Here is a 288358-nt window from a genome sequence, read left to right on the forward strand (position 1 = left end):
GGCAGATTATTATCTGAATGGTGTCAGATTAGGAAAAGGGGGGTGCAACAAGAACTGGGTGTGCTTGTACATCAGTCACTGACAGTAAACATGCAGGTACAGCAGGCAGTGAAGAAAGCTAATGGCATGTTGGCCTTCATTGCGAGAGGATTTGAGTTTAGGAGCAAGGAGGTCCTACTGCAGTTGTACAGGGTCCTGGTGAGACCACATCTGGAGTATTGTGTGCAATTCTGTTCTCCTAATTTGAGGAAGGACATTATTGCTATTGAGGGAGTGCAGCGTAGGTTCACCAGGTTAATTCCCGGGATGGCTGGACTAACATATGATGAAAGAATGGGTCGACTGGGCTTGTATTCACTGGAATTTAGAAGGACGAGAGGGGATCTTATAGAAACATATACAATTCTTAAAGGATGTTCCCGATGTTGTTGGGGGAGTCCAGAACCAGTGGTCACAGTTTAAGAATAAGGGGTAGGTCATTTAGGTCTGAGATGAGTAAAAACTTTTTCACGAGAGTTGTGAATCTGTGGAATTCTCTGCCACAGAAGGCAGTGAAGGCCAATTCACTGGATGTTTTCAAGAGAGAGTTAGATTTAGCTCTTAGGGCTAATGGAATCAAGGGATATGGGGTGAAAGCAGGAACGGGGTGCTAATTTTAGATGATCAGCCATGATCATATTGAATGGCGGTGCTGGCTCGAAGGGCTGAATGGCCTACTCCTGTACCTATTTTCTATGTTTCTATGTTTCTCGATAAACTGGGAAAGTCTGTCAAGGAATGGTTGATGGAATTCAGATGCCCAGATACTGTTGCATTTTGATATGTTAAACCAGGGTAGAACTTACACAGTAAATGGCAGGAACTTGGAGGGTGTCATGCAGCAGACAGATCACGGGGTACAAGAACATGGTTCCCTGAAAGTGACAACACACGTAGACAGGGTGCTGAAGAAGGCATTTGCCACACTTCTCTTCATCAGTCAGGGCATTGAGTACAACAGTTGATCCATCATGTTATAACTGTATATAACGTTGGTGAGAGTGCACTTGGAATATTGTGTACAGTTCTGGTCACCTTGTTATATGAAGATGTCATTAAGCCGGAAAGGGTGCAGGAAAGGTTCACAAGGTTCACAAAAATGAGGAGAAATTACTCAATGAGGAGAAATTCGATCGGCAAGGACTCTTTTCCCTGGAGTAAAGGAGGGCGAAGAGCATTCTTGGAGAGTTTTATAAAATCTGATGCATAAATTGGGTGAATTATCATTCTTCTTCACAGGGTACGGGAGTTTAAATCTAAGGACATAGAGAAGATAGATTTAAAGAGGACCTAAGGGGCACGGTTTTCACACAGAGTATATATTTAATGAGCTTCCAGAGGAGGTGGTAGAGCTGGGCGCAATTACAATGTTTAAAAGGCATTTGGACAGCAGGTCAGGTGTTCTGCCTTGGATTAAAGTATCAAAATGCAACCTTATCTGGACTTGTCTGAATTAAATTCCACATACCATTCCTTGGCTGACATTCTCAAATGATCTAAATCCCATTGTAATCTTAGATCACCTCCACTATGCCAACAAATTTGATATCATCCACAAACTCACTAACCATGGCAACTACATTCTCATCCAAATCATTAACATAGATGACAAACAACGGAGGATTTAGCACTGATCCAGCGGAACACCTTGATCCATTGGTGAATGAGAGGAGTGGTTCAGAGGATATGGGAAGTGCAGGCAAATGGGATTAGCTACGGTAGGTAATTTACTCACCAGGGGCATGTTTCTGTGCTGTATGATTCTATGATGCCATGAGATAATCGGGCCCTTTGGTCCACCATGTTCATGATGATCAAGTAACCTACACTATTCCCATTTACCAGGGTGTATAGCCCTCCATACCTTGGTGATTCAAGCACTGGTCTGGTTATTTCTTAAATGTTATGATGGAGTCCTTGAGAACACCCTGATTTTCAAGACCTCTAAATGCCAGAGGGAACAGATATCAAAATCTGAAATAGATTCATTACTTCATTGAATTGGTTCAATTGCTCTGTTGCAGGGGAGAATAACTTAGTTCATGTGTGGCCCTATTTTGTCTGTGTGCTGCTTTAGAGCAGCCGGTAGTGTGCTGATATTGCCTGTTGCATTCACAAAGACATCTCGCCCTCCCGCTTGAGCAAATTTCAAGCCATCTGTCTTCAAGCAGCTGCCTCAGGTGGATGCACAGAGCTCCACGTGAATTAAAAAGATGCCAAGATCTAATCATTGTGGTGGCATTTGTTGCCCAGGCTGTATCAACTCCAGACAAGCTGAGAAGAGGAGAGCAGTGCCAAATTCCCAAGGAGTCCTGGAACATGCATCAAGCGCCTCTTTCACGCCACCCACCTGTTCTAGGAGAATCCCGGGGATGCACAAAAAAGTTGTCCAATCCAATTTCATCAAATATCTGTCAGGCGTCTGTTGCATAAGGTGCAGGTATCAGCATCCAAAACCAGATCTGCTTGGGCTTACTTTTTACACTTGCTCGAATTTCTAATTTAATCCTCTTAAGCAGAGTGAAATAAACCAAATAACTCTAATTTCTAATTTAATCCTCTTAAGCAGAGTGAAATAAACCAAATAAATTCAAAAAGATATGAGTGCCATATGTGAAATAAGCAACATTCTGTCGCCAGTGAACTCAGAATGCTGGATATGTTCAGGAGGCCAGACAGTACTCGAGTAGATGAAATGGAGTTGATGTTTGAGGTTGACGATCTTTCATCTGAAGTCGATGCGAGAACAAAATCCTACGGTTGTTGGAGGTCTAAAATGAAAACCAAAAATGCTGGAAGCTCTCGTACTTCAGATGAAAGATCATCCATTTCACTGGTTTACTGGTGGCAGAATGGCGCTTATTTCACATATGGCACTCATATCTTTTTGAATTTACATGGGGGCAAAAAATTGCTCAGTGGTAAATTTGCTGCCTTACGTCACCAGAGACCTGAGTTTGATCCCGATTATGTGTGCTGTCTGTACAGAGTTTGAACGTTCTCCCTGTGACTGTGTACGTTTTCTCCGGGTGCTCCGGTTTCCTCCCACATCCCAAAGACGTAAAGGCTTGTGGGTTTTGGTAAAAATTGTAAAATTGTCCCTAGCGTATAGGATGGTGCTAGTGTATGGGGATCGCTGGTTGGCAACAGGCTCAGTGGCCTGAAGGGTCTGTTTCCACACTGTATCTCTAAAACTAAAACTAAAACTGAAATTAGTTTAATATGGCATCATGTTTGGTGAGGAAATTGTGGGTGGAAGGCTCCGTCCTGTTCCACGTTATGTATATTTGTGAAGAATAACGGTAGTTAGCAACAAAATAAATCAGCCAGCCCAGGTGCCTGAGACCCTCTCGTGCCATCACACAACATCAAATGCAATTCACCTCACGGCAAACAAAATTCACCGGGCACCACAGGAGAGGACTCTGGGGAATTGCAAACTATTCACCAACGCTGCCAATACTACACTGCAGACCTCGACAGCTCATGGATCTGTGGATGCCAAATCATGGATAACTAATGTCAATGGCTTGTGTCCATTGAGCCTTGGTTACCAACAAGAGGTGCCTTGCTCAAAAAATTCTGTAATCAAACAGTGCACAAAACACACTCTCCTTGGATCAGCAGAACTCTGCAGGCGTAAACAAATACAGAAGAAATACTCAGCAGATGTAAACATCAATCGAGCTTTGAACCCCTTCCAACTACTATTCAACATCCTTGTCAGTTAATCAACACTGTACCACAGTAACTGTAGCTCAACCTTTCTGCACAGGCAATATTTATCACCAGCACTCTACCACAGTCGTTGGTGAGACTGCCCCTGGAGTACTGTGTGCAATTCCAGTTGTCGTTCCATGGGAAGGGTGTGATTAAGTGAGATGTTAGTCTCGGCAGGATGTTGCCGGGACTGACAGACTTGAGTGATGAGGAGAGATTGGAAAGGCTGGGACTGTTTCCCCCTGGAGCTAAAAGATGCCCTGAAAGAGGTTGTCAAAATCATGAGGGTTCATAGATAAAATGATGATCTCAGTCTTCTTCCCCAGTGTAGGGAAATCTAAAACAGGGTGTGGGTTTAAGGTGAGAATGGAAAGATTTGAAGGGGATCTGGGAGGCAAGTTTTCAACCAGAGAGGTTGGTGAGTATATGGAACGAGTGAGCAGAGGAAGTGATAGGGATTGAGATTCAGATTAACTTTTGACATTCAATGAAATTCCTTGTTTGCCTGAAGCCCATAGTGTAAATGGTATATCTCAATGATGAATACATCAACACATTCAAAACAGTAGAGTGGTGCAAAGATTATAGAGCAATCTGAAGTTGTGCAAATAAATATACTGATGTGCAATATTGGAATAACCTAAAAAGGTAGCGTTAAGAATATGTGGCAGCACCTCCTTAAAGGGGATGTGAAAGACACAAGCCAAGGAGAAGAGGCTGTTCTTACGTCTGGATGTCCAGCTGTCAAATCCCTTTATTTTCTCCCAGAAGGTAGAAGAGAGAAAGGGGAATAGCCCGGGTGGCAGAATGCAGGGCTCCCTGCAGATTCAAGTGGTCAATGGAAGAGCAGTTGCCATACCATACTGGATAGACTCGGCTTGTACTCGCTAGAATTTAGAAGGGGGGATTGAGGGGGGATCTTATAGAAACTTGCAAAATTCTTAAGGGGTTGGACAGGCTAGATGCAGGAAGATTGTTCCCGATGTTGGGGAAGTCCAGAACAAGGGGTCACAGTTTAAGGATAAAGGGGAAATTTTTCACACAGAGAGTGGTGAAACTCTGGAATTCTCTGCCACTGAATGTAGTTGAGGCCAGTTTATTGGCTATATTTAAGAGGGAGTTAGATGTGGCCCTTGTGGCTAAAGGGATCAGGGGGTATGGAGAGAAGGTAGGTACAGGATACTGAGTTGGATGATCAGCCATAATCATCTTGAATGGCGGTGCAGGCTCGAAGGGTTGAATGGCCTACTCCTGCACCTATTTTCTATGTTTCTTTGTTTCTATGTTTACCAGGCTGAGATGCAGCTCGTCAGAAAACTTTCAATAGCTCATCTGTACAGGTTGGAAAGAATCCTCATGGACATTTGAATTTCTATAGGTCTGAGAAAGGGAATACACTGATGCGCTTTCTTAATCATCATGTCAGTGTGAACGGACTTGTGCGGCTGCTGCTGATATCGATAACTAGGGACTTGAAGCTGTTGATCATCTCCACAGCATGCAGCTGATGAGCACAGGGTTATGTTCATCTCCCTGCTTCTGTAGGTCAAATAACAATTTTTTTCATTTGGCTCACGCTAAGGGATAGGTTATTGTTGTTGACGTTAGGTTCTCGATCTCTTTCCTGTAATCCATCCCATCATTGTTATTGATCCGGCCAACAATGGTTTTATCGGCTAACTTAGAGATTGAGATGACATCGTACTTGGCCACACAGTCATGGATGTATAGGCAGTAGAGCAGGGGTCTTAATGCACAACCCTGAGGAGAAACAGTGTTGAGGGTCACGGTGGAGGAATGACCGATTCTAACCAACTAAGGTCTGCTGATCAGGAAGTCCAAAAGCCAGATGCAGATGGAGGCCTCATGGCCAAGGTTGACAGGTTTAGAGATGAGATTTGGTATTATTGTTTGACGGCCGAGCTGTAGTTAAGAAATAGCATGTCGACATAGGCGTTATAATTGTGAAGGTAGAGGTAGAGCAAGGGCGATGGCATCCTTTGTAGACCTACCGTATTTTTCCTTTGTAGACCCATAGAAATTCCAATGGGTCTAGATTGTCCAGGACACTGCCACAGATATGGGCCATTCACAAACATTCAAAGCATTCCTCTTGGTGGATGTTAGATTTACTGGGCAGTAGTCGGCAGTAGTTGGTATTCATTGACACAAGGCACTTTACTTGGTGACTGGAATAATGAAGTGAGAGATAGAAGATGTTGGTGAAAGCTCTGGCCAGCTGATTGGCAAGATATCAGAACTCATGTGGGGACTTCATCCGTTATGCTTGCTTTCTGAGTATATACTCTCGTGAAAGTAGCTCCGATTCCTGTCACCAAAGATATGTGATAGAGCCCACGAGGGATGGGAGGTGAGGCGAGGTGGACTTTGTTGAAAACAGGTGCAACAGGTGTTCAGCATGGTCATGAGCATTATCGAGTTCTTGCTCCTGCTCACGTTGAAAATGAGCTCAACATCCAGTCACGTTGGTTGAGTTTATGTAAAATGAACTAATCCGTTAGAGATGCCTTGTTGCCAGAATTGCTCCTGATTTCAGCTTGTAGCCCATGATGTTATTCAAGCCAGTGATGCTTGACTGAATTGCATGTTTTGGAATTCACTCTAGGCAACCTCTGAGATCACACTTGGCCTCCTTGTACAGTACAGATTAATATTTGTTGAAAGCCTTGCATATGTACTTTAGCAGAGTTAAAATCTCGCTGTTTATCCATGGTTGCTGGTTAGAAATTGTCTATGTCATGGAACACAGTTGTTAACCCAGTTCTTAATGAAACTGGGTGACAAGTGAAGTAATAATAATAATAATACATTTTATTTATGGGCGCCTTTCAAGAGTCTCAAGGACACCTTACAAAAATTGAGCATGTATAGGAAAAACATGTAAGGGGAATGAAATAAATAGTAGAGACATGACTAGTACACAAAGTAAAGACAGAATTCAATACAAAACACAGCATGAGGCAATTAATGCACAGATGAAAAGGGACGGGGACGTGGGGCTAAGGATAGGCAGAGGTGAAGAGATGGGTCTTGAGGCGGGACTGGAAGATGGGGAGGGACACGGAATTGCGGATCAGTTGGGGGAGGGAGTTCCAGAGCCTGGGAGCTGCCCTGGAGAAGGCTCTGTCCCCAAAACTGCGGAGGTTGGACTTGTGGATGGAGAGGAGACCGGCTGATGTGGATCTGAGGGACCGTGAGGATTGGTAGGGGGAGAGGAGGTCAATGAGATATGTGGGGGCCAGATGGTGGAGGGCTTTGTAGGTGAGGACCAGGATTTTGTAGGTGATCCGGTGGGAGACAGGAAGCCAGTGAAGTTTTTTGAGGACTGGAGTGATGTGATGCCAGGATTTGGTGTGGGTGATGAGTCGGGCGGCTGCGTTCTGGACCAGTTGGAGTCGGTTGATGTAGGTGGAGCTGATGCCAAGGAGAAGTGAGTTGCAATAGTCCAGTCGGGAGGAGATGAAGGCATGGATGAGTCTTTCAGCAGCAGGCGGTGTGAGAGAGGGTCTGAGTTTGGCGATGTTGCGGAGATGAAAGAAGGAGGTTTTAATGACATGGCGGATGTGAGGCTCAAGGGAGAGGGTGGAATCAAAGATCACGCCAAGGTTGCGGGCCTGGGGAGATGGGGAGACAGTGGTGCCGTCGATGGTGAGAGTGGGGTTATTGATTTTGCTAAGTGTGGCTTTGGAGCCTATGAGGAGAAATTCTGTCTTATCGCTGTTGAGTTTGAGGAAATTATGTTGCATCCAGGTTTTTATTGCTGACAAACAGGAGTTGTACAGTATGAACATGTTTCAGACCACTAACTCAAGGCAGTCCTGAAGTAGACACTTAGCCTCCTCAGACCACTGGTGCATTACTCATTGGTGTTCAATACGCCGGAGCAGCAGTGACAGAAGAACAAATGATCAGGCCGAAATGAGTGTGAGGGATGGAATGATAGCGTACTTGATGGTGGTGTAGCGGGAGTTGAGAGAATGATCACCCTAGTTGGCAGGAGGCTTCCTGATGGTATTTGCGGGCACATTGCTGAAGGTTGCTTGATTGAAGGTTCCTAGTCTGAAGCATATAATTTGTGCCACCTAGGCATTGGCTTGGGATTGTTTGAAGTCTGTCGAAAAGATGGTAAAGGTAAATTCCCTTGGTAGAGAAAAGGAACAGCATTTTATGATCAGGTATTATAGATCAAGGGTGCAGAAGTGAACTAAGAATTAAGAAAAGTTAAGACCAGAGATAGGTACAATTTGTAGGAAGGAACTGCAGATGCTGGTTTCACCGAAGGGTAGATATAAAAAGTGTAACTCAGCAGGTCAGGTAGCATCTCTGGAGAATAGGTGATGTTTCGAGTTGAGACCCTTCTTCAGAGTCAAGGGAAGAGGGAAACTAGCCACAATTAGGTGCAATTATGTTTTAAAGACAATTTGACAGGTTTGTGGATAGAACGCGATTTGAGTGGTATGGGCCGAAAGCAGGCAAATGGGACTGGCTGAGGAAGGCACATTGGTCAGCTTGGTCAAGTTGAGCTGAAGGACCTGCTACCATGTTGAATAACTCTATGACATTATAACAGGTAACCATGTGTCCTGTATTATTTAGTGAGGGAAGGTTCTTAAACAGATGTGAGCAGGTTATGCTATTATAGCATGCAACCTCTCTTAAATGTCTCTGCCCCTCCAGGGAGTGCCTCCCTCAGAGATGGCCATGGTAACTATTGCAAGAGCAAATTAGGTAAGGATGTAAGTTTCAAGATAGTAATCAATCTTGCACTATGGGTGAGATGCAGTAATTGTCAGAATAACATGGCAGCAGTGGTATGATGTTCTGCACTTTCCCTTGCTGTGTGTTTGCTGAAGATTCTTAAGGGGTTGGACAGGCTAGATGCAGGAAGATTGTCCCCAATGTTGGGGAAGTCCAGAACAAAGGGTCACAGTTTAAGGATAAAGGGGAAATCTTTTAGGACTGAGATCAGAAAAACATTTTTCACACAGAGAGTGGTGAATCTCTGGAATTCTCTGCCACAGAATGTAGTGGAGGCCAGTTCATTGGTTATATTTAAGAGGGAATTAGATGTAGCCCTTGTGGCTAAAGGGATCAGAGGGTATTGAGAGAAAGCAGGTACAGGATACTGAGTTGGATGATCAGCCATGATCATATTGAATGGCGGTGCAGGCTCGAAGGGCCGAATGGCCCACTCCTGCACCTATTTTCTATGTTTCTATGTTTCTATTCCACCAGTGCAAAGAGTAAAATGAACAGAGTACATGATATAATGTTACAGCGAGAGGGAACAACTCCAAAGAAAGTGTAGACAACAGAAAAGTAATGTAAGTGCTACAACGAGGTTGGTCCGGAGATTTGGACTACGCCTCTAGCTTATGAGGTCCTTTTAATAATAATAACAGAGAAGACACTGAGAAGCTAGTGCTGGATCTGGTGATACGTGTTTTAACGCTTTTGTATTGTGTGCCCGACTAGAGAGGAGAGAAGACAGCATGTCCGTGGTGTAAAAGGTCCTTGATTATGTTAACTGCTTTCCCAAGGCAGCATGAAGTGTACATGGAGTGGTTATGTTGGGGGGGGTAGTGTTGAGAAGCTGGCTTGCATGATGGATTGGGCTGCATTCACAACTCTGCGATTTCTTCCGGTCCTGGGCAGAGTTGCCAAGTCAAGATGTGAAGCATCCGGATTGTGCTTGTGTGTGGAAAAGAGAGACAAACAGCAAGAGACCAGAGTATTAATAATTATAATCAGGATGAAACATATCCCGTGCGCAGCCACGCACGAAGTTGGCTAGAACTATGTTGATACATTCTCCAGAGACCACCTTACGGACGTAATAAAGACTGATGTTCTTCTGCCATTAGTTCCAGGATATCCTACTTTCGCATCCACTCCATACACAATTTAAAGAGGCCAATTAGCCTACAAACCCGTACGTCTTTGAGATGTGGGAGGAAACCGCAGCACCCGGTTCACAATGAGAATGTACAAACTCCACATGGACAGCATTCGAGGTCAGGATTGAACCTGGGCCTCTGACATTGTCATTGAACCTGGGTCTCTACCAGCTGCATCACTGCACTGTAAGTGTTCACATTTATGATACATTGGATGAGATCAGTCAAGAAACTATGAATTCTGTTTTAGTCCATGTTTCTAGGTGTACACCACGATAAGGCCGTTGTTTAACTTTCAACAGCAAATTTCATAATTTTTTGTGTGGAAATTTGAATGAACACAGGGCATTTTGCACCAAACATTTGATCTTCCGTAAAAGGGTTAAATCCAATTTCTGGGCAGTGGTTTTCTTTTTACAAATTTCAGTACTTGAACCAACATAAACCCACAAGTGGATAACAGTGGAATGAATATGTCTGCATAGTTTCTGCTTATGTAATTCACAGGCTGAAATAGGCAAAATGTTGTTGAACTCTTTCACAATCCAATTCATGTGTTGCGAAATGTGGATTCTAGTTTGACAGCTGTAGTATTTCCTGCAGCTGGAAACATATAAGTGGTCCAGGAAAAGCAAAAATCTAGTCAACTCTTGTGCGTTATTTGCTTTGTATTCAAAATATCACCATTATAGCTGGAATAAGTTTTTAAAAGGTTGCCAAATGACATCCCATGTCACGACTGGCTGGCAAATTTGTTTCTCTAAATTCAAGTAACCCTTGCATTCCCTCTCTCGCTGCCTCTCCCCCACCGTTGTTGTCCTCATAGTTTTACTGTTCGTATCCCCTCGCATCACCTCCTCCACAGCCAACAATGAACCATTGTGGGCTCTTTGGCCATCTGCGCCGGCTGTGATTTGTTCTGCACCGTTTTTTAACCACTAGTTTCCCTCTCCCCTGACTCTCAGTCTGAAGAAGGGTTCGACCCGAAACGTCACCTATTCCTTTTCTCCAGAGATGCTGCCTGCACACCAGCATTTTGCGTCCATCTTCGGTGTAAACTAGCAGGAAGTTCTTTCCTATAAATAAAATATTTGTTCCTTACAAAAGATCTGCTACAATGTTTTCCCCGTGGGCGGCAAGATAGCACAGCGGTAGAACTGCTGTCCTATAGCACCTCTTACATGTTCGCTCCTGACTACGGGTGCTGTCTGTACAAAGTTTGTACGTTCTCAATGTGGTCACGTGGTTTTTCTCCGGGAGCTCCTGTTTCCTTCTTGTGTTTCCAAGATGTGCACGTTTGTAGGTTAATTGGCTTCTGTAAATTATCCCTAGTGTCTAGGATAGAATTAGTGTACAGGTGATCGTTGGCCGGCATGGACTCGGTGGCCTGAAGGTCTTGTTTCCATTGCATCTCCAAAATATAACCAGAATTAAGGCTGCACTAATCACTGCTGCTGGCTAATATTTCACTCCTGTACTTCTATGAAGTTGCTCCATTCGGATACAGCTGAATTGCCACAAGGTACACAGCAGGTTTTGGATGATAGACTTGCCAAACAGGGTAAAATTGAGATTGTACTTGCATCATATGCTTTAAAAGGGTGAATGTTGGTTACAAAAAATTGGTTTCTGTGGGAGATTGCAACCTTCACGTGGTCCGCCCTGTTTCAACGAATGCAATCAAATAAGATCAAATAGAACAAGTTGTCCTACAACGTTAGGCTGTGCACGCCATGCGCAAGAAGAAGAAGGTGGTTGTGGGTTTAAATCTCACTTCAACGTAACTTCTGAATCAACAGCAAAATCTTCTGACGATCTTCTGATATTGCACTTGAGCATTGGGGAACAATCAGAGGGAACCTTCATAGCTCTGTTCAAGGAATGGTTGGACGAACTTGGATAATTTTCTCTGGAGCATCGGAGGCTAAGGGGAGACACAATAGAAGTTTATAAAATTATGAGACATAGATTAGCAAAGTCACAAAATTTTGAGATTTTAAAAATCAAGTCTGTAATTTATCCCATCAGATAAAGCATAAAAAGAAGTTTAATTTGACACCTAATTCACTTTCATATCTTCAGTATTAAAAAAGTTATGGCCATTTTCATACTCGGAAATTAGCATCTTGTTCCCTATTGTTTTTCCATTGACTTAACACAAAAGCTGTGATCGAGAACAGTCAAAAGCCCATAACTTTCTTAAAAATTAAGAGAACTGAAATAAATTTTCAGTTATTATAGATTGAAGCATTCTGAAACAAATATGAAACAATCTTACTTAGATGACTTGAGATTAAAGCATATAATTAGTTAGTTACCTAATTGTAGCTAATTACAAAATTCAATTACTAGATCTAAACATCTATCCATTTCTTAAGAATAGATTAACATTTTTAAATAGCCTAAGTGTCCAAATAACATTCACACAAGAATTCACAATATAACATAATTTTTTTAAATCTCATTGTCATGGGTTTATAGGCCAAATGGAAGGAATTTAATGTTTAATACCTGTAAATTAATGGCCATTTAAATCAACTTGCGAGTGGGTTTTTCTGGAACGCGATCAATTGGAACGTCGCGGTTGCGGTGGATTTAAACACGTATCAGCAAAATTACTGCCGGTTCGTATGGGGAACAAAATCACCGTTTCGCAACTTAAAATGTGAATTAAAGGCATCTTAAGAAACACTTTTATACATAAAAATAAACAACTTTCTTTTACCTGTCCCCTACGTAAAATCCGTCCCCGTTGTCGGCGTTGACGGCTTCAGAAGCTGATTTTAAAATTACTCCAGCGATGAACATGTCGGGCAAATTTTTTTTTAAAAGACACAGAACGGCCGTCGGAACAATTCTTCAGCAAAAGCTTGCACTCCAACAAAATATAATCCAGGACAAGGTAGGAGAAAACCGCGTTTTAACCCCGCCCCCCCCCCTCAAACGCGCCAAAATCGCGCACACGCCCAGTGGCAGAACTGCAGCGCCGCTGAAGGTAAGTATTGTAACATACCTACATATATCGGGTAAACAGCCAGCATCTTTTTCTCAGAGTGGAAATTCGGTAGGGGGCGCTGCACTGGCAGCAGCCTGTCGGCAGCGTGTCCGTCTTTTTTCAACTTTTTTTATTTTTTTTAGTATGTTTAAAAGTCTGTTTTTAATGTTTCTTTGTGTGTTAAGTGTGGGGGTGGTGTGGGGGGGGTAAGGGGGAAACCGTTTCGGCCGCCTCTTCCATGGAGAGGCGACTTTTTCAGGTCGCCTCCCCCGTGGCCTAACAGCAGGATCGGCGCGGACTTTCCCGGAGACGCGCCCGGAGCTTCAGCGGCGGGCACAGCGTGGACTCTCGGCGCGGAGCGGGTGAGACCTCGCTGGAGGGGAGCGCTCCGTTCGCTGGCCCGCGGCAGCCGGCAGCCTGAAGCCGCAGTCTGCAGAACTCCAGCTGGTGCGGCGTCTACAGCCCGGGATCTCACGTGGAGGACCCGGGGGGAAGAAGAAGCTTTCACTGCCGGCCCGCGGCCATCTTCTACCGCGGGCGCGGTATGGACTTAACATCACCCCAGGAGGGGAGCTTCGACCGCCGGCCCTGCAGACTGCGGTGCTTCCGGCTGCGGCACGGCAGGTACTTTAAAACTTTGACCGCCGGCCTGCGGCCTACACCAGCCTGAAGCCGCGGTCTCTGGTTGGGAAGAGCCGATCCTGGACTCACCTTGACTTTGACTTTGTCCCTTACCATCTGGACGCCCGCAGCAACGGCTGTGGAGGGTGGAGGTCCCGACCACGGGGGAAAATGGAGGAGGACTGGCCAAGCTCTGTGCCTTCCACCACAGTGATGAATGCTGTGGTGGATGTTTGTGTAAAATTTTTATTGTGGTTGTGTTCTTTATTATTGTACCGCTGCTGGCAACCCAAATACCACCGACCTTGGTTGTGTGGCAATTAAATTATTTCAATTATTTCAAATGTAAAATAGTAGACTGGATAGCTAAAAAGTGAGAGGGGGATCATTTATAGGAAAATGTGGGCCAATTATTTTAGACAGAGAGTAGTGGGTGCTTGGAACGAGCTGCCAGGGGTGGTGGGGGGAGAGATACAACAATGGGATTTAAGAGGATTTTGAGATTGGCACATTGATATTCAGGGAATGGAAGGATATGGATCATGTGCAGGGATTAGGGGTTAGGTTAATTTTGCATCATGTTCGACATAGATGTCATAGGCCAAATGGCCCGTTCCTGTGCTGTACTGTCCCGTATTCTATGTGCTCTGTTCTATGTGTGTTTTACACCCTGACAGATGTTGGGGCAGAAGCATTCCAAACCACTGGAGATGTTGCTCTAGGTTGTGAGAAAATCTGTCATCTTTAATATCAATGGTTTGTCAAGGTCAGATAGCAGTTATCAATTAATTCAGCATGCTGTCCAGTCATCACAGGAGGTAGACTGCAAGTGCTGTTATAGATTGCATTCTCTTCAGAATGACTGGGAGTTAAGAAATCTTCTCCTCAATAGTGGCACATCAACTAGGTGGCATGACGACACAACTGGTGGTTGCTTCCTCACAGCTCCAGGTTTGATTATAACATCCAGTGCCGTGTGTGCGTAGTTTGCATGCTCTCTTTGATCACATGCATTTCCTCTGGCTGCAGTGGGTTCCTCCCACATCCCAAAGACGTGGCTTGGTAGGTTAACTCACCACTGTCTGTTGCCACGTGTGTAGGTGGGTAATAAAATCAGGGATGAGCTGCTGGGAAAGTAGGATGAATAAATTGGCCTCACCTTAACAATAGTGTAGGAAGTTAGCATGGATTCAGTGGGCCTGATGTTCACTTATGTACGGAAAATATTTCCATAACCTTTCCTCAGCACAACATCATCTTAACATGATTAACATCATCACATTAATTTTATTTTCCTTCATAATCAGAGACGTGTTGTAATCTTGGCTATATTTAAGAGGGAGTTAGATGTGGCCCTTGTGGCTAAATGGATCAGTGGGTATGGAGAGAAGGCAGGGATGGGATACTGAGTTGGATGATCAGCCATGATCATATTGAATGGCGGTGCAGGCTCAAAGGGCCGAATGGCCTACTCCTGCACCTAATTTCTATGTTTCTATGTTTCTATCTGCAGTATCTTTGTTTAGCTTTAAGTTTATGATTGTCACCTGTTCGAGATACAGTGGAAAGATATGTTTTGCATGCTATCCAATCAAATCAGATGCATAAATACAATAAAGTCAATCTTAATTACACTAGATAGAGTGAAGGGAAAGATTGAGTGCAGAATATTGTACTCATCATTGTAGAACCAGTCTAATGTCTGGAATGGGGTCGAGGTGAATCGGACAGCATCCTAGTTTATGGAAGGAACGTTCAGAAGCTTGATGACAGAAGGGATGAAGTTGTTCCTGATTCTGGTGATGCGCACCTTCAAGCTTCTGTATCTTCTGCTCAATGGAAGTGGGAAAAACAAGGAATGACCAGTGGGAAAGGTCTTTGATGATGTTGGCTACTTTTCCGAGTTGGTGTGGTGTGGATGGAGTCGATGGTGGGATATCTGGTCTGTGTGATGGACTGGGTTACATCCATAACCCTGTGGCTTATTGCTATCTTTGGCAGAGCTGTTGACGAGATGCTGCCCATCAGTCTAGTTTTTATGGTGCATTTGAAGAAGTTTGCAGAAGTTACCTCCTCTGATTCTGTCTGGGCTGGTGCACGATGATGATGGGGGTCAGGAGAAAATGGGAGAACTCAACGTGGGACATGTCTGAGGCAGCTGATAGATGTAGATTCCCTTCTGCAGCTGTTTCCCCAGACTGCTTACTAGTTCTAAGGGAACAAGCAAGCAACATTGCCATTTAATATCGCATTATCTCATTCTGAAATTTAAGTTAAGAATTTTGCTCCTGTGCTGATCTGTTTTCATAGTCAGATCTGTACATATATACATGTGGTCATCAAAACTAACTCCCGTTGACCTCCATCTGCCAAAGAGTTAATTTCCTAAATTTCCATGGGCTATGTCCTCCTGACTGGAATGCTGGTTATAGAGTCATAGAGAGTCATATAGCGTGGAAACAGGCCCATCAGCCCAACTTGCCTACAATTAACAACATGTCTCATCTACACTAGTCCCACCTGCCTGCGTTTGGCCCATATCCCTCTAAACCTATCTTATCCATGTACCTGTCTAAATGTTTCTTAAATGTTGGCAATAGTACCTGTCTCAACTACCTCTGGCAGCTCGTTCATATACCCCCACACTTTGTGTAAAAAAAAGTTACCACTCAGATACCCATTAAATCTTTCCCCCCGCACTTTAAACCTATGTCCTCAGGTTCCCGAATCCACTAAACGGGGCAAGAGACTCCGTGAGTTTACCTGATCTATTCCTTTCAAGATTTTGTACACCTCTATAAGATCACCCCTCATCCTCCTGTGCTCCAGGGACTAGAGTCCTAACCTGCTCAACCTCTCCCCATAGCTCAGCCCCTCGAGTCCTGGCAACATCCTCACAAATCTTCTGTGCTCCTGGGGATGCAGCTTTGAAGGTGCTGACATTCACCTTAACTGGTTATTGGTGCTCAATGGGTGGACCAATATCAGGGGAACTCTAAGCCATCTGAGGCACGTGAGGCAGGGCAAATATGCAGAGCATGATGTGAATGAAGGTTGGAAGAGGAATCCATGTGGAGAAGTTCAAGTTCAAGTTCAAGTGAGTTTATTGTCATGTGTCTCTGTATAGGACAATGAAATTCTTGCTTTGCTTCAGCACACAGAACATAATAGGCATTTACTACAAAACAGATAAGTGTGTTCATATACCATGATATAAATATATACACACATGAATAAATAAACTGATAAAGTGCAAATAACAGAAAATGGGTTATTAATAATCAGAGTTTTGTCCGAGCCAGGTTTAATAGCCTGATGGCTGTGGGGAAGTAGCTATTCCTGAACCTGGTTGTTGCAGTCTTCAGGCTCCTGTACCTTCTACCTGAAGGTAGCAGGGAGATGAGTGTGTGGCCAGGATGGTGTGGGTCTTTGATGATACTGCCAGCCTTTTTGAGGCAGCGTCTGCGGTAAATCCCCTCGATGGAAGAACACTTGGAGACAAAGCGTATTCTGTGGCATTCCATGCCGCAGCAGCCAAAAAGTTAACTCTGAGAATTTCACCAGTCAGTCATGATAAGAAGACACAAAGAACTGCATATGTTGCAAACTTGAGCAAAACACAACATGCAGGAGTAACTCGGCGGGTCAGGCAGCATCTGGGAAGGAATGTAGAGACAACATTTTGGGTCAGGAGTGTTCTTCTGACTGATAATCGGAGGGGGAAGAAATCTAGCCTTTGTCACTCACTCCACCCATCAACCAATCAAAACACCCTCCACCTATCATTTGTCAGGCTTTGTCCTGTCCTCCATCTCTCTTTTCCAGCTTTCTCTCCCCTACAGTCTAAAGAAGGGTCCTAACCTAAAATATCATCTGCCCATTCCCACCACGGACACTGCCTGACTTACTGAGTTCCTCCATCACTTGGTACTTTAGTCATGAAGCTGGACTGGATTGTACATAGAAACATAGAAAATAGGTGCAGGAGTAGGCCATTCAGCCCTTCGAGCCTGCACCGCCATTCAATATGATCATGGCTGATCATCCAACTCAGTATCCGGTACCTGCCTTCTCTCCATACCCACTGATCCCTTTAGCCACAAGGGCCACATCTAACTCCCTCTTAAATATAGCCAATGAACTGGCCTCAACTACCTTCTGTGGCAGAGAATTCCACAGATTCACCACTCTCTGTGTAAAAAATAATTTTCTCATCTCGGTCCTAAAAGACTTCCCTCTTATCCTTAAACTGTGACCCCTAGTTCTGGACTTCCCCAACATCGGGAATAATCTTCCTGCATCTAGCCTGTCCAACCCCTTAAGAATTTTGTAAGTTTCTATAAGATCCCCCCTCAATCTTCTGAATTCTAACGTGTACAAGCCAAGTCTATCCAGTCTTTCTTCATATGAAAGTCCTGACATCCCAGGAATCAGTCTGGTGAACCTTCTCTGTACTCCCTCTATGGCAAGAATGTCTTTCCTCAGATTAGGAGACCAAAACTGTACGCAATACTCCAGGTGTGGTCTCACCAAGACCCTGTACAACTGCAGTAGAACCTCCCTGCTCTTATACTCAAATCCTTTTGCTTTCTTCACTGTCTGTGTTAGATGAGCATTGCCTGCTGAGTTGTTGACTTCCTCCTTACGTCTCATGAAGGCAGCTGTATTATCAGGATTCTTGACCAGTCCCAGTCCAAGCTGCCATCCATTCTCTATCTATCTTGCTTTGCCATCATTGCATTCTCTGTAAGCTCTGCAGCTCGCATGATCCCTCCTTCTGCAAATGTTGTCTCTGTTCTCATGCACTTAACCGATTCCTTTCCACTGATGCAGGTCTTTAAATCTTGCTCGGGAGCAGTGACTCCGCTTTATGTTCAGGACCTCCTTGGATGTAATGGGCAGGGATCCTGTGCGGTTCTGTTCAAGTTAAATGGTATTAGCCGATGTTGGAATTTTAAATTCCTGGGCCAGCTCCCGCAGTAACAACGAAAACTTGAGGAAAAGTCACCACTTGCACATTTACTGCACCTTCCTCTCTCCACGAATGAGCTGAGGACCGTTATTAGCTTTTCTTTTATTTTAGATTTCCAACATCTGCAGTATTTTGCTTTTAATTGTACTGCTTAGTAATTGTATTAATTGGGAAGTGGACAGATGCAAACAGTCATGGGGGTCACATTTTGAATTGACTTCATTAAAGACACTTCAAAGCTGCCCACGACTCTGACCTCCATCCAGTGTCTGAAAATGTAAACATTAAAGAGGATAATTGATTTGGAGTGTGAGCATTGAAATAATAAACTGAGTCTATCATAAATTTTCCAGATTAATTTCTGTCATAAGTAAACACTACTTTGAGTAATGAATCTGCTTGCTGATCCCTGCAATTCCTTGTGGGAGCTGGAAAATACTTGCTCTGTTTGCCAACCTACAGTGAAATGCAGGTGGAGAAGTTGGCCGGCCTCAGCCATCTCACAGTAATCCAGTGGTACCAGGGGTCTCGTATTATGGATGGGCAGCGATCCAGGATTATATTAACATCAGCTTTGCTAGGCACAACCCTCACCTTATGCTCATATAGCTGCTGTCAACAGTGGTAATTGCTTAACAAAGATATAGGAGCATCTAAAGTGTGCAATACTGGCAAGAAGTGTGCTGCTGCAGAGGGAATATTCTCTTACACTTAGTGTTGAATCTGAATGTTATCCCATTGCCAAACTGGTTGTCTAATTGGAAAGTCCAAAGACAACCTTGAAATGTGCACCGGGTTCATATAATTCCACCTTCTCCCTCCCCTCCCCTCTCCTGGCTCCACCTGGTATTTTTTGTCTGCCTCCATCTGTTATCCACCCGCCTCTCTCTCCCGACTCTACCCCTCCCCTCCGCTACCTCCCCTGAGTTATTACACTTGTCCAACACTAGAGGGCATAAAGTGAGAGGGGGAAAGTTGAATGGAGATGTGATGGACAAGTTATTTTATGGTGGAGGCCTGGATTGCATTGCCTGGGGTGGTGGTGGAATCAGATACGATTGTAGTGTTTAAGAGGCATATGGAAGTGCAGGAATGGAGGGATATGAATTATGTGCAGGCAGATGAGTTCAGTTTAGCTAGACATGATGTTTGGCACAAACATTGTGGGCTGAAGGGCCTGTTCCTCTGTGGTTCTGTTCTATGTTCTATGTTCAGATATTTTATTGCTCCATATTGAGGCATCTGCAGTCTCTCGTGTCTTCACAACATTGGTTGGCCGAATAACTGGTGTCTACCCTATCTCCAGAGGACATTGATTTTAATACACATGTCGGTTTTACCCAGGTTATCAGTGCTTCCGCGTTCTTCATATTTTCTCCCAAACAAGTTCTTTGGTCGGAACCATGATGAAGCAACTAGGAGAACAGAGAACAGGAGAACTTCAAGGATATTCAAAACCTCTCCACACAGTGGTCAGCACCAACATAGGTGTTCGTGGCACAAGACTAATCACACTGGAGGAAGAGCATTTTTGGCAAAATGCTGGCTCTGATGACAGTAGGTATAAACCAAGTGCAAGCAGTGGGAAGACTGCACGGCACATCAAACCGTCCCCCACCCCACCCATTTTGGCAAATATCACCTAGCCCATTAATTTTAGTTTAGTTTAGTTTATTGTCACATGAATGGAGGTACAGTGAAAATCCATTCTGGTTGTGTGCCATCCAGTCAGCTGAAAGAATGTACATGATTACAATCAAGCCAACCCCACAGTGTACAGGATAAAAGAAGCAGAAGCATGTCATCCTCAGACTTGAGGGAGAGGCGAAGAAGAATCATATGGATGTTGCTCTTTCTCTCTGTGAGAAAGGGTCGGAAAGCTTTCCCTTCAGTAGGCCCCTGAAGAGGTCAAGGTAATCTTGAGAATAGACAAATGTCATTATGAATGAAAAATTAAATTCACTAATGCTAAAGCTTGAGCAAGGAGCAAAAAAACAGGTTGAGGAAGGAAATATTTAACCTTTTCCCGAGTTCCATATGATTGTTCCAACTGAATGCCATCTGACAGTGAAGGTGAAATCAGCAAAGCTGGAATATTGGATCCACTTCTATTGGGTGTATGTGTTGTATGAACTCATGATCCTCGGTCTGCGTGGAAAAGGCTCAGGGAAACTGTTAGCCTTGTGGAATGTGGTCAGCTGAGTGGAGGTGATAGTCTTGGCATTGTGGTTTCCACGGTGGCCATTGCTGCTCTTTCTGCCAAGGAATGAATGTGCTGTTTGCCAATTTTTTTTTGTTGAAATTTCACATTCTTTCCTATTTGGGCACTAAAACTCTGATTCCCAGCAGATTTTAAACAAAGAGTTACACGCATTAACTTGTTTTACATTTGAAAGAACGAGATTGAAAGAGACTCCTATTTTACTATCACTGCATTTATCCATTTATCAACAAGCTACACACAATACCCCATAGTAAAAAAGCGAAAACAGGTGTTTAGAAATTAGGAGTAGAATTAGGCCATTTGGCGCATCAAGTCTACTCCGCCATTCAATCATGTCTGATCTATCTCTCACTCCTAATGCCATTCTCCTGCCTTCTCCTCATAACCTCTGGCACCTACTTGTACTAATCAAAAATCTATCTATATCTGCCTTTAAAATATCCACTGACTTGGCCTCCACAGCCTTCTGCGGCAAAGAACTTGGGTGTTTGATTAATCCTATTCTCTGACTCACTTCCCTTGCTCTCAGACCCACTAACCTCTCTCTGATTGTTCTATCATCCAGCTCCAAGTTTATTACAGTAGATAATTAACCTAACAACCAGCACGTCCATGGCATATGGGGAGTAAACCAGAACACCCCGGGGAAACTAAAGCAGCCACTGGAGAAGATGCAAACTTCACACACAGCACCATAGGCCACTGCTTCATGGGTTGAAGCAGATAGTGCTGCCACCTTAGAGCCTATCTCTTGTCACTTTGTCACCTTCTATTCATGTGCCTATATAATTTAGGTTTTTTTGATTGTACACCATTTCAAACTAATGTGGTAAAATATTTTACATTTATTGTTTCAAGTGCCTTAGCATTTATATGTTTGTTACTATTGGGTGTATTCTAATAGTTTCTGAATATTTCTGAACGCCAGTTCTTTAAAAGCAAGCAATTGCACGATCCAAGTGTATTGATAATATGCCTTCCTAAGGATATCTATCCATAGAATCATATTCATGGAGACACAAGAGATCGCAGATGCGGGAATCTTGAGCAAACAAACAAACTGCTGAGGTACCTCAACGGGCCAGGCAGCGTCCGTGGAGAGAAATTAACAGAAGACATTTTGGATAGGGACCCTTCTTCAGACTGCGTCATTTTCATAAATTCTTTGCAAGTTAGTAGGGTCAGAGGATGAGGATTTTGACTGGAGCATAATTGCCCCTTTGGATTTGTTTCTCATCCACTGGGATTTGACAGGTCTCAGTCCCTATGATTAGGCCGTGCTCTTCTATGTGATCTGTCCTCTTGGCCCTCATCCACTGCTAACTGTGGAGTATTATAGGGTTTATAGTAAATACCTAGCTTCCCCCCAAAAAAAGTGTATATCTTGATGACAGTCATGCTTGGCTTTATAACGACCATATCATTTTATAACGAGCAACGAAGACTGTAAAAAGTTGTGAACACTGCCCAGTCCATCACCGGCTCTGACGTCGCCACCATTGAAGGGAATTACCAGAGTCGCTGCCTCAAAAAGGCAGCCAGCCTCGTCAGAGACCCACACCACTCTGGCCACACACTCATTTCACCCCTGCCATCAGGAAGAAGGTACAGGAGCCTGAAAATTGTACGGTCCAGGTTCAGGAAACCTCTGAACTACATAGACTATTATTGTACTATTATAGTCTGTTTTTTTGTGTCTACGTATGTATGTATGTATGTGTGTGTGTGTGTGTATATATATATATACTGGGGGGGGGGGGGGGGGAGCTTTCTGGAGCGCTGGTATGGGTGTTGTGGGTTGAAGGGACTGGTCTCCAGAGGGCTAGTATGAACATTGTGGGCCAAATGGATTCTTGGGGTGGCAGCAGTCCCTCAAGCCTGATGTGCTGGCAGGCATTTGACTCACGGCTATTCCTTGAAATTCCATCTCAAGCAGGATGCAAGGCCACCGAATTCAAGTGCAATTTCATACCACTTTAAGCAGGGTGCAAGGCCACCAAATTCATGTGCAGTTTCATACCATTTCAAGCAGGGTGAAACCACCATAAAACCACACAAAACACCACACTCACAGTTCAGTAGACATTCAGTGTGTTCATTTGATTCACAGCTCTGTCTGACCTCTCCCTCCCCCATCATGCAGAGACTGAGCCACACCCACACTTCCGGATTTTATAATCCCTCCCCCCTCCCACGGAAAAGGTGTAGCCTTCATGGCATGATTGACAGGAGAGAGTTTCTCAACATTTTTAAAACATTAATAACACTTTTATTTTTCATTGATGGGAAGAATCCTCTGCACCTGATGAGCGGAGGGGGACTAAGATGGCCCAAAATCACAGCTGTAAGTGGCAGCGCTTTTTCTAAAACCATGAAACAGAAAGACAGGAAGTGGTCACGATCTTACTTTTAGTAATATAGATATATATATATATATTGATACAAATACATCGATAGATGCTCCTGAACACATCATCAGTGATGTAACCTGGGGTCATTGGGTGTTTCGGGTCTTTCAACATCAGACACCCTCACCCAGGCGACCCAGCCGTGGTTGATCAGACCACGACTTGTGTTCAGGTGGCATTCGCTCCTCCCCATGGACCTCCTCTCCTGATCCAGAGCCATCTCGAGGCCTTCTCCACAGCCTCTGTGGTGTTCTTGATGGCTCTTCTCCTCGCCACTCCGTAGATGCCCAGTGCACTCAAGGCTTTGTAGAGCGATTGCCCTGCAAAACCTCTGCAGCCAACCTCGATGGGCATACACCTTGCCTTCCAGCCCTGCTTGCGGCAGTCTATGACCAGTTCTTCATACTTGGCCATCTTCCTCTCGTGGGCCTCCTCCAGACGGTCCTCCCACGGCACGGTCAGTTCCAACAAGACGATGTTTTTGGTCGCCTCTGAGACCAGGAGGATATCTGGCCTCAGGGTGGTCGTGGCAATGTGCTGTGGGAACTTCAGCTGTTTCACCAGGTCTATGGAAAGGTGCCAGTCCTGCGCAGTCGCCAGGATTCCTGCCAGATTCCTGGCTGCTGTGGTTCTTGGCAGCTGCACTCCGGCCTTCACGAAGGTGATCATCTGGGTGGTGGGGCGTTCTCGTCTGCAGCTGCTGATTCCCATGCTGATGGCTTCTGCAATGGGTTTGAGAACCTGGTCGTGACGCCATGTGTACCGGCCCTGCCCAAGAGCCTTATATATATTGATCTATATACACAGTATATGTGTATTTGTGAGCTGAACATTTTTTTCTCTCGTTTATTATATAGTTTACAGTGTACTATGTTTACATATTCTGTTGTGCTGTTATGGTAAGAATTTCATTGTTCTATCTGGGACATATGACAATAAAACATTCTTGACGCTTGACTGTTAGAAGTACATCCATGTTTAGGGCTAAGGAACTAGTTTAGTTCAGCTTAGTTTATCGTCACATACACCGAGGTACAATGAAAAGCTTTTTGTTATATGCTATCCAGTCAGCGGAAAGACTATACATTGATTACAACCGAGCCGTCCACAGTGTACAGATACAAGATAAAGGAAATTATATATAGTGCAATATAAAGTCCAGTAAAGTCCAATTATGTGCTACTAGGCTGAGAACAATTTTCTGCACTCTGTATCTGCCCCTTTACTCTACCTATTGTATTTCAGTTTGACTCAATTGTATTTATATACAGTATTATCTGATCTGATGGGATAGCATACAAAACAAATCATGCAAAACAAAGCTTTTCACTGTTCTTCAATACAAATGACATTAATAAACCTAAACCAATGTTTCTCTCAGCTGTTTCAGTGGAAGAGCTTGAAGGAAATTCTGAACCACTAGCTTTAAAGTGTCAACTAAATCTACTGGAATGTTGTAAAAAATCTTAATGTTTAATGAGTAAGATATTTCCTCTCCTATAAGCTATTTAAGATTATGTAGGCTGACATAACTATTCTCCTCAATCATCACCCACCTATTTCTTAATAGTCTCACACACGTTTTCAATCTTTTAGTTAATTTGCCATGAATTCCAAGAACCACAGTTTTTTTTAACAGCTTTACTTGCAAAAGGACATTGATTTACATCCACGGGCTAGCTCTGATCCTCAAGGGACCATTTGAACATAACCTATCCACCAGGAAACCAATAGGATCAGGTTGAACCCTGGTTTTACACTCGGTCTGATTTTACTTTCCATTGAGGTTGCTTGCAGGAGCTGTAAAATGAACATTCAGTCCAATCCTGTCAGTACCCGGCGGGAAGCTTCACTTAAAATGACCTGTAATAAATCCAGCAGATGGAGTGAGGCATGAACAATGGCTTCAAACTCCATTTACTTGTTGGTCACTGTGCTCTTTTCCCATCTATTTATCAGCTGCAAAGAGATCCTTTATTTCCTCCCCTCAATATTTTGTTATGGATCCAGGAGGAAATTCTATCTTGCCTCGGCACCCTATGGTTAGATATTTTGTCATGACCATTCTGGGGTCAGGGTGAAGTCAGGTGTACATAGCCTGTAATGGAAATTAGTAACTTGGTACGATGGATGTCCTCCAAATGTGTAATGTAACCCAGAGGGTCGTTTGTTGCGATGGCGAAGCAAAGGATTGGGAAAAATTATCTTCAGCAAAACAGTCGATTCTTCATCCTTTCAGTTTACCTGATATGGTTTTACTTGCTTTCAATATGTCCTTTGCACTCCATTCATAACCAGGAATAAGGCAAAGGGTTTACTTAACATGAAGCTGGCCAGTGCAAAATAGATCAGAACAGAAAGGTTGAAAGCAAGTCTGTCGACATTTGAAAACAAAAACTGGTTAATATTTCCGGACTCTATGTCGAGACTTAACTTGAATTATTAACCTGTCCTTTCTTTGCAGGTGCTGGCAGACGTACTGCACATTGATAGCGTTGTCTGAATTCATCTCTCATCTCCGGCAGTCACGGTGAGGTCACCGTACAAATGAGTGCCCTGTCAGGAAGGCATTTCTGGAGCACCTTGTCCCCGTCACTGCATCTCCTTTCATCCGCTCACGGAAAGTGGAGAATTCCAGAGAGAACCACGCTTGAATTATGCTCACCCAGTGGGTGAAATGACACACTAGGCGCTGGGGTAAAAAGACACAAGGTGCTGGAGCAACTCAGCAGGTCAGGCTGCACCTTTGGAGAACATGGATGAGTGATGTTTCAGGTCAGGACCCTTCCAGCAGCTGGAGTTTGTTTAATCCTCTACACTAAAGATACTCAGTGGACACCCTTTACATGGTCACAATCTGCCTGTGCTTTTCAAGTCAAAATTCATTATTTGAGTTAATAGTTATTTAGGTAAATAGTATCTCGTGTGATGTGTGCCACAGTCTGTGGTAACCTGCGCCCTAACAAATCTTCTTAAAACTTAGCAAGACCCATATTATCTGTTTGTATAGCTCAGAGACTTTTTTTTTTTAATGTAGATCACATCCAGGATATTTTACCTTCTGGTATGATGCGTTCATTGATGATGAGTTAATTACATTGTAATTGTAATTCAATTTCCAGTTCTAATGGGTAGAAACAAAGAACTGCAGATGCTGGTTAACACACTAAATGACAGGAAGGGCTGGAGTAACTCAGAAGGACAGGCAGCATCTCTGGAGAACATGGATAGGTGATGTTTTGGGTTGAGACATTTCTTCAGTTCTGATGGGTACTGGAACTGAAGAAAAGAACGTGAATGGAGATAGCTAAATCCTGTACTTTGGAAATTGCTTTACTGCATTTTAATGGTTTTCACTCTGAGTCATCCTAATGCTGTTATTGCATAAGGATTACATCTGCAAGGTTCCCAGAAATAGTGTTGTTGGGTTTCTCTGTGTAACGCCATACTGTTTCAACGCATTGCAGGTTTTTGCAGCTGTGAACACATGATTGAGCAGCTGTGATCTTGGCTGAACCACTTTGAAGGGAAATGTCACAATGCAAGCAACACTCTTACAGTTCCTGGCGATTGCTGCTCCTTCACAATGGATCGTGCAATAATGAGATGGATATGCAGTCATAGAATACTCCCTATGGTTCAATGGTTCTTTATTGTCATGTATGCACAGCACTGTGAAATTCTTCTGCACAAATGCACAGTCGCCACAATTTTGGTGCCATTTCAAAGACAGAAAAAGAAAACGGAAAACCCACAGTCCAAAGTGCAAAGTCTAGTCCAGGTGTTGGAAGTCCTGGAGTGCCCCCCATCCAGGTAAGCCTAGGTAAGCCCGACCTGACGTCCCTCTCGTCTGCCGACTGCCTGAGTCCGGGGCGGTGCTTACTGCAGTCGGCCTTGAAGGCGCTGGAGGCAATACCCCCAGTCCCTCCCCTACCAGCACACTCCTCATGTCCGTTGCCACCAGCTGCTCCCTCCTCCATTTTCCAGTCTTTGTGGCCACGAGCTTTCCGCGCACGTGGCCGATGGGGCTTCGTTCTCGGTGGCTGACAGGTCTTTGTTGTTGTTGGCCACCGGGTCCGTCCTTGTCCCTTGTTCTCATCCGTTCTTGTCCGATCTGTCATCATTCTCGGAGGTCACTTCGATCCGCCGGGCTCATCTTTGTCTTTGGCAACCTCCGGCCGGTTCGGGTCTTGATCGGCTCTGTGCTAGTGGCTGGATGGAGAGCAGCGCAGGGGGGGATTTGGCAGAGAGAGGCAGATAAGATAGAATGAGAGAGTAAACAGGAACTGTAGACCAGACCAGTGTAAATTGTACTGGAGACACCTTATTGTGCATTGCCAACATCACTTGCCTCTTAGTTAGACACAAAATGCTGGAGTAACTCAGGTCAGGCAGCATCGCTGGAGAAAATGAATAGGTGCTGTTTCGGGTTGGAACCCTACTTCAGACTGAAACGTCACCTATATTTTTTCTCCAGAGATGCTGCCTGGCACGCTGAGTTACTTCAGCATTTTGTGTCTATCTTTGGCATAAACTAGCATCTGCAGTTCATTCCTATTGCTTACATCTTTTTGCTAAGCTTTACATTGGAAAAATATTTCTAGTGCTAGGAAATCAGAGGTTAAATTTCTCACCAGGTTGGGAAAGATGGCCAGAAATAGAAACAATTTTGCTTCAATTGTTTTTTCATGTGCAGTTTCAAGGTCTTTGAACTTATACCCCAAGTGAAGCATGGATTTCATAGAATGTATATAAAGATATGCAGCAATTATCTATGCATTACAATGAAGATTGGAAAAGTTTCAAAGAGTAACATACAAGAAGCATGTAGTATGTGGTAGGTACACAAAATTGCTGGGGAAACTCAGCGGGTGCAGCAGCATCTATGGAGCGAAGGAAATAGGCGACGTTTCGGGCCGAAACCCTTCTTCAGATGTGGTTCTTGGTAAAAGTTTTGACTGGGCAATGTTGTCCCTGACTATTTTAATGGTGTAGAAGGAACAGGACTGGATGGAGGTAGAAGAGCAAGACAGAGACTGTGTTTGTCCATCTACCACCCATGGTCTTCACCTCTACAAATCCAGACATCTGGTGAAGATGAAGCACTGTGATGAAAAGATGAGAATGCTGATGAAAAGTCGTGGAAATGAAACATAAACTATCTCTCTCAGTCAGAAGTTATCGGACCTGCTGAGCATTCCCAGCCGTATCTGTTGTCTAAGAGGGCTTCCCCAACACCTGTGCTACGATTTGATACTAAGATCATCAGCTTGGGTAATACTACCTGCAGACCAAGCCTTTCCCATGCATTTTGTGCAAGTCTCTTCAGTGACAAGACTATGTGATTGAGGTGAATTTTAGGCAGGCACAGTAGTGAAGGGGTAGAGCTGCTGCCTCACAGTGCAAGAGGGGGCAATCCAGATTCAAGGATAGTTATCAGGCAACTGAACCATCGTATCACCAACAGGAGCAGGGGTCTCCAAACTATGGCCCGCGGGCCACATCCGACCCGCCACGAGATTGTATCTGGCTCGCAGCAAACTCATAACAGGTTCTGTGCGGCGGGTTCTGTGATAGCGAGGGAACTTACACGTCAGTTTGCCGTAGGCTATCAGGTTGAGGGTTTGGGTGCAGCTGCTGACAGGTTACTGTCAATGGCCCCGCGGAGACAGTGAAGATCGGCAACAGCGGCGGCCCCAGTGAGTGTGTGTGTGTGTGTGTGTGTGTGTGTGTGTGTGTGTGGTGTGTGTGTGTGTGTGTGTGTGTGTGTGTGTGTGTGTGTGTGTGTGTGTGTGTGTGTGTGTGTGTGTGGTGTGTGTGTGTGTGTGTGTGTGTGTGTGCGTGTGTGTGTGTGTGTGTGTGTGTGTGTGTGTGTGGTGTGTGCGTGTGTGGTGTGTGTGTGTGTGTGTGTGTGTGTGTGTGTGTGTGTGTGTGTGTGTGTGTGTGTGTGTCTGTCTGTGTGTGTGTGTGTGTGTGTGTGTGTGTGTGTGTGTGTGTGTGTGTGTGTGTGTGTGTGTGTGGTGTGTGTGTGTGTGTGTGTGTGTGTGCGTGTGTGTGTGTGTGTGTGTGCGTGCGTGCGTGCGTGCCTGTGTGCGTGTGTGTGTGTGTGTGTGTGTGTGTGTGTGTGTGTGTGTGTGTGTGTGTGTGTGTGTGTGTGTGTGTGTGATTTTGCCTGTGAAACACATCTCTTGGAAAACCAGATGCCGCAGAAGTTTTACACAGAGGGTGGATGCCTGGAATGTTCTACCAGGGGTGGTGGTGGAGGCAGATGCGATGTGAGGCAGAGAATTAGCATTTTGTGTCTACCTTTTAGATAGGCACATGGATATGGAGGAAATAGAGGGATATGGAATATACGCAGGAGGAGACGATTAGTTTAAATTGGCATCATGTTCGGCACAGACATTTTGGGCAATAGAGCCTTATTCTATGCACTAATGGAACACGATGGAAGATAAATATCATTGGTGATTTAACCTACAATAGGAGCTGCTTATTTATGTCAATAAATCAACATTTCCACAGATTACATGTGATGTCATGAAATTGACTTGATTTGAGAATCAACTAATGCCTTACCGACACCAAAATTCCATCCTGGAAAGTTTCCAATCAGGTTTGAGGGCCCACCACAGCACAGAGTCTGCCTTGTTGAAGGTACACAATGACCTGCTTCTCGCCATCGACTCCAGCGACTGTGCAATCCTGCTCCTTCTTGACCTCAGCGCAGCGTTTGATACAGTCGACCACAACATCCTAATTGACCGTCTCCGGTATGGGGTTGGTATTGATGGCACTGCCCTGAGCTGGTTCGTTTCCTACGTCAAAGATAGAAGTTTCTCTACAAACATAGGCAACTCTTTCTCCTCCCCAGCTAGTCTTTGCTGTGGGGTTCCACAATGCTCCATCCTAGGCCCCATTCTCTTCTCTCTGTATATGCTCCCCCTTAGGCCAAGTCATTCAAAGGCACGGCATTTCCTTCCACTGCTATGCAGACGATACACAGCTCTATCTCCCCCTGAAGCCCAACAACCGATCAAATCTACTCAGCCTTATGCAATGCCTCGAGGATATAAAGTGTTGGATGGCCCCGAACCTCCTCCAACTAAACGAGAGCAAGTCTGAGGCCATCCTACTCGGCCCCTCGGACTTCATCAAAACGATAACCGGCAGCCTTGGAAGCCTAACCTCCTTACTCAAACCTCGCGTCAAAAACCTTGGCGAGATATTTGACTCAGCATTGAAGTTTGACAAACAAGTCAATGCTGTGGTAAAAGCTAGCTTCTTCCAGCTTCGCACGATTGCTAAAATCAAACGTTCCATTTTTCTCCTCCCGCCTTGATTACTGCAACTCCCTCTACACTGGCATCAGCCAGTCATCCCTGTCCCACCTGCAATTGGTCCAAAACGCTGCAGCGAGACTTCTGACGGGCACCCATAAAAGGGACCATGTCACCCTGATCCTGGCCTCTCTCCACTGGCTCCCAGTGCGGTTCAGAATCAATTTCAAGCTCCTCCTTTATGTATACAAACCCCTTAACGGGCTTGTCCCCACCTACATTATACATCTGCTAACCCACGATTCTACCTCCAAGTCCCTCAGGTCGGCCGACTTTCTATCCCACGGTCCAGGTATAAGCTCAGGGGCAACCGCGCTTTTGCGGTTGCAGCACCTAGACTGTGGAACAGCATCCCTCTTCTCATTAGAACTGCCCCCTCCATCGACTCCTTTAAGACTAAACTTAAAACCTATTTCTACTCCCAAGCGTTTCTTGAGGTCCTCTGAGGGAGCGCTGTACGTATGTATTTATGTTTGTATTGTTAGACCTATGTACCACTGTATGTAGCACGTTAGTACCTGCACTGATGTAAAGCACTTTGGTCAACGAGATGTTAAAGAAGGAACTGCAGATGCTGGAAAATCGAAGGTACGCAAAAATGCTGGAGAAACTCAGCGGGTGCAGCAGCTTCTATGGAGCGAAGGAAATAGGCAACATTTCGGGCCGAAACCCTTCTTTAGACTGATTGTGTACCTTTGGTCAATGAGAGTTGTTTTTAAATGTGCTATAGAAATAAAATTGACTTGACTTGACATGTCTAGCAATTTGGACCTTGTTTTGAGAATCTTAAAACTGAGGCATTACTCAACAGGGAGCAAATGAAGGTCAGTGAGGAGAGGGACACAGGGCAACCAGGATGATGCAAAATGTAGCACGTACATCAGAGTCCTGGATTATATATTTATGAAGAATTGAAGATTAGAAACCTGCCAGGAGTTCACTAAAATTGACAGGAGTTGAGATAATAGCAGCGTGGTTTTGGGAGCACAGTGAATCAGTGGATGGGCCGAAGGAGGAAGATGGCGACATTAGTTACTGGACAGGCATGTGGCAGGAAGGTTACACAGGGTCAGTTGTGACATTGAGGATGGAAACATTCTAGTAGCTGTCAGGCAAAGGGACAGAGGCAATGGAAAAGGAACAGAGTTTTTGCTTTCAGTTATCAGTGCATATCGTTTAATACCTTTTTCGATGATTCACATTATTTGTATGATTGATGCCATGTGTCATTTGATAAACAACCAACTAACCAAAGTCTTAAAATTCAGCAACTTTTGGACTGTTATCTGGAGCGCCACGAACAGCTGCAGGGACGGAACATCTGGCTGTCCGTTGAGGTGATCCACCGCTGGCTGACCTCATTCAGTCCAGTGTGTTTGAAGAAAACAGGAAGATCTCTTCATCTCGTTTTCCCTCCACTTTTACTCTCCATCCAGCTGCGTACATCAACTTTATTATTCACAAAATTATCCTTTCAAAACATCTCTTCAAGAAACATGAGTCGCAAGTTTTTTTTTACTGAAGTGGTCTCTTTGTAACTTGACTTAAGCTCTTCTCTTCGACATTCGTCACTTCCCCAACCAAGACAAACACATGACTGTAAAGTATCTACGTGGCCTCCTTTCAATAAAAAAATGTCTTTTTTTAACCAAAGATAGAAGAAGCATAAACTAAGGTTTCAAAGACCCTGGGGTTTAACCAGGACTGAATGAAACATACTCAGTGTACATCTGTTTACCATCAGCGCTCTGTAAGGCAAAAAAAAAAAGAACATCTTTGAAGTCCAATTTTAGCTATTGTAAAATGTTTTAACCCAGCTGGTATATGCTTGATCACATTTGGGTAATTAAGAACTCTACAGAAAAAAATTGCCTCATAAATTTTTTCAGAGTCTAATGAAAGCTTTACATTATGGGAGCTCATTTTATCTCACCCTGCCCCACTTTTAGTGGCATGATTAGGTTAAGTAGGGTGCATCTACTGATGGATTGTTATTGGTATAGTTGATGTTAATTCATTAAGTTTTATTCATAAAATATCTGTTAACTTGAATCACTGCAGAGTAGGTAGAACAAATGTACATTCTTTCACCCAGAGTACGGGAATCAAGAACCAGAGGACATAGGGTTAAGGTGAGGGGCAAAGATTTAATACGAACCTAAGAGGCAATTTTTTTACACATATCGAATGAGCTGCCAAAGGAGGTTGTTAAGACTGGTACTATCACAACATTTAAGAAACATTTGGACAAGTACATGGTGAGGATAGGTTTAGAGGGATATGGGCCAACCGCAGGCAGGTGGGACATGTGTATATGGGGCATGTTGGTCAGCATGGATAAGTTGGGCTGTATGACTCTATAACTATGACTACGACTCAGATGATCACATAGGTGTCAGCTTGGTTGGTTGGTAGAATTCTCAAATTCAATTCAGCAGGTTTAAGACTAACCGCGAGGAGCACGTGATGTGAGTTGTCATTACATTGTAGTAGACGGGGATTACTCTTTCATAAAGGAGATTAAATGGCAGTCCTGAAAGACGTTGTGGCTGTTGGTGCTTTTGAAGTATAGTCATGCTTTTCTTCTACAATGCTGACCAATATCTTCCAAGAGCCAATCCCCAAAACGGTTGATCATTCATTTACTGTGTATGAAGCCTTGTGATATGACAATTGGCCAATGAGACAGCCACATAACAATGAATACATTCAAGATTTATTTCTTTATTTTAAAATACTATGTGACGCTTCAACAATGGATATGCAGGGAATGGAAGGATATAGATTACGTGCAAGCAGAAGAGATTAGTTTAACGTCATCATGGGCTGAAGAGCCTAAGCTGTACTGTTTAATAACTGAAGAAGTGTCTCGACCCATTCCTTCTCTCCAGAGATGCTTCCTGTCCCGCTGAGTTACTCCAGCATTTTGTGTCTACCTTCGATTTAAAACAGTATCAGCAGTTCTTTCCTACACTGTATTGTTTTATGTTTTGATATGATAGTTGACATATAAATGCAAATTGTTTCAAGGATGATGTGTGTGACTGGGGTGTAGATCAAAGAGAAAAGATTTCAGAGATGTGCTAAGAGGCATCTAAAATAGCAATTCAACATGGATAGAAATGTGAACACCTGGATATATTTATGTGCCAAGGAGTGGGTCTTGGTACTAATTTTTCTGCTTAATTGGAGTACTTATAGAATATGTGGCAGATATCATCGATGATTTGATCTACAGCAGGGGCTGCTCTATCTGTGATAATACATCTACCTGGCCACAGATTACATGTATTATTTATTTTTTCTCAGTTGGAAGCCGAGACTGGGCCACAAACGAAGCTGCTCTTGGCATCAGTGAAAAACTAAATAATACTTGCTTGAAAAGAAAATTAAAAGGTAGCTAGTGAAAATTCCAGGAAAGTTTTTTTCCCTTTTCCCCATCATAATGATAATTGCCATGAACAAAACCTTTCTGCCCACACACATTATTATCTTAAAGAACAACATTCACATGGCATTGAGATGTTTTACTGGCAGTCTTGTTTCCTCATATAAACTATGGATTTATTAATGCCCTCATTTTTACTGCTTTGAGACAACAAGATTTAAATAAATAAGGTCGTTTTCCTCTAATGCAATCCTGACTGGGAGATTCATAGCCGTTCCAAAAATTAAGCTAGATATTTGTGCAACATTGCAGCCTTTTAAATTACTAGTTGATAAACCCTACATCTGGAATTCTGCTGGGCGCCAACAGCACATGAAACACTTAAATATGAAACAGGAGGCACTTTGGATTGGAAAACTAGAATGGAGATTGCATTTTATCCAATTCAATAATCTTTGCAGATTATCCCGCACCTTCTGCCACTTTTCAGATCCTTGGACAATCTGCTGCTATACGGTGCTCTTTTGACCCATCAATTCCTGACTTTCTCCATTTACCCTTTTTCTATAAGTTACACTGCAATCAGTTTGCTTTAGAACTAAATGATAAACCTGGTAAACACACATTTTTGCAGGATTTCATTTGTATTTGTGCCAGAATACTTTTATAAGCTTTAGGCTAGATCCTACGGATTTTAGGAAAGTACATGCACATCACATACTGAAAGACACAAATGATCTGAAGGACTCACCAGCGGAACTGACATTAGCTACCTCTGATCTTCCTGCTTTTCATTAAGACATTATAGGGTTTCATTCAGAGATATTCTTGTGTTACACTGTAAGATCTTATCACGGGGCACATAAACAACGTTGGAATTATTTCAAGTTCTGTTAAAACACCATACATTCAGACTTTCATATAACTACATGATGTAGAATCATAAGATCATTGCAGTACAGAATGGTGGCTGAATGGAGAATGATGCACAGGCTTTTTTCCAAAGAGTTTTCTGGTTATCTTAATGCTGGTGATATGATGCTTCAACATGAAGATGTTTATCGAGAAGTGTTTAAACAAGATCATTCCCTATGTATTTTATTTAGATTGATGCATTTGGCCTCCTTCAGGTTTGTGATTTCTTTATTTTTTGAGAATACTTCTAATTTTGTTCTGAAGAAGAGACAGAACAAAGCTAAACACATGGTGTTGCAGTAATTCAGTGGGTCTGGCAGCATCTCTGGACAATATGTGTAGGTGACATTTTGGGTTGAGACCCTTATTCAGACTGATTGTGGTGCAGGAGTGTGGGAGGAGGAAGAGGCATCACCATTAACTTTGCCAGATTCTTTGTCTTCATCTCCTTCTCCGTGGTAAACACAGAGGAGAAACGTTCATTGAGGATCTCCTGTGTCTCGATGCATAGATGACTACTTTGGTTTATGAACAGCCCTAATCCCTCTCGAGTTACCTTTTCCTCTAATATACATATATTTCTCTGGATTTTCCTTAATCTTATCTGCTATAGCTATCTCATGCCTCGCTGTTGCCCTTCTCATTTCCTTCTTGAGTTCGATCTTCAATTCCTTATACTCATCCAGGTATGCTCTTGATCCCAGCTGCCTATACCATACCCATGCCTCCTTCATTTTCCGGAACAGAACCTCAATTTCTCTTGTCATCCAATGTTCCTTATTCCTACCTGCCTTGCCCTTGACTCTAATGTTAAAATATCTTAAACTCTAACCATCACACTTTTAAAAGCATCCCACTTTTCGGATGTCCATTTGCCCATAAGCAACCTACTCCGATGAACTTTTGCAAGTTCCTGTCCAACACCATTAAAGTTGGCCTTGCCCCCAACTTAGAACTTTAACTAGTGGACCAGGCCTGTTATTATCCACAACTATTTGAAAGCTAATAGAGCTGTGGTTGCTGGGGCTAAATGGCTCATCCACTGACACATCAGCTTGAACTATTTCATGCAACAGGGAAATCGAGGTCAAGTCTTCTGAGACATGAGCAGAAAACGTTGTTTGTGCAGTTTCCCAATAAGGCATCTGCAATTCCTGTTGATGGCTAAATATGATGACCGGGGGATTCCAACGTTGAAGCTATTTGCAACCAAGCTATTGCTAAACACAGAACACAGCACGGCCTGAGGACTACGAGTGCCGCGGTCTCCGGTCTCTGGGGAGGGGACGGCCGCTCCAGACTTTTCCAAGCCGCTGAGGAATGTTCCACCCGACGCCGATGTTCCATCTTTACGGCAAGAGGGCCCTGAAAATCAACGGACTGGCTGCACGGCCACAGATGGGCCCTGACCTCGGGTGTTTCACAGAGGAAGAGGACTTAACTTTCTGGTGCCTTTCCCCCACAGTGGAAATGTTTTGATTCTGCTGTGGGGGGACGTTTGTGTTGAACTCTATAATATGTTGTGTCCATTTTTATTCTCTTTTTTTTAAACCTCTTTCTATGGTTTGCAATGGAACTTATTATTTAAATTATGTAAAGCACTTTGGGGTCAATACAAGTTGACTAAAAATGTGCTATATAAATAAAGTTTACTTACTTACTACTTACACCTGAAGACCTGTCCTGCTCCAAAACACCGCTTGTCCATTCATACCCCAGATGCAGCCTAATTCATTAGGTTCTTCCAGCACATTGTTTTTTTGCTATAGATAAACACGTATTTGGCTTACACAAATTCATTGAAATTCTATTCCCCAAAGCCAATTGAGAATCTAGCCAGTTTATTATCACGTATCAAGAAATGCCTAACTGGGTATTCCTTGTACAAGACATAGGTATTTAGATAATCTGTTGACCTTTTAAAAAATTAAAGTTGGTTAGCAAACTTTTAGCAAATGAATTCCAAAAGCTATTGTTGAAGATGCTTAATGTCACAAATATTTTGTTTGCAAACTTATGAAACCAGCATCACTTTGTTTTTCCTTGGCATTGATTTACATCAAATACTCAATTTTGCACAGGAATGCAATTGCGTTTGTAAGTTTGGCCAGCAAACTGTAAAATAACCACATTTTAGACCATGCAATTCAATGAAAATACCCTTCTAAAGTATTGCAGCAATAACAATGTCTGGACATCATTTTCAATGTAGGAAAAACCCTCTGTGGGTCATGATAACAAAATCAAGCAAGAAAATGATCCCGAGAAATTGAAGCAATTAGATGGATGTTCAAATAAGCCATCAAAAAGAAGCCCGTGATCACTCTATCTAATTCTTATCCTCTCACCATGGCGAGTTGTCAATAGGGGATAATCAGGTGGAGCTGTGGGATGGTTTGGAAAACCATTGCAGAGCATGAACTTTACATAACTGAAAGCACATTTGACAATACAATACATTGACTTAATTTACACCTCACGCTGCCTTGACAAGGCCACCAGCATAATCAAGGACGAGTCACACCACCGCCATTTCCTCTTCTCCCCTTTCCCATCAGGCAAAAGGTATAGAAGCTTGAAAATGCATACCACCAGATTCAGGGACAGTTTCTTCCCAGCTGTTATCAGGCAACTGAACCATCCTACCAAAAACTAGAGAGCAGTCCTGACCTGCTATCTACCTCATTGAAGTCCCTCAGACTATCTTTGATTGGACTTTACTGGACTTTATCTTGCACTAAATGTATTTCATGCTATACCCTTTAACATTTACCTGTACACTGCAGATGGCTCAAATGTAATTGTGTATTGTCTTTCCGTTGACTAGTTAGCATGCAACAAAAGCTTTTCACTCTACCCCAGTACACATGACAATAAACTAAACTCAACTCAACTCAAAACAATGAAGCACGGGTCTTAGTATTGCTTTATTATTATCTCATATGCTGAGATACAGTGAAAATCTCTGTTTTGTCTGCTAACCAAGCGAATCATACCATCCATGAGTCATAGTCATAGAGTGATACAACGTGGAAACAGGCCCTTCGGCCCAACTTTGCCCACACCGGCCAACATGTCCCATCTACACTAGTACCACCTGCCAGCATTTGGTCCATATCCCTCCAAACCTGTCCTATCCATGTACCTGTCTAACTGCTTCTTAAATGTTGGGAGGATAAGATTACCCCTAATTCTCCAGCACTCCAAGGAATAGAGTCCAAGCCTACTCAATCTCTGCCAAAGCTCAGACCCTCTAGCCCTGGCAACATCCTCATAAATCTTCTCTGTAACCATTCCAGCTTCACAACATATTTCCTATAACACAGTGCCCAGAACTGAACACAATACTGTAAGTGTGGGTAGACAGAAATGCTGGAGAAACTCAGCGGGTGAGGCAGCATCTATGGAGTGAAGGAAATAGGCTACGTTCCGGGACAAAACCCTTCTTCAAAAATGTGGCCTCACCAATGTCTTATACAACTGCAACATGACCTCCCAAGTTTTATACTCAATACTCTGACTGATGAAGGCTAATGTGGCAAAAGCCTTTTTGACCACCTGATCTACCTGTGACTCCACCTTCTGCGAGATATGCACCTGCACTCTTAGATCCCTCTGCTCTACAACACTACCCAGAGCCCTGCCATTCACTGTGTACGCCCTGCCCTTGTTAGACTTTCCAAAATGCAACACCTCACATTTTTCTGCATTAAATTCCATCAACTATTCCTCAGCCCACCTGGCCAATTGATCAAGATCCTGCTGCAATTTTTCACAACCATCTTCACTATCACTGCAAAACCACCCACTTTTGTATCATCTGCAAACTTGCTAATCTTGAGTATAATCAACCCGTACAAAGGTATAACAGGGACTGCAAAAAAATAAGGGAAACAGAGTGCAGAATATAGTGTACCAACAACAGAGAAAATGCAGATTTAAAAATAGGGTAATGGCAGCAATGAGGTAGACTTGGAGATAGGGACTACATCCTTAGCTTATGAATGATTTGTTCAGTAGGTTGAAAACAGCAGGGAAAAAGTTGTTCCTGAATCTAGTGGTGCGTGCTTTCTAGCTTTTGTATCTCGAGCCCAATCGGGTGCAAGAGGTCCTTGATTATATTGGATGCTTTCCTGAGACAGCATAAAGTGCAGATGGAGTTGATGGCAGGGGGGCAATGCATTAGGCTACATCCACAACTCTCTGCTATTTCTTGTGGTCTTGGGCAGAACAGTTGCCAAATCTGATAGGGTGCATCTCTAGAAGTTGGTAAGAGTTGGAAATATGTTGCGTTTCCAAGGTCTTCTGAGGAAGTAGAGGCATAGTAGTAATGTGGTTGCACCAGGTTTAGGTACAATATTGTCACGTGTACAAAAGTACAGGCTTTGTCTTGCATGCTATCCAATCAAATAAAACCATACATAACTACAATCATGTCAAACTCAAGTACAATAGGTAAGCAAAGGGGAAGATACGGAGTGCTGAATGTTGTTCTCAGCATTGTGGAATACATATTCTATAGACAAAGGTGACAAAGGTAGAGGTGAATCGGACCGTACGTGAGCTTATGAGTACCATAGCTTATTCAACTGTCTCCACTTCAGCACCATTGATGCTGAATGGTGTTCTCCACCCCATACCCTGAGGTCCCTGGTTTTGGACCCCCAACATTGGGAACATGTTTCCTGCCTCTAGTGTGTCCAAACCCTTAATAATCTAATATGATTCAATGAGATACCCTCTCATCCTTCTAAACTCCAGATTATGCAAGCCCAGCCGCTCCATTCTCTCAGCATATGACAGTCCCGCCATCCCGAGAATTAACCTTGTGAGCTGCACTCCCTCAATAGCAAGAATGCCATTCCTCAAATTTGGAGACCAAAACTGCACACAATACTCCAGGTGTGCTCACTAGGCCCCTGTACAACTGTAGAAGGACCTCTTTGCTCCTATACTCACCACATCTTGTTATGAAGGCCAACATGCCATTCGCTTTCTTCACTGCCTGCTGTACCTGCATGCTTACTTTCATTGACTGATGAACAAGGACCCCCAGACCCCATTGTACTTCCCCTTTTCCCAATTTGACACCATTTAGATAATAATCTTCCTTCCTGTTTTTGCTACCAAAGTGGATAACCTCACATTTATCCACATTAACTGCATCTGCCATGCATCTGCCCACTCACCCAACCTGTACAAGTCACCCTGCATTCTCATAGCATCCTCCTCACAGTTTACACTGCCACCCAGCTTTGTGACATCTGCAAATTTGCTAATGTTACTTTGAATCCCTTCATCTAAATCATTAATATATATTGTAAATAGCTGCGGCCCCAGCACCGAGCCTTGCGATACCCCACTAGTCACTGCCTGCCATTCTGAAAGGGACCCGTTAATCCCTACTCTTTGTTCAAGTTCAAGTGAGTTTATTGTCATGTGTCCCTGATAGGACAATGAAATTCTTGAAAAACTTTGTTTCCTGTCTGCCAACCAATTTTCTATCCATGTCACAACGCTACCCCCAATAACATATGCCCTAATTTTGTCCACTAATCTCCTATGTGGGACCTTATCAAATTCTTCCTGAAGGTCCAGGTATACTACATCCACTGGCTCTCCCTTGTCCATTTTCCTAGTCACTTCCTTAAAAAATTCCAGAAGATTAGTCAAGCGTGATTTCCCCTTCGTAAATCCATGCTGACTCGGACCGATCCTGTTACTGCTATCCAAATGTGCTGCTACTTCATCTTTTATGATTGACTCTAGCATCTTCCCCACCAATCTCAGGCTAACTGGTCTATAATTCCCTGTTTTCTCTCTCCCGCCTTTCTTAAAAAGTGGGATAACATTAAGGGCCTGTCCCACTTAGACAATTTTTTCGGCAACAGCCGGAAAATCGCCTGTCGCCACATGGTGGCGGGGTGACGTGGCGTGACGCCTGTATTGTCGTGCGCTGTTGCCTCAAGTGTCGTGCCCTTTTTCTTGTCTCCGCTTGGTCTTGAAATGTTCCAAACCTCTCGGCGACAGTTAGCTTGACGTTGCGTGACTTCTCCTGGCGTAGGTGCTGTCGTAGGCTGTCGCCAGCTTGACGCTATCTGACGTTGGCTGTCGCCGTGTGCTGACTTCGGGGAACTCAAGTGGCGGTAGCCTACGACATGCTACGCCAACTGGCGACAGTATTGGCGCCACGAAAAGTCACGTTGCGCCATTTGAAAAAAAGTGCACCGCTCCACCTGTCTTCAGTTGACGCCGTCAGGGTCATAGCTTGTTGCGGACTGACGTAGGTTGACTCCGGTTGTTGTAGGCTGTCGTCTATATAGTCGTAGGCTGTCGTGGGTGTTGTCGTGGATTGACGTCGCGTGTGTGGCGAAGAATTGGGACACCGGTTGACGTAGCTTGTCATAGCTTGACGTCGACTAGGTGGCAGCTTGTCGTAGACATTGTCATAGGGGGCCGATTTCTCGGCGTCATGCCAAGACAGTGACTGTCGCCAAAAAAATCGCCTGTGGGACAGGTCCTTTAGCTACCCTCCAATCCACAGGAACTGATCCTGAATCTAAGAACATTGGAAAATGATCACCATTGTGTCAACGATTTCTAGAGCCACTTCCTTAAGTACCCTGGGATGCAGACCATCAGGCCCTGGGGATTTATCAGCCTTCAGTCCCATCAGTCTACCCAACACCATTTCCTGCCTAATGTGGATTAGTTCCTTTAGTTCCTCCGTCACCTAAGATCCTCTGGCCACTAGTACATCAGGAAGATTGTTTGTGTCATGGCATGGCAGATGCAGTTTAATGTGGATAAATGTGAGGTTATCCACTTTGGAAGATTTCGCTTGGCCAAAGCCCGGAGATGCTGTTGATGTAAAACAAATGAAACACTTAAATCTGGAAAATGAAACATCCCAAGACCTCTGAGTTGCTGATATATTTCATGTGTTGATACTGGCTGATTCAAATAGACTTTGTGCCTTTGTGACAACTGTAGATGTGAAAATAAACTGACACATCCTAACCTGGTGACATTCAAATTCAATTATTAGTATTTTCTACACATAAAGAAAACTATACATAACAATACATATTTTCACAAATGAATCTCAATGAATGGGCGGTAAGTGTTTGCTGGGCAGATGGGATATATTCATCATATTTCACTGTTAGCAATCTTTTAATTTGATTAAGACATGTGATAAAATTTTCCTGAAATAACGTTGCATGTTTTTAAAGCTAAGAATACAGTCTCCATTGTGACAATATAGTTTCCATAGCCCAAACAATGTTTGTCTTGGCATAAAGTGCTGCTGAGTACTGGTGGGTAAATTCTTCCCACCATCTTGAATAAGTAAATAAGCAAGATATTTTTCCATTAATAATATTGCAGAATTTAGTTGCAGTTCTTTGCAAACATTCGCTGAGAAAGACCACCAGCAGTGGCGGACTGGCCAGGGTGTCAGCTTGCCCGATGCCAAGTGGGCCCCTGATGAAGTGGGCCCCCTATATCAAGAGGGCCCTTGATGAAGTGGGCCCCCTTTGTCTCCTGGCAACCAATATTTTTAGACCCAGTCCGCCACTGACCACCAGTGTAAAGATTGTATCGTGAACAGGTCAAGATTGGTGCAATAGCCTGACACACTTGGCTGAGGAAAGGCCATCCCACTGCAAACACAGAGCAAAAGTACTGGGAATCTGAGACAGAGAAAAATAGCTGGAAAAGCTCACTGTCCAGGCAGCTCTAGGTAAGTTACTCTTGAAGATTAGATTGCATGGGGCCCAAGAAGAGATATCTGAATGGATAGAAAATTGGCTGCATGGAAGGAAGCAGAGGGTGATAGTGGAAGGTTATTTTTCAGACTGGAGGCCTGTGACTAGTGGTGTGTCTCAGGGTTCAGTGCTGGGCCCATTGCTGTTTGTCGTCCATATCAACGATTTGGATGAGTATACAAATACTCTTCTACTATAGATGAGGCTCTCACCAGGTCTCTTCTATACCCCGTAACTCTGCTCTCACTCCCCATCCTCCCACTCATAACAAGGGCAGAGTCCCCCTGGTCCTCACCTTCCACCCTACCAGCCGTCACATACAACAAATAATCCTCCGACATTTTCGCCACCTCCAACGGGATCCCACCACTGGCCACATCTCCTCCCCTTTCGGCTTTCCGCAGAGACCACTCCCGTCCCTTCCCACCCAAACCACCCCCTCTCCTGGCACTTTCCGTTGCAACTGCAGGAAATGCTACACTTGTCGCTTTACCTCCCCCCTTGACTCCATCCAAGGACCCAAGCAGTCTTTCCAGGTGCGGCAGAGGTTCACCTGCACCTCCTCCAACCTCATCTATTGCATCTGCTGCTCTAGGTGTCAGCTGCTCTACATTGGTGAGACCAAGCGTAGGCTTTGCGATCGCTTCACCCAACACCTCCACTCGGTTCGCAATAACCAACCTGATCTCCCGGTGGCTCAGCACTTCAACTCCCCCTCCCATTCCGAATCCGACCTTTCTGTCCTGGGCCTCCTCCATGGCCAGACTGAGGCCCAACGTAAATTGGAGGAGCAGCACCTCATATTTCACATGGGTAGTTTACACCCCGGCAGTATGAACATGGACCTCCAATTTTAGACAGTCCCTGCTTTCTCCTTCTTTCCCCTCCCCTTCCCAGCTCTCCCACAGCCCACTGTCTCCGCCTCTTCCTTTCTTCTCCCCCCCCACCCTCACATCAGTCTGAAGAAGGGTCTCGACCCGAAACATCGCCTATTTCCTTCGCTCCATAGATGCTGCCTCACCTGCTGAGTTTCTCCAGCATTTTTGTCTACCTTGGAACAAGTAAGTTTGCAGATGACACTAAAGTGGATGGTATTGTAGACAACGAAGATGGTTGCCAAAATTGCAGCAGGATCTTGATCGGTTGGGCAGGTGGGCTGAGGAATGGTTAATGGAGCTTAATACAGAGAAGTGTGAGGTGTTGCATTTTGGGAAGTCAAGCCAGGGCAGGACCTACACAGTGAATGGCAGGGCTCTGGGAGTGTTGTAGAGCAGAGGGATCGAGGAGAGCAGATACATAGTTCCTTGAAAGTAGTGTCACAAGTAGATCGGGTGGTCAAGAAGGCCTTTGACATATCAGTCTTCATTAATCAGAGTACTGAGTATAGAATTTGGGAGATCATGTTATGGTTGTACAAGACATTGGTGAGGTCACATTTAGAGTATTGTGTTCAGGTTTGGTCACCTGAACACAGGTTTAGGTATATGGATAGAATAGGTTTAGAGGGACATGGGCCAAACACAGGCAGGTGGGACTAGTGTAGATGGGGCATATTAGCCGGCGTGGGGAAGTTGAGCCAAAGTGCCAGTTTCCACGCTGTATGACTCTGAGGAGAGAAACAGAGACAACGATGTGGGATAAAAACCTTTCAGCCATCAGAGAGAAACAGACTACGTGCCTCAGAACCCTCTGCAAAGCTCTGCCACTGGAGTTATCAGAAGAAGGTAGGTAAATCCTGGGGATTTTTCCCCTTTATCCTTCCGCCCACAATATTTAATATGTAAAAGAATATGTGATTCTGTTCCATTCTGTTTGTAGTTTGTTTGATTGTTTGTTTTTTGTTGTTGTTTTTTTTTTGCACAAAGTCTGCGAGCATTGCCACTTTTCATTTCACTGCACATCTCGTATGTGTATGTGACGAATAAACTTGACTTGACTGGGAAGAAGTAGAATATGAAGGACCAAAAACAGGGCAGAACAGTGGCGCAGCGGTACAATTGCGGCCTTGAAAATGACGAAGACAAAGGAAAATAGGAGCAGGCGACATGGGGCAGAGAATTCCTGTGATTCACTGCCCTCTGTGAGAAGAAATTTCCATTTTTTTAATTTTAACTGACCTTCTCTTAACTGACCTCATTTGGAACTCTCGACATCTCAACAAGGATTGCGAAGAATTCTTGGCAGGTTAGAAATTCAGTTTGAAGGCCAGTTTTGAAGCAAAGCAAACATAAAAGATTTTGTAACTGATGAAAGCAAAATAACAGAAATTAACCTGCTTATAGCCTCCATTTCACTAATCGTATTTGCTGGTCCTGGTATAGCAACCTGGCACTACTTCCTGTGGACTATTGGCTTTACAGGTTGTAAACTGGGAAGCAACAACTTACACATTGCTGGCTACCAGAATGACCAGCGGTTTACTTACTGTCTATTAGATGAGAAGCTCAAACTAAGCCCCATCCACCCTGTCTTTGCAAGTAAAAAAACAATTTTAAAGATGATCAGGTGTGTTATTCCTCTTGCCTTGGTCAATATGTTTTCCTCAATCCATATGATATTATCCAAACTATATTCTGCACTCTTATATATTTCTCTTCACTCTACCTATGGCTTTATTGTATTAATGCATAGTATTATTTGACATAATTAGATAGCACGCAAACAAATGCTTTTCACTGTATCTCGGTGCACGTTATAAAAATAATACCAATATAAAGGACTAAAACAACTGATCTGGTTATTACAAATTGATTACTACTTTCCCCTCTGTAACTATTCATTAAAATATTTCATCATCTGCAAAATACTTTGGGATGACTTGAGTCTGTGAAGATATTGTATTAATGCAAGTCTTTCTTGTTCTTTGGAGTTATGTTTTTTTTGTCATTATCAGATATTTTAGTGTCGACAAGCAGAGAAACACCAAAAAATAACATTTCATAGTATTGAATATAGCAGTTATATATACCATTGGTAAGGCCACATTTAGCGCATTGTGTTCAGTTTTGGAACCATGTTAGGAAAGATGTTGTCAAGCTGGAAAGGGTGTGGAGAAGATTTACAAGGATGTTGCCAGGACTCGAGGGCCTGAGCTATAGGGAGGGGTTGAGTTGGCTGGGACTTTATTTCTTGGAGCACAGTTGGATGAGGGGTGATCTTATTGAGGTGTACAAAATCATGAGGAAGAGATCAGGTGAATGCACAGTTTTTGCCCAGAGTAGGGGAATTAAGAACCAGAGGACATAGGTTTAAGGTGAGGGGGGAAAGATTTAATAAGAACCTGAGGGTTAACATTTTTACACAATGGGTGGTGGGCATATAGAACGTGTTGCCAGCGGAGGTAGTTGAGGTAGCAGGTACTATCGCAATGGTTAAGAAACATTTTAACAGGATAGGTTTAGAGGGAGTTGGGCTAAACGCTGGTAGGTGGGAACAACTTGGTCGGCATGGGCAAGTTGGGCCAAAGGAAATGTTTCCATGCTGTATGACTCTACCACTGTCTGCGAAGGTACTCCCAGAATCACAGTGTGGCTTCCGCTCATCAAGAGGTACAGCAGACATGATATTGACAGCACGCCAACTCCAAGAAAAATGCCGTGAACAAAGACAGCCTTCATAGACCTTGTACTTGGCCTTCATAGACCTGACAAAGGCTTTTGTCTCGGTAGACCGCCAGGCTCTTTGGAGCCTACTACTATCAAGGTACGGTTGTCATGACAAGTACATCAGAATATTGAGGATTCTACATGATGGCATGTCGGTTACAGTGCTCAGCAACTGCAGCTCTGATTCCGAGCCTATCACTGTGAAAACGGGGGTCAAACAGGGATGCATCATCGCACCCACCCTATTTGTCACCTTCATTGCTGCCATACGTCACCTCATTAGTGAAGAGCTGCCACAGGGGATCCCAATCCTCTACAGAACTGATGGTGGACTCTTCAACATTAATAGGTTGAAGGCCAAGAGCAAAGTCAGTAACACCGCCATCATGGAGCTTCAGTACGCGGGCGACTGCGCCATTGCAACACACTCTGCAGAAGACATCCAGGGCATCCTGAATGCCTTTGCCAAGGCAACAGAGCCATGGGCCTAGCCATAAACATCAAGAAGATCCAGGTCCTACATCAACCTCCACCCAACCAGCCATCTACCCAGCCCACTATAAAAGTGGACGACACCACTCTTGAAAATGTTGACCACTTCCCCTATCTTGGTAGCATTCTTTCCTCAAAAGCTGACATCGACTCGCAGGTCAACCATTGCCTGAGTTGTGCCAGCGGAGCCTACACCAAGCTCGGGAAAAAAGTCTTTGAAGACCGAGACCTAAAGGCTAAAATAAAACTGTTGGTCTACAGAGCCGTTGTCCTCTCCACCCTGTTGTATGGAGCCGAGTCATGGACCACCTACAGCAGGCACCTGAGAGCCCTGGAACAATAACATCAAAGATCCTTACGAAAGATTCTGAGGATCAGCTGGGAGGACAAACGCAGCAACATCAGCGTTTTGGAGGAAGCCAACATTACCAGCACCACCACCACAATAATGCAGCGCCAACTTCGATGGACTGGCCATGTCATCCGCATGTCCAACACACGTTTCCCTAAATAAATCCTGTACTCTCAATTGAAGGAAGGTCAATGAGCCACCGGTGGGCCAAAGAAACGCTTCAAGGACAACATCAAAAACAGTCTGAAGAAATTCCACATCACATCGAGTAACTGGGAGCACTCTGCACTGGACAGGCACTCCTAGTGGAAATCCGTGCCTGTTGCAGAGACTGTAAGGAGAGAGTGAGAAGGGGGCTCGACAACTACCAACCACCGCCAGTCTCCACTGTCCACCCTGCACCAAGGTGTGTGGATCGTGGATCGGCCTCTACAGACATCTGCAGACCCACAAGTTGACGACCCTATGGAGAGGACAGTCATACTCATTTCGATGATGTGACTCTAAGACTCTGTAACATTTATTTTCATTAATCTTTTGCCCTGCTGCTAAGGAAATGAAATATGTTCCATTCTACTTTCCCCAAAATAGGTTTAAGGACTTCCAGGTAAATTAAAGTACAGTCATCTACAATATTCAGTACAGATTTCTTGGACTTACCACAGCGTTAGTATAATGGAGGCTATTGCATTAGTGTGATATTTTCCATGTCCCACACTAGCATTCCTGAAGCCTTTTGAATAAGGTTGCTAACATCATACCAATTAATGCCAACTTTGTGCTGTGGTCCCCTAGGAGCTAAATTGAGTCTGTCCAAAATGCAGTTTATACAGGATTCTTAATCTGATCGGGTAGGGCTCCAGTTTCAACTGACATCTTATTCCAAGTTTCCTCAGATTTCCAGTAAATTAAATTTAAAATGTGGTAATATTCTGCAGAAGAGGAAATTATTAAATTTCACTGAATGGTTCGTTTAAGGCTCACTTTGCAGTGAGAAGATCGTGAGCACAATGGTGTGCCATTACATTTCCTGCAATCAGGTGCAGGTAATGCAGAATAAAAATCTGCAGGTAAAGCTGACCATGGCAAATTTAACAACAAACTTTAATGATAGCTTTGAAATAGCTGCAGCACAACAAATGGACCTTCATCAAAGAGTAGTCAACATAGAATGTAGCAAAGTACAGCAAAGGATCTGGCCCTTCTGCCCACAATATCGATGCTGACCATGATGCCAAGATAAACTGACCTCATCTGCCTGCACGTGTTCCATACCCCTCCATTCACTGCATTTACAAGACTTTTAGAAGTGCCTCTCCAAAAGTCTCTTAAACACACTTTTGCAGTGCAGCAGATTTATCCCCGTTGAGTGAAAAGAATAGTTACTGCGTTTGAAAAACAATTAAAACTCTTAATTGAAAACAATGTATTATTTCTGTCAATATGCCATATGAAAGTTAGTGACAGGAAACATCATGGTCAAACAGGCTCAGTTTCGCTGAGTTAATTTCTCTTTTGGCACATCCTGTCAGTTTGAGTTGGCAATTGCAGCACTTTGTTGGCTGAAGGGAACGGGAATGAATTCCCTCGTTACTCAGTGTGGAACAGCTCACTATTTTGTTTTGCAGATGTAACAGTAATAGGTTGAATGTGATACCTCTTATTAACTGACAACATATGAACAACGGTCCCCAAAGCCTCATTTTTTAGAGCCCCGACAAGCCAGGCAACTTCTGGGACAGCTTCTACCTCAGCCTTTGTTTCTACAAATCAGTAAATCTGCGATATGCCTCTTGTTGGAGAAGTCTTGCAATTTATTTTTCAAAGTACCGTATCCAAGCTAAATGTTGACGGAACATCATTGAAAAATGAGCTTTCAGGGGGGAAAAAATAATATTTTTTATTACAAATGCATCAGGGACTGTGTATTCCTTAAGAGAGTGGGGCTTCGTCCAGTTAAAGTTTTTTGTTCATTAAAGAATATAGCAACCATCCCACTTTTAATTCAGTGGGATTTATCAGACTGACTGTCAGGAGAACATTTTGTTCACATTAGTGAATCTGATAAATGAAAGCTGTGCAATGGCAAAGTGGAACCACACATCCGAGATTATACATAGTCATTCTGTCCAAACAGATTTGATACACTTTGCGTATTACTGTATTGTTTTCAACATTTGTTTGTTGTTCATAACATTCTTTATTAAAATTGCATTTAATCTTAAAATGACAACGTACAGCATGACCACATGTTCAAGTGCAAGCTCAGGACATTTCAACATTAATAAGTATCGAACTGCTGAGATGGAAGCAAACAGTGAAACCCCAATGGTGCAAACAATCTGTGCAGACATCTGACCCTGCAGAAGGAAAGGCATTCAAGGAATAGCTGAGAAATACAAGTGGAGCTCAATGTGAACCAGTTCTACAATTATCATTATTTAATATGACACCAAAATGTTACCCAGCTTGAGGTTGAGTTAGCCAGTGACCTGTTAGTTGTTTTGAGTGTCCTTGGAATTTTGAAATGGTGGTCATGGTGCACTCAAATATTTTGTAGGCAAATTGTGTTTGACATCTATTACCGTGAGGATGTTAAAACACATTGGGTGAACATCAGGCAGAAGTATGAAGAACAACGTGCAAAGCTGAGTTGTTGACAAGCCTACCATTACAAAGTGCAGTGTCGCAGCTAATGCCTCCTCTTAACCCCGCATACCTTGCCACCCATTCAACAGAAGGGAAAGACCTCCCATCAGTGCTGTTCAACTCGTCATCAGTTAGCTGCTAAATAATTTATTCTGTTTTTTCATGGTATTTGGGCATTACCGGCACGAACATATTCCCTAGTTGTACTTGATAAGTAGGTGCTGTTTAAACTGTTGGGCGGCACAGTGGCACCACGGTAGAGTTGCTGCCTTACAGCGCCAGAGACCCAGGTCCGATCTTAACTACGGGTGTATGTTCTCCCTATGACTGTGACTTGTCTATTGACTGCGTGGGTTTTTTCCAGGTGCTCCGATTTCTTCCCACATTCCAAAGACTTTCAGGTTTGTAGGTTAATTGGCTTTGGTAAAATTGTAAATTGTCTCTAGTGTGTAGGATAGTGTTAGTATACGGGGTGATTGCTGTTCGGCGCGGACTCAATAGGCCACAGGGCCTGTTTATACACTGTATCTCTAAAGTCTAAAGTACTGCAATCCCACACTTCTACAAACATGTCCTTTCAAGTTGCTAAAGTCTACATAGAGGAGTACATATTGATGGGCAATTTGGTGGCTGCTAAGTCTGTGCAATCGAGACAGAGGATGTTGATTACATTGGTATCAGCAATAACTTATCTTAACTCAGAGGTACACTGATGGTTATTAGAGAAGTTATAATTATTTTTGACAGCCATGTTAGGACCTTTTCAAGTAAAAGATGTAATGGAAAAATCTGCCAGTCATGACTTTGATGAGTTTTATACAGGAACTGGAAGTAAATGAAATGAACGCAATCTGAAAAAGGTCAATAAAATTACTTTTGTAAGAGTCATGTTGAGTGTTTAGCTAACCAGATGGAAAATAAATATTTTGATGATATTTTAAAATAGATTTGGTGGTAGAATACGATCAGTTAATTTGGCAAAACATGGTCAAAAGTGCTAAACCAGAGAGATGAGGTGAGAGTGGCTGTCCTTGATGTCAAGGCAGCATTTCACCAAATGCACCATTAAAGAGCCCTGGTAAAACCTGAGCCAATGCACAGCAAAGGGAATACTATCAATAGGCTTGAATCACACCTCAGAAGATGCATGTGGTCTTCAAGGGTAAACATCCCAGTGACAGGATATTGCTGCAGGAATTCCTCAGGGCAGCACGTCTTAGACCAACCATCTTCAGCTGATTCATCAGCAACCTTCCTTGCATCATCTGGACAGATGACAACATATTTGTTGCATAGGAAGGAACTGCAGATTCTGGTTTACACCGAAGATAGATACAAATGCTGGAGTAACAGCGGGACAGGCAGCATTTCTGGAGGGAAGGAATGTGTGACGTTTCGGATCGAGACCCTTCTTCAGACCGAGAGTCAGGGAAGAGGGTAACGAGATATGGAAGGGTACAAAGAGAATGTAAGGTGTGAAAATGGCACATCAAAGCAGATGATGATCAAGGAAATGTAGAATGGTTCATTGATGACTGAGGGGAAGGTGACAACGAGGAATACAAACAGAAAAATTAGACAATTAGGCAATTAGACATATTTGTTGATGGTTTCGCAATGTTCAATTCCATTAGCAGCTCCTCAGAAAACAGAGCAGTTCATATCTACATGTAACCAGCTTGACAATATACATACATGAGTTCTAGTTGGTCAGCAGCATTTGTGCAACCCAAGTTCCAAACAATGTTTAGTAATAGTGATGATGAAACTATATTGTCACATGTACCTACAGTATGTACCTAAGTACCTGTACTGTGAAAATCTTTGTTTTGTATACGGTCATACTATAGATAAGCACAATCATAGATAAATAGTGTAACAGTAGACAGGAGTTTAAAATGGCAACTCAACATCACCTGCTTCACCCCCCCCACCAAGTCAGAACAGGGATAGAGCCTTACCCTTCACCCCACCTACCTCCGAATCCAACACATCATTCTCCGATGTTTCCACCAGCTTCACCGCCAAGCTACCGCTGGGCACATCTTCACTTCCCCACTCCATTCCCCTTCCCACGGAAACCGCTCTCAACACAACTCTTTGCTTTGCTCACCCTTCCTCACATTCCCCAGCCACTGCTGGAAGTTCAACACCTGTACATACACCTCATCCCTCACCTCCATTCAAGTACCTAAACAGCCTTTCTAGGTAAGTCAGACGTTCACTTGCACCTCCTCCAACCTGGCCAATTGCATTTGATGCTATCGATGTGGCCTTTTCTACAGGTGTGACTCTATTTGCTTTACTTTAGTGCTTTAGTGCTAGAGACACAGTGCAGAAACAGGCCTTTGGGCCCAACAAGTCCGTGCCATCCACACTATCCTTCACACACTAGGGATAATTTACAATTTTTACTAAAGCCAATTCTGTACTTCTTTGGAGTGTGGGAGGAAAGCCCACACAAGTCACAGGTAGAACATACATACAGATAGCACCTGTAGTCATGTTAGTTTTGCTGATTGTCTGCTATAACTGAGTGGGGGGGGGGGGGGGGTTAAACCAGCGGGAATTCACAGGCCGGGGAGCTGCAGAGTCCCCGGCCCCACACATAGTGCGCCAGGGATGGGTTCAGTACTCACGCCATCATCATGCTGCTCGCTCTGTCCGCTCCCGCAACCAGAAGAATGCCACGTGATGCTACCTCATTGAGTAGATGGCAGGAGATGGGGGAGTGGGGCAGCGGTGTAATGGGAGCCTTGGTCTGCTATAACCGAAATCGGCAATATGTAGGCCCATAATTGCGAGGATTTATTGTATTAGAGTTTAGAGTTTAGAAATACAACGCGGCAACAGGCCCTTCAGCCCACCGGGTCCGCGCCGACCAGTGATCCCCAAATATTAACACTATCCTACACCCAAACTCATCTCCTAATGCCTGGACCTAGGAGTCAGCACCTTCCTCTGCCACTGGATCCACAGACCATATCCAGTGAGGATCCTCCCTCCGCAAGGATTGTCAACACCGGCTTCCCTCAAGGATGCGTTCTCAACCCCTTATTATATTCCCTATACACTTACAACTGTGTGACCAGATTCTGCTCTAACTCCATCTACAAGTTTGCAGATTATATTATAGTGGTGGGTTGAATCTCAAATATGGAGTGCAGGAAGGAGATAGAGAGCTTAGTAACATGAAGTGAAGACAACAACCTCTCACTCCATGTTAGCAAACCAAAAGAGCTAGTTATTGAGACATAAGGAAGCTTGTGTTGAACACAAAATGCTGGAGTAACTCAGGGGGTCAGGCAGCATGTCTGGAGGACATGAATAGGCAACGTGTTTGGACAGGGCCCTTCTTCAGACTTAATAACTTCAGGATGTGTGGTGGAGTAAAGGCCCCAATCAGCATCAATGGTGCTGACGTGGAAATGGCCGAAAGCTTCAAATTCCTAGACATAAATATCATCAACAATTGGTCCTGGTCCAACCACATTGAAGCTGTGGACAAAAAAACATACCAACGCCTCTACTTTCTCAGGAGACTAGGGAAGTTTGGCATGTCTCCAACAACTCTTCCCAACTTCTACAGTAGAAAGTATCCCATTGAGATGCATCACAGCTTAGTTTGGGAAAGTTCTGCCCACGATTTCAAGAAATTGGAGAGAGTTGTGAATGTAGCCTAGTCCATCACACAGACTCATCTCCCCACCATCAACTTCATTTACACTTCATGCTGCCTCATGGAGGCAGCCAATAGAATCAAGGACCTTTTTCACCCTGGTCATTCTCCCATGTCTAAGGGCGGCACAGTGGTGCAGCTACTAGAGCTGCTGCCTTGTAGCGCCAGAGACCTGGGATTAATCCTGACCTCTGATGCTGTCTCTGTGGAGTTTGCACGTTCTCGCTGTGAAGTATGGGTTTGCTCCAGGTACACCAGTTTCCTCGCACATCCCAAGGCCTTATGGGTTTGAAGGTTAATTGCGTAGCATGCAGGGTGTAGATTAAAACCAGTGTGAGCAGGTGATTGATAGTTGGGATGGACTCGGTGGGCTGAAGGGCCTGATATCATGCTGTATTGCTAAACCTGATGGCTTTTGGTAATGGGTATTGAATGTATTATTGCAGCCTCAGTCCAGCAGTCAATACCTTTATTCATTTCATGAGAGAGAAGGCAACTGTTAGCTGAGAAACATTGCTGGGTGGTTACTGCAGTGTCAGAATCACCACTAGCTTTGGCAGCTAGAGGGTGCTTCCAAAGTGACGACATTGTAGAGCTCATTGTTTCATTGCTTTGGATATTCAGCAGAGGGCACCATAGGATGGAAAATAATCTCACAACAATTGTTAAAACGAATGACAAACTGAATTCTCTGTTGATAAAATAAGAAGAGTAAGGTCAGAGTTTAGCTAAGAGTGCCCATTGTGCCTGCTGGGCTTTGCACTGTGGACTTTGTTATTTAGAAATGGGGTCACATAGCTCTACATTTTCACCACTAATTGACCTTTGAAGATCAAATTGGCACTCCTGGTTGCAGGTTAGTAGCAATTCTATAGCAATTTTGAATAATACGGATGTCAGCGGTTATAGGGGGAAGGTTGGAGAATGGGGTTGAGAGGGAACGATAGATCAGCCATGATTCAATGTTGGAGTAGACTTGATGGGTCGAATGGGTAAATTTTGCTCCTATAACCTATGAACAGGTCGGCAGCAGGGTCACCGTTTGCCGCACGTGATGTACAGAGAGTGACGTCAGCTATTTGGAGGATTGATAGTGGAGACTGGGTCATGATTTTTGGCTCCAGGCACATGTGCTTCTGTCCACTGGGATCCTGGATCACTGGGCACTTTTCCACAGCAAACATTGCGGGCAGCATGGCACCTCAGGAAGGTATTGCAACCTAATGGGATAAAATAAAAGGAATGTAACTTTAAAAAAGAGATAATAATAATAATAATAATAATAATAATAATAATAATAATAATAATAATAATAGTAATAGTAATAATAATAATAATAATAATAATAATAATAATAATAATAATAATAATAATAATAATAATAATAATAATAATATTAATAATAATAATAATAATAATAATAATAATAATAATAATAATACATTATACTTATGGGCGCCTTTCAAGGACTCTCAAGGACACCTTACAAAATTTAGTAAGCAGATTACAAAACGTGTAAGCGGAATGAAACAAAACAAAAAAATATATAACAACAAAAAATAAAAAATAAATAGTAAGGACATCAACAATACCCAATTGAGAGAGAGAGCAGCGGCAGCTAATCACGCCAGCGTTCACTCTCCCTTCTGGCAGCCATCTTGGAAACAGAACAATCAAATCACATTTTAACATTGAACATCCACCATAGTGACTCCTACACACTCCTCACAGTGGTGGAAGGCAAAATAAAGTTCAAGTCCTTCCCCTAGCTCTTCCTCGGTCGTGGGCCTCGAGCCCCCGTTGACGGGAAGATCTTGACTCCCGTAGCCGGCGTTCAGGCCCTCCGCATCGAGGCGCTCCACTCCCGCATCGGGGGGATGTCAGCTCCCCCTGCGCCGGGCGATCGTATCTCACGTCGGGGCTGGTCGAGCCCTCCGCGGCGTTGGAGCACCCGACTCGGCCTCACCCGAGACTGCGAGCCCTTGATGTTAAAGTCTGCGGTGGTCACGGTGGGAGCGATCCCAGGCAAGCAACCCGCTCCGATGTTAAATCCGCGCCCTGGGGAGGGGCTCACGACAGTCCGAGGAGGCTTCCAGCTCCAGCGATTGTAGGCCGCAGCACCCGGAGAATGTGATCCGAAAATTGATCACATCTCCGGGAAGGTAAGAACATGAAAAAAGTTTCCCCCACTCCCCTCCCCCCCACATAAAACACACCAAAGAACAATAAAACAAACTTAGAACAAACTAAGATGATGAGGAATTTTGTTCCCAGAGGGTGGTGAATCTGCAGAATTTATTGCCACTGACGGCTGTGAAGGCCAAGCCTTTGGGTATTTTTAAAGTGGAGATTGACATGTTCTTGATTAGTCAGGGTCTCAAAGGGGAGAAGGCAGGAGAATGGGTTGAGTAGATCAGCCATGATTGAATGGATGAGTAGATTGGATGGGCTGAATGGCCTCATTCTGCTCCTATGACCTATGAAGCTGACAGAATGTCTTCTGGGCTGGTGCACCTCTTCATTTGTGAATGACTATCTGGATGGAGCTGTAGGGCAGGCATTGAAGCAAGACTAACATGCCGGGAACAAGAGGAATGGCTTGCGTTTTGTTTAGCTTAGTTTAAATTAGTTTAGTTTAGAATCATAGTCATATAGTGTGGAAACAGACCCTTCAGCCCAACTTGCCCACACCAGCCATCATGTCCCAGCTACACTAGTCCCACCTGGTCCATATTCCTCCTAACCTGTCTTATCCATGTACCATGTTAAGAACATTTACTGCTTCTTAAATGTTGTGATAGTCCCAGCCTCAACTACCTCCTCTGGCAGCTTGTTCCATATACCCACCATCTTTTGTGTGAAAAAGTGACCCCTCAGATTCCTATTAAATCTTTTCCCCTTCACCTTAAACCTATGTTCCCTGGTCCTCGATTCACCTACTCAGGGGAAGAGACTCTGTGTATCTAGCCGATCTATTCCTATCATGATTTTGTACACCTCTATAAGATCACTCCTCATCCTCCTGTGCTCCAAGGAATAGAGACCCAGCCTACTCAACCTCTCCCTATAGCTCAGACCCTCTTGTCCTGGCAACATCCTCGTAAATCTTCTCTGTGCCCTTTCAAGCTTGACAACATCATTCCTATAACATGGTGCCCAGAATTGAACACAAGAACTAAATGTAGTCTCACCAACGTCTTATACAACTACTACATGACCTCCCAACTTCTATGCTCAATACTCTGACTGATGAAGGCCAATGAGCCAAAAGCCTTTTTGACCACCTGATCTACCTGTGATTCCATCTTCAAGGAACCATGAACTTGCACTCCTAGATCCTTCTGCTCTACAACACTCCCCAGAGCCCTACTATTCACCGTGTACGTCTTGCCCATGGTAGACTTCCCAAAATGCAATACCTCACATTTCTCTGTATTAAATTCCATCAACCATTTCTCAGCCCACCTGGCCAATCGATCAAGATCAAGATGCATCAAGGTTTAATTTAGTTTAGTGTAGAGATACAACGTGGAAACAGGCTGTTTGGCCCACTGATTCTGCGCTGACCAGTAATCCCTGTACACTAGCACTATCCTACACACTAGGGACAATTTTACCAAAGCCAATTAACTACAAACCTGTTCGTCTTTGGAATGTGGGTGGAAACCGGAGGACCCAGAGATAGCCCAAGCGGTCACAGGGAGAATGTTCATTCTCTGTACAGCCAGCACCCGTAGTTAGGATCGAACCCGGGTCTCTGGTGATGTAAGGCAGCAACTCGACTGCTGCGCCACTGTGCCGCCCTTTACAAATTAAAATTAGAGGAACTGGTGTCATACCAGGACTGGTATTCATTTGAGTTACATCATCCAATGCCCGAGGGGTGCAGATGTGTCTGATTCAAGACTGTATTGGTGAGCAATGGTTTCGAGTGTTGAATTGAACCAAATATCAGAATTCAACTTGACATATCTCATGAGATGATGGAAATCCTTTCTGCACCATCCCCAGGCACAGTTCACAGTTCACAGTTCACAGTTCACAGTTCACAGTTCACAGTTCACAGTTCACAGTTCACAGTTCACAGTAATCTAGGCAGTGATTTGTGCTTCTACATCCTATTATCACCTTTTCACTGCTCTCAGGGCCCACCTAACCCTTACGTGGAGGTCATGCCCCCATCCTCAACCTCATTCACATTGATGTTTCGGACCATGCCTCCAAACCAAGGCATACTTGTTCCACAGCCCTGCTTCCTCTCCGGCCATTTCCAATGAGCAGCAAAATACCCACTTCCAGCAGCATTCTGGCTCAGTGGAGAAGGTCTCTTTAAAAGTTGGAGCCATTACACCATTTTACAGAAGAATAGATCAGCAGGTTTATAATACTGACCCACTAATTACTGTGAACCTTACACCAACGAAAGGCCGATTGCACACTCAAAACCTGCATGGACACAATTGGCATGATCATGATTGAATACCAAATGCGATGTACTTCAGCACAAGCATGCAGGAGGTAAGCACAAAACATAGTTGGAAGCAATCCAATTTCCAGATGTGTTTCCAAGAGCTTTTTGTGCTCTCCTCTTTTAAATACTTCCGGTGCATTCCAATGCAACTGGTGTTGCTCACCGGGAGTGCAGATTCCTGAAGCCGACAGGATTTCCTGAGCAGAAGCACATGCAGAGGATGGAGTTCCTTACAATTCACCTGCATTTCCAGATTTTGAGAAGCCATCTCCTTTCTTTGTATCATTTGGAACATGAACTAGGGAGCAGGGTGGCACAGAGGTGCAGCGGTAGAGTTGCTGTCTTACAACGCCAGAGACCCGGGTTCGATCCAGACCACAGGTGCTGTCTGTACGTTCTCCCTGTGATCGTGTGGGCCTTCTCCGGGTGCTCTGGTTTCCTCCCACACCCCAGACGTACAGGTTTGTAGGTTAATTGGCTTCTGTAAATTGTTCCAGGTGTGTAGGTTAGTGCTAGTGTACGGGTGAGCCCTGATTAGGCAGACTCGGTGGACCGAAGGGCCTGTTTCCACGCTGTATCTCTAAACTAAACTAGAAGCTTGGGAAAGAGACCACCTTTTATTTCTGCATCAGGGAGATGCAGCAAGCAGTTCAATTTGATGAAGATATGGTCAGGATTTGTACCAATGGATGATCTTGGTGTCACATGCATTAAAAGGTCTGATATTGAAATACTTCTTGTCAAAGAAATGAGCTAAGACAGCAGGTCTGGTGAAAATAAATGATACATTATAAATCATAAAGCACATCCTTGCTAATGTAGTGTCTGCAACAGAGAAATATTTTGATGCTCCAGAGATCATTCAAGTCTCACGCCACAATTCTGTTTCTTTTTATCAGTACCTGAGAGACAGGGTTAGGGAGTTTCACCAGCAATTGTTAGAGGCGTCAAGTTTTTGAGAAATAGAAGGCAAGCTTTCATTATCAGCCAAGCATTAACTTGGCAACAATGGGTTGGCTTCCCATTATGTATCTGCCCTGATTTTCCTTTCTATTGAGTTCCCTCACTCCACACATGCTGAAGTTGAAATTCAACACCTTTCACTACTTTAACAGAAGCTCAACTTTCTTTAAAATCATAATTTCTCCCTTTCTCTGGTCTCAAGGCCCTCCTGCATGCCTAAAAATCTTAAGATTGACATCAGATGCTAAGACCAGCAATATTAGCTCGCGCTCAGAGCCTTCGTACCAGCGGTACAGCAAGCTTGTTAAAGTTTCAATTTTGGTACAGACAGAGAGGGCCTGTTCAAAACTGCATGGTAACTTCCTAGCTTTCATTTGCCTGATCTAATCTTGCAAATCAGTGATTCTTTGCTATATTGACTTTGTGAGAGAAAAAAACGATTGGAAGGCCATTAATCACATTCCAGAAAATATACATTCTTTTTCATCTGGCCTTACTGCATAAAATAATGGGTATCCCTCTCAGAACATTTTATGTCAACATTCCCTGGGGTGCAATGACTTACATTACTTGTGTATTATTTGAGCTCTTTGCAAATGCCAGCCACTGCAGGGTGCACTGGATTGATGCACAGGATATATAAAACAGCTACATAATCAGCAGCTCCAATTCCAAACCATTTCTGTCTTCACTTTGGGAGATTGAAGAAAAGTTTCATGTCCTCAAATGTCTGAAATATAGTTTGATCTCCCCAATAATGCATTTGCGCAGAAACTGAGCCAATTTGCATCTGTTTTTGATGCATGAATTTGTCTGAGGTATTTGCAACCATTCACAAAGTGAGTCCCAGCTGCATGGGGAGTGAATCAGGTTATTCGAGACATCATGCTCCAAACTGTTTTATTTGCCTGTCACGTTTCCCCCATGTCAAACCATTAATTGGATCAGTTTTGTAGCTTACAACCTTATGTAGATTGGAATAAAATGAGAAGTACTTCACACTGAAACAATGCATGATTCAAAGTGCCATATTTATATTCAATGTATGCTCGCATTAAATTTTTATGAGGAAACAATCAAAGCTGACAGCCTCTATAAAGGGCGAGGCTTCTGTGAACTGGATCCCCTGGTTACCACTGAGCATGGAGAACCATTGGGCCCACTCCTTAGTCAGAAGGACCATTGACTTGTTACTTCCTTTCCCACCCTCTCTTCCATTTCTTCCTCAGTTTCATAGAAACATAGAAACATCCTTCTCCATATTCTCTTCCATTTCCAAGGCAGCCACAGGCAACAGCTGCCTGTGAAATGCATAGACTGAGATTTTATAGTCGACACAAGGAACAAATCAGGACAATGGTATCTTAAATCAACAATGTCCCAATTCATGATATTTTTTTACGACTTCCAACATGTCGATAGGGTTTTACATTGCATACCAATAACCCTTAGTGTCTAGACAATAGTTTCCATTCTCGGGACCATGTTTCAGGGAGGGCATCAGCTTTGGAAAAGGAACAGAGGTTTACTATAACAATATAAGAAACGAAAGACATATGGCGAGGCTCGAGAAGTTAGTTCAATTTAGTTTATTGTCAAGTGTACCGAGGTACAGGGAGAAGCTTTTTGTTACGTGGTAACCAGTCAGCTGAAAGACAATACATGATTACAATCAATCCATCTACAGTGTATAGATATATGATAAGGGTTCAGCGTTTAGTGCAAGGTAAAGCCAGCAAAGTCCAGTCAAGGATAGTCCGAGGGTCATCAAAGAGGTAGATAGTAGTTCGGCACTGCTCTCTGGTTGTGTTAGGATGATTACGTTGCCTGATAACAGCTTGGAAGAAACTGTCCCTGAATCTAGTGGTGTGCGTTTTCACACTTCCATACCTTTGGCCTGATGGAAGAGGGTAGGAGGGAGGGGCTAGGGTGTGACTCGTCCTTGAATATGTTGCTGGCCTTGCCGAGGCAGCGTGAGGTATAAATGGAGTCAATAGAAGGGAGGTTGCTTTGTGTGATGGCCTGGACTGTGTCCACAATTCGTTGCAATTTCTTGCAGTCTTGGATGGAGCTGTTCCCAAACCAAGCTGTGATGCATCCTGATAAAATGCTTTCTATGGTGCATCTGTAGAAGTTGGTGAGAGTTGTAAGGGACATGCCAAACTTCCTAAGTATTCTAAGGAAGTAGAGGGGTTGGTGTGCCCTTTTGGTCATTGCTTCAATATGGGTGGTCCAGGAGAAGTTGTTGGTGATATTGACTCCTAGGAATTTGAAGTTTTCAACCATCTCTACTTCGGCACCAGCATTGCAACTGGGGTATGTGTACAGCTTCGCTTCCTGGTCGTTCACTATCTCTGATATTGCTGACATTGGGAGAAAGGTTGTTGTCTCGACACCAGGACACGAGGTTCTCAATCTCCTTCCTGTACTCCGTCTCATCATTATTTGACATCCGGCCCACAATGGCGGTATCGTCTGCGAATTTGAAAATTGAATTAGATTTGTACATGGCAGCACGGTCGTGGGTGTACAAGGAGTGAAGAAGGGGGCTGAGAACGCATGTATCCTTGCGGAGCATCAGTGTTGAGGATTAAATGTTGAAGTTAAGACTTTCTTCGAACAGAATAGGCCAAGTGGATGATTAGTAATGCTCAAAACAATGAACGTTTTAATAGGGTATGAGAAATCATTTCACACTGCCATTAAGATCAGCAACTAGAGGACACATATTTATGATAATTGGAAATATTTGTTGATGCAGTCATTTGTTCTGTTTCAAATACATTGCCTGAGGAGTTAAAGGAAGCAGATCTAGTGGAGATTTCAAAAAGGAATTGGATAAAGGAGAAAAAAATGCAAGAGTGGTGAGGGAAGAGGAAGTAATTGGATAGTTCTTTTTAAAATCCTTTGAAGGTCTGATGGGCCATGTAGCTTCCTTGTGGGATGTAGAATTCCATGATTCTTCTCCTTCTTTGTAGAGGAGAGAACATATTTTTTTACACCAGTTGGTAATTTTATTGGTAATATACAATGAAAAACGTGCATGCCGCCGGGTAAGATTAAACATCCCTACAGGATTTCCATAAAAAATCAGACATATATTAGGCACACCAAAAAACATGAAGGAAACAGAGTGCAGAATATGCAGATTGCAAAAGTGAAACGGCCACAATGAGGTACATTGAGGGACTGGGATACGTCTTTAGCTTGTTAGAAGTCCATTCAGCATTCTAATAAAAGCAGAGAAGAAGCTGTCCTTGAATCTTGTGGTAGGTGCTTTCAAGCCTTTACATCTTTAGCCCAACAGGAGAAGTTGAACAGCACAATGGTACAGCGGTAGAGTTGCTGCCTAATAGAGCTAGTCGATCCTGACTACGGGTGCTGTCTGTACGGAGTTTGCACATTCTCCCCGTGACCGCATGGGATTTCTCCCACACTCCAAAAGACGTACAGGTTTGTAGGTTACTGGCTTCTGTAAATTGTAAATTGCCCCCAGTGTGTTGGATAGTGCTAGTGCGCGGGGTAATCACTGGTCGGCACGGACTCGGTGGGCCGAAGGGCCTGTTTCCATGTTGTAATTCTAAAGTCTAAAGGAATGACTGTTGGGGCAGCATGCGGAGGTGGTGAACGAAAAGGAGACAATAAGTTACATTTACTATTCATTTAGACTTTTGTTGTTGGAGATACATACAGATGGAACATAGCACAGGGTCAGGCCCTTCCACCCACATTGTCTGTGCTGAACATGATGCCAATCTCCTCTAGTGTGGGAGGAGCCATCTTGGGGAACGGCTGCTAACCAGCAGCCGTCCGTTTAATTCACTTTTTTTTTGCAGTTTTAGTTAGTCCTGTGCCCTGTTTGTGGGAGAGATAGTACTTTTTAATGTGGGGGGTAAGGGGGTAACTATCTTTCTAGGTCCCTACCTGGTCGGTGAGGCAGCTTTTTTCTCTGGGCTGCCCCGTCGACCTGTCCTCGCGGCCTACCAGCGGGCGTGGAGCGCCGTTTCCTGGCGAGGACCGCCTAGCACCTCGGCTTCGGTGGCGGCACAGCATGGAGCGCTATCGTGGAGCGGAGCGGGCGATGCCTTGCCTGGGTCGCCGCGCTGGATCGATGCGCTGGAGCTCCGGTGAGCTGTGACCGCCGAGTTCAACACCTCCGGGCTGCGGGGCTGCGGAGCGGAGCGGGCGGCGCCGGCTTCAACATCGGGAGCCTGGGAGCTCCAAACCAGCGCGGCCTTGTCGGCTTCGGAAGCCGCGGTCTCCAGTTAGGAAGCGGCCGTTCTAGGTGGCCCAACCGCTGAAAGGACTCTCCCGACACTGGGGCAACAGCACCTGGCCAGAACGGCCAGGAACATCGGGCCTCCGTAGAGGCAATAGCGGAGGCCTCAATAGGCCTGACTTTGGGAGAACTGGGGATGGGGACTGGACATTGTGGTATCCATTGTGGGGGGATGATTTTTTGTGTGTAATGTGAATATGTTAGTTTGTGTCCAAGATGGCTGTCGGAAGGGAGAGTGGACGCTGGCGCGCTTTAGCTGCCGCTGCTCTCTCTTCACATTGTGTTTTTGATTTTTTGTCTTTGGAGCGAATTCTGTCTTTAATTTGTGTATTGGTGATGTCCTTATTATTTATTTTACTCCGACTATATGTTTTTTCTCTCTTGTTAATTTCTGTAAGGTATCCTTGAGACTTTGAAAGGCGCCCACAAATAAGATTTATTATTATTATTATTACATCCCTCCATTCCCTTTACATCCATGTGCCTATCTAAAAGCCTCTTCAATACCACTAGCATATCTGCCTCCACCACCGCCTCTGGTAGCATGTTCCAGGCACTCACTGCCCTCTGCGTAAATCACTTGCCCTGCGCGCGCATCACTTTAAAGTTAGCCCTTTTCACTTTAAATCTGTGCCCTCTTATCTTTGATAAATTTATTCCATTTAATTTTCCCCACTTTAATAGAATTGAGCTTGCTTGACTTAAAAGGGTAACTTACATTCCAGATGCCATTGACATCAGCTCCTCTCTATTAATCAATTGGGTCCTTTTGAAGATTTCCTATCTCTTGCAGCTTCATTCACTTCCAATGGAGAAAGTGCAACCTAGAATTTCTATGGAGAATGGGTCAAAGCTGCAAACAATTGCAAAATTATCTTTTCTCTCATTCGAACTGAGATGGTTTCCTTCAGGAGATCAATAATCTAGCTCTAGGAAGCCGTTCAGCTCCACCAGCGTCTCAGTCATTCAATATGATGGTAGCTGACTAGCCAAGTTCAGTAGCTGTTTCTGCTGTAACAATGTGATGGACCATAATTCCGGGCAATGACCCTAGAACAACGAAGATTTAACATGCCTGCAACAATAACTAAAGATAATTGTGTATAGACTGGTGTAGAATGCAGTGACCTGGGGGGCACAAGTCCATGGTTCCCCAAAAGTGGCGAGTCAGACGTTACAAGGAACTGAAGATGTTGATATCTTGAGCAAAATATAAAGCAAAATGTTGGAGGAACTCAATGGATCAGGCAACCTCTGTGGAGGAAATGGACAAGCAATGTTTTGGCTCAGAACCCTATTCGATCTGAACAAAGGTCTCGGCCAAAACATCACCTGTCCAAATGTTGCTGAGTTCCTCCAGCACTTTGTGTTTTGCTTAGTGAGGAAGACACTTGGCAGCATGTCTTCATCAGTCATGGCCTTGCATACAGGATTTCAGGCGTGGAGTTACAACTGTATAAGTAATTGTTGGGATGGGACTTTGAGTATTGTGTATAGTTCTGCTCGCCCAGCTGTAGTAAGGATGCCATTAAACTGAAAGGGATGCAGAAAAGATTTGCGAGGATATAACTGGACTGCAGGGCCTGCGTTATAAGGAGAGATTGGATAGGTTGGGACTTGCCCTTCAGCATAAAAAGATGTGGGGTGACCATATAGAGGTATGTAAATTCATGAGGGATGTAGATAATGTGGATGATTTTTATCTAAGGGTTGGAGATTCAAAAACTAGAGGCCATGGATTTAAAGTGAAAGGGGAAAGATTTAAAAGGAATCTGAGGGGCAACTATCACACAGAGGGTAGTAGGTATTTGGAACAAACTTCCACAGGAATCTGTAGAAGAGGGTACAACTACAATGCTTAGAAGACATTTGGAAATGTACATGAATAGGAAAGGTTTAGAGAGATATGGGCTAAATGCAGGCAAATGGGATTAGATAGACAAGCTGGTCGCATGGACATGTTGGGACAAAGGGCCGGTTTCCATGCTATACACAGTAACTCAATGACTCTTTCACTCTCTGTAGGTTTTTTACTCAGAGGATGTGATTTGTGTTTGAAAATAATTCTTGGGCAAGAAAGTGGAAGCTGTAAGGGATACTGTCAGAGAGAATGGAGATAGACACAAAAAGCTGGAGTAACTCAGCGGGATAGGCAGCATCTCTGGAGTGAAGGAATTGTGATGTATCGGGTCCAGATCCTTCTTCAGACCCTTCTTCAGTTTCGACCCGAAAAGTCACCCATTCCTTCTCTCCAGAGATGCTGCCTGTTCTGCTGAGTTACTCCTTTTTGTGTCTATCTTCGGTTTAAACCAGCATCTGTAGTTCCTTCCTACACAGAGAGAATGAAATTGGATTAAGTAGCACAAATCGAGGTGGATGCCAGCAGAATGTTGCTGAGCCAAAATGTTCACTGTTGTGCTGATCTTCACCATCGTAACTTAATGTCTGTTTGAAAAATGAAAATAAATATGTAACCATATAACACCACCTTAGTTCCTAGTGGATGTAAATTTCATCCCAAATCTCTTCATAAAAATAGATGATAAAAAAGAATCACAATACTTCATCTCAGTTTTAATACAAGCTGAATCCATCAATGTTTACTGTTCACAAGCCAAAAAGAAGTATTAAGATCTAATCAGTATCAAGAAAAAAATAACATAATTTTCTTAAATCTTGCTATGTTATCTTGTCCCTCTCCCATTTGCATGCTTTTTCCTCGTGGTCAGGTATGAGGGACATATCCAACTCTCATTAAAGTTCATCCACTTAGAACTTTAACTGTTTCTTTCGGCACAGATAATGTATGATTTACTGTTTCCTGCTTTTTTTGTTCCTTTCATATTTCCTGCATCTCCCATACTTTGTGTTTGTATTAATCTTTCAAACTCTGCTTCTTTTTCTCCCGGAATTTCTACATTGAAGAAGTTCCGATCTTCTCCCTGACCAGATTTTGTTTTCTTGGTGTTATTAATTATTTATTTTCCCAGTCAGTGACAACGGCCTCTTTCTCCCACCTACAGAATTCTTACTCCCAGTTGGACTGCTTCTTCTGGCCTTTGATCCTGATTTGGCCCTTTGATTGCAACAGCACACAAGTATGTTAGTGACGTTCTCAGTTTTGCTATCATGATGAATTACTCTCACCTACCACACCTTGAATTCACATCCCTTCTTTGGCAAGAGATCAGGCCACATTTGGAGTATTGTGAGCAATTCTGGGTCCCATATCCGAGGAAGGATGTGATGGCTCTGGAGAAGGTCCAGAGAAGGTTTACGAGAATAATCCTAGGAATGAGTGTGTTAACATATGATGAGCATTTGATGGCACTTGATGTCTACTCACCTCATTGAAACTTACTGAATAATGAAAGGCCCGGATAGAGTGGATGTGGAGAGGATGATTCCACTAGTGGGAGAGTCTAGGACCAGAGGTCATAGCTTCAGAATTAAAGGACATTCCTTCAGGGAGGGGATGAGGAGGAATTTCTTTAGTCAGAGAATGGTGAATCTGTGGAATGCATCGCCACAGAAGGCTGTGGATGCCAAGTTGATGGATACAGTATATTTAAGGCAGAGATGGATAGATTCTTGGTTAGAATGGGTATCAGGGGTTATGGGGAGAATGCAGAAGAATGGGGATAGGAGGGAGAGATAGATCAGCCATGATTGAATGGCGGAGTAGACCTGATGGGCCGAAAGGCCTAATTCTTCTCCTATCACGTGAACTTATGAAGATAGACAAAAATGCGTTAGAAACTCAACGGGTGAGGCAGCATCTATGGAGCGAAGGAATAGGCAACGTTTCGGGTCGAGACCCTTCTTCAGACTTATGTGGGGGGCGGGGGAGCGGGAAAAAGAAAGGAAGAGGTGGAGACAGTAGGCTGTGTGAGAGCTGGGAATGGGCGGGGAAGGAGGGAGAAAGCAAGGACTACCTGAAATTGGAGGTCAATATTCATATATGTCTATCATTATTATTAAACATGTCGACAGAAGCAGTACTGCTGTTTGGTGATGCCAGGTCTCAATCATTCCCTACCGAACAAAGCCACATCTCTGAATATTGTCATTACTTCCTAGATGCTATCTCTGCCAGAGGTCTTCCTTTCATCATCCAAACACATATATCACAAATATCAACTGTTTGCTCATTCTCAAGGTCAACAACCTGGTAACCTTTTGGTTTCAGAACAGAACTTATTTACATAGAAACATAGAAAATAGGTGCAGGAGTAGGCCATTCGGCCCTTCGAGCCTGCACCGCCATTCAATATGATCATGGCTGATCATCCAACTCAGTATCCGGTACCTGCCTTCTCTCCATACCCCCTGATCCCTTTAGCCACAAGGGCCTCTTAAATATAGCCAATGAACTGGCCTCAACTACCTTCTGTGGCAGAGAGTTCCAGAGATTCATCACTCTCTGTGTGAAAAATGTTTTTCTCATCTCGGTCCTAAAATATTTCCCCTTTATCTTTAAACTGTTGCCCCTTGTCCTGGGCTTCCCCAACATCGGGAACAATCTTCCTGCATCTAGCCTGTCCAACCCCTTAAGAATTTTGTAAGTTTCTATAAGATCCCCCCTCAACCTTCTAAATTCTAGCGAGTACAAGCCGAGTCTATCCAGTCTAGTCTGGTGAACCTTCTCTGTACTCCCTCTATGGCAAGAATGTCTTTCCTCAGATTTGGAGACAAAAACTGTACGCAATACTCCAGGTGTGGTTTCACCAATACCCTGTACAACTGCAGTAGAACCTCCCTGCTCCTATACTCAAATAGCTTAGAGATACAGCTTGGAAACGAGGTCTCCGGCCCATCAAGTCCACGCCGATCACCTGTGCACTTGTTCTACACCCTACACACTAGTGGTAATTTACAGAACTCAATTAACTTACAAACCTGCTCATTTTTTGAATGTGGGAGGAAACCTGTGCACCCCGAGAAAACCCATGCGGTCACAGGGACAATTACAAACTCTGCACAGACATCACACATAGTCAGGATCAAACCTGGGCCTCTGGTGCTATGAGGCTGCAGCCCTTCCGCTGGACCACTGTGTTGCCATTTCTTCCTCTTTCAATTCCATCACTTCTCACCTCGGCCAGTCTCTTCCCTCCCATGTGCCAGATCATCTGGAACCCTGTGCTACTTTATCCTGGTCTCATTTTCAGCATGGACCTCCCTCCCATCTGTTTGCACACACTTGTGCCAAAGGATTTACAAATGGAATTGTGGGAAATGTAATGTCATTTCATTGATACCCTTGTCTAAATTATAAAAACACAATAGCTAAGTCAAATGGATGAAAGTAATGACGGAGACAGAAAATTATCATATATTTATTTAAACATATGGTATTGCAGTTATAATAAAATAAACTATTATTTTTAATGTGCTCACACAGCCTCCAGAGTGGACTAACTTTTCAACAGAATCCTAGCCTATTTACAGAGCCGCATACCCACTCATCAAAATGACATTTCCTATCAGTGTTAGAGGAGTAACATCTACACAGGGCGTGTGTAGCAAAGTGGATAAGTTACTGGCTCAGAGGGCAGGGCTATATATTGTGGAATGTAATTTTCAGGTCAAGATCCTGCATCTTTTGTTTTTGCTATTGAATAACGAAGGGTAAGTCTGGAAGAGATGTAACTAGGAGGAGGTGAATGGAATCGGAAATGCCACAAAAGGACACAAAAACAAATGCTAGAAATGCTACAAACCTGAGTGATTGAATCCCTGGAACTGGTGAATTCAACACTGAGTCCAAGTTAAAGGATGAATTGCTGTTCCTCATTCGGCTTTGGTGGACCAGTGAGAGACCCAAAGTAAACAGGCCAGAGTGGATCTGAAATAAAGTGATTTGAAGTAACATTTAGAATGGGTTCCCTCAGTTTTAATTTGTATTGTGCATCTTTGTAAGTGGGCAGCTGGTACACAGTACTGGATGCTTTAAACTTTTGAAGTACCTCCTATTCTCCTGATTATCTCCTCACTTCTGCCCCAGAACAGTTGCTTTGAGGCTGCAAGAGTGGTACTTGGAGCCCCAGGGTGGCACACTTAACACTCATAAGGTCATAAGGTCATAAATGATAGGAGCCGAATTAGGCCATTCGGCCCATCAAGTCTACTCCACCATTCAATCATGGTTGATCTATCTCTCCCTCCTAACCACATTCTCCTGCCTCCGCCCCATAACCCTTGACATCCGTACTAATCAAAGTTCTCTTCAGACTTCTCTCAGTAAAGGTGCTAGGCTCGTCCCAGTCCAAATACCTCAAATGAGAGAGTGTGTTTCATTGTCATGTGCACCAACAACAGAATAAGGAAATTCTTACTTGTAACAGCATAACTGTCCTGTAACATAATCAGACAGATAATACAAAATAAACTACAAAAAAATGATAAAGTAATAACAAAGGTTCAAAGGTTCAAAGGTTATTTTATTGGTCACATACACCTAGGTGTAGTGAAATGCTTCTTGCCAATGCAGCACATAAAGAAAGAATACAGACATAACATTAATAAGAGATTTAAACATAAAGAACATCCCCCCACAATGGTTCCCATTATGAGGGAAGGCACAATGTCCAGTCCCCATCCCCAGTTCACCCATAGTCGGGCCCATTGAGGCCTCCACAGTTGCCTCCACGGAGGCCCGATGTTCCAGGCCGTTCTCGCCGGGTGATGGTGCCGGCGTCGGGAGAATCATCTCAGCGGCTTGGGACACCTGGAACGGCCACTTCCGTACTGGAGACCGCGACTTCCGAAGCCAACAAGGCCGCGCCGGATGGAGCTCCACAACTGGTGATCTCGCCGAGAGATCTCAGGCTCCCGATGAAAAGTCAGCGCCGCTGCCCGCAGCTGGCCGTTCCACAGACCTGCAGCTCCGCGATGTTTTTATTGACGGTCTCAGCTCACTGGAGTTCCAGCGTGGCGACCCGGGTAGGGCATCGCCCGCTCCGCGATAGCGCTCCAGCGCTGTGCCGCTGCCGAAGCCGAGGTTCTGGGCGGTCCCCGACAGGAAACGCCGCTCCAGGCCCGCTGGTAGGCCGCGAGGACGGGTCGACGGTGCAGCCCAGAGAAAAGCTGCCTCTCCGACCAGGTAGGGACCCTAGAAAAGCAGTTTCCCCCTTCCCCCCCCCTCCACACACATACAAAAAGGCTAGAACTCCAGAACAAAAAACTCAACTAACTAAAAATAAAAAAATAAAAGAGAGAAAAAAAACGGACAGCTGCAGGCTGGGCAGCCACAATACTCGTGCAAAAAAACTGCAATCTTTAGTGCAATCAAAAAGAGTCTATAGAAGTTTATACTGTAGGTTAGTGTTGTGCAATGTTCAAGAGTCTGATGGTTGTTGGGGAGAAGCTATTCTTGAACCTGGAGGTCAAAGTTACCTTAAAGTTATGCTTGACAGTCTTTAGCATTTCCACCCTGGGAAAAAGGTTCAAACCTATGGTTCTCATAATTTTACATACTTTTATCCTGTCTCCCCTAAACCCCAAGCATTCCAGGGAAAACAATCCAAGTGTATCCAAAGTATTATAGTTAACACCCTTTAATCCAGGCAGCATCCTGGTAAACTTTTAAGAAATGGACATACAGAGCTAACAACTTTATTCTATATTTCTACTCATATAGAGTCACAGGGCACAGAAACAGGCCTTTCGGCCCAAATTGCTCATGCTGACCAAATTGTCCCCAACTACACTAGTCGTACCTGCTCGCATTTGGCTCTTATCCCACTAAAACTTTCCTGCGCACATCCCTGTCCAAATATCTTTTAAATGCTATATCTTCGAAATGTTGTTATACCAATTACCAGTTGTGAATTTGTGGAATTCCCTGCCACAGAGGGCAGTGGAGGCTAAGGCACTGGATGGATTTAATAGAGAGTTAGATAGAGCTCTAGGGGCTAGTGGAATCAAGGGATATGGGTAGAATGCGGGCAAGGGTTATTGATTGGGGATGATCAGCCATGATCACAATGAATGGTGGTGCTGGCTCGAAGGGCCGAATGGCCTCCTCCTACACCTATTTTCTATGTTTCTATGTTTCTTTCTCTAGTACAAATGCCCTCAGCAAAGTGGTGTTTGTATATGGAAAAACCCTGATGAATATTTGGGCGGCAGGGGATTAAGCCTCTGAAAAAGCTTGTCTTACAAATACTTGTTAAATATGAGTCAGGATCAGGTACTGTAGCTGTGAGGTAGTGGTCATTGCACAGATCCTCACTGCTCAGCCTGCTCTGGTTCTCCAGTTAAGCCCTTCTCCCCACTCTTCATTGTACAGAAATACAAAAGCAATCCTGGAATTAGGAAAGGAAACCATAAAGGTCTGTTCCCGACCTTTCACGGTAACTCATGCCAGAGAATAAGTCTGCTGATTGGCAGGTGAGACTAGAATTGGACTTGGCTTCAACACTCCCTGGGATTTAGAAAGCTCTTTTACATCTATTTAGTGGGCTTACAAATGAAGAACATTGTTCTGGGCACACACCCAGGTCGACTGTTGCCCCTCACATCTCAGCAGGGGTCCATACAATCAGGAGGCCAGGGAAGAAATCTGAGGAGGAGGCATTGTAGCACCGTGGGGGATCCATGGACTGAGTAGACCCAGGTGAGACCTGAACTGACACCGACAACATAACCTTAGCCTGCGGGCCAAAGAGGTCTATGAAAGTCTTTCAGAGAGTCTGCATCACACCTGACTGCTCGGAGAGGAGGGCAGCTGAAGAACTGTCAATTGCATGTCAGCCTCCAAACTCAAGGCATCAAACACCTCACGTTGCATCTGGAAAGCAGCTGGAATCTATTTCCTGCCTCGAGCAATGAGCCTTCACTCTTTTTAACTTGAGACAAATCGAATTGCAGAGCATTCACTCGCCAACAACCAGTCAACTGGGTCTGTGTTTTCACCCAATTGACCCCAGGTGCCCAGCTTAAAATGAGAAGTTAATCCATCTCCGACCCCAGGCATTTTGTTCATGTTTGTGATAAAAAAACAAGACAAATACAACAAAGTATTCAGAAACACTCGGTATACTTTCTCCAATGGCAGCAAGTAAATATAACATAGGTACTCTGCTCTTGTACTTATACAACAAAATTAACATTAAGGAATAGAAGAAACAATAAAAAAGAAACACAGTTTATAATAAAGGTTTTTGGTCAACTTTTCTTAAATATGATCAGATGTTCATGTTCATAGAATCTTTGGAAATACTATTGTGGTTTTCTGTGCAGATGTTTACGTGCAGAGGCCTCTGGATGTGCAAAGTAAGGTCAATCAACATGCATCACATGAATATATTTTGCAGCAAAGACATTTTGCCTGTGGGCAGTTGGGGTTGGGCAATAAATGCTATCTGTGCTAGCGATAACAATATCCCATTTATTGCAGCAAAAGGGGGAAGAACCACATGAACAATAACTACAGATAGACACAAAAAGCTGGAGTAACTCAGCAGTTCATACAGCATCTCTGGCGAAAGGGAACAGGTGACATTTGGGTGGGGACTCTTCTTCACACCTTCAGGATCTTCAGAATAACTACAATCGGATTCACTACAAGTAAAATAGGTGAGTATAATATACTGCAGTTACCTTTCAGAGGAATGCTTTAATGGTACCTGAGTAGATAATTGCCTGCTTGGTAATATATTCTAAATGTAGTCAAGCCAACCAGAGCTTGCTGTGTGCTGAATATATTTGCCTTTTCTGTGGAAAGATAGCTTCTCTGTGACCATTGTAATATAGATACAAATTCAGATTTAGATTCAGATTAGTTTATTGCCTTATACACCAAAATGCAATGAAATTTCTTGTTCAAATGAAACATTGAGTAAATAGTATACGTACGGGGATACAAGAAACTGTAGATGCAGCAATCTTGAGCAAGACAAATTACTTGAATAACATGACAAAGATGTACTTATGGTTAAAGATGATCCAGGGCTGAATATAGTGCAAGGGAGTTGGAATCCTCTGTAGAACTATATTCCTGTATGTAAATTGCAAGGGTTCTAGATTGTCCAGGACATCAACCTTACAAAGCATTTCATCATGGCCAATGTTACAGCTACTGGGTGATAGTGATTGAGACTACTTTTATTGGGGACTGGAATGATAGAGTTTCTTTTGAAGCAGTAACAGTTGCAGTAAGAGGTTGAAGGTGTGGATGATAAATATGGCCAGGTGATTGATGCACCATTTCAGAACCTGTCGAGGGACTCCATCCAGGTTGCTACATTCCATGAGTTTACCCTCATGAGCAGGTCTGGCTTGTATGGGACAGAGCCAGCAGCAGGCAATGGGGGGCATGTCTTGGTGGAATTTTGTTTGCCTGCTCAAAACAGGTGCAAATAAGGTTCCGGTCATCTGGTTCAGATGTGTTGTAGCCAGAGATTACCTCCAATTTTGGATTTGAGTGTGATGTTACTGCAATCACGTTTGCCATTGCAGCTGTATCTCAATGTACTTCTTCATATGACAACAAACAACTTAACTTACAACCTGTGTTTATATTCTGGCCTTGTGGCAGTTCCCTCAGTTGAATTGAGCCTCTATCTTGTTCTGAAATTCTCTCTTGGCATTCCTGATAGCCATAGGGAGATCATACTCGGCCATGCACAGAGCAGGTTCATCCTTCAAAAAAGCCTCAGAACTGGACTTTAGCAGGGTTAGGATCATCCTTAATGAGCCTTCCTGTTCACCCAAGATACCTCAACTACTTATCTCATTGTTTTTCTTTGCATTTGAGGAATATACTGTAAATTTACTGAATAAACTAATATTCTCTTTTCATCGTGCGACTTGCGAAATGCTTGGATAGAATGGATGTGGAGAGGATGTTTCCACTAGTGGGAGAGTATCGGACCAGAGGTCATACCCTCAGAATTAAAGGACGTTCCTTTAAGAAGGAGATGAGGAGGAATTTCTTTAATCAGAGGGTGATGAATCTGTGGAATACTTTGCCACAGAAGGCTGTGGAGGCCAAGTTAATGGATATATTTAAGGCAGAGATAGATAGATCCTTGATTAGTATGGGTGTCAAGGGTTGTGGGGAGAAGGCAAGAGAATGGCGTTAGGCGGGAGAGATAGATCAGCCATGATTGAATGGTGGAGTAGACGATGGGCCGAATGGCTTAATTCTGCTCCTATCACTTATGACCTTATGACTGAAATAGTTTCAGATCCATTTGTTAATAGTACATTATGGGAGAGTTGAACATTATCAAGTCTGTCTTATAATCTTACAGTGAGGTTCACAGCATTGCCAACAATATGAAAATATTAACGTACTTATTAGCAAGGAACCCTGACTTATATTAACTGCTCTTATATGTTTGGCTTCAGTTTGCAACAAATAAATTCTTTGCCAATAACCGGGTGGCACCAACAATGGCTGCCTCGCCAACAGTCTATCTGTCCTTTCCTTCTTTGTGTTTTAACACTATGTCTTAAATGTATGTTTTTCGTGTTCTTTAGCTTGTCTTTATGTGGGGGGTGGTGGTGGGGGGGGGGAGTTGGGGGAAACTTTTTTAAATCTCTTACCTCGACGGAGATGCAATTTTTTTCCGTATCATATCTCCGTCCGCACTGCGGCCTAACATCGAGGAGTTGCCGGGCTTTGCTGGAGACTGACTTTTGAGAGCTCCACCGTGGGGAGCCTGCGGGATTTTAACATCGCGGAGCCCGCGATCCCTTTGCCAAGGATCGACCTCAGAGCTCCAACAGTGGGTGCTTGTGGACTTAACATCATGGAGCCTGCGGTCTCTGGTCAGAGACCGACTTCGGGAACTCCAAGCCGCAGGAGGTTCGACTGCCCCGACGCGGGAGTTTCGACCGCCCCGACGCCTGTTTCGACTCCCCCGATGCGGAAGCTGTGATTGCCCCGACACGGGGGGCGTCGACCGCCGGTTGCGGGAGCTTCGATCGTCCCGACAGATGGTTCGACTGCCCAAACCGCCGGAGAATAAAAGAGTAAGATGATTGGACTTTTCTGCCTTCTATCACAGTGAGGAATGTAGGGAATCTGCTGTGGTGGATGTTTATGCTCACTTTTATGTAGTTGTGTGACTTGATGCTTTTTTTTTCATATGGCTGTATGGTAATTTGGATATCTGTAACTTAATTAGTACATGTGACAATAAAATACAACGGTCTTTGTCCTTTGAAACCTTTGAAACGACGATATATTGTGCAGGCTAGTTGCTATTCGTGGATTTGAACCCAGGAAAAATGATTTTTTTCAAGTAAAAATAAAAATATAGAAAAAAAACTTAACCTGACCGTGATTATGAGCCACATCTGCCATCTCAAATTATTTTCTGTGGGACAGAAATACTGGACTTCAATTTAGCTCAAGAACTTTATAAATTGGGGAATAGAATAAGAGTAGGATGAAAATAAAATCCCGATGTTTAATCCCTCTGAGGAGTTAAAAAACATTAAAATAAACATGTTTTGAACCAAGAATTAAACTTTGAGTCCCGACTGCTGACAATGGTGATTTGGGTTATGTGTGTGGACATAATGCTGGATATAAGGTGACATTCTAATAACACAACTTACGGACAGGGTTATAGGAATGTTTTTCATTATTGGCACTTCATACCCCTGTTTTAATTATCATACTGCTTGCGTGAGAAAGGAAGCTTTTACATGATTGTGTATTTAAACAAGATCCTGAAGTGTAACAGTGTCACTGAAACAGATCCACATGTAAAAACACAACCCCTTTCTTTGTAAAACGAGTTGGAAACCTGAGACGTAGCATAACCTCATGGTCTAAATCATAACAGAGTGAATGACAACTTAATCAGAAGGCATTCAATATTTGACAACTAAGGCGCATTACCTATTTCCTGCCACTTATTAATCCTAACACTTGTAATTTGGAAACACGAAGCTCCATTTCATTTCTCCCGACCCTCTGGTTTATTTGTGAACAAATAAATGCAACAAATAAACCTGAATGGCCGCAGTTTGTACGTACATTCAGTGTTGTCATTTTTCTTCCGTGTTCCGGGAAGAAGGAAGATGAAAGATGTGGAGGTGCATTTTCAGGCCTAAAATTGATAACACAAGAAAGCATCAGGTGAAGGAGAGGGTGCACCTATTTCCAAAATGAGCCATGTGCCCGGTTGGTACTATTGTGACGAGCTGCAGATATCAGCAGAGGCAGCTCAACAGACTGAACAGAATTAATTTGGCCCAGTATCCTCCCAGCCTAAGGTTTCTCCTGATGAGAAACAGGTAATGGGAGGGAGGGTGGTGAAGACTGAGGGGGGCACAGTGGCACAGCTGATAGAGCTGCTGCCTCACAGCGCCAAAGACCGGGATTCAATCCTGAATTTGGGTGCTGTCTGTATGGAGCTTGCATGTTCTTCCTGTGACCGCATTGTTTCTTCCCACATCCCAAATACATGCGAGTTTGTAGGCTGATTGGACTCTGTAAATTGCCCCTAGTGGTTAGGGAGTGGATAAATAAGTGGGATAACAGAACTAATATCAACTGGTGTTCAATGGTCGGCATGGACTCAGTGGACCAAGATCCATGTTGAATCTCAAAACTAAACTAAACTAGTGGTAAAAGAGTCTACCAGCAGTGACCCACGGTGACAGTCATGATTCCTGTAAGGTCAATGGAAAATTGTGCTAGTTTACATTAACTCAGCACAGAATTATTGAAAGGGGATATATTTCTCTGGCAGAGGCCTTGCTTTCAGTCTCCCCTTTTGCACCATGTCTTCCAAAGTGCTCTACAGTTTGCTCGTAAGAAATATGCCAGTAGCACATGTAAAATCTCCAGGAGAATGTTGGGCTTCAGGATGGGTACATTCCAATGGTTCACAGGTTTCTCGTTGATATGAACATATATCTCAGCACAAGATCCTATAACATTACCCATCATTTATCTTCTTCTATTGTCTCATTACAATTTTCCAGCATGTAAATATTAATTATTAAAAGTGCTACAGTGAAATAAGTGTTTTCATTTGGACACTTGGCACGGCAATTTACAAATTAATACAGAATATATCTGGGACATCGTAATATTGAGGAGGGTCCTCCACATAAATAAATGCAGCTGTTCTTAGGCGTGGGAAAAAATGCCAATTTAAAAGAAAAACCCTGCAGCTTACATTTATTTATGAAGACAGAGTGCTGGAGTAGTTCAGCAGGTCAGTAAAACGTGGATGTGGCCTGACCAGAGATGCTGCCTGACCCGTTGAGCTACTCCAACACTCTGTGTCTTCTCATGTAAACCAACATCTGCAGGAAGAAATAGTTGTCCCTCTTTCACTGTTCTGATGTAGAATCTTCAATCTTAAACATTAACTGTTTCTCTTTCCACAGAAGCTGCTTGGCTTCCTGAGTTTTCCCAGCAATTTCTGTTTCTATTTCAGATTTCCACTATCAATTGTTCTTGTGCATTTTTATTAAGAATTCAAAAGCATTCCTTCTTTTCTGAAAGCTGGTTTATGGCTGCGATCTAGATTTCAGCTCATTAAGCATACATGAGCTTTCCTGAATGCTTAAGTTTAGGTTTATTATCGTCTTGTGTCCGACGTACAATGACAAGCTGTGTTCTGCATGCTATCCAATAAATACAATCAAGTCAAACTCAAGTACAATAGATAGAGCAAAAGGGAAGATGCCAAGTGCAGAATATAGCTCTCAGCATTGTAACGCATTAGTTCTATAGCAATGAAAGCCAGTAAGGTATTTGACTTTGGAGGCATTACAACTGGGCACAATACAATCCACTGTGGAATTCATAGCTACAGATAGCTGTGGAGGCCCAAGTCCTTCGGGATTATTAAAGCGTAGATTAATAGGTTCTTGAGTAGTAAGGATGTCAAAGGCTACGAGGAGAAGGCAAGAGAATGAGGTTGAGAGGAAAAAATAGATCAGCCATGATTGAATGGTGGCACTGACTCGATGGGCTGAATGGCCTAATTCTGCTCCTATATCTTATGAACTTATGAACTATTGAACTAGGGTCTTGCTTGCACATCCACAAATGCAGGACTGCTGCCTCAAGGATGTAATCCCAGCCACTAGCACCTTGGGCACAGCGTTTAACTTGATTTTTCTTCCACCAATTTCAAAGGCACTAGGGTCATGTGCAGTATGAGTTTCTATGTTAAACAAGTCCATGACAACAAAGCTCCACACAGACTGGAGAACCCCCGCTCCATTTGGCTAGTACAGGACCCAAAAGCCGGCGTCATTGGTCAGGGCCTTATTTTAAGGCAGGCCCACACTGGTGTCAGAGTGCATTATAGGATTTACAATGTCAGTGAGCATTTGCAAAATATGCAACTTTAAAAAATACAAACAATATCTTCCGCCCCATTAGGGCAAGTATGAACATGAAGTGCACTGCAATGGAATGTAATAGCAATCTGAAAAAGCAGTTCATTCCTTGTTAGGATAAATCTAAACAGATATTCAACTTCAATCAAAATATTTTAGATCTTGAAAATGATTTTTAGTTATTTATGATGTAGAAGTCGAAGGGATAATGTAACCCATTGAAAAAGCTATGGGCCAGTGCCTTGAGTGACCTGACTAAACAGAACCAGCTTGCAGTCTTAACAAGATGGATACTCAAGCAATGAAAAGCAGCTGGAAAATCCTATCATGTTTTATTGAATTTTCATACTACCAATCTGTCTGGACTATACACAAGACAAACATACATGGCAGCCTAACGCACTGTGCCGACTGACTCGAAGCCAAGGAGATGTAGACAACAGAATCTGTTTACAATTAACCTTTTTACGGCCTTCAGCAGAGGCTAGTGAGCATTCCGATCCATTCATTCAAGCTGAACAACTTCAGCTTTCTTCCCATTCAATCTACGCTTTGGATGAGGTTCTGGCATTATGTCTTTCTTTGACAATTTGCCAGCAATGTTGTTGTAATTCAGAACAGTAATTCCCAGCAAACGTTAAGGACCTTTGGACAATCTATGTGCATCTCCAGTGGTGAGTCCTGAACGAACATCATCATAATATGGGGCTCCGATGACCCATTGGTAACATTTCCTCTTGCCACAAATAAGAAACACATGCACATTAGAGTACGGTGATGGTACATAACTAACAGTCCAAAAAACAGAGCGCAAATACCACCGTGACAGCTGTGGAATTTAAATTCAGTTAATATTCTGATTTTTGGGGGGAAAGAACTGAATCAGTTATGGGGTGAGAATCCAGAAATCGGAGGTGCAAAGGGACTTGGGTCAGGATTCCCAAAAACTTAATCTGCAAGTCGAATTGTTAGTAAAGAAAGCAAACTCTTTACTGCTCAATGCTATGCTACTCAATGCTAGCATTTATTTCAAGAGGATGTTTCCACTAGTGGGAGAGTCTAGGACTAGAGGTCACAGCTTCAGAATTAAAGGGCGCTCTTTTAGGTAGATGATGAAAAATTTCTTTAATTAGAGGGTGGTGAATCTGTGGAATTCTTTGCCACAGATGGCTGTGGATTCCAAGCCAGGTTATTTTTAAGGCAGAGATAAATTCTTGATTGGTATAGGTGTCAGAGGTTATGGGGAGAAGGCAGGAGAATGGGATTAGGAGGGAGATAGATCAGCCATGATTGAATGGCAGAGTAGACTTGATGGGCCGAATGGCCTTATTCTACTCCTATTCCTTATGATCTTATGAATGCAAAAATCAACAGATTGTTGATAATATAAAGTTTACCAATACCTTACTAGGGAAGAAATCTACCACCCTCACCCACCAGCCTTGATGTGACTCCAAAACATCTCCTATGAGATTGATGTGTTTGAGTTAGGATCTCTGGAATGTCCTAAACCCAACCCTAACCCTACCTCAATAATGAAAGATGGTGGCCCACCTCATGCACTATTAGGCACTTGATTTTTAGTTTTTTCTAATTATGTTTTTGCACTAATGTCTTGGGTTTTATTTTTACAGACTTCTTTCTTTTAAAATTTACGTGTAACTTATGTATAATTTGCTTTTGTTTGTCTGTCTGAGAACATGTGCGTGTGATGCTGCTGCAAGCAAGATTGTTCATTGTACATATGCCTCACTGTACTCACGTGCATGACAATAAATGATCTTGTACAAGAACTATAAAGTCACAGTTCAAAGGCATTTGCGAATGGGCAATAATCCAGTAATGCTCAGATCTTAATAAGTGAATTTAAATGTAAGGGCGGCGCAGTGGTTGAATTGTTGCCTTACAGCGCCAGAGACCCCGGTTCAATCCTGATTACAAGTGCTGTCTGTACAGAGTTTGTATTTTCACTATGTGACTGCGTGGGTTTTCTCCGGGTGCTCCGGTTTCCACCCACACTCCAAAGACACGCAGGTTTGTAGGCTAATTAACCTGTAAATTGTAACTTTGTCCCTAGTATGTAGGATAGTGTTTGTAAACGGGGAGATTGGTGGTCGGCGTGGACTTGTTAAGCTGAAGGGCCTGTTTCCACGCTGTATCAATAAAGTCTAAAAAAAAATGAAGATAATACAATCACTGGAAATGTGTCAGGAACTGTTCATCAATAATAAGTCAGACAACATCACACTTTCTAATTAAGAGGAAACTCTCTCCATCCCCTTCTTCAGTTCGACCTGGCACCCCCCTGGACAGGAGAACCAGTTTCTTGGGTCATCTTCAGGAGGCTCGAACAGAGATTTTGTTCAATGGTTCAATAGTGCTTTATTGGAACATGAACAGCCGAGAACGAAGGGGGGACACAGCGGGGATGGGGGGGGGGGGGGGGGGGGGGAACTGCTGCCACGTGCGGCGGCAGGCAGTAGATAGGAATGTTTAGTGAACTGTTGTAACTTTGTCAGCGCCAAAACGTGGTGACACTGGTGTACTGCCTCGATGAGGTCTGCTACAGTATATGATTTTTTACCGGATTGTAGGCAAAACAAAGCATTTCATTGTACTCGGGTAAATTGAATTGAATCCTTTATTTGTCATTCAGACCTTTCGGTCTGAACAAAATGTCGTTGCCTGCAGCCATACATGTAATAATAAACAACACACAATAAACACAAATTAACATCCACCACAGTGAGTTCACCAAGCACCTCCTCACTGTGGTGGAGGCAAAAGTCTTAGGGTTGCTGTCTCTTCCCTCCTCTTCTCCCTCTGCGCTGAGACGATACCCCACCGGGCGATGGTAAGTCAGTCCCGCGGTTCAAGCTCCGCGGCCCGGGGGTGGTCGAAGCTGCCGCCCTCCAGTCCAGCGGACGCAGTTGTTGCCACGGGAGCTCCGGAAAACAGGCCTCAACCTGTGACCCGCGAGCTCCCGACGATGTCATCCACTGGCCCGCGGCCGAGCCCCGGATTCAGGTCGTGGCCGCCAGAACGCCGCCTCAGCCGCCGGAGCACAGTCTCCGCCCCGCACCGGGCCGCCCACACGGGAGTGTCTCAGCCCCGCACCGGGCCGCCCACACGGGAGCGTCTCAGCCCCGCACCGGGCCGTCCTCACGGGAGCGCCTTCCAGCCGGGAGCCGGGCCGCCCACACGGGAGCGCCTTCCAGCCCCGCACTGGGCTGCCCTCACAGGAGTGTCTCAGCCCCGCACCGGGCCGCCCCTACGGGAGCGCCTTCCAGCCGGGAGCCGGGCCGCCCTCACAGGAGTGTCTCAGCCCCGCGCCGTCCGCCCTCACCGGAGCGCCAAGTCGAGCCGCTGCCCGAACGTCGCCGCAGCTCGAAGACGGCCAGCCTCGCGTTGGTAAGTCCTGGCTGGCTCTACCTCCGGATCCTCGAGGTCGGTCGCAGGTTGGAGACCGCCAGCTCCGCCATTAGGCCTCAGCTCAGACGGGGGAAGAGAAGGGGGATACGACAAGAAAGTTGCATTCCCCCGAAGGGAGAGACAGAAAGCCCTGTTTCACCCCCCCCCCCCCCACATAACACAACCTAATAACCAAAAGTTTAACTAAAGAAGACAAAAAAAACAACACAAAAAAGTAAAAACAGACAGACTGCAGGCGAGCCGCAGCCGTTTCACAGCGCCGCCACTTCCGGAATGTGACAAAAAAGTATAATTGATTCTATTTTTGCACTCGTTCGGTAGAAATATTACGATACATAAGCACAATCAGTACAAGAGTGTGGGAATAGTAGATTAAACTGAGACAGTACACAAAAGTCGTCATTTTTCTGACACATTTGTTTATTAAGCAAGTGTGATGGAGGTTTAATCTCGGGTAGATCTATTTTTGGTAATAAGTAAAGGACTAGGAAGGGGATCTTATTAGCTAGTCAGTTGCATAAATGTGGTGTCTCTATGAAGATGACTTTTGCTGTGGTAGCAAATCCATGGAGGTGCTACATCAGATTTCAGGGACCGTGGTTCAACCTTGATTTTCACCCCAAATCTTAAAGACATAATGGTATGTTAACCGGGTATTGTGAATTCCCCTTGGTGACAATAAATTTGCAAGTGTAATAGAATAGTTTGAAGGGCCACACGGAAATGGAACTGGTAATGGAACTCTGTTGAGAACTTAACCCAATGGTCAAAAGGCCTCCTTCTATGTTGCTATAGTAAATAATATAGTGAGAGGGAGATAGTGACTACCGTCCAGTACCACGCCAAAATGGCTGCTCGTCGTAAGTGAGTGAAGGACAGGAGAGGAGGAATTAATATGTAAAATAATTCAATGTGCCACGTTACACGGTCTATCTGCTGTGTGCCTGGTTTGGCGTTAACTCCATTCTATCTTATCTGATGATTTCGCAAGGTAAATATTGTAATCTTAGTTTATTGCATTGCATTTTAATGTTTATTGCATGCTATTATTGTTGCTATAGTTATTGTTATATAACTGCTACTTGTATTATTGTTGTTGTATACAATTTTTATAAATTCAGAAGTCAGAGGAGCAGAATAAGGCCATTCAGCCCATTGAGTCTACGCTGCCATTCAATCATGGGGAAAATAGCTTTCCCTCTCAACCCCATTCTTCTGCCTTCTCCCTGTAACCTTTGACACCCTTGCTAAACAAGAACCTGTGAAACTCCACTTTAAAAAACACCCAATGACTCGGCCTCCACAGACATTTGTGCCAATGAGTCCCACAGATTCACCACAGATGTACCTTTAGAAAGGAGATGAGAAGGACTTTCTTTAGTCAAAGAAAGTCCTTCTCATCTTCTTTCTAAAGGTACATCCTTTTATTCTGATGCTGTGCCTTCTGGTCCTAAACTCTTGGACTAGTGGAACCATCCTCTCCACATCCACTATCCAGGCCTTTCACTATTCGGTAAGTTTCAATGAGATCCCCCTCATCCTTCTAAACTCCAGCGAGGACAGGACCAGAGTCGTCAAACGCACATCATATGTTATTCCGATCATTTTCATAAACCACCTCTGGACCTTTACCAGTGCCAGCACATCCTTCCTCAGATATGAGGTCCAAAACTGCTCACAATATTCCAAATGTGCTTTGACCAGCACCTTATAAAGCCTCAGCATTACATCCGTGTTTTTATATTCTAATCCTCTCGAAATGAATGCTAACATTGCAATTGGCTTCCTTACCACCAATTCAACTTGCAAATTAACCTTTTGGGAATCCTGCACCTGAAACCCCAAATCCCTTTGCACCTTCAATTTCAAAATCCTCTCCCCAATTAGAAAATATTCGACGTGTATATTTCTACTACCAAAGTGCATGACCGCACACTGCACTACGCTGTGAATCAGTCTTGCCCCACAATAATTGTGTGAGTCAGTCTCGACCTACATTAATTATGGTTCCTTCCATCAATTGTTGTATTGGGGACTTATTCTGTTCTAGCACAGAAAGTCCCCTGGAGGACGCATGGAGACGGCATGTTGAGTTACCTGCTACTATGATTGCTTGAGATTAAAGAAAAGTAAAGAACCCAACTGTAGCCTGAATATTACCCACAGCCCAGAGCGATTGGAGTAATTCAACACCATATACTTAGGGTTACAATATCAACACGATAATGTCTGAGCCCAGTCCTATCCTCAATGGACACTGATTAATGCAAGAGACCAGCAAGACTGTTTCCTTCTTTTCTCCCGTCCTGCCTGCAGTCAGCTACAGAACCACCACCCATGGCTCAGCAAAAGCTGTTCTAAAGGTGGGTCTCTCTCTTTATCCCAGTGCTGTCGTGGGCAACAACCGAGCCAGCAGAGGAATAGTACATTTCCAGCTGTAAAAGAATCTCCAGTAAACAGTGACAATTATATGATTGTCATAATTGTATAACTTGGAATAAGTAAAATAATTAAGAGAACGACAAAAACGTTTCTGTCAAGTGTCAAAGACGCCCGTTAAAAAAAATAAAGTGGCAAACAATTTATTGGATTAAGAATGCGATACCAAAGGCAGCACAGAAAGCTGCAGTCGGCAGAACAGAACTAGTTGCACCTCAATACTGAAGTCTCATTTCACCTTTATTACTCTGTTTCGAGTTTACTGTCTGAACTCCTGGGGTAACTCAAATAAGCACTGCATCATTCAACATGTCCAAGGCATTTCGTGAGTAATGACTGCAATTACTTTAAACAACTCCCTGTGACTTAGAAGAAAAGCACATGCCCTAAACTGGCCGGCCTGCTTTGTAACAAACATCTGCAGATACACCTGAGAAATACCTTTAGTTAAAAATCCAATGGCATTAGCTATTCACCTCCGTCTAATATCCTGAGATTTGCGATAAATTCAGAATCTATAAAAGTTAGCTATGGGGGGGAAACAATATTCACAGCTATGGTAGTCACAGGACATTGCTCTCTCATTGGCTGAACGAAAGCCTCATTTGTCCTTAAAGTAAATTATGTTTGGAAGATAATCCCATTGATTTATGTACAGCAGGTTTTGATTATACACAATAATAATAATAACCTAAAGTGGAATTTAAATGAAGTTTTATTTGCCATTTTAACTACTTTGTTTCAGTTAATGGAAACACTTGACCTGAGATGTGTAACAGGCCTAATCGCCATCACATGTGTAAAACCTTATGTGCCCCTGCCGATGGTGAAAGGGTCTGCATACGTCCTAGGTCTGCAAGTTGGATATGGCTGGAGATGTGGTGGGATGGGAGGGCAAAGGTGGGGGGAGAGGGAGAGATGGGCAAGGTCCTTCTTGGTATGCCTCCTGCGTCTTATACACATTTTATATCCTCTTCCACTAACTCTCAGGAGGTTGAGCAGATCAAAGTTGGTCTTGGTACCGTGTTCAGCGCTGACATTGTGGGCCGAAAGGCCTGTTCCTGTGCTGTACTACGTCATGTACCTGCAGGAGCAACTTGATTCCAAAGATCCTGTCAAAAACTGCTGAAAATAGTGATCTCCCCCAAAGCCCAGGAATGCTTTGGCAACTGTCTAAGCCATGCTCCTCGGTTCCATGACCGTTAAAGCGGTAAAAAAGACTATGGATGTCTCTGGGAGAGCAAAGAACCCGATCTCCAAGAACAAACAAAATGACAGCAGCATGGAGCTCTCAGAAAGTTCCAGGCTTTTTTCTCGTTAGAAGCTCTCTTGAGTATGTCGGATTATCAGTCCGGCCATGCACTGCCCATGAAAATTAATTTGAAGGAAGCAAAATACACATTTTACCACTAGGGAGTTGGGAAGGCTTAGCTGCAAATCCGTGGCTCCTGAAGTACCGACCAACATGGTCCATCTACCTGCATTTGGCCCGTATCTCTCTAAACCACTATCCATATATCTATCTAAATGGTTTTTTTAAATTTTGAGATGGTACCTGCCTCAACTACCTCCCCTTGCAGCTCGTTTCATATACCCACCACCCTTTGTGTAAAGAAGCTACCCCTCAGGTTCCTATTAAATCTTTCCACCTCACCTTAAAACAACATCCTCTGGTGCTCGATTCCCCTACTCTGGGCAAGAGACTCTGTGCATTTACCCGATCTATTCCTCTCACGATTTTGCACACTTCTATAAGATTATCCCTCATCTTCCTGTGATCCAAGGAATAGAGACCTAGCCTGCTCAACCTCTCCCTATGGCTCAGACTCTTGAGTCCTGGCAACATCCTCGTAAATCCTCTCTGCACCCTTTCTAGCTCCAGTAGGAGCTAGATGAAAACGTACAGGGTGGTATTGGTCTTTGATAAATTGGCTGCCTTGTTGAGGCATAATTTGCTATCGACCCCTTTGACGGTGGAGAGGTCAGTACCTGTGATGGACTGTGCTGTGTCTACCACTGTAATCTCCTTCATTCCTGGGCTTTCAAGTTGCCAAACCAGGCCTTAATGTGGGAATTCAGTGGATGATCCTGTGAATAACTCATTAACGATGATTGCTTTATGCCAAACTGCAGCTTAAGTTCCATCGTACCCAAACCCATGCTCAGTGACAGCATGCTAGAGCAGAGAAGCACTGTATTGAAAGTATTCTTGGTGCTTAGTAATTTAAGTCAATGAACCGTGAGCACCAGCGAGGGACCAAATGCCTATGCAGCTGCCTTTCTTTCTGAGTTGATTGGGGACTGAATCTAGGCCTGTGCCTCACACACAAACAAGAACTTACTCTCATCTTTTGCTCACATTGGATAATTGAACTCAGCAGACCCAAACTTCCCATTCCAACAAACAAGAGGTGAATATAGACACAAAAAGCTGGAGTAACTCAGCGGGTCAGGCAGCATCTCTGGAGAAAAGGAATAGGTGATGTGTTGGGTCGAGACTGTTCTTCAGACTGAGAGTCAGGGGAAAGGGAAATGGGAGATATAGATGGTGTTAGAGATAGAACAAAAATGAAAGATATGCAACAAAAAAACGATGATCAAGGAAAAGTGGGCCGAAGGGCCTGTTTTCATGCTGTATGACTATGGTGCTTTCTGATAGAAATGCTCTGGAGAAAATGAATATGTGACGTTTCATGTCGAGACCCTTCTTCTGGGTAAGCAGAGGTTGGGAATATAAAAATACCAGGTTAAAAGAGATGGCCAAAATGATGCACAGTGATACACAAAGGGGGGAAATCTACAAGTAGTGGTTATGTGGATATTACTTGCGGATGCTGAGTTTACACAGTGCATTCAGAAAGTATTCACACCACCACTTTTTTCACATTTTGTTACGTTACAGCCTTATTTGAAATAGGATTAAATTCCTTTTTTTTTTATCATCAATCTACACACAATACCCCATAATACTCCATAAATAAAAGAAAATTTTGCAAAGTAATTAAAAAGAAATAACTGAAATATCACATTTACATAAGCATTCAGACCCTTTACTCAGTACTTTGTTGAGGCATCTTTGACACCAATTACAGCCTAAAGCCTTCTTGGGTGTGACGCTACAAGCTTGACACACCTGTATTTGGGTAATTTCTCCCATTCTTCTTTGCAAATCCTCTCAAGGGTCTGTCCCACTTGGCGATTTTTTCGGCGACTACCGGCGTCATTGACTGACGCATCAGTGTTGCTGAAAGATTTTGAACATTTCAAAATCCAGCGGCGACAAAAAAAATTTTTGTGACATTTGAGGAAACACCACGCGTCAACACGTCATCACGCCGTGTCACGCCACATCATGTCGCAACACGCCGCAACTTTTTCGATGACCAAATACGTCAGTCAATGATGCCGACAGTCGCCGAAAAAAATCGCTAAGTGGGACAGGCCCTTCAAGCTCTGTCAGGTTTGTTGTGGAGCGTCGATGCACAGCTATTTTCAGATCCCTCCAGAGATATTCGATTGGATTCAAGTCCGGGCTCTGGCTGGGCCACTAAAGGACATTTACAGACTTGTCACGAAGCCACTCCTGCGTTGTCTTGGCTCTGTGCTTAGGGACGTTGTCCTGTTGGAAGGTGAACCTCTGCCCCAGACTGAGGTCCAGAACGCTCTGGAGCAGGTTTACATCAAGGATCTCTCTGTACTTTGCTCCATTCATCTTTCCCTCGATCCTGACTAGTCTCCCAGTTCCTACCACAGAAAAACATTCCCACAGCATGATGCTACCACCACCATGCTTCACCGTAGGTATGGTATTGGCGAGGTGATGAGCGATGCCTGGTTTCCTCCAGATGTGACGCTTGGCATTCAGGCCAAAGAGTTCAATATTGGTTTCATCAGACCAGATCTTGTTTCTCATGGTCTGAGAGTCCTTTAGGTGCCATTTGGCAAACTTGAAGCAGGCTGTCATGTGCCTTTTACTGAGGAGTGGCTTCCGTCTGGCCACTCGACCATAAAGGCCTGATTGGTGGAGTGCTGCAGATATAGTTTCCTTCTGGAAGGTTCTCCCATCTCCACAGAGGAAGTCTGGAGCTCTGTCAGAGTGACCATCAGGTTCTTGGTCACCTCCCTGACCAAGGCCCTTCTCCCCTGATTGCTCAGTTTGGCCGGGCGGCCAGCTCTATGAAGAGTCCTGGTGGTTCCAAAGTTCTTCCATTTAAGATTGACAAAGGCCACTGTGCTCTTCGGGACCTGCAATGCTGCAGAAATAGTTTTATACCCTTCCCCAGATCTGTGTCTCGACACAATCCTGTCTCAAAGGTCTACGGACAATTCCTTCATCTTCATGGCTTGGTTTTTGCTCTGACATGCACTGTCAACTGTAGGACCTTATATAGACAGGTGTGTGCTTTTCCAAATCATGTCCAATCAATTTAATTTACCACTGGTGGACCCCAATCATGTTGTAGAAACATCTCAAGGATAATCAATGGAACCTAAGCTCAATTTTGAGTGTCATAGCAAAAGGTCTGAATACTTATGTAAATGTGATATTTCAGTTATTTATTTTTAATTAATTTGCAAACATTTCTAAACACCTGTTTACGCTTGTTCATTCTGGGGTATTGTGTGTCGATTGATAATTTAAAAAAAATGAATTTAATCCATTTTAAAATAAGGCAGTAACATAACAAAATGTGGAAAAAGTGAAGGGGTCTGAATACTTTATGAATGCACTGTAATTGTCATTTGAGTCCTGCGGTCAGATGGCGGCCAGATACTTATTCATAACTTTCCTGAACTCTATATAAGTTTTGACATTTTATGCTTGCAGTAAGAACACAAAGCTTCAACGCAGAGCTGTTAGTAAGGGACGCCTCCCATTAAGTTTTACAAGAGCATGTCTGAGTTAGTTAAGGCACAGGTCGGAAAATTGAAGCAGATTGGCTCAGGAATTTTAAGACTTGCCTGCTGCACTAAACGTTAGAGAGAAGCAAATTTTGCAGACAACAGTCAAACTCTATGGGACAAGAGCCTCCTTGAGATTACATCAAGGACAAAAGGTTGGCAGGGTGTTGTGGCACCTGTGGTACATGGGTAAAGATTCCTCCATCACAGGAAAATAATATATAAAAATACCACCTCGCCTCCTCTCTGCACCACTGTACACCTCCCCCACCACATATCCCCCTTGATACATGTTTCTCCAAGATGCTCTAAGAAATACATTGGGACAGCACCACCTGGTGCTGAACATGAGAAATTGAAATGAAGACAAAAACAAATTATTTAATGGCAATTGAGTTAGTCACTTCAATTGATTATGATCAAAGGCAGATCGACTTAAGTAAAGCAGGCATGTGATCTGATGTTCACCGTGTAACCTATGTTGCACAGCAATACAAAAGCATGTAGACAGCCTTTAATATATGTGTAGGAAGGAACTGCAGATGCCCGTTTAAACCGAAGATAGAGACAAAGTTGGAGTAACTCAGCGGGTCAGACAGCATCCCAGGAGAAAAGGAATAGGTGATGTTTCGGGTGGAGACCATTCTTCAGACTAAAAATCAGGGGAAAGGGAAACGAGAAATATAGTGGTGATATAGAGAGATAGAACTATTTTAATATCTATCGTGAGTGATTGCAATTCCAATAATTTCACCACCTGGTCAATGTAGCCATTGTTTAGGTCCAAAATCAAAATTACTTCACGTACAATCTAGGCATTACAAATTTGAAGCTGTACTGAATTTTCTTTTATATTCTAGTGGCAATTTCTGTTTCCAAACCCTCCTAAGACTATGGCAATGCCATGTCCTTAACAAACTAAATCTGATTTCCAACTGGTAAATAGTCTAAAAAAAAGGACATTCTCTGTCTCCTTATCTGCTGTTTACAATGTCAAAAATGTAGAACGTAGAGTGAAAATGTTGACCCACCCATCACTGCGTGCATTATGGATGGCCAGCAGGGGCTTCATTCAAACCGGAAACCTCCATCTTTCCTGAAGGACTCCCTATAAATGTGACATGAACTTTCACGTGAACATAAAAGATTATATATCATTATTCAGAAAAGACCTGAGGAGCTCTTAGGCTGTGGGCCGAGGAGCTTTATTCCAGTGTTTCGTGACCCAAGTCACAGAACTACATTAAAAAATTATATAAATCACCCCTGAAACTCGTCACGAACAAGACTTGCACAGTTTTATTAAATTAGAGAAAAATTTCTAGTCCAATCAAAGCACGTTTAACATTGAGTTGTATGCCAGTTGCCCAATCACGCGCTTTGTTTCAGGCTAGCACACATCATAGCTGAGAGGGCTTCACTGATGCCTGTTTTACTGGAGATTCCGATGAAGGTTCTTTGTCGTGGAAACTTGCAGCAGGGTAATTGAATTTAGTGAGAAAAGCATTAAGAAGTCTGAAAAATGTGCAGCTAAGTGGATAGAAGTGGAAGAAAGTCTTGAAAGCAAAGTCCCTGCAACACAAAGTTGTGAAACTTTGTGAATTAACTCAAACTGAAAGGTAAGATCTAAAGTCTGAATTTATGAAAATTAATCTGTATGGACTTTAATTAATTTAATTGCACCCTTTATAATGTGAAAAATGAGATTTGGAGGCTGCACATTCACTCCATTCAGTCACTCACTCACTCATTCATTCACTCACTCACTCACTCACTCACTCACTCACTCACTCACTCACTCACTCACTCACTCACTCACTCACTCACTCATTTACTCACTCACTCATTCACTCCTTCATTCACTCCTTCATTCACTCCTTCATTCACTCATTCACTTATTTATTTATTCATTCATGAAGTTGAGGGCCTAAACTATATGTATCAATAACAAGGTAAATTAAACATTTTCACTAATGCCAGCTTGTTGTAGAGGAATAAGTCTTAATCATCTAATCTCGGAGCTGCCTGCGATAAATTACCGGGAAAACGTGCTCCGATCGCGGGGCCTATGTATTTAACATAGTGAAGCTGCGGTCTAGATAGATAGATAGATAGATCCTTTATTGTCATTCAGACCTTTCGGTCTGAACGAAATTATGTTGCCTGCAGTCATACACAGAATCAATAATAACAAAACATACAAAAAGATTATATTGTCCCTTCATGATTTCAACATTTTCTTACACTTTACAATCAATCATATACCATTCGTTTATAGGAAATGTGGCAGTCAATTTACACACAGCTATCTCAAATAACTGCCAGAAAAATAGCATGATTAGATCATCTATCTGGGGGATGAGATTGGAGTTTTAGTTATGTCAATAGGAGATCGGCTGTGGGCCAAGCATCAAAAATGTGTCTAGAAATCAGTTTTTGTGACCCAAGTCACCAAACTACATGATATTTTCCACAGATTTAGATGAAATATAATTGAGAAGGATGTCATAACTCGTCATTGCCGAAAGTTGCACATTAATTAATTAAACTAATTAGAAAATGAGATCGGGAAAGTAAGCGCCATCTAGTGGCCAATGCCCATATTACACGATGGGCAGCCTATTTCCGTGTTGCAGTCCATTTAAACTATATATCATTATACAACAATACAATACAATACAATACGGTTTATTTGTCACATTGCACAAAAAGTGCAAGTGAAATAGATATGTCAGCAACGATACAATGATAAAGAGCACACACAAAAACACAATAAAAATTTAACATAAACATCCACCACAGCATTCATCACTGTGGTGGAAGGCACACAATTTGGTTAGTCCTCCTCCATTTTCCCCCGTGGCGGGACCTCAACCCTCCGCAGCCGCTGCTGCGGGCGTCCAGATGGTAAGGACAAGGTACGAGTCCAGGTAAGTCCAGAGTCGGCTCTTCCCCACCGGAGACCGCGGCTTTAAGTTGGTGTAGGCCGCAGGCCGGCAGCCGAAGATTTAAAGTTCCCTCCACGCCGCAGCCAGAAGCACCGCAGACTGCACTGAATGAAACACAAATTAATCATCCACCACAGTGAGTTCACCAAGCACATCCTCACTGTGATGGAGGCAAAGTCTTAGTCTCCGTCTCTTCCCTCCTTGTTCTCCCTCTGCGCTGAGGCGATTGATCCAGGCCGAAGATGCCGTCCTCCAGTCCAGCGGACCTCCGTGGTGATGTCGCCACCGCCGAAAGCCGGAACGCTGTCTCCGCTCTGAGACGGCCCGCCACAGCATCAGCTCCGGGCCGCCGCCCCCGCTCCAGGCCGCCGCCCCAGCTCCGGTTCCCGCAGTCTCCGCTCCGGGCCGCCGCCCCAGCTCCGGGTCCCGCAGATCCGCTCCGGGCCACCGCCCCAGCTCCGGGTCCCGCAGTCGCCGCTCCAGGTCCCGCAGTTTCCTCTCCGGGCCGCCGCCCCAGCTCCGGGTAGCCGCCCTAGCTCCAGGCCGCTGCCCCAGCTCCGGGTCCCACAGTCTCAGCTCCGAGCTCCGCTGCATCAGCTCCAGGCCGCCGCCGAAAGCCAGAAAGCCGCACCAGCAAGTCGGGCCACCGCTGCCTTAGCCCCGAAGACGGCCAGCCTCTCGTTGGTAAATCCTGGCTGGCTCTGCCTCCGGAGCTTCGGGGTCGGTCGCAGGTTGGAGGCCGCCAGCTCCGCCATTAGGCCTCAGCGCAGACGGAGGCAGAGAAGGGGGATACGACACGAAAAAGTCGTATTCCCCCGAAGGAAGAGACAGAGAACATGTTTCACCCCCTCTAACACAACCCAACAAACTAAAACTTAACCAAAACAAGACAAAAAAAACAACAGAAAAAAGTAAAAACAGACGGACTGCAGGCGAGCCGCAGCTGTTAACAGCGCCGCCACTTCCGGATCAAAAATAGTCTGAGAGTCTCCAATGAGGTAGATAGTAGCTCAGGGTCGCTCTCTAGTTGGTGAGAGGGCAGTTCAGTTGCCTGATAACAACTGGGAAGAAACTGTCCCTGAATCTGGAGATGTGCATTTTCATACTTCTGTAGCTCCTGCATGATGGGAGAGGGAAGAAGAGGGAATGACCGGGTTGAGAGTGGTCCTTGATTATGTTGGTGGCGTCGCGTAAATGGAGTAGATGGAAGGGAGGTTGGTTTGTGTGATGGTCTGGGCTATGTCCAAAACTCTCTGCAATTTCTTGCAGTCTTGGATGGGGGTGAGGAAGTGGGGGGCTTGGGATTGGTGATGGAGCGTGGAGAGAATACAATGGTTTTAAAGATGGATGCTTGATGGCTAATGTGAATTTGTTGGGTCAGGAACATGTTTCTTCACTGTATTACTGAGCTTTCTATATTTTTATATTGAACTAGACCAAGTGCAGACCCGTTGGGTCTGTACCCCCAACGTGCGGTTGTGGGGGGGAGGCGGCATGCAACATCACACACACTAACTATCCCCCCTCCCCCACACACACACACGCTAATTACCCCCCTTGATATTATATTAATATTATTCATTTGCTCCTTTTACCCCATAACCACCCTATCTACTGACGCATAGCCCCCAACTTGCAGTCACATCTAGAGAGGGGGAGTGGGGGTAGAGAGTGAGGGCAGAGAGAGAAGGGGCAGAGACAGAGAGAGAGGCAGAGACAGAGAGAGAGGGGCAAGAGGGAGAGGGGGTGGAGGGGAGGAGAAGAGGGAGGGTGGGTGAGGGGGGAAAGGTGGGGGAGGAGGGGAGAGAGGGAGGGGAGGAGAGAGAGAGCGGAGGGGAGGAGAGAGAGCGGAGGGGAGGAGAGAGGGGGTGAGAGTGATGGGGGGAGAGAGGGGGTGCTGAGAGGGGGGGAGGGGGGAGAGGTGGGGAGCAGGGAGGGGGGGAGGGGGGAGGGAAGAGGGTAGGGGCTGTGGAAGGGAGGAGGATTTAGTGGAGGGAGGTTGGGGGAGGGGATGGAGGGGAGGAGGGGAGAGAGAGAGGGGGGAGTGAGGGGGAGAGGAGTGGGGGAGGGAAGGGGAGAGAGGGTGTGCTGAGTGAGGGGGAGAGAGAGGGGGTGCTGAGAGGGGGGTGAGGTGAAGGGAGGGGGAAGAGGTGGGGAGCGGGAAGGGGGAGGGGGAGGGTGGAGGGAAGGGGGTAGGGGGTGTGGCGGGGAGGGGGGTTAGGGGAGAGTGGGTGGGGGAGGGGGAGAAAAAGAGGGGGGAGAGAGAGAGGGGGGAGGGGAGAGGGGGGAGGGAGAGAAAGGGGGATAGAGAGGGGGGAGAGAGAGGGGGGGAGAGAGAGGAGTGGAGAGAGAGAGTGCCTTTTTACTTCAACCCAAACCCCCCAAACAACCATTTGCAGGCAGTGCCTTTTTACTTCAAACCAACCATATTTTCATTTTCAAACCACATAAGGGCATCCCCAGTTGAGTAGACATGCATTCAGGTTATTCAGCGCTCAGAGGATGTGACTCCATCTTGCAGAGGACGGAGTGAGGCACACCACTTCCTGGTTTTATAGTCCCTCCTCCTCCCTCCAGCAGGGGCAGCAGAGAGAATGGTGAATTTTTAAAAAACATTAATATTTCTCTGAATTTTCATCGATGGGAAAAATTCTCTGGTCCAGGAAGGCAGGCGTGGGCTCTGAGCGAGGTGTCCAAAAATGACGGCCATGGCTGCGCGCGTTCTCCGGAATCGCAGCACAGTGGGCCAAAGCGGTCAAGCTCAGGACTCTGTAATATAATTGTTCAATTACTGAAATTATCCGGGGCATCAGGTTGGAGAGATACAGAGTGAACAGAAGTCCAGATACGACCTTGGTAAGGCCATCAAAAAGGCCAAAAGGGACTTCTGGTCCAAGCTGGACGATGAGACGGATGTTCGGCAACTGTGGCAGGGCTTGAATGCAGTCACCTCCTTCAAGGCAAAATCAGGAGGCAGCTCAAATGTCAGCAAAGTATCACTCCCTGACGAGCTCAATGCGTTTTATGCACGCTTTGATTGGGAGAACACTGATGTGCCTTCCCGGGCCCCCATTCGCCGTGATGGTATTTCGGTCACAGTCACAGAGGCCGACGTCAGAAGATCCTGTAGAGGGGTGAACCCTCGGAAAGCGCCTGGACCTGATGGTATACCCGGTCGTGTTCTAAAAACCTGTGCAGACCAACTGGCTGGAGTTTTTACGGACATTTTCAACCTCTCACCTCTGAGGTCTGAGGTTCACACCTGCTTTAAAAGGGCATCAATAATACCCAAGAAGAGCAAGGTGACGTGCCTCAATGACTATCGACCAGTGGCACTAACGTCGGTGGTGGTGAAGTGCTTTGAAAGACTGATCATGGCGCAAATCAACTCATACCTCAACAAAAAACTGGACCCACTGCTGTTCGCTTACCGCCACAACAGTTCAACGGTGGATGCAATCTCACTGGCCCTCCACTCCGCTCTGGACCACTTGGACAACAAAAACTCATATCAGGCTGTTATTCATTGACTACAGCTCGGCATTTAATACCATCATCCCCTCCAAGTTGATTACCAAGCTCTCAGATCTGGGTCTCTATGCATCCCTCTGCAATTGGATCCTCGACTTCCTCATTCACAGACCAAAGTCTGTCCGTATTGTTGGAAATGTGTCATCCTCGATAACAATCAGCACGGGAGCACCTCAAGGCTGCATGCTCAGCCCCCTGCTGTACTCACTCTATACTCATGCCGGACATAGTGCGAACTCCATCATCAAGTTCGCCGGCGACACCACTGTTGTGGGACATATCACTGATGGGGACGAGTCAGAGTATAGAAGTGAGATCGTCCGATTGACCAAATGGTGCCAGCGCAATAACCTGGCTCTCAACACCAGCAAAACCAAGGAACTGATTGTGGACTTCGGAAGGGGTAGGATGGGGACCCACAGTCCTGTTTACATCAACGGGTCGATGGTGGAAAGGGTCAAGAACTTCAAATTCCTGAGCGTGCATATTTCCGAAGATCTCTCCTGGTCCAAGATCACTGATGCAATCATAAAGAAAGCACATCAGCGCCTCTACTTCCTGAGAAGTTTACGGAGAGTCGGTATGTCAAGGAGGACTCTCTCGAACTTCTCGAACAGGTGCACAGTAGCGAGCATGCTGACTGGTTGCATCGTGGCTTGGTACGGCAACCTGAGCGTCCAGGAGCGGAAAAGGCCGCAAAAAGTTGTAAACACTGCCCAGTCCATCATCGACTCTGACTTCCCTACCATCGAGGGAATCTATCACAGTCGCTGCCTCAAAAAGGCTGCCAGCATCATCAAGGACCCACACCATCCTGGCCACACACTTATCTCTCTGCTGCCATCAGGTAGAAGGTACAGGAGCCCAGGGCCGACCTTAAGCCGATTGGACCGATTGCTCCCAATTGGGTCCCGCGCCTAAGGGGGGCCCCGCACTAATTTTCCGTATTTCGTACGGAAATATGAATTCGCGTATTTAAATACAGATTTTTTTTTCTTTTAACTATTGCCTTGTTAAATATGGATTTTTTTTTTAAACGAACATGGATAAAAACCACTGCACCATCAGACAAAAACAATTTGTTAACTACTACTGTTAGCAGGGGACCCCCGTGAATTTTATTCAAAGGAACGTGGCGTCATTAATACTTGGTCAAAACACAATTACATTTACTGAGGAATGTAGATCGATGCATTGATGACACATTGAGAATTTCTTAAAACTCATCATCATGATTTCAGGGCTCCGGACTGCGAGCTTCTTCTTGGTGTGCAGGTTAGTCATTCACCTACCCACCCATGTTGTGTCGCTCTGTCTTTTGCTCTCTCCCTCACTCTCTCTCTCTCTCTCTCTCTCTCTCGCGCACGCGCTCTCTCTCCCCCGCTCCCCATCTCGTCTCTCTCTTGCTCTCTCACTCCCTCTCTCTCACCCTGTCTCCTCGCCATTCCCAGAATCATTGACGTTTTGCGGTGACGGCTGCATCTGCGGTTCCTTTCTGTTGGGGGGGGGGTCATTGACTTTTGTTGCCAAGGTTTTAGAGTAAAGCATAACTCACTTCCCCAATGTGCTGGACATAACTAGAAGGTGCATTGCTCTGCACTGTTTCACAGACCTCCAATGAGCTGGTTCAATGGTTGAAGGGTCTGAAGAAGGGTCTCAACCCAAAACGTCACCCATTCCTTCTATCCAGAAATGCTGCCTGTCCCGCTGAGTTACTCCAGCATATTGTCTCTATCTTTGTTTTAATGGTTCAAAGGTTTCCATATTATGAGTAAAACTAGAGGTCAGAAAAGGTGCAGAACAGACCATTCTGTTCTGGGGTTTGTTCTGTATCTTTTCATACCTCTAGTTTCCCTCTCCCCTGACTCTCAATCTGAAGAACTGTGTGCAGGATAGTGTTAGTGTGCAGGGGTCGGTGCGGACTCGGTGGGCCGAAGGGCCTGTTTCTGCACTGTATCTCTCAACTAAACTAAACAGATAATCTATGGAAAGAGAGCAGAGCATCTTTATTGGTACATTATGACTTGACGGGGATTTCAAATCTCGCACGATATACCTTTTGCGGCAAGGTGGCGCGGCAGTGGAGTCGCTGCCTCACAGCGCCAGAGACCCGGGTTCTTTCCTGATGACCGATACAATTGAGTCTGGTTTAGGTTTTTAGTTCAGAGTCAATGCCCTAGGCAGACCAAACATGTTAAACAGAGATTGGTCAGATACTGAGCTTTACACAGTGAGAAATCATGTGAAATAATCATTGAATTTTATTTTAAATGAATGTACCTGCATGTTATGCTGTTTAGTTTGGAGATACAGCCAGATAGTTTACTGAGTTCGCACCGACCAGCGATTTTATTGTTTTCCTATTTGTCCATTTTTTTGTGCCCGATTATTTGGCGGCCAATCAACCGCTGTCTCTAAGGGGGTTGCGTCCAATCACCAACCAGCTTGCTTTAAAATTCCCATCCAATCAGCCGCTGTTTCTAAGGGCATTGTGTCCAATCACATAATGCAGTTTAATGGTAATTAGCAGCTACGGTAAAGGTTGGAAGCCAGCAGAGGTACTGACAGTCAGACGGAAGCAGAAGAGATTCAGATAGTGTATAATCCATAGCACCTCAGTGTACAATTTCATAATATATACTAAATACTCAATAACAGGGCTGACAGACCTTGGCTGGGAACCTGGGGCTCACCAAAATTGTTCCCAATTGGGCCCTGCACCTCCTAAGGCCGGCCCTGCAGGAGCCTGAAATTTGCAATATCCAGGTTCAGGAACAGCTATTTCCCCACAGCCATCAGACTATTAAACACAACTGCAAACAAACTCTGAACTATAACAGCCCATTGCACTTTATCTGTTTATTTATGTGTATATATATATATATATTATGGTATATGGACACACTGATCTAATCTGTATTTATGCCTACAATATTCTGTTTCATTGTCCTATCTGGGACACGTGACAATAAACTCTCTTTACTTGACCTGACTTAGAATCATAGAATCATAGAAAGTAGGTGCGAGAGTAGACCACCTGGTCCGTCGAGCCCGCACCGCCATTCACTCATGGCTGAACACTAAACAGACACACTTACCCACAAACAGTAGACACAAGACACAGAACACAAGACACTACCCTCCCCTTTATACCGCTATCACCCCTCTCCACCCCAAGAACCGCGTGATCTCCTGGGTGAGGCAAAAAAACGGATAAAAACCCAGGTCCAATTCGGGAAAAAAATCCGGGAAATTCCTCTCCGACCCCAATCCAGGCGATCGACACTTGTCCAGGAGATCACTCAGGTCTTACTATACTAACCATACCTAGGTCCATATCCCTGCCCTCTCCCCGTAGCCCCTTATCCCCTTGGCAGCTAAAAAACCATCTATTTTTGACTTAAATATATTTAACGTTTCTGCTTCCACTGCTCCCTGGGGCAGTGAATTCCACAAACTAACCACCCTCTGGGTGAAGAAGTTCTTCCTCATCTCAGTTTTAAAAGAGCCCCCCCTCACTCTGCAACTATGTCCCCTAGTTCTAGCCTCCCCGATCATTGGGAACATCCTCGGTGCATCCACCCGATCAAGGCCCCTCACGATCTTATACGTTTCAATGAGATCGCCTCTCATTCTTCTAAACTCCAAAGAGTAGAGTCCCAGCTTACTTAACCTTTCCTCATATGTCAATCCCCTCATTGCAGGAATTAATCTTGTAAACCTTCGCTGCACTGCCTCCAGGGCTAGTACATCCTTTCTTAAGTATGGACCCCAGAACTGTACACAGTATTCCAAATGTGGTCTCACTAATACCGTGTACAGCTGCAGCAAGACCTCCGTGTTTTTATACTCAATCCCCCTAGCAATAAAGGCCAAAACTCCATTGGCCTTCCTGATTGCTTGCTGCACCTGCATACTGACTTTTAGTGATTCATGTACTAATACCCCTAGATCCCTTTGCGTTGCATTACAACGCAGCTCCTCCTCATTTAGAAAATAACTTGCCCTATCATTAACTTGTGTGCAGTTCTGATCGCCCAGCTACAGGAAGGATGTCATTAAGTTGGAAAGTGTGCAGAAGAGATTCGCCGGGATGTTAGCTGGGCTTGCAGGCTTGAGTTACAACGAGAGGTTGGATAGGCTGGGACTCTCTTCCTTGTAGATGGATGAGGGGTGACCTTATTGAGGTGTACAAGATCATGAGGGCGCATGGATAGAGTGAACATCACAGTCTTTTTTCCCAGATATGAGTGGATGGGGATGGGGAGACGGCAAAAGTGGGGGGGGGGGGGGGGGGATAAAAGGAAAATAAGCGACGAGGATGATAGATGAGCATACAGAAGAGATGAAGGTCACAGAGTTGCTCGGGGTTGAGAGGAATGGGTGGGAGCGATATAAGAGAGGGGGGTTGAGTAGGGGGAGTATTACTTTAAATTGGAAAATCCAATGTATGAGGTACTGTTCCTCAAGTTTGCGTGTGGCCTCACCCTGGCAATGGAGGAGGCTAAAGACGGAAAGGAATAGGAAAAGGAATAGAAAGAGGAATAAAATGGTTAGCAACCAGGAGATCCAGCAGGCTATGGCGGACAGAGTGCATATGTATGGCTGAAGTGTTCAGTGTAAGTTGCAATCTATTCTGTACTGCAATAGACAACTTTACTCTGGTGGCATAGATTTTTCAATTTTGTTTTTCAGGGGCAAAAAATCTATTACTAAAGAAATACTTGTCATCAGGAAGGATTATTTTTTTATATTATACATTAAGGGAATGCACAAAACATGAACAATTCAGCAAGCAGTTAACCATGAAATTGAAATGAAGGCAATAAAACTGCAGTATTACATTATTGGACTTTCTTTACTATGATATATGCTAGACTTTTTGTGCTTAAGTAAAATCCAAGTGCAAGGCTATCTAAATAAAATCAAAAATGCCAGATCCAGTTCAGTCAGCATCTGTGAAACGGGAAAAGGAGTCAGTATTTCGGGTCACTGACCCCAATCAGAACCAGAAAAGTGAGAAAGCAAGCATGTTTAAGCTGCAGGTAATCGGTAGGGATGGGGGAGAGGCGGCACAGTAGCTCAGCGGTCGAGTTGCTGCCTTACACTGCCAGAGACCTGGGTTCGATCCTGTTTATACGAAGTTTGTACGTTCTCCCTGTGACCACATGGGTTTTTCTCCAGGTGTTCTTGTTTCCTCCCATATTCCCAAAGATGTGCAGGTTTGGAGGTTAATTGGCTTCTGTAAAAATTGTCCCCAGTGTGTAGAATAGTAAGATTAAACGAGAACTTACCAGTTTGAAGTTTGATCTTTATTTTATGAGGAGTAACGTTGAGGGATTACGTGAAGAACCCGCCAGTACGCATGCGTGTCAATCTTCAAAGCAGCGGTGTGAAATCACAGATAACAGTAAATGAACTGATCATAGTAAGATTAGAGAAATAGGGTACCATTTGAACTTTATGATCGAGGGTGGGAGCGGAGGCACGTAATCCCTCAACGTTACTCCTCATAAAATAAAGATCAAACTTCAAACTGGTAAGTTCTCGTTTATTCTTACTGTTTTACTTCGGAGTCACGTGAGTGACTATGTGAAGATTTTAAAGCTCTGTGATTTCATGCCGTGGAACGAGTCCATGCCGCACGTCTGCCTTAATTGACTAAGGGAGGAATTGTGTTAACGTATTCAAACATGAATCAGGCATTGAAAAAACCATGATGAATTTATTAACAAACAAAATTATAGCCCCTATCTTATGGGGTAAATCATGATACAGAACTTAAAATGGATTCTGCAAATGTCACAGGTTTGACCACTGGTTTATTGTGATATAGTTGAAAAGTTTTCTCTTTTGACCATCCTGCTGTCCCCAGGATTTGGTGCATAGGTACCTTCAATTCCATAGCTGCAGATGTAGCTGCAGCCCTTGTGGAATGAGATTTGAATATGTTAGTATCCACCCCAGCAGCCGTCAAAACCTGTTTCAGCCATCTGGAAATTGTTTGTACAGATACCCTATTATGGGGCTGTTTGTGGTTAATCAGTAATGCCATCTCATTGCCTCTGAGCTGTTTAGTGATCTCTATGTATAGTAATAAATGCGTCATAATGCATAGACGATCATCTATTGGGTAAGCTCTGAATTCTATTTTGAGGCCTGACGATCCCGGTCTGTTCTGTTTAACTAATTCGTGGATGTAAAAGGTTATTTTACTCGTTGAAGTGGTCATACTATCCAGCCTTAATTTATGTAATGACTGAACTCTTTGTGCTGAGACCAATGCCATCAGCATGACTATTTTATGAGTTAGTCTTTGCAGGGACAGAGCTGTTGCTGGTGACCAATTCCTCAGAAGCGTAAGGACTACACTCACATCCCATATTTGGGAATACCTTGTCCTAGGGGGATTAATATTAAAAATTCCCCTCATAAATTTAGTTACCAGGGGGTGAGTCCCGACAGAATGACACTCTGATCCTTGTCACAGATACGCTGAAAGGGCACTTCTGGCGCAGTTTATGGCACTATAACTGAGCCCCTCATCATAGTGGAGGCTAGCCAGGAATTCCAGAACAGACGTAATGTTCGCCGTATAGTAAGTGATGTTGTTCCTAGAACAATATATCTCCCACTTCCTGATGTAGACCAGATATTGTTTTTTGGTGGACTGCCTGCGAGCCGCTGTGATGATATTCATTGTTCGGTCCATCAGCCCCAGGTCCAGAAGTGGTTTCTTTAGATTCTACAAATCAACAAATTTGTCCTGTCATGGCATGGATGGTTTTCCCCCGTTACGGGATGAACCAACAAATCTGGTCGTATCGGAACGGAGATGCATGGTTCTAAAACCATATCGAGAATCACAGGGAACCATGGTTGAGTAGGCCAATCGGGCACTACCAAAATACCAGGCGCCGAGTCTTGTTGTATTTTGCGTAATACCCGACTGATGAGGCAGAAAGGAGGGAATGCATAGAAAAACAATTTCCCCCAATGCAGCGAGAAAGCATCCATCGCTGCTGCCCCAGGGTCTGGTTCCCAAGAAACATAGTTTGGCAACTGGTGATTAAGCCGAGATGCAAATAGATCGATATCTGGTGTTCCATATCATGCTACAATATCAGCAAACACTTCGCGGTCCAACATCCATTCGATGTTGTCATTGAATTTTCGTGACCTGGTGTCTGCCACTGTATTGAGGTTACCTTGTAGGTAACTAGCTGATATCCAAATATTTTTCTGAATACACCATTGCCAAATTGTGTTAACCAGATTATCACATGATATCGATTTGATTCCACCCATATAATTAATATATGCCACCACGATGGTGTTATCAATCTGTAGTCTAACATGCAGGTGATGCATTTCTGAACAATATGATTTTAGACCATAGAATGCACCTAACATTTCAAAGTAGTTTATGCCATGTGTCTGAAGTAATGATGCCTCTTGTGCATCCCATCTACCTCCACAACTAGAGATGGAATTAGTAGCACCCCAACCATGAGCACTGGCATCAGTTTGTAGCACCACTGAAGGGTTGCTGACAATGATAGGGCTGGAACAATGCCTAATGTTTTCCTTGCACCATTGTAATTCCGTAATTGCTTTGATTGGTAGCTTCATTGGCCTATCGAAATGACCAGTATTGATGTTGAGTGCTTGTACCTTTGCCCTTTGTAAATTTTGGTAATGCAAAGGTCCAAACTGTGTGGCTGGAAAAGCAGCCACAATTTTGCCAATTACCCTTGCTGCCAGTCGAATAGATGGTTCACTGATGTCAATGAGGTTGTTGCAGGCCTCAGTTAAGTCTGTTGCCTTGTCCTTAGGTAAAGTCACCGACATGTGAACTGAGTCAATGGTGAACCCTAAGTAATCCATAGTAGTGGAAGGCGTCAGCTTAGATTTAACTGGATGGATGATAAACACCAGTTTCTCAAACAATTGTTTGGTGGCTGATACAGCTATTTTGGCTAATTCCAAAGTTTTCCCCACAATTAATATGTCATCTAGGTACGCCATGACCATATGTTTTTGTATCCGAAGAAACGCTAGGGCTGGTTTCAAAATTTTGGTAAATAGTCTAGGGGCGGATGTTAAGCCATTAGGTAGTGCTCTATACTGCCAGCGCTGCCCCATCCAGTTAAACTTTAAATAACGTCTGTGATCCTTCCGTATAGGCACCGAATAGTAAGCATCTTTTAAATCGATGCAAGCCATGAAGTAGCCTTTGGAAATCAATTGTTTGGCAGTAACAAAGGTTTCCATTTTGAAATGATTATACTGCACAAATGTATTCAGTTTGGTCAAATCTATAATGATGCGGCAACCACCATCTTTTTTGTTTTTTGTAAAGATATTTGACACGAATTCCAGAGAGTCGTGTCAGGTTTTCTCAATGACCCCCTTAGCATATAGCCTCTCCAGTTCAGCATCCAGTTTTTCTTGTCGTGAAAGCACGAACGTTCGGTTCGGTACATGCTGAACCGGAGGATGGTTTTTGTGCACAAATTTGATTGTATATCCCTGAATACTATGCAGGATATAAGTGTCAGCAGTTATTGCACTCCATGCCTCCCAAAAAAAGTGTAACCTACCACCAATTTGTGTATTATTTACACTTCCTGTTTTTTGGAAGGAACCAGACCCACCTACCTCCATGGTTACCAGTGGAAAGTTTATTTCTTCCTGTTCTGTTGCCGTAGATGTTGAGGCGCCGGAGTGTGAGGTTTGCGCATCTTCCACGAAGGCCGGTCTGGGCCATGGCCTAAAAAAGACCTCTGTCCTGTTTGCCCGGCCCTTGAGCTTTCACCAGCTTCTGTGTGTCTTGCTCTGCTGGTGGGTGCGTGGGCACGAACAGTCTGACCTGGTCACAAAACATCACACCAATAGTTAAGAGAGTGCAGCAGCGTTTGCACTTTCTGCGCCGGATGAGAAGAGCTCACCTCCCCCATCCCGTCCTCACCACTTTCTACAGGGGCACCATAGAGAGCATTTTGACCAGCTGCATCTCTGCCTGGTTTGGGGACTGCAAAGCCTCCGACTGGAAGTCCGTGCAAAGAGTGGTGAGGACGGCTGAAAAAATAATCGGGACTTCTCTTCCTTCAATCCGGGACATTGCGTGCAAACGTTGCTTGTCCAAGGCCAACAGCTTTATAAAAGACCCCACACATCTCCATCATGGACTGTTCACTCTGATACCCTCGGGCAAAAGGTATCGCAGTGTAAGGAGCAGAACGGCCAGGTTTTGCAACAGCTTCTTCCCCCGAGCCATCAGACTCTTGAATTCCATATAATGTGCCGCCACTATTATCTATTTTATCTTTTTATCTATTTTATCCTTTTGTAATTTTATGTTGCACGGTGAGACAGATGCAACAAAATTTCATTCAGACTTGCATTTGTTGGTGTATTTTTGAATGACAATAAAGTCTTTGATTGATTGATTGAGTGAGATTGATGGCCACAAATATCAAATAGAGTCCCTGGGAAATAACTTGGTGAGTTTCTATGCCATGCTGCTTGGATTTCGCTTTCTTTCAGTACAAGCTCCTCAGGAGGCAATCTCCACTTAACCAAGACAGCAGTTGTCTTGTACCCTTTTCTCCAGGCTTCAAGGAACTGCCCAGCGATCCCAATACATAGGATAGAAAGAGGATAGAAACATAGAAACATAGAAAATAGATGCAGGAGTAGGCCATTCGGCCCTTCGAGCCTGCACCGCCATTCAATATGATCATGGCTGATCATCCAACTCAGTATCCTGTACCTGCCTTCTCTCCATACCCCCTGATCCCTTTAGCCACAAGGGCCACATCTAACTCCCTCTTAAATATAGCCAATGAACTGGCCTCAACTACCTACTGTGGCAGAGAATAGGTACCTGATTTAGTTTTCCTTTGTTTCTTCCCAAATAAAGCTAGCCACTGACTCCAAGAAAATCAAGCACTCCATTTGTGTGTAGAAACAAGGAACTGCAGATGCTGGTTTACACCAAAGAACCCAAAGAGCAGGAGAAACTCAGCGGGCCAGGCAGCACCTCTGGAGAACATAGATAGGTGACATTTCAAGTCGGGACCCTTCATATATACTACCTTTGTTTGTATATTTGTGTGTCTTTGCTGCAGACAAGGGATATTTTCTGCTTTTCTAGCTCACCAAACACGTAATTTCCTAATGCATTCTTGTCACATGTAGTTGCAAATTTTTCATTTCATTCCATTGTGTTGACAGGTTTCTTAGTACATCAAGTTAATCATCACCATGCACAGGATCACATTCAGTCATCAACTCGGCATTCTTTCCTTCTTGTTTCCTTATGTTGGTGTTGGATGTCTAGAGTTTGACCCCCATAAACCTTTCCTGCAGGATAGAAAATAATGAATAAACAAGTTAAAGAAAAAGTCAATCATTACAGAACAAATTGAGGTATTTTTATTCAAGGGAATACAATAGTTTTAACATGTGCCTAAAATTCCTGAATGCCTGGAGAGCTAAACTGCACCACAGGGGGGGTGTTTGAACTAATTAACTTTTGAAGGATGAATGGAATAAAGTTTTCAAACACTCCACTCTTAATCCAGAATTTGACCCAATGTTTAATCTTTAAAGAATTACCACGGTCCTTGGAAATGCAGCACCATCTCAAGTACAGCGGCCTGTTATACTTGTATTGCAGCATTTTAAATGAAAAAAATAAGCATTAACACAGATAGTTCTAATGATCGCTGACAAAGTGAACCCTTCAAGAGAGCACCAGGGTCTCTTCCATACCCCGCAACACTGCTCTCTCTCCCCATCCCCCCACTCGCAACAAGGGCAGAGTCCCCCTAGTGCTCACTTTTCACCCCACCAGCCGTCACATACAACAAGTAATCCTCCGTCAGTTTCGCCACCTCCAACGTGACCCCACCACTCGCCACATCTTCCCATCTCCCCCCATATCTGCTTTCCGCAAAGACCGCTCCCTCCATAACTCCCTTGTCAATTCTTCCCTTCCCTCCCGTACTACCCCCTCCCCGGGCACTTTCCCTTGCAACCGAAGAAATGCAACACTTGTCCCTTTACCTCCCCCCTCGACTCCATTCAAGGACCCAAGCAGTCGTTCCAGGTGTGACAGAGGTTTAGCTGCATCTCCTCCAACCTCATCTATTGCATCCGCTGCTCTAGATGTCAGCAGATCTATATCGGTGAGACCAAGCGGAGGTTGGGCGATCGTTTCGCTGAACACCTCCACTCGATCCGCAATAACCTACCTGACCTCCCGGTGGCTCAACACTTCAACTCCCCCTCCCACTCCATATCCGACCTCTCTGCCCTGGGTCTCCTCCATGGCCAGAGCGTGCAACACCGGAAATTGGAGGAACAGCACCTCATATTCCGCTTGGGGAGTCTGCATCCTGGGGGCATGAACATTGAATTCTCCCAATTTTGTTGGTCCTTGCTGTCTCCTCCCCTTCCTCAGCCCTCCAGCTGTCTCCTCCCATCCCCCAGCCTTTGAGCTCCTCCCCCTTTTTCCTTTCTTCTCCCGCCCCCCCCACCTCCGATCAGTCTGAAGAAGGGTTTCGGCCCGAAACGTTACCTATTTCCTTCGCTCCATAGATGCTGCTGCACCCGCTGAGTTTCTCCAGCTTTTTTGTGTACCTTCAAGAGAGCACATGCTTTGTTCCCTTTCAGACTCACTTGTGGTATTAGGTAATTTCTCGCAACAACCACATTGATTCCCCAATTCCTTATTCCCCACAAGAGCCACCTTGTTGAACTGCTGTGGTCCTCCAGTCATGAACCCCAACGGTGCCAGAGGAGATGGAGATCCAGGGTTTAGATTTTGTGATGACGTTCAGAGATATGGACATGAATTGTTGTGGATGATCAAACATCCACAGGGAGGAAACCACTCCAGGAATATACCCACCCTCAATAATGGTGAATTCCAGCAATTGAGTACCAACTTCAGGGCTGGAATCAGGGCTCAGAATAAAAGGTTCCTTGTGATGTTTGAATTTGTCCATCAGGTTTTCACTCCAGCTACAGACGTGAAATATTCATTGTCAACAAGAACACAGGAGAATAGATGCAGGATTATGTCACCCAGCGCCTAGAGTCTGTCCCACCGTCCAACATGTTTGCGGTTTCTCTGCCACTTGCCTCAACTCTCCCTCTGTGCCACTTCTACAGAAGCACTTAAATCTCCAAACTTCCAAACATTTATCTACCTCCTCTTTAAATACTACCTTCCACGTGTTAGTACTTAAAGCATAGAGAATAACCGAGATTCACCCTTTTTGCTGCAAATCCTATGAGGCTCAGTTTAAAATGCCCAGCCCTGCATTTTGTAACAATATCTCTTCATTGAGACTCTCCGACCCATGGAAACATCTCAACATCTAACTTATCATGCCATTTTGTGATCTTGTATATTTCAGTGAGATCACCCTTTATTCTTCTAAACTCCAAAACATAGATATAATGCTCTTTGACATTTGCCTTCTACAGTAGATAGACTCCAATGTACAAACATCAGAAATGGCATCTTCTGTGACTATGATATTGTACACTCTCTCTCCTGGGCCTTTTTAATCTTTCTACAGGCTTTAATATAATCTTTATCTTTGACCCCCGGTAATAAATTTAACATCCTTGCTTTTGATTTCATCCTCCTCCCAGCTCCAGCTCCGATTCAAAGTGATTAAGGTAACCTTGTAACCTCTATACCCATTGAAAGACCTCTTACTTTGTGTTATGATTACAACCACTCTGTCTTCCCTCCTATGAGGTCTCTGCACCATTCAAAATATTTTCACCTCTCAACTGGTCGATGTGCATTTGACAATTCGTGCTCTGGTCTTTTTTTGGGGGATGTGGGAGGAAATTAGAACAGCTGGAAGTAACCCTGAGGTTCAGTTTAGTGTAGTTCAGGGATACAGCGTGGAAACAGGCCCTTCGGCCATCGAGTCTGCACTGACCTAAGCCAATTAACTTTCAAACCTGAACGTTTTTGGAATATGTGAGGAAACCAGAGCTCCAGGTGAAAACCCACGCGATCACAGGGAGAGCGTACAAACTTCATACAGACGGCACCCATAGTCAGGATCGAACCTGGGTTTCTGGCACTGTAAGACAGCAACTCTACCGTTGCACCACCGTTTCGCCCATAACAGAGAGAATGTGCAAACTTCACTCAGACAGCACGAGTCCTTCCTTCCTCGTGTCCGGCCATCTTCTATATCACGTCTTTCCGGTCAGTCAGTGATGGTTGACCGTGGTTGCAGAATTGGCTACTTCAGTCAGTCACTGTGGTACAGTTTCTGTCGTCAGCATTGCCCGGGATGCGCCACGTGGAGGCTTCTGCTTGCATCCCACAGCACGAGTTAATCACAGGAAAAGAAACAAAGTGCTGGAGTAACTCAGCGGGTCAGGCAGCATCTCTGGAGGGCATGGATAGGTAATGTTTTTGGTCAAGACCCTTCTTCAGACTCACTTCTTCAAAGTAGGCATCCCTTGAGGATATTTAACAGGAGATCAGTAATATTGGATGTAAGGAACTGCAGATCCTGGTTAAATACAGATTGCTGGAACTGTGAGGCAGCAACTCTTCTACTTACACCCTAGGTTTGTTAGTTGTAGATTTAGTGAAGGTTATTTCACTTCATTCCCTATACCTTTTGGGATTTTTTTCATCTCTTTCTCCTCTCCTTAAAACCCACTTTTTAGAATCTCTCTTAATACTTTCTTGATATGATTTTACAATCCATGTGATATGGAAACTTATATAAGAGCACAGCGCAGGTTATTGTTGCTATTTAAGGTGTTGAGCAGAACATTACTGGCCAAATCTAATAGCTTCGGGGAGTGACTGACATTGTAAGAATGTCAAACTCACCCAAAACTGACACAAACAATGAAGTGGGAAAGTCGCTGCACTCTTGACAGTCTTGAACTTCATGCCAATCTTTTCTTTTGGATTCAAAGAGCCCTTTGAGTAACTCAATTAGAACAGGAACAAAATGTCCAATTGATTTGAGACACAATTCTTCTTTTGTATATTAGGTGTAACTGCAACAGATACAGCCTGAGGCACCACTTAATTCTTCCTGAGAACCGCAATAAAAAAACAATAGTTGATTGGCAATAAAATTTCAGGCTAATTACCCAGGTATTTCAAATATGTTATTATATGCTATTTGTATTTGTATACATGTGTATGCAAGCAAAGAATCTCACTGTGCCTAGTCACATGTGACAATAAAGTATTCCTATTCCTATTCCTATTCCTATTGGAAGACTGTGTAGGAAAGAACAGAGGATGCAGGTGTATACTGAAGATACACACAAAATGCTGGAGTAGCTCAGCGGATCAGGCAGAATCTCTGGAGAAAATGAATAGGTGACGTTTAGGGTTGGAAAAGGAATTGGTGACGTTTCAGGTTGGAACCCTTCCTCAGTCAGGTTCCGACCCGAAACGTCACCTATTCCTTTTCTTCAGAGATGCTGCTTGACCTGCTGTTACTCCGGCATTTTTTTGGAATATTGATGAGTTCCCAAGACTTTCATATTTTTTCACTTCATTTTAACAAACTTCAATTGCATTGATCATCTAGTCAAAACTATTTCACTATATAGTACAGTGTGCAAATAAATCAGGAATGCAGGGTAAGAGAATATGTAGATCAAGCGGATGAGGGGGAAGGAGGATGACAGGAGATGGGAGAAAGATGGGGAAGCTGACTTGATGAAGGGAAAGAGAAAACAAGAGAGGGATCAGAAAGAACAGTGAGAAGGCATATCAAATAGAGAAATAAGAAAGAAAAGCAAAGAGGGATGAGGAGAGGGTCATAGAGGGAAGATAAAAGGTTGAGTAAGAGGCAGAAGGGAAAGATAGGGTAGTTGAGGCATGTGAGCTGTTAATGGAAAGAGGAGAATTGGAAATGTGGTGAACAGGGGAAGGGAGAGGATAAGGATGGAAAAGAGGAAAAAGGAAGCGGGGAGCAGGGTAGATAGAAAATGTATCCTGAGGGGGATATGGAAAATGATTATGGATGGTGGGGAACATATGAGTAGGTAATGGAGGTGGGGTAAGAATGGGAACATGTGAAGCACAGAGAGGGCATTCTATATTGAAAGACAGACTAGGCCAGGTAGTGATATCAGTGGAATACTAGATGGGAAATCAATTAATTCGTTAGGTATGAAGACAGGCCAACCATTAAACTCATTCAAGGAACCAACCAATGATGAGTCAGAATACAAATGAAATGACTGCATCTTGTGCAAACAATAGGATTGGGTAAGAACATGTAACTGTATCACAAAAGCATACTGAGGTACCATGTAGAACTCATGTAAATGTTTCAATATAGAGCAAAAGAAAGCAATGAGAGAACCAGAATCAGGGCCGGATTTAGATGAAGAGAGGCCCTAGGCAATTCAATGTGAGGCCCATCCCAATCACCACCCCCACGACGAGAGGAAGATGGAAGAGTCCACCAGATTGACACCAATGTGCAGCCGAGCGTGGCCAATGAGATAAGGGCTGGAAAGCTGCGCTTTTTATTTATTGCCTGTGCTAATGTCGAGTTATTGGCTTAAAACACTATTATTCTGAAATGGAGGGCAAGGAAAATTACTGAAGTGTTGTTTAGAGACTACAGTACATTGTGACAGCATATGTAAGAAAGGCCTATGACATTGTCAAAAAAATATTATACACCAGGCCCATACGAAGCTTTTCAAAGAGGGGGGTGGCATGGCAGGATTACAAAGATTTTATGTGAAATAAGCGCATGCAGCGCATATCACAAGCGCGAAGCTCAAAGACCCTTGAGGGCGGGGTCCAGGGCCCGCTTAAGGCTCTGGGGTTTTAGATGCTCTCTGGTGCATTCTGAACCTTATTTTGGAGCATTTTTGCACCAAATTTATGACCAATATTTCAGAAATTATTTTGGTTGAGTCAAGAATAACGAGTGGTTGGAATGGGATGATTGAGGTCATTGTTGTATACATTTTTTACAATGTCAAAGGTTTTCTATGACTCTCTAATTTCATCAATGACTTGCCCATCTGTGGTTGGATGAATGCAACAAAATAGTAAGATTAAACGAGAACTTACCAGTTTGAAGTTTGATCGTTATTTTATGAGGAGTAACGTTGAGGGAATACGTGAAGAACCCCATTCTGAACCTTATTTTGGAGCATTTTTGCACCAAATTTATGACCAATATTTCAGAAATTATTTTGGTTGAGTCAAGAATAACGAGTGGTTGGAATGGGATGATTGGGGTCATTGTTGTATACATTTTTTACAATGTCAAAGGTTTTCTAGGTGATGACACCCGCTAGGACGCATGCGTGTCATTCTTCAAAGCAACGGTGTGAAATCACAGATAACTGTAATGACTAAACATAGTAAGATTAGAGAAGATATACCAGTTGAGTATATGATCAAGGGTGGGAGCGGAGGGCACGTATTCCCTCAATGTTACTCCTCATAAAATAACGATCAAACTTCAAACTGGTAAGTTCTCGTTTAATCTTACTATTTTACTTCGGAGTCACGTGAGTGACTACGTGAAGATTTTAAAGCTCTGTGATTTCATGCCGTGGAAACGAGTCCATGCATCACATCTGCCTTGATTATGGGGAGAATAGTGTTAACATCATTAGACATCAATACGATATTGAAAAACAATGATAAATTTATTAACACCAAATTATAGCCCCTATTTATGGGGTAAAATTATATTACAGAACTTAAAATTGTTTCTGCAAATGTTCCAGGTTCAATTACTGGTTTGGTATAAAATCGTTGGAAAGTTTTCTCCGTTGACCATCCTGCTGTCTTGAGGATTTGGTCCATAGGAACATCCAACTTCATAGCTGCCGATGTAACTGCAGCCCTGGTGGAGTGAGATTTTAAAATGTTAGTGTCTACTCCAGCCTTTATTAGGACCTGTTTTAGCCATCTCGAGATGGTCTGGACTGTCACTTTTTTGTGTGGCTGTTTGGAGCTGATTAAAAGTTCAATTTCTTTGCTTCTGATGATCTTAGTATACTCCATATATAATAGTAAGTGTGTTACAATACAGAGACGATCATCTGTCGGGTAGGCCCTGAATTCTATTTTTAGGCCTGCTGACCCCTGTCTGTTCTGTTTGACTAATTCATTGATGTGAAAAGTTAAATTTCCAGATGAAATAGTCATGTTGTCCAGCCTTAGTTTCTGTAGCGACTGGACCCTTTGTGCCGTGACCAAGGCCATCAGCATGACTGTTTTCATAGTCAGTTTCTGTAGGGACAGAGCTGTAGGTGGAGACCAGTTTCTTAACATGGTCAGTACAATGCTCACATCCCATATTTGGGAGTACCTGGTTCTTGGGGGATTAACATTAAAAATGCCCCTCATGAGTTTGGTTACCAGGGGGTGTGTCCCAACAGAATGCCGCTCTGTTCCTTGCCACAGGTATGTTGACAGAGCACTTCTGGCGCAGTTGATGGCACTATAACTGAGCCCCTCATCGTAATGGAGGCTTGCCAGGAATTCCAGAACAGACGAGATGTTCATAGATCTGTGGGTGATGTTATTGTTGTGACAGTACATTTCCCATTTCTTGATGTACACCAAGTACTGTTTTTTGGTGGACTGTCTGTGGGCCGCTGAAATAATATCCACTGTTCGGTCCGTCAGTCCCAGGTGTAGTAGAGGTGCTTTCAAACTCTATAATTAATAGGTTTGTATAATTATGACATGGGTGACTTTCCCTTGTTACGGGATGAACCAGTAAATTAGGTCTATGATGGATGGTGATGCATGGTTCTAATACCATGTCAAGTATCACCGGGAACCATGGTTGAGTAGGCCAATCGGGTACTATCAAAATACCAGACGCAGAGTCTTGCTGTATTTTCCTTAATACCCGACTGATGAGGCAGAAAGGAGGGATTGCATAAATAAACAATTTCCCCCAATGCAGCGAAAATGCATCTGTTGCCGCTGCCCCAGGGTCTGGTTCCCATGAAACATAATTCGATAACTGGTGATTGAGCCTGGATGCGAATAGATCGATATCTGGTGTTCCATACCGTGCTGTAATTTCAGCAAATACATTTTTATCCAACATCCATTCAGTGTTTTCATTGAATTTGCGTGACCTGGTGTCTGCCACTAAATTTAATTTACCTGGTAAGTAGGTAGCTGATATCCAAATATCACTCTGGATACACCACTGCCAAATTGTGTTGGCCAGATTGTCACATGATGTCGATTTGTTTCCACCCATATGGTTGATATATGCTACCACGGTGGTGTTGTCAATTTGTAGTCTAACATGCTGGTGATATAACCCAGAACAATATGACTTAAGGCCATGGAATGCACTTAACATCTCCAGGTAGTTTATGCCCAGTGTTTGTAATAATGATGCCTCCTGTGCATTCCATCTCCCTCCACAGCTGGAGATGGAATTGGTAGCACCCCAACCAAGTGCACTGGCATCAGTTTGTAGTACCATAGACGGGTTGCTGATAATGATTGGATTGGAACAATGCCTAATGTTATCTTTCCACCATTTTAGTTCCATTATGGCTTCTGTTGGTAGCTTCATTGGTCTGTCAAAATGACCACCATTAATTTTGAGTGCTCGTATTTTAGCCCTCTGTAAATTTCGATAATGTAAAGGTCCGAATTGTGTGGCTGGAAACGCAGCCACTATTTTGCCAATTATTCTTGCTACCAGTCTGATGGATGGTTTAGTGATGTCAATGATTTTGCTGCAAGCCTCTATTAAGGCTGTAACCTTTTCTTTCGGCAAAGTCACTGACATGTGAACTGAGTTAATGGTGAACCCCAGATAATCCATTGTGGTTGAAGGCGTTAATTTAGATTTAACTGGATGGATGATAAACCCGTTTTTCAAATAATTGTTTTGTGGCTGTTACCGCTTGTTTAGCCAATTCCAAAGTTTTGCCCACAATAAGTATGTCATCTAGATATGCCATTACCATGTGTTTTTGTTTCCGCAGAAACGCTAGGGCTGGTTTCAAAATTTTAGTGAACAGCCTGGGGGCTGATGTTATCCCATAAGGTAGTGCCCTGTACTGCCAGTGCTGACCCATCCAGTTGAATTTTAAATAACATCTGTGGTCACCTCTTGTGGGTACTGTATAGTATCTTTTAAATCGATGCTTGCCATGTAGTAACCTTTGGAAATCAATTGCTTAGCAGTAACAAAGGTTTCCATCTTGAAATGAATATATTGTACGAAAGTATTCAAATTAGTCAAATCTATGATGATGCGGCAACCACCATCTTTCTTGTTTTTGATAAAGATATTGGACACGAATTCCTGTGATTCGTGTTGGGTTTTCTCAATTACTCCTTTTTTATAAAGCCGCTGTAGTTCAGCATGTGCTTTTGATTTTTCTTTGCCTGTAAGCATGAACATTCGGTTCGGTACATGCTGAACTGGAGGGTTATGTTTTTGTATAAATTCTATGGTATAACCCTGGATACTGCTTAAAATATAAGTGTCGGTAGTTAACTTATTCCATGCATCCAGATAGAAGTGTAATCTCCCACCAACCTCCATGCTCCCTTCAATTCGTAAGGAACCAGACACACCTACCTCCATGGTTACCAGTGGTAGGTTTGTTACTTTTTCGGCATCCTCCGTGGACGTTGAGGCGCCGGTGTCTGGGTCTGTAGTTGGGTCGGTGTTGAGGGTTTGCGCATTTTCCAGGAAGGCCGGTCTGGGCCATGGCCTAAAAAAGACCGATGTTGAGTGTTCCTGGCCTTCGAGCTTTCACCAGTTTGTCTTGGCCGACTGGTGGGTGCGTAGGGGTGCTGTATCTGGCCGAAGTAGTTTTTGGACGCTGCTTTAATGAGCCCCAGGGTTTTAGCCTCTTCGTCAAGTTCTTTTACCTGTTTGGATAAGTCCCCTCCAAATAGTAATATTGGTGGTTTGGAGGTTCCAGGTTTGCAGAGGCCTGCAAATTTGGGGTCTAAAGCCGGTTGGATGGCACTCTTCCTAATACTATTTCTCGTATTGGGAGTTGCAAAATAAAGCCAGTGCATCTTGGTGATCTTGTGTCATGTCTTGTTCGTTTAATGTGCGGGCGAAAGCCGTAATTCCCGCTGTTAGGACTTTCAGAACTTTTTGTATTTTCAAGTCCCTGGCTCTGATTGATGCCCCGACATGTTTCCAAATACACTGGTTGACACTGGGAACATTTAGTGATTTGCAGTTCCCTGGTGGTAAGTGTCTTGCTCTGGTGTCCAATAATGCCTGTCCTTGTAGCTGGTTGAATGACATGTAGTCAATACTTGCAGCTATTTTGGGCTATAAGGTTTTGGCCAGTTTGGTCGGGTTGAATAAACTGGGACACCATATCCAATAGGTTTTCTTGCACCCCATGCACACTAGGGGTATGTTCTGCACACCCCTCTTCAAGGTCAGCCCAGAATTGACCCCCCGTACTCCCCTCTGATGAGGGAGAAACACTGTGCAGCCCTACAAGAGGTACTGCTGTAGGACTTACTAGCTGCCCACTGTGACTAGGCTCCCTCTCCCGGAGCCTGCCACTTTGGAGTATTTGCTCCAACAGCCGCTCCAACTGGCTCCTATGCTCTCGGGCACAGGCCACTCTCGGCTGCTCCTGTTCCTCCAGCCGCTCCAACCGGCTCCAATGCTCACGGGCACTGGCCGCTCGCGGCTGCTCCTGAAGCCGCTCCAACCGGCCCCAATGCTCACGGGCACTGGCTGCTCGCGGCTGTTCAAAGTCGGACTCATCGGAGTCAACGACTCCGTTTTTTGCTTCGCTTTACCGCCCGGCCGTGGTGTTGATTTGGCCGGTGCGGGAGCGAAGTCGGGCACAGCTGTTCCCATTACGGGAGATTGGTGTGCCGTTGGCTGCTGCTGGCTGCCCGCAACTCCGCGGTTCTCCCCTGCCAGCTTTTTCGCAGCCTTCTTGTTTCTCGTGGCTCTGTCCATGCCTCCACCTGCAAAGTAAGTGGAAAGAACGCAGAGTCTCCTTACCTGCTGTTTCCGGCTTTTAAATTCTGCCGCTAAGGGGAACGTCGTTCCCCCTGCTGTGACTCGTTGCAATGCGTGTAGCGATATGACACGCATGCTTCTTCACGTAGTCACTCACGTGACTCCGAAGTAAAATTTATGTTTTGCTGGCTGAAAATTCCTATTTCTCTGTACAAAGAAGTGGAAGGTTGTTGAGGTGGTGACCTGAGTGAGAAGTGAGGGGTGTCCTCTGTAATTATTATTCACAGATTTAGAAATGATACCATCACACATTTCACCACTGGTTATTGGATTCCCGGACACTTGAAATCTGCCAGTCGGGTGAAGGTTGAGGATTATGCATCTTTCTGCTTTAGGGAGGAGGGTTTGCTTTGATTGACCAGTGGAGCCTCCGTTGCATTGACTCCGTCTATACTTTCACGCTTTCCTGGGAACGCAGCCAACATAATCAAGGACTACATACAGCCCAGTCATTCTATCATCTCCCCTCTCCCATCGGGCAGATGATGCAAAGGCTTAAAAGCACATAAAATCAGTTTCAGGAACAGCTGCATCCCCACTGTTATCAACCTATTGAATGTGCCTAGAAACATAGAAACATAGAAATTAGGTGCAGGAGTAGGCCATTCGGCCCTTCGAGCCTGCACCGCCATTCAATATGATCATGGCTGATCATCCAACTCAGTATCCCGTACCTGCCTTCTCTCCATACCCTCTGATCCCCTTAGCCACCAGGGCCACATCTAACTCCCTCTTAAATATAGCCAATGAACTGGCCTCGACGACCATCTGTGGCAGGGAGTTCCAGAGATTCACCACTCTCTGTGTGAAAAAAGTTCTTCTCATCTCGGTTTTAAAGGATTTCCCCCTTATCCTTAAGCTGTGACCCCTTGTCCTGGACTTCCCCAACATCGGGAGCAATCTTCCTGCATCTAGCCTGTCCAACCCCTTAAGAATTTTGTAAGTTTCTATAAGATCCCCTCTCAATCTCCTAAATTCTAGAGAGTATAAACCAAGTCTATCCAGTCTTTCTTCATAAGACAGTCCTGACATCCCAGGAATCAGTCTGGTGAACCTTCTCTGCACTACCCTCTATGGCAATAATGTCCTTCCTCAGATTTGGAGACCAAAACTGTACGCAATACTCCAGGTGTGGTCTCACCAAGACCCTGTACAACTGCAGTAGAACCTCCCTGCTCCTATACTCAAATCCTTTTGCTATGAAAGCTAACATACCATTCGCTTTCTTCACTGCCTGCTGCACCTGCATGCCCACTTTCAATGACTGGTGTACCATGACACCCAGGTCTCGCTGCATCTCCCCTTTTCCTAGTCGGCCACCATTTAGATAATAGTCTGCTTTCCTGTTTTTGCCACCAAAATGGAGAACCTCACATTTATCCACATTATACTGCATCTGCCAAACATTTGCCCACTCACCTAGCCTATCCAAGTCACCTTGCAGTCTCCTAGCATCCTCCTCACAGCTAACACTGCCCCCCAGCTTAGTGTCATCCGCAAACTTGGAGATATTGCCTTCAATTCCCTCATTCAGATCATTAATATATATTGTAAATAGCTGGGGTCCCAGCACTGAGCCTTGCGGTACCCCACTCGTCACTGCCTGCCATTGTGAAAAGGACCCGTTTACTCCTACTCTTTGCTTCCTGTTTGCCAGCCAGTTCTCTATCCACATTAATACTGAACCCTCAATGCCGTGTGCTTTAAGTTTGTAAACTAATCTCTTATGTGGGACCTTGTCGAAAGCCTTCTGGAAGTCCAGATACACCACATCCACTGGTTCTCCCCTATCCACGCTACTAGTTACATCCTCGAAAAATTCTATAAGATTCGTCAGACATGATTTACCTTTTGTAAATCCATGCTGACTTTGTCCAATGATTTCACCACTTTCCAAATGTGCTGCTATCCCATCTTTAATAACTGACTCTAGCAGTTTCCCCACTACCGATGTTAGACTAACTGGTCTGTAATTCCCCGTTTTCTCTCTCCCTCCCTTCTTAAAAAGTGGGGTTACGTTTGCTACCCGCCAATCCTCAGGAACTACTCCAGAATCTAAAGAGTTTTGAAAGATTATTACTAATGCATCCACTATTTCTGGAGCTACTTCCTTAAGTACTCTGGGATGCAGCCTATCTGGCCCTGGGGATTTATCGGCCTTTAATCCATTCAATTTACCCAACACCACTTCCCGGCTAACCTGGATTTCACTCAATTCCTCCAACTCCTTTGACCTGCGGTCCCCTGCTATTTCCGGCAGATTATTTATGTCTTCCTTAGTGAAGACGGAACCAAAGTAGTTATTCAATTGGTCCGCCATATCCTTGTTCCCCATGATCAACTCACCCGTTTCTGACTGCAAGGGACCTACATTTGTTTTAACTAATCTCTTTCTTTTCACATATCTATACAAACTTTTGCAGTCAGTTTTTATGTTCCCTGCCAGTTTTCTTTCATAATCTATTTTTCCTTTCCTAATTAAGCCCTTTGTCCTCCTCTGCTGGTCTCTGAATTTCTCCCAGTCCTCCGGTATGCTGCTTTTTCTGGCTAATTTGTACGCATCATCCTTCGCTTTGATACTATCCCTGATTTCCCTTGTTATCCACGGATGCACCACCTTCCCTGATTTATTCTTTTGCCAAACTGGGATGAACAATTTTTGTAGTTCATCCATGCAGTCTTTAAATGTCTTCCATTGCATATCCACCGTCAACCCTTTTAGAATTAATTGCCAGTCAATCTTGGCCAATTCACGTCTCATACCCTCAAAGTTACCTTTCTTTAAGTTCAGAACCATTGTTTCTGAATTAACAATGTCACTCTCCATCCTAATGAAGAACTCAACCATATTATGGTCACTCTTGCCCAAGGGGGCACGTACAACAAGACTGTTAACTAACCCTTCCTCATTACTCAATACCCAGTCTAAAATAGCCTGCTCTCTCGTTGGTTCCTCTACATGTTGATTTAGATAACTATCCCGCATACATTCCAAAAAATCCTCTTCCTCAGCACCCCTGCCAATTTGATTCACCCAATCTATATGTAGATTGAAGTCACCCATTATAACGGTTTTGCCTTTGTCGCACGCATTTCTAATTTCCTGTTTGATACCATCTCCAACTTCACTACTACTGTTAGGTGGCCTGTAAGCTAAGGGTGCAGTGGCCTGTAAGCTAAGGGTGCAGTCCCTCATCTTCCAATCTTCGTCATTGCGGTTTAAATTTCCTAAAGAGTATTTCATATTCATAGGGCAGAGGTTGATAGGGATTTCCACTTGGGTTTTTTGCTGACAGCTGAATGGTATGTTCTCATTTGCATTAGTACTCCATGCCAAATATTTTCTGATTGCATTGAAGATTTAAGGCTGTATTTTTATAACATGCATTCCTTTGATGAAGGGACCATAAACTTTCATTTTAATGAGACAGTTTGGCATTTGAGGGTTGTCATGTGACAATCAGCTGACCCAGCCGCAATGATCTATATTTGTTATTTCTGAATCTCAAGGACTCTCGTCCTGTCGACTTTAATATTTGATAATTACTACATCAATGATTTTAGGGATTAAAATGTTTCTGTTCACACGATTCTTTTTGATCTTTGACAGTGAACTTCTCCCAATTTACTCTCTTCTATCATTGAAACATTGCTGGAAATGTGACAACAAGTCTGCAATTATGTTGAGACAACATAATTAAATTGCACAATTATTTGTTTGAACACCTTTTATCAGCACAAATAGATTCAAATCTTTTAATTTTTAGCATAGAAATAAAAGTACATCTCTCAATTTTGTACTGCATTAATATCAAACAACAGAAACCCAATTTTATGTATGTAAATTAAATTATCAACGCAGTGTCTCCAATTGTACTGAATGAATCATTCTTCTGGAGCATTTGATTCATTAATCAGCCCCAGATAGTGATAGACAGGTCACTACCAAAGTAGAAAATGAACCCTACTTAAACTACAAGAAACACTTTTGTGTTAACCTGAGTGTTCAACCAGCTATCACATTATGTCTCAACTTTCAACATTCTATCTCCATGCCAGTCTGGGTTCAGACCTAATCACTCCACAACTACAGCTCTGTTAAAACTCACCAGCGATGTGTTCACTGCTTCTGAGGATGGTAAACTCACCGGTGCCATCTTTCTTGATTTAACCAAGGCCTTTGATGTTGTTGACCACTACCTACTGCTTGATAAACTTTACTCTATTGGTCTTTCTCAAAACAATCTACTGCGGTTTAACTCATACCTTCATAACAGACGCCAATGTGTCACCTTTAATGGAAGTCAATCCAATTCCTTAATTGTTGAGAAGGGGGTCCCGCTAGGTTCGTCTTTGGGACCACTCCTTTTCTCTATTTTCATAAACGACCTTCCTAATATCTGTTCTGACTGTCAAACACAACTATATGCCGATGATGCAGTGCTATATACATCTAGTACTAACAAGTCTGAAATTGAAAGATCCCTTCAATCAGATCTTACTTCTGTTCAGAAATGGCTATTATTTAACAAATTAATTTTAAATAAAAATAAATCATGCAGTATGTTATTTGGTACCAGACAAGGCCTTGGAAATTCTGTAGATCTGACTATATCATTTAATGAAGGATCACCATTAGAACAAGTATTGAACTTCAAATATCTTGGTGTTTGGCTCGACCCAACGCTTTCATTTACGCAGCATAGTGAGACGATTACTAAAAAACTCAGCTGTAATCTAGCTATTCTTTACCGCCATATAAATTGTTTCACCTTTCAGATGAGAAAAAGAATTGTCTCTCCACTACTACTACCAACACTGGATTATGCTGATATTGTCTATCAGAATACATTTGATACACATCTTCAACCCCTCAATGTAGTTTATAATAGTCTTTGCAGATTTATTTTAAGGTGTCCATATATAACTCACCACTGTTCTATGTACGAAACTCTAAACTGGTTATCCCCCCACGCTCGAAGATGCTACCACTGGTTCCAGTTCATCTTTAAATGCATCCATCTCAATTACCCTTCTTATTTAAAACAAGATCTATTACCATACACACCCTCATATTCACTAAGACATATTCAGCAACCCTTCTTTTTCATTCCAAGAACTAACAAAGAAATTGGGAGACGTGCATTTAAATTCAAAGCTCCTTCTGACTGGAACACTCTGCCTAGTACCATAAGAACTATTAGCTCATTTCGTCTATTTAAAAATACACTTTTACCCTTCCTTATAAAACCATGTACCTGTTTCTAGTATTAGAGTCTTCGAGCTCCTTTATCTAGCTTGCTCTGTGTGTGATCATTTGGCATAACTATTGTATATGCATGGCCATTACACTTATGTATTATTGTATTGCATAGTGTAACAAGGTCTTATATTGTATTATGTCACAATATCATGAAATAATATATCATGTAATAATGTTGAAAGTATGTATTAACGTACGATGTATGATAGGTGGTATATGGTATTATGCATCAACATTATGCTGTAACACATAACTATTATTATTATTGGATATGTAAAGCCAATTAACAATTGTTATAAACTATAACAAGTGGGGATGGAGGGGTTTTGGGATTGGTGTGTGGGTAGGTGGGTCAATGAGAGCCTCTATGTATGTTATGTCTTGTGCTGTATGTTCTATGTTGGACCCCCTCGAAAATGAGATGACTGTCCATCTCAAGGGGTTATCCATGAATAAACTTGTTTCAAACTTGTTTCAAACTACATCAATGATTTTAGGGATTAAAATATTTCTGTTCACACGATTCTTTGTGATCTTTGACAGTGAACTTCTCCCAATTTACTCCCTTCTATCATTGAAACATTGCTGGAAATGTGACAACAAGTCTGCAATTATGTTGAGACAACATAATTAAATTGCACAATTATTTGTTTGAACACCTTTTATCAGCACAAATAGATTCAAATCTTTTAATTTTTAGCATAGAAATAAAAGTACATCTCTCAATTTTGTACTGCATTAATATCAAACAACAGAAACCCAATTTTCTGTATGAAAATTAAACAATCAACGCAGTGTCTCCAATTGTACTGAATGAATCATTCTTCTGGAGCATTTGATTCATTAATCAGCCCCAGATAGTGATAGACAGGTCACTACCAAAGTAGAAAATGAACCCTACTTAAACTACAAGAAACACTTTACCTATGTAGCTCTCGATCTTTTTGTTGTTCCAATAGCAAAGTTACCAGGTGATCAGATGAGCCAGTATGCTTCAGATGCTCATTTGGCTTTTGAATCTGGCTTTTTTTTCTCTGAAAATAAACAAAAGACATGTCAAGAAGTTAATGTAAGAATAATAACTTATTATTTTCAGTTTTGTTCATTAACTAGAATATTAAAATATGATAATTTCCCTTAAAACAAACGGTTGATGTTGTCCAAATGAAAACTACTATGGAGCAGAATTAGAGAAACTTAAAGATAAATCCTCAATCCTCACTAGTATCTGAGGGGTAGCTAATCTTCAATAATGAAAGAAGCAAAAAAGGCAGTTTTATTTTCTCCATAATTGCAGCCAAAATCTGCCATGGTTACAAATCTGGAACTTGCATTACAGACTTTATAATTTTGGTTTCATTAAACTTACTAGACAGAGGGGCAGATAGGATTTATTAAGCAGAATGATTTCCCAGGTGGGAAAAGCATTCCTCAAAGAAGCAGAAAGGGACTGAAAACAATTCTGTCAAATGAGAATAGAGTGTGAATCAAACAAAAGGAAAGCAGAATCATGTTAAAAAATAATGAAAGAATGAAAAGCAATATTTGCAGTCAGAGATCTAGAGAATCTATTTGGGAAAATATATATTAGTAGGTCATCCTGCCAGACGTTCACAGTAAGAATCCTCACCCAATCAGTAACAGAGAAATGAAAAGTCTACTGGGAATTTACAATTAGCGTCAGCATTCCTTGCCTATGCAGACTAGAAATAATCCGAGGTTCGCTTGATCATTACTTACTTCTGGACAACAAAATAGGCTGTGATTCCCTTACAGATGAATAGCCTACTATCTTATTATCTTATATACTTGCTAAGCCCACAAACAAGGATAACCACACGACTGAACTACCTATGGGTGGCTACGGGTATATGGTTCGCTATATAAACCGAGAGAAAGCCGGAGATGTGAAGTGGAATTGGATGAAATAAAACTTTGTAAATAATCATGTATTTATCTCTTACTAACCTGAACTGCATTAAAGATAACATCAAAAGCTAATGAGCGACTCATCTGGTTCACACTGTAGATCTCTTCAGCAGCTTCATTGGACAACTCATATGTAACCTGAGATACATGTATTAAAAAAAATTAGCAACCAAAAAAAACACCGTGACATTGGATTACCATTGACCTTGGGTAAAATACACCAAAGGAGCATTTTTGGAGTCATCACCATCACAACTGTGTGATCTACACTGGGACAGATGTGAAAATAACTTTATATTTTACTGGTACAGACGTGTACGTTTCTAACAATTACTGTTGTATCACAAATAGCTTGTAAATTGGTTACCTAGGAGGACAGTTTCCCTAGAATTCATGGCTCTTCCAATGTAAAATGGGTCCACAAATTAATAAATTATTCTCCTTTTTATTTTCGAAGAAAGTACACTCAAGAGGGAAATGTGGGCTCATGCACTGACTGGAGCAGATACAATCAATTGTTTACTGCCAGAAAGTAGGAGAGGGAGTGGTGTTGGCCACTGTAGACAATGATTCTTTTTTAGAGAGAGGTTCGGGAAGTGTTGGGCGGCAAATCTGAGGCGATGAAGGGGAAACTGCTCATCAGATTTCAGAGAAAGAGGGAGGGATTAAAGATAGGAAGTGAGAATTATTTGTTTTATCTGATCATTCTATTCAGGTGTTGAGAATTCCACGGGTGCTCTAAAGCATGAGGCTAATTCATTCTCTGACTCCGTTTCTCAACCATTGTCTTCCAAGAATTTTATAGCATTCTCTGCTTTTGATTTCAATGAAGGTATTGTTCAGACATCTTTGATATTGAGCAAGCCACCCCAGTAAACTACAACTCCAATGGTGAAAGTGAACATTACTCTCTTCATTTCCAACATAAAATGGGCAGAAGCTTGTGCGGAAAAGTACTTACAGATTTCAGGTTTCCGCAAACTTGTTTGCATTTGGAAGATTATGTAATACATATGAGGGTGACGTTTTGTTTAGTTTGCTTTCTATGTTAAAATCCAAACAGTTTATGGTTTGCAAACTCCTTGACCCCTTTACACAACATAAAGCAAAAGGCATTGCACTTACTTTGCATGATAATTATCTTCAGGTTATTATTAAAGCCTGTAACAGCATATATCAAATGTAAATCTCAGCACTCAAATAGAATAAATGGCCAAAACTAAAGAATGTTCATTTCTTCAAGACAGATTTCCAGGAAAATTAGAACAATTTCCATTGGCCTCCCAACAATCTTTAAACACAAAAAGGCAGGAAATAAAATACTGGGAAAAAAGAGTAAATAGCAGAGGGCCAATTCCTGCCATTTCAGTCTGCATTTCCAGAGCTTCAGGGGTTCAACAATATGGTGGTGAGTCTTGCAGATAATCTCTCAGTGAGATGGTATGAAAAGTAGCCTGGCAGAAAAGTACAAATAGGCCCAACACAAGGTGTCAAACAATCCAGTCACATTAAGATGCACAGAGCCTCTTGCCCAGAGCAGGGGAATCGAGGACTAGAGGACATAGGTTCAAGGTGAAGGGGAAAAGATTTAATAGGAATCTGAAGGGTAACTTTTTCACACAAAGGGTGGTGGGTGTAAGGAACAAGCTGCCAGAGGAGGTAGTTGAGGCTGGGACTATCCCAACGTTTAAGAAACAGTCAGACAGGTACTTGGATAGGACAGGTTTGGAGGGATATGGACCAAGCACAGGCAGGTGGGACTATTGTAGCTGGGACATGTTTGCCGGTGTGGGCAAGTTGGGCCGAAGGGCCTGTTTCCACACTGTATCACTCTATGACCTTATTGATGATTTACTATCTCGGTTTGTGCATGCTCAAGCTTCCGGAACATTGAATTTCTAGGAATTAATGAAATATAAAAATCTTTTAGCTTTTAAGCAATATCATTTATATATTTTTAAACTACATTTATTCATTTAATTTCTCCAATGAAGAGCATTATGTTGCTAGATACATGATGCTAAACCTGAAATCTGAAGTTAAGAATTGGATAATAACAATTGTGCCGCCTGCTGCGTTGAGATGAATGATCATTGAATGACATCTGTACATTCCCTGTGTCCAATCACTCAGAGGCACCAGATCCATTTAAATGTATTCACTCAAGGCTGTGAGGTGTAAGATCATAATGAAACAACAAGTGGGCTAAAAGCAATTTGGATTGTAATGAAACAAGGAACATGCTGTATTTCTTATTAAATCATGAAGTGGTCAATTTATTTTCTGGATTTTATTTGCAAAAGTTGTAAAAGGTGAACTTCCACTCTCAAACTGATATACTGTATAAAGGATGTCATCTGACAGTGGAATACCTTTTAAGGACCAAAAGAAACTCGTCCACATGGGCAAATAATTATATTTTCTTAATGTGACTTTACCACAAAAATAATGTGATGGCATTAGTCATAGAGTGATACAGTGTGGAAACAGGCCCAAGTTGCATCAAAGAGTCCAAATCCGCACACAACAATCTCACAATACAAATTCTGCAGCGTTCTTTCGCAAAATCCAGCTGGTTCACTGATGCTATTCTATGAAGTTAACTTGACACACCCATGTGATTTTAATCATATACAATCTAGTTCACACCATCTAGGCTAACCAAAATGGACACCAAAGTGACTGGGACTAAAGAATTAATGTACCTCACCTGCACTTGGAAGTTTAAAATATACTAGACCAAGTTGGACCTGTTGGGCCCTGTTCCCCAACGAGCAAGGGGGGGCCGGTGTCGGCGTTCACCCCGGTGGGTGTGGGGAGTGGAGGTTGGGTGGGAGTGATGAGAGTTCCCCCCCACCCGATCGGCCCTCCCCACTCCCTGCCTTGTGGGCTATCACCAGGATCGTGGGGCAGCAACCTCGTTACCGTTGGCAATGTCCCATTGTGATGTCATTTGTAAATGAGATCCATTGTAATTGGACGTCTGTGAGATGACATTGTGACGTCATCACTGGAAGGTGCTGCAAGAGTCTGCCACTGAAAAGCAGTACATTCTTTTCAAATTTGCTTTTTGAAAAACTTTAATCATGAATAACTTGAAATATAGCATGAAATCTTAAGTGAAGCCGAGTACGGTGTGGGACCAAAATGCAACCAGAACTTGAGGAGCAGCCCCTTCAGATATTGGTAGAGGGGCAGCAACCTCGTTACCATTGGCAACGTCCCATTGTGATGTCATTGTGGCAGTTGGCAGCCAATTTGAGAGCCCAGTGTTACTATTGGCAACGTCCCATTGTGATGTCATTGTGGCAGTCGGCAGCCAGCTTGAAAACCCATTCTGATTGGTGTACTGTGAGAGGCATTGTGACGTCACAACTGTGAGAAGGCTGGAAGCTGCCTGTGAGAAGGTGGTTTTGGTTGTTTTTTTAATTTCAATGATTAATAACTTCGGAAATATAGGTGGAAATGCGACGGGAAGATGTTTATCCCACCAGGGGGAAAATGTGAGTAGGATGTGTGAAAATGGGAAGGCTGTGGCCTAGCATTTGGAAGAAGATAGGAATTGACCGGATTGGCACACACACTCACAGACACAAACAAGACAAAGACTTTTAGTTATATAGAAATTCTTCCCTATCCCAGTAGAGGAGCTGTTGACAGAATAAAGGGAGAGACGTAAAACCAAAGTCTTTCAATTCTATTGCTGATTTGGGAAAACAGGCTGCATAGGGATGAATACGGAATGTAGCTTCTGCATTATCAGTCCACACTGTGTGCACCTGTGGTTAGAAGGCCCAGTGGTTGTCTATGCACCAAAATCCCCCTCATCCCACTACCTTCAATTATCATAACAAATGTAAATCAGGAACCTAATTCTTATTTTCAGATACAGGTACATTTAAATGATTGTACCATTACTATTTTGTATTTAGCTTCAGCTGTAAAAGGGGGCCAAGGAAAGAGCGTTCACGTCGCGGCCCTGTTTCAACCAATCTTTCCACCACCACGCACAAGAAGCACAAGAAGCGCAAGACAGACACCATTGTGCAGATGCCGAGAAGTGTGTTCAGCTCTGGCTGAACAACTTCTAATCTTGTGTGTGGACTCGATAAGAAGAGAGCTGTAAAAGAGTGATTGGTTCTGTCTTGACGCAAGGGTCTGACCCGAAATGCAAACACCCCTTTGCCTCCATAGATGCTGTTTGATCTGCTGAATTCCTCCTTCAGTCAGTTTTTTTTCCTCCGGGTTTCAGCATCTGCAGTCTCTTGTGTCTCCAACTAGATATTAGACTGCTCCCTTGTTAAGCACTGTTGTGCGGTAACAATTGTCCGTACTGGCATGCAAAATTAGCCTGGGAAGTCCTTGAAAATAAACAGTCTGTGTTGAGCTAGTAACAGAGAATGGTGGAAATATTCACAGGTTAGAAAGCCATCAGTGGAGAAAAAAAATAGAGTGAATGTTTCCTAATGGCAACTTTTCATGCTATCTGAGTAAAATTAAGAATCAAAGGCACAAAGTGCTGGAGTAACTCAGCAGGTCAGGTAGCATTTCTGGAGAACAAGGATAGATGTTGTTTCAGGTCGGGGCCCATCTTCAGTCAATGTTCTCCAGAGATGCTGCCAGACTTGCTTACTTACTCCTGCATTTGCATCCTTTTTTATTAGCAAGCATCTGCAGTTCCTTGTTTCTACAAAGTTAAGAATCAGACAGGTTTGAAGCTATGGAGAAGAGGGCAGAATGGAGAGAACAAAAGAGAATGTCCATCATTATGCTGGTTCTAGAGGTGAGAATATCATAAGCAGGATCAGCTGAGCGATAGTAGATCAGTGCCAGTTATTGTGGTCTCACCTCCGATACCCTTGGAAACGCTCTAGGCATTCTGAAGTCAGCTTAGGGAGCTCCCCGGTGCATGGAAATGGAGCAATGGCTGCGGGAGGCAAAGGTCGGCATGTTCTGTGGATGCCCTACAGCAGCCAGGGGATTATGTGGATCAGGCGCCACTGGAGCCCCACAGAGGTCAGATGATCACGCAGATCAGACCTGGCCTGTAGCAACACAGAGCGGTGGAGCAGCGATGGAGTACATCAACAACTTCGCCAGGCCATCGCCAGGCCAACCTCTGCAACACTGACCCAGTGCTACCATTAAAATAACGGGCATTTCAGGCCAAGATAGTTATAATAACTTAAAACTTGAGAGGTACAAAATGGCGCCTGGAACGTGGTGGCTCTTTATGTACTTCCTACAGAAAAATCTATTCTTACACTACAATCATTGCACTTGCAATGATGTACTTAAGCATAGTATAGGTATGTTGCAAAGCTTACCTTCAGCGGCGCTGCAGTTCTGCCGCTGCCCGTGTGCGCGACTTTGGCGCCTTTGAGAGGGGGGCGGGTTTAAAATGCGATTTTCTCTAGGCTGTTGAAATCGATGTTGTTCACCCTACTTAGTTGCTGACGAAAAATCACTGCAAAATTCGTTCGCTGCAGGTATTTTTAAACTAAATTGGGTTATTTAATTGTTATAGTAGATTAAAAATCATCCTCTAAAGCCGCGAATGCCGACAACGGGACGGATCTCATGTAGGGGACAAGGCAAGGTAGGTTGGGTTTTTTTACATTAAAAAGGGCTTCTTAAGATCCCTTTATACAAAATGTTATGTTGTGAGTAGCTGACTCGGGGGCCCATTCAATCCCGCAGTATCTTTCATGCCATATGGGCTTCAAATTCACCACAATGCCAGCGTTCCAAACCAGCGCTTTCTACAAAATCCCACTCGCAAGCTGATTTAAATGGCCATTAATTTACAGCAATTGAACACTAAATCCCTTCCATTTGGCGTATAAATTAATGTCAATGAGATTTTAAAATCATGTTTTATTGTGAATTATTGTGTGAATGTTCTTTGGACGCTTAGGCTATTTAAAAATGTTAATCTTTCCTTAAGAAATGGATAGATGTTTAGATCTAGTAATTGAATTTTGGAATTAGCTACAATTGGGTAACTAACTAATTATATGCTTTAATTTCAGGTCATCCAAGTAAGATTGTTTAATATTTGTTTCAGAATGCTTCAATCTATAATAACTGAAAATTTATTTCAGTTCTCTTAATTTTTAATAAAGTTATGGGCTTTAGACTGTTCTTGATCACAGCTTTTGTGTTAAGTCAATGGAAAATCAATAGGGAACAAGATGCTAACTTCCGAGTATGAAAATGGCCATAACATTTTTAATACTGAAGATATGAAAGTGAATTAGGTGTCAAATTAAACTTCTTTTTATGCTTTATCTGATGGGATAAATTGCAGACTTGATTTTTTAAATCTCAAAATTTTGTGACATTGCTACATAGTATGATTTTACTCGTTTGTATGCAAAACAAAGAATTTCACTGTATTTTCATGCACGTGACAATATCATACCATTGAACCATTGAGTAATGCAAGTTTTGTTACCTACAGAAGATTTGTCTGGCGATGCAAGTAGAAAAGTAGAAAGAGATGAATCGAAATAGGCAGAGTGAGGATAAAAAGGAAATTTTTTAAACTCTAAATGCGAGAAACAAAATGACTCAGATTTTCAATGCCTCTTCTTGGGGGTGTGAGTGTGTGGAACCACCACAACAGAGAAACAGGGAGGACATCAATGTGCAACATAGGTGGAACCATGAACATTCCTGAACTTCCAGTGTCAATCTCTCTCGATGAGGTAGATGTAAGGTCTGCCAATTGCAGGAAAGCAAGCAATCTCTGAGATTGATCTCAGAGTAATTAATCAACATTTTGTAAGAATCTTGATATTCTGGAATCTCTACAAAACCAACACCCAAGATTTGCAAAAAAACATAGTTTGCACCACTGTTAATGGTTTTGGTCTGCAATTTTTTGTCTTGGAAGTATAAAGTTTTAAGAACACTCTTGGGAGTTTTTCCCAATGTAACTATTCCCCAAAATAGTCTCCACTCATCTGACATTGATGGCTGTAATTTCAGCCCTTTTCTGAAATTCAACCTCCGTTACCTTCAACATCCCCTCTCTTTCACATATTATTAAAGCTCTTCCCTTAGACTGGACTTTCACCTCTTTATATCTATTTCTGTCCATTCTACCTGCACATTTTTTTCACAATTCTTTACAGGATTTAGTAGACATTTAACAATGTTTGAGCAGGAAATAGAAATTACAGTTGCTGATGATGAAATAGTCCCTTAGGTATCAGAATGATGAGCATCTGCTGCATTTCTCCAGTGGAAACATTTCACTTCCTTTCCCCAAATATTTCCATTACTTCCGCTCTTTGATCTGAGCACAATTGGGTGTTTGTACTTTTGAGCATATGTTGGATTCAGTCCAATCATTTACCTGGATTATCCTTTGGGGAGCACAGAAGTGCAGTGAAGCACACTCCATTTCTGTTATTAAATTTCTCTCTGGTGTTATTACAAAATCACTCTCTCAGTATAGTTTTGCAAAAGCTGAATGCATTTCAGTCTTGCCCAAGAGTAGCAGCAGAAGCAAGCAATTTCGACAGAATATAGCTTTCTCTGTGATTGCCTAGGGCTCTTGACTACACTCTTGTCACATTGCAATTCAAATAAAAGATGGACTGCCTGCAGAAAGAATTTCTATTCCCTCAGTGTGTAGCCAATGTGTGACTATGCACACTGCCCGACATGGGTCCAAGCCCAGCAGCTGTGTTAGTGTTTTCATTCTGGGGTAGGCCATGTGCTATCTGCATTTAAGTCACCATGACAAAAGGGGTGTTGGTGCTAACCATGACACTTGGTTGTCGTGACTGTATTGCCCATGTAACAAATACCATGCTGTCCTGTCATACCCAATGCAGAAGAGCAGACCACTGGTGATATCATCACCTTGCTTGTGCTGGACAAAATTCTCTGTGTCCAGTAGAGCAGGTCGTAATGGTGGACCTGCTGCTTGGTATGCCATCTTACGAAACTGAGACCTTAGGCCATATCGTTAGATATAGATGAACAAGTATATCACCGGATATATGGAACAGGATGAAGACGAAGATGGAAACTTAGTTTTCCCCTTTTGACCATGTCTCGTGACCAGCTCATAGTGTTTACATGAACATAACAAAAGTGCTACGCAAACTCAGCATTCTGCATTATATTTTCCTTTCAAAAATCATACAAATGTCAACCAACCATCCTTGTGCATTACCTCACTGCTTATATCTTTCATATCAACTAAAAGTATCAGAACGGCCCAAGAAAGGAATGTAACTGAAGACACTGACACAGGCATTTAGAGAACCTAAGCTCGTAGAAAAATGGGAACAATCTAAAGCCTCATGGATGGAGAAAACAACAAGAAAAGCATTCCAAACCATATCAAGGCAATGAAAGGAGAGGTCAACATCAACAGTTTCAGCTGTGCTGGGGAAAATGTTCCCGACCTTATCCAAGAATAGGATAAATATTTTAAATAGAGGAGGGACCACAGAGACAAAAGAAATGAAGCTGATAAGATTTCAATGAGCTAGCAAAAATGTCAGCATGAAATCCATAGAGGAAATGTTGTCAAGAGTAAACTGTTGGGAAATGTTGGTGTGTTATCATGAATATAACTTCATGTACTCATGTTTGAAGGCCTTACATTTTAATACAAACAAAATCAAAATCATCACCATAATGTCAGATGTAGTTCTGTCGGAAATATCTTTCGGTTCTGACTAAGAAATTGTAGTGCCTGCATCCAAGATTCAAGCACAAAGTTCTTGGTTGGTAAGAGCTAGATAGAGCTCTTAACGATTGAGGAGTCAGGGGATATGGGGAGAAGGCAGGAACGGGGTACTGATTAGGAATGATCAGCCATGATCACATTGAATGGCGGTGCTGGCTCGAAGTGCCGAATGGCCTACTCCTGCACCTATTGTCTATTGTCTAAAGTGAAGTATTGGATGGCTGCTGCACAGCCAGAAGTGTCACCTTTCGGATGAGTCGTTAAACCTTGGCCATGCCTCCCCACTCACAAAGAAGTGAGAGGTCACTTATCACTATTCAGAAAAGAGCAAGGAGATTATTCCCAGGACAATCTCATCCCTCAACCAACGTCACTAAAACAAATTATCCACTCGTTATTGCAAACATATTTGAGGCAATTGCTACACACCGTCATAATTTCCTACACGCTGTTAAATTTCCTACAATACAAGAGTAACCTATAGTTCGGTAAGTACCTCTGGTCCCTACAGCATTTTTGAACGAGCATAAAACAATCATAATGTAAATGCAGGGCTTTCTTTCCTTCACCTGGATGTAACAATGCCAATGCAAGCAAGGCAATTTGCATCATACACATCGCTACCCCTGGTTTTATAAGCTTCTTCTGCCTGACTTGAACCAGCATGATTATTCCCATTGTCAGCGAGACAGTCCTGGGATTGTCTTCATTTAACACCATTATATAAATGCTGTCTATGCAGGATAATTAAGGATAGCCAATAAATGTGGCCCTGTGAATGTCACCCACATACAGAGAAGAATTCAAATATATTTCAGGTGGTCACGCATCAAATATCTCGCAATTCTTCTCATGTATCTGAAATATGCAATACATGCGGTCTTGCTAATATTTATCTGTTCCAAGCTTGAGCTAAGTGCTGAAAACACACTACAGATACATTTGCTAAGTACACATACATATATTCAAATTAAAGAAAAATAGTTGACTAATTTAATTTTGGGCTGAAATTTGACAGAAATATTTAGCACAAAATATACTCACAACGAAAATTATATAATCTTTTGATTCCTGTCTAAATTTAAATAACCTCCATTGGCACCATGTCAGATCTATTATAAACTTTGCTCGAGCATAGAAATTACTGATAGAGAGTTATGTTAAATAATTAGTTAATAATACCTATAAAGTGTGCCCCAAAATATAATGTAATTTTCCAGCTAAAGCTAAATTGCCTTTAATAATCATAGCCAAATTAACTTCTATTGTGAACTATGGCTTTACCACGAAATGTTCTTTTTTTTGCTTATTCCACATTTACAGTAGTGTTGGCCCAAGGGAAATTCCTATAAATGTCTAATTTCTACCCGCATTCAGCAGGATGAACAATAAAGGACAATAACATATTTTTTGGCCTTCACACATCAAAGTATTAAAGAGCAACTATGTTACTAGACTAAGTGGGACCCATTGGGTCCCATGTTCACACGGGAGGGCTGGTCCCCCAACGCAATATTCCACCTCTCCACCAATTCCAATATTGGTGGCCAGTGAGGGGCGTTCTGGAGCGCTGGTATGGGTGTTGTGGGCTGAAGGGACTAGTCTCCAGAGGGCTAGTATGGACATTGTGGGCCAAATGGATTCTTGGGATGGCAGCTCAGTCCCTCAAGCCTGATGTGCTGGCAGCTCACTCATGGCTGGTGGGCTGGCAGTTGACTCACGGCTATTCCTTGAAATTCCATTTCAAGCCGGGTGCAAGGCCACCAAATTCAAATGCAGTTTCATACCACTTCAAGCAGGGTGCAAGGTCACCAAATTCAGGTGCAGTTTCCTACCACTTCAAGCAGGGTGCAAGGTCACCAAATTCAGGTGCAGTTTCCTACCACTTCAAGCAGGGTGCAAGGCCACCAAATTCAAGTGCAGTTTCCTACCACTTCAAGCAGGGTGCAAGGCCACCAAATTCAAGTGCAGTTTCCGACCACTTCAAGCAGGGTGCAAGGCCACCGAATTCAAGTGCAGTTTCATACCACTTCAAGCAGGGTGCAAGGCCACCAAATTCAAGTGCAGTTTCATACCACTTTAAGCAGGGTGTAAGGCCACCAAATTCAAGTGCAGTTTCATACCACTTTAAGCAGGGTGTAAGGCCACCAAATTCAAGTGAAGTTTCATACCATTTCAAGCAGGGTGCAAGGCCACCAAATTCAAATGCAGTTTCATTCCATTTCATGCAGGGTGCAAGGCCACCACATTCAAATGCAGTTTCATACCATTTCATGCAGGGTGCAAGTCCACCACATTCAAATGCAGTTTCATACCATTTCAAGCAGGGTGAAACCACCATAAAACCACCATAAAATCACACAAAACACCGCACTCACAGTTCAGTAGACATTCAGTGTGTTCAGTTGATTCACAGCTCAGACAGTCATGACCTCTCCCTCCCCCATCATGCAGAGACTGAGCCACACTTCTGGGTTTTATAATCCCTCCCTCCTCCCACCGGAAAAGGTGTGGCCTTCATGGCGTGATTGACAGGAGAGAGATTCTCAACATTTTTTAAACACTAATAACACTTTTATTTTTAATTGATGGGAAGAATCCTCTGCGCCTGATGAGCGGAGGGGGACTGAGTAAGAGGGCCAAAATCACAGCCGTAAGTGGTAGCGTTTTATCTAAAATCAATATACAGTGCAAACAGGAAGTTGTCAAGTTTTGATCACCAACCATTTGCAGTGTTTTTACTTCAACCAAAACCCCCCAACCAACCATTTGCAGTGCTTTTACTTCAACCCAAAACCCCCAACCAACCATTTGCACAGCTTTTACTTTAACCCAAAACCCCCAACCAAACATTTGCAGTGATTTTACTTCAACCCAAAACCCCCACCCAACCATTTGCATTGTTTTACTTCAACCCAAAACCCCACCCAACCATTTGTAGTGCTTTTTCTTCAACCCAAAACCCCACCAACCATTTGCAGTGCTTTTACTTCAACCCAAACCCCCACCAACCATTTGCAGTGGTTTTACTTCAAACCAACCACATTTTCATTTTCAAACCACATTAAGGGCACTCAAGTTCAGCAAAACCTCACTCACGGTTTAGTAGACATGTGTTCAGTGTTATTCACAGCTCAGACTGAGAGGCGTGACCCTCTCACTTCCCCCATCTTGCAGAGACTGACTGAGGCACAACACTTCCGGGTTTTATAGTCCCTCCCCCCCTCCCACCAGCAGGGGCAGCAGAGAGAATGTCAACATTTTAAAAACATTAATAACTCGTTTATATTTCATCGATGGGAAAAATCCTCTTGTCCTGCGCAGCGGAGGGGGACTCTGAGTAAGCTGGTTAAAAATCACAGCCGTAAGTGGCAGTGTTCTTTCTAAAATCATGAAACATAAAAACAGGAAGTGGTCAAGATCTTACTTTTAGTAATATACTAGACTAAGTGGGACCCGTTGGGTCCCATGTTCACACAGGAGTGCTGGTCCTCCTACGCAATATTCCACCTCTCCACTAATTCCAATATTGGTGGCCACTGGGGGGGGGGCCTTCTGGAGCGCTGGTATAGGTGTTGTTGGCTGCAGGGACTACTGGTCTCCGGAGGGCTAGTATGGACATTGTGGGCCAAATGGATTCTTGGGGTGGCAGCTCAGTCCCTCAAGCCTGATGTCCTGGCAGCTCACTCACGGCTGGTGGGCTGGCAGTTGACTCATAGCTATTCCTTGAAATTCCATTTCAAGCAGAGTGCAAGGCCACCAAATTCAAATCCATTTTCCTACCATTTCAAGCAGGGTGCAAGCCCACCAAATTCAAGTGCAGTTTCATACCACTTCAAGCAGGGTGCAAGGCCACCAAATTCAAATGCAGTTTCATACCATTTCATGCAGGGTGCAACGACACCACATTCAAATGCATTTTCATACCATTTCGTGCAAGGCCAACACATTCAAATGCAGTTTCATACTATTTCAAGCAGGGTGAAACCACCATAAAAACCACCTAAAAACCACACAAAACACCACACTCACAGTTCAGTAGCCATTTAGTGTGTTCAGTTGATTCACAGCTCAGACAGAGTCATGACCTCTCCCTCCCCTATCATGCAGAGACTGAGCCACACCCACACTTCCGGGTTTTATAATCCCTCCCCCTCCCACCGGAAAAGGTGTGGCCTTCATGGCGTGATTGACAGGAGAGAGATTCCCAACATTTTTTAAACACTAATAACACTTTTGTTTTTCATTGATGGGAAGAATCCTCTGCACCTGATGAGCAGAGGGGAAGTGAGTAAGATGGCCAAAAATCACAGCCGTATTTGCATGCAGTGCCTTTTTACTTCAACCCAAACCCCCTAAACAAACATTTGCATGCAGTGCCTTTTCACTTCAACCCAAACCCCCCAAACAACCATTTGCATGCAGTGCCTTTTCACTTCAACCCAAACCCCCCAAACAACCATTTGCATGCAGTGCCTTTTCACTTCAACCCAAACCACCCCCCCAAAAAAACAATCATTTGCATGGTGCCTTTTCACTTCAATCCAAACCCCCCAACCAATCATTTGCATGCAGTGCCTTTTTACTTCAACCCAAACCCCCCAAACAACCATTTGCATGCCGTGCCTTTTTACTTCAACCCAACCCCCCAAACAACCATTTGCATGCAGTGCCTTTTTACTTCAACCCAAACCCTCCAAACAACCATTTGCATGCAGTGCCTTTTTACTTCAACCCAAACCTCCCCAAACAACCAATTGCTGCAGTGCCTGTTTACTGCAAACCAACCATATTTTCATTTTCAAACCACATTAAGGGCACTCACAGTTGAGTAGACATGTGTTCGGTGTTATTCAGAGCTCAAAGACACGTGACCCTCTGGCTTCCTCCATCTTGCAGAGACTGAGTGGGGCACACCACTTCCGGGTTTTATAGTCCCTCCCCCCTCCCACCAGCAGGGGCAGCAAAGAGAATGGCAATTAAATTTTTTGTTTTAATATCTCTCTGATTTTTAATCGATGGGGAAAATCCTCTGGTCCAGGGAGGCGGAGGGGCGCTCTGAGCGAGGTGGCCAAAAATGACGGCCATAGGTGGCGGCGTTCTCTCGTAAAATCACAGCACAGCGAGCCAAAAGCGGTCAAGATCAGACTTTTAGTAATATAGATAGATGTCACTTCTTGACATCTATAGATACACATTGGTTACTATGCATGTGCTCCTTCAGTTTCAATGCAGCTTATTATATCATTCTGTAAAGTTCCAAACACGTTCAAAGAGGCAATGTTTCAGGTCAAACTCTGGGCACGAGTCCATGTTAATTCTGGCAAGTAGCCACAACTGAAAAAGTTGTTTGAAAGTTATTCTGATGAATTGCACAGTTTTTGAACACTCTTTGGTCCAAAAACTTGACGTGTCAGGAACCAAAAGTAGCATGTAGCAAAAGTGATCCTTATAAAGCTGCTTTATAGTTTTCTTCTTCCCCTCTGGTCTTCCGTTGTGAGGCACAAAGGACAGTCTATGAGCAGTATCTATGAATGCTAGTTTGCAGATGTTCCAGACTCCATCTATTTATGCTGGAGGCATGATGTAAAAAATGGAATAAACTGCATTAGATGGGCCAGCTAATTTAAACAAAGATAGAAAACTATTTTTCATAAGGCACTATTAAATGAGAGGGCTTATGCCCTAGATTTTATAGTGATGTCATGGTGCCATAAAGTCTGGAATTGAGTTAGGCTTGTACAAAATGACTTCCCTGCATAATTGTTCTTCAGGATAAACCTAAGAAATCACGCTAAATAGACAAGGTGCTAAATTACATTTAGGCACATTAAAAGTAGTAATTAAGATACTAGGTTTTCTTGTTAATTGAGGGGGGAAATTCAAACATAAAACAAGCTTACTTCCTAATTAAATGACCCAGCTGTACATTGGTGCAAACTAAGTTTAATAGCTTTTCAAACTGATTCTTTTATTTGAACATAATAGAAGTGTACCATTTTAAAATGAACTTCACTTTTAAATTAAATTTAAATCCTGTAATTGCAAAAGTTTGAAAATGAACCACTTCATTATGCAGAAGGAAAAGAACACCTTGACTATGAGTGAGATATCAATCTTCCTGAAAGGGTTTTAAATATTAAATTTCACTTCTTCGCCCCCTGACATCTTCCCCACCCCCAGCCCAAACACATAAACGCACCAATATATGGAGAATTCGGAAAACAACATTACCACTGTCCCCTGTGGTTGTAAAAAAACTCCTACTTTGTATCCTACTTTAAAGTATCCTACATTGCCACTTAAAACAATATTACATAGATTTTAACTATTTCGATAATAGTTATACATTTATGTTTGGTACAACTTGAAGCAAAGGAATGAATGTTTTTGTAGAATGTATTTATCTTAGATTGCAAATCAAAACTAACCGAGAACGCAAGTCACACAGGATCTCCATCATCGTACAAATTATTTTTTTCCTATTTCACTTTGAAGCACAATTTAGTACAAAAGTTGGTGATTATTTTGCAACATATTCATTATATCAATAAACATAATACTGAAATTTAACTTTAAAATAATTCTATAATTTGAGTGAAAATTGAAAATAAAGTTCTCAGCTTTATTGAAAGTCTGCAGAAACCACATGCAAAAGTGAATTTCCAAGACTAATGTAGAATCTTCCTGTGATTATTCTATTCACTACCATGGTCATCAACAGTTCTTTAATAGCATGAAATGATAAATGCTTGGCCGACAACGTAACAAATAAAGCATTGTGCTGATGCTACATTGAGGAGTTTGTGCTCTTCTGTTTGTATATAAAATCTACAGCTGAAATCAGAGTTGTTTTTGTGCAATCATAGTTCGCGAATGGATAATTTCATCTGAACGCAAGCAAACTGATTCACATTTCAGTATCAGTATTGCATGCAACTCCCTACATGCCACCATCTCACCATTTTATTTTCTTCAATGAGGCGGCACAGTGGCACAGTGATAGAGTTGCAGCGTAACCGCGCCAGAGACACGGGTTCGATCCTGACTACGGGTGCTGCCTGTATGGAGTTTGGACGTTCTCAAATTGACCACATGGATTTTCTCCGGATGCTCTGGTTTCCTCCCACATTCTACAGACATGCGGGTTTGTAGGTTAATTGGCTTCTGTAAATTGCTCCTTGTGTGTAGGTTATGAAACTGGAATAACATAGAACTAGTGTACTGGTGATCGTTGGTCGGCACTGACTTGGTGGGCCTTTTTTTCAATCTCTTACCTCGACGGATATGCGATTTTTTTCTGTATCATATCTCCGACCCGGCACTCCAAGCCACAGGAGTCTGCGGGACTTTAACATCACGGAGCTTGCGATCCCTTTGCCGGGGATCGAAGCTCTCTGTGGACTTTAACTCCCTGTGGCCTGTGGACTTTAGCATCGTGAAGCCCGCGGTCTCTGGTAAGAAGAGGCCGACTCGAGAGCTCCATGCTGCGGTGAGAGTTTCCACCATCCCGGCGCAGGAGTTTCGATCACTTCGACGGGGGCTTCGAATGTCGCCTGCGGGGGCTTTGATCGCCCCGACTGCGGATGGTTTGACTGTCCCGACCTCAGGAGAACAAAGAAGTAGAAGATTGAACTTTATTACCTTCCATCACAGTGAGGAATGTGGAATCCGCTGTGGTAGATGTTTATGTTAACTTTTATGTGGTTGTGTGGCTTGTTGCTTTTCACTTAGTATGGCTGTATGCTAACTCAAATTTCATGGTTCCTAAATTGGTACATGTGACAATAAACTGACCTTGAAACCTTGAATATAGCAATAATAATGTTCTTAATTACAACTGAATTAATCCTAAAGGATTACAACTGAACAATAGAGGTTCAGTATTATTTCTATATTATATATGGCCAGAGATGTCTGACATATTTCTTCTAATAAAGACATGGGTGAACTTGTTGGCAGTATATAACAATCCCAAACTAAAACCTCAGTTGGCAGCTTTAATGAATTAAATTTCATAGCTTGCCCTATTATGATTTGAACCTTGTAACTTTGGTTTATCTGTCTAATGTCATAACCACCAAGTTAGTGACATTATTCCAGCTAGTTTCTTAGATTAAAAAGCATGGAAAGTAACTCTGATCTCTCAGTCTCCCAAAACCTAAACAACTTTTCTACATAACCCTTTCTGAACACGTAACTAGGCATGGTTTCTCTATTTCAGGGTAAATATAACAATCGAAGATAGACACAAATTGCTGCCTCTCTGGAGAGAAGCAATGGGTGACGTTTCGGGTCGAGACCCTTCTAACAATTATTCAAAACAAATACCTCGTTACAAATCCAAGAATGAAAACGTCTGGTTTCAACCTACACAAGTTCGAGTGGAATTTGTTTCAAAAATTCTGAGCCGATCAAGAGAGTGGCATTCAGTTCACACAAATGTATAGAATTAAAAAATACTCATGTGTGATGAAGTGCAAACTGACCTTATATGATATCCTTCTGCACAGAATACTACTCTAAAGCAATGCAATGCAACGGAATTTCACATTTCACAGCTGAACATTGGCTACATATATGAGGACAAAAGCTACATATTACAGTTGCTGAAATTTTCCCCAGATGCTGCCTCATCTGTTCATTATTTCCAACAGTTTTCTTAAGAATTTTGATTCACATTTTTGAATTTCCTGATGGTGCTGCCATGTACTTTCCCACCGCCTTACATTCCCTTCCACCATGCCTCCCGCTGGTTCTACATTTCACTTTCCATCTCTCTTACTTAGGAGAATCAACCATCTGCACTATTTTGGCTTCTCCATTTCATCTCCTGCCTTAGTACTGTCGCCACCCATCTCTTCCTTGGCAATCTGTCAATCGATCTCTCCTCACCTGAATCCACCTACTTGAGAGTTCCTGCCCCAACCCCTTCTTCTCACATCTCTCTAGCAGCCATCTCCTCCTCTACTCCATTAGTCTGAAGTAGAATCCCAATTCGAAATGCATCTCCCTATTTCCCTCCACAGTCTGACCCACTGAGTTCCTCCAGCAGTTTGTTTTTTACTCAAAATTCCAGCATCTACTGTCTCTTGTGCCTCTAATTTTACTCTTAACTCTACCACGTTTGGTTTTTCTGTTATTACACTTTCGTTTTTTTTTAATTCCTTCGGATTACAAAACAATCTTTGCACATTCTGCTGTTTTGCATTTGTCGTAATTATTGTTGTAACTATCATTATCATGTATACTGTGTACTCTATTAGCTTCATGCAAATAAGTAATGTCATTGCTCCCCAGTATATATGATGATAAACTAATCTGAATCTAAATATCCAAATCAAAATGCCTTGATGTTCTATTCTTATATCTTACAGTACAGATAAAGGTGTATGGAAAGAAAATTGAATCAGATCCGTGCTAAACTTTACCATCATGTAATCCACCAGATTACATGATGGTAAATGCAGGAAGATTATTCCCGATTATTCCCGATGTTGGGGAAGTCTAGAACTAGGGGTCACAGTTTAAGGATGAGGGAAGACTTTTAGGACCGAGATGAGGAAATCATTTTTTACACAGAGAGTGGTGAATCTGTGGAATTCTCTACCACAGAAGGTAGTTGAGGCCAGTTCATTGGCTATATTTAAGAGGGAGTTAGATGTGACCCTTGTGGCTAAAGGGATCAGGGGGTATGGAGAGAAGGCAGGGATGGGATACTGAGTTGGATGATCAGCCATGATCATATCAAATGGCGGTGCAGGCTCGAAAGGCCGAATGGCCTACTTCTGCACCTATTTTCTATGTTTCTATGTTTCTAAGCTATTCCTTACTAGGTCACATGGTTATATCTATACCTTAAAAAAAACTATATGCAAGCAATATTCTTCCTTTTTTTCACTTTTTGAGATGGAGGCATATTTTCAAGTTCTACCATCATCTTTCTTTTGCTTCTCTGACTCACTTGGGATCCGTAGAGATTGTGGGTGTGACTATAGCTAGTGAGATAAACACATAGATATCAAGCAATCCCTAACTGGGAGAAGAGATTCCCAGCTAAAACAACCAATCTAAATCTCCAATGTAAAATTGAAGAAGCATCTCATTTTCTGGAGGCACTCTACTGCAGAATTTTGAAACCTTGATGCTTCTATTTTAAACTTACCTCCAAAACAATCTGCTCCATAACAAGACTGGTGACTCTATTCGTCTTTACTTCCTTCATTAGCCTCTTAGCTTCTTGCATGTTTTTCTGGGCCAAATTACTGCAATAGATGCGGTGAAGGAAAAATCGGCAGTTTTTACTTGGCTGAACATTGCGCATTGTAACCTTGCATCCATTGTACCAATTCAGACTCTTTGAGAATAGATTTCTTGAGCGTGAAATTAGGCTCAGTTGCGTCCATTGTTTAGAGATCACAGGTGCTATGTGGGCCTGAAATGTGTGCCTCATGCACACTGATGACATTTCCTGTGATGATTCTAAGCAAGCAGATCATGTATCGATGAGTATGCAGCATTAATTTGATCAAATGCTGCCATGTTGAAACGTCACACACCAGTTGACACCCTTTTCTATTGGGCACACCTGAACTTGTGTGAAGAAGCATACAGGACAGCCCTTTCGTTCATTCTAAGGGTTCATCAGTCATCTACAGGTGGGCTGTTGGTTAATATCTTCTCTTGAAAACTATAGGGTTTGGCGCTTTGCATAGTTGTTGCAACAACGAAGCTATGAGAAATCCCAAGATAATGTTTCTGGATTTCATATTGTTTCCAGACATAGGTGCATTCGTATAGAGCTTTCCCTTGGGATAGAGCATGATTGGAGGAACAAACAAAAGCCGTAAGGAGGTGGAGAAGTTGACCTATATTCTCAGCCTAGACCAGTCCACTACTTTTACCTTTGTTATCACTTTAACCATGCATCCTACATCTTCTCACCTTGTTCTGATTTCACCTGAATCCTCTATTTAAAATGTTAAGTATTAAGCCCCTGTCCCACTTTCCTGAGTTACTCACGAATTATCCCGAGTTTTCCCCTTGATTCAAATTCGGAGATGCCAACCGTAGGTACTCGGGGCTAGTTTTTTAACTCATGGACATTTTTCAACATGCTGAAAAAAGTCCCGACTTACCTGATGCCCTGAGTACCTACGGCTGGCATTACGAGCCGCTACGAAATATCTACAGACTCCTACGGCCTCCTATGGACTCGCTAAGGACATTCCCCGAGTTTGAATCAAGGGGAAAACTCGGGAGAATTCGTGAGTAATTCGGGAAAGTGGGACAGGGGCTTTAGGTGTCTGTGTATTCCACTGCCTGAATTCCAACATCTGGAAATCCTTCCTCAAACGTTTGTACCATTCTACCTCTTTCTTTTCTTCAGATCTTACTCTATATAGATTCACAATGAAGAAGGGACCAGATCCGAAACATTGCATATAAATTCCCACCCTAGATGCTGCCTAACCCACTTTGTGTTTTGCTCACAATTCCAGCATCTGTTGTCTCTTATGCTTGTAGATTCACTTAGTTATATACTTTATTTTCTTAATGATGGTACTACCTGCTTTTGTCCAATATGCCTACTGTAATATTGACCCATTTTCTTTCTGGGTAGTCAAAGAAATAACAGCTTACAGTGAGTCACTTCAAAAGGTGGGAAAGATATTAAAGCACGACAGGGTCTGCATGTGAGGTCTGAGAACAGTGATATCTCGCAGATAGGCAATCAGAAACATGACGTCGGTGCTTTCTCAGGGTTTGTCAGAGTTGGCATCACAGCCACATCATCCCAGACCTAATGTCATAGATTATCAAAGTAAATCCTGAAATATTCACACTATACTAGCTAAAGAGGTTGGCAATGAAGTGATGATCTATCTGCCTAGCCATATTTCAGCTTTTAGCACCAAAATGGACAGTTTCAGTCAGTAAAATACATTCTATATGTCCACACTTTTCCTTCACAAATTGCTGGCTAATGTGAATTCATTAAATCTTTTATAACCACTACGTGATACTGGAGATTCTCACATTATGCTGGGAGCCTTTTACAAACGGCAGAATTTCTGGTGCTGACATATTAAAAGTACGTATGCAAATATAACAACAATATCATAGAAATGTATCATGGAAAAACTAAACATAAAGTGAAAGGCATTAAATTTGTGAAGACGAAACACAATGTTATAAAATATATAGTTATCCATGAGTGATAGACATCTGAAATCTGATCGTGGTTTCACATGGACTGAAAGAAAGTGCCTTGGTACATTGGAACTCACCGTAATATGAACTGCTTAGTTTAAGTAAACAAAAGGATACTCTGCAGAGAAGGAATCCATTCCACCTGGAACTTTTTGGATGTAATCGTCCATCAACTTTTCCACCATGTCATTGAGTATTGATTGAACCTAACAAAAACAATTACAATTATAATAACTGACACTCATTTTACAAAATTGTCAGTCATGGGGCAACTAAATGTTGGCTCATGATTATCTCAGCTTATATTACTTTAACTCCAGACAATTGCGCAAAATGCTCTACTCTGGGAATCGCACTTTAGTGCAAGTGGACGAAAATTACATTATGGTCGGCACTTATTTCACAGTGTGGAAGATTCAATCCAATGAAAATAGGAATGGAATTGAAAGGAATTAGGAGATGAGCAACATGATTTCAAAAGTACGCTAGGACACCGTGTAATACTGACACTTTCAAATTTTACATTTCAGAATTGATTTAGGAAAACAGAACTTGTTATTTAAAGTGTCTTCTTGCAGAGAGTGGTGAGTCTCTGGAGTTCTATGTATTCTATATCCCACAGTTTTGTGGAATGTAGAGCATGTGAGTATTTGAAGGGGAAATAGATATATTTTTTAAAAGATGAGGGAATTGACATGTATGGTGAACTGGCACAGAAGAGAAGATGAGTCCTGGAGCAGATCGTCTATGTTCATGTTGAAAGGTGGGGCAGGCTTTGGGGCTGAGTGGCCTCTCCCTGCTTCTAATTTCTGAAGTTCTAATTTCTGATTTAGGATTGAAATATAGTGTAAAGTTAAACAACTATATCTGCCCCTACATATTGCCTTTGATCTGGGTGTGTTCAATTTGATAATTGTGTGTAATAGGGATACTAAAGAAGAATGATTGCTCCTCTCAGACTGAACTAAAATAACTCTCAGAACTAACCATGTTGATGTTTCTGATCTGGTACGGTTCTGCTCTTTCACGCACAGAGTCTTCATTGTGTGAAATCACTTTTTTCTCATGGTCTTTAGAAACTCTCAATCTGCAACACAGAATTGAAAACATGTTATGAAAGATAAGTTAGAATATTTTTATTGTATTTTCTTTCAAGTTAAAAGTATGCTAAAAAGCATGAAGTTAAGATTAAGGTTTACTTTTACAATTCAGCACAAAGACTTCCACTTCATTGAAATCACCAACAGTAGGCCTGGCTTTGTCTTAATGCCCACTAGCATTGTAATGTATACTTTTATCAACTCTGGTCTAAATTGCTCCAATACGTTTTCAGTTGTTTTCCTAACCACGACCTTCCATGGGCTTCAGCTGACTAAAACATAGGCCTTTACAACATCCAAAATTAAGAAAAGACATCCAGTCACCAAATTTAAAATTTCCCTTTTTTCCGTAAACAGAATTAACAGCCTGTAGAGAATGATGTCAGATGTTACAGTTAAGGTTTAATGCTGTGTGAGAAGCAGACCAGTCCTACGAGAGTACAACAATTTGGAGTATGTAATGTTACATGTTTTTGAATTTCATGCAGCACCTTATACCAAATTATTGCATCAACTACGACACTGATTGTGTTGATATTATTTTAATTGTAACATTTGGTTGGGTTTTAACAAACGTTTTTAAAGATTTTGTGGAATATTGTCCTCTGGGCTCAGACCCAACTCAAAGGGTAGATATAATGCAAACTAAACATGTGTACCCCTTGTAATTGTAGTATGTGACCTAACTGCTCTCTTTATTTTGTTACAAATATATTGGTGTAGAACTGGACAGAGTAAAAACACACCTGAAATATTGTTTATCTCTAAGTTATTTTTTTAAAAGTATTTTGTTCTTCAAGTTTTAATGACTAAATAAGGAAAAGATACTGAAATGACAGGTAAATCATCGTAGCAAATTATCTGAAACTGTTCTTACAAATTTCTCATATAGATAGAAACATATAATAAAAGCTCTAGATAAGCCCACTCACCCAAAGGCTTACAGATGTGAAAACATGAAAAACAAAATACTTATTCACGAAGAAAATGTATGGCATTGGTACATAAAAATAAACCTTAGTTTTTGTATTCGGTCTTCCATGGCTGGGAGATTGTTCCTAATCGCAACAATTCTTGCCTGCAGGGCATCTGGATGGTCATGGATGTACGAGGGAATAATAAACTCTGTCAAAGCAATGAAGTGGAAGAATTTTTTTTAATTAAATAAAACAATATTAACTAAGCAGAGCACAAAAATGATTATGAAGTTCACCCAGCACATTATTACGATTGCAACAAAATGGAAAATGCTGCAGACTTTCAGCAAATCAAGCAACATCTGTGGAAAGAAAAATAACAGTTAATGTTTCAGATCAATGACTCTTCATCAAATCTGGAGAAATGTGAAAATAAGTGCCTTAAGTAGCAGAGAGGAAGCAGGGTGAAGTGAACAAATGAAATATCTGTGATACTCTGGAGACCAAGGTTGTCCAGTTGACACAAATGCTGTTAGTGCCATATAAGAAATAATTGTTTGTGAAGGCTTGTCATCACAGCGGGTCTTTTTAGAGATGAATAAGGGCAGCAGAGAGTTAAAAAGGTGTTGCTGGAAATGTGTGATACAGAACAGAGCATGCTGGAAATGGGAATCACAAGAAAATGCTGGAAATTCAAAGCATATCAGTGGTGCAGGGGCAGCACAATGGCACAGTGGTAGAGTTGCTGTCTCAAAGCACTAGAGATCCGGATTCGATCTTGACTATGGGTGCTGTCTGTACGGAGATTGTCCATTCTTCCTGTGACCATGTGGGTTTTCTCCAGGTGCTCTGGTTTCCTCCTACATTCCCACGCTTACAGTTTTGTAGGTTAATTGGCTTTGGTAAAATGATAAATTGTCCCTAGTGTGTAGGATAGTGCTAGTGTATGCGGTAATTGCTGATATGCATGGACCAAAGGGTTTGTTTCGCGCTGTATCGCTAAAGTCTAAAGTGTATAATCTAAATCAGGTAGCATTTGTGGAGAGAGAATAACTGTGGATGACTTTACAACAGAGCATGCGGGTCATGTCACACGCAGGAAATGCTGGTTATCTGAAATGGTTGTATTCAATATTGAAGCACAAGGACTACAACATGCCTAGATAGAAGATGGGGTACTGTTCCTCAAGCTTATGATGGATTTCAGTGAAAAAGAGCAGGAAGCAAAAGCCAGGACCTAACTTTCCTTTTAGTACCAGAACTGTCCAGTTTTGGTTTCATGTCATCTATCATGTTAATGTAAAATTAACTGAACTCTTCTCTTAAGGTGCTATCTGTGCTACCATTGTACATATTGGCACAAACGGCATTGGTGGAAAACGGATGTGGTCCTGCAGAGTGAATACAGGGAGTTCAGCAAAAGGCATGGATGTTCCTGTTAGAATAAAGGGCAGTCACATTTGGATCTGACGGTGGTGTAGCAGTAGAGTTGCTGCCTTACAGCGAATGCAGTGCCGGAGACTTGGGTTCGATCCTGCTGTCTGTACGGAGTTTGTACGTTCCCCCCGTGACCTGTGTGGGTTTCCTCCGAGATCTTTGGTTTCCTCCCTCACTGCAAAGACGTACAGGTTTGTAGGTTAACTGGCTTGGTAAATGTAAAAATTGTCCCTAGTGGGTGTAGGATAGTTTTAATGTGCGGGGATCGCTGGTCGGTGCCGACCCGGTGAGCTGAAGGGCCTGCTGTCGCGCTGTATCTCTAAACATAGAAACATAGAAAATAGGTGCAGGAGTAGGCCATTCGGCCCTTCGAGCCTGCACTGCCATTCAATATGATCATGGCTGAACTAAAATTATTCTCCTCTTCAGGTGAACCAGAAGAGTTCTCTATTATTTTTTAATCTAGATTATGTAATTAACTGAATTCTACATCTGCTCTGGTGGGATTGAATCATGTTCCTGTATTATTCATCTAATAATTTAACTACTGCCCCACCTCTATCCATGACTGGGTGCTGAGTAAGTAATGTACAAATAAATGTTGAATTCCAGGATTGGTACCTGACCAGCTTGGACTTCGAGACATTTCAAAATGGGTGATTTTATTTTTAAAAGTCAATACTTTTTTACCTCCTTCCAAATGGCTCTTTTGTAGCTGATGTTTAAACAGTTCCTTCTTCAAACTTTCTTTAACTTCCTCTAATTTCCTTGAAAGAAAATCAGTGAAAAATCAGTCGACTAGAAATTAATTCATGTAACACCATGCTTTGTGCAATTCAATTTCCATAAACACATTGTGAAAGAAAATTGGGGATTAACAGAGTGACTTTCAAAGTCCACTATATTTTCCCTGGGACATTCCACGCACCTACTGTATAAATCACAAAGGACTACTGACATGCACTTTGTTCTGGGATTTGTATTCACACTGGAGCAGCCCACATCCACAGCATCCCACTATTCAGAAGTAGGCTTTCATAGTGCTTCTGTATGATTTAAAGAAGACCCTTTAAGTCCAATACCCAGTTCTTCAGCAACTGAGTAATTCTATCATGCGTTGAATTCTACAAACAGCACAGCCCTGCTATCTGAAACCAACTCTGGTAATGTCTTTCTTCACCAACTCCCAACAATTAATCCAAACTTCATTAAGGAACATCTTCCAGGATTATTTCCCCTTCCTGATTCTTTTCCACATCCATTCACTTTCACTCTATTTGCACCTATTTCTACGAACGAATACACCACAGTCATTACAGACTTCATAAAGAAATGTGTAGAGGACTGCATCCCGACAAAAACCTTCCGAGTGTTTCCCAATCAGAAGCCTTGGATGAACTTTGAGATCCGCACTCTCCTGAAGACCAGACACACCGAGCATTCATGTCTGATGATACAGTGGTCTACAAGAAGTCCAGATACGACCTTGGTAAGGCCATCAAAAAGGCCAAAAGGGACTTCTGCTCCAAGCTGGAGAATGAGACAGATGTTCGGCAACTGTGGCGGGGCCTGAATGCAATCAACTCCTACAAGGCGAAAGCAGGAGGTAGCTCGAATGTCAGCGTAGCATCACTCCCTGACGAGCTCAATGCGTTTTACGCACGCTTTGATAGGGAGAACACTGATGTGCCTTCTCGAGCCCCCATTCGCTGTGATGGTATTTCAGTCACAGAGGCCTGCGTCAGAAAATCCTTCAGAGGGGTGAACCCCCGAAAAGCTCCCGGACCTGATGGTATACCGGGTCGTGTTCTAAAAACCTGTGCGGACCAACTGGCTGGAGTTTTTACGGACATTTTCAACCTCTCACTTCTGAGGTCCGAGGTTCTCACCTGCTTCAAAAGGGCATCAATAATACCAGTGCCCAAGAAGAGCAAGGTGACGTGCCTCAACGACTATCGACCGGTGGCAGTAACGTCGGTGGTGATGAAGTGCTTTGAGAGGTTGAATATGGTGCAAATCAATTCCTACCTCGAGAAAAACCTGGACCCACTGCAGTTCGCTTACCGCCACAACAGATCAACGGTGGATACGATCTCGCTGGCTCTCCACTCCGCTCTGGACCACTTGGAGAACAAAAACTCATATGTCAGGCTGATATTCATTGCTTACAGCTCGGCATTTAATACAATCATCCCCTCCAAGCTGGTTATCAATCTCTCAGAGCTGGGTCTCGGCGCATCCCTCTGTTATTGGATCCTCGACTTCCTCATTCACAGACCACAGACTGTTCGAATTGGTGGAAAAGTGTCAGTCTCGATAACAATCAGCACGGGAGCACCTCAAGGTTGCGTGCTCAGCCCCCTGCTGTACTCACTCTATACTCATGACTGCGTAGCCGGTCATAGTGCGAACTCCATCATCAAGTTCGCTGATGACACCACTGTTGAGGGACGTATCACTGATGGGTACGGGTCAGAGTATAGAAGTGAGATCGACCGACAGACCAAATGGTGCCAGCACAATAACCTGGCCCTCAACACCAGCAAAACCAAGGAACTGATTGTGGACTTTGGAAGGGGTAGGATAGGGACCCACAGTCCCGTTTATATCAACGGGTCGATGGTGGAAAGGGTCAAGAGCTTCAAATTCCTGGGCGTGCGCATCTCTGAAGATCTCTCCTGGTCCGAGAACACTGGTGCTATTATAAAGAAAGCACATCAGCTTCCTCTACTTCCTGAGAAGATTACGGAGAGTAGGTATGTCAAGGAGGACTCTCTCTAACTTCTACAGGTGCACAGTAGAGAGCATGCTGACTGGTTGCATCGTGGCTTGGTTCGGCAACTTGAGTGCCCAGGAGAGGAAAAGACATAGAAACATAGACATAGAAACATAGAAAATAGGTGCAGGAGTAGGCCATTCGGCCCTTCGAGCCTGCACCGCCATTCAATATGATCATGGCTGATCATCCAACTCAGTATCCTGTACCTGCCTTCTCCCCATACACCCTGATCCCTTTAGCCAAAAGGGCCACGTCTAACTCCCTCTTAAATATAGCCAATGAACTGGCCTCAACTACCTTCTGTGGCAGAGAATTCCAGAGATTCACCACTCTCTGTGTGAAAAATGTTTTTCTCATCTCGGCCCTAAAAGATTTCCCCCTTATCCTTAAACTGTGACCCCTTGTTCTGGACTTCCCCAACATCTGGAACAATCTTCCTGCATCTAGCCTGTCCAACCCCTTAAGAATTTTGTAAGTTTCTATAAGATCCCCCCTCAATGAAGTGTTGGTTGGGGTGGGAAATGGTCCAGTCTTTTCATACTGGAGTCTTGCCTTAAGTAGGTGTGAAGCGGTGAATGGGAAGGAGAGGATGCAGGGTCCATTCTTTGTAGACTGGGGTCTGGCTGTGTTGGTTGGGGAGGGGGGGAGGGGGTACCAGGGTTACGTTTCTGATTTTCAAACCTGCAGTAAAACTCATTCGGGTCGTTGGTCAGCTGATGATTGTCCAAAGTGGGAGCCTGAGATTACAATTCCACAAATGGATTAGCACTTAAATCTACTCCAACATTGTTCACCTTCAATAAAAAATAAAGACATAAGAGGCAGACGCAGGAATAGGCCATCCAGCCTGCTTTGCCGTTCATCCGGACCATGGCTAATCTTTTTTAGCCTTCACACCATTTTCCTGTCCTATCTCCATAGCTCTTGTATCCAATAATATCAAGTAATCTAATTATCTCTTTATTGAGCCTCCACAGCACTCTGGCAGTAGATAATTCCAAAAGATTCACCACCCTCTGAGTGAAGAAACATATCCTCATCTTAATTTTAAATGGCTTCACCTACAGTATATTCTAAATCAGTGATCTCTACTCTAGACTTCTTAGCCAAGACAAACATTCCCCCTGCATGCAGCCTGTTATATCCTATTGGAATTTTGCAACTTTCAATACGATTACCTACCATTCCAGGAAACGTTTGAGAATACAAGGTTAATCTATTCAATACCTTATAAAGTGGCAAACTTTCTGATCCTGGAATTGGTCCAGTGAATCTTCACAACATTCCCTGCATTGCAAGTACATCCCTTTTTTAGGTAAGGAGAGAGAAACCATGCACAATTTTCCAGAAGTAGTCTTACAAATGGCCTAAATATTTACAGCAAGACATCCTTCCTCGTGTACTCAAATCCTGCCATAATAAAGATTAACAAACATAGTCTTCCTACTTCCTACTTCGCTTATTGCACTCACAAATTGACTTTCAGTGATTTGTGTACAAGAACAACTGGGACCCTTTGAACATCACACCATCCAATCGCACTATTGAAAACAAAACTACTTCATTCTCTCTAATAAGCTGTTCCACGTTAAATCCAAAAATATAATATTCTGAGCATATTAACTTTGAATGTCTTGCTCACATTATTAGATTCTCCTCATTGTATTAATTCTGCAATTCCATTGTGCTCACTTGATCACCTTTTCTTTTTTTCCATCTTCAGTACAGCTGAAGATGGAAGAGGAGCAGTACTTTAATATAAAGGGCTAGAATTAACTGATTAAAAAATCAGTCCATTTGGAAAAGCTTTTACACCAGTAAATATACTTACACTGAACTAATATTTGTATTCATTGTTCTAAACAAAAGGGACTTATGTTTTTCAAAATACTTATAGATACAAGTGCTAGTAATGAGTTAAGTATGATATTCAAAGCAATTACTGAAGGATTCTGACCTATTTTGTGCATGATGCTCTTCTTCCTTGACAAACTGCTCAACTTTACGTCTGGCCAATATTTTGTCAATCAGCCGTTGCTTGGGGCTTGAGGTAGCAGTTAGCTTCCCATCTGGAAGAAGGAAAAAAATCGGAATATATGCATTTTATATAAAACATGGTTGGAAGAAGTTTTACAAGGGTGGTCTTCCATTGCATTTCCAGAAGGAATCTGGAAAGGGTTATATTGCAAAGATCTGGCAGCTTGCTCACCATGTGTGCTGAATAAATAGATATCATAAGAACTATTAACTTGGAGTACTAGAGTCATACAGCATGGAAACAGCCCCTTTGGCCCAAATTGCCCATGATCACCAAGATACCCCATCAACACTGGCCTCACCTGCCAGGATTTGACCCATATCCCTCTAAACCTCTCTTATTCATGCACCTGTCTGAATGCCTCTTGAATGTTGTTTTAGTAACTACCGCAACTACTTCCTCTGGCTGCTTGTTCCATATGCCCTTCACCTTCCGTGTGAAATAGTTGTCCCTTGGGTTGCTATTCATTCTTTCCCCCTTTCACCTTAATCCTATGTTCTCTGCTTCTTGAGTCCCCTATTCTGGGTAAAAGACAAAGCGATCACCCTATCTATTCTCCTCGTGATCATATACACCTCCAGTAGGTATGTTACAATACTTACCTTCAGCGGCGCTGCAGTTCTACCACTGACCGTGTGCGCGACTTTGGCGCCTTTGGGAGGGGATTAAAATGCCGTTTTCTCCTGCCTGTCCGAGATATATTTTCTCGGGCTGTTAGCTGATGCTGAAAATTTGTTCCAACTTGCGTTCTCTGAAGTTTTCTTTTTAAATCGTGGGCCAATTTAATCGCTGGAGTAAAATAAAAAAGCGTCTTCTAACGCCGTCAACGCCGGCAACGGGACGGATCTCACGTAGGGGACAAAACATAAGGTAAGTCATTTATTTTACATATAAACTTGCTTCTTAGGATGACTAATCAAAATTTCATTGCCGAAAATGTGATTATGGAAATATACGAACCGACAGTGTTTTGCCTGCCGATATGGGGTTCAAATTCACCGCAAACCGCAACGTTCCAATCAATCGCGTTCCAGAAAAAAACACTCACAAGATGATTAAAATGGCCATTAATTTACGGGAATTAAACATTAAATTCCTTCCATTTGGCCTATAAATTCATGACAATGAGATTTAAAAATCATGTTATATTGTGAATTCTTGTGTGAATGTTATTTGGACTCTTAGACTATTTAAAAATGTTAACCTTTTCTTAAGAAATGGATAGATGTTTAGATCTAGTAAATGAATTTTGTAATTAGCTACAATTAGGTAACTAACTAATTATATGCTTTAATTTCAGGTCATCCAAGTAAGATTGGTTCATATTTGTTTCAGAATGCTTCAATCCATAATAACTGAAATTTTCTTTCAGTTCCCTTAATTTTTAAGAAAGTTATGGGCTTTAGACTGTCCTCGATCACAGCTTTTGTGCTAAGTCAATGGAAAAGCAATAGGGAACAAGATGCTAATTTCCGAGTATGAAAATGGCCATAGCTTTTTTAATACTGAAGATATGAGTGAATTAGGTATCAAATTAAACTTCTTTTTATGCTTTATCTGATGGGATAAATTGCAGACTTGATTTTTTAAATCTCAAAAATTTTGTAACATTGCTACCTCCAGAAAATCACCGCTCAGCCTCCTGTGCTCCAAGCAATAAAGTTCTTGCCTGCTCAACCTCTCCCTATAGCTCCCTATAACAACATCCTTCCTATTGCAAGGTGACCGAAACCGAACACAATTCTCCAAATGCAGCCTCATCAACGTCTTGTATAACTGTAATATAAAATCCCAACTTCTATACTCAATACCCTGACCGATGAAGGCCAATGAAAGCCTTTTAAAGCACTCAATCTACCTGTGACACCACTTTCATAGAAACAGAAACATAGGTGCAGGAGTAGGCCATTCGGCCCTTCGAGCCAGCACTGCCATTCAATATGATCATGGCTGATCATCTAAAATCAGTACCCCGTTCTTGCTTTATCCCCATATCCCTTGATTCCTTTAGCCCTAAGAGCTAAATCTAAATCTCTTGAAAACATCCAGTGAATTAGCCTTCACTGCCTTCTGTGGCAGAAAATTCCACAGATTCACAACTCTCTGGGTGAAGACGTTTTTCCTCATCTCAGTCCTAAATGGCCTACCCCTTATTCTTAAACTGTGACCCCTGGTTCTGGATTCCCCCAACTTCGGGAACTGCATCTACCCTGTCCAATCCCTTAAGAATTGTATATGTTTCTATAAGATCATCCTTCTAAATTCCAGTGAATACAAGTCCAGTCGGCCCATTCTTTCATCATATGACAGTCCCGTCATCCTGGGAATTAACCTGGTGAACCTACGCTGCACTCCCTCAATAGATATAATGTCCTTCCTTAAATTAGGAGACCAAAATTGCACACAACACCCCAGGTGTGGTCTTAACAGGGCCCTATACAACTGCAGCAGGATCTCCTTGCTCCTAAACTCAAATCCTCTCGCAATGAAGGCCAACATGCCATTAGCTTTCTTCACTGCCTGCTGTACCTGCATGCTTACTTTCATTGACAGATGAACAAGGACCCCCAGGTCTCGTTGCACCTCTCCTTTTCCAAATATGACATAATTCAGATAATAATCTGCCTTCCTGTTCTTGCCACCAAAGTGGATAACCTTACATTTATCCACATTATACTGCATCTGCCATGCATCTGCCCACTCACCCAACCTGTCCAAGTCACCCTCCAGCCTCATAGCATCCTCCTCGCAGCTCACATTGCCACCCAGCTTTGTGTCATCTGCAAACTTGGAGATGTACAAAGAACTATGCACCTGCACTCCTAGATCCCTCTGCTCTACAACATTCCCCAGTGTCCTGCTATTCACCCTGAAGGTCCTGCCCTGGTTTGACTTCCCAAAACGCAACATATTGCACTTATCTGCATTAAACTCCATTAACCACTAGTCACATGCCTCCAGTTCCCAAAACACCCTTCCACCATCACCCTCTGCTTCCTTACAGGAAGCAAATTCTCTAATTCTCTATCCAGTCAGTTAACTCTCCCTGGATCTCATTTGATCTAACCTTCCACTGTAGCCTACCCTGTGGAATCTTATCAAATGCGTTGCTGTAGTCCATATATACAACGTCTACAGCTTTGCCCTCTTCAACTTTTTTGGTTACATCTTCAAAAGACTCAATCAGATTCATAAGACATGATCTCCGATGTATAAAACCTTGCTGCCTATCTTTAATCAGCCCCTGACTATCCAAATGCGAATACAGTATATTGTATCCCAGAATCCTCTCCAGTAACTTCCCGAGCACAGATGTTAGGCTCACTGGTCTAGTTCCCAGGCTTTTCCTTACAGCCCTTCTGAAATAGAGGTACAACATTAGCCATCCTTAAGTCCTTCTGGAACCTCAACTGCGTCTGCTTGTATAAAAAACACAAAACTGGCTATCATATTATTTTCGTCACCTTTTGTATGCCCTGCAGAAAAGTGTATGTTCAGGTTATAGAATGAATTATAAGGTAAATATACTCCAAAATCTTCCTTGAGTATCACAGCTAAGAGCACCATCTTTATTTGTCAGACTTTACACTTTTTCTTTTCATTCGTCAATTTACGATGCAGTGTATTACCAAGTTGTTAAATGACAATTTCATGTATGTCGGGGTTCTTGTCATTTCATTAGACACAAAAGGAAGTATTTGGAGATTAAATAATATTTTTAATTTAATGCTACTAAATAATTATTTCATTTTATATTGTATGGTAATAACTTCGTGTACCTTCGATTTTCCAGCATCTGCAGTTCCTTCTTGAATGCTCTTTTATTTAACTTACTTTGGTTTAAAATATCTGCACCATTTTGATTGATTGCCTCTGAGGTACAAGGTCCCCGTTCCATTTTAATCTCCCCTCTCAAGGTCCTTCCAGATAGATGCGTCTCATCTGTTTTTTCCTTGTGTTTTTTGGTAATGGATAGCTGGTTCATTTCGCTAGAACCATTTAATAATGAAGCCTGCAATGAAAATCAAAGAAAGAAGTTAATGACATCTTGCTCGCTACAAAAATAAGATTAAAAAATGGATTAAAAAAGTGAACATCCTTTCAATTTGCCAAAACTTTGCTGGAAAAACCATTTATGCAAGATCTGAACAAGAACTCTAGAAGACGTACTGTATCCGACTTGGCCTACGCGATCTCCCGGTTGGCAAACACTTTAGCTCCCCTTCCCATACTGACCTTTCTGACCTGGGCCTCCTCCGATTGTCAGAGTGAAGCCAAACGCAAATTGGAGGAACAGCATTTCATATTTTGATTGGACAGCTCACAACATGGCAGTATGAATATTGATTTCTCTAACTTCACGTAACCCTTGCATTCCATCTCTCTCCGTCCCTCCCCCACCCTAGATGTCCGACTGATTTCACTGTTGTCCTGCTTAGTTTCACTCTTTATATCCACTCGCTATCACCTTCTCCATTGACAATAATAAACCATTGTGGGCTCCACCTTTCCTTGATCATTGTTGTTGGCTTTGATTTGTCCTTTTGCATACCATTCATTCTTTTGTTCTTTGCACCTTTTCATATCTCTAGTTTCCCTCTCCCCTGGCTCTCAGTCTGAAGAAGGGTCTCGACCCAAAACATCACCTTATTCGGGAGAATGGTCTCGAACCTATCCTCCAGAGATGCTGCCTGACTCGCTGTTACTCCAGTATTTTGTGTCTATCCACGTTGCAGGGAATTTGGCCAAGGAGTGGACATTGCCATTGGTTCTCTTACCCTTCCAGTGAATTAGGCAACATTTTGGAGTCAATGTTGGTGGGATCTTTCCACTGCCGTGAGGTGCCACCTATAGGTCGTTCAGATCTTAGACCCATAATAAGAGGCAATGATCACTACTGCCCAGTAGTCCATGAGTTTTATGCCAGAGTTAAAGTTTGCGGTCTCGATCTCTCAGCAACCACCATTTAGCAAAAGCAGGCATCCTACGATGAAATTCACCATTATCCTTAATGAGCCAACTCAGCCTTCGCATTAATTGAGGAATATGGTATTTGAAGATTAAGACATCAGATCTGGCACAAAGTTAATGTCTACCAAGCAAAAGTCCAGATAAAAAGTCTTGAAGCAAAACATCAACTGTCCATGTCCCTCCACAGATGCATTGTGGGTGGCGAGTTCCTCCAGCAGCTTTTTACTTCTGATTCCAGCACCTGCAGTATTCACTGTCTACAGTCATCCCTGATCTTCTATATTTGGAAAGGTACCACCTAACATCAAGAGAACTATGACCAGCCAAGAAAAAAACAGCAAATAAAAGAATAAGGCTTCCCTGAACAGTTGCGCTCAGTCCGCCAAGGCCATTGGATCTCCCACTAGCTAACCATTTTTAATTTTCTTTCACATTCCCATATTGACCTTTCTGGCCCTCCCCCTCCCCCTTCTCCCCTACACGCCCCTTTCTCCCATCCCCCTCCCTTGTGCCCCACCTGGAATACATCTAAATTTCCTCACCCCCTCTCCCACTTCCTACATTCCTTCCTCTGACCTCATAATTTATAATTCTTCCATCCTGTCTCACAACTTCTGCCTTTATCTCTGGCCTTTGTTGCAACCATCTGCATAACCCCCCCCCTTATCTGTGTGCAATGCTTTGTCCGAGCCTTACTCTCTTCCAGCTTTCCTCCCTCCCCCTACAATCAGTCTGAAGAAGGGTATCAACCCCAAATTTCACTGTACTCATTGGTGCATGTGACAATATATGTCTCTTGAATCTTGACCCAAAATGTCACCTGTTCTATAGAGATGCGGCCTGGCTAAGTTATTCCAACGCCTTATGTCCTGCTTTGTGTACACCAGGATCTGCAGTTCTTTGTTGCTCCTTCTTCAACAAATAAAAGAGGCCAACTGCCTACTTGCATCAGAAAAATGCCTGAAATCAAACAGAAGCTTTCTGTTCGACCTCACAGATAGCCAGCATTAGCACTTCAGACCTTATACTTGGGGTCAGTCAAGGCAGAGAAGAAATTGACCATGTTGAAGGCCTATAACTGTCTTAAGGGTCAATGTCAAATGAGACCATGCGGCAATACCCGAGACCTGTGATTGCAGTAAGAGGAAGATCTTTTGATCTAGTTGCTGCTCAAGGATAAACTTTCCAGTGCCAATTCACAGGCTTTGCATGGCACGTCTTTGGGAAGATCTGTGACATGTGTCCATGCAACAAAGTGGAGGGAGCAAATTGGAGTTTACTGGAGTTTTGAAACCCCATGCAATGAAGAAGAAGATAGCATGAGGTTTCAAAGCTCTAGAAAACAGCTGATTCGCTCCCTCCATGAAATTAGATGAGTTGAAATATAAAATACATTAACCACGTTTACAAATTCACAAGTTCTATACTGCCATATTAAATGTTTTATTAACTGTCAATAAATCCTTGAGTATAAATTTGTTATTCTTGAGTGTGATTGATTGACCACAATTATATTTCTATTAGGAAAATGTACTGGTCACACGTAACCTCTGACTTGCTTTTTGGAGTTTCAGTACAAAATGTTCAGTTTATTTGTCTCCTGGAAATATCAGAGCAAAATCATCACCAATCTGTTCCTCACTGGAATGTTCTTTGGCTTTTTTTTTACCTCATATGTTCCTCAGAGTCATTAAATTTTGACTTTATTATGCATCATATAAAATTTGACATCGATGTGAAGATATGTGATATTACAGTATATGTGACGTATGACAGACCAAAAAGTACCGTCTCAATTTACATTTTTTTTCAAGAAGTAAAATGCTCCAAATTTATATATACAGTGCCCTCCATAATGTTTGGGACAAAGACCCATCATTTATTTATTTGCATCTGTACTCCACAATTTGAGATTTGTAATAGAAAAAAACACATGTGGTTTAAGTGCACTTTGTCAGGTTTTAATAAAGGCCATTTTTATACATTTTGGTTTCACCATGTAGAAATTACAGCAGTGTTTATACATTTTTTATATCGTAGATAGAGCCTAATGTCTCTAACAGTTTTATTCTTATTTCTCAGTCTCATAATGGCTTATTTGACTTTCATTGGCGCAACATGTCCTCACATTGATAAACAGCAATAAAAGATTCCAAAAGTGATGGAAAGACTGGAGGAAAGTCTAGGTACTGAGAGCTCTCTTATACCTGCATTAAGGAGGCAATTAAACACACCTGAGCAATTACAAACACCTGTGAAGTCATGTGTCCCAAACATTATGGTGCCCTGAAATGGGGGACTATGTATAAACACAGCTGTAATTTCTACATGGTGAAACCAAAATGTATAACATTGGCCTTTATTAAAATCTGACCATGTGCACTTTAACCACATGTGATTTTTTTATTTTAAAAAATCTCAAATTTGGGAGTATAGAGGCAAATAAATAAATGATAAGTCTTTGTCCCAAACATTATGGAGGGCAATGTATTTTTTTAATGGAATGATCTGTGACTTTGGTGCATGGACATGAAGAAGAAGATAGCATCATAAACCTTGAGATAGTCACCCACTTCCTCTCATCTTCACTCATAACAGGAGCAAACAAAAACAGAGGCAATGTCAAACCACATATAAAAAAAATAAAAAACATATTTGTAGCCTTTTTGCAGAAGCTGCAATCTTGAGCAAAACACAAAGTGCTAGAGGAACTCAGCAGATCAGCAACAACTGTGGGAGGAATGGACAGACACCATCTTGGATTTGAACCCTTCTTCAGACTGATGGAGTAGGGCAGAGAAAGCTGGAAAAGAAAGGAGGGTGAGGCAGAGGACAAAAAGGTCAGTATGAGATGGGAAGGGGAGTTAAATGGTTGGCAGCAGGGAGATCAAGCAGGCCTTAGCAAACAGTAAAACGGTCGCCTAGTCTATGATTGGTCTTGCCGATGTAAAGGAAGCCACAATGGTAGCACCAAATGCGATAGACAATGTTGGAAAAGGTGCACGTTGACCTCTTTCTTAACCTGGAAGAGCTGCTATGGTCCCAGGATGGAAGTCTGTACTCCTGCCCATGTCTTTGGACCTCTCTCACTTCCATTCATTGCCAGAGTGAGGCCAAACTAGAGGAATCTGACCTCATATTCCGTAACACAAAGGTATGAACATTGAATTATCCAATTTCAAATAATATCCCCCATACCCCACCTCCTCCTACCCTGAGCACTGTCCTAGCGTGCACATGTTTCTCCCACTATCTCCCGTCACTTCAGTCACCTTGTGCAGAAAGGAACTGCAGATTCTGGTACAGTATATACCGAAGATAGACACAAAGTGCTGGAGTTACTCTGGTGGTCAGGCAGCATCTTTGGAGAAAAAGAAGGGAGGGAACTGGAGGTAAGAAACCTCCACCTCCAGGTCCCTCCCCTATATTTTCAGTCTGAAGAAGGGTCCCGACTCAAAACGTCACCCATCCTTTTTCTCGAGAGATGCTGCCTGACCCGATGAGTTGCTCCACTTTGTGTTTAACTTCAGTCACCTTGTGCGTTTCTCTACCCACCCCATACATTTATCACCCATCCCTGAGCCCCACATTTCCTTTATTCCTGCACCTGTTTTCTATGTTTCTATTCCATTGCTTGCCTGCCTCCTGTCATTTTCCACTAATATCGCTCCCCCGAATTAAAATTCCACCGCTTCTTCCTTTATCTGACACCCTTTGTCTTTTTTCACCTCGAGCCTTTGTCATTTAATCCACTCATCTGCTCTCTTCCATCTGGACACTCTCTTCCATCGGTACCCACCTATCATTTGACAGCCTCTGTTTTCCACCCTTTACTCCTCTACCCCGTCGGTCACAGATGCTGCCTGACCAGCTGAGTTCCTCCACACTTTGTTTTATTGTTGCTTTTAAAACTGGCCCACTTCCTGCACTGATGAAGCGTTCCCTGTACCAAAGATACTAGAGGAGCTCCTCTAGTATCTTTGCCCTGTACAATGTTGCCGGATATCAGCAGCACCGCTGCAGGACTGGAGATTGCTGAAGCAAGGCGTGCAAGAGAGTGAATGTCACATTAAAAACGTGTAAACGATTTACAACAGATTCTCCCGAGATGTCACACTAAATGAAAACTCTGTGAACACCCACCTTGAGTCGGTGCATTGGTCCGTTGCTATGGAACAGCATGCACACAAACCGAGAGGAAGTGCGAGCCCCTGGCGCACCTCATCGGTCACGTGTAGGAAGGAACTGTAGATGCTGGTTTACACCGAAGATAGACACGAAATGCTGGAGTAACTCAGCGGTACAGACCACCTATCTGGAGAGAAGGAATGGGAGACGTTTCAGATCGAGACCCGTCTTCAGACGTGTGGCGTTTTCGAACCCGGCCCGGATCTTTGGAACGTTCCGGGGACCTCCAGCGTGCCTGTCCAGCTACTGATCCGCGGCATTGAGCTGTAATGTAGCTCGGGTAATGTGATGCCAACATCAAGCATGTACTGCGACGAGTTTTGCACCTGGTTTGTACTCCTTTCAGAAAGACGTGAGATCGTTAGCGTCTTGTGGTTCTTGACTAATTTGAGTGGTCTTGTGTCAGGGTTAGCCACGGGTCGAAGGGCATGTTGCATTCCCCCCCCCCCCCCCATCTCCCCCAATTTTTTGTAATAATGGTAATGGGTTTTATTTTACAGTTCTCCTGGAAATCAATCGCAAAAGGTTGCTTGGGACGTACAGACAACGCGATTGATAATCAAATCCAGTGGAGTGTGTTCAGCACTAAGGTTCCTACCAGGGTAATTTTCTCCAAACTCCTATAACTCCCAACTTCTCTACTGACTGATGAACACCAAAATCGGGAACTTTACTCGCATTGCATTACTTGCTCAACAAGTAGTATTTGTTCCACATAAAAATCATCAAACTATGTCAAATTCCACACAAGAGATTGGTGTGCAAAAATAGAGCACATGGTATTGGGGATAGGTTATTGACATGGATAGAGAACTAGTTGGCAGACAGGAAGCAGAGTTGGAATAAGCGAGTCCGGTATTCCAAAAAACGCAAGGAATCATGGGACTTGCCAAAGTTCATTAGAGAAAAAAAAGCGAATGCGGTGCCAGGTAGCAGGAGAGCGGGATGTAACAACGAGAGAGAGGGGGCAGATGCGAGTTGGAGACAGGGGCGAGACTGGACTGGCGGAGAGACGGTGAAAGACGGGGGGAAGGAAAGGGGTGGAAGACGTGCGTGTTTGTGTGTTGCTCACAGATGTGTTTAGTTTAACATTCCACGGGGAGTGCCGGGGTTTGCACAATGGTTGCAGAGGGAGGCAATGTCCACCAGTCCGGGGCGAGGGATGGGGGGGGGGGAGGGATTGTCCCAGTGTCGGGGAGTTCTTGCGGAGACCGTGTGTCCGGGACCTGCAGTGAAGCCGCGATAGCAAGTTCCTCTCTCCCCATTTCTCTTCCCATCTCCCTCCCCGCCACCTCGCCTTTACCTGCGGACAGGCGTCGCTCTGTAGGAAGGAACTGCAGTTGATGGTTAACACTGAAGGTAGACACAACATGCTGGAGTAACTCAGCAGGACAGGCAGCATTTTTGGAGAAAAGGAATAGGTGCCGTTTCTGGTTAAGACCCTTTTTCAGAGATGTTGCCTGATCCGCTGAGTTACTGCAGCATTTTGTGTGTATTCCCGTAGAAGACTGGTGCTCGGCTTTCACCAGCACGGAGGGGGTGAATGGCCTACTCCTGCACCTATCTTTCTAAATTCAGATTCGCATTGTCATATACACCAGGGTGCAATGAAATTCCTTGTTTGAAACCAGTAGACCACACAGCTTACATGATAATGATGGATACAACAATAAATAATGTAAAATGCAAAACAACAGCATGGAGAAAAAATAGTGGTGCAAAACAATGTGAAATGCAACAACAGGATATTCAAATGAGGTAGAATTGAATGGCAGCACCTCCAAGAAGTTGGTGTGGAAAAGGTAATTGGTTCAGGAGACTAATAGTAGTGAGGAAGAAGCTGTTCTGGATGTTTGGGCTTTCATCTTCTCCCAGAAAGTTGAAAAAAGAATGGACAGAGAGGCAGGCATCCTTGATGTAAAGCAAGCTGGATTGGATGGAAGCACTATTCATCACTCACTGCAGATTCAGGTGGTCACGAGCAGTTGCCATAAAGATGCTGCTGTACTTACTTGATCACACCCGACACTGTGAAGCGACCTTGTTAAGTTGATTGTAATGAAGATGAACAAGGAGGGAAGAGACAAAGACTAAGACTTTTGCCTTCCATCACAGTGAGGAGGTGCCTGGTGGACTCACTGTGGTGGATGTTAAATTTGTGTTTATTGTGTGTTATTGTTATTTTTATTATATGTATGACTGCAAGGCAACAACATTTCGTTCAGACAGAAAGGTCTGAATGACAATAAAGGATACGTTGACTTTGACTAGGTTGTGATCATTGCCTTGCTTTCTTGGGTCACTAACTAACTCTTTCATCTTTTAAACATTAAGGGCTGGGATGTTGTTCTGACACCATGACACAAGGTTCCCGACTTTTTTTTACGTACTCCTTCTCGTCATTGTTGATGCACTGGCGAACAACATTGGTATTATCAGTGAACTTAAATATTGAGTTGCCACTGTACTTGACCACACTGTCACAGGTTCTGGAGTATTTAGAATTATGCATTGATTAAAAACTAAATCCTCTTTAGCTGCTCAGAAGTAAGCTGATTACTGCCCTAATTTACCGTTTCCAATTGGTACCGAAGAGATTTTGTGTCTCTTCCTCCTCTCAATCGTTTAAAACACTATTTCTAAATTTGGCATATCATGCAGACTTTATGGCAATCCATATTCTGTTCACTTGTTGTAGCCTTTGACTATCTGTGCAGTCGGCCATGAAGATTTTAACTACTTAATGCAGCAACAAGGAGTAATACTCATCACCAAATTGCCAATGCCAATCTCAATTTACCAATTATCAGGTGCTGACAGAAAATGTAGCTTCACTTTGTTGCATGATGTGGAATGATAGATAGCATACATCTGAATGGTTCAAAGCATCTAATTCACTCCACCTAAATCCATCCCAAGTTCCAGCTCCATCTATTCCTTGCCGTATCAAAGATCAGGAAAACTTTAAAATTTAGTGTTCAGTCCCTGATGTGTAGTATGTGGGGAACTTCTCTACCATTTTCTTTTTACAGGTTTCCATTTCCAACACAATGCAACCATTACATCACTGTCAGTGTCTTTACATCCCATCGTCATTTCCAGAGTAACCGGCTTTGATTATTGGCCCTTTTTTTTTATCATCTTTCTGTTGCTCCTAATGTCATTGAGAGATACACAAATAAGCCATGTAAAGCTTTATTCTCTGTGAACATGTGTCTTCTTCACAAACTTAGCTCACTTCTTCACAAAGTAGCTCACACATGATGTGTCTTCTTCACAAACTTTCCATACAACCGTGCAGAGCTAGCTGCACGAGAAATAGGCTGAACTACCCATCACTCGTGACTTCGAGTAAGTAGAAGCTTCTTTCAGCCGCCTTTTACAATGGACACCCTGAATGAGTAGGTCAAATTGGCAATATTAAAATTCATGTCGCCTCATCTTTAATATCGTAAGAAGCATCTACTGATAAAACCCCTGAGACTTATCAGCTACAAAAGCATGTCGTCTATCAACTCCATGACACAATGCCCTTATGATCTGAGTAGGGCAGCATTAGCTTTAGAATCTTTGTAAATAGCCTAGGCCTGAAAACAACCCCTAGGTAGAGCCTAAAATTTCCACCACTGGCTCAAAAAACACCAGCTATATCTGTGCTTCTCGTGTATAGATATGGAAAAGTATGCATCTTCAAGATCGATTGAGGCCCTAAATCCTGAATCAGCTAAATTGCTGAAATACAATTATCCATCTTAAATTAGTTAACCAAACACATGATCAGACTAGCCAAATCTTAACCTGATTTAGCATGCTCCACTTTTCTTCAACCTTGAGAAAAATATTAGAACTATACCCCTCTTGTTGTTGGGCAGACTACTCCTCCTTTGTGAGATGTCTCTGTTTCCACTTGGATAACCATAGTTTCCATTATTGATCATAAGGACGACAATTTTTGGCTTTTCTTGCCGTTGAGGAATAATCAACTAGAAGATGAACCTTATAATTCAGTGTGATTTGTGAACTGGAAAAATTCCAGAGGTCATCTGTCCCCACCTGTTTGTCGAACCCCGACTTAAATATCGACAGCAGCTCTCATGTGACTAACGTAATAACATTCGCATACTCAAACCACCTCCAGCTCAATGTTGCCTTGCTGTACATGAGAAGACAGATGATGACTGAAGTGCTTTAGCTAAAGTTCAAGGCAGTTTCTGAGAAAAGCACTTGATGTAACATCCACCAAGAAGATCCTTGGCCTCAGACAGAAGACTAACAGTCAGCTGATCCTAGACTTGCTCTGTCACTTTGCACATACATCATGACCCGCTGGGGACAGTACTGAGTATGAAGAAAGCACAGCAACCATGTTGAGCATTGAACCTGCGGATAAAAGCCCTCTGGCTTTGATAGAAGAGTAGGCCTGGTGCTCCAACCAGCCTCCATGGAGCGGTATCCTCTTACTCTTGAGAAATGTTAGCATAAATTGGATAGGCCTCAAGCCTGTACCATCCTAGTCGAATTGAATTTAGACTGCGTATAACACAGAAGACCCTCTACTGACCTTATACAAGATGAATCCTTCCCTGAGAAGTCTCAAAACTTTCTGGGTTGAAGCCTTTCGACTTAGATTTTGCCTTAACTGATGGCATTAACCTACAATCTCCAGTGTCTGACTGAATCAGAACATACATCAGATCCTTATGCAACTAGAATTGAAGCGTAGCATCCGCTTGGTGTGGGAATATGAGTTCCCTGTCAATTCGTCTCAGTCAGAGTCACCCTCAGAGTGGAAACTTTCATAATGCAACCCTGAACCAGGAATTGCTGCTGCAGTCCTCTGCCTGGAACGACCTATCTCAGTCGCCAGAGAGCACAACTCATTCTTTTCACCAAAGTAAGCGCGATGGCCCTGGGCCTAACAAAGGCCTCTGGTTAGGTATGAATTGATTAGGCCTGGTGTTCCAACCAGCCTCAGAGCAGTGCTTCAAGCCGTTAGTTTATATATAGAGGTGATATGCCAAGATACTGGAGCCCTACCCTCATAGGATAGTTCTGCCACCCCCGCAGCCGCCTAAAATTCTCCCTGCCAGTCTTAACCTTACTAACATCTCTCCTCTCCGAAGAGATACATTGCAGGCTGCATTTTACTGGCCCTGCATAAACGAGCAACTTTTTGGGGAATTACCTCAGGCCTTGTAGCATTTTGTGAAGGCAATTTAGCTCTAACTGTGTATTACATAGAAGTGCTAAAGCATCTTCTGCACTATCGAGCGCAGAACCCATCTACTGCCCTTGCAAAGGCCGAAATGACGTCAATTAATAGTCTTTGTATACGCTGAAATTTAATTCTTGTCCACGTATCACCACTGAGATATCCCAAATGGTGAGATTGACTTTTGGAACATCCAAAGTCTGGCAATTCATTTGGACTAGTATATTTCCCAGCCGTATCCAACACATACCTCGTTAGCTGATGAGGAGTTAAATCACTGATGCTCTTAGCCAGATCTCCTCCAGTGGATCTCCTATCCCCGAAGGGATGGCAAATTATGTGACAAGAGCCGGACCTCCTTCATATGATTAAACTGCAGCGTATCCCCTGAACCCATAAGTTCAGGGGATTCAAATTCCTTGACGACATCCCCATCGTCGGTGTTACTTACGTAATAATCTCCAGTACTCCCCTCTACTGAGCGAGAGATAAAATAACACAACCCTGAACCAGGTGTTGCTTCCCCTCTTCTTAGCTGGACATATTGTAACGCAAACCTGAGCCAGGTATTGCTTCCCCTCTTCTGAGCAGGAGATATATAACACAACCCTGAGCCAGGTGTTGCTTCCACAGGCATCTGACAGGAGCATCCTGTAAGTGTCTCCTGAGCCAGGAGCACAATTCTATTATATACACACTGGGTAGATCGTGCCTGCTAATGATTCCGAGTCCAGGCTTACTCCCTTCTGGAGCCTCAGCGGAGTCTAGAGGGGAGGAATATTACGCAACCCTGAGGCAGGTGTTGCTTCCTTCAGGCATCTGGCTGGCTCCCTTTGAGCCTCAACCAGTCGCCTGCTCCCTTGGAGCTACAAAACCTGTTCCCCCTCGGAGCCTCAATGGCAATAGCTGCACCGGCCATGCCGTCAGCCTATTGAATCCCGCCGCCTGCTCCCTCGTGGAGCCTTAATGGCGATAGCTGCACCGACCGTGCCGTCAGCCTAATGAATGAAGCTGCCTGCTTCCTTTTTTTAAAATCTTAAAATTAAAAAAAATAATTATTATTTATTTAAGAGCCTCCACGGCGGTTGTTCCGGCCGAGCCGTCAACCGATTAAATTCCAGCCGCTTTACAGAGCCTCACGGTGGTCGCTGCATCGGCCAAGCCGTCAGCCGCTAATTTTAGCCGACAGCTCCTTTACGGAGCCTCCACGGAGGCAGCTGCACAGGTTGTGTCAGCTTCTCCGGGCCCGCTGCCCCTATTTTCGGAGCAGCCGATCGTTCCTGCAACTAATAACCCCCTTACCTGCTGGAGCAATTTCAAACTGCTCCGATTCACGCGCCATGCATCGACGTATTGACGCGCATACAGGCTGGCGAGCTCTTCACGTAGTCACTCTTGTGACTTCGATATAAAATTATAACACATTGACACTTCCACCATTGCTGACCTTTATTCCCCGCTATCCCCACAAAATCAGATTGCGGCAGTTTAGCAGAGCCACACCAGATTAAATCAAGCACTAATCAAAAGGCACTTCATTGTAAAACCTCGCCAGGTACAATACATCTAATGGGAAATCATATTGTTCTCGCAGAAGATGGTGCTATTCATCAAAAAACATACGTGAACACTGATTCACTTCCAAAAATATTCTACATAACTATAAAAACTATGCTATTTTTTACCTAAAGTTACACCTGGACAATAGGATCATCATGCATCACATTTCATTTTTATATTTATAGGCGAGCTCTCAATTCAATGTCATTTATGAACTGGAAGTTTTTATTGTAAATAATATACATAATATGCTGCATTGGAGCTAAGGTACTGACATGGATAGAAAATTGGTTGGCAGACAGGAAACAATGAGTGGGGATTAACGGGTCCCTTTCAGAATGGCAGTCGGTGACTAGTGGGGTACCTCAAGGCCCGTGCTGGGACCGCAGCTATTTGCAATATACATTAATAATTTAGATGAAGGGATTAAGAGTAACATTAGCAAATTTGCAGATGACACAAAGCTGGGTGGCAGTGTGAACTGTGAGGAGGATGCTATGAGGATGCAGGGTGACTTGGACAGGTGGGGTGAGTGGGCAGATGCAGTTTAATGTGGATAAATGTGCGGTTATCTACTTTGGTGGAAAGAACAGGAAGGCAGATTATTATCTGAATGGTGTCAAGTTAGGAAAAGGGGAAGTACAACGTGATCTGGGTATCCTTGTTCATCAGTCACTGAGAGTAAGCATGCAGGTACAGCAGGCAGTGAAGAAAGCTAAAGGCATGTTGGCCTTCAATACAAGAGGAGTTGAGTACAGGAGCAAAGAAGTCCTTCTACATTTGTACAGGGCCCTAGTGAGATCACACCTGGAGTATTGTGTGCAGTTTTGGTTTCCAAATTTGAGGAAGGACATTCTTGCTATTGAGGGAGTGCAGAGTAGGTTTACTAGGTTAATTCCTGGGATGGCAGGGCTGTCATATGTTGAAAGAATGGAGCGACTGGGCTGTATAATCTGGAATTTAGAAGGATGAGAGGAGATCTTATTGAAACATATGATTATTACGGGATTGGACATGCTAGAGGCAGGAAACATGTTCCCGATGTTGGAGGAGTCCAGAATCTGGGGCCACAGTTTAAGAATAAGTGGAAGGCCATTTAGAACGGCGATGAGGAAAAACTTTTTCACCCAGTTGTGAATCTGTGGAATTCTCTGCCTCAGAAGGCAGCGAAGGCCAAATCTCTTGGTGCTTTCAAGAGAGAGTTAGATAGAGCTCTTAAAGATAGTAGAATCAAGGGATATGGGGGAAAAGGGCAGGTACGGGGTACTGATTGTGGATGATCAGCCATGGTCGCAATGAATGGTGGTGCTGCCTCAAAGGGCCGAATGGCCTACTCCTGCACCTATTGTCTAAACAGGGTTTTTAAGATTTAGTTGTTTGACAATTTAATATTAATGATATCATTATTTAGATTATATTGAAATTAAAAAAACACAAATTGCAAGAGTAACTCAACAGGTCAGGCAGCATCTCTGGGGAACATGGATAGGTGACCTTTCGGATCGGGACACTTTTTCAGACTGAAAGTCTGACTGATATGAAGAATGATCCTAATCAAGTCAAGAGTGTTTTATTGTCATATGTCCCGGATTCTTACTTGCTACAGCACAACAGAATATGCACATATGTAAACATAATACAAAACGGAGAAAGAGAAAAAAAGAAAAAGGATCTCAACCAGAAACGTCACCCATTCCTTCTCTCCAGAGATGCTGCCTGTCCCGCTGAGTTACTCCAGCATTTTGTGTCTATTATTCCCAATCTTAAAAGTTGCCTATCCATGTTCTCCAGAGATGCGACCTGGTCAGGAATTTGAGTACAGGCGTTGCGACAACATGCTGGAACTGTACAAATAGTGTATTGTGTGCAGTTCTGGTCGCCCAGATGGATATTATTATGAAGGAAGGTGCAGAAAAGATTCATGAGGATATTTCCTGGTCTGGAGGGCAGTGAGAGCTGCTGTTGAGTGCTCCTGTCAAACCCAAACCATGCACTATTGCCCAAGTTATTAATCAGCAAGTGCGACTTAATACCGATGTTGATGACACTTTCCATCACTCTGCTGATGATTTGAGAGTGGACGTAATGTGTGGTAATTAGGCACATTGGATTTAGTCATTGAGTCATAGTCTTACAGCATGAAAACAGGTCCTTTGGCCCAACTTGCCCATATCGGCCAACATGTCCCATCTGCCTGCATTGGGCCCATATCCATCTAAACCTGTCGTATCCATGTACTTGTCTAAATGTTTCTTAAACATTGCGATGGTACCTGCCTCAACTACCTTTGGCAGCTTGTTCCATACCCTTACCACCCTTTGCTTGAAAAGGTTACCCCTCACATTCTTATCAAATCTTTCTCTCCTCACCTTAAACCGATGTCCTCTGGTTTTCGATTCCCCGACTCTGGGCAAGAAACTGTATGTCTAACCCATTCTATTTCTCTCATGATTTTATACACCTCTATATCACCCCTCATCCTCCTGCATTCCAAGGAATAGAGTCCTAGCTTGCTCAACCTCTCCCCATAGCTCAGATTGTGGTAATATCCTTGTTAATCTTCTCTGCACCGTTTCCAGCTTGACATCTTTCCTATAACATGGTGCCCAAAACTCAACACAATACTCTAAATGCGACTTCACCAACGTCTTATCCAACTGCAACATGACTTCCCGTCTATATTCAATGCTCTTACTGATGACGGCGAAATTGCCAAAAGCCTTTTTGACCACCCTATCTACCAGTGATGTCACTTTCAACAAACTATGTACCTGCATGTTAGATCCTAGATCCCTCTGCTCTACAATACTCCTCAGAGCCCTACCGTTCACTATGTAGGTTCTGCCCATGTTAATGCTCCCGAAATGCAACACCTCACATTTTTCTGTATTAAATTCCATCAACCATTCTCCAGCCCATCTGCCCAACCAATTATTCTTTGTGAGCAAGCCACACCTGGCCAATTTTCCACATTGACAGATGGATGCCACTGTTGCAACTGCATAGGAACATAGAAAATAGGTGCAGGAGTAGGCCATTCGGCCCTTCGAGCTTGCACTGCCATTCAATATGATCATGGCTGATCATCCAACAGTATCCTGTACCTGCCTTCTCTCCATACCCCCTGATACCTTTAGACACAAGGGCCACATCTAACTCCCTCTTAAATATAGCCAATGAACTTGCCTCAACTACCTTCTGTGGCAGAGAATTCCAGAGATTCACCACTCTCTGTGAAAAATGTTTTTCGCATCTCGGTCCTAAAAGATTTCCCCCTTATCCTTAAACTGTGACCCCTTGTTCTGGACTTCCCCAACATCGGGAACAATCTTCCTGCATCTAGCCTGTCCAACCCCTTAAGAATGTTGTAAGTTTTATAAGAACATCTTGGCTAGAGGCTAATTCTGGGGCATAACTATTCAGTAGTATTGCCACAATGCTATTCATTCGTATTGGACTTTGCTTTATGCAATATTGACAAATTTAATGAATTAGCATTTCAGCTAAAATTGAAATTTCTGTTTTAAATTTGATCCAATGTCCCTCTTCAGTCATGGATCATTTCATTTTTCTATTTACTTTATTTGTATCATTTAAGTCTCCTTTTCAATCATTTTGCAATGTTACTAGAAAAGTTCTATTTGCCAATTTTTCCTCCCACTTAATCTGGCAGAGGTCCCATTTTAATCTTAATATCCACATTGTGAATCAACTCTTCCACTTGTTTCATTTTTAGGAGCAGTAAGTGGGAAATAGCAGAAAGTCAATAATTTGCAGCATACATAAGAATCAAAGGGAGGGAGATAGAGATAGTATGTGTGGGGGAAATGGAACTAATACTGGAGAAGATATTTCCTTTAATGTAAAAGGTCAAGCAGTATAATAAACAAAAATACTGTTACTTGGAAAGAGATCTGGAAAGCGTTGGAACGGATCAGGATGTTGGACAGCATGACTGATGTTTTATGTGTAGGGAAGAACTGCAGATGCTGGTTCAAATCAAAGGTAAACACAAAATGCTGGAGTAAATCAGCGGGACAGGCAACATCTCTGGAGAGAAGAAATGGGTGACGTTTCGGGTCGAGACCCTTCTTTAGACTGATGTTTTATTTCAGGCTTCTGACTTTTTCTGATTATATACTTGCATAGGAGGATAGTTAATATTTAAAGAAGGTTCAAATCAAGAGATGAAAGGGGTGTCTTTTGAAGAAGATCGGGTTTAGCCTATACCTATTGGAATATAAAATAGGTGATCTGTCAAAATCCTCGAGGAGATGTAAAGTGGAACATTTTCTGCATTTCCCATTAGAAGGGCAATATAAAACCAGGGGTGTTATTTCATTAAAAAAGAGTCGCCTATTTAAAAGTGAAATGAGAAATTTCTTCAACGTCATGAATTGTTGGAACCTTTTAAACCAGAGAGCTACGGAAGTTAAGTTATTGAGACTATTAAAGGGCATGGGGAAATTGTTAGACGGCAGGGAAATCAAGGGTTACGGAGGATCAAACAGCTCTGCCATCGCCTTGTTGAATGAAGGAAGCAGGCCCAAGGGGCCAAGTAGGCAACTCCATCTCTTATTGCCCAAGTAGTGGTAGTCATCAATGTTACCTGTTTCTCTGTCCACAGATAGCAGGTAAACGCATTGTTTTTTCAGCAGATTTTCATTAGTACATTGTAAAACATTGTAGCAGCACATGGTACATTTCAACATGTGGTGAACCAAAATGCATAATATATTTCCACACAATTCCTTGACACAAACTCTCTAGGAGAACAAATGTATGAGGTTCAAAAGGAACACCATCACCTCTCGAATCACATGATGCCTTGGCATGAAAATACATTAATATTTATTCATTAATTGCTGGGTAAAAAAATTCTAAATTCATGTAAAAGCACAATAATCAACATGTGCTGCTGTGTTTCAAGACAGTAGCCAACCTCTCCCTGCTCAATAAACCACGATCAACTATTAAATACTAGCCTTGTTTCATTCTTAATAACTGCCACCATTTTTAATCACATAATTTTTGGGGGAATATTTCATCGTAACGTTCTACATTGTGTCTAGATGAAACAAAACAACACATTATCGTTAGATTTTATTGAACAAAATACAGATTATAAACAAATTCTGTATACATCCATTGTCATGATCCCCAATTTCATGAACACATTACATTTTTATCAAAGTGCACTGTGGGCACACATATATACTGTAGGTACATTAATATGTAACAACTTATTTTCCCATTAGTTCATTCTTCCAAGCTAATTGTTAACCTTTTGGAAGTTTTACACATAACCTGCTTTCTGCTGATATACATTTATTTACTCAGTGTTTGATGCTGTTTTGACCAAATATAATGATGGAACAAAGGAAGACACTAGGATTAGGAGCAAATTATTCACTGCTTGCCAGGATTACAACATACATCTTGTGTACATTTTTGCAGTGCAAAATGTTGGCACTATATTATTTGAATGCCAATTTAAAGTATATTTATATTTTCCTGAATGATCCAATGATTAAGATATTTTTATGTACCCACCAAATTTCATCTGACATGGGCATTGTGTCATTTCACTACAGCAAATTACAATTTCAAAACAAAATTAGATATTTTGTTGTTATACACACTAGCTGTTATATGAAAGAAAATCTCCCATACATATCCATTATTCTAGATTTGGCACCTTTTAAATCTTTAACTTTCCAATTAATCTTTTACAGTAGTTTACAAAATCCCTTAACACTCATGTGTACATTTAATCCATTCGATATTGAAAATGCGTTGCAGTTTTCATAATATATCCATTTCATATGCATGTTGCTGGTTTCTGTGCATTTTTACTGTCTACAATGTCAGTATGGGAAATTTATAGAGCCACGGATACTGAACCTACATTTAAAACCAGTTGCTTTTGAACATAAATGTCTCACAATATTACATTTGGCTAAAATATAATGCTAGTTTATCACTTTATAATTTATGACAGTGTAGGAAAAATATATCCAATGAAGCAGAGACAAATAGTACAGTGAAAATATTGATTCTGCAGCATTTATTTGTATCAAGGTGTGCAAACTAGGCCTTAAAAGGTACCTAAAATGTGCAATGTATGTCATGTACAGGGATGTGCTAATACAAATCATTAACTTTGGGTCATTTAAGTTATTTAATCTATTAGATTTCATCATCAGCCAATAGAAAAAGATCAAATGTACATTTAGTTATCACAACATTCACAGCAATATTGTAGGCTGAACATAAGTGTGTACACACTAAGGTAACCAGTAAATGATCAATTTGAAAGTCACCTTTTTCTTGTAAAAGGCCCATGTTCTTCTTCAGCATTAGAAAGGAGTTCAGTTTAAAAGCTGTAATGTAGGATGGCAATATAAAAGCCATGGCACCATATAAATAGAAATTAGATTATTGCTGGAAGGGGTGCTGAAGCATTGAAACAGATACTGGATGGACAACACTGAACACTGTTCCTTCCAAGTGTGACTTGCCTGGTTTCATCTTTAGATTGCACTGGCCCATTTTTACATTGACAATCATTCTATGTTGTGAGGGTTGAACAGCTAGATACACTATAAATACTAAAACTGCCCACACTTTGAAAGGAAAAAAAACTTCAAAAGAAATGTACTTTGCTAAGATCAAACACGAACTGTTCTGTGGTACAAACATCTGAACACAATAATGTTCGGCAATCCTAATTTAAATGAAAGTGAAGTGTTATAAGGAAGACAGAGAATGAATCTGTTGAGCGCATGTGTTATGTCTTATAATTTAAAATCAACATTTTCATGGACAAAATGTCTTCTTACTAAAGGAAGGCAGTGAATGTATAAGCAGCTCAAACTGCTTTTGTCTCAGAGGGACAAATATATAGACTGACAAGTACAAAAATGATTCTTGATCCAGTGAGGTTAAATAATTAATCAGTAGCTGTAATGTATAGGATACTGAACATTTTGAAACTGCATGACTTGATCATAAACACAAGCACGAAAATTCCTATACAGATTGGACAAGAGGCGCTTGTAAAAACAATAATTCTATCAAAACTTTAAAAAGGTAGTGGTCTGTGCTTTTTCCCCATCATTTTTGGTGGATGAGTGGACAGGCACAAGTTAGCAATATGTAAAAGAGGGAAACCACGCACATGTGCGCGTTATTTATAGTAAAATATCAATGCCAAAATTAACTAGTTCATCTCTCTGCATTCCTCCATATAAACACACAGGGCACCAAAAGACTATAAAATTTAAGTTTTAAAAGGTGCAACTGAGATAATCCTTAGATCTGGGGACCGGAAATAATTCTGTAATTTCATCCACGACTGAAGTAAATAATTTCCACTAATCCTTCTTCAACTTGTAATATAGTGCCCAATTTTGAGTTATTTAATTAACTTCCTAGCTTATCTAGCCCTGTAATGATTGCACAATTATACCAGAAATATTTTACACAAATAAAGTGAAAAGGACTCTTGTAATTATTTTGCTCTTCACAAGGCTGAAATGCAATATGTTGATTGATATTATTTCCATATGCTGCCAAAATGTATCTTCTCCTTTCTCCCCCTCCCTCCCCAACACAATACTCGATACTCAAGATGTATACTGACATGTTCAACTGACCCTGAGCAAGACATTTGGCAAATGCTATCAGCAATTTATATTATTTGTTACAAAAAGTTCTGGCAAGAAAATTTATAACATTGTTTAGGATCCACCTTATCTTTAAAGCTCACAGTACCTCACCAGAAAAATAGGACAACATAATACCCAAGGTTAGAATGTCCACAATACGTATGACTTAAAATAATGAAATTGCTGATTTAACTAATACAAATTGTTATTCATCCTATGGAGTAAAACACACCCATAAATTCTCTTTCTTTGCATCATATATGCTCATGTTGCTTCAACTTCTTACCAATGCACTGCAAGGTTTTACCTTGATTTAACTTTTAATTTCAACCAGAGGCAACAAATCTGGAATATTGGTATAAATATACACAAAATCATTTAGGATGATTTGTGTGAATTAAGAACAGAAGAGGTGGTCTATGGGACACAACTTAATATTCTTTCATTTCTACATGTAAATGTTTATTACAAACTGGGAGGCTAAGAAAATGTCAGGAAGCACAAACTCCTAAACAAAATACTAGTGTAGAGTCACATTGGCGTACTTGTCAGTTTAAACAAAGTAATCATACAATTAGTGTAAGCATTCATGTCACTAAGATTGGTTGCCTTTCAGATAGAGTGAAGTAAAAACAAGAACACTTTAGCTAATAATGCATTCACTGTAAAACAAATGTAAATTTTTCAACACCCCAGGCAATGGCAACACCCTATGGCGAAATCTCCTGCAATCTAATTGTTCCAATTAATAAAAAATAAAAAACTGCAGATGTTGGAAATAGTAATGGAACAGCTAGGAATACCCAGCAGGTACACCATAATTATGTTAACGTTTCAAGTTAATTGCCTTTCATAAGAAATAAGAAAATGTGAGAAAACAAGCATGTTTTAAGATGCATGTTTTGAGTGAAGAGAACAAATGGAAATTCCAGGATAGAAGGAGTAAACAATACAAATCATGTAGTACCAGCTGAATTTGAAGATTTATTGGTCTGCAATTCATAGAAATCTTAAATAAGATAATGGTGGAAATAACCATCAGGTCAAACTGACAAACTTTCAATTCTGACAAAAACCACAAAGCTGGCTATCGTAAGTTATTGAATTAAATGTCAAGTCCCAAGGTCTGTACCTTGCCAAGTCAGAATACAATATATTCTTCCCCAAGCATATGTTAGCATTGGAATGGAGAATTAAAGTGACAGGCTCAAGGTCACTTTTGCACACTGAAAGGTGAAGTTCTGAAAAATAGTCGCCCAGTAGAGAACCATTCATTGTGAGCATAGGACACAAAGCACTAAATTGTAAGCAATACAAGTGAATCATTGCTTCCGCTGGAAGGAGTGTTTGGACCTTTGGATGGTGGAAATGGAAGAAATAAAAACAATTAGGAATTGTAACTTTTAATGTTGCACGGAAAGGTGGGTTGAAAAAGTCAGTGGGTATTGGTGGAGATAGAAGAGTAGCAGGAAATCAAAAAGGGATCTCTCTCTCTGGAGTGTTGAAAGGTGAGAAGCTTTGTTAGGTGGTGGCATCTTGCTGAATGTGATAACGATTATGGAGGATGACCTGTTGAATGTTGATGTTGGTGGTATGAAACATGAGTATAAGGGGAACTCTATACTTGTAACAAAAAGGTACAGGAAATGAATAAATGCAGCTTATGGTGAAGGGGAGACCACAATTGAAGAAAAGGTTCTCAGAAGCATTGATGTACAAAGTGCGTCATTGGAACAGGTACAACACAGCCAGAGAAATTTGGAAAATGGAATAGCATCCTTATAGTTGTCAAGTTATGATGAGTCAAGGTAGCATGGGATTCTGTTGGCTTAGATTTTGGTGATAGACCTTCCTTCTGAGGTGGAGATAGTCAAGAAAATGAAGTGTGAGAAATGGACCACGTAAAAGTGATTGGAGAGTGGAATTTGGAAGCAAAGGCACTGAAAATGTCAAGTTCTGTACTAGAAAATGCACCATGAATGCAGTATTAAGTATACTGGGAAAAGAGAGATGTCCCAAAAAGGACTGAAACAAGGACAACTCCATTATTGACTATTGGGGCTTCCTACTCTGTACAGAATTAATAATTCACATTCATAGGGTGCCACACCTATCTTGATAACATCTCCTCCCAATAGTGTTTCTTGCAAGTACTCCATTCCATTTGCACACAGTTCCACCTGCTGTTTTGCACCTGTTCCAATGACTTTAGACTTCCCATACCAGTGTTCCCAACATGTACTGTGGATTAGAACCACCAAAGTTGACAAGAGCTCTCAACCCCATTGGCTCCATTTTGGCTCTCTACCTTTCTCCCAGCATCAAGTAAATCTGTTCCTCCCCATCCCATTCAGAATTCCAAAATAATATCTGATTCAGTCTTCTATCTCCACCAACACCATTCTCTTCCCTTCTCACAGGACCATTTCATGTAACCTCCAGATATGCAACATTGGCCATGTTATCCCTTGCCTTCCCACCATTCAAATTATTTTTCCAGATGAAGCAGCAATTCTTTTGTATACCCAATTTAGATCACAATTTAGTGATATTTATTGCTCATTATACAATTTCCTCCACGTTTAAAATCTAAGGATTGGGTGACTGCTTTGCAGAAAATCACCATTCTCTCCACAAAGATGACTCTCAGCCATGTCAACCCCCTGCAGACAACTCTAAAGCATTGGATTCTCCAAAATTTCCTCAAGAATCCGATGATCTCCATCTAACAAATCAATGTCATCCGAGGACCACACTACGATAATTACCGTCTGATATATTAAGACTAAATATGGTAAACCAAGGGAAACTGAAACAAACAATATTGTTCAACGGGGCCAAGACACAGTGCTTAAGGTTCAATATTATTTGCCAACTTTCAAGTAGATTGGGGAAGGATACGTGATCTGGAAAATGTTCACTTTATCCATAATGGAAAATGCTGACTTCAGAGATTCAATTTGGGGCAGTTGGGAAGGTGTCAGAACATTGAATCAAAACAAATTGTAAATTTAACATCCTAAAGGTATATCCATCTAATCCACATCTAGAACTATGGATAAATCCCACCAGCTTTGAAAACTGCAAACAGGATCCCTCGCTAATTGTAATAGAGACCTTGAAATACCTATCAGCTCCAATGCTGGAAGAAACATGGCCTTGGTAACTTGTAAAAACCCTGCACTGCATTCAGATAAGCATTTTATATTAAAGATTGCTTCAAGAAATCCTTTAACTAGATTTCAAGGAGATCAATATTTAGATGATCTGATCTCCCTGTGTTTATGGACTTCATTAGCATACCAATTAGCTACTGATAGCAGTCTACATGGAGCATCAACGGAGGTAATTTTTATCTCCATGCTTTTTATCCGTTAGCAAATTAAGATGGTCAAACAGACCATTTTATTGAGCTTAAAACAGATTTTTATAAAAATAGTGCAACATTCCTAGGTAATATAAACAAGTGCTACGGATGCTGGTCATCAGTAAGAAGCAAATACAAAACCAATTTCAAAAGTGGAAAGTCACATAAATTGAAACTCACTACAATCCAATTACTTCATAAACTCCAGAGTCAGGCTGCAACAAACTGATCGCAATATTCACTTAAAACTTCACTGAAACCTAATTTGTCAGAACTTCTGTAAAGGCAAGTAACTGCACAGTTTAGATACAATGTTTGTGTATAGAAAATATTAATATGCTATTATTTCAATAATGTAAATAACCAGGTCAATGATTCTTGGAAGGATTAGAGGCATGAGGATATGACTGTCAGTGGTAAAATATGTCTACAGCATTTTAGTCTGATGTGGACTACAGATTGGAACAAAGAACCTTAATTTAGAAATAAATATAAAAAGTACATGTTTTATAAAGGCTTTAAAAAAAAAAGAAAATCAAAGTGAGATGAATCTTGAACATGGAGACAGGAAATATTAATCAAGTATGATTTTAAATTAAAAGAAGCCCTTTCATTTGAAACTTGACAAACCAAATTTAGCAATATATGATCTGAAAGTAAATAGACCAAGAGATTGTATCTTCTTCAAAACAAATGTGTTCAGTCAAGCATCCATTGTTCTACTTTCAGTTTTGTTCCTAAGCATTTTGGTCAACATTTTTGTTTGCTCTTTGAAAAACTATTTCCATCCATTCCCAATATTTACTCAGTTTGTCAATTATATTTTCTTCATCCTACCTCGGGCTCTAATGTCAAAGCAATCCATTGTTGATATATTTATGTGTAGGAAAGAACTGCAGATGCTGGTTTAAATCGAAGGTAGACACAAAACGCTGGAGTAACTCAGCAGAACAGGCAGCATCTCTGGAGATAAGGAACGGGTGATGTTTAGGGTCGAGACCCTTCTTCAGATTTATTATATTCTCATAAATGATATGATTCAGAACAAACACTAGATAACACCCCAACATGTCATTTAGGTACATTTGATTGTTAGAAACAATAATTGTGGACCAGCCATATTAGATGATAGCTACAGGATTCGGGTATATTGGGAAAACATTTAAGATGCTTAAACCATTAGACTATCAAAAATTATACTGCACCATTTAAAAGTGACTTTTGATAAGATTCGGTTAATTTATAAACTCTTTCATTGCACATTAAAATGAAATAATAGTTCATGGTTTGTTCCCATTCTCTTGATCTTTCAGCTAGGAGTTTTCTCACATGCAAAGGACAGAAACTATTCAGCCATTCAAAAAACTAAATGATCAAACTAACAGTTTCATTCTATCTGACATATACCTGCTATATATTTGAATGGCATTAAAGGGCTTTTAACACAAAGAAAACAAAACCGCAGTATGAAGCAGTAAGCGACAATATTTGCAATTGCACGGAGGGAAACAAAAATCAACCAAAATACAATCAATTTCCTTCTACAGTCCAGTGAATCTAGTCATTTTGGATCAGGCAATCTTGCATTCCATCACTGTAGAGTTGATTTATATTCTCTCTTCTCCATTATCCTCTAAAACCAAGTGTAATGTTAGTAAAATAATCAAATGCTTGGGGTCAGCAAGGAAACCCTTAGAAGGGGGCGGCAAGGTGGCGAGGGAACACTGCCAAATCTATTGGTTTACTGTAATGTTTTCTTTTAAAGACTTGCATGCATACTTGCATTTCCTTTGTTAGAGTTTTGACCAGATGTTCTCATCAAAACTACTCTGACTTACTTCTCCCATGCGATCATACATTTGCTTTTAGCCTTCAATTGCCTGGAGTATGATTGTAAATCCTATCCCGACACCCTGAACAAAAGGCCCTAAAAGGACAATGCATGCCCTGATAATTGGATGGCAATGGCCTGATCTCTTTTGGACTAGATAAATATCCTTCTGATTATTTAGGCCAGTTCTTTCCATGTTACTCTCTTGATTGATAAAATAAAATATATCCAGATTCTGAGTTTTTTGAAATGTCTGAAGTCAAACCATAGAATTCTTCAATAGACTGAGCATCAATTTTCTGTAAAAGAAACAGAATTCTTTAGTAATTTTTGAATTTTAAATATAAACCAATACAAATTCAAATTCGTAATGTAACATTTAGCTTTGAGAATTTTCCAGGCACAAATCTAATTGCTTCTTCCAAGTATCTGCCCTGGCCAATTTCTGCTTAATGTAAGTGTAATTTGCTGATTATTTTGGCAAATTAGGTAGGTTTGATCACATCAGCCAAATATTTTGATCTCCAAACAAATATAGTTTTACTCCTTTTGGCATTTGCAAAAAGATAAAAATATTTAAGTATACCTTTGTTACAAAACTTGTTAATTTCCAGAGCATTACAGTCTTAAACATTAGCTCTTCTGTTATTTCAGCATTATAAGGTGTTCTTATAATACTCAGGATAATAATCTTTTCACATTACATTTTCCATGTTATCCCAGCTCTGAGTCTCCAGTTCCATGTCACTTTAAAACAATTTTCTACGCATTTTCTATTTTCTTTGATGAAAATTCAGTGGCAGAGGGGGGTTGCTGTGCAATCTACCACATCCTCACTATTTACACCCGCAGTCAAAAACATTGATAGATGTGAATGATATTGGCTACACTCTGCTCCTTCCATTATATTATTGAAGTGGCAGCATCACAAGATTATGTCTCCTCTCACGTTTCCTATAGCCCAGGCTATGTATTCATCGTATACGTATGTTGCAGATATGGAGGACAGGGCCAATGGCAGTTTTTTAACAAGTGACATAATGAAAATAACAAAACATTCAGCCTTTTATTAACTTTAAATCTTCAAATGAAATGGTCTAACTTCCTCAGTTTCTGAAGGGAGAGAAAGTTGTTGCTTCATTACTCCAGGCAATCCACATCATGAGCCTGCTTTCAATGCCCTAGATATGTGGCAAATATCATAGTTGTCGTAGATGCCTACCGACTTTACATAAATCACGACCCCTAGATTATAGAAGCTAGATTAACACCAAGGCTGTCGGGTAGCCAGTAGTCTTATTTCACTGCACCCAGCAGAAAATGTGGATATTAATTAGGAATTTTACAAAATGACTGTACTAGCACTAACTGCAAAGTCTGGAATTGGGTTAGCAAAAGCAATTAAATATTTCTTGATCAGAAAGCAAATGTTGGGAGACAGGGAAAATGTAAAGGTATTAGTGTTAATAATTATAAATGTTGTAGTAGCAGTGCACAAGAATTTAACACAATAAATCCTAACAAAATATTTTTGGATTGAATTAAATAATATCAAGGAAGCAATTATACAATGCAAGGTACATAATAATCTACCAAACAGTAGAAATGAAACCAAGAAAGATATCTGTGAACTAAGTAGAAAAGTGTACATAAACAAATTAAATATGTGTATTTTAAAATATCCAAAAATTAACCCATAGGAACATTCTGATCAAAAACATGGTAATGTTTGAAATACATTCAACATCTAATTCAATATGGGAAATCCAATATGGGGTAATGTGCTACTTGACCAAGTTCTGGGTAATGAGGAAGAACACAATTAAACTGAGCAGCTATTTGTCAGAAAACGTAACCACAATCCAACTCGGGGGTCAGCAAAAAAGATATTGATTGTCATAAAATGTGTAAATCGAATTTAATCATGGATAGGAAAGGTTTAGAGGGATATGGGCCAAACATGGGCAAATGGGACTAAATTAGATTGGGCACCTTGGTCAACATGGACGAATTCTCCATGTTGGACTCTATGACTCTAATCCATAGAAGTGTGATTAAATGCATTTGGGGATATGGTAACAGAAATTGCTGGAAAAGCATAGCAAGCTAGACAGCATCTATGGAAAAGAGGAACAATTAACATTTCACATCAGGGACTATCAGAACTTCAGTTTCCACAGGTGCTCTCTGACCTGCCACTTTCTGTTGTTATTTCAGATTTCCAGCATCATCTGGATTTTTTAAATTTTCATTTGGGTACTCCAACATGGCAAGGGAATAGGGTGTTCAAAAAGGAACTGCAGATGCTGGAATATCGAAGAAGGGTTCTTCAGACTGAAGAAGGGTTTCGGCCCGAAACGTCGCCTATTTCCTTCGCTCCATAGATGCTGCTGCACCCGCTGAGTTTCCCCAGCAATTTTGTGTACCTGGCAAGGGAATAGACTGTGTGTGGTTATGGACTGAGTGGTGTGGACCTTGGACTGCATAACCATAGATTCTTACAGGTTGCAGAACAAATCAATAAAAGGCATTTAAGAAGCCATACAGTTTACTTTCCTTTATTGGTTAAGGCAAAGACTTGTAGAGTAGAGAGGCTATTCTGGCCAAGATAACAAGATAACAATTAGAATGCAGTTTAAGTACTACTCATAGTTCTGGTTACAATTTTACAGAAAACATATGATTGCATGGAGAAAGTGGAAAATTATACGAATGAAAAGAAGAATTGTACACGGTGCTTCACAAAATATTTGACTGACATGAGATCTGGGGCTCAATTGAAGCAGGAAAAAAAGTAGGAGAGAATTTACAGCAAGGTTAGTCCCATATTGCAGCCCCTTGTCCCCATGCAGTTTTTAACAGTGATTTCTGAATAATGATCAGAGATATTCATTCAGAGATCATTTGGATTAGAGTCAAATGCACAATGGCCTATTTAATCATTATTGAGACAATGTTAGGAGCACACAGTGTTGCATGTTGCACAAGGACAAGGTCAAATTTGGTCATATGCCTATCTTTCCTCATTTCTATCCATGGTTAAATAATCTACTTGGTCAATATTTTGACTTTCTCACCAAAAGCTCATCTATAAAGACTGACAACACAGGAGACATAGTCCACCATGCCTGTGGAAATGAACATCAGCAGGACAGAAACATATTTAATGCAAATGAAAAGAGGGGAAAAGTTAAAAAGAAAGAAAAACGATTTTACACGGCACCTTTATTATATTCTGGATGTCCCAAAGTGCATCAAAACCAATTCATTTGTATTGAAATACAGTGCTAATTTTATTTAGGCAAATATTACAGCCAATTTGTGTACTTCAGGGTCACAAGGACTAGCTAATCTATTTTGGTGATTTTGGTAGAGGGGTTGTTTTGGCCCAAACTCTTGGGGAACACCACTGCTCTTCCTTGAATAGATCTGTGGGATCTTTTACATCTCACCTGTGTGATGGCACCTCTGACAATGCAGCACTCCCTCAATACTGCACTGAAGTGACAGCCTAGATTATGTACTGCAGTGGGTCCTGAATCCACCAGCTTCTGACTCGGGAAGTGAACGAGCTACGAGTGAGCCAAGTGACACTTGAAAGCTCTAAAGAAGAAGATAGTTAATAGATGGGTAGCAATAAACACTAAGAGTTCCAACTTCCCCAGAATTAATCCTAGGTCCTATCATATTCAAATGAATAAGTAATGACTAAACATATTTAGTCACAAATCCTGCTCATCCATTATTGTTATTGCTGAGCTACATTATCTTAGAGTCAGTCATACAGTGTGGAAACAGGCCCTTCAGAGTAACTAGCCCACACCGGCCAACGTCCCAGCTCCACTAGTCCCACCTGCCCACGTTTGGTCCATATCCCTCCAAACCTGTCCTATCCATCTAAATGCCTCACATTCAGATTTTCCACCCAAGTTGAAATTATGGAGCTGGTTCTCTGTATTAAACATCTGCAATCTTATAAATTACACTCTATTGCCTTCGTTCGAGCATCCCAAAGCCGAGATCTCTAATTTTCTTCAATGCTTGCCTTTTAATCATTTCCCACACTTCTGATCTTTACACTGGCAGTCAAATCTTCAACTGCTAGATTCCCTACTCAAATTTGTTCCCACACCCTCTCTAGCATTATCACCTCCTTTACGACCCTTTGTAAAACTGAATTTGATCAAATCTTTAGTGACTTGCATCCAAAAAGTTTATTTTGTTTCATGTACATTTTTCTTTGATTGTGCTTTTGAGGTACCTTGGGACATATTTTCCAAATTAATTTCATAAATGACAGTTATTGTTACCATAATCAATTTGCATACAATTAACTGTATTCCCAGAAAGTCATCCGAATTTTGCAAAATCTACCATTAGGCCAAAAAAATATATAGCCAACAACTTTGCATGGTGTGAAAGAAAACAAAACAGTACGTATGTCAGATCATCCTTTTTTACATGAATCCTCTGGTACTGGAAGTGATGCTGGTACAGAAATGGGAGATGGCTGACTGTCCACCTTGATTGCCTGGAAATCTGGTGGATGGGTAGTGGGGGGGGGGGGGGATTTTTACTTGTACTGTTTGGGTGCAGACTTAATGCAGAGAGGGGAAAAAATGGCCAGGGAGATGCCAAACACTTAAACAAGCACCCGCAATGCCCCATAACTCCCACAAGTAATTTTAAAGAAGACAGGGCATGTGTAGAAAAACAAAAATTAGACCAGATCCACTTTGTGTGCACAATCTATGTCATTCGATTTTCCACCGTATAGAAGCCATGCAATACAATCAGGAATCTACCCTATTCTGGCCCTTCTAAACATATGCATTTAAGGGAAATTATTGATATTTACCAGACTGACCTCAACAATATCATCATCAAACAAAAGCCAGAAGCCATGACTTTTCACAATAGTTATGTAGTGTCCACGGTTAGGACCACTGAAAGGGGAAGGAGAAAAATAATTAGGGCATCTCACAAACATAGCTAAACAATAATTCTACAAATATAGCAATACTTTATTATTTCTTTATCTTAAAGCCATTTTGGAAAGACATCAAACTAAACTAAAACAGTGAAAGTGGATTTTTATATATTCTTCTGTATTTTCATAGCTCATTTCATGACCTTAACATTCTATTTCTATTTTGTAATTTTCCAAAAGGCCCTCCATTACCAGTTGGCCTTTGAATTTTTTTTTTTTTTAAATAAGCCATTTATAATGCTCAGAAGGTCACAAAATGCTGGATAACTCAGCGGGTCAGGCAGCATCCCTGGGGTCAGTCTGAAGAAGGGTCCTGGCTTGAAACGTCACCTATCCATGTTATTCCAGAGATGCTGCCTGACCCGCTGAGTTACTCCAGCGCTTTGTTTCCTTTTGTGTAAACCAGCATCTGTAGTTCATTTTTTATATATTCTCCCTTATAGTGCCCGATAATAACAGACAGGGCATCAGAACAGACTGGAGATATAACACTTTTTCTTACTGTGGTGATAAACGTGCTAGCATATATACTATCCTTAGTGATACACATGGAGTTAATGTAAATGTTAACTTTCTGTGGAAGAAAAATTAATATCCTTCCTTATTTAATTTTGATTGGAATTGAAGAAGGTAACGAAAGGGCTTTTTGGATGTGACAATTGGCAGCTCTCGCTTGACCAGGTGCATGGAAATTGGCAAAGTAAGATTAGATGTATTAGCTCTTGTCTGGGAATGTGTTGAAGGGTGGATGGTAAATGTAAACATGAAATAGTAGAGGAGATAATGAAGCTTATTTAACTTTCTGTGAGGAGTTACAGTAGATCACCCGCACCCCCTACCGCGTGGCATAGAAATGTTACTGTAAATGGGAGGCTTATGATTGGCTCGGAGAAGGGATGGTGGTGTGGGCCGCCTGAAAGGTGAGATAGAATAATGTCAAGATGCCCTTGTATTGTGTTTGACTTGTATTAACCATCTGTTGTTGAATAAGATTAACATAAGTGAAAAGTATGTTATGACTAATTAAATAATTGGTACCCATGTAGTAGATGGTATATTTTCGTATCGTTGTATCTAACATAAAACAAAAGTTGTTTACTGCACAGTATAACTGTCGGCTAATTCTGCTGTGAAGTCAGAGAACTGGTGAGCAGTTTTACTGCAGCCATCCCTCCATGATATCATGCAATAAAATCTCGAAGCAAATCTGCGAAGTCTCTGCTTTTCATTTTCCATTAATTTCCCTCTAAATTAATTTCTTCCACACATTTCATTATAGGTATAATCTCAATACATTGGAGGCATAATCAGCAAATTGAGCAGATGTATAATTTTATGGTTTCCACTGATAAGAAATAGTTAATCTTTTGGAGGCTTTGCATCATTTTTATCTTCCTCACTAAAAACTGGCAAGACCAAATATTAAAAATGAATCCAAAATTAACCTCAAAATTCTTGACTGGTCATGATGCAATAAACTGCAAACCAAGAGATTTCTACTCTCAACTGTTCTGGTATTAACCCTCATTCCAATACCAAGGACAGGGTCATTAGCATATAAAAACTCTTCATGCCAGAGAAAATGGTAATGTTTGTATATACTATTATACATGTCAAGCTCCTTGGAAAAAAAATTCAATGGTTTGTAACCTAACCTATTCTGATTTTAACACATGTCAATTAAATGGCAAAAAGATTAAATGAGAGAAAGATTTGCAGATTGACACAAAAATAACACCAGATACGTTTGACCAAGTGAAAATGTAATGTGTTAGTTGTGGTTGGGCACAAAAATGACAAAAATAATCAGAATTTTAACACCTGGGCCATAATTTAAAAAAACAAAATAATGAATCAACCACCAGTTGATTACCTTAATGGAAAGGAAAATAAGATGGGCTAATCAAAGTTAGCTGTTCAAACAGCACCCCTTCCTCTATATTAAAATTACTTGAACACGATCACATGGAATGAGACTAAATAAAAGGTGGCAGTGAACACAGAAAAGCATAGAATTGTTAAAATAAATGAAAATGCAACCGATTTTTCAGTCGACGTCATTAATTATTTTACTTTCATCTGAAGAGATAAATCACAACAATCATTCTATAGTTTGCTTTTCAGTTATTCACATAGCCACAGTGACAATGTTTAATGAAACCAGAATCTTTACTCTTAGAATTAAAGTATTAACCAATTGACTTCTGATTTTCTGGGCTAGCCCACCTACATATTTGCAGATATTCACACTTGATTTTCAGAACCTGTGTTTAGTTTAAATATTAATTTCAAAGAACTTTTAATCAGCCCAGCAATAAAATTAATTGCCATATTTATAACACGTAGCTAGTTTGCCATAGTAATCAACAATTTTTTTTCTCTCAAACACACCTGCCACAGTGAACTACAACAGCCACCAGATCGTACATCCGGTCCAAATTAATAGCATCTCCTGATGTATTAAACAACCTCAGTTCCAATGGAAACACCACGCGATAAGAGAGTTTTGTGTATCGATGCAATTGTTCCATATATTTGAACCTCTTCAAGTGCAATGCAAGGATCATGGGCAGCTTCTTCACGCACATTCTGTCAACCAGACAAAACATATAGAAGGTTTATCTGTTTATATATAACAACGTCAAACCACACCACATAAAATAATCCACATAAATAGCACTAAAACAAAATTGGGGTGATTAGTTACAATATTCTTAGATGAAGACATTAAGGCTTCACTCCTGTAAGAAAATGTAAGGGCCTCTATTCATTTCCAGTTTGCAAAGTAACACAGAATACAAATGAGAAATACTTCACTTGAGGAGCAGCATGTGACACAAGAGTAACACATGACAAAGAGAACCGCCACAGATCATGGAAATCTGAGTACTTTGAGGATGTGTAAGAAGACAAGCAGAGACAAATTCCCAGCCCTCTACAGTTTGTTTTTTTGAGATACAGCGCAGAAACAGGCCGTTCGGCCCACTGGGTCCGTGCCGACCAGTGACCCCCGCATTAACACTTCCCTTCACCCACTAGGGACAATTTTTACATTTTGCCAATCAATTAACCTACAAACCTGTACGTCTTTGGAGTGTGGGAGGAAACCGAAGATCACAGGGAGAACGTACAAACTCCGTACAGACTTCACCCGTAGTCGGGATCGAACCCGGGTCTCCAGGGCTGCATTCGCTGTAAGGCAGCAACATTACCGCTGTGGCACCATGATGGAAATGGAAAAGTTATTTGAAAATATTGTCCACCTCAATGTGACTGCCAAAGTATTTCAATTATAGGTGTGCTTAGAGGAATGGAGTTGATATAAGATTACATACTTTCCTCATAAAATATATAATTAATTTTTTAAACTGTAACAACTAAAAGTTTGGATTATAATTGACAGCCATTGGTCTATAATAATTATGGATTACCAACGCCTTTATAACTTCTTGTGTAATTCTTCAGGACTGAAAGCTTCTCTTTCAAGTCTGTTGTAGTAGCTGCTGGTATGGGAAAACAATCTGGTTTCAAGACGAGCCTTTAAAATTCCAGTCACTTAACCAGCATTTGGCAGTTAGTTTGCATTTAGTTTTCCATTGATGTGCAGTGACCTCTTCTCCTGTCAGAAAACATCTCTGGTACCTGGATTTACAACTGTTTATATGGTTTATAACTGTTGAGTCCAATTAATTTTAACACATCAATGAAGATGAAACAACCTCTCCATGGAACTACAGGCCTGATGTCCCTTGGCAATCAAAAATTCTCCGTGTCAGATTCACACTTTCAGCTTTGTTGATGTGCACTGGAAGGACAGTTACTAGTACAACATGGTGCTAAAAAAGTTGTAGAAGCTGTCAGGAAGAATAATAAATAACTGCCTAACTGTGTAAAGGGTTCCCCTTGACATTTTCTTTTGTTTATTCCCTTTGCCCCTCAAGATAATCCAAAGGAAAGTGTCATTATCATCCACCAAATATGCCACATCTCTTCCACTACAGCCGCCATTGTGATATCCGAATGGTAGTTATTTATGATGGGAACTGTTCCTGTACTGCATTATGTTCAGTCGCTGGGTCATGTTGTTGCCAAAGGCATGCCATATGGAGCCATTAGTAAGAGCCGAAAGCAGAATAAGAATACTAATGTCAATCTTTTGGCAAAGGTCTCAACCTTTCAGAGCCAAAAATCATCCTTATATTCAATGCATTCAAAGCATAAACTTAAAGGTTAATAAAGTCAGCTTTAGCTGTTCTAATCAATTCCTATCCGAGCATTCTACTTTTTGTCTGACATCCAGATAAAGATAATTATATATAATCTCTTGTGAAATTTGCAGATTTAATCAATGATCTCATACACTCACCTTTTCTGAGCTTCCTGTTTACTACAACAGGTCTCACAATAATACTTGTGTTCACTGCACAGTGTTTCTGTGTTGCTGAAGTCTCTGCAAATAAAAGTTGGAAAATGCCACTATTAAAAACAGTGCACAAATTCTCGTAAAACATTAACTGCAGTAACTTTAACATTGTACAGGATGATTCAAGCAGCATATCAATTGTAATTCAATAAATTATAAAATGTTGGAATTTGAAAAATACTGGAAATGGTAGAAGAAGGTTGGTGTGGTAAAGTGTATTACCATAGCAATATTCAACATTAAGATTCTACATTAGGAACAGGGCTAACATGCCTGATTCCTGACAGGTTCTGCCTTAGTTTTAAATCAAAAAAGAGGAGCCATCAATAGAAGTCAAGCCTTTCTCTATGTGAATGAAAAATAGAAAAGATGGGTGGGATGAGGAGGGGCAAGAAATAAAATGACATTCTTTCTTTCTGGATTGGAGATTCCAGCCCAATTCCATCTTTCCTAGGAGTGAGGGAGGTTAGAGATAGAAAAAGAGAGAAAGAGCAGGATTCCAGAATAATTTTATCCTCTGCAGAGATGTGAAACCCTTACCTCTGACTGTAATCAGTTAAAATCAGGCAAACTTCTTTTTTTCCCCGGATACTAAGGCTCACAAGCACAGGTTTTTAATAATGGTCTTTTTTTACTCTGATCCTATGGAGAAAATCAGCTAACTCCCACACAAAAAACAGCATTCCAGATTTAACATCCAGTTACCAAACCGAGGGTCATAGATGTAAAGCTGATACTGGTATTGGTTTTACTGCAACTATTGGCTTCATTATTTTGTTTCATTACTTGGCCCATTATAGTGCAAGTTATGCTCTAATTTTATTAAAATCACTTCTACCTCCAAGTCACCACAGCTCTCTCCTTCTCCCTCCACTAAAAATATCAACCCTCATCTGCCCTTTCATTATTTCTCATTAGGTCTGCGAGAAAGGCGATCAAGCTGAAATATTAATCATTCTGCCATCATTGATTATTTCACTGATTATTTCCATCAATTCTGATTTGGATTTGACGTAATTAAAATATCAAGAGGAATATTATTTTTAAAAAGAGCTCCCCATATTTGCTACCATGATAATCTTTTAAAAGAGCCCATGGCTGTACTACATTCTGTAGCGGTAGTATTTTTTTCACACAGCTCACAGCACTACTTCAGGTCACAGGTGGATAAATGGCAAAGCTGCTGAGGGGTAAACATAGAAACATAGAAAATAGGTGCAGGAGTAGGCCATTCGGCCCTTCGAGCCTGCACCGCCATTCAATATGATCATGGCTGATCATCCAACTCAGTATCCTGTACCTGCCTTCTCTCCATACCCCCTGATCCCTTTAGCCACAAGGGCCACATCTAACTCCCTCTTAAATATAGCCAATGAACTGGCCTCAACTACCTTCTGTGGCAGAGAATTCCAGACATTCACCACTCTGTGTGAAATTTTTTTTTCTCATCTCAGTCCTAAAGGATTTCCCCTTTATCCTTAAATTGTGACCCCTTGTCTTGGACTTCCCCAACATCGGGAACAATCTTCCTGCATCTAGCCTGTCCAACCCCTTAAGAATTTTGTAAGTTTCTATAAGATCCCCCCTCAATCTTCTAAATTCTAGCGAGCACATGCCGAGTCTATCCAGTCTTTCTTCATATGAAAGTCCTGCCATCCCAGGAATCAGTCTGGTGAACCTTCTCTGTACTCCCTCTATGGCAAGAATGTCTTTCCTCAGATTTGGAGAACAAAACTGTACACAATACTCCAGGTGTGGTCTCACCAATACCCTGTACAACTGCAGTAGAACCTCCCTGCTCTTATACTCAAATCCTTTTGCTAAGAATGCTAACATACCATTCGCTTTCTTCACTGCCTGCTGCACCTGCATGCCTACTTTCAATGACTGGTGTACCATGACACCCAGGTCTTGTTGCATCTCCCCTTTTCCTAATCGGCCACCATTTAGATAATAGTCTACTTTCCCGTTTTTGCCACCAAAGTGGATAACCTCACATTTATCCACATTATACTGCATCTGCCATGCATTTGCCCACTCACCCAGCCTATCCAAGTCACCTTGCAGCCTCCTAGCATCCTCCTCACAGCTAACACTGCCCCCCAGCTTCGTGTCATCCGCAAACTTGGAGATGTTGCATTCAATTCCCTCGTCCAAATTATTAATATATATTGTAAATAGCTGGGGTCCCAGCACTGAACCTTGCGGTACCCCACTAGTCACTCCCTGCCATTCTGAAAAGGACCCGTTTACTCCTACTCTTTGCTTCCTGTTTGCTAGCCAGTTCTCTATCCACATCAATACTGAACCCCCAATACCGTGTGCTTTAAGTTTGTATACTAATCTCTTATGTGGGACCTTGTCGAAAGCCTTCTGAAAGTCCAGATATAATAATAATAATAATGGATGGGATTTATATAGCGCCTTTCTAATACTCAAGGCGCTTTACATCGCATTATTCATTCACTCCTCAGTCACACTCGGTGGTGGTGAGCTACTTCTGTAGCCACAGCTGCCCTGGGGCAGACTGACGGAAGCGTGGCTGCCAATCTGCGCCTACGGCCCCTCCGACCACCACCAATCACTCACACACATTCACACACAGGCAAAGGTGGGTGAAGTGTCTTGCCCAAGGACACAACGACAGTATGCACTCCAAGCGGGATTCGAACCGGCTAACACATCCACTGGTTCTCCCTTATCCACTCTACTAGTTACATCCTCGAAAAATTCTATAAGATTCGTCAGACATGATTTACCTTTCGTAAATCCATGCTGACTTTGTCCAATGATTTCACCACTTTCCAAATGTGCTGCTATCCCATCTTTAATAACTGACTCTAGCAGTTTCCCCACTACCGATGTTAGACTAACTGGTCTGTAATTCCCCGTTTTCTCTCTCCCTCCCTTTTTAAAAAGTGGGGTTACATTAGCTACCCTCCAATCCTCAGGAACTACTCCAGAATCTAAAGAGTTTTTTTTAATTATCACTAATGCATCCACTAATTCTGGGGCTACTTCCTTAAGTACTCTGGGATGCAGCCTATCCGGCCCTGGGATTTATCGGCCTTTAATCCATTCAATTTACCTAACACCACTTCCCGGCTAACCTGGATTTCAGTCAGTTCCTCCATCTCATTTGACCCGCGATCCCCTGCTATTTCCGGCAGATTATTTATGTCTTTCTTAGTGAAGACGGAACCAAAGTAGTTATTCAATTGGTCTGCCATGTCCTTGTTCCCCATGATCAATTCACCATTTTCTGACTGCAAGGGACCTACATTTGTTTTAACTAATCTCTTTCTCTTCACATATCTATAAAAACTTTTGCAGTCAGTATAAAAACTTTTGCAGTCAGTAGGGGAATGCTATCTTCAGGGTTCATTTCATTTAATAACTACATAACTAAAAGCTGCATGAATGCATACAGAAGTACTGCAATTCTTTCCCTGGCTCACCAATTTGTTTTCCAGGCAGAGACAAAAGAAAAATAAAAGCAGTTCATTGAAAAGTGGAAATAACCTCTACTGCAAAAAAAAAAGAAAAAAAAAGGTACTATCATTTGGTATATTAAATGAAGTTCCATAAATTAATCAATCCACTCTTCTCTTTATTCCACGTTAATATTGTACAATGCAGCCCAATATCTGACCCACAAATCAAGATTCAATGCCATGCATGAAGTAAAAAGATTTTATTGACTGTTAAGGCATTTCATACCATCTCTTTTCTTCATTCAATTCTATTTTAGTTGATGGGATGCTGTGAAACCTTTTGCATAAAACAACTGAAAACATATCAGGAACAAACCTGACATATAGAGATCTGACAATAGACAATAGGTGCAGGAGTAGGGCATTCGGCCCTTCGAGCCAGCACTGCCATTTGATGTGATCATGGCCGATCAGCCACAATCAGTAGCCCATTCCTGCCTTCTCACCATATCCCCTGACTCCGCTATCTTTAAGAACTCTATCGAACTCTTGAAAGCATCCAGAGATTTGGCCTCCACTACCTTCTGAGGCAGAGAATTCCACAGATTCGCAACTCTCTGGGTGAAAAAGTTTTTCCTCATCTCCGTTCGAAATGGCCTACCCCTTATTCTTAAACTGTGGCCCCTGGTTCTGGACTCCCCCCAACATCAGGAACAGGTTTCCTGCCTCTAGCGTGTCCAATCCCTTAATAATCTTATATGTTTCAATAAGATCTCCTCTCATCCTTCAAAATTCCAGAGTATACAAGCCCAGCCGCTCCATGCTATCAACATATGACAGTCCAGTCATCCCGGGAATTAACCTTGTGAACCTACGCCACACTCCCTCAATAGCAAGAATGTCCTTCCTCAAAACTGCATACAATACTCCAGGTGTGGTCTCACTAGGGCCCTGTACAACTGTAGAAGGACCTCTTTGCTCCTATACTCAATTCCTCTTGTTATGAAGGCCAACATGCCATTCCCAGGCAGAGACCAAAAAGATAAAAGCAGTTCTTAAATGGTGGCTAGACTTGTTCCTGATTCAAACATTCACACGGAATCGGGAAATCAAGGGTTGCCATTTATTTTTCAATCTTCTGCCAAATCTATGGAGCTGATGCTCTACAATGTTGTGGGTCTATGGAACAAGTGCGCCTCAATGCTGGGAACTATATTCTGCGCTCTATGTGTACACATTTGCTCTATCGTAATGGAGTTTGACGATTATATTTATGTATAGTATTATCTGATGTGATTGGATAGCACGCAAAGCAATGTACCTCAGTACATGTGACAATAATAAAGCTCTAGAAAAGCTGGAAGGAGAAATATCCTTTTAAAATATCTACTATTGAGACTTTGATAAAAATCAAAATCACTGCTTCTAAAGCTGGCTTTAAATGTATAATTTTCCAGATTACTGATCTGAACACTACTTACCTGAGGCAATGTGTAATTGATGTGTTCTGCTCCACGTCAACAGAAAGATCCAGAAAATCTTCATCTTTGCTGCTAACCTGTAAAATGGCCATTATGTGTTAAAATTAAATCAAAACATATCTCCTGTTGTACTAGCTGTCTAAATTCAAGATTATGAAGGGTTTTGATTTTTTTTTTTTTTATCCAGAAAAAGAACATTTTCCCTAGCAAACAATTCAGCATCCACAAGTAATACATTCAAAATGGTTCCCAAAAATCTCCAGGGAAAAGAGGAGGTTAAAACGATTTGAAAAACAAAGCCTGAAAAAGTACTGAAATCAGATTCTATAATTGGACATGTAGTTTTAGATGACCAATTTTTGGGATCATGGGGAGGCAAAGTTGAGTGCCAGTTCTTCAAAACAGCTGAAGAACCAAATAAAGTTTTTTTTGTTCTGCAAGAATGCAAGATTGGGCATTAATTTTAAATGCTCCTCAAGCCTGCACAACTCTCTTTCAATAGCCCTATACTTCAATTTGATTTCTCTCCACCAACACCCATAATTGCTCAATTTCCCAGAGTAGAAGAATCTGTTTTTTTTCCTGTGTTCATTTTCTAGGATTTAGGCGTCACCCAGAATACTCATTGCTAAATGATCCTCCGAAATATGAACAATCTCTTTAACTGGAAATCTAGGGCCACCTGGAATGGAGAATTCTAACATACATAAGGTGCAATTAGAAGATTTCCCAATCCTAAATGTCTGACAACTTGTCTCGAGTTTCACTTCTAGTTTTACACTTGCCAGCTAAGAAAAATAGCTCTGCAGTATTCATCGACAAACATTCTAATGATATTCTGTTTGATTAAGGATTTCTAAACGTCAGAGAAATTATACTCAGTATAGTCATTCTCTCCCTTCAGAAAGCAACCTGGTGGAAATCAGGTGCATCAGCACTTTGTTCAAAAAGGAACTGCAGATGCTGGAAGATCGAAGGTACACAAAATTGCTGGAGAAACTCAGCGGATGCAGCAGCATCTATGGAGCGAGGGAAATAGGCGACGTTTCGGGCCAAAACCCTTCTTCAGACTGATTCTTCGGCCCGAAACGTCGCCTATTTCCTTCGCTCCATAGATGCTACTGCATCCGCTGAGTTTCTCCAGCAATTTTGTGTACCTTGCATCAGCACTTTGTTTGGTTAAATGATGAAAAGCACACACTTAGGCTGTGGACCGAGGTGCTTTTTCGTTTAAGTTTGTGACCCAAATCACGTAATTACCTGAATTTTTAACATATTGTGTAAAAATATTATAGAAATCATACCTGAAACTCATCAAGAACAAAACCTGCACGTAATTTTTAAATATGTGAAAAACCTACAATTTTCCGAGTAGTAATTGTCCAATCAATGCACGTTTGACATTGCGTCGGATGCCAATTGACCAATCATGCGCTTTGTTTCATGGTAGCTAGGCAAAGAGCACTCTGGGATCATGGCTGCCTCCTAATTACATCAAAACAATAGCAAGGTTTCGATGGAATAAAGGTAATGCTAACCTTGCTGATAATTTTGTTTTACAATTGATTTATCTTTGTAAAGTTATGATAAATAAAAATGATAAATAACAAATGTAGAGCTAGGGTTAGGATTAGGGTCGTTACTGCTGAGAAACAAAATTACCCTTATGAATGCATCTCCACGTAAAATGTGGTATTCAATGGGGGGGGGGGGGTGGGAGGGGTGGGGAGAAAGGGTTTGCATTATGGAAAATCACAATACGAATTTTTCTCTAGAAACACAACATCGTTTTGCGGGTGTACACTGTATTGAGTTGCTATTTCAATTAATTTGTGAAGTCTTCAATATTACCTAAGTTGAAGTTTAATATTTTCTCCAAAGAGCAACAACTCTAGCAGCACAATGCTCACTCTGCCCTGGAGTGGGGGTTTGAATAATTCAAAAAGCTACATTTTCTTCGTTAATTCCTTTTAATCTTTTAATCAAAATTAAAAAATCACAATTCAATTATAATTTGAAATTCAATTTTCAAATTGAAAGCCATTTGAATGAATTTATTACATTCAAAAGCTGATAATGTCAGTTTAATTTTTAATTGTGCTGCTTGGGGGCGATTCAGACATTCTTAGTTCAGGGGCTGAAATCTAGTATTTGGAGAGTAGAGCAGACAAACTGGACAAACACACACATGTAGAGAAGAAATCGTTTAAAATTTCTTATCCACATTTGAAAATTAGTTAGCATTGGGAATCAGCAAATAAGATGTCACCTATATAATCAAATGTATGCAGATTTTCTTGGGCTTTACTTACTGTTTCACAGTTCAGACATCTCGTCTCATTAGTGAGTGTTCCTTGAAAGATCTCATGCACCCAGGTGGGATCAGGTTTGTTGTTCTCTTCAATTTCATTTGCATTTCCATTCTTCAATTTCCCATTCTGTTTCTCTTGCTTCTTCTCTTCCTGCAAGATGTCAGCGATGGTATTCAGCAGGTAGTTCAGAAACTCGTGTGCATCTTGTTGCATGTAGTTATCAAACAAGTCTACAGTTAAAAAGAAATATAAATCTCACAATTGCCAAGCGTTTTGCTGGATCAGATGGCTTCAGGATTAACTCCATAGCATGCTGATTTGGATGCTTGAGGTACTGAGACTGGCACAGTTTTTCATATTGGGGAGGCCAATAATATTGATACAGAACCCAAGGAAATGATTTTCCAGTACCTATGTATCAGCACCCACAAACTGCCATTATGAAACTACACAGAGACAAAAACTGAAGGTATAGATAAATAAATTAAATGAATACTGTTTTGTATGGTTACATCATCTTTTTAAGATACTGGGCTCCTTTTCATTAAGAGATTAAACCATCCCTAAAGCAAAATTATTACCCAATCAAGCTGTTACTTATCCAATCAATAATTGGGGCACCTACTTGGAACTTCTGAGTTTGGAAAAAGGGAAAACTGATCATTAAACCTACTATGTCCGCCGACCATGAAATACCCATCTATGCTAATCCAACTTTTTAGCACTTGGTCTGTGGCCTTCAAAGCCTTGGCAGTTCAACTGCTTATCTTGGTATTTCTAAAATGTTTCAAGTCTCTGCCCTCACCATCCTCTCAGGCAGGACATTTCAGATTCCATACACCCTCAACATTAAACAAAACTTCCTTAAATCCAATCTAAACCTTACCTCTTACCCCGAACTTGTGGTTGTAGGGGGAAAGGTTTCTCACTGTCTATTCAATCTATGTTCACGTTATAGGAGTAGAATTAGGCCATTCGGTCCATCGAGTCTACCCTGCCATTCAATCATGGCTGATCTCTGCCTCCTAATCCCATTTTCCTGCCTTCTCCCCATAACCCTTGACACGTCTAATCACGAACATCATCTTGATGTTGCTCATAATTTTGTTTACATCTAATTGGTACCCATCCAGACATTAAAAAAAACCCTGCCTAACCAGTCCCTCTGCATAGCAGAAAGGCTGGACCCCAGGTAACATCCTGGTAAATTTTCTGTGTAATATTTCCTGTGCATTCTCATCCTTCCTATAGTGTGGTGACTTGAACTGCATAAGCACTTCAGTCTGTCATCTTTAAGGCTCCATGGATTTGTACACCAAAATGTCAATTTCTCAAAGATCTCAAGGGCCTTACCATTAATTCTGCAAGTCCTACCCTTCACAAGTCCTTCAAAAGTGCATAAGGTCACAGTATTCAAGACTAAATTACATCTGCCATTGTACTGCCAATCTTACCAACTATCAATATCATCATGATGCATGAATATCCTCCTCACAATTAATGGCATCAATTTTCATGTCAGCTGCAAATGCATTCAAAGCCAAGTTCTTAATGTACTGTATATAATAGACAATAAGTATCCCAGAATCAATGTACAGTACTTATGGTACATCACAGCATTCCAATCACAAATACAACCCATTATCATATCCCTTTGCCTCCTATTACTAAGCAAATTTAGCAGTCAATTTGCCCTGGATGCCAGGGGTTCTAAACTTTGGAACTAGTTTCTCATTTAGGACCTTGTCAATTGACTTTACAAAGTCCATGTGGAATCCATAAAATGCACTGCCCTCCTTAATATTACCACTTCTAGAAGTTCAATCAAACCGATTAGACTTGTTCTCGCCCAAAAGGCAATCATGTTGACTACTTTTGAAACTCATCTACTCATACTTCAAAAAATTCACCTCCCTCCCAGCCTTTCACACCAAACCACCTAAATCTGAGGATCACAAAGCAAGATCCTACTTGCAGTATCTCTGATCATTCTTTGCAATAATTATGTGCAACTGCAATTCATTTTTTTGTTGCTAGTTGAAAATAACGTGTAGAGGGTCACTCCAGGAGATATGTTCTCTGCTACTGTCATGAATCTAGGCATCAATCAAGTAATGACATCAAAAACTAAATACTAATACGACCTCTAAAATGTCCCTTCATTGTTTGATTTATAACCAGTGGTAGGATATTTAACTGTATCGGTTGTCATGAAGAATGAAAATGATATAATTGTAATGTCAGATTTTATATATCAATGCCAACTCAACAATTATCCAAGATCACACAGCAAAAAATTCATTTCCCCACAAGTATTTAAAATTGCCCAAGACAATTTCGATTAGATCTGAGAGTATGATAGCTCAACGTGAGGCAGCTGCCAGATGAAATGAAATGGTGGTAAAGAAGTGAAGCATTTTCACAAAAAAATGAAACCCAAGAAGAAAAAAAGAGATTAAATTGCCCAGATCTAATGAGTTAATGCAAGCTACAGTGCCCTCCATAACGTTTGGGACAGAGGCCCATCATCTCTTTATTTGCCTCTGTACTCCACAATTAGAGATTTCTAATAAAAAAATCACATGTGGTTAAAGTACACATTGTCAGATTTTAATAAAGGACATTTTTATACATTTTGGTTTCACCATGTAGAAATTACAGGTGGCAGACAGGAAACAAAGAGTAGGGATTAACGGGTTCCTTTCAGAATGGCAGGCAGTGACTAGTGGGGTACCGCAAGGCTTGGTGCTGGGACTGCAGCTAATTACAATATACATTAATGATTTAGATGAAGGGATTCAAAGTAACATTAGCAAATTTGCAGATGACACAAAGCTGGGTGGCAGTGTGAACTGTGAGGAGGATGCTATGAGGATGCAGGGCGACTTGGACAGGTTGGGTGAGTGGACAGATGCATGGTAGATGCAGTTTAATGTGGGAAAAGGGGGTGTACAATGGGATCTGGGGGTCCTTGTTCATCAGTCACTGAAAGTAAGCATGCAGGTGCAGCAGGCAGTGAAGAAAGCGAATGGCATGTTGGCCTTTATAACAAGAGGAGTTGAGTATTGGAGCAAAGAGGTCCTCCTGCAGTTGTATAGGGCCCTAGTAAGACCACACCTGGAGTATTGTGTGCAAATTTGAGGAAGGACATTCTTGCTATTGAGGGAGTGCAGCGAAGTTCACGAGGTTACTTCCATGGCGGGACCGTCATATGCTGAGAGAATGGAGCGGCTGGGCTTGTATACTCTGGAATTTAGAAAGAGGAGAGGGGATCTTATTGAAACATAAGATTACTAAGGATTTGGACATGCTAGAGGTAGGAAACATGTTCCCGATGTTGGGGGGGGGGGGGGGGGGGGAGTCCAGAACCAGAGGCCACAGTTTAAGAACAAGGGGCAAGCCATTTAGAATGGAGATGAGGAAAAACTTTTTCACACAGAGGGTTGTGATCTGTGGAATTCTCGCCTCAGAAGACAGTGGAGACTTATAGATAGCGCAGTCAGGGGATATGGGGAGAAGGCAGGACCGGGGCACTGATTGTGGGTGATCAGTCATGATCACAGTGAATGGCAGTGCTGGCTCAAAGAGCTGAATGGCCTATTTCTGCACCTATTGTCTATACTTAGTTCCCCCATTTCAGGGCACCATAATGTTTAGGAATCAGCAATGTCATGTAAATGAGAGTAGTCATGTTTAGTATTTTGTGGCATATCCGTTGCATGCAATGACTGTTTGAGGTCTGCGATGCATCGACATCACCAGTTGCTGGGTGTCTTCTCTGGTGATGCTCTGCCAGGCCTGTATTCCAGCCATCTTTAGCTTATGCTTGTTTTGGGCGATAGTCCCCTTCAGTTTTCTCTTCAGCATATAAAAGGCATGCTCAATTGGGTTCAGATTGGGTGAAGGACTTGGCCACTCAAGAATTGACAATTATTTAGCTTTGAAAAACTCCTTTGTTGCTTTAGCAGTGTGTTTGGGAAGATAAGTGAACCAGTACTTTCAGCAGCCATACATGCCCAGGCCATAACACCCCCACCACCATGTTTCACAGAAGAGGTGGTATGCTTTGGATCTTGGGCAGTTCCTTCTCACCTCCATCACTCTGATATCAATTAATCTTTGTCTCATATGTCCACAAGACCTTTTTCCAGAACTGTGGTTGCTCTTAAGTACTTCTTGGCAAACTGTGACCTGGCCAACATTTTTGAGGCTAACCAGTGGTTTGCATCTTGCAGCGTAGCCTCTGTATTTCTGTTCATGAAGTCTTCTGCGGACAGTGGTCATTGACAAGTCCACACCTGACTCCTGAAGAGTGTTTCTGATCTGTCAGACAGCTGTTTGAGGATATTCCTTGATTTATAGAATACTTCCGTCATCAGCTGTGGAGGTATTCCTTGGCCTGCCAGTCCCTTTGCGATTAGTAAGCTCACCAGTGCTCTCTTTCTTCTTAATGATATTCCAAACAGTGAAGACTGAGAAAAAGCGAGGAAACACTTTTTTTACACAGAGAGTTGCGAGTCTGTGAAATTCTCTGCCTCAGAGGGCGGTGGAGGTTGGTTCTCTGGAAACTTTCAAGAGAGAGCTAGATAGAGCTCTTAAAGATAGCGGAGTCAGGGGATATGGGGAGAAGGCAGGAACGGGGTACTGATTGTGGATGATCAGCCATGATCACATTGAATGTCAGTGCTGACTTGAAGGGCCGTATGGCCTACTCCTGCACATATTGTCAATTGTCTATAATGGCGTCTTTGACTTTCATTGGCACAAGGGTCCTCATGTTGATAAACAGCAATAAAAGTTTCCAAAGGTGATGGAAAGACTGGAGGAAAGACTAGGTGCTGAGAGCTCTCTTCTTATACCTGCATTAAGGAGGCAATTAAACACACCTGAGCAATTACAAACACCTGTGAAGCCATGTGTCCCAAACATTATGGTGCCCTGAAATGGGGGGGGACTATGTATAAACACAGCTGTAATTTCTACACGGTGAACCCAAAATGTATAAAAATGGCCATTATTAAGATCTGACAATGTGCACTCATGTGATGTTTCTATTACAAATCTCAAATTGTCGAGTACAGAGGCAAATAAATAAATGATGGGTCTTTGTCCCAAACATTATGGAGGGCACTGTATCTCCTTCAGCATGAAGGCACCCAGATTTAAAGTAATGGACAAATGATGCTGAGTAATGCGAGAAGCAAGAATTTCTTTAAGAGCAGTGACAAAAATCTGGAACCTGGTATTGATAGGATGAAAGGTAATAGGGAGGAGGCAAAACAGTCAATTTTCCGGGAAACCAGAGGGGATTGAGACTGACAAGACTGTTCTATGAGGAGTCAACATGAATAGCTTGGGTTAACTGGCCTCTTTCTAGGTAGCAATCATTCATGTGTCTAAAATTCTAGGAACGATTAGTTGATTTATGTAATTGTTTTATAAAATAACTGTTACAATTAAACATGCACAATTTTATCATTTCAATACTTACCATTCTCTTTGCGTAACCTGGAAATAAATTTCTTTGGAGGAATCACACCGACCTTTTTCTTCTGGGTGGCAATGCTATGGAAGAGGTCAGCTAGACACGTCAAGAGGTTTTCCTTCTTTTTTTGTTGTGCCTTGTATGCAAGTACATTCTCTCGAAATGGTCGACAGAAGTATAGTGCTTGCAGCACAGAGTTACAATAGCAGGTGTTCCCAAACTACGCAGCAAAAGACACATGGCATTTAGATCACGTACTGGCAATATTATATTTCATAGTGTACTATACAAAACTTCTTCAAAGCAAAAGATACTGTCTAATTGACTGAAAGTCAGTTTGAGAAATGACTTGTATGATGCAGGACTAGTACTGGAAACAGAATACGGCCATTCGGCCCATCAGGTCTACTCCGCCATTCAATCATGGTTGATCTATCTTTCCTTTTCAACCCCATTCTCCTGCCTTCGCCCATAACCTCTGACACCCTTACTAATCAAATCAAGAATTCAAGAAATCAAGATATCAAGAATTATTTTGACAAAGGATGAAGGTCATAAGGAATAAGAGTAGAATTAGGCCATTCGGCCCATCAAGTCTACTCCGCCATTCAATCATGGTTGATCTATCTCTCTCTCCTAACCCCTTTACCCATAACCTCTGACACACGTACTAATCACGAATCTATCTATCTCTGCCTTAAAAATATCCACTGACTTGGTCTCTACAGCATTCTGTGCATAAGAATTCCACAGAATTACCACACTCTAACTAAATACATTTCTCCTCATCTCCTTCCTAAAAAAACATCATTTAATTCTGAGGCTATGACCTCTAGTCCTAGACTCTCCCACTAGTGGAAACATCCTCTCCACATCCACTCTATCCAAGCCTTTCACTATTCTGTACGTTTCAATGAGGTCCCCCCTCATTCTTCTAAACTCCAGTGAGTACAGGCCCAGTGCAGACAAATGCTTATCATAGGTTAACCTACTCATTCCTGAAGAAACCAGTTCCATACACTAGCAGCCATTTTAAAATGCTAAGTATTTTAATTTGGACAGTGCAATACCCAAATATTAAACTCTTATTATTTTACAGATATAATTATATGAATCATAAGAAATACCTACCTACTACCTTTAATAATAATAATAATAATAATGGATGGGATTTATATAGCGCCTTTCTAATACTCAAGGCGCTTTACATCGCATTATTCATTCACTCCTCAGTCACACTCGGTGGAGGTAAGCTACTTCTGTAGCCACAGCTGCCCTGGGGCAGACTGACGGAAGCGTGGCTGCCAATCTGCGCCTACGGCCCCTCCGACCACCACCAATCACTCACACACATTCACACACAGGCAAAGGTGGGTGAAGTGCCTTGCCCAAGGACACTCCAAGCGGGATTCGAACCGGCTACCTTCCGGTTGCCAGCCGAACACTTAGCCCATTGTGCCATCTGTCGTCCTTTATCAGGAGCAGCACCTTTATATCTATTTTTAATAATATTTAACAATGTAGTTCTTATTTTCTCATTTCATCAATATTTTATGCTTAAACTAGCAAATATATAGGGGCTTAGATAGAAAGTGATCTTGGAATTGTTGGGTGTGTTCAGGCAAGACCTGAAAAAGGGATTATTTAGCTCATCCAACTTTTATACCAAATATCATTGGTTAATATTTTAAATAAATATACAGTTTACAGTTTTTAATGAACTAGGAAGTATATACCTTAAGCCATAAGAATATAGACACAAGAATGTAGGCATTGCAAAATGCAAAAAAGACATGAAGAAAGCAGTTCCATACGCTAGCGGCCATTTAAAAATGCTAAGCATTTTAATTTGGACAATGCAACACCAAAATATTAAACTCTTATTCTGCTACAGATATGGTCCGACATGCCGTGTCCTTCCATGCTAGAAAAAAAGGGGACGCTTAGCCTTCTGTATTCAATATTGATTTTTACAACTTCAGGTAACTCAATTTCTCTGTCTGTATCAGTTGTCCACCTAATATTGGCTTGACATTATTTTTCTCCCTTATTTCCTCTTTATCGCTCTGTCCCACGGTACGAGTTCATTCCAAGAGCTCTCTTCTCCCGAGTTTAAAAAAAAATCAAACTCGTGGGAAGTCCGGAGAATGAACGTAGCGGGTACATCGGAGCTCGGGGACGTATCTTAGCAGCTCGTAACGCTAAGGGCAGGTACTCGGGAAGACTCGCTAATGGCTGGTAAGCTTGGGAAGACTTGTGAAGATTTTTCAACATTTTGAAAAAATGTCCATGAGAGCCCCGAGTACCGACGAGCGGCCATTACCGTAAATCTCTGAGTTCGAATCAGGGCAAACTCAGGAGAGCTCTTGGAATGAACTCATACCGTGGGACAGGGCCATTAGGTAGGAAATCTTCGTGCTCTGCTTTTCATAACTCCGACGTTATTTTGTCTATGCTTTCACTCTCCAACTTCTCCAGCTCACTCCCTGACCAGATGACTTTGTATACATTCCGACTTCACAGACATTCTCCTCCCCCACTAACCCTGCAACTTAATACGTTTAATTTGTCTCCTTCCTAGTTCAACCTGCAATGTTCCCCTTCCTATATATACACAGCCTGACCTTCTGTGTATTTCCAGTATTTTCTATTTTATTTTAGATTTTAAGCACCTAGGTTTTTTTTTTAATGTTCATACCTTTAAGCCAATTATTTATGTTAGCACATTGTGAGCAAAACAATAGCACAGTCAAACCAACTCAATATGTGGGGGCTTTTTGAATTCAAGTGATATCTACCAAAATCACCCAAGACACGAACATATCTATGGTAAGATTCAATTCCTCAACCGCATATTGTTAATTAAAAGTGAGACATTCCACTGAAATGAGATGTTTTCAAACCAAGTTAATTTAAAGACAAGGATCTCTTTATTCCTTTTTCCTTTAACCATCAATTCTTAAATATTGACATGATGGGTTCTTTATTCACTGTCTCTACATTCCATGGATGAAAAGGAATCTTTGTCCTCAGTCCTATGTTTTACAATTCATTCTAAACCTTTGTTACAGAGAACTCAATCATGAGAAATTGTTCAGTTCCAGCTATCCTACTCCCTTCCACAGGGAAAAACACTCACTCTTAGATCACCTCAGTCTCTGTTGAAAACAACTCTTATATTTTTCCAAATTCACCAGAAATAGAATTGCTCCTATGGAAAGGTCAAAAACAGTCACATTCAAACAAGATCTTTGTTTTAATGGTGAAATAAATGCTTTTCCTTGAGACAACAATCACTCTCAATTGGTTTCTTCAGAAAGTGGTATAGACTTACATTGACCAAACCGAAGTAGTGTTCATTGATTGGGAACTGCTCTGGGCCGATATCTTTCTCCAGAGCAGAGGCATTGGTGCCCTGCAAGAAAAGCACAAATATTGGTGAGAATAGAGCAACAGGTATAGCAAGCAATTATTATTGAGCGATCTGCTGCACATCTAACCTGCAGATAGATCTAACCGTCATAATAGCAAGAAACCTGGAAAATAACTGCAGATTATCTTCATCCTACATACATTTTCTTTAGGTGCAATTTTGGTCATGGGTTATAAATACAAAAAGAATCAGCATTTTCATAGCACAGTTGCAACAAAATAAATTGATCTTAAAACTTGGCAGTGGGCTGAAAAAAGAGTGACAAACAAAAGGTTTTGATAGAGGGAGGCCATGAAGCACAACATGTGATTTATGCAGTGCAGAGAAGCTGGAGAAAGGGAAAAGACACGGCACATACAAAAGGATGACATTCTGAAACCGTTTTCAAAGGTCTTTTATTGTCATGTGTACCAATTAAGGTACAGTAATATTCGTATTACCATACAACCATACTAAAAAAAAGCAACAAGACTCACAACTACATAAAAGTTAACATAAACATCCACCACAGCGATTCCCCACATTCCTCACTGTGATGGAACGCAATAAAGTCTAATCTTCTTCCCTCGTTTTTCTCCCGCGGTCGGGGCATTCGAACCATCTGCAGTCGGGGCGATCAAAGCTCCCGCAGCCGGCGGTCAAAGCCCCCTCATCGGGGCAATTGAAGCTCCTGCATCGAGGCGATCGAAGTTCCCGCGTCAGGGCGGTCGAAGCTCCTGTGGCTTGAAGTTCCCGAAGTCGGTCTCTAACCAGAGACCGCAAGCTCCACGATGTTAAAGTGCGCAGGCTCCCACGGTTGAAGCACCCGAAGTCAGGCTCCAGCAAATGCCGCCATCTCCTTGATATTAGGCCGCAGTGTGGACGGAGATAAGATACGGGAAAAAAACACATCTCCGTCGAGATAAGAAATTTAAAAAAGTTTCCCCCCAACCCCCCCCCCCCCCCCACCCACATAAAGCAAGCTAAAGAACAGTAAAACATACATTTAACACATACTAAAAAAAGACCAAAAAAGGAAGGGACAGACAGACCCTGGTGCTGGTGCCACCCGGTGGATTTGATGACACTTCTTGAATGCAAAGTAAGATAACCCAGTGGAACCTTGGGGAGGGGGGAACAGGGGAAGGAAGTTAGAAAGAAACGTACTGTACACTGTATATGGATGAGCAGTGGTGCAGTCAGGGATGCAATGTTGGGCATGTTTTCGATGATAGAACATGAAAAGCTGTGAAGTTGTTTAAGCATAAAGAATGACAATTCTGAAAATGGCACATCCAGCAACAGGAATCCAGTGCAAGTCTGTAATGGACCTGTCCCACTTAGGCAATCTTTCAGGCGACTGTCAGTCGGCGGACGGGGCAAGAGGCGGGAGCGTTGTGAGTGAAATTCACACGGTGCAAAGCCAAGGTGATACAGACACACAGCGCGATGAACAGGAAGGTTGGTGCTGTAATTAAGACGGCTAAAGCACATTGTACGGTAAGTCCTTTAAAAGAGGGGGGTGGGGGGAGAAGGGGGGGGGGGGGAGAAGGAGTGGAGCCAATTTTTAAGAAGCCAGAGATACACGGCTGTGAAGCTCGGCGGACATTTAACATTATCGGTCGGTTATCCTTGGTTCTGAAAACTACTGCTTATGGTTTTTTTCCCCAATGAGTCAATGAAATTCACCGGTCAGCACCGGTTACAACCTACGAGAACCTACGGGAACCGTCGACCTCCTGGCAACCCACTAGGACCTCCTGGTGACCCACCTACGGTACGAGAATTCTCGCTACTCTGCATGGCGGCTTCATTATAGTCGCCGTTAATTTTTCAACACGTTGAAAAATTCGCAGCGACCATAATGAGGCTGCGACTAGTTCCCAAAATGCGGGAACTCCTCACAACCATGAAGGCGACTCCCCGGCAACCACCCGCGAACATGTGGCGACTGCAAGAGTCAGAAGTGTCATCAACTATGGGAAATAATGTAAGATTATTAAAGATCTTTGTTTGCATTGTGTTAAGCGTTTCAGCTAGCACAAAATGTTAAAACATATGTTTTCCTGCCTCATGGCAACCATCAACATAAGACAGGGGAAAAAATCCTGGGCTGCAATGAAAAAGAAATTGTCAGAACTGCAAGATTTGTAGGGATTTATCCCAAACGTAGCAAAATGCGTTCAATCAATGTTAACAATCATTTGACCCCACTCCCACTTTCTTTCTTGCTTCACTAAATATCCATGAAAATGCTTTTCAGAATATCAAATGCTAAACTATTATTCAAGGCAGTCCTTGAAATTGCCCATCCAGTTTTTCCGTTTCTCAGAGCAAGAAGTACAATTCCACCCTTACTCAATGATAACGGGATCATGGGGAAGAAATTGTCCTTTGATTCTGGTGCCAAATGCATGCAAAAAGTATTGACTGACCGTTTCCACTCAAGTTAATAGAATGGATGCTAATATGCATGTACAAATAATTGTTCAAATGTCTTCTGCATAGGTCATGCGACCACCTCCCATTTTTTCTTTCCTCATACTGGGTGGGTATCTGAGCCAATCTTGCACACTATTTCAAGTAAGTGGCTTGCCACCACATACTCGAATGCAACAATAAGATGGGTTTTATCAATCTGAAGAAGGGTTTTGGCCTGAAACGTTGCCTATTTCCTTCGCTTCATAGATGCTGCTGCACCCGCTGAGTTTCTCCAGCATTTTTGTGTACCTTGGGTTTTATCAATGATACCCACAAGCTTAAAAACGGTTAAATAAAAAAACTTTTCCACAAGACTCTGAAGAAAACTTTTGCATTCCCAACCCGACTGATATTAGCATACTCAACATTCTTTAGAAATGAATCCAACCATGTTCTCCAGCACATCATCATTAGAAATCATTTCCTTAATCCTTCAACAAATAATTATTTCTTCTTATTGAAAAAAAGCACACCTCTTGGTTTATTACCACACAGTGAGGAATGTCATGACTGAGAATGCTCTACGTTGTGGGTAAAGGTTTTGCTGGGATGCAAAATGAAAATAAGACTGCTCATTCCCCTTTCCCGATTAGTCTGAAGAAGGGTCTCAACAGGAAAGGACACCCAGAGATCCTGCCTGTCCCGTTGACTTACTCCAGCATTTTGTTTCTATCTGCAGCAATTTGGTTTGGCTTACCCTGCTTCAACCTCACCTCCTGACTGCGGATGTGGAGAAGACCATGGCCCAGTTTGTCATAGAGAGAGGCCTTCAAAAGGGAAACAATGATAATCTCAATTCTCTTCCCCTTCCTCTCCCAATAATTTTTTTAAAAACATGACAAATAGAAACATGGTTGCATGTAGGTGAAAGGCATTCTGATTACTCATATTGACAATTGAATCATCACAATATTTATACTCCACTTGCCTTGAATTTGCCATGACCTTCACGATTGGGTTAGCTTGCTATCATTTTATTCCACGGCACTGACACAGACATTCAAAACAGCCAATTGTAGAAGGGTCACTCATTTCAAATTTTATAAAATGAGAATCCATACAGAAAACCCCAAAAGGATCTATCAATCAACATTTGAAAATTATAACTTAAAATCAGCAATGTAACTTTTCCATCATTATTTGTTATAGGTGCCAAACTAAAAGGTAGCATATTACTGATCTTTGGTAGGATTTCTAATTTTTAATGGAAAATTATATAGAATGGAATATTGCAGATCGAATGCACAACATTCAAATAACATTCATCTTGTTATTATCTCACTTCCTTTTTTGATTATTTGATCTACTTAAGAACAACTTATTGTTCGCATCTGCAATAGTGATTGATTACAGTAATCCATTCCTTGTTATTTATAAAATTGCAGGTTCTCTCTTTATGCTTTTGTAAATATTAAATCAAGAGTACTTTCTCCTACTGATCTCAACCAAACACCTTAAGTGTGAACAACTCAAATGAAATCTCTTCACCTTTTCTGTTCCAGTGGAGAGAGTTTTCTTTGTGATTATATTTCCATTTCCTTAGCATCGTCTAATTAAACTTTCAATGACATGGTTATTCTTCCTCATGTAGGAAAGCTAAAATTGAACATCACGGCCCATCTTCAATTCAGTTCACGATTTGTACAACACGAGCACTATTTCAGCTTTTACTACCCTGTCCCCCTCGATACACAATTAAAATGTAAAAATAGCCATTAACATGATTTTGCTAATTTGGTATATTTTAACTTAAATTCTTCTTCTTCAAAAGATTTACAAATTTTGGCCGCATTCTTCAAAATTGCAGATACCATTTCCTTTCTCTCCCCATAGCAACAATATTTCAATGGTTCAATGGTTCTTTATTGTCATGTATGTACCGCAAAATGAAATTATTCATGCATGGCTTAATAATGCACATGCACAAGTCACTTTTAATTTATCATAAAATTATAGGGGGGTTGCACGTAAGGTCATCGTGTCAAAGGGCATGATGCATGGAGCAGCTCAATCCATCAGGAGGACATGTCAGCTTCCGGCATACACCATTAACACACGAAACAGCACTTTCTTACCAGTTAAAAACCGCTGAAATGGCCAATTTCTGCGCCGTAAATAATTGTGGAGGGTGACTGAGCGCTCAGAACCAAATGCTCTAGTATTTTTGCTCTAAACCCGAGCACCAAGGTGTAAGCGGCTGAAGGAGCGCATCCCTCGGGACAGCCCCCACTCACCCCCCGGTGTCAGCGTTGTCTGGCCACGGCCACCCTCCCCCTGTGCAGCCGCACTGTCACGGGCTGTGGGTCGATAGCGCCCACGCACGGGGTCGGGTGGAGCGGGGCCGCGGCTCCTGGCAGTCGACACATGGGGACGAAAACCTGGCAACGTCCCCGTCAGCTGCAGCAGAGTTAGGGACAGTCTAGTCCCTCCACCCACGCACTGACCCCCCCCCCCCCCCCCCCAACCACTGACCACCCGGCATCGTCCCCGTCAGCTGCAACAGAGATGGGGACAGTCTGGTCCCTCTGCCCACCCAGAGTCACTGACCGCGCTGCATCGACACCCCCCCCCCCCCCCCGACCACTCACCACCTTCCTCCCCACGACCACCCCCCCCCCCCCCCCCCCCCCCCGCCCCAGACCACCCGGCAACGTCCCCGTCAGCTGCAGCAGAGTTGGGGACAGTCTGACCCCTCCGTGACCCAGAGTCACTGATCGCACCCCCCTGCCCCCCCCACCGACCTCCTCCCCACCCCCGGCCGCGGGGATAGATGGCCCGGGTCGAGTCTGACTGTGGAACCAGTCAGCGTGGAGTCCGGATGCTGGGACAGAAGTCGGGCCCGCTACAGTGGAATCCATGGTAAGTGCTTACTTGCAGTTCACCGTGTGTACTCCAGTTGGCGTTGCGTGGCAACAGTACGGGTCATGGGTCGTGACCCGTTGCCGTGCAACCTCCCTATAGACATTTATAAAACAGAAGGAGGCATCATCAATGAGTGAGCAATTTAGGTTTGGGGCCTGTTTTATAATTTTAAGATCATGGCTGATCAGTGGTCAAACTCCAAATGCTCTAAAAAAAATCCAGATCTAAAATTAACATGTGACCAAGCATCAATTGGCACGTGTGGTAAAAAATACATTTCCAAACTCCTATCATCCAAACTTCATTTCAGAAATGATCCAACAATATTTTTTAAAATAAAGCCTCCTTAAACCAGATGCCCCAACCAACAGAAAATGGCAATCTTCAAGTATCTCCACCAACTACCGGACTTGGATTGTCTTCTCTGGAATGCCGGAGTTTGCAGGTAGACCTGGGACAAGTATATAAAATTATGAAAGGCTAGATATATTATTTGATAGCTTTAAGGTGAGAGAGGCAAGGCTTAAAGGAGATTTGCTGGGCAAGTCTTTCTTTTTGCGCAGATGATGGAGTGCTTGGAACGTGCAGCCAGGGGCAGTGGTTGAGGCAGATATGATGGTGGCATTTAAGAGACTTATGGACAGGCATGTAGATATGCAGGGAATATGGATTATGTGCAGGCAGATAAGATTTCGTCTTGGAATTGTGTTTGGCACAGATATTGTGGGAAAAGGGCCTTTTCCTATGCTGTAGTGTTCTATGTACCATTAGTTACTCTTGTTATTTTGTTAACTTCAATTGATTCATCACCCTATTCTAAACACCGGTGGAGAAATGCCTAGTTTGAAAAATCCATTTACAAGCCTGTAGAATCCAAATATAATTGTAGTAATTCCTGACGCTATCCCTCCAAGTTCAATATATGCTTCCCAAAGTGTATTTCCCAGAAATACTCACAGTGCACAAAATGTAATCCGACCAAGGCTCTGTAATGGTATAACATAATGTCTACCGTCCTAAGCTTTATATGGTCCAAAGATGATAAACTTATTTGGCTACATCAAAATTCATTTGTCAGAGATTTGCTCATTCACTTGGTCTAACAACCCTTTGCAAATGGTTTCCAACCACAGTTAGATCAAATGTGACGTCAGTACACTTGGGTACATGTATTTCTCTCCTATAATCAAGACACTCATAAATCAGATAAAATATGGCACTTTGAGAAGTCGTTACAGGGCACAGCCTGCCAATTATCTGTATTGTTCCTTTACCAGTGCAGAATTAATTACATAATCACATCAATACCTTTCCTGCTATTCCATTAGCTTTAACTTTGCTACACTCTTTCATGGGGCACATTATCAAATGCCTTCTGCAAGTCTAAAGACATTCACCCATCTGCTATTTGAATAACCACTTCCAAAAAGAAAAATAACTTGATGTATCAGGTATGACCTGCCCTCCAGAAATTGAACTGGTTCATTCCGCGCAGCTGAACATTTTCAACATATTCAGTCTCTTTATTCTTAATTATAAAGATCTAATAATTTTCTAACAATAGATATTAAGTTAGCTGGTTTTCCTCTCTCACTTAAATAATGGTGCAGCATACACAATTTTCCAATGCTCATAAAATGTAGTGTCCATAATGTTTGGGACAAAGACCCATCATTTATTTATTTGCCTCTATACTTCACACTTTGAGAATTGTAATAGAAAAAAAAAATCACATGTGATTAAAGTGCACACTGTCAGATTTTAATAAAGGCCATTTTTATACATTTTGGTTTCACCATGTAGAAATTACAGCAGTGTTTATACATAGTCCCCCCATTTCAGGGCACCATAATTTTTGGGAAACAGCAATGTCATGTAAATGAAAGAAGTCATGTTTAGTATTTTGTTGCATAACCTTTGCATGTAATGACCGCTTGAAGTCTGCGATTCATGGACATCAGCAGTTGTTGGGTGTCTTCTCTGGTGATGTTCTGCCAGGCCTGTATTGCAGCCAACTTTAGCTTATGCTTGTTTTGGGGGTAGTTTTTTTTATTCAGCATATAAAATACATGCTCAATTGGGTTCAGATCAGGTGGTTGACTTGGCAACTCAAGAACGAGAGTGAAAGGAGCTTTGAAAAACTCCTTTGTTGCTTTAGCAGTATGTTTGGGATCATTGTCTTGCTGTAGAATGAACCCCCAGCCAATGAGTTTTGACGCATTTGTTTGAACTTGAGTAGACGGGATGTGTCTATACACTTCAGAATTCATTATGCTACCACCATCAGCAGTTGTATGGTCAATGAAGATGAGTGAGCCAGTACTTCAGCAGCCATATATGCCCAGACCATAACACCCCCACCACTGTGTTTCACAGATGAGGTGGTATGCTTTGGATCTTGAGCAGTTCCTTCTCTTCTCCATACTTTGCTCTTGCCATCACTCTGATATAAGTTAATCTACGTCTCATTTGTCCCCAAGACCTTTTTCCAGAACTGTGGTTGCTCTTTTAAGTACTTCTTGGCAAATTGTAACCTGGCCATCCTATTTTGCGGCTAACCAGTGGTTTGCATCTTGCAGTGTAGCCTCTGTATTTCTGTTCATGAAGTCTTCTGCCCACAGTGGTCATTGACAAATTCACACCTGACTCATGAAGAGTGTTTCTGATGTCGGATACCACTGTTACGCCGATGACACCCAGATCTACCTCGGCACCAAATCCCCTCACAACCCCCCCCCCCCTCTCCCATATCAACTCCTGTTTGTCAGCTATAAAAACCTGGATGCAACATAACTTCCTCAAACTCAACAGCGATAAAACAGAATTCCTCCTCATAGGCTCCAAATCCACACTCAGCAAAATCAATAACCCCACTCTCACCATCGACGGCACCACTGTCTCCCCATCTCCCCAGGCCCGCAACCTTGGCGTGATCTTTGATTCCACCCTCTCCCTTGAGCCTCACATCCGCCATGTCATTAAAACCTCCTTCTTTCACCTCCGCAACATCGCCAAAATCGGACCCTCTCTCACACCTCCCGCTGCTGAAAGACTCATCCATGCCTTCATCTCCTCCCGACTGGACTACTGCAACTCACTTCTCCTTGGCATCAGCTCCACCTACATCAACCGACTCCAACTGGTCCAGAACGCAGCCGCCCGACTCATCACTCACACCAAATCCTGGCATCACATCACTCCAGTCCTCAAACAACTTCACTGGCTTCCCATCTCCCACCGGATCACCTACAAAATCCTGGTCCTCACCTACAAAGCCCTCCACCATCTGGCCCCCCCCCATATCTCACTGACCTCCTCTCCCCCTACCAACCCTCACGGTCCCTCAGATCCACATCAGCCGGTCTCCTCTCCATCCACAAGTCCAACCTCCGCAGTTTTGGGGACAGAGCCTTCTCCAGGGCAGCTCCCAGGCTCTGGAACTCCCTCCCCCAACTGATCCGCAATTCCGTGTCCCTCACCATCTTCCAGTCCCGCCTCAAGACCCATCTCTTCACCTCTGCCTATCCTTAGCCCCACGTCCCCCTCCCTTTTCATCTGTGCTTGAATTGCCTCATACTGTGTTTTGAACTGAATTCTGTCTTTAATTTGTGTACTAGTCATGTCTCTACTATTTATTTCATTCCCTTACATGTTTTTCCTCTACTTGCTAAATTTTTGTAGGGTGTCCTTGAGACTCTTGAAAGGCGCCCATAAATAAAATTTATTATTATTATCATTATATGAACTGTGCTTGTGGATTTTTCTTTATTCTGGAGAGGAATCTTCTGTCATCAGCTGTGGAGGTCTTCCTTGGCCTGCCAGTCCTTTGCAATTAGTAAGCTCGCCAGTGCTCTCTTTCTTCTTACTGATATTCCAAACAGTTGATGTTGGTAAGCCTACAGTTTGGCTGATGTATCTAACAGTTTTATTCTTGTTTCTCAGTCTCATAATGGCTTCTTTGACTTTCATTGGCGCTACTTTGGTCCTCATGTTGATAAACAGCAATAAAAGTTTCCAAAGGTGATGGAAAGACTCGAGGAAAGACTAGGTGCTGAGAGCTCTCTTATACCTGCATTAAAGGGGCATTTAAACACACCCGAGTAAAGATTACCGTGGAGAAAAGCTTCAAGGATCTGCTCAAAGCTCCAATATAGAAATGCAATGTCTGCACTGACCATTAACATCCTTGAAGCAACTGAGAAAGTATTGAGAAAAGAGGCCCTGCGCAAGTGGCGAGAGGAGCAGACCAACTCATAAACGAACTGGCCCCTCCCATCTCACCACTACCTGCCCCATCCATTGAAGAGTTTGCACTTTCCATGTTGGTCTTATCAGTCTCCTTAGAACTAAAACAAAGTGATGTGAAAGCCATCAATAGGGAGCACACATCCAATTTACAAACAACTTCGGACAACGAGAGCACAGGCCTTGAGGTTGTGTAGTTTTAAAAAGAACAAATGGATATAAACAAGAATGCCATTATTTTTTAACTCGCATGTAATGATCATATTTCTAATCTTGCTCATGAAATTTTATGCTGCATTGATCCATTAAATTAGGTACACTACATATTTTTTATTACTGGTACAACTTTCAAGATTATATACCAACAGCTACAATGAGCTACGTTTTAAAATTAAACTTGTTGAACTCATTAGCACGTTTGTTTCTGTTTCTCATAAAAGTTTAATATGAGCAAGGTTAATATGAGCAGGCTAGGGCATTTTTCCTTGGAGCGCAGGAGGATGAGGTGTTGAGTGGAATTGAGTATGAATTTAGTTTATTGTCACATATACGGAGGTACAGTGAAAAGCTTTTGTTGCATACTAACCAATCAGTGGAAAGACAACACATAATTACAATCGAGCCATAGAGGGGTGATCTTATAGAGGTGTATAAGATCATGAGGGGATTAGATAGGGTAAATGCACAGTCTTTTACTCAGAGTAGGGGAATCAAGAACCAGAGGACCAAGGAAAGGAAAGATTTAATAGGAACTCAAGGGGCAACTTTTTTCTTTTACACAACAGGTATGGAACTAGCTGCCAGATGAGGTAGTTGAGGCAGGTACTATCACAACATTTAAAATACATTTGCACAGGGGGTATATAGATAGGATAGGTTTAAAAGGATATGGGCCAAAGCAGGCACGTGGGGCTATGTAGATGGGGAATTTTGGTCGTTGTGGGCAAGTTGGATCAAAGGGCCTATTTCCACCCTGTATGACTATGTCTCCAAGCTGAAGATTATAATTGTAAAATTGAACTGAAGCAGAGCCTAGGAGATGGTTGTTCAAAAAAAGGCATTATTATAGGAGAGATTTTAATAATATATTAGTGCTCAGATAGATGATTGGTACTTCTGCAAAAATGCTAGCATAAACAAGAGGAAAACATACACAGAAAGCGAACGAGCAGTAGATACAAACTCAGTGGTAACCTTGATAAATGGGATTGGTTAAAAATAGGGAATGCTCTATTTATAGGGAAAGAGACAAAGCAAATTCAATAGGCTGAATGGTCTACTATTTTAAGATTCTTATGCAACACGCAATGCTTTCTTAAGTTCCTGCCAACGTTATTGTGCAAATAAATACTGTCCCTCCACAGATGCTGCCTGATGCGCCGAGTTCCTCCAGTAGTTGTTTTTCTTCCCTCGAGATTCTGAATGCCCTGGATAAATGTCAGACTTTCCCTTTCTAGAAGTTAAACATTACTGAGAGTCCAATTCATCCACGCTGCCACATTTAATTCTTCACCAAATAAATCTATGATTTACAGTTTTCAACAACTTTTTTTGCATCAAGTTCCTCTGCAAACTATCACAATCAGAAGTTGACGAGAAAGGAAATTAGTGGGCAGAGTGTGTGGATATTATGGGGAGTAGTCAGAGCAAACAAAAACTTGCTTCAGTCTAAAAGCAATTGTACCACAGCAATATATCCATCTGCCTTTACAATCAGAAATATTCTGGGTCCTCGCTCAACCTCACTACACATTACTTCCGAGATCCATGCATCAGAAAAAAACCCATTCCAGCTTAATACACCTCTCTACAATATTTACCTGCAGCAAAATTCCAGGTAACACAAGCCAATACATACCTCCATAATGTTTGGGACAAAGACCCATCATTTATTTATTTTCCTCTGCACGCCACAATTTGAGATTTGTAATATAAAATATCACACGCGGTTAAAGTGCACATTTTCAGATTTTAATAAAGGTCATTTTTATATATTTTGGTTTCACCATGTAGAAATTACAGCAGTGTTTATACATAGTCCCCCCATTTCAGGGTACCATAATGTTTGGGACACCGCAATGTCATGTAAATTAATGTAGTCATGTTTAGTATGCTGTTGCATATCCTTTGCATGCAATGACTGCTTGAAGTCTGTGATTTCAAGCAGTCACGGTGGCGCAGTGGTAGAGTTGCTGCCTTACAGCGAATGCAGCGCCGGAGACCCAGGTTCGATCCTGATTACAGGTGCTCTCTGTACGGAGTTTTTACGTTCTCCCCGTGACCTGCGTGGGTTTTCTCTGAGATTTTCAGTTTCCTCCCACACTCCAAAGACGTACGGGTATGAAGGTTAATTGGCTTGGTAAATGTAAAAATTGTCCCTAGTGTGTGTAGGATAGTGTTAATCAGGGCTCTCACTTAACTTTTTTTCCCTGTTGCCAGCCGGGCAACCTCAGCAGCTTTTTAGGTTGCCAAATGACAGTTTAGGTGGCCATTTAAGACGGCTTGCATGACGCGTGCGATAACGTGCTCGGACGAAGTGCGTAATTACCAGTCGGAATTATGGTCAATGAAGCATTCACATATTATTTCTGCTTCAAATAAAGTCGCAAACTAAACATATTCACCAATCACGACACGATATATACCACAATGACATGCGGCAAAATTATAATATAGTATCTCAACTCTTTTTACACATTGCAATTAATGCAATTTCTATTATCTCTTTCCACTTCCAAACAAAAATCTGATTGGATTATTCAGCGTATGAGGCTTGGCGATCGCTTCGCACAACACCTACACTCAGTTCGCAATAACCAACCTGATCTCCCGGTGGCTCAGCAATTCAACTCCTCCTCCCATTCTGAATCCGACCCTTCTGCCCTGGGCCTCCTCCATGGCCAGAGTGAGTCCCACTGCATATTGGTGGAGCAGCCCCTCATATATTGCTTGGGTAGTTTACACCCCAGCGGTATGAACATTGGCTTCTCCAATTTCAGGTAGTCCTTGCTTTCTCCCTCCCTCCCCCCATTCCCAGCTCTCCCACAGCCTACTGTCTCCGTCTCTTCATTCTTCTTCCCGCCCCCCACCCCTCCCGACATCAGTCTGAAGAAGGGTCTCGACCCGAAACATCGCCTATTCCTTCGCTCCATAGATGCTGCCTCACCCGCTGATTTTCTCCAGCATTGTCTACCAACGCGATCCCACCACTGGCTACATCTTCCCATCTCCTCCCCTGTCGGCTTTCTGCAGAGACCGCTCCCTCCGTAACTCCCTGGTCAATTCATCCCTTCCCACACAAACCACCCCCTCTCCTGGCACTTTCCCTTGCAACTGCAGGAAATGCTACACTTGTCGCTTTACCTCCCCCCTTGACTCCATACAAGGACCCAAGCAGTCTTTCCAGGTGTGGCAGAGGTTCACCTGCACCTCCTCCAACCTCATCTGTTGCATCCGCTGCTCTAGGTGTCAGCTGCCCTACATTGGTGAGACCAAGCGTAGGCTTGGCGATCGCTTCGCCCAACACCTCCGCTCGGTTCACTATAACCAACCTGATCTCCCGGTGGCTCAGCACTTCAACTCCCCCTCCCATTCCCATTCCGAATCCAATCTTTCTGTCCTGGGCCTCCTCCATGGCCAGAGTGAGGCCCACCGTAAATTGAAGGAGCAGCACCTCATATTTCGCTTGGGTAGTTTACACCCCAGCTGTATGAACATTGACCTCCAATTTCAGGTAGTCCCTGCTTTCTCCTCCGCTTACCAGGTCTCCCTCGGCCCACTGTCTCCGGGGGCCCCACTCTTCCTTTCTTCTTCCCCGCCCCCCCCCTCCCCCCGCACCCTCATATCAGTCTGAAGTGTCGCGAACCGAAACGTCGCCTATTTCCTTCGCTCCATAGATGCTGCCTCACCTGCTGAGTTTCTCCAGCATTTTTGTCTACCCATTCACACAAGTTCTGTTACCCCACTTTCCTCACCCATTCCCTGCACATTAGAGGCAATTTTACAGAGGCAGGTACGCGTCTTTGGGATGTGGGAGGAAACCCAAATGCTTGCAGGGAGAATGTGTAAATTCAATACAGACAGTGCCCGAGAATAGGATCAAACTCAGATCTCTGGTGTGTGAGGCAGCAAGTCCACCATCTGTGCCACTATATTTTATTTTTCAACACACAAAAAATTATACGTTGATAACTTTGGTTACTAAAAAAAAGAGACTATCCATTTTCAATCTTAAATCTCTAAGTGACGCTATGTCCCCCTTTACAGCTACTGTATGTTTTAATTCAGTTCAAGACAATGGGGCAGTACATTGGCCATAAAGTTGCGGTCTAAAATTGCCAGAGGCCCAGAATTGATCCTGAATATGGGTGCCGTCTGTATGGAGTTTTGTTTTCTCGTTTATAACATTGTTTACAGAGTACTATGTTTAAATATTCTGTTGTGCTGCTGCAAGTAAGGATTTCATTGTTCTAACTGGGACGTGAGAGAATAACACACTCTTGACTTACGTCGCTAATGTGTGGGATAGAACTAGTGTACGGGTGATCAGTGATCGGCGTGGACTCGGTGGGCTGAAGGGCCTGTTTCCACGCTGTATCTTTAAATTAAACTAAAAACATTAAAACCAGAGGAAATCTAAAGAAGGGTCTCTAACCGAAACATCACCCAATTTCTTCTATCCAGAGACGCTGGCTGCTCCATGGAGTTCCCCCGCACAATTAAACCATGGAATAGTCTTCACCCTACCATAGGTACCCAACTAAATTTAAGGTAGCAATGTTACAAAATTTTGAGATTTTAAAAATCAAGTCTGTAATTTATCCCATCAGATAAAGCATAAAAATAAGTTTAATTTGACACCTAATTCACTTTCATATCTCAAGTATTTAAAAAGTTATGGCCATTTTCATACTCGGAAATGAGCATCTTGTTCCCTATTGATTTTCTATGGACATAACAAAAAAGCTGTGATCGTGAAGTCAAAAGCCCATAACTTTCTTAAAAATTAAGAGAACTGAATGAAATTTTCAGTTATCATAGATTGAAGCATTCTGAAACAAATATAAAATAATCTTACTTGGATGACCTGAAATTAAAGCATATAATTAGTTAGTTACCTAATTGTAGCTAATTTCAGACTTCAATTACTAGATCTAAACATCTATCCATTTCTTAATAAATGATTAACATTTTTAAATAGCCTAAATGTCCAAATAATATTCACAAATAATTCACAATAAAACATGATTTTTAAATCTCATTCACATTAATTTATAGACCAAATGGAAGGAATTTAGTGTTCAATTGCTGTAAATAAATGCCCATTTAAATCAGCTTTCCAGTGGGATCCTGTGGAACGCGCTGGTTTGGAACGTTCACATTGCGGTAGATTTGTGCCCCAAATGCCCAGAAAAATACTGCGGGATATAATGGGCCCAAAATGAGCTACTCGCAATATTAAACTTTGTATAAAGGGATCTTTAGAAGCCCTTTTAATGTAAAAATAAGCTACATACCCTCTGTGGTTTGCTCTATGGGACCCTGCGGTTGCTGGCGGTCGCGGGTTTAGAGATTGATTTTTAAACTACTATAACTATTATACGAGGCCTTTAAAACTAATAATAGCTTTTGCGACGGGGCCTTCCAGCGATTTTTCGTTAATAATTAACTAGGCTGAACATCTTCGATTTGAACAGCCTAGAGAAAATCGCGTTTTAAACCCGCCCCCCTCTAAACGGCGCCAAAATCGCGCACACCCGCAGCGACAGATTTTCAACGACGCTTCAGGTAGGCTTTGCAACATACCTATTTAAGGTGGCTCTTTTTTCCCCAAGATCCCTTTTTTGCTCAAGTCCAAGTCAAGAGTCAAGAGAGTTTTATTGTCATATGTCCCAGATAGGGCAATTAAATTCTTGCTTGCTGCAGCACAACAGAATATGTAAACATAATACAGAACAGGAGATAAAAGTTCAGTGTATCTATATACCATAGACCATATATATACACAATAAATAAACAGATAAAATGCAATAGGCTGTTATTTTTCAGAGTTTGGAGTTTGGTGGTGGTAGGTCCACCAGTTTAAATTCCATTTGGAATATTTTTGGAGGGCCAGGAAACCAAGAAGCAAGAGTTACTCCAGGGAGTTACTCCAGCACCAGGCAGTGATTCTGCGTTGGTTTTCAGCGGTCGCGGTGAGGCGGCAACCGGACAGTAATGGCGGCCAGATCTCCCACAATGCAAAGGGAGGGAAAAAGTGGCCGACGCCAACCAGTTGCCGTGGCAGTGCGCATGTGCAGGGCGGCACATGCGGACAACCACGGCCGATGATGTGCTGGCCGTGGTTGTGCGCATGTGCAGAGGGAGGATGTGCAGGCCGTGGCAGTGTGCATGTGTAAGGCGGCCTGCCGTGCTGAGAGCCGAGACCCGATAGCCGAGAGCCGAACACGGATGGCGGGCGGAGACGGAGAGTGACAGAGAGAGATAGAGAGGGGGCCCGCTCAGAATTAAATGATAGGTGTCCCGGGTGCTTGCCAAGCCGGGCAAAATGGCATGGCTTTTAGGTTGCCCCGCGGGACTGTAGATTGCCATTGGCACCCGGGCAACCGCTAATTTCGAGCCCTGTTAATGTGCGGGGATCCCAGTGGGCTGAAAGGGCCTGTTTCTGCGCTGTATCTCTAAAGTAAACTAAACTAAACTAAACTGATGGACATCACCATGAATCATATGTCTTCTCTGGTGATGCTCTGCCAGGCTTGTATTGCAGCCATCTTTAGCTTATGCTTGTTTTGGGGGCTAGTCCCTTTCAGTTTTCTCTTCAGCATATAAAAGGCATGCTCAATTGGGTTCAGATCGGGTGATTGACTTGTCCACTCAAGAATTGACCATTTTTTTGCTTTGAAAAGCTCCTTTGTTGCTTTAGTAGTTTGTTTGTGATCTGCTGGCCAATGAGTTTTGAGGCATTTGTTTGAACTTGAGCAGATAGGATGTGTCTATACACTTCAGAATTCATTATGCTACTACCATCAGCAGTTATATCATCAATAAAGGCAAGTGAGCCAGTACCTTCAGCAGCCATACATGCCTAGGCCATAACACCCCCACCACCGTGTTTCACAGATGAGGTGGTATGCTTTTGATCTTGGCCAGTTCCTTCTCGTCTCCATATTTTGCTCTTGCCATCACTCTGATATAAGTTAATCTTCATCTCATCTGTCCACAAGATCTTTTTCCAGAACTGTGGTTGCCCTTTTAATACTTCTTGGCAAACTGTAACCTGGCCAACTTATTTTTGCAGCTAACCAGTGGTTTGCATCATGCAGTGTAGCCTCTGTATTTCTGTTCATGACGTCATCTGAGGACAGTGTCATTGACAAATCCACACCGGACTCCTGAAGAGTGTTTCTGATCTGTCGGACAGGTGTTTGGGTTTTTTTCTTCTTCTTATAGAGATAATTCTTCCGTCATCAGCTGTGGAGGTCTTCCATGGCCTGCCAGTCCCTTTGCAATTAGTAAAGGGCCTGTCCCACTTGGCCGTCATTTACGCGACAGGCCTGTAGTGACGACGAGCGACAGTCGCGCGACGGTCGCTCGCATCATCATGCGCGTGACATCATTTGAAGATAGACACAAAATGCAGGAGTAACTCAGCGGGACCGGCAGCATCTCTGGAGAAGGAATGGATGATGTTTCGGGTCGAGGCTCATCTTCAGTCTGAAGAAGGGTCTCGACCTGAAACATCACCCATTGCTCTCTCCAGAGATGCTGCTGGTCCCGCTGAGTTACTCCTGCATTTTGTGTCAATCTCCAATTTTCTTGGCCCCGCTCTGGGAGTAGAAGTGAGGGCGTATCCCAATCCGCAACGGCCGTGAGCCCCAGGCCGAGCTCGGCGATCGCTTGCCTGCTTCAGCTGCTGTTGGAGGTGAGACGTGGCGCTGCGCCAGGGTGTCCCACTTGGCCGTCATTTACGCGACAGGCCGGTGGCGCGCGAAGATTTTGTGCAGAACGAAAGCCTGGAGCGCTGCGCGATACCGCGCGCAACTCCACACTCCTCCACGCCACTCCTTGCGCCCGTCCCTTGCTACCCACACGCTACCAGGTCGCGTAAATGGCGCGCAAATGACAGCCAAGTGGGACAGGCCCTTAAGCTCACCGGTGCTCTCTTTCTTCTTAAAGATGTTCCAAACAGACTAGGTGCTGAGAGCTCTCTTATACCTGCATTAAAGAGGCATTTAAATACATCTGAGCAATTACATACACCTGTGAAGCCATGTGTCTCAAACATTAAGGTGCCCTGAAATGGGGGGATTATGTATAAACACTGCTGTAATTTCTACATGGTGAAACCAAAATGTATAAAAATGGCCTATTATTAAAATCTGACCATGTACACTTTAACCACATGTGATATTTTCTATTACAAATCTCAAATTGTGGAGTACAGAGACAAATAAATAAATGATGGGTCTTTGTTCCAAATATTATGGAGGGCACTGTACAAATGTTATGAAAATTACTGCCTTTTCTTAAACCAAATATGTTTTAATAAATGTTGTACATAAGCTTGTTCTTTTCTCTTTACTACTTTTTATAAATTATATTTTATTTTCCCAGCGACCATCAGAATTTCTTGCTTAAAATTCCTATTCTAAAGAAATTCATTCCATGCTAACATTTCAGGCATGCAAAGTTATGCTAGTCAAATAAATGTATAAACTATTTCCTTGTATAAATTTGAATACAAATTTCACACAGACATTCACATGTGCTGAATTATCTCTTTATTTAATTCTGGTTAAATAGGTTTCCAGGAATTAATAGAAATAAGGAGAGGATTTTAAATCTGGATCAGTCTTGAAGAAATAATTGTGCTTCCACATTACCAGAAGTGTAGAGAGCAAAGTTAGTATGATAAATAAAAAATATTTCACAAATATATCCAATAGAGAATTGAGAAGAAACTTCATAACTTGAAGGCTACTGTTGAACCTCATGTACTGGTGTCGAGCCAACAACCTTTCTCTCAATGTCAGCAGGACAAAGGAGATAGTGACTGACTTCGGGAAGTGTAACGGTACACATACCCCAGTTTGCATTGACGTCACGGAAGCAGAGATGGTTGAAAACTTCAAATTCCTGGAGTCAATATCACCAACAACTTCTCCTGGACCACCCATACTGAAGCAACGACCAAGAAAGCACACTAACGCCTCTACTTCTTTAAAAGGCTAAGGAACTTCGATATGTCTTCTAAAGCTCACCAACTTCTACAGATGCACCATAGAAAGTATTTTATCAAGATGCATCACAGCTTAGTTTGAGAACAGCTCTACCCAAGACTGTAAGAAATTGCAGTGAATTGTGGACACAGTCCAGATCATTACACAAACCAACCTCCCTTCCATTGAAGGTACACAAAATTGCTGGAGGAACTCAGCGGGTGCAGCAGCATCTATGGAGCGAAGGAAATAGGCGACGTTTCGGGCCGAAACCCTTCTTCAGACCCTCCCTTCCATTGACTTCCTTTATACCTCACACGGCCTCAGCAAGGCCAGTAGCATAATTGAGGACGAGTCGCACCCAGGCCACTCTCTCTTCTCCGGTAAAAGGTATAGAAGTGTGAAAACGCACACCTCCAGATTCAGAGGCAGTTTCTTACCAACTGTTATCAGGCAACTGAATCATCCTACCATAACCAGAGAGTAATCCTGAACTACTATCTACCTCATTGGTGACTCTCGGACTATCCTTGATTGAACTTTGCTGGCTTTATCTTGGACTAAACGCCATTCCCTTATCATGTATCAATACACTGTAAATGGCTGGATTGTAATCATGAATTGTCTTTCTGCTGACTAGAGAGCGCGCAACAAAAGCTTTTCACTGTACCTTGGTACACGTGACAATAAATTAAACTAAGCAAAAATAAGGAAAGTGAAACCTCCTACCATTTGAAGTAAGTGACATGAAGAGCACATTTAAGAGGCAGCCATCTAAACTCATGAGGGAAAAAGGACCAATGGGATATGTGGTGGCACGGTGGCGCAGCGGTAGAGTTGCTGCCTTACAGCGCTTGCAGCACCGGAGACCCGGGTTTGATCCTGACTACGGGTGCTGTCTGTATGGAGTTTGTACGTTCTTCCTGTGACCTGTGTGAGTTATCTCAGAGATCTTCGGTTTCCTCCCACACTACAAAGGCGTACAGGTATGTAGGTAAATTGGCTTGGTAAATGGAAAAATTGTCCGTAGTGTGCAGGATAGTGTTGATATGCGGGGATCGCTGGTCAGCGCGGACCCGGTGGACCGGAAGGCCTGTTTCCACGCTGTATCTCTGAACTAAACGTTATAGAATGCTTATCCTCATTTATAGTTTAAACATCAAAAGAGGCCAGTTGGGGCAAAATGGGGTAATTTCTTTGCTGTTCATATTTTCGCAATCCAGAAATCTGAAGTTACAATTGTGTATGTTTGGTTTTACTTAAGGTTTTTTTCTCGGTTTCAAAAATAGTGAAAATTCTGATAGATGAGTTGTCAGTGGTCAAAGACAAAATAACATTTTACTATCCCCTAATATATACAAATGTAGCCAGTGAGGAACAAAACTAACTTTGCTGATAAATAATAATAAAATAATGTATCGAAACATGACTTTGGCCATTAACTACCGAATAAATGGGCAAGCGATTGACCATAATGACTTTATCACGACAAATTAGGTAGAATTTGAACAAGATATTGATCGGGTGTTTCACCAGGAAGATTAAATGCATTATAACCGGCAAATAATGCTACATTAATGTATGCAAATTGTGTATTTGATTCAATAGTTGAGCTGTTGAACATTCATAAAGACCAGACAAGTCCCAAATTCATTCGCTGCTTATAGGGGCAGTTCAACTCAGCTAGACGACATGTTACCAGCGACCTTATAAATCAGGAGTAAGGCTTAAGATAAGAATCCAAACATAACAATCATCCCAAAAATACTATTTGAAAAGCCACTGGAAAATGTTTGGGATCTATGGAATTCTAAAAATTGTCAAACAGCTTTCGAGTTAACAGGAAAATTACAACAGCTGAAATAAACGGACAAAATCTACCAACATGCTTTTCCATGTGAGCACTACACTGAGCAGGACTTGTTACATTCACAAGAACACACAGATCTTCACTTCTTTGGAAAATATTGTTACATGTATTTCAATGACCATTTCAGGTGAAGGACAAAATCAGAACTTCTATCTCTTATACTTTGGTAATCAAGTCAGTTCTTTAGTTCAATCAAATAGGTTCTTTAGTAACTTGTCAGTTTCTTTGTTGAACTAAATTAAGGCGCATGTTGCAATCAAAAGCGCTTGAACAATATGCAATGTTCAAATCTGCCTTGGAAAATTAAATGGGTTATGAAGTTAGATTCTCAATGTGGTTACCCCAATTCTGAAATAGAACTACGGTTCCTTCTGAACCTTCTGATTTTGTAGTCGGCAGGGCAGTACTCTGCAATATCGCCAACTTGGACAATTTTACATTTTTATCAAGCCAATTAACCTACAAACCTGTACGTCTTTGGAGTGTGGGAGGAAACCGAATATCTCGGAGAAAACCCACGCAGATCACGGGGAGAACGTACAAACTCCATACAGACAGCACTCGTAGTCGGGATCGAACTCGGGTCTCTGGTGCTGCATTTTGCTGTAAGGCAGCAACTCTACAGCTGTGCCACTGTGACTGTTCAATATTAACAACAAATTTAAAACTTTTTAAGAAAGGCGGGAGAGAGAAAACAGGGAATTATAGACCAGTTAGCCTGACATCGGTGGCGGGGAAGATGCTGGAGTCAATTATAAAAGATGAAATAGCGACACATTTGGATAGCAGTAACAGTATCGGTCCAAGTCAGCATGGATTTACGAAGGGGAAATCATGTTTGACTGATCTTCTGGAATTTTTTGAGGATGTAACTCGGAAAAGAGACAAGGGAGAGCCAATGGATGTAGTGTACCAGGACTTTAAGAAAGCATTTGATAAGGTCCCACATAGGAGATTAGTGGGCAAAATTAGGGCACATGGTATTGGGGATAGAGTGCTGACAAGGATAGAAAATTGGTTGGCAGACAGGAATCAAAGAGTAGGGATTAACAGGTCCCTTTCAGAATGGCAGGCAGTGACTAGTGCGGTACCGCAAGGTTCGGTGCTCGGACCGCAGTTATTTACAATATACATCAAGGATTTAGATGAAGGGATTCAAAGTAACATGAGTAAATTTGCAGATGACACAAAGCTGGGTGGCAGTGTGAACTGTGAGAAGGATGCTATGAGGAGGCAGAGTGACTTGGACAGGTTGGGTAAGTGGGCAGATGCATGGCAGATGCAGTTTAATGTGGATAAATGTGAGGTTATCCACTTTGGTAGCAAAACAGGAAGGCAAATTATTATCTAAATTGTTTCAAGTTGGGAAAAGGGAAGTACAATGGGATCTGGGTGTCCTTGTACATCAGTCTATGAAAGTAAGCATGCAGGTACTGCAGGCAGTGAAGAAAGCGAATGGCATGTTGGCCTTCATAACAAGAGGAGTTAAGTATAGGAGCAAAGAGGTCCTTCTGCAGTTGTACAGTGCCCTAGTGAGACTACACCTGGAGTATTGTGTGCAGTTTTGGTCCCCTAATTTGAAGGACATTCTTGCTATTGAGGCAATGCAGTATAGGTTCACAAGGTTAATTCCCGGGATGGCGGGACTGTCATATGCTGAGAGAATGGAGCGACTGAACTTGTATACTCTGGAATTGAAAAAGATAAGAGGGGATCTTATTGAGACATATAAGATTATTATGGATTTGGACACACTAGAGGCAGGAAACATGTTCCCGATGTTGGGGGAGTCCAGAATCAGGGGCCACAGTTTAATAATTGGGGTAAGCCATTGTGGTCTGTGGAATTCTCTGCCTCAGAGGGCGGTGGAGGCTGGTTCTCTGGATACTTTCAAGAGAGAGCTAGACAGGGCTCTTAAAGATAGCGGAGTCAGGGGATATGGGGAGAAGGCAGGAACGTGGTACTGATTGTGGATGATCAGCCATGATCACATTGAATGGTGGTGCTGGCTCGAAGGGCCGAATGGCCTACTCCTGCACCTATTGTCTATAAAAGGTGAGGAAACACGTGGAATATAAAATACAGCATCAAGCCATACAAACAAACTAATCTAAACCAGTGGTTCTACTCCAAGGGCATCTTCCAACTTTTATGCATATCTACTTCCTCTTTGAAAACAGTTAAGTTCCATATCATTTTTAATCTTCACATTTATCAGTCCACTACCTTCATATTAGTCAAGTGAATCCGCAAAATATTTTTCAATCAATCTATTTTCCATATCATCCTATAAAAAGTAAACAAGAAATATTTTGCCCTGGCCCCTGATTCGGTAATGTGGTCAATTGCAAGTAATCCATATTACAATTTTTTGTTTCAGTGATATAAAACTGTATCTCAATTACAATAAATGATATTGATTTATTTTCTGATGACCAGCAGATAAAACTAACTTGGATTTCTTCTTTAATGCAAATGACTGCTTTGGTTTTAATGTAGAGCTTGGGTTTTTTATTCTGATATTCAGACTTATTCAAGCCTTTATACAAGTGCTGGTGGAGAGAGTTCAAACATTTTGTAATCCCAGTCACACAAAGCAGATACTGTAAAAAGACACAATAATTGAACAAAATGGAGAACCTGAAGCCTTTTACTGGAATTACTGGGGGCACCGCCAGAATTTAACAAAAATGAAATACTCTGTTACCTTCCACCAAAATAAATGAAGTGCATTTGAGTATTTTGGGTTGAGGAGCGTCAGATATTTTTTATGAGCGCTCTGTTCAAGTTCTGTGTCTGGTGTGACTCAAAGGTCTGCTCTCAAAAACTGGTAATTATGAATACAATCAGAAGCTGCACTGTTCAAGGACTCTGGAAATCCAGCAATACTCATGTAGAAGGAAGCCTCCTTTAGATTCTCACAATTATAGATCATAATATGAATGGCTATAGTTCTTCACAATAATTGTACAAGAACTATAACCATATGAAAATATCTCTTGGGTGATCGATTTTGCATGACATTGTAATAATATTCACGCGATTGAGGAGAGAATATATCTTAGCAACAAAAATGTGTGACAGATTGAAAGTTTCACGAGTAGAGGGAAGAAAGTGATCTTTAAAGAAATTCCAATAATTTTAATACATTCAAAGGACTTGTTCTTTGTCTTGCTCACACGGAGAAAAGTAACCAATTCCATACAATTGTAAATGTAACTTAGAGCATATTACTTTGCAACACAAACCCATTTCAATTCAAGGGTGCACTGTCATAATGTTTAAATGTTCAACATATTCTTTCAACTACACATAACTGAAGATCATAATGAGGTATTCGCAATAGCTACTTTGTAAGTTCAAATAATTAAAGAGGCCCAATAAACCGCAGAAATGTATTTAATGTTAATTATTATATACATTTGATAAATGATAACTAAGAGACTGGGTCTCAGTGTAAAATAGGATTTTTGTGCCAGCCAAAATACTAGTTTACAGTAATTATTAAATTAGCCGGGCCAAATTAAAAAAACATATACTTTCACCTCAACAATCAAAATGCATTGGATACTTTGTTACTGCTTGCTGATGATGGAATACTCTTGTCCTTTATCTTACATATTGTTCACAACAGGAACATTTCCTCCATAATATAGGACCAATAATTTGCAACATTCCTTCACAAGTATTCATTCCTTGCATAAATATTATTTGACTGAATGCTTAAAATATCAAAAATAATTCCACATTCCTATTCTTGCTAAAAAGATCAAGCCACAATTTTCAACAAATCACAAGAACTGCTGTAGGGTTTGTAAATTTAAGATAGTTGCACAAATTGCTCCCTTTGTGCTGTCTCCTAGCATATGAAGCATGACCACTGCATTTATCAGCTGTAGTTGTATTCTATAAGTAAACTTCAGTCAAGCTTTTGGTCTCAAATGCACCGCCTTTACATTATTAAACCTTCATAAAGTAAAAAATGTTGTTCTATACACAGTTAAAGTAATTAATTTAAATAATTCTACTGGGTTATTTTTTTAAGTATTCATTTCACATATATTGAAGCCAATTAAAACCTTAATCATTACTTTTTCATTGGATTAATGACAATGTCATATTTTTCTTTGCACAGACATAAGAGTAATCTAAAAAAAAGAATAGTTGAATTAGTTTTGTTTTCTGAAAACTATAAACACTGGGATACCTAGTTAAGTAAACCACTATGCATCATAATTGTATACTGTATGTCATTTTTGTTCCAAATCCCAAGATGCAATCGAATTCTAACCACAACATGCTAAAAAGAAAAACACTAGTCTTATTAAATAAATGTTTTGAAGCAGGGACCAGTACCATAAACATATCTTGTCTATGATACAGATATTGTTCTGTTCCCTTTCCTGCCCCAAAATATGAAATCAACCACGAAGAGCAGGGCAGTAATGTCAGTCACAAACTGCCAATATCAATCTATGTTGGAAAGTTTAATATTCCAACAAATAATGCAGCTAACATCCTAACTAGTCCACGAAGTTCGTTCAGATAAAGGAAAATATATGAATAATAGTATGTGATTGTGTTGGAGTAAATAAATCCTCCTGCTTTACAAGATAATTGAAGGCGGAAACGAGAATTCCGCCCATCTCCCCCCTCCATAATGCCCCATGACATAAATTAAACGCTTCTTTCTGCCTTGCCTATATCAATAGTAAAGCTACCCACTCTTTTCTTTATTCATCCACGTAGAACGAGCGTCAAGTTTCCCACTGTAGTGTCCAATTGTTTGTTCAATGGTTCCTGGATTTTTGTTTTACTTAAAAGGACGTTTACTCGGAGTCTGCTGCGGTTGTTAAGAGTTTTTGTGGTAATTTGAGATGGGTCATCCTCCGCCCTATAACTTTCATTTAAAATCAGTTCAATGAATACTATACTTTAAATAGTTAACGGTAATGTAAGCTTGTTTCAAGGGTCCCAAACTTATTTTTTATTCAACAATACACCTGCACATCTCGTTATGCTTGATTAAATTCCAACAATTATTTTTGGAAGTATATTTTTGATACAAACACAATAATTAGACAACATAATTATAAGGTATTTTCAGTTATTTTTTCCCCCAAACACAATGTACCATTAGTTAAATTGCAATTCCACAGGTTCAAAGCTGCGTATGTTTTCAATGTTTAGAGATCATTTTCTCTGTGCTCAAAGAAGTTTCACTTTGATTCAATTGCAATTCGATTAACATATGAGTTCGTTCATATATAGTGATAACAAGTCGAAACATCGGGTTCGAACTATTTATGCATATGTCGATTTTAATCTCAAATTAAGTTTTTATATTTTGCAAAGTGAATTTAAAATGGCACAGAACTTCAAATCAGCCTCGGTACTCAAATCGGCTGATTAAAACTAGAATTTGCCCAGAATAGGTGGGCAGCTATCCGCATTGTAATCAACTCAATAGGCTTGTGTAACCAGTCAGTGTACATCCACGGCCGTCTACTCACCATATTACAAATTGAAGCGATGTTTCTGACAGTCATTAGTTTGCAGCCTGTGGTCCCTCCGCCATCTTTATGAAAATATTATAAACCCAGGGGAAAAGAGGGAGAGAGGTGGACAGTAGTTTTGACAGGAGTCGGCGACGAGATCGCTACCGGCTGATGGTGTCTACAAGCCGGCAAGACTAAGGTAAACAAAGCGCTGAAGCGGCTCTGAGCCCTCGCTCATTGAAGTAGCTGCTCAGGCCCATCAACTGCCCAATCCCACCCACCACCCTAAAAATGGAAAATATTAGCAGGTTTTTGCCATGCGGTAACTGGCTCAGCTTGCTTGCCATGATATTCGCTTTAAATGCATAATGGCGATTCCACGCAAAAACGGTGAACTGAAAGTCGAACAACTGCTAACCCCGTTCCGGATCGCCCGTGACAGCAAAATAGGGCGAAGAAGGTGTTTGATGGATACCAGGTTTGTCCAGTTAGAAAACGGATCAGGTTGCCAATCATATTAAAACCCGAATTGCTTAACCAATCATTGCTGTCAGGACTTTTCGCTAAGGGTTCGTCATGTTGTTCTTGATCTCAGTCTGTTCGGTTGGAAGGGGTAATATTCGTAAATCTCAAGGTCGGTTCAGCAAATTGCTAAATATATACACGCATATATTAATCAGACAATTTCAGTTTATTTTAACGGCCTGCCATAAATATGCCTTTAATCAAAGATTTTAATGCGAAAATAATTACAAGTTATGCAGTTCCAAAAATATTTTTATTGAGCAAACAGCTAAAACTAAAATTATGATTGATCTTGGAAGCAATGCCATGCAATTTACTGTAATGATGTACCATCCATTTCCTTTCCCAACTTAAGTACTTGGATCTTGGATAAAGTATTATCAGCAGAATACTGAACAATTCATTGACAGAATGCTGCAGTAGATACCATGCAAAGGCTGACAGAAGAACGATGATATCATCTATTTTCTTTCTCCTCCTCCAATTTTGCCCCCACACCACCAACCTGACCTGAGTTCCAACCTGACTCGCCAGTAATTCCTGTCTTGAATGTCATGCATAAATGAGGGGAGCAGGGTTATGCACAGGTATGGTGACATAGTTTATATATTTCAAATGGTTTTGTATTTAACAAAAGAAGAAATGAGTGGTATGCTATTCATAATTATTGATTATCTTTCACTTAAAATAGAAATAGATTTATATTTGTTTTGACACCTGTCTCTAAGGATAGATTACATTTATTATTGTAAAATGCTGTAGCCATTGTGAATGAGTTCAACACTAGGTTGTGATAATGGCTTGGTATCAAGTTAATGTACTGTGCAAATTATTTTAAGAAAAGAGGGAGTGCCAGGCATACAGTGCCCTCCATAATGTTTGGGACAAAGACCCATCATTTATTTATTTACCTCTGTACTCCACAATTTAAGATTTGTAATAGAAAAAAAATCACATGTGGTTAAAGTGCACATTGTCAGATTTTATTAAAGGGTATTTTTATACATTTTGATTTCACCATGTGGAAATTACAGCTGTGTTTACACATAGTCCCCCCCATTTCGGGACACCATAATGTTTGGGACACATGGCTTCACAGGCGTTTGTAATTGTTCAGGTGTGTTCAATTGCCTCCTTAATGCAGGTATAAGAGAGCTCTCAGCACCTAGTCTTTCCTCCAGTCTTTACATCACATTTGGAAACTGTTATTGCTGTTTATCAACACGAGGACCAAAGTTGTGCCAATGAAAGTCAAATAAGCCATTATGAGACTCAGAAACAAGAATAAAACTGTTAGAGACACCAGCCAAACCTTAGGCTTACCAAAATAAACTGTTTGGAACATCATTAAGAAGAAAGAGAGCACTGGTGAGCTTACTAATTGCAAAGGGACTGGCAGGCCAAGGAAGACCTCCACAGCTGATGACAGAAGTATTCTCTCTATAATAAATAACCCCCCCCCCCCCCCCAAAAACACCTGTCCGACAGATCAGAAACATTCTTCAAGGGTCAGGTGTGGATTTGTCAATGACCACTGTCTACTGAAGACTTCATGAACAGAAATACAGAGGCTACACTGCAAGATGCAAACCACTGGTTAGCCGCAACAATAAGATGGCGGGTTACAGTTTGCCAAGAAGTACTTAAAAGAGCAACCACAGTTTTGGAAAAATGTATTGTGGACAGATGAAACGAAGATTAACTTATATCAGAGTGATGGCAAGAGCAAAGTATGGAATAGAGAAGGAACTGCCCAAGATCCAAAGCATACCACCTCTTCTGTGAAATATGGTGGTGGGGGTGTTATGGCCTGGGCATGTGTGGCTGCTGAAGGTACTGGCTCACTTATCTTCATTGATTATACAACTGCTGATGGTAGTAGCATAAGGAATTCTAAAGTGTATAGACACATCCTATCTGCTCAAGTTCAAACAAATGAATCAAAACTCATTGGCCGGTGGTTCATTCTACAACAAAAAAATGATCCCAAACATACTGCTTAAGCAACAAAGAGGTTTTCAAAGCTAAAAAATGGTCAATTCTTGAGTGGCCAAGTCAATCACCCGATCTGAACCCAATTGAGCATGCCTTTTATATTCTGAAGAGAAAACTGAAGGGGACAAGCCCCCAAAACAAGCATAAGCTAAAGAAGGCTGCAATACAGGCCTGGCAAAGCATCACCAGAGAAGACACCCAGCAACTGGTGATGTCCATGAATCGCAGACTTCAAGCAGTCATTGCATGCAAAGGAAATGCAACTAAATACTAAACATGACTACTTACATTTACATGACATTGCTGTGTCCCAAACATTATGGTGCCCTGAAATAGGGGGACTATGTATGAACACTGCTGTAATTTCTACATGGTGAAAACAAAATGTATAAAAATGGCCTTTATTAAAATCTGACAATGTGCACTTTAACCACATGTGATTTTTTTCTATTACAAATCTCAAATTGTGGAGTGCAGAGGCAAATAAATAAATTATGGGTCTTTGTCCCAAACATTATGGAGGGCACTGTATACTAATGCACAACCACCGGTCTTATATGTAATGGGTAACTCAATATGGCACCCAAGCCAGGCAACTCTTTGTGTGTTAGTCACAGAAGTGGACCTGCAATCGCGCATTACAATCACTCCACTCTTTTTAATCTCTACTCCAACAGCAGATTCACGTTATTCCTTTATCATGTATTTGTACACTGGATGGCAATTATGTATTGTCTTTGCGCTGGCTGGTTAGCACACAACTAAAGCTTTGCACTGTACCTAGGTACACATGACAATAAACTAAACTAAACATAACTGAACTTACGACCAAAAGTACAATAAGGTACATTTAGCAATCTAGTATATTGGGTCAGATAATGATGACTCCCTTGACTCATCTCTGGATTTATGATGGATCAAAAGAAATTTGACCAAATTGAATGAAAAGCTCCTGCTTAAGCATTATTCAATCATTTTCAGATCAAGCTTGGAAATGGATGAGAAATTTAGGCAAGTAATGTTATAGGAAGCAGCTCATCCCTTTCAACAGAATGATGTTGAGATAGAGGAGACTGCTGAATTTCCCAGGATTATTTTAGGGAGATCTAATTTTTCTAATTTACTTTCATGTCTTACATCCAAAAGTATGATTCATGCAGTTAAGTTGAGAAATAACCAATTACATCAATTAGGTTGGCCAAGTGTCAATGAATCAGTGGCAATTTCTGATGACACTCTCCCAGACAATATGTCACAAACTATATCCCTAAGTTGTTGCTTTATTTCCATCTCCCTTGCATTTTTTCCCTTTCTTCTTAGTTTGACTACCTCTCTGATCCATGATTTACCTGCATTACGTATCCAAAACATGTCGGTTTCTGCTTGAGTCCAAGAGTAGGATTGTGAAGATAGTTTGGATGTAAGCTAATATGATTTTCACTGTATTTGAAATGGAAGGGAACATCTTCAAAAGAAAGTTAGATATAGCTTTTAGGGTGAGCGGTATCAAGGGATATGGGGAAAAGGCAGGAACCAGCCACTGATTGTGGATGATCAGCCATGATCACATTGAACGGCGGTGCTGGCTCGAAGGGCCGAATGCCGTATTCCTGCACCTATTGCCTATGTATCCATGTATCTAATAGGTACAATAACGGAACATATTACCAAGAACATTAAAAATGACCTTAATATCTTAGTGATCTAGTAAATACTGGCCAACATAGATTCATAGTCTCAAGGAATCTTGGTGGGCTTTATTTTATCCAGGATTAAATGGATGGTGTACACAGGATTTTCAGCAACATTCTCCAGCAGCAGAAGCACTAGGGACAACTGTGAAGAGGCAGCCAGGAATTCTTATTTGAGTGGATAAATTTAATTTAACACGGGCAATTGTAATTTTTTTTAATAGAAAATAAATCGCATACCTTTTGAATACTAGAATAGCTGAAGATGTTGAAAGAATAATAATCCTATTTGATACTGAAGCAGTAACCTATAAAGCAAACAGAAAGAGAGTTATATCATAGAAACATAGAAACATAGAAATTAGGTGCAGGAGTAGGCCATTCGGCCCTTCGAGCCTGCACCGCCATTCAATATGATCATGGCTGATCATTAAGTACATAAGTATAAAGTTTTTAAAAAAAAGTAGTTTTCAACACTCTCCTGTAGCAAATTTGCAATCTATTTGCATTCCAGACAATCCACTTTCATTCCAGATGTTGTATGTTCAAATACTGTGATGACAAACTGAGAAAGAGAATACAATAAATCTGGAAGCCAAATGCAATGTTAGCATTTATTTCAAGAGGTGTAGAATATAAAAACAGGGATGTAATGCCGAGGTTTTATAGGCACTGGTCAGACCACATTTGGAGTATTGTGAGCATTTTGTGCCCCATATCTGAGGAAGGATGTGCAGAGTAGTTTTACGAGAATGGTGATTGGGTTAACATATGATGAGCATTTGATGGCACTGGGCCTGTATTTGCTGGTTTAGAAGGATGAGGGAGGACCTCATTGAAACTTATTGAATAGTGAAAGAGCTGGATTGAGCAGATGTTGAGAGGATGTTTCCACTAGTGGGAGAGTCTTGAACCAGAGAGCATAGCCTCAGAATACAAGAATGTAATTTTAGAAAGGAGATGAGTAGAAAGTTCTTCAAGTATGAGGGTGGTGAATCTGTGGGATTCATTCCCACAGACAGCTGTGGAGGCCGTCATTGGGTATTTTTGTCGGAGATTGACATTCTTGCTTAGTAAGGGCATCAAAGGTTATGGGGAGAAGGTAAGAGACTGGGGTTGAGTAGGAAAGATAGATCAGCCATGAATGAATGGTGTAGACTTGATGTGCTGAATATCTTAGTTCTGCTCCTATGATTTTTGCACATATAAATCTAACAATTTTTAACTTGGTGTCCAATAAATGGCAACAAAAACTGCTTCACTAAAATCCTCCAACGATCTCATTGTAAACACCACATCAGGAGACGTGTATTAAATCTTTAGTCGTTGATTCATGCAACATGGAAATAACCCATCTATGTCAACCAAGATGTCTATCTGAGCTAATCCCATTTGCTTGTGTTTGGTCCAGATCCCTATAAATCTTTCCTGTTCTATAACATAGAACTAATGTGAGTAAGGAAATTACAGAAACGTAAGATATAACGTAAGAATGTGATTCTGTTTGTAGTTTGTTTGGTTGTTTGTTTGTTTGTCTTTTTGCACAAAGTCCGCGAGCATTGCCACTTTTCATTTCACTGCACATCTCGTATGTGTATGTGACGAATAAACTTGACTTAACTTGACTTGAAGAAAACATTTGTGACCCAGCAGAATCAGATGTGTAAATGGCAAATGAATATCATACAGAATATCACAATGTGGTGAATTTGATCAGAGGAATAATGAAGCTACATTCCCCTATAAACATTTACATTGTAGGGGAGCACAAAGATCTAGCCATTAACATTTGCAAGTTGCTATTAATAATTTACAAGTTGATGGAAAATACAACATTTTGGTTCAATTTTAGAAAAAGAAAATTAAAAACAACATTAACCTGTATCTGCCAAATTTAAATTAGCAATTGGTCGCATTCGGAAAATGAAACAGAAATGATGGAGAAGTTGCAAAAATAATTTGTAAGGCTGCTATTGGAACTGAGATGTAATGATTATTAAAAGGGACGAAAGCTGTGGCTCTTCAGAAAAAAAGAGTGAGGTCTCTAAAATAATGAAGATTTTTGATTACGATAGACATAGAAAAGATGTTTCCACTTTAGAGAGAATATGAAATTAGGAGCTATAAATTTTAACTTTAATAAATAATTGTAATAAATTTAATAAATTTCAATAGAGTTCAAGAATAATAAGCTAAGTTAAATGGGTTCATGGCAGAAAACAGAATAGAAAGACACATTGCTCGGTTTAGAATAAGTAGGGTGATAAGTGTCTCATGCAAAACATGCAATGGTAGAGATTAAGCAAATTGACTTTCCTCTATTTTAGGGATTCTTTGTAATTGTTACTGAAATAGATCATGTGTAGATGAGTTTAAATATAGTTACTCTTATGGATAACCTCCTGTGACATGCGGGTTTGTAGGTTAATTGGCCTTTGTAAAAAATGTGTGAAAGGAGTGAATGAGAAAGTGGGATAACATAGAACTACCTGTAATGTGAACAGATGATGGATGGTCAGTGTGGACTAGGTGGGCCAAAGGGTCTGTTCCCATGCTAAACTAAACTACTCATTCTTCAACTCCAGAAGATGTGATGTTAGGATGGAATCCAGAAAAATAAATAATTTATATTCCAATGGTTATTAATATTCCTTCTTTACACAATTTTTATATAGATTTCAGGGGATACGGGGAGAAGGCAGGAACGGGGTACTGATTGGGGATAATCAGCCATGATCACATTGAATGGCGGTGCTGGCTCGAAGGGCCGAATGGCCTACTCCTGCACCTATTGTCTATTGTCTATTTCCTCCTAGCCAATATCTGGTCCTAATTGGGCAGAAAGTGATACAATATTACAAGAATGTTGCAAAAATGTTTGCAGTGGGGGAAGTGCAACAATGCTGGATATGCTTATAATATTATGTAGAAATAACACCCGTCTCACTTAGGATGATTACATTTTTCGGTATTTAATGAAAAAAGGATAATAGCCTTGCCACAACAGAAAGAAGGTATACATTTTGGATGGTTTTTTTTAGAAAGAATATATAGGACACTTGGCTAATGTGAACATGTAAAATATATCAAATAACTTTTATTCTATTTTTAGTAAGTAACATTAGTTATGTTGGTTTTCCTTTACAGCACCATCCCATTTCAAATCATGGCTTCAAATAATGTTACCCACATCCTTATAAGGAGTTTTCATACTGGAATGTTAGTTGTTGAAAGAGTGTTCATTCTTGATGGCACAACAACCTATTTTTACTTAATCTTAAAGTTGTGAACCATGCCTTTCACTAACAAAATATCCTCAGTTTACTGCTTATCTAATTCTGACTAAATAATTTGATATGCAATTTGAAACCTTCCAGTTGGTGACCAGGTTTGCATATATTGATGTAGGTCTCAGAAGTTAACAAGGAAAATCGTAAATCACCATGTCAAACCTCATAATGTGAACTACTAAATTATAATTAATTGAGTCGTGAATTACCTTTTAAAATTTTGCTGCAATAATTTGACCTGTCAGTCGATAATGATATAATCAAAAGTCTGCTTGGAATAAAATCCAATAAAAAACACATTTCAATAGACTATTCACCTGAATAGACATGATGTTTAAATCCTTTAACACAAATACTAAAGTACTTCTGAATATTAAATTAGATTAGAGGAACAAAATGACAAGTTATGTGACAAGTACAATTTATTTGAGAAGAATCTGTAGAAGAGTACTGACTGGTTTATTTGATTTAGAATTAGAATTGTTATGGAAGGAGCCAATCGAGTCCATCAAGTACATATTGGCTAAGTAGAACAATCCCATTTCCCCCACTCTTTCCAAATAACCCTGCCAGTTATTTTGTCCAATGCTTCTTGGAAGCCTTGACTGCTTCTATGTCCAATATTACTCTGTATAAAAGCTAGTTTATCACATCCCACTTTAAACTTTTGGGCAGAAGTTTAAATTTGTTCCCCCTGGCCTTTGAAACAACTGTGTGTTTGAATACCTTCTCTCAATTTACCCCACCTAAATCCAGTCATTATTTTGTGCACCTTGACCAAATCTCTGCTCAACCATATTTGCTCTCAGAGAATAATTTAGGTCTCACATTTATGATAAAAGCTGAATCCCTTGTCCTTGGAACAATTTTAGAAAACCTTTTCTGCACTTCCCCTTGAGCTTCACACTCTTCTTAAAGTTAAGTGAACAGAATTGGTATTATACCTAAATTTGTGACATAACCAGGTTTAATATTCGTAGTGGTGTATGATAGTCACAATGAAAAACAGTGACACTGTATTGTAGTCAAAAACCTTATTTTGTGAGCTATTCTGGCAAAACAAACCATACACGAGTACATCAGGTAGTGCAAAAGAGAAAATAAACAGTGTAGAAGATAGTATCACAGAGAGAGTGCGGATTAAGAAAGACTGTAGATTAGAAGATTTGGAATTATTTCTTAGCATGTTAGACATCCATTCAAGAATCTCAGAACAGCAAGAAAGATGCTGTTCTTGAAATTGCTGATATATGCTTTAAAGCTTTCGTATCTTCTGCCCAACAGGAGAGGGGAGAATCCCCATGATTATGTTAGTTGCTTTCCGGGGCAGTGTAAATGAATTGAAGGGGTCAATTAAGGAGGCGGGGGTGAGGCTGGTTTGTGTGATGGACTGGGTGGGCCATGTTCTCACTCTGCAATATCATGCAGTCTTGGACAGAGCAGTCACTATGCCAAACAGTGATGCAAACCAGCATCTGCAGTTCCTTCCTACACATTTCATCTACTCCACTGCTAAATCTCAAGGTATGCCTGCTTTGAAGATGTTCCTTCCTACACAGGATGCTTTCTTTGGTGCATCTGCAGAAAATGGAAAGAGTCATTGGAGACATGGCAAATTTCTTTAGCCTTCTTCATCAGAAGTAGAGGTATTGGTGAACTTTCTTAGTCATGGCATCAATGTGGTTGAACCAAGACAAATTGTTAGTGATATTTACCATCTCCTTATGATCAACATTGATACATGTTGTGAGTGCCTTCCATCCCGCATCCTGAAGTCGAAAACAGCCCATTCATTTTGCTGAAATTGATGGAGGTTGTTGTTTTGACTCCATGCTCCTAAGCTCTCTATCTTTTTCCTGTACTCTGTCTGGTGATGGTTTAGGACCCAGCCCACTACAGTGATGTCATCTGCAAACATAAATTAAGTTAGTGCAGAACTTGCACTAAGGATATGTGACCAAACATCCTCCATGATAATTCTCAACACCAGTGCCCCACATAGCTGCATTCTCAGCACCTTACTGAGTACATATGGCACTTAGTAAGGTGCTGAGAATGCAGCTACGTGGGGCACTGGTGTTGAGAATTATCAAGGAGGATGTTTGGTCACATATCCTTTACTGATTGCAGTCTTTTGGTCAGGAAGTCAAGGATCCAGTTCCAGAGGAAAGTCCAGGATTTTGGAGGTGAGTTTGGTTGGAATGATGATGTCGAAGACAGATTTGTAATTAGTAAATAGGAGGCAGACATATGTGGCTTTGTTATCCAGCTGTTCCACGGGAAGCTGGAGTTGATAAATGCCCTGACCAGCTTCTTGAAGCATGTCATTATGGTGGATTTGAGTGCCACCAGGTGCTAGTCACAAATGCCCACTACCTTGTTTTACTTTGGCCATAGGCTCACAGTGGTCTATTTAGAGCAACTGTCAACCTCAGAATGGGATAGGGGAGAGCCTATTGTTATTTGTGAAAACTCTTGCCAACTGGCCCATACAGGTGCTGAGGATATGGCCAGGGATTCCACCTGGACCGGTCACTTTATACGGGTCCATTCTCAAGAGGATAGACACAAAAGACTGGAGTAACTCAGCAGGACAGGCATCATCTCTGGAGAGAAGGATGGGTGACGTTTTTTCTTCTGACTGGTTAGGGATAAGGGAAACGAGAGATATAAACGGTGATGTGGAGAGATAAAGAACAAAGAATGAAAGGTATGCAAAAAGTAACGATGATAAAGGAACTGTTTGTAGGGTGAAAATGAGAAGCTAGTGCAACTTGGGTGGGGGAGGGATAGTGAGAGAGAGAGAATGCTGGGGCTATTTGAAGTGAGAGAAATGAATATTCATACCACTGGGCTGTAAGCTGCCCAAGCGAAATATGAGACGCTGTTCCTCCAATTTGTGTTTAGCCTCACTCTAACAATGGAGGAGACCAAGGACAGAAAGGTCTGTGTAGGAATGGGAAGGAGAATTAAAGTGTCCAGTAACCAGGAGATCAGGTCGGTTCACGCAGGCTGCGCGAAGGTGTTCTGCAAAACAATCTCCCAGTCTGCGTTTGGTCTCGCCGATGTATGTGTCCACATCTTGAATAACGGATACAGTAGATGAGGTTGGAGGAGGTGCAAGTGAACCTTTGCCTAACCTGAAAGGACTGTCGGGATCCCTGGATGTGTTGCGTCTTCTGCGATAGCAGGGGAAGATACCTGGGGAGGGGGTGTTAACCAGGGGTGGGAAGGGATGTTAACCAGGGAGTTGTGGAGGGAACGGTGTTTGCGGAAGACGGAAAGGGGTGGAGATGGGAAAATGTGGCTGGGGATCCCGTTGGAGGAGGCGTAAACTTTGGAGGATTATGTGTTGTATGTGACAGCTGATGGGGTGGAAGGTAAGTACTAGGGGGACTCTGTCTCTGTTGCGAATAGGGGGAGGGGGAGCAAGGGCGGAGCTGCGGGGTACCGAGGAGAAATGAGTGAGGGCCTCATCCATGATGGGAAAGGGGAATCCCCATTCCCTAAAGAAAGAGGACATCTCAGATGTTCTAATATGGAACACCTTATCTTGGGCGCAGTTGCGGCGTAGTTGGAGGAATTGGGAGTAGGGGATAGAGTCTTTGCAGGAAGCAGGGTAGGAAGAATTGTAGTTGAGATAGTTGTGGGAATCAGTGGGTTTGTAATAGACGTCAGTCAATAGTCTGTGAGATCAAGAAAGAGGAGGGAGGTGTCGGAGATGGTCCAAGTAAATTTGAGTGCAGGATGAAAATTGGTGGTGAAGTTGATGAAGTCCATGAGTTCTGCATGGGTGCAGGAGGTAGCAGTCTTCAATGTAATGGGGATAGAGTTTGGGGATAGAGACAGTGCACGCCTGGAACAGGGATTGTTCAACGTACCCTACAAAGAGGGAGGCATAGCTGGGGCCCATGAAGCTGCCCATAGCTACGCCTTGGACTTGGAGGAAGTGCGAGGTGTCAAAGAAGAAGTTGTTGGGGATGAGGACCAGCTCCGCCAGGTAGAGTGGAGTGTTAGTAGAGGGAAATAGGATGGTTCTGCTTTCGAGAAAGAAAGGGAGGGATTTAAGGCCTTTCTGGTGGGGGATGGAGGTGTAGAGTGACTGAACATCCATAGTAAAAATGTGGGAATGGGGGCTTGGAAAGCAGAAGACATTAAAGAGACAAAGGGCATATGAGGTATCTTGGACATGGATCGGGAGAGATTGGACCAGGGGGATAGGATGGAGTCAAGGTATGTGGAAATCATTTTGTGGGACAGGAACAGGCAGGAACAATGGGTCTGCCAGGGCAGTTGTGTTTGGGGAGAAGGTAAAAGCCCTCAGACCTCAAGAGGGCCAATAAGACATCTGTAATGGTAACCAGGGGTACAGCTGCTCCCGAGGCTGTCGGGGCAGGTGATGACATTCTTACTAACCTTCTAAACAAACATAGAAAGCATTGAAAGACACAATGTGCTGGAGTAACTCAGGAGAACATGGATAGGCGACTTTTCGGGTCGGAAACCTTCTTGAGACATCAGTCTGAAGAACGTTCCCAACCTGAAACGTTGCCTGCACATGTTCTCCAGAACGCTGCCTGACCCATTGAGTTACTCCAGCACTCTGTGTCCTTTTTTGTAAACCAGCATCTGCGGTTCCTTGTACTTTATGGAATGCATTGATTTCATCAGGGAGGAGTTCAATGTTGCCAGTGATTCTACCTTTCTTTGCTTTGTAGCCTGTTATGGAATGCAAGCCTTGCAACAATCCATGGGTGAGTGGTTAGTCTGGGACTTCAGCTTGGTCTGGAATTGTCTCGTGTTATCTCCGATGGCTTCGCGAAAGTCAGACCTAGATTTTATTTTTTAGTTTAATTTAGAGATACAGCAAGGAAACAGGTCCTTCAGTCCACCGAGTCCACACCCACCAGTGTTCACCGCATATTAACACTATCCCACATACATTAGGGACAATTTACATATGCACCAAGCCAATTAACCTACAAACCTGTACGTCTTTGGAGTGTGGGAGAAAACCAAAGATCACGGAGAAAACCCACGCAGGTCACGGGAAGAACATTCAAACTCCATACAGACAACACCCATGGTCTGATTCGAACCCGACTCTCTGGCGCTGCAAGTGCTGTAACTACCGCTCTGCCACTGTGGCCACCCTATACAGCTCTGGACCTTGCATTGAGAAATAAGCCTGACCAGGTGATTGGTGTTTCAATGGAAGAACACTTTCGGAACAATTATGCCATCCATTAAAAATCTATATTACTAAAAGTCTCATCTTGACCACTTCCTGTTGTTCTGTATATTGATTTTAGAAAAAACACTGCCACTTACGGCTGTGATTTATGCCTATCTTACTCAGTTCCCCTCTGCTCTGCAGGACAAGAGGATTTTTCCCATCGATGAAAAATAAAAGTGTTATTAGTGTTTTAAAAAATGTTGAGATTCTCGCTCCTGAAGGCCACGCCCCTTCCGGAGGGACTATAAAACCCGGAAGTGTGGAGGTGCCTCAGTTCTCTACAAGATGGGGGAGCGAGAGGTCGTAATTCTTAGTCTGAGCTGTGAATAACACTGAACACATGTCTACTAAACTGTGAGTGGTTTTACTGACCTATCAGTGCCCTTAATGTGGTTTGAAAATGTAGTTTGAAAGTGCTAAAGTTGTGTTGCCTTTGGTTTGAAAGTGCTAAAGCTGTGTTGCCTTTGGTTTGAAAGTGCTAAAGCTGTGCTGCCTTTGGCTTGAAAGTGCTAAAGCTGTGTTGCCTTTGGTTTGAAAGTGCTAAAGCTGTGTCGCCTTTGGTTTGAAAGTGCTAAGGCTGTGTAGCCTTTGGTTTGAAAGTGCTAAAGCTGTGTTGCCTAATTAAAGCTGCCTTGCCTTCTATATATAATTAAAAGTTTAAACTTCACCACTTCCTATTGGCGCTTTATATTTATTTTAGATAAAACGCTACCACGTACGGCTGTGATTTTTGGCCATCTTATTCAGAGTCCTCCTCCGCTCAACAAGTACCGAGGATTTTTGCCATCGATGAAAAATAAAAGTCATTAGTGTTTAAAAAATGTTGAGATTCTCTCTCCTGTCAATCACGCCATGAAGGCCACGCCCTTACTTGTGGGAGGGGGGAGGGACTATAAAACCCAGAAGTGTGGGAGTGGCTCAGTCTCTGCAAGCTGGGGGAGGGAGAGGTCACGACTCGCTGTCCTTTAGTGGTCTTGCACCCTGCTTGAAATGGTATGAGACTGCACTTGAATTTGGTGGCCTTGCACCCTGCTTTAAATGGAATTTCAAGGAATAGCTGTGAGTCAACTGCCAGCCCACCAGCCGTGAGTGAGTGAGCTGCCAGCACAACAGGCTTGAGTGACTGAGCCGCCAGCCCAAGAATCTATTCGGCCCACAATGTCCATACTAGCCCTCTGGAAACCAGTCCCTTCAGCGCACAACACCCATACTAGCGCTCCAGAAAGCCCCCCCCGGCCACCAATATTGGAACTGGTGGAGAGGTGGAATATTGCGTTGGGGGACCGTGTGATGCTGGGACCCAACGGGTCCCACTTAGACTAGTAATAACTAAAAATGGATTTAAATCCATTAAAAATATTAAAAGGAAATTGGATGAATAATTCAAAGGGGTATACAGGGTCAGAAGGAAAGAGTAAGAAATGGGACTAGCTGGACACTTCCACAAAATGGACACCCCTTCTGTGCTGTATCGTGTTATGATTCCAGTCTAGCAACTATACTGTGAAATTGGCACCTCTCTATTCTACTTTAAGTTTACCTTTAAACCTAGTTTTTGGACTGTAGTCCTTCTTTAATTTGTAAATAATTTTCACCTAATTATGCCACTGTTCATTTCCATAGGTTGTTTTATTCTTTCAAAGATGTGTATGGTGACAAGTTGTTGTTCCTATATGTATGTTATTGTTAAGATCACCCCAACAATGGGCTTGAGATGGATCTAACATATAATTTTATGTACAAGTAAACTTCATGGTTGATTCATGATGTTACTAACAAATTTCTTCTGAATCTCTGTCACTGAAGCTTTTTCTCTTGCATCATGTAATACAGTATGTCTTCATCAATGATGTACTGGATCATACAATAAGCACAAGATTATCTTTTCTAGACAATTATTAAGAAACAATTATATTTCTTAACACATGATATTATGCATTTGATAGATTTACAAAGGAATGTGATGCATTTAATTCTTCAAAATATTTACCAAACTAATTTCTTTGGTGTAGTGGCGGTTGACTCCAAGTAATTTTATGGCATTGTACTGCTGAAAAGATTTCTTAAAAGCCATCTGCTTCATGTTGAGTACAGGTAGGTACCAACTTCAGCCTGGCAATGCCGAGGATGGCATTTTGTATTCCTGCATCATTCTTCAATAGCAGAAAATTCTCACAATATATGCTGAAATTACTTATAAAAGATTTATTCATGGGTTCAGATATGCATGTGCAAGAGTGCATCAGGAATAAATGTAACCATCATGCAGAATAAATGTATGGCATCAAAACACCGGAAGTGGCAGCGCTGGGAACGGCTGCAGCTCGCCTGCAGTCCGTTTGTCTTTACTTTTTTGTGTTTTTTTTTTTTTCGTTTTGTGTAGTTACGTTTTTGGTTTTTAAGCTGTGTTTATGTGGGGTGGGGGGTTGAAACGGGGCTTGCTGTCTCTCCCTTTGGGGGAATATGACTTTTTGTCGTATCCCCTTTCTCTGCCTCCGTCTGCGCTGTGGCCTAATGGCGGAGCTGGCGACCTCGAGACTCCGGAGGCAGAGCCTGTCAGGACTCGCCCTGGGCTCGCTCCCGTGAGGGCGGCCTGACGTGGGGCTGAGACTCTCTCGTGAGGGGCTGTGACGCTCCCGTCGGAGCAGCCCAGCCCGAGGGTGGAACGGCACTCCCGTCGGAGTGGCCCAGCCCGAGGTGGAACGGCACTCCCGTCGGAGTGGCCCAGCTCAAGGGAGGAACGGCACTCCCGTCAGAGTGGCCCAGCCCGAGGTGGAACGGCACTCCCGTCGGAGTGGCCCAGCTCGAGGGAGGAGCGGCACTCACGTGAGGGCGATCCGGCTAGGGGCTGGAATGGTGCTCCGGTGGCTGGGACGGCGTTCTGGCGGCGGCGACCTGAGTCCTGGGTCTAGCCGCGGACCAGCGGCTGCGTCCGCTGGACTGGAGGGTGGCAGCTTCGACCACCCCGGGCCGCGGCGTTTGAACCGGCCCGTTCGCGGGGTTCGGTGAGCCGCGTGACTGTTTGTGCCATCGCCTGGTGGGGAATCGCCTCAGCGCAGAGGGAGAAGAGGAGGGAAGAGACAGTAACCCTAAGATTTTTGCCTCCACCACAGTGAGGAGGTGCTTGGAGGATACACTGTGGTGGATGTTAATTTGTGTTTATTGTTGTTTTTTATTGTATGATTGTATGTATGACTGCAGGCACGAAATTTCGTTCAGACCGTAAGGTCTGAATGACAATAAAGGTATTCAATTCAATTCAATTCAATTCAATTCAATTCAACATGTTAACAGATAGGCCCCAATACTGATATCTGGACCTAATCTCGGATATTATTGATGACTGATTACTTATTCGAGGCTATGAATGGACCTGACGTATAGATTTGTTGCTGATGCTTCCGACGACTCGGGTGGCATAAAAGCAATATTCATTTACTTGGTCTCAAGACATAAGTATTGTAGTAAATTTTTCAATCTCCAGAATCTCAAATAACAAATACTTCACCTGTTTTGTTTCAAAAATATGCCTTACCACTGTTCTTTAGAAGATGAATGCCTGAAATTTACATACAATTTAAACATATCAGATATAGTGTAATCTACTATCACAGAGGACTGTGGATGCTCAATCACTGAATATATTGAAGGCTGAGCTATAATCTTTTTGCACGCAGGGAATCAAATGTATAGTGATCTGATGAAAAGCTGAATGAGGTGTGGAGTTAATCATGAATCATCTAGCGGCAAATCATATATAAAATTACTTCTGGATAACTGCTGATCTACAATATTAGTTAAAGAAAGAACTGCAGATGCTGGATAAATCGAAGGTAGACAAAAAAGCTGGAGAAAATTCTCCATATTCTCAATTCCCACCCGCTGAGTTTCTCCAGTTTTTTTGTATTTGTTATGTTCTTACAATTAGAATTTTTTTTTGGATAATTTCCACAGATTAATATGAATCTACCTTGGTGTTCTATATTGCTGAGACTTGCCTTTAAAACCAGAAGAGAACATGCAGTAAATTATAAATGAAGCCTTTCAGAGATTATGCCAAGCAGGTACTATCACCTTATTGTGAACTTGTTTGAATTCAATTTTATATCTTCGGAAAATCCAAGTACTGTACAAAATACAAAATGGTGTGATTACAACATTCATTCACTCGATGCAAAGAAACTGATTATTTGCATGGATCATAAACAGAAAATATTTCATCAGATTTGGTTATTCATCTCTTTGTCTGTGTACATGCCCTTTTCACTCAAGGAGAAAATGTACAGCACAGACCTATTTATGGATGAAACCAATTAAATTTTATAAAATTTAATCAAATGATCAAAATGTTGTAACTAATCAACCACAGATATCTAATTTATATCCAGGTATTTCCCTGGCAGAGGTAAAATTCAAGTAACATGACTGTAAGAAGTGCTATATCGATCAATACAGACATAGGCAGGTATTAATCTCTTCATTCCCCCCCCCCCCCCCTAGGAACAGCCGCAACCTTTCCCATTTCAATGGTTCTTTATTGTCACTTATGCACTGCACAGTGAAATTCTTTTTGCATAGCTCACACATGCACAACTCACCATATTTTAGCGCCATTTACAAAAACAAAGTCCAGTCCACATGCTGGATGTTATAGAACACCCCCGATCCTGGTAAGCCTAACGAAGCCACAGGCTGCTGCAGGGCCTCCTCCGTCACCCTTGACCAGTTCAGCCCGTAAAACAACCGGCTCAGCTCTCTCCTCGCCCAACCCGGGGCAGTCACGGTAGCGCAGCGGTAGAGTTGCTGCCTTACAGCGAATGCAGCGCCAGAGACCCGGGTTCGATCCCGATTACGGGTGCTGTCTGTACAGAGTTTGTACATTCTCCCCGCGACCTGCGAGGGTTTTCTCCGAGATCTTCCATTTCCTCCCACATTCCAAAGGTTTGTAGGTTAATTGGCTTGGTAAATGTAAAAATTGTCCCTAGTGGGTGTAGGATAGTGTTAATGTGCGGGGATCGCTGGTCGGCGCAGACCAGGTGGGCCGAGCTGTATCTCTAAACTAAACTAAACTAAACCGCTTTTGTGTCCTGCGGGTGCCTCCATCAGCCAGCTGGAGGCAATACTCCGGTCTCGCTCCTACAGGCCCACTCCTCATGTCAGTTGTTCCCACCAGCTCGACTCTCCAGTCTTCAGGGCCTTGCTAGGCGGCATTCTGAGCTTCCCCTGCAGGCGGCGGTCACCAGGTCCTTGTTCGAGGTAGAGAACCAAGCCTGCTGTCCTTGTTTATGTGGCCTTCCCGGGTCTTTGATCACGGCGGCCCACCAGGTCTGTCAATAGACAATAGGTGCAGGAGTAGGCCATTCGGCCCTTCGAGCCAGCACTGCCATTCAATGTTGTCATTGCTGATCATCCCCAATCAGTACCCTGTTCCTGCCTTCTCCCCATATCCCCTGATTCTGATATCTTTAAGAGCCCTATCCAGCTCTCTCTTGAAAGTATCCGGAGAAGTCCTTGTTCGTGATGCCCTGCTGGGTTGTTTGCGGTGGCCCACTGGGTCCATCCTTGTTTGCAGCATCCTTTCGGGTATTCAAAGGCCAAGGGCATGTGCATCATCATTATAGGCATCCCACATCCTGGAGGTTCCTCTCCAAGTCACAATTCATCCAAATTTAGAAATATAATCGTGCCTTCATGATCATTGGTTCGAAACCATAGGACTCTCTCTGTAACAACATTATGGAAGAACATTCACCAAAAAGACTGCGTTAATCCAAGCTCCCTTCCCCTTCTGACGGGCAATTAGAATTTGCCCATAAATATCGCCTTTAAGAATTATGCCCACACTCTGAAACTTAAATAATGAATCTACTACAGAAAGCAGAGGCTGCAAGATTATGGTTTACAAATAGCAAACTACTGTGAAAGAGAGTTCAATGATACATATCATTTAATAGTGAGGAACATTAAAAGTTTGAATGGAGCAATAGTTATCAAAATTAAGACTCATCACTAACCCCATGGAGTTAGCACCTGGACTTGACTTTCCATGCAAAATATGAATAACCTTGAATCAGACAGGAAGATATGGTTATCTATTACATCAGTGGAAATTCAAATCAAGTTTTAGCTGCAATGTCAAATAATGCATCTCAAAACACCTCCAATCTTTAACAGGGAACATGATTGACATTCATGCAGTCATATCATAATCTAGCTTCAAAAACAACACATCAACGTATATGCCATTACCAATGACATACAATAATAAGGTCTATAAATCAACTTTACTCATACTAAAGACAAATCCACAATGCCACTGTATGTTTAGTTTAGTTTAGAAATACAGCACGGAAACAGGCCCTTCGACCCACCGAGTCCACACCGACCAATGATCCCTGCACATTAACACCATCCTACACACACCTATAGGTTTGACCAGTTGCTGATAAACAAAACTTAGACATGAATACAATTCTCCGGACACAGTCCAGTTTAGTTTATTATCATGGGTACTGAGGTACAGTGAAAAGCTTTTGTTGCATGCTATCCAGTCAGCAGAAAAACAATACATGATTACAATTGAGCCATTGAGCAGTGTATAGATACATGATAAGGGAATAACTTTTAATGCAAGCTACAGCCAGCAAAATACGATCAAGGATAGTCTGAGGGTCATCAATGACATAGATAGTAGTTCAGCACTGCTCTCTGGTTGTGATAGGATGATTCAGTTGCCTGAGGAGTTCTCTCCACATTTAAACCCTCATTGTTCCTTTTTGGATAATTTTTAAAAGCCTAGTATGAAATCTTGGCCCATATCGTTTCAGGAAATTAGATAACATTACAATTATACCAACCAAAAGATATTATTTGCCTGTGGCTTCAAGACACCAACCATTTTTGCACGGTATCAGAAAAATGCATAGAGATAAGGCATCACATCAGAAAATTAATAATTTATTGAACAAGGTCCTCCAGGAACGGTGGGAGGATGCCAATTGAAACTGTTGATTTTTGTATCCAAGCAATGAGCAGTTAGAAAGAATGTGAACCAGTTTTTTTTTGTATTTTCCTAGCACAATATCGCTGTCAGTTGACCAATATGAATGGTAGGTTTTCTCAAATAATTTTACTAAGGTTGGTAAAATATTATAGTCGATTGCATCCTCAGGAATTTATTGAACCATTTATTCACCAATTTCCATGTTGCTATTTCAGGCAACCATCATAAAGTATTGATGGGAACAGTAGACAGAGTTCACAAACCAAGGTGAATGACAATTTTAACTCTGCAGAATGACATGAATAAAAGGCGTGTTCCATTTTAAATGATGATCCATTTCAACCTCAGGACTTAAAAGCACAAATCCGGAGAGTATTTTTTTTCTCTACAGAGTAGATGTTTCAATGTGATTCAAGTCAAATAGTGAGTCTTTTTCTGAGTTTCCGTATTCGGGATCAAACCCGGGTCTCCGCTGCTGCAAGCGCTGTCAGGCAGCAACTCTACTGCTGCGCCACCATGCCCCCCAAGGCATCAATTATCCCAAAAGACTTAATTGAGATATGAGGCTGCCATCTTCCTCTTGATGCCTTTTTTATATCTAATTTCTAAATGACAGTTCAAAACCATTATATTAATCTACTTAAGATTTCTGGCACCCTTACCTCTTAAAAGCTTGCTCAGTCAGCATTGTAATGCGACTAAAAGTAAAGGGACTTGGATATAATAGAAAGCTTCCCAGCAATGCTGGATTTAGATGAAGAGAGGCCCTAGGCTGTTCCACTTGTGAGGCCCCTTCCAATCCCCCACCCCCACGACTAGAGGAAGATGGTCCACCAGATTGACACCGATTTGCAGCCGAGGGTGGCCAATGAGATAAGGGGCTGGAAAGCTGTGCTTTTATTTATTTATTTATTGCCAGTGCTGGTGTCGAGTTATCAGCTTAAAACACAATTATTCTGAAATGGAGGGCAAGGAAAATTACTGAAGGGCTGTTTAGAGACTACAGTGTGTTGTGACAGCATTTGTCACAACAGTGTCAAAAACTATTATACACCTTGCAGGGCTCTCACTTAACCTTTTTTCTCTGTTGTCAGCCGGGCAACCTTGGCAGCTTTTTAGGTTGCCAAATGACAGTTTAGGTGGTCATTTAAGACGGCTTGCATGACGCGTGCAATTATGTGCTCAGATGAAGTGTGTAGTTACCAGTCGGAATTATGCACAATGAAGCATTCACATATTATTTCTGCTTCAAATAAAGTCACAAACTAAACATATTCACCAATCAAGACATGATATATACCACAATGACATGCAGCAAAATTATAATACAGTATCTCAACTTTTTTTACACGTTGCAATTAATGCAATTTCTATTATTTCTTTCCACTTCCAAACAAAAATGTGGTTGGATTATTCAGCGTATGATCAACCTCATTAAGACCAAGCGCAGGCTTGGCGATCGCTTCGCACAACACCTCCACTCAGTTCACAATAACCAACCTGATCTCCTGGTGGCTCAACACTTCAACCCCCTCCCATTCCGAATCCGAACTTTCTGTCCTGGGCCTCCTCCATGGCCAGAGTGAGGCCCACTGCATATTGGAGGAGCAGCACCTCCTATTTGTTTGGGTAATTTACACCCTAGCAGTATGAACATTGGCTCCTCTAATTTCAGGTAGTCCTTGCTTTCTCCCTCCTTCCCCTCCCATTCCCAGCTCTCCCACAGCCTACTGTGTCCGGCTCTCCGCCTCTTCCTTTCTTTTTCGTGTTCCCCCCCCGACATCAATCTGAAGAAGGGTCTCGACTCGAAATGTTGCCTGTTCCTTTGCTCCATAGATGCCGCCTTACCTGCTGATTTTCTCCAGCTTCTTTGTCTACCAATGGGATCCCACCACTGGCCACATCTTCCTATCTCCTCCCCTGTTGGCTTTCCGCAGAGACCGCTCCCTCCGTAACTCCATGGTCAATTTGTCCTTTCCTACCCAAACCACCCCCTCTCCTGGCACTTTCCCTTGCAACCGCAGGAAATTCTACACTTGTCGCTTTACCTCCCCCCTTGACTCCATTTAAGGACCCAAGCAGTTTTTCCAGGTGCGGCAGAGGTTCACCTGCACCTCGTCCAACCTCATCTATTGCATCCGCTGCTCTAGGTGTCAGCTGCTCTACATCGGTGAGACCAACCTGATCTCCCGGTGGCTCAGCACTTCAACTCCCCCTCCCATTCCAAATCTGACCTTTCTGCTCTGGCCTCTTCCATGGCCAGAGTGAGGCCCATCGTAAATTGGAAGAGCAGCACCTCATATTTCACTTGAGCAGTTTATACCCCAGCGGTATGAACATTGACTTCTCCAATTTCAGGTAGTCCCTGCTTTCTCCTCTGCTTCCCAGCTCTCCCTCAGCCCACTGTCTCCGCCTCTTCCTTTCTCCTTCCCGTCTCCCCCACCCTCACATCAGTCTGAAGAAGGGTCTCGACCCGAAACGTCGCCTATTTCCTTCGCTCCATAGATGCTGCCTCACCCGCTGAGTTTCTCCAGCATTTTTGTCTACCAATTGTGGTACCAATGTACCACTCAAGTTCTATTATCCCACTTTCCTCACCCACTCCCCACACATTAGGGGCCATTTTACAGAGACAAGTTAACCTACAGAGCCAATGCGTCTTTGGGATGTTGGAGGAAACCCACACGCTTGCAGGGAGAATGTGCAAATTCAACACAGACGGTGTCCGAGGACAGGATCGAGCACAGATCTCTGGCATGTGAGGCAGAAAGTCCACCAGCTGTGCCACTATATTTTGTTTTCCAACACACAAAAAATTATACGTTGATAACTCTGATTACTAAAAAAATGTCCCCCTTTATCGTATAGTATCGTGTGTGTAACTACTGTATGTTTTAATTCAGTTCAGGACTATGGGGCAGTACATTGGCCATAAAGTTGCTGCCTAAAAGTTCCAGAGACCCGGAATTGATCCTGAATATGAGTGCTGTCTGTATGGAGTTTGCTCCTTTTCCCTTTGATCGCATGGGTGTTCTCCGGGTGCTCTTGTTTCCTTCCACATTCCAAAGGTGTGCAGGAACCTATTTCAGACCCAACCCAAAACTTAATATTTTCCTTTTGTCCAGAGATTCTGTCTGACCTGTTGAGTTACTTTTGTGTCTATCTTCAGTTTAAACCAGCATCTGCAGTACCTTCCTACACACACGATACTATACGATAGAACTTTATTAATCCCAGGAGGGAAATTGTGTGTGTGTGGGTATATATATCTATATATCTATATATCTATATATATATCTCTATATATATGTATATATATATATATGTATACACACACACACACACATATATATATATTTATATAGTTATATATTCATATATACATATACACCGTTTTGTTTTCTCGTTTATAACATTGTTTACATATTCTGTTGTGCTGCCGCAAGTAAGGATCTCATTGTTCTAACTGGGACGTGAGAGAATAAAACACTCTTGACTCTTGACTTACGTCGCTAAGGCAGCGACCGGACAGCAATAGCGGCCAGATCTCCCACAATTCAAAGCGAGGGAGAAAGTGCCCGGTGCCGACCAATTGCCGTGGCAGTGCGCATGTGCAGGACGGCAGATGATGTGCTGACCGTGGTTGTGTGCATGTGCAGGGGGAGGATGTGCTGGCTGTAGCAGTGCGCATGTGCAAGGCGGCCGGCTGTGCGACGGAGAGCAGAGACCCGGCGGCCCGGACACGGATACGGATGGCAGGCGGAGACGGAGAGAGATAGAGAGGGGGGCCCGCTCAAAGTTGAACGGCAGGTGTCCCGGGTGCTTGCCAAGCCGGGCAAAATGACACAACTTTTTTTTAGGTTGCCCGGCGGGACGTTAGGTGGCCATTGGCACCCGAGCAACCGTAAATTTAGAGTCCTGCCTTGGACGGAGGCCAAGAGGCCAAGATTGCCTTGTCATGGCCGAAGGCCAAGATTTCGAGGCCCTAGGCTTCAGCCTACGAAGCCTCGTGGTAAATCCGGCTCTGCTTCCCAGTTAAAATAAGTAAGGGACATAGGCTGGAGGACATTATAACAACAACATGAGGCAATAGTGCAATTTACAGGCAAGAATGAGAAACTTAAAGCCAATAAACTGCAACATGGAGAACCCGTAGAACATCTATATTACTAAAAGTCTGTTCTTGACCGGTTTTGGCGATCTGTGCTGCGATTTCCGAGAGAACGCCGCCACCTACGGCCGTCATTTTTGGCCACCTCGCTCAGAGCCCCCCTCCGCCGCATGTGTGCCGAGGATTTTTCCAGTCGATGAAAAATGACAGAGATATTAATGATTTTACAAAATTCCCCATTCTCTCTGCTGCCCCCGCTGGCGGCGGGGGGATGGACTATAAAACCAGGAAGTGGTGTGCCTCAATTAGTCTGCAAGCTGGAGGAAGGCAGAGGGTTACGTTTCTCTGAGCTGTGAATAACACTGAACACATGTTCACACAACTGTGAGTAAGTACTCTTAATGTGGTTTGAAAATGAAAATATGGTTAAAGTAAAAAAGCACTGCCTGCAAATGGTTGTTTGCGGGTTTGGGTTGAAATAAAAAGGCACTCTCTCTCCCCCCCCTCTCCTCTCCCCCCCTCTCTCCTATCCTCTCCCCCCCTCTCCCCCCCTCTCCCCCCCTCTCCTCCCCCCCCTCTCCTCCCCCCCCCTCTCCGCCCCCCCCCTTTCCTCCCCCCCCCTCTCCCCCCCCCCCCTCTCCTCCCCCCTCTCTCCCCCCCCTCTCCCCCCCCTCCTCTCTCCTACCCCCCCCTCTCCTCCCCTCCTCTCTCCCTCCCTCTCCTCTCCCCCCCCTCTCCTCCCCCCCTCTCCTCCCCCCCTCTCCTCTCCTCTCCCCCCCTCTCTCCCCCCCTCCTCTCTCCCCCCCTCTCCTCTCTCCCCCCCCTCCTCTCCCCCCCCTCTCCTCTCCCCCCTCCTCTCCCCCCCCCCCCTCACTCTTAATGTGGTTTGAAAATGAAAATATGGTTAAAGTAAAAAAGCACTGCCTGCAAATGGTTGTTTGCGGGTTTGGGTTGAAATAAAAAGGCATTCTCTCTCCCCCCCTCTCCTCTCCCCCCTCCTCTCCTCTCCTCCCCCCCTCCTCTCCTCCCCCCCTCTCCCTCTTTTTCTCCCTCTCCTTCCCTCCATCCCCTCCCCCAACGTCCCTCCCCTAAACCCCCCTCCCCTCCACACACCCCTACCCCCTTCCCTCCACCCCCCTCCCTGCTCCTCACCTCTCCCCTCCCCTCACCTCACCCCCCTCTCAGCACACCCCCTCACTCCCCCCTCTCCTCTCTCCCCCCCCTCTCCTCCACTCTCCCCCCCTCTCCTCTCCCCCCCCCTCTCCTCTCCCCCTCTCCTCTCCCCGCCCTCCTCTCCTCTCCCCCTCTCCTCTCCCCCCTCATCCTCTTCCCCCTCTCCTCTTCCCCTCTCCTCTCCCCCCCCTCTCCTTCCCCCCCTGTCCTCAACCCCCTCTCCTCTCCCCTCCTCTCCCCCCCTGTCCTCTCCCACCCTCTCTTTCTCCCCTTTTTCTCCCACTCCTCCCCTCCATCCCCTCCCCCACCGTCCGTCCCCTAAACCCCCCTCCCCTCCACACACCCCTACCCCCCTCCCTCCACCCTCCTTGCTTCCCTCCCATCACCTCTCCCTTCCCCTCTCCCCCCCTCCCCTCACCTCTCCCCCTAACTCTCACCCTCTCTCTCCTCCCCTCCACCCCCACCTTTCCCCTCTCACCCACCCTCCCTCTTCTCCTTCTCGCCACCCCCTCTCCCTCTTGCCCCTCTCTCTGTGTCTCTGCCCCTTCTCTCTCTGCCCTCACTCTCTCCCCCCCCCCCCCTCTAGATGTGACTGCAAGTTGGGGGCTATGAGTCAGTAGATAGGGTGGTTATGGGGTAAAAGGAGCAAATTAATAATATTAATATATCAAGGGGGGTAATTAGCGTGAGTGCGGGGGGGGGGGATAGTTAGTGTGCGTGACGCTGCATGCCGCCTCCTCCCCCACAACCGCACGTTGGGGGAACAGACCCAACGGGTCTGCACTTGGTCTAGTAGTTTATAGAGGTTTTGGGTCTATTAAGGATGCACGCTGACAAACAATTATGGTAGGACTTCAGTGCACAAGGTTTCAGAGGTAAAGAGGCACCAATTCAGGAAATAAACTAAATTCATGTTTCAACAGTTGGCAAACTTCTATTTCCTGTTAAAACATCAGAAAGTTATTCCTGATAATGATGAAGTTAAGGATAATTCAAACTACTAGGAAAATAAAAAAACTTTTATTTTGCCAATAGTTGAGCTATGGGGAAAAAATAGGATAATCTAGGAGTAACTCAGCAGGACAGGCAGCATCTCTGAAGAGAAGGAATGTGTGACGCTTCATGTCGATACCCTTCTTCAGTCTCGACCCAAAACGTCACCCATTCCTTCTCTCCAGAGATTCTGCCTGTCCCGCTGGGTTAATCCAGCATTTTGTGTCTATCTTTGATATAACCAGCATCTGCAGTTCCTACACATGGATCATCCAGGTTTTGCTTGTGGGCAGGCATTGCACTATACAAAAAGAGTCTGCATATAGAAGAAGTGGAGGTATAGTATTAATCAGCATACTTGCAGAAATGGACCATCCTTTTTATAATTATCATTTCCAAATTGCACAACATTCCTCTTCTTAAATACAACATTCTTCCTTTGAAATTATTTGATCATGATTCTGAAATTAGCTTCCTTACCTCAACATGATAGCACCATCAACACACAGAAGATATGAGTCTTGGGGACAATTCAGCCATGGATGGGGATTTAAAGATGCAACTTTGTCAATAATATTTATATCCTGTGAACTAAAATAGTATATACGGTATGTTACTTATTTTTATTCTGTTTTTAAGATCCAAGCTGAATGTTGCTACACATGCATATATTTTTAGTTATTTTGATCCACTTCTTGGTAATGCTGAACATTACAGTATATCACCAGGGAGAACTGAAATATTGTATTGGGAGCTGCTGCAATTTCCTGCCTTCCTTCTTTTAATAACCTGGGATATATTTCATCCTGAAATGATTTACCCACTGTCAAAGATGTTAAACTCCTTAATATATATGCTTTATTATGTTAATATGATTCATGATTTCACATTTGTCTCCTTTAACTGTTGCTTCAACACCAGCATCAACATCCTCTTGGGGTAGCAATAGATGTGCCTCATTGATTTTTTATATTCTGTTCCTTTTGCTATGCATGTAGTATTGCATGGCTTATAAAGGACATCAAGAATCTTCTGACTTTGCAAATAAGTTTGCTGTTCTGTCCTTTAGTTTTCCTATGACTTTTAATGTACTTATAAAACACCTTCGGATTTTTTAAAAGTTTAGTTGCAAGTATTTTTTCATACCAATAGACAATAGGTGCAGGAGTAGGCCATTAGTCCCTTCGAGCCAGCACCGCCATTCACTGTGATCATGGCTGATCATCCACAATCAGTACCCCGTTCCTGCCTTCTCCCCATATCCCCTGACTCTGCTATCTTTAAGAGCTCCATCTAACTCTCTCTTGAAAGCATCCACAGAATAGGCCTCCACTGCCTTCTGAGGCCGAGAATTCCACAGACTCACAACTCTCTGTGTTTTTCCTCATCTCCGTTCTAAATGGCTTACCCCTTATTCTTAAACTGTGGCCCTTGGTTCTGGACTCCAACATCAGGAACATGTTTCCTGCCTTTAGCGTGTTCAGTATACAAGCCCAGCCGCTCCATTCTATCAACATATGACAGTCCAGCCATCCCGAGAATTAACCTTGTGAACCTACGCTGCACTCCCTCAATAGCAAGAATGTCCTTCCTCAAAGTTGGAGTCCAAAACTTCACACAATACTCCAGGTGTGGTCTCACTAGGGTCCTGCACAACTACAGAAGGACCTCTTTGCTCTTATACTCAACTCTTCTTGTTATGAAGGCCGACATGACATTCGCTTTCTTCACTGCCTGTTTCACCTGTATGCTTACTTTCAGTGGCTGATGAACAAGGACCCCCAGACCTCGTACTTCCGCTTTTCCTAACTTGGCACCATTCAGATAATAATCTGCCGTACTGTTTTTGCCACAAAAGTGGATAACCTCATATTTATCCACATTAAACTGGATCTGCCATGTATCTGCTCATTCACCCAACCTGTCCAAGTCACCCTGCATCCTCATAGCTCCTCTTCACAGTTCACACTGCCACCCAGCTTTGTGTCATCTGCAAATTTGCTAATGTTACTTTTAATCCCTTCATCTAAATCATTAATGTATATTGTAAATAGCTGCGGTCCCAGCACCAAGCCTTGCGGTACCCCACTAGTCACTGCCTGCCATTCTGAAAGGGACCCGTTAATACCTACACTTTGTTTCCTGTCTGCCAACCAATTTTCTATCCATGTCAGCACTCTACCCCCAATACCATGTGCTCTAAATTTCCCCACTAATCTCCTGTGTGGGACCTTATCAAATGCTTTATGAAGGTACACTACATCCACTGGCTCTCTCTTGTCCATTTTCCTCGTTACACCCTCTTTAGTTTCCTAATTTCCCTCTTTCTATACTCTTCCAGACATCGTAATATGTTCTTACTTGAACATCACTTCTTGCCTTAACATTTACCCTTTATGGATCTTGTCACCCAGGGAGCTCTGGTTTTCACCCGTGACCACCTGTCACTCGATATCCCGCAGCTCCACTCTTGCTCCCCCTCCCCTATTCATAACAAGGACAGAGTCCCCCTTGTCTTCACCTTCCAACCCATCAGCCGTTGCCTACATCATATAATCCTCCAACACATTCGCCACCTCCAACAGGGTCCCACTACTGGCCACATCTTGGCCATCTCCACCCCTTTCTGCTTTCCGCAGAGACCGTTCCCTCTGAAACTCCCTGGTCAACTCGTCCCTTCCCAACCAAACCACCCCCTCCCCGGGTACCTTCCCCTACAACCTCAGGAGATGTAACACCTGTCCCTTTACCTCCCCCTCAACTCCATCCAAGAACCCCAACAGCCTTTCCAGGTGAGGTAGAGGTTCACTTACACCTCCTCCAACCTCATCTACTGTGTCAACTTCTGTACATCAACGAGACCAAGCGCAGGCTCTGCGATCATTTTGCTGGAAACCTCAGTTCAGTCCGCCTTAACCTGCCTGATCTCCCGGTTGCTCAGCACCAACTCCCTGTCCCATTCCCAATCTGACCTTTCTGTCCTGGGCCTCTCCATTGTCAGAGTGAGGCCCAGCGCAAATTGGAGGAACAGCATCTCATATTTCGCTTGGGTAGCTTACACCCCAGCGGTATGAACATTAACTTCTCTAACTTCAAATAGTGTCGCTTTACCTCCCCCTTCAACTCCATCCAAGGACGCAAGCAGTCTTTCCAGGTGAGGCAGAGGTTCACCTGCACCTCCTCTAACCTCATCTATTGCATCCGCTGCTCTAGGTGTCAACTGCTCTACATCGGTGAGACCAAGCGCAGGCTAGGCGATCGCTTCTCCCAACACCTCCGCGCAGTTCGCATTAACCAACCTGATCTTCCGGTGCCTCAGCACTTCAACTCCCGCTCCCATTCCGAATCCAACCTCTGTCCTGGGCCTCCTCCACGGCCAGAGTGAGTCCCACCGCAAATTGGAGGAGCAGCACCTCATATTTCGCTTGGGTATATTTGTTTGGGTAGTTTACACCCCAGCGATATGAACATTGACTTCTCCAATTTCAGGTAGTCCTTGCTTTCTCCCTCCTTCCCCTCCCCTTTCCAGCTCTCCCACAGCCCACTGTCTCCGCCTCTTCCTTGCTTCTTCCCGCCCCCCCCCCCCCCCACCCCCACATCAGTCTGAAGAAGAGTCTCGATCCAAAACGTCACCTATTCCTTCGCTCCATAGATGCTGTCTCACCAACTAGTGCTGACTCTCAATCTACCTCACTAGAGACATTTGAATCATCTTTAATCAGACTTTATATTGCACTGAATGTCATACCCTTTATCCTGTATCTGTACAGTATGGACGGCTTGGTTGTATAGTCTTTTCTTTGACTGGCACTCTACAAAAAGCTTTTCATTGTACCTCGATACACATGACAATAATAAACTAAACTAAATCCAAGATTTATTTGCCTTTTGTTCATCTTGCTGCATATTCAGTAAAATGTTCTCCTGGATACAACTCAGAAACAGTGTATCCTTGATACCGCTAATATTGAACAGTATATCAGATATTAGGATACATGTAGTATCTAAATAGGGGATAGATACATTTTTAAAGAATGTAGAAGCATGGGTGGAATTGTGGCTTGGATAGAGCAACCATTACTATACTGAGGGACCTGGTAGCCGACTCTTGCTCTGTAACAATTTCTTCTCAGTTATTATTAAGCAGCTGAACAGTAGAGTCCCATCCACCTAATTGGAGGCTATTTTGAATTCGAGACTATTCAAGAAATATCTTGAATTGGATTTTATTGGACTTAAATGATATATTGTCATTGTACACTTTTTATCTTTTATGTGTGCATGGCTGCATTGTATTCATGTATAGTCTTTTATTTGACCAGATAGCATGCAAACAAAAGCTTTTCACTGATCCTTGATACACGTGACAATAATAAACAAAACTATTTACTTGTGTTCTTTATATTCTTGTTTGGAGGGCTTTCAGAGTAGACTAGAAACGGGGTAGTTGGTGTGTTTAAATATTTTTTTTAAATGATCATAATGTGAGAAGGGTGGTATATTAGAAGGATTATCAAATTATATGTGGGTTAAATTATAGAACAAGTAGGGCTAGTTACACTGGGTTTTTTTTACAAAAGACCTATAATAGTCCAAAAGGGCTAGACCAGCAAATTTCTGATGTTCAATATGCAGAAACGTGGGTATCTCAATTATTTTAGTATCATTCCCCAAAAATAGTGATCAAGGTCTAGCTAGCCATGTAATTAACTATTCAAATACCTTGCGAACAGCTTGATTACCATTAACTAGAAAGGTAGTTTCTCCGGGTAGTTGTCTGAAGCATGGTCTTGACCCGAAACATCAACCATTCCTTCTCTCCGGAGATAGACACAATAGACATAAAAAGCTGAAGTAACTCAGCGGGACAGGAGGCATCTCTAGAGAAAAATGGTTGACATTTTGGGTCGAAACCCTTCTCTCCAGAGATACTGCCTGTCCCACTGAGTTACTCCAGCATTTTGTGTCTATCTCAGGTAGTTTCTACACATTCCTTTCCTTTTCTCCCACCAGGCCTGCATTCAGACTCTTTTATACATGTCCATCAAATGTGGCATGGTTTGTTGAAAGTATTTCAGAGAAAAACAGATTTGAGCATTATATCATGTACCATGGTGACCACTAATTCCTCTTTGGGAAAAGGTTGGGAAGAGGTTGTTGCAGACAAAGAGTATATCCACATCAGTTATCGCTACATGCTGAGATCCCAGATTTTGCAAATGATGACCAGGCCATGTTATTACAGAATGTCCATTCAGTTGTACTATGCAATACCAATCATTCCTTGCAGAAATGCTTCTGCAGAATGTTTCCATAGCACTGAGGGAAAAGGAGGAGGGAAAAGGAGAAGGTAAATACAATCAAATGTTTCCCCAGACTGTCAAAGTCATTTGGCGGAATGCATAAACACCAGGACCATGCTTGGATGATGGTGAGAAGGGCCCTTCCTATCAGATCATTCACGCACAGCTGACGTCTCAATTCTACTCTATGTTGTCCTTAACATGGCTGTACGCATGAGTCTATTTTGAAGTTTAAGTGAGGATCTGGAAAAGTTTGTAGTGGTCTTTGTTGACATTAATCCAAGCACCTGTGTAGGACTGGACTCCATGCTTTATGGGCTATTCCCATGAATACATATTGAGGTAAACATCAGTTGGTGCTGGAAGATCATCAACTCAGCGATGCTGTTTGATTTGCGTGAAACTTACTCATCCTCCAGTGCAACAAACTGATTAAAACTGGCAAATTCCAAGGTGCACAATTACCTGCCGAGGGTTGCACTGAAAGGCCACATTGTAAAGTTCTTCCACCACTGGAACTGGGGCTAGGTAGATGACACAAAGCTGGATGGCAGTGGGAACTGTGAGGAGGATGCTATGAAGATGCACGGCTTGGACAGGTTGGGTGAGTGGGCAGATGCATGGCAGATGCAGTTTTATGTGGATAAATGTGAGGTTAAGGGTTTGGACATGCTAGAGGCAGGAAACATGTTCCCAATGTTGGGGGAGACCAGAACCAGGGGCCATAGTTTAAGAATAAATGGTAAGCCATTTAGAACGGAGATGAGGAAAAACTTTTTCACACAGAGAGTTGTGAGTGTGTGGAATTCTCTGCCTCAGAGGGCGGTACGGGCTGGTTCTCTGGATGCTTTCAAGAGACTTAGATAGAGCTCTTAAGGATAGCGGAGTTTGGGGATATGGAGAGAAGGCAGGAACGGGGTACTGATTGTGGATGATCAGCCATGATCACATTGGCGATGCTGGCTCGAAGGGCAGAATGGCCTACTTCTGCACCTATTGTCTATTGCCATCTGTAATAACATTTCAAACTGATAGAATGTTCAGGAAAGAAAAATTGATGTAATTCGTCATGTAAATATTGTAATTGAATGTAATCATATCCTTGGTCCAGTGAATGACACATGATGCTGCCTGGCCCGCTGAGTTACTCTAGCTCTGTGTCTTAAGATACATGTTTTGTTTTGTATAATTGAACAATTTTACAAAAAGTATATTTGTGAAATAAACTTTAAAAAAGAAGACAATCTATTATGCATTTTTTCAGCCGTTCCCTGAGCATTTGTAAATCCCTGGATGAGATCCCTGGGGAAACAAGGCCCTCCAGAAATTTGTTGTTGAATAGATCATCATCTAGGAACAGAGGCCATATTTTATCAGAATAAAAGGACCTACATTTAGGAAGGAGATGAGAAGGAATTTCTTTAGTCAGAAGGTGGTGAATCTGTGGAATTAATTGCTACCGAAGGCTGTAGATGCCAAGTCAATGGATATTTTAAAGGCAGAGATTGATAGATTCTTGATTTGTACTGGTGGTAGGGGTAAGGAAGCGAAAGGGGTTGAGAGGGAAAGGATCAGCCATGATTGACAGAGTAGACTTGATGGACCAAATGGCCTAATTCTGCTTCTATCTTTTATAAACTGAGAAACAGCAGTAGGAAGGAACTGCAGATGTTGGTTTACACAAAAGATAGACACAAAATGCTGGTGTAACTCAACAGGTCACGCAGCATCTCTGGAGAAAAGTAATGTGACATTTCGGGTCAAAACCCTTCTTCAGAATGAGGGGAGTGGGAAATTAGGGATATGAAGAGGTACAAAGAACAAATTAATGAAAGGTATGCAAAAGGACAAATGAAACCCAGCAACGATGATCAAGAAAAGGTAGAGCCCATTATTGTTGGCTCTGAAGGTGATTACGAGTAAAACCAGCATATGAAACTAGTAGGACGACTATAGAAACATAGACATAGAAAATAGGTGCAGGAGTAGGCCAATCGGCCCTTCGAGCCTGCACCGCCATTCAATATGATCATGGCTGATCATCCAACTCAGTATCCTGTACCTGCCTTCTCTCCATACCCCCTGATCCCTTTAGCCACAAGTGCCACATCTAACTCCCTCTTAAATATAGCCAATGAACTGGCCTCAACTACCTTCTGCGGCAGAGAATTCCAGAGATTCACCACTCTCTGTGTGAAAAAAGCTTTCCTCATCTCGGTCCTAAAAGATTTCCCCCTTATCCTTAAACTGTGACCCCTTGTTCTGGACTTCCCCAACATCGGGAACAATCTTCCTGCATCTAGCCTGTACAACCCCTTAAGAATTTTGTACGTTTCTATAAGATCCCCCCTCAATCTTCTAAATTCTAGCGAGTACAAACCGAGTCTATCCAGTCTTTCTTCATATGAAAGTCCTGACATCCCAGGAATCAGTCTGGTGAACCTTCTCTGTACTCCCTCTAAGGTAAGAATGTCTTTCCTCAGATTTGGAGAACAAAACTGTACGCAATACTCCAGGTGTGGTCTCACCAAGACCCTGTACAACTGCAGTAGAACCTCCCTGCACCTATACTCAAATCCTTTTGCTATGAATGCTAACATACCATTCGCCTTCTTCACTGCCTGCTGCACCTGCATGCCTACTTTTAATGACTGGTGTACCATGACACCCAGGTCTCGTTGCATCTCCCCCTTTCCTAATCGGCCACCATTCAGATAATAATCTACTTTCCTGTTTTTGCCACCAAAGTGGTTAACCTCACATTTATCCACAATATACTGCATCTGCCATGCATTTGCCCACTCACACAGCCTATCCAAGTCACCTTGCAGCCTCCTAGCATCCTCCTCACAGCTAACACTACCCCCCAGCTTTGTGTCATCCGCAAACTTGGAGATGTTGCATTCAATTCCCTCGTCCAAATCATTAATATATATCGTAAATAGCTGGGGTCCCAGAACTGAGCCTTGCGGTACCCCACTAGTCACTGCCTGCCATTGTGAAAAGGACCCGTTTACTTCTACTCTTTGCTTCCTGTCTGCCAGCCAGTTCTCTATCCACATCAATACTGAACCACCAATACCGTGTGCTTTAAGTTTGTATACTAATCTCTTATGTGGGACCTTGTCGAAAGCCTTCTGAAAGTCCAGATATAACACATCCACTGGTTCTCCCTTATCCACTCTACTAGTTACATCCTCGAAAAATTCTATAAGATTCGTCAGACATGATTTACCCTTCATAAATCCATGCTGACTTTGTCCAATGATTTCACCACTTTCCAAATGTGCTGGTATCCCATCTTTAATAACTGATTCTAGAAGTTTCTCCACTACCGACGTTAGACTAACTGGTCTGTAATTCCCCATTTTCTCTCTCCCTCCCTTTTTAAAAAGTGGTGTTACATTAGCTACCCTCCAATCCTCAGGAACTACTCCAGAATCTAAAGAGTTTTGAAAAATTATCACTAATGCATCCACTATTTCTGGGGCTACTTACTTAAGTACTCTGGGATGCAGCCTATCTGGCCCTGGGGATTTATCGGCCTTTAATGCATTCAATTTACCTAACACCACTTCCCGGCTAACCTGGATTTCACTCAGTTCCTCCATCTCATTTGACCCCCGGTCCCCTGCTATTTCCGGTAGATTATTTATGTCTTCCTTAGTGAAGACAGAACCAAAGTAGTTATTCAATTGGTCTGCCATGTCCTTGTTCCCCATGATCATTTCACCCGTTTCTGACTGCAAGGGACCTACATTTGTTTTAACTAATCTTTTTCTCTTCACATATCTATAAAATCTTTTGCAGTCAGTTTTTATGTTCCCTGCCAGTTTTCTTTCATAATCTATTTTCCCTTTCCTAATTAAGCCCTTTGTCCTCCTCTGCTGGTCTCTGAATTTCTCCCAGTCCTCTGGTAGGCTGCTTTTTCTGGCTAATTTGTACGCTTCATCTTTTGTTTAGATACTATCCCTGATTTCCCTTGTTATCCACGGATGCACTACCTTCCCTGATTTATTTTTTTGCCAAACTGGGATGAACAATTGTTGTAGTTCATCCATGCAGTCTTTAAATGCCTTCCATTGCATATCCACCGTCAACCCATTAAGAATCAATCGCCAGTCGATCTTGGCCAATTCACGTCTCATACCCTCAAAGTTACCTTTCTTTAAGTTCAGGACCCTTGTTTCTGAATTAACAATGTCACTCTCCATCCTAATGAAGAACTCAACCATATTATGGTCACTCTTGCCCAAGGGGCCACGCACAACAAGACTGCTAACTAACCCGTTCCTCATTACTCAATACCCAGTCTAGAATAGCCTGCTCGCTCGTTGGATCCTCCACATGTTGGTTTAGAAAACTATCCCGTATACATTCCAAGAAATCCTCTTCCTCAGCACCCTTGCCAATTTGATTCACCCAATCGATATGTAGATTGAAGTCACCCATTATAACTATGGTGGGAAGTGATGGAGAGAAAGGGAATGCAAGGATTACTTAAAGTCAGATAAATCAATATTCATACCGCTGCCCAAGTGAAATGTGAGCTGCTGATCCTCCAATTTGCGTTTGGCCTCATTCTGACAATGGAGGAAGCCAAGGGCCAAGGATAGAAAGGTCAGTGTGGGAGATGGACACAAAATGCTGGAGTAACTCAGCAGGACAGGCAGCATCTCTGAGAAGGACTGGGTGAAGGTTCGGGTCGAGACATTTCCTCAATTCTCGAGCCGAAACATCACCCATTCCTTTTCTCCAGAGATGCTGTCTGGTCTGTCCTGCTGAGTTACTCCAGCATTTTGTGTCTATCTTGGGGAGAGAACGTGTTCTCTGCCTGACTTAGTGTTCTTTTAAATTGTGGTTTAAGTATCTTCCTTTTCCTATTGTAACCTAAACTATTACTCTATTCCCAATGATGTACATCTACCGGTCTGGTATGTTTCTTGTGCCAGCGCCCAGTAGAAATGTAATGGCCGCTGAACCCAGTCGGCCTCGTTGCGGTTGGTTCACGGCGGATCCGGTGGTAGAGGCCGGACACGTGACGGGCAGGCGCTTGAGGAGGGCCACGTGATGGGGTCACAAGGCCGTGATTGGACGGTCGGAGGAGGGACACGTGACTAACATACAAGGCCGTGATTGGGCAGTCGGACCAGGTGACGGGCTCGCAAGGCGCTGATAGGGCAGTGGGAGGTGGTGACGCACGTATAGGCGGTTGGTTGACGAACGTGTTTCTTTCTGCGCGCTCGCTTGTCCGTGGCGGGTGTCGGCGGAGTGAGCGCCATGACACGCTGGGCCTGTGCGGCGGCGGCGCTCGCGCTGGCGCTGAAGCTGGAGCTAGCGCTCTCCGTGCAGGGGCGCGCGGACCGGTGACCGTTGACGGAGGTGAGCGCGAGTCCCGGGCCCGGTCGGAGTGACGAGGGAGATGGTTGGTTGGTGGGGGTGGGGGTTGGTTGCGGGGGTGAAAGGGAATGAGGGAGGAAAGGGGGGAGTGCAGGAGTGAAGAGTTCCGGGAAGGGGGTGGGGGGGTAGTGTCGGGATGAGATGGTTGCGGGAGGGAGAGGGGGAAGGGAGTGCAGGAGTCGGCCCTTCGGCGCCACGTGTCTACGTCGCTGTGTAATCACCGCCGAAAATCGTGCGGAAAATAACACTGGGCCCCAAAAGGTTCTGTAAATTGAGTAAATAAACAACGTGAGTTTGGCTGCTCTCAGCCAACGATAATTGCAAGAAATCGCAAAGTGCCTGAAGTAACTCGGGGAGGTCCATTCGATTCACACATGTTGCATGGATCGCCAAGTTTGTTCAAAATCTGAGATGATTCCCGCCGCACGCCACCAACCTCGCTCCATGGCGCTGGACGCGGGAATGGTGACCCGATTCCATCGCTGCCAGGGGGTGTTGCGGACGAGTCAGAGCTTAATGTCTTCCATACCTTCGATTTTCCAGCATCTGCAGTTCCTTCTTAAACAACTTAATGTCTTCCCATATAGGTTTAGGGTAAGGAATAGCGACGATGTTGATACCCATCAAGATTTATTTCTATATAAATGTAATGTAGTTTAAGCGTTCAGTCAAGTCAAGTGGGACACAATGAGATTGGGTGGGTATGAGGAAAGAAGGCTAGTGCAAATAGGTATTTAATGGTCGGCATCGTTCAGTGGGCTTATAAGCCTGGTTCCTTGATACACAGCAGATCCATGAAACGTGATATTTGGAAGAGGCACACAAGTGTAATTGGAGTTATGGAACTTCTTTTTTTAAATATCACTACACGGTGGTGCAGCGGTAGAGTTGCTGCCTTACAGCGAATGTAGCGCCGGAGACCTGGGTTCGATTCCGATTACGGGTGCTGTCAGTGCGGAGTTTGTACGTTCTCCCCGTGACTTGCGTGGGTTTTGTCTGAGACCTTTGGATTCCTCCCACATTCCAAAGACGTGCAGGTTTGTAGGTTAATTGGCTTGATAAATGTAAAAAGAATTCCAGTATACAATTTCTAGTATAGTCCCTGATGGATTCTTCGGAAGTGATGACTACAAGGTACATACAAGATGTCTAGGGCCACGTAGAAATGTGGTTATTGTCGTAATAAACTGGTCACTTATGGCTCTTACATGGCTGTAATGAGTATGTCATGTTAGAATTTCTGCCATTTCAATATTGGTAGAACTGTAAACTAAATTGGAGGAATTTCAGTAAATATATTGAGGGAGGAGATTTGTTTGGAATGCAATGTTCTGAGAATTGTGGAGAGGGAAAAGTTGGAAACAGTAAACGATTGATTAAAAGATGCAGTGTGGAAATAGGCTCTTCGGCCCACCAAGTCGCGTTTGGGCGGCACGTGTGGCGCAGAGATAGAGTGGCTGCCTTGCAGCGCTGGAGACCTGGACTAGTTCCTGACTACAGGTGCTGTTTGTACATTCTCCCCGTGATCGCATGGGTTTTCTCCGATATCTTCGGTTTCCTCCCACACTCTAAAGACGTACAGTTTGTAGGTTAATTGGCTTTGCTAAGTGTAAAATCGTCCCTGGTATGTGTAGGATAGTGTTGATGTACGGGGATTGCTGGTCTGTGCGGACTCGGTGGGCCTGTTTCCACTCTATCTCCAAACAAAACTTTTAAAAAAGTCCACACCATTTCATACTAGTTCTGTTATTCCACTTTTGTATCCATTCCCTACACACTATGAATAACTTATGGAGGCCAATTAACCTACAAACCCACACGTCTGATATGGAAGGAAGACGGAGCTCGGTTAGACAGGTTATGGGGGGGATGTGTAAACGTCCAACATGAAACACCATAGGTCAGGATCAAATGTGGGTCTCGGGCGCCTTTATTTAGTGTGACATGATCCACGAGTTCAGATTTTATGGTTGTCTTTGATCACAATGATCAAAGTAGAAAGGCGGCTTTTGTAAGTAGTTTTTAATTGATCGATTCATGCATTTGGTTCATAACTTGAATTAATTTAACTTTATGCTTGTTTAAGAAAATTGGGTTGAATGTCAGCACCAATGCTGATCAAGCATCATTGTTCATACCCTTTTTCAGCTTTGCCCATCTAAGACTGTCAGTGTCTTAAATGGCCATCACACGAGGGTAGAAAAAATTTCTCTTTCTAACCTGGGACAATCTGTTTGTTCTGGGTCTGGTATAGAGGGACACGTTTCTTTTTATTAATTAGCTATTGAAATATTTAGCAGATTTTAAATAGTAGTCACATAAATATTTCTAAGTGAACTCTTATTAGTCCTAAATTTGGCGGTTTTATATGTAATTGTTTTATATATAACTAATTGTTTTCTCTAATTACAGATGAATTGAATAAGCAGAATCGAAAATGAGAATCTGGATGTGACGTGAGCTATCCAAGCAGGGAGCGGTAAGAATTCTATGCCTTGAGTGTTTATATTTTGCCACCCCTTCATTGTCCATTTAAGGCAGACAGTGTCTTGGGTGACCAACACGGGGGTAGATTATTTTTCTCTCTCAAACCCAAAGCAAATGTGCAGTCAGTGCTTTGGATCCTGTCGTGAGGAACAATTCTTATTCTTAACTCCGGTTATCTGAAGATTGGAGAAAATGTGTTCAGGTTCTGTTTTGCGAGGCAACCGACTTACAAAGCATTGGGTGTCTTAGAGTTAATATGTTGTTTGTGTAGTATAGACTTTTAAGAAAGATACTTAAATGCTGGAGTAACTCAGCAGGTCTGACAGCATCTCTATAGAAAAGGCATTTATTAATGGGATTTGGGGATCAGTTGGAACTTAACTTGAAATGAAAAAGTTGCACCCAAATTGCCTGCCTACTGTTATGCATACTGAAGTGCTATTGTGATTCTTGATGTAGAACTTGCCAAATTCTACTAGTGGGGAAAATTTGCATCAATAATTGAAAAGCAAATAACTTGGAGCTGAGACACAACAGTTTCACTATAATTTGTTTATTGGACACAGTAGCCCCAACTTTGTTGATGAATACCAGAGATTTCAAATGCTGACATCCATAAAATAGTTCTGATGCTTGGTGGTGGGTTGACTGAAATTTGTAGAGTGTTGTGACTAATTACCTGTGTTTATATTTGATGACTGAAACTGCAGATGATGAATGGGAAAAGGATCCTTATTGCTACTTTAATGTGCAAGAGGATAATTGACATTTGCAGGTCACAGCTTTATCCAAAGCAAAGGTCCTGCCAGGTTTTGTTTGGAACATGTTGGAAAGGGACTTGAATTTTTAGTACAGATGTGGCATTATCAATTTTTTTAATCTTCTTGTAATATATCATGTTAATTCAAGGCATTTTACCCAACATTACTTAATGGACTAAACCAAGTCAAAAACAAGATATGCGATTGAAAAGAGGAACTGGAAAATTCTACAATAGAGAAATTTAAATTAAATGTTGCAAGTTTAGGCAATAGTTATAGACTGTCCTAAATGGTTGCCTGAAATGCAAAGATAGTCTTGTCTGTCTTAATTAATATGTGTAGATTTCTAATGCTAAATTTTTCTCTTTTATAATGATTAAATTATGTTCTTATTTGCAGAGTGATGAAATAAACACAAAGACTGCGGAGTCAAAATCTGGAAACATGGCATGAGGTATGAGCAAGCATGAGGGATTGTCTGAAATGCTTGGAATTCCTTAATCCCCTCCCTTCATTATTGCCCATCTAAGTCTTATTATGTCTTGGATGAATAACACAGAAGGGTAGAGCAGTTTCTCACTAAAACACAAAGCAAATGCATTATCATTGCTTTGGATCCTGTCGTGAGGAACATATTTATCCTGTTATAGGTTCACGTTGCCGTGACGGTGTGTGGAATATGAAATTTTCCATTTTTTTTAAAAAGACCAGTGCAAAACACAATTGGCATGTCTTCACTATCTACAAAGCCACCCACTTTTATTTAATCTGCAAACTTGCTAATCTTGCCATGTGTTCTCATTCAAATAATTGATATAGATGTCAGACATTCATGGGCCCAGCATTGAAAATAGCCTGTCCCACTGAGGCTATTTTTCAGCGGACTGCAAGCGACTGTCAAGTTGCCTGAAAAACTGGCAACTGGGACGGCGACTGTGAAAGAGTGGAACACACACTTCCTTCACCAGCCCGTTATGCAAGCAGAGGGAGCGCTGTCTAAAAAGGTGCAAAGCCAAGGTCAGGCATGATATTCTTCCGATTTAAGTCGGAATTCCAACTTTTTTGTTTTCCTATTGTGTCCATTTTTTGTGCCCAATTATTTTTGGCTGCCAATCAACTGCTGTATCCATGGCGGTTGCGTCCAATCACCGGCCCTCTTCCCTTGAAATTCCCGTCCAATCAACAAATCTGTCTACTTCCGTCCAATCAGCCGCTGTCTCTAAGGGCATTGTGTCCAATCAGATAATGCGCCGGTCACTCGGCGGCGAATCGGACACAGTCTCCAAGGGGCGTTGCGGCCAATCACCGACCAGCTTCCCTTACTGAAGTAGAAGCTGGCTGCAGCCACAATCACTTTTTCTGTGCTGTTTGCACACGGTGCTAGGCATAGAGATGTTTAAGGTAACATGTTTTGTGAAGATGTTTTTAGCTGTATGACGTCATTTATTTCATGAAATATTTATCTTTTGAGGGTTATTTTACTGGTTTTGTGTTTAAAAATTCTAAGCTTCTGTTATGTAAACTACCAGCAGAAAGCTGGGGAATCACTTTCAATTTATTAAAAATGCAAGAGCCCCCTGAACCCCCACTGGGGGGGGGGGAGCCTAACTGGCCTCCTGGACCCCCGGTCAATACTTCCTACTTTTTTTTTCTGTTGGTGAATATCATGCTTGCAGGGTGAAACAGACACACACCGTGATGAACAGGAAGGTTGGCGCTGTGTGCTTAAGCAACGCAAGAATTTCATTGTCCTATACAGGGACACATGACAATAAACTCACGAACTTGAACTAAAAAGACAGCTAAAGCACAGTGTACGGTAAGTCCTTTGAGGGTGGGGGAGAAGGAGTGGAGACGACGTTTCGTAAAACTTTTTTTAACGAAACTACAAGTTAGAGATACACGGCTGTGAAGCTCAGAATACATCTAACATTACTAGTCGGTTATCCTTGGTTTTGAAAATTGCTTTTTTTCCCCAATGAGCCAATGAAATTCTCTGGTCAGCACCGGCTGCAACCTACAAGAACCTCCAACCTCCTGGTAACCCATTAGAACCTCCTGGCACTCCACCTACGGCTCGAGAATTCTCACTACTCTCCAAGGCTACGCTAATTTTTCAACATGCTGAAAAATTCACGGCGGCCATAATGAGGCCGCGACTAGCTCCCAGAATGCGGGAATCCTCGCAACCATGAAGGCAACTCCCCGGCAACCACCTGCGAACATGTGGAGCCTGCACAGTCTCCTGCAGTCGCCTAAGTGGGACAGGCCCATGAGGCGCACCACTGGTCACAGGAAGCTCACGGTGGTGGGCTTTTGAAATTTGTTTGACTATTAGTTCCAAAGATGCAAGTTATTTCCGATTTAAAGTTTACAGTTTTTTTTGTGTTTCCTAGGGTAAAATTATGCAGGGAGCGGCATGAATGTGAGCAGATCTGTGGATGCATCATCAAATTATATTCAAAGGCGTTAAATAATTGAAAATATTTTTGTCTGTTCACTTGTTGATGTCATCCTTGACAAACTAACTTGTACAACTGATATCTTAGTTTTTTGTACATGCCAGTTAAAAAAAAAAATCATGGTTGTGTCAAAAAGTTGCCCATGTATACAGTTAGAGTGGAATATTTTATCTAAGCAAAAGCTAATCTCCCTCAATACTATTTGTTTGACGGAAGTAGCAGAGTGAATACATATTCCCAATCTTCTGATTTTTGAAGCCTGGGGAAGTCGCACAGATTCAAGCCACCTCAATGGCCGGGAACAATTATTATTTTGGGCCAATTACGCAATTAGTGACCTTATATGGGCGATCCCACGATATGGCTTACCATCGCCCGGTGGGAGAAGAGGAGGGAAGAGACAGTAACTCTTTAAGACTTTTGCCTCCATCACAGTGAGGAGGTGCTTGGTGAACTCACTTGTGGATGTTAATTTGTGTTTATTGTGTGTTATTATTACATGTATGGCTGCAGGCGGCAACATTTTGTTCAGACCGAAAGGTCTGAATGACAAATAAAGGATTCATTTCAATTTAGCATAGCAAATTTCTGGAATTCTGCACGTGCATCAAGAAATGAGTTTATAAATCCACATTTTCTGAGGGGCCTTTTCTATCTATATCAGTTTTTTGGTAGTGATTTGTGGATTTCCATTCATAAAACCCATCAGATATGTCGGAAGTTAGTTATACATAAATGACTGTTCTTTGGCAGAGGCAAACTGGGCAATTAGAGCCTTGTATTTTTGTACATTGCTCGTATATTATGTTTTTATTGCTTTCATTCATGTAATGTTTCAGTTGATTTAACTTGTAACATTAAAAGCATGATAAAAAGATGAATGGGTTTTTTAAATTCCATAAATGGGATGTACTTTGTCTTGCAAAATTTGTGAAATGTTTTCTTGAAACTTGCAACTGCATATTTCCAAAAGGGCATTCTTCTACGTAACATTCTGTATTAGGGTAGGATTAACGTCCATTGTTTTATCAAATCTTCAAGCAATCTGAAATGGTCTCTGGTAAAGGCTGGCCACACTGATCGCTGCTGCAGAGCTGCCAAGTCGTACAGATTTTCCGTATTTTGCACGGAAATGCGATAAGAATTTGGCGTTGCGTTGTTAAATACGGATTTTTTAGAAGTCTATTTAACAATGCAAAATCGACCATAGATTATCGTAACAATGAGGTGCAGCGTGCAAATTGGAGCGGCCGGGATCTGCCCTACTTTCTGTTTCGTTGGCTTGCCAATGGAGGGGTGGTGGCCCAGTGGGGTTGACTTGGGATCGTGCTGCTTGGAAAATGTGGGGGGGGGGGGGGGTCATGCTGTACCTCTGGGGATTGTAACAGATTAAATCTATTGGTGTTTTGAGATTCAAGATCCGGATTATTGTTTTTGTGGGCGTTGGTCTGCCGCCATGCTTGGGTTGGGGTCTCTCGTTCTTTCTTGCTATCTCCCTCCCCCCTCTGTCTTTTGCTCTCTCCCGTTCCTCATCTCGTCTCTCTCTCACCCTCTTGCCTCGGCATTCCCGGAATAATTTGCTGTTTTGCAGAGGCGGCTGCATCTGTGGTTCCTGTTGGGGGGGGGGGGGGGGAGCCCTGGCCCGTGGCGGCTCCTGGTCCGTTCCCTCCGTAGGTGCCTCCTGGCCTGCTGAGTTCCTCCAGCACTCTTTTAAATTTGGCTCTGGAATTGAAGGTGGGCTCTGGGGAGAAGGAGTGGGTGGCGTTTCGGGTCGAGATCCTTCAGACAATCACAAGTATTCTCACCGACGAGAGTTCAGTTCAGTCTCCAGAATCGCTGCCTGTCCCGCTGAGTTACTCCAGCTTTATGTCTATCTTCAATTTCGGAGTTAAATAAAAAACAGTGCTGGAGGAACTCAGCTGGTGGAGGGAATGGATTAGGAGTTTTGGGCCAGGGTTCTTTTTCAATAGGAAGGAACGGCAGATCAGGCATGATATTCTATAGATTTATATTGGAATTCTATTTGTCGAAAAAAAAAACCCGATTATTTGGTGGAAAATCTAACGGGGTTGCGCCCAATCACCGCCCAGCTTCCCTTAAAATTCTCGTCCAATCAACAAATCGGCCTACTACCGTCCAATCAGCCACTGTCTCCAAGGACATTGTGTCCAATCACAATGCGCTGGTCACTCGGTAGCCAATCAGACGCAGTCTCCAAGGGGTTTTGTGACCAATCACCGACCAGCTTCCCTTACTGAAGCAGACGATGGCTGCAGCCAACAGATGGTGCAACAAATTTTTTCCAGCAAAATGGCACCATGTAAAAATACTAATTTCCTCAACAAAATACTGATTTTCAGGTTCTACATTACCGAAATGCTCTGCCAAAACTTGGCAGCTCTGCTGCTGCTGCTGTATTTCTCGCTTTTGTAAAACCTCGTATTAATTGAATGGTGCCATGAAAATGTCATTGTCCACTGAATTTTCCCAATTCAGTGAGAAGACACTGAATCAACTGTTGATTGCAACTCAAAATCCACTTTGCACAGATTTCTCAAGTGTAACAAGAAGCTAGCCAATGCAAATTCCCTTTCAAGCAAATAGTCTGCAAGGGCCGAGATGGCCTGTGTAATTGTTATAAGATGTGATGAGTTTCTGCTAAGACACATGCCATATTTGGAGAGTTGATTTAAAAAGGAATCTCGGTTTGAGGAAACTACTTTCCCCTCATAATTTTATATTCTTTCAGGTCTCCTCTCACCTCCGCTCCAGAAACACGGTGTAGGTTTAATGGTTCCATGATGCATTATCCAGCCACCTCCTAGGTTATACCCTTTAATTCTGGTAAACCTCTTGCACCCTCTCCAAAGACTTCACATCCTTACTGTAGTGGGACAAATGCAGCCAAAGTTTTATAAAACTTAAAGGAGAGTTTCTGACTCTATTCATTGCCTTGATTGAAGGCAAGCATATTGTAAGACTTCACCATTCTATCTGCTTTTGTTTCCATGTTAGACCTCCCCAAAGGGATCTATAAGAATTGCTGCCTCGATAAGGTAGATAGGGTGGTCAAAGGGGCTTTTGGCACATTGGCATTCATCAGTTGATTATAGCAGTAAAGACCCATGTCACTAATTGCACCCCTGCCATCTGGAAAATAATAATCGTGAAAACCATGATCACCAGCTTCTTCCCAGCAATTGTCAGACTTTTCAACACTAACCTCAGTGCTAGATGCAATTTACTGGAGCAACTCAGCGAGATAAGGAATGGGTGACATTTTGCTTCGAGACCTTCAGACAGTCGGAAGAGGGAGACAGACGTGTAAGATGTGAAAACGAGACATCAAAGGGGCTGCGGTTCAAGGAAAATGTTGAATAGATCGTTAGCTAGAAGAAGGTGACAACGAAGCATACAGAGATAACATTTAATCAGGGACAGACTGGTTGGATAACTAGGAAGGGGGAAAGAGGGAGGTCAATATACTCCCCTCCCCACTTTGCACATCCCCCAAGCCTTTCCACTTGTCACTTTAGTTTCATATATTTTGTGTTTTTATGACTTGGCAGATCAAAATTTCCCTCCTGGGATAAATAAAGTTCTTATCGTATAAAGTTCTATGGCCTGCTGGGGTGTAAGCTACCCAAGCGAAATATGAGGTGCTGTTCTTCCAAGTTGTGCTGAGCCTCCTCCATGTCAGAGTGAAGCCCAGTGCAAATTGGAGGAACAGCTCCTCTGAGTCTCCTGAGAAGGGTTTTGACCTGAAACGTCATCCATTTCTTCTATCCACTGATGCTGCCTGTCCCGCTGAGTTCCTTCCTACACACTAACCTTTTTTTTTTTTGCACGAGTATTACATAAAATGATACAGCACAAGAACAGATCCTTCAGCCCACAATGTCTGTTAAATGCCAATACCAACTTTCATCTGCCTGCACATAATCCATTTCCCTTCATTCCCTGCATATCTATCTGTCTATCCAAAAGTCTTAAATGTCACTATCAAATTGCTTCAACCATTACTAGTGTTCCAGGCGCTCACCATCCTTTGTGTAAAAAAAACTTGTGCTGCTCATTTCCTTTGAACCTGGGGCTTCTCACTTTAAACCTATGCCCTCTAGTATTTGACTTTACTATCAAGGGAAACGAGTTCTGAGTACCCTATCTGTGCCTCTCAGATCTTTGTTATGCCTCCTGTAATCTCTTCCTCTCCAAATAACCTGATAGATCCCTTCAGGTCCTGGGAATTTACCTACCTTGATGCTTTTCAAGAGCACCTTCACCACCTCCTTAAACAAACTGCCCTCGCACATTAATATTCTCCACACTGATCTCACTGTCCTCCTTAATATCTCATCTACATCCCAAAGCTCCAAGCACAAATTCCTTTTTTTTATCTGAGCAGTCATGCCTTCTCCCTGGTTAACTTCTTGTGTTTAATATAGAGAAAAAAGCTTTGGGATTTCCTATAATCAGAGTCACCAAAGCCATTTGTGGCCCCTTTTGGCCATTCTAATTGCCCCCTTATGTTCCTTTTTCCTTTATATTCCTCAAAGACCCTGACTGATGGTATGCTTTTAAACCCCACATGAGCTTTTCAACTTTTTGATCAAATTTACAAACTCTTTGGTCATCCACAGTTCCCTTGTTCTGCCATCTTTACCCATTCTTATTGGAACATGCCACTTCTGAGCTTCGGCCAACTGGCCGTTAATTGACTCCCACGTGACAATCACAATAATACTTTATTAGCCAAGTATGTTTTACAAGGAATTTCATTTGCCATGTCAGTCATACAAATAAAAAGCAACAAAACACAAAATACATTTTAACAAAAGCATCCACCACATTGACTCCTCCACATTCTTCACTGATGGAAGGCGCACAAAAAGTTAAATTTCTTCCCTTCTTTGTTCTCCCGCAGTCGGGGGCCTTGAGCCCTCTATTGATGGGAAGATCAGCTACTGCAGCGGGGTGTTGTCAGGTCCCCCAAGCCGGTAATCGTGTCGTGGCTGGTCGAACCTCTGCATCGTTGGTAACCAAGCTCTCGATGGTAAAGACCGCACACCCGCGGTTGGAGCGATCCCAGGCAAGGGATTGACCCCTGTGTTAAGTGACCCTGTGTTGGGGCCTCCAACTCCACCGATGGAAGGCCGCAGAGCGACCGGATATACGATCCGGAAAACAATTGCATCTCCAGCTAGGTAAGAAACTGAAAAAAGTTTCCCCCACATAAAACAAACCGGAGAACATTTTCACAGATTTTTAAGACGTACAAAAAAATGTTTAATATGGAAAAACAGACTGTTGACACGGCTGCCATTCATGCGGTGCCCCTGGTGTCACTTACCAAATGTGAACTTCCCAAATAACAATAACAAATAACAGTGTAGCCCCCCTGAGCTCCTGCCTAACAATGTTGTAATTTGTCTTATTCCAACTTAATACCTTCCCATAAGGTCCAGCCTATTCCATTGTAACACCAGTCATCTGGCCAGGTTCATTTCCGAATATGTGCAGCAACCCACCTCACCAGTTCGGACTATCCACATAAAGTTTCAAGAAACCCTCTTGGATGCACCTAGTAACTTCTGTTCTGCCTTTGGTACCGAGGAAGTTCCTGTCAATATAGGGGGAGTTAAAGTCACCCACTGACAATCCTATTGCTTTGGCATCTTTCCGTAATCTGTTCCTCTATCGTCTGCTTGCTCCTTTGCTCTGGGTGTGTGTGTGTGTGTGTATATCACCTCAGTGGACGAAACTTCTGATATATTAGTTATTAGTTTATTGATTTAAAAAAATATATTTTATTCATCTGTGTATTCTTACTGCTAAACTGCTGCAAGTAAGAATTTCATTATTATGTTGTCAATGTATATGGCAATTAAACACTCTTGACTCTTGATTTTGTCTTTCTACCTCCCAAAACATAACACCTTACATTTGCTCAGTTTAAACTCCATCTGCCATTTCTCTGCTCATATCTGTAACTGATCTAAATCCTGCTATGGTTTGCTGGGCCATTCCGGATAGAGGCTTTGAGTCATCCACATTTCAGGGTTTAAAGCCCCATATTGGTCAGACCTCTTAAGGATAGTGGATTGTTCAGGACATTTCTGAACCAGTCACCATTAATTGCACATGCTTTTTGATTCCACATTACCTATTTAACTAAATTGAAATCCCCTAACTGTTGTGAATTATAAACACATTCACCTTTTTAGCCCAGGCCAGGGATTACTAGTCCAGTGATTTAGTCTTGGTAACATTTAAATTAAGGAATATTCATTAATTTTGTAGAAACTAAACAAATGGATTATTACCTCTTTGCTGTCTCCATCTCCTTCCAGTGGAGAATTGCATGTGATCGGATAATGGAAATTTGCCCTAACAGAATTCACAAATAACTATCCAAAAATTTGAGATGGAATAAAATTCACTAATACATAATTTATTTTTAAAAGGTAAAGAAATAAACACAATATTTATTTTATTTTAACTCACAATTCATGATGCATGCACAGGCTTTTGGTTACAGAAAATTGTGACACTGACTAGACACTGATGAGAGCCTTGAAGCTCTCCGTGCTAAAGTCTTGGTGCGGAACAACCTCCTGCGTTGCTTTGCTGGATCGTCATGGGGCGCCAGGACATCTACTCTCCGATCCAGTGCTCTTGCACTCGTCTACAGCTCCGCTCCAGCATGGTGCCGCAGCGCTCATACTAGCAAGCTAGACGCCATCCTCAACGACACCATGCGGATCATCACCGGCTGCCTACGTCCTACTCAGACGGATCTTCTGCCGGTGCTCGCAGGTATCGCACCCGCCAAGCTTAGCAGAGAGTACTTCACCCACAGGCTGGTGTGCACAGCCCCATCGGATGCCAAACATCCTTTGCACCACCTCGCCCAGGACTCACAGCAACTGGGACCTCAAGGCCAGTTTCAACACGCTAGGAGCATGGAGAACCAGCTGGGAACAGACTTCGCAACCTCCTCAATTCACTGTTGCACCGAACACCACAGCCCCACCCGGCTCGAACCTTCCCTGAAAAGAGTGGGTCGCCCTGAACTGGCTCCGTACAGGGATCGGCCGGTTCAACACCAACATGCATCAGCGGCCTGCATGTGTGGAGCAGACCAGCAAACAGCGCAGCATGTCATTTTCGACTGCGCAGTCCTCTGCCCCCCTGGTGGAGGAGTAGACCTCACGGCCCTCAACAACAACACATTGAACTGGCTACAGTGCCTGGATGGAGTTACATAACCTCTGCTGCCTCAAACGCAAGAAGACTGACTAGTTTCTGCATCCTCCATGTTGCAGATATCATCTGTATATCTATTCCACACTTCTGCGTCCCACCCATTTCTTGTTTTCTTGCAACATTGTAACTATTAGTGATTGATCATTGTGACATTTGCTATTACTTCAAGCGGAGCTTCAAGGAAAATACTCCATAAATTTGAAAAATTATTGTTTATCAAATGATTCAAATCTGATAGTCATCATGCAATAAAAACTTAACTTTGATGGATGAAGGTATTGCTGAGAGCAATTGGTTTGCTTTTGATCTGCATGCAAAGCTTTTAAATTCTTGAATAAAGAAATGTATAAATACTTGAGGATAATTTTCAGTAAAACATTATCTTTTTACTATCTTCAATGATCAAAGCACTGGGATGAATCCATGAAATCAGATTCATTTAACCTCTTAATAAATAATTTCCTTCTGATTTCTGCTATCTAACTGTTCTTTGTGAATTGCCAGACAATACATATAGACAATTCTGGGTTCTTAATTTAGACAAGATAACAAATTATTTGTATTTGATTATCCACTTTAAACAAATCCTTTTACTGATTGAGAATGGTTGGATAAAATTTCCTTTTATAATATCTCTGATATCAGGAATAGAGCAAAACTACTTTGGATGATTTTCATAGGGTTTTATTACATTTGTATAGTGGGTTCTTTTACATTCATTTTGCTTCATTCCTTTGGTCAGAATAGACAAATAAAAGCTTTAGAATTTATACTATATCATATTTTCTTTGGTAATGGATTCACCTTTTTTCCAAGGCTGAAACAAGTTTTGAAAAGGCACATTAATTGTAAATTTGCAAATGGATTCATTTAATAAAAAGCTTTTCTCTGCTGTTTTAACCCATTTTATATTTCTTGGCTTTTATTATTACAGGGCCATCCCGCCAGCTGGTCTTAACAAATCCATTAAGTCTTCTTTGCAATTGTAGCTGGGTGTGTGAGATCCACACGTTAGGACCTGCTGCTTAATCACTCCTTTAAGACTGATACAAACACAGTCTTTATTCTGCTAATAGAAAGAGTTGACACTTGCTGAGATACAGTTCCAAAGTGTCAGCAACCATCTGGTGTTTTCCTCAGTTTGCCATTATTGATGGTTGGGCCTTGACAGAGGGTGTGCACAGGTTACTTGACCACAGGGGATCTGAGCACTTCCTACAAAAGGGAGGTGGTGAATTGCCTTCAGGGGGAGCAATTACAAATAATTTTCTCTTCCTTACCCTAGAGAGAAAATTGTAACATCTTTCACCTTACTGGCTAAGCATTTAACACACAACCACAAGGAAATAGGTGTAAGAATAAACTACTTGTCACCTAAAGCCGCCACCATCCTTCAATGTGTTCATCACTGAGCTACTTCGGGCCTCAACTCACATGAGCCAGATGCCCATAGTCTCTGATTTCTTGACCTTTCGAAGATTTATCTACTTCCTTTTTAAATACCTACCGATGATCCAGCCTACGCAACCATTCCGGGTAGAGAATGCCAGAGATTCACAAACCTCGCCAAGAGGTTGATCCTGCAGAGTACGAGGCAGAGTTGCCAACCTACTGCTTTTGATACTAATCTTATATTTGTGGCTTTAGCAATAGTTCATTAGACGTTTTTTATATTTGATTACTTGGTTCAGTTGGTTCCAATTTAGGTGGCTAAAATGCAAAAAAACGTATTTGCTTTATTTTGGTAAATTCTGTTACTTTTATATCTGCAGCTCAGCAACAATGCTAAGCTTTGCGGGCCCTGCTGTCTGCTCTGACTCAGTTGCATTAGTAAGGCTACATCTGTGGTAGTCTGTGCCACTCCATGGATCACTCTTTAATATTAAAGTTAATTTTTATCACTAACAACCCGATGGCTTCTACGCAAACAACTTCTTTCTTTCGTAAACAAGCTGAGGAGTGTAACAAGAATGATGTACAAGAGACTGATGATAGTAAAAGTGACAAAAGCTGTGTTTCGCCTGCTTCTAGTTCATTTTTTCTAATCGGGTCCAATTGTAGTTCTGAAAGTACTGATGTTTCAAAGTCAGGCTTGTATCCCTGTTCAGGTGTTTGGACTGAAGAAATGTGGAAGAAAAAGAAAGAAACTTATCTCTGGTTGGACTTCAAGAATGATAAACGTGGGTGTAAAGTATGTGCAAACATAAGCAATCTGACACTTTTCACTTCTGAGGGTTTGAGGCTGTCAAATGAATGACAAATGTACCAAATATCCAATTATGGAGCCGATCGAAGTACACGCTTGAAGTCTTTCAGAAAAAAAAATTGTTGATGACAAACTATCAAAAGCTCACGCTGCTGTTTTACGTGTTGAAAATAAAGCTAGTGAAGATGCTCTTGGAAAATTATGTGACACCATGATTGCTTCGCATCTAAAGGCAACGTACAAATTTTCCATTTGCCTATTATTTAGCTTAGAATGACGGAACATACTCTGATCACTTTGGCTTACTAGAACTTCAAAACACAAATGGTATTGACATTGGAATTGGACTGCATTCCTACACTAGTGCTCCAGAGATCATTAACCACATACCCATTAATATGATAAAGATATTAGTGAGTGCAACCATGCAATATTTTGTCATATTATTACATTAAGTATTATATGTTTCATTGTACTAGTTATACACTGGGATGTAGTGATAGGCTATAATCTTGTTTGACCCTCTTGGGGGACTAGCTACCCCCCCACCCCCTCACCCCTCCCCAAGCAAAACCTGAATTGACGCCCCTGTTTGACAACTCCGGCACCTAAAAAAAATAGCGCTGCAACACTGCTGCAGACTATACCTTTCTTTACCTTGTAATTATGCTCCCTCACACAATACGGCAGTCCTGTTTGTTTTGTGTTTTTTGTGTTGTTTATTTTCGTTTTGGTTAGTCTAGTTTTGGTTTTTAGTTTGTGTTTTGGGGGGGGGGGGTGGGTTGAAACGGGGCTTGCTGTCTCTCCCTGCGGGGGAATGCGACTTTTTTGTCGTATTCCCCTTCTCTGCCTCCGTCTGCGCTGAGGCCTAATGGCGGAGCTGGCGACCTCGAGGCTCAGGAGGCAGAGCCCGCCAGGACTCGCACTGGGCTCGCTCCCGTGAGGACGGCCCGGCTCGGGGCTGGAACAGTGCTTTCGTGAGGGGCTGTGACGCTCCCGTGAGGACGGCCGGCCCGAGGAAGGAACGGTGCTCCCGTCGGAGTGGCCGAGCTCGGGGAGGTACGGCGCTCCCAGCCCGAGGGAGGAGCGGCGCCCATGTTGGGGCGGCCCAGCCCGAGGGAGAAGCGGCGCCCAGTCGGGGCGGCCCAGCCCGAGGGAGGAGCGGCGCCCAGTCGGGGCGGCCTGGCGCGAGGCTGAGACGGTAACGGTACTCACGTGAGGGCGATCCGGCTCGGGGCTGGAACGGTGCTCCGGTGGCTGGGACGGCGTTCTGGCGGCGGTGACCTGAGTCCGGGGTTGAGCCGCGGGCCAGCGGCTGCGTCAGCAGGACTGGTGGACGGCAGCTTCGACCACCCCGGGCCGCGGTGTTTGAGCCGCGGGACAGTTGTAACATCGCCCGGGGGGTATCGCCTCAGCGCAGAGGGAGAAGAGGAGGGAAGAGACTGGAGACCTAAGACTTTTGCCTCCATCACAGTGAGGAGATGTTGGGTGGACTCACTGTGGTGGATGTTAATATGTGTTTATTGTTGTTTTTTTAATTGTATTGTATTGTATGTATGACTGCTTCAATTTCGTTCAGTCTTCGGTCTGAATGACAATAAAGGCTATCTAATCTAATCTAATCTAATCTAATACCAAGTGCTGGATGAACAATGTTTTGGGTTGGGACCTTTCTTTAGACTGATGGGAGTAGGGGGGAGATTGCTGTAGAAGAGGAGAGGGTGAAGCAAAGCTGGCAAGTGGCAGGTGGTACAGATGAGGAGGGGAGGTGGTTAGCAAATGGGTGGAGATATTGACGAAAGGCTAGAGGTGAAAAGGAGACAAAAGTGTGTCAGATCAGAAAACAGCTCAGTTACTGCCTTAGAGAGTCAGCCGGGTTCGACCCTGACTATGGTGCTGTCGCCATGGAGTTTGTACATTCTCCCTGTAAAGTTGGAGGGAGTTATGTTTCATCATTCGAGAGTTTCCCACCAATGGAAACATCTCAACATAAATTTATCTGCTACATTTCAAGAATACAAATCTAATTTATTTAATCATTTGTGTTAGAACAACTTTTTTATCTCAGGAATTAGCCCAGTGAATCATTTTGGATTGTCTCCAATGCTAATGTATCCTTTCTTATCTAGAGGGACGACAAATGTGCACAGTACTCTGGCTGTGGCCTCACAAATATCTTGTACAATTATATCAATACTTCCTCTTTCTTAAACTCCAATCTCTGCAATAAAAGCCAATTTGTCCTCCTTACCACCAGTTGCTCCTGCCTGCTAATTATATTGTCATGCTCAGGAACATCTAGATTCCCTCTGTACTTCAGGCAATTGTAATCTTTCTCAATGGTATTATCGTCTGTCTTTAGGTTCTTCTTACATTTTTTAATCTCTCAGTTAACAGCATCTTTCTATTCGTCATTCTGTATCCTTTCTCTTTTGCACCTTCTGTATTACTCGTGTCCCATAGGATTTGTCTGTATAGCACACCAATACAGTATTTCATTGTATTTCAGGACGTGACAATAATAGTAAGCCAAACTAAATGCAGGGAAACGACAGGGCAATTGTTCAGATGTTTCCACGACAGGGAGAATCCTCAATGAGTTGACACAATTACAAAGTAATGGGATGGTCATTTAAAATGGAGGTTTGTTGGAACTTCCCGCAGAGGTTGGTAAATCTCTGGAATCTTCTATCCTGAAGGATTGTGGAGGCTAGATTGTTGAGGGTATTTAAAGAGGAGGTGGGTACATTTTTGAGAGATTTGGGAATCGAGGGCTATGGGGAACTGGAGCAGATGGGACCTGGGCAGTTCAGCCATCGTATGATTTTAATGGGTCTCAAGCCAAGTTCGCCACCAATTGGGTGAAACTTCCCTTACTGGCATTGAGGGGTAACTACAGTAGAAAGGTGACTATTTTCTCATTTGGTCTTTACAGCATTTACTTTTTTCATTGAAGAGGATGAACCAGAGCATGCCAATCGAATACTCCATTTGTCATAAGATCATAAGTGATAGGAGAATTAGGCCATTCGACTCATCGTCTGCTCTGCCACTCATTCACGGTTGATCTATCTCTCCCTCCTAACCCCATTCTCCTGCCTTCTTCTCCCCATAACCTCTGACACC

At 42.5% G+C, this 288358-nt stretch overlaps 2 protein-coding genes, 2 long non-coding RNA genes and 2 other non-coding genes across 9 annotated transcripts in view; 4 read left to right on the top strand and 2 right to left on the bottom strand.

Annotated features, from left to right (window-relative positions):
* Positions 1-3078, top strand: part of LOC116974516 — an 8263-nt gene extending 5185 nt beyond the window's left edge. The window contains exons 2-3 of the long non-coding RNA XR_004412381.1: positions 2474-2479; positions 2959-3078. This is a non-coding gene — a long non-coding RNA (uncharacterized LOC116974516). The remainder of the gene's footprint in view (positions 1-2473; positions 2480-2958) is intronic.
* Positions 3079-105617: 102539 nt separating this feature from the next.
* On the bottom strand, positions 105618-162058 carry LOC116977744. The gene is made up of 11 exons (XM_033028482.1): positions 161935-162058; positions 156655-156832; positions 152740-152851; positions 148694-148770; positions 146666-146774; positions 145537-145636; positions 144667-144755; positions 142502-142601; positions 123663-123761; positions 122619-122728; positions 105618-105746 (listed from the first exon to the last, which is right to left on the bottom strand). The coding sequence occupies exons 1-11, from the start codon at positions 161971-161973 to the stop codon at positions 105701-105703; spliced, it is 1059 nt and encodes a 352-aa protein (XP_032884373.1). The 5' UTR covers positions 161974-162058; the 3' UTR covers positions 105618-105700.
* Positions 162059-173780: 11722 nt separating this feature from the next.
* usp46 (ubiquitin specific peptidase 46) lies at positions 173781-233776 on the bottom strand. 4 transcript variants are annotated; one of them, XR_004413319.1, is made up of 10 exons: positions 233346-233776; positions 207079-207159; positions 203751-203964; positions 198260-198489; positions 195948-196024; positions 190976-191059; positions 189001-189198; positions 186487-186565; positions 185072-185222; positions 181801-181918 (listed from the first exon to the last, which is right to left on the bottom strand). XR_004413319.1 is itself a non-coding variant. In XM_033028729.1 (9 exons), exons 1-9 carry the CDS (start codon positions 233379-233381, stop codon positions 181817-181819), a joined length of 1110 nt encoding a protein of 369 aa, XP_032884620.1. In that variant the 5' UTR covers positions 233382-233776; the 3' UTR covers positions 173781-181816. The 4 variants fall into 4 exon arrangements, 3 of the variants coding, with proteins under 3 accessions (XP_032884620.1, XP_032884626.1, XP_032884635.1); XM_033028729.1 differs by lacking the exon at positions 185072-185222 and having other exon boundaries at positions 173781-181918; positions 186478-186565; XM_033028735.1 differs by lacking the exon at positions 185072-185222 and having other exon boundaries at positions 173781-181918; positions 233346-233774.
* Positions 233777-269869: 36093 nt separating this feature from the next.
* Positions 269870-275866, top strand: LOC116977929. The gene is made up of 4 exons (XR_004413329.1): positions 269870-270032; positions 272463-272529; positions 273698-273752; positions 275695-275866. It is a non-coding gene; the product is annotated as an uncharacterized LOC116977929 (long non-coding RNA).
* Positions 272575-272692, top strand: LOC116983574. Its single transcript, XR_004414746.1, has one exon. It is a non-coding gene; the product is annotated as a small nucleolar RNA SNORA26 (small nucleolar RNA).
* LOC116983566 lies at positions 273816-273934 on the top strand. Its single transcript, XR_004414745.1, has one exon. It is a non-coding gene; the product is annotated as a small nucleolar RNA SNORA26 (small nucleolar RNA).
* Positions 275867-288358: the final 12492 nt, after the last annotated feature.

Source organism: Amblyraja radiata, chromosome 1, assembly GCF_010909765.2.
Source record: "Amblyraja radiata isolate CabotCenter1 chromosome 1, sAmbRad1.1.pri, whole genome shotgun sequence".
NCBI classification, from domain to species: Eukaryota; Metazoa; Chordata; class Chondrichthyes; order Rajiformes; family Rajidae; genus Amblyraja; species Amblyraja radiata.

Coding starts and splice junctions, on each gene's coding strand:
- LOC116977744 (XM_033028482.1), bottom strand. CDS start 161,973: ATGCTGTTCCATAGCAACGGACCAATGCACCGACTCAAG. Junction 152,852..156,654: donor TGCAGATATTTTAAACCAAA/GTAAGTTAAATA, acceptor TCCTTCTTCCAG/ATGGGAAGCTAACTGCTACC. Junction 145,637..146,665: donor GACCGAATACAAAAACTAAG/GTTTATTTTTAT, acceptor TCTGTGTTGCAG/ATTGAGAGTTTCTAAAGACC.
- usp46 (XM_033028729.1), bottom strand. CDS start 233,381: ATGACTGTCAGAAACATCGCTTCAATTTGTAATATG. Junction 198,490..203,750: donor CAGGTTACGCAAAGAGAATG/GTAAGTATTGAA, acceptor TTTTAACTGTAG/ACTTGTTTGATAACTACATG. Junction 186,566..189,000: donor GTTGTAGTTCACTGTGGCAG/GTGTGTTTGAGA, acceptor TTCCCCTTTCAG/TGGTCCTAACCGTGGACACT.